General features: G+C 47.0%; 3 protein-coding genes, 1 long non-coding RNA gene and 1 pseudogene across 9 annotated transcripts; 3 read left to right on the top strand and 2 right to left on the bottom strand.

The window, feature by feature from the left end:
• Nucleotides 1-3,481: 3,481 nt before the first annotated feature.
• On the bottom strand, nucleotides 3,482-4,684 carry LOC143651429 (cytochrome c pseudogene; annotated as a pseudogene).
• Nucleotides 4,685-19,583: 14,899 nt separating this feature from the next.
• LOC143651544 (uncharacterized) lies at nucleotides 19,584-39,062 on the top strand. Its single transcript, XR_013160028.1, has 3 exons — nucleotides 19,584-19,665; nucleotides 19,921-20,106; nucleotides 38,874-39,062. It is a non-coding gene; the product is annotated as an uncharacterized LOC143651544 (long non-coding RNA).
• A 16,122-nt stretch (nucleotides 39,063-55,184) lies between these two features.
• CCDC85C (coiled-coil domain containing 85C) lies at nucleotides 55,185-129,949 on the top strand. The gene is made up of 6 exons (XM_077123508.1): nucleotides 55,185-55,980; nucleotides 107,406-107,482; nucleotides 118,449-118,556; nucleotides 123,612-123,707; nucleotides 124,572-124,670; nucleotides 125,520-129,949. Exons 1-6 carry the CDS (start codon nucleotides 55,191-55,193, stop codon nucleotides 125,607-125,609), a joined length of 1,260 nt encoding a protein of 419 aa, XP_076979623.1. The 5' UTR covers nucleotides 55,185-55,190; the 3' UTR covers nucleotides 125,610-129,949.
• CCNK (cyclin K) lies at nucleotides 129,101-155,026 on the bottom strand. Of its 3 annotated transcripts, XM_077123505.1 has the most exons (13): nucleotides 154,547-154,561; nucleotides 153,902-154,040; nucleotides 153,583-153,726; nucleotides 143,848-144,096; nucleotides 143,309-143,390; nucleotides 141,760-141,891; nucleotides 138,663-138,768; nucleotides 138,121-138,178; nucleotides 137,017-137,186; nucleotides 136,562-136,830; nucleotides 135,731-135,764; nucleotides 133,537-133,608; nucleotides 129,101-130,454 (listed from the first exon to the last, which is right to left on the bottom strand). In XM_077123505.1, the coding sequence occupies exons 4-13, from the start codon at nucleotides 144,042-144,044 to the stop codon at nucleotides 129,829-129,831; spliced, it is 1,746 nt and encodes a 581-aa protein (XP_076979620.1). In that variant the 5' UTR covers nucleotides 144,045-144,096; nucleotides 153,583-153,726; nucleotides 153,902-154,040; nucleotides 154,547-154,561; the 3' UTR covers nucleotides 129,101-129,828. The 3 variants fall into 3 exon arrangements, with proteins under 3 accessions (XP_076979620.1, XP_076979622.1, XP_076979621.1); XM_077123507.1 differs by lacking the exons at nucleotides 153,902-154,040; nucleotides 154,547-154,561 and adding an exon at nucleotides 154,924-155,026; XM_077123506.1 differs by lacking the exons at nucleotides 153,902-154,040; nucleotides 154,547-154,561 and adding an exon at nucleotides 153,823-153,896.
• On the top strand, nucleotides 153,674-233,299 carry SETD3 (SET domain containing 3, actin N3(tau)-histidine methyltransferase). Of its 4 annotated transcripts, none has more exons than XM_077123502.1 (13): nucleotides 153,674-153,803; nucleotides 167,802-167,911; nucleotides 169,777-169,869; nucleotides 172,382-172,530; nucleotides 174,465-174,537; nucleotides 174,818-175,074; nucleotides 215,857-215,915; nucleotides 216,703-216,817; nucleotides 225,694-225,768; nucleotides 226,868-227,034; nucleotides 227,901-227,986; nucleotides 231,029-231,189; nucleotides 231,915-233,299. In XM_077123502.1, the coding sequence occupies exons 2-13, from the start codon at nucleotides 167,809-167,811 to the stop codon at nucleotides 232,347-232,349; spliced, it is 1,773 nt and encodes a 590-aa protein (XP_076979617.1). In that variant the 5' UTR covers nucleotides 153,674-153,803; nucleotides 167,802-167,808; the 3' UTR covers nucleotides 232,350-233,299. The 4 variants fall into 4 exon arrangements, with proteins under 4 accessions (XP_076979617.1, XP_076979619.1, XP_076979616.1 ...); XM_077123501.1 differs by lacking the exon at nucleotides 153,674-153,803 and adding an exon at nucleotides 154,203-154,335; XM_077123503.1 differs by lacking the exon at nucleotides 153,674-153,803 and adding an exon at nucleotides 155,466-156,291.
• Nucleotides 233,300-245,386: the final 12,087 nt, after the last annotated feature.

Below are 245,386 nucleotides of genomic sequence, written 5' to 3'. Positions count from 1 at the left end.
AACCTGCTGGGGGTCTTCTCTCCGCAGAGCAGGCCCAGGGCATCAAAACAGAGTCTCAACTGGGGGGACGGGGTGACACAGGGGCGGAGCCAAAGGCAGAAGGTTTGGGGACAGCCTCATTAGCATCCAATGTGGTTCCCACAGGAGGAGACAGGCAGTGTGACCCTCTCCTTGCTTCACCCCCACCCCATCCCACACCCCAATCTGGCCAGGCACCCAGGCTCTGGACAGTTCCTTGGTGTCATGATTCCATTTTTACTTAAAATGCAATTCTACATAGCATCTAATAGAACCATTAAGAACTGCTCAGAGAAGGAGAACCCTATAAGGGATATGAAATAGGTTTATTTTAGGAATTAGGCCTCACAAAATAGTGGACACTGGTGGAAGAAGTCTGGGGGAGAGGTCGGAGGAAGCCATTACCTCTGTGGCTGGAACAGGGCTAAGTCTTGTGAGTTGTAACAGGCAGCTTCTGACATGGTTCCCCTGAACCCCTCTTCCTAGCATTCCCCTCCCTTATATAATTCCTTCCCCTTGGGAGTGGGTGGGACCTGAAACTGCTTTTTATTTTTTTTTGCATATTCGTCATCATAATCATTTCTTAGAACATTTGCATCTATTCAGAAAAAGAAATAAAACGAAAACAGAAAAAAAATTTATACATACCATACCCTTACCCCTCCCTTTCACTGATCACTAGCATTTCAAACTAAATTTATTTTAACATTTGTTCCCCCTATTATTTATTTTTATTCCATATGTTCTACTCGTTTGTTGACAGGGTAGATAAAAGGAGCATCAGACACAAGGTTTTCACAATCACACAGTCACATCGTGAAAGCTATATCATTATTCAATCATCTTCAAGAAACATGGGTACTGGAACACAGCTCTACATTTTCAGGCAGTTCCCTCCAGCCTCTCCATTACATCTTGAATGACAAGGTGATATCTACTTAATGCGTAAGAATAACCTCCAGGATAACCTCTCGACTCTGTTTGGAATCTCTCAGCCATTGACACTTTGTCTCATTTCACTCTTCCCGGTTTTGTTCGAGAAGGTTTTCTCAATCCCTTGATGCTAAGTCTCAGCTCATTCTAGGATTTCTGTCCCACGTTGCCAGGAAGGTCTCACCCCTGGGAGTCATGTCCCACATAGTCAAGGAGAGGGTGGTGAGTTTACTTGTTGTGTTGGCTGGAGAGAGAGGCCACACCTGAGCAACAAAAGAGGCTCTCTTGGGGGTGACTCTCAGGTCTAATTTTAAGTAAACCTGACCTATCCTTTGTGGGGTTAAGTTTCATATGAACAAACCCCAAGACTGGGGGCTCAGCCTATACCTTTGGTTGTCCACACTGCTTGTGAGAATATCAAGAGTTCAACTTGGGGAAGTTGAATTTCTCCCGTTCTCACCATTCCCCGAGGGGGACTTTGCAAATACTTTTCCACTCACTGATCAAATCACTCTGGGATTCATCGGGGCATCACTCTGGACAAACCAACAAAATCTCATGTCCTACCCAAGGTTCCAAATACTTATGGCTACATAAGTTATATTAGGAAATGCACTAGTCAAAATGTAAATTTTGTACCAAATAAACATTTTTTGCTTTAGTCTCACACATAAGTTGAAATTTTAAATTATTAATTGCCATCTATTTTTAGCACCCTGCAGTAATGACATTCCTTTGTTCTTCCTTATGGAAAAACATTTTTAAAATTTGTAGATTTAGTCACTATTATTATACACTCTAGGCATTCCTAGATTATACCATCTCAATCTTTATCGTCTATCTTTCTCTGAAACTGCTTTCTACCAATAGAATTCAGCAAAAGTAATGAGATGTTACTTCCAAGATGAGCTTATGCAAAACTGTGACTCCCCTCCTGCTAGCAGACTCTTTTCTATTGCCTTCCTGGCTTGCAGGCTCTGAAGAAGATGCCCTGTTGGAGAGGCCCAGTTGCTGAGGGCAGCCTCCAAGACACTGAGGTCTTTGGTCCAACAGGCCTCAATGAAGCAAATTTTGCCAACCACCCTGCGAACTTGGACAAGAACCCTTCCCCAGTCAGACTTTCAGATGGGACCCAGCTCAGTCCATACCCTGCAGCCCTGAAGAACCTTGAAATGGAGGACTCAGTTAAGCCAAGCTTGGATTCCGACCCATAGAAACTGAGAGATAATTTGTGTGTGGTTTTAGGCCTGAATGTGTTGTCATTTGTTATGACAACTGATAGAAGGATCGGCAGGGCGAGGAGTTGGGAAGAAGGGATGGACACAGTGGGAAGAGCTGAGACAACTGGAATCCGCAAGGGAAAGCTGGAACCTGCTGTGTCTCTCACCTCTTCCAACCTCAAAGACGCTGCAAAGTTCAAGAGAAGAGGGTGTCCTTAGCCACGGAGGTTCATGGGTCCCTGGGCCTGTACTCAGAAAAGCTGGAGGAGAGTGACGGGAGTCAGTGAAGGTCTGGGCACAACTCCTGACCCACAACAACAAAACCAGCCACAAGAGCCATGGCGAATCGCAAGACCCTCCCTGACCTTCAGAGCTAAATGGCTGCTGCTTTCCTTCCACCTCCTGAATCGCGTGCAAATCTCTTCTGTGTCCAACCCTAAATGAGAACCAGACAGTGAAAACAAGTCTGGTGAACATAAATGTCATTCCAGCTGAGCCAAGCTGATACAGTCCAAAATTCATTACATATGATATTTGCATGGAAAAAAATCTGAATGGGACTAAAATATTAAAATAACCACTGACAGTGTTCTGGTTATGATCACTGCAAAACAAATGACTCCTAAACTTTATGACTTGAAGCAATAATTTTATTTTGCTCCAATTTTCTGCAGTGGGAGTTTGGGAAGGGCTCAGCTGGGTGATTTTTTTTTTAATGTAAGAAGTGTTCAGCATTCTTTATTTGGTATTATACATAAACCACACCAAAATGCCTTTTGTTAATTAAAAACAACATTTCAGATGTCAAAATCCAGAGAATTTTAATTAGACTGACACAGTTATAACCAAAAAGATAGAGTGGACATAGCTACCTTATTTTCAGTACCTGCCTTTAAACAGGCCGAGGACACCAATTGAAACCCAGGTGAGTCTTGCTCTGTTCTATGAAGGTATTCATAAAACCAGTTATATATATCTAAATATAAAACCAGTCTCCTATAGGTAATGAGTTGACATTTACCATTTTTGTGAAAAGTTAAACATTACTAATTCAGCCTAGCCTCAAGTCCAATGATATCTTTAGAAAGGGGGAATAATGATAGCACTTGCTGAACCAAAATTACTTTCAAAATTTAAAAAGCTTGATCATATTCATTTAACTGTTAGCTAATATTATTTAACTCAAGACTGTCCAACAAAAATATACTCTCAGCCATTCATGATCTGAATTCTGGTGTATGAGATCAATTTCAATATGATACATGTGAAAAAATCACAAGACATCTGCTTTGTAATAACGCAGTGGCCAACTATTGCTCATTAGTTGCTTTTTTGAGATAAGCTATCAAGTCTGCCCTTTCTGCTTTTTTCCTAATTATCCAAAATTTAATTGGATGAAATAGAAGGCACAATATTAAAAGTAAAAAATAAATGTTTAAATTACAGAATTATTAAGTCTGGTTTAAGTGATATGCAAAAAAAATTAGAAAACATAATTTGCATAATATAATAAGAGGTATGTGTATAAGGTATGCAGGTCCCTGTTTATGTCATCTGTTCTTGTATATTGTCCACTTTTTACATTAGAACTCTTAAAATAGCTACTTTTAATTCCTGATCTTATTTTTCTAGTGGATATTCCTTATGGATTCTTTTTCTCATTTTGCCTTTTTGAACTGTGTGTTTTTGTGTTTTGCATGGGCAGGCACTGGGAATCGAACCCGGGTCTCCAGCATGGCAGGCGAGGACTCTGCCACTGAGCCACAATCTCATTGTCCCAGATTGTGTTTTTTTTGCCTTTTTCAATGACTTGTGATCTTTTATTGAAAGAGAGTCATGATGTACAGAGTAAAACACATGGAGGCAAATAGGTTTCTAATTGTCTTAGTTTATCAGCTCCTATGAGAAGTACCATAGTGGTTTGTCATAACAATAGGAATTTATAGACTTGTGACTTCAAAACGAGATAGCATGCCACCTCTAAAGGTCAGTTGCAGTTTGACTGTCTGCCTTCTTAATGCCAGCAAAGATAATTTTTGTTCCAGAGATGTACTTCTTGGGATTCTCCAAATACTCCATCAGTGTCTCCTCTTCCCAAGTGACGCCTGTGTTCTTACTGGCACCTGTGTAAGGGAATCCAGGGGCCCAACCTGCCTTCCGCGGAGACACCACGCAGACTCAGCCCAGTCCTGTGCTCGCCTCTCTTTTCCATGGTATGGCACCAGGCACACTTCTGAACAAAAATCTTCTTGCCCTTCTCCACGTCACCTATTTTGAATTTGCCCTCTTGTAACACACAATACAAAAGTCCCTGCCCAGAAGCTGATGTCCTGCTGTCTAGCTGGACGGTTTCCGTCTGGGTGTCCCGCTCGGTGGTGGGTGGGGGTGGCTGCGGCTGCAGTGTCTGAGTCCTTGAATGCATCGGATGTGCGACATGCCTCACCCAGGTGGTGCTTGGCTGGACGGACAATCTGTGGCATCCCCAGCAAGACCGTGTTGATGTGATCAGGCATCGCGTATGCCAGCCCATTTCCCCGTACCTGGTGAGAGTCCTGCGAAGACCAGGCAAAGAGAACTAGATGTGGCCTCTGGTGACCCAGCCTCGGAAGGCACGGGCAGCGTTTCCTCCATATTTTATCGGTAAGGGCCATCTCAGATCCAGAGGGAGGACAGACCCCCCTCTTGATGGAATGGCAAAATCCTGACGTGGGAGAGCATGTGAGATGGGAGAGTTTGTTGTGAGTCTGTATTGGGGTCCTCTGTAGAAACAAGAGGGATGGACGCTCACCCAAAATTTGGTTTCAGAGTGTCATACTGATGACATCCCACGTGTACCAAGAGAGTATGAAAAGGTTGGTTGCCCGCCTAGCAAGGCTCTCTGGGGAGAGGGGGGCAAGCTCCCAAGCAAGTCTGAAAGTGGCCTGAGAGCTCAGGGAAGGGAGACCGTGGCTTTTACCAAGGCCTGGGGTGGGGTGAGTACTCTCACACCCAAGGGACGGTGTGGCTTAAAGTTCCTGCCAGCAGGAAAGGAGGGAGCACGCCCAGATGTGGGGCACAGGGAGAAGTAGAGTCAGAGGCTTGAAAGCTGTCAGCAGGAAACATCAAAAATGGAACTAGACTCTATTTCATTCTGCTGTAGGGGAATTTCACTTCCTTACTTACACATTTCTGCATTATTTAAATTTATTACACTGAACACGTAAAATTGATCATCATAGATAATATATTTTTGAGTGCTTACTCTGGACTAGATACTGTTCTAAGGGCTTCACATACATTATCTCATTTAATATGACAGCCCATGAAAGGGATCCTCTTATTATCGCCATTTTACAGCTGAGCAAGCTGAGGCGAGGAGAGAAGCAGTACAGTTCCCAAGCCAGGAAGCTGCAGACCTGGCTTGAACCCAGGCAGTCTCACCCTCCAGGCATGATTTTGACCATTCTATTATCCTGCTTCACACTTGATTATTCTAATAAAAAAAAAATGTTGAAAACAAAAATCCTGACTTACGCATTTGCAGTGAGGAGAAGACGAGATGCTGAAAGTAGAGATTACAGGGCACTGCCTCCCAGGGGCTGAGAAACAGGCCCCAGGACCGAAGCAGGCCCAGTCGGAGCTGGGACAAGGCAACAAGAGGAGAGGCGGGTGTGGGCGCAGTGGCCAGGTCACCATGTGGCCACCAGAAATGTGCAGCTCAGGAAAGACCATTGTCACTAATGGGCTGGGACCCACGTGGGGTCTGGAACTATTGACAACCTGAGCAGCTGTTTTTGTTGAATGTCCCTCCCCCTGCCCCCCACTCACCTGGGCAACCCCACCTGGTCTTTCAGGGCCCACCTCTCCAGGACGCCTTCCCTGATGCCGCCCACTGCCCCTGCTTGCCTGTGCCAGCCCTGTTGAAGGCTCCCCTCCCCACTCCCCAGCAGGGGCCTGTTGGCTGTCTCTTTGGAGTCAGTCTTCTTAAGCAGAGTGCTAGGATTTACATAGCAAATTACTCTAAAGCTTAAGAGCTTAAAATAACAAACTTTATCTCTCCGTTTCTGGAATTTGGGAGCTGCTCAGCTGGCTGGTTCTGGCTCAGGGCCTCTCATCAGGTTGAGATCAGGTTTCACCCCTGGGTGGCCGTCACCCCAAGTCTTGCCTGGGGTTGGAGGATCTGCTTTCAAGCTCACTCCTGCGGCTGCTGGGGGGGGGGGGGCCCTCGGTGCCTCACTGAGTCGGCTTCTTTCCAGGGCTGCTTGGGCGTCCTCACGACATGGCAGTGGGCATCCGAGAGAGGGAAAGCAGCCCCCAGGGCCTGCGATGACCTAGACTCCAGGTCAGGTGCTGTCACTTCCTCCTTATTCTGGCGTTTAGAAGCGACTCTTTGAGTATCAACGCAGAGGGGTCCCCCGAGGGCAGGGGGACCAGGAGGCGGAGGCGCCTGGGGCCTTCTTGGAAAAGACCTCTCACAGAGGTCTGGTCCCTGGAGAAGGGATCCAGGACAGGGGCAGAGCCTTATTTACTGCAGCATATAGCAGATACTCAATGACTACTACGTGAATGGAACGAATCCATATTTCACCAGTAAGGAAGCCAGGGTGTGGGAAGGTTGGGGGAACTTCTTCTGAGCCACAGCAGTGATGGGGAAGTCAGAACTGGACCTTCAAGTCCCTCCCAGGTGCAGCTTCCTGAGGGTGGGGCTGGGCTGTTGAATCCCCAGGGCACAAGCTTGGCACATGCTGGGTGCTCGATTATTTGTATGAACAAGTAAGCATGTGAAAATTTAAAAAATAATTTTAAGCCCATGCATGAACAGAAGGATGAATGAACGAGTGAATGAGTTAATGAATGAATGCTCAGACTTGGCTCTTTCTGGAGACCTGGGTTCCTGCCATAGCTGGTGGAAGGCCTGGACAGTTTTCTCAAAGGCTGTCTGGAGCCAGGGGGAAAGTGGAGCACACCATCTAGGCAATGGGGACAAAGCTGGTCCTTTCCATCTCATATGCCCAAGAGCCCCAGCTGATGGGAACAAAGCCACAGGAGCCAGCCCTGTGGCTGGGAAAACCTCAGGATTTCCTTCCCCAAGCATTGGCTTTGTGCTGTCAGCAGATGATTCAGCACCCGCAGTCTCCGTCTATACCCGTCCAGGTCCAGCCTGGCTCAAGAGGGCTGCTCGGCCCTGCTGCTGACTCCCCTGGGACCCCATATAAGATCCTCCCCCCTTATCCTGGGCTTCAGATTCCCCATCTCTCAAGCTGGGGAGCGGGGAGGGCTGGGACCAGTCTGCTGCTGACCTTTTCAGCCTCCTGGTTCTTTGGCCCTGAGGGTTGCAGGCAGGTCCAGGAGGATGGCCCAACTTCCTTCCAAGGAGCCCAGCGGGTTTCATCAGCTTCCAGAACCCAGCCATGGGGCCCAGGAGGACACCCATCGCCTCTTGTGGCCAGACCCGGGTTACTGTGGGTTATGGATGCCTGCAGACCAGACGCCTGCTAATTACATGGTGGTTAGTAGTTCCTTCTCCAGAAAGACAGGGAAAGGCCTCAAGGCAGACTGTTTGCTTACGGGGGTGCCTGCCTGCCCTGGCTGGAAGGGAGCAGCCAGTTGTCAGTTCATCGTTTCGCCCCGGGGCCCATGGCCTCTCTGACCATTTTGAATCATGGCAGGAGACTGTGCAAGGGGTTATTCCTTGAGCACTGGGAAGGGGGTGGGTTTCACACTGCCATTCCGGCAGCCAGACCCCCGTGGGATACAGCTCAAAGCTGGGCAAGGGGCCTGGGGCTGGCAGAGACCTCAGACCCGAACCCAAAGCTTTCATAAACATTTGACACCCAGAGAAAATTGCAAAGAACTAAAGAAGCGATACCCAAGAACACACCACCAGACTTCACTGATGTTGATATTTGTCACAGTTGCTCCAAATATTTTAATTTTTTAAAAATGTGAGGGACTGTGAGCCAGTGTAAGTGGGCCTGGCTCAGCAATCAAGAGCACAGGGTCTGAAGACAAACTCTCTGGGTGGGCATCCCAGCTCTGCAAGTCACCTTGGGCTTTGGAGAGGCTGCACAGTCCCCACTCCATGCCTCACATTACTCATCTCTCAAATGGGGATAATAAGCGAGGCTGTTGGAAGAGCACCTGGCGCATAATATGTGCTCAGCAAACAGGAGCTATTACAGGCACAGTTGAACCTCCCCCGCCCCGTACCCCAAGATAATTTTAAATCCAGGAAAGGAAAAAACCTGAAATAGGAGGGCAGAAATGAGGCTTAGTGAAGACCCGCTGCGGGGGGTGGGGGAGGGGTTTGCCTGTGTCACTGTCTTGCAGGCCTCACACCAGCCCCATCTCACCCGGGACTTGGATGGCACCAGGTCCCAGGCCACACTGACCAGGAGACCATCCTTCCCTGGGCTGCTGTCCCCCACCCCAACACAAATTTGCAGGAACTGTGGACTCCTTTTTCCTGAGTCCCAGGGGTCTTACCTGAACTCAGGGCAAGTTTGTCCATGCTTTGCAGCCCCTATGGCCCCCATCCCCACCCCATGACGGGCTGTTTTGCCAGTTCCCTCTCTGGCAAATATGGATGGAGAAACTGAGGCACAGGAAGATGGAAAAGGCAGGTCGTAATCGGGTAGAGGAGTGGAGGGTTAGGATTCGAACCCAGGACAAGTGACTGCAGAGGCAAAGACTCTTCCTTGAAGCCCTGAGGGTGAAGGTCACAGGTGCAGTCAGCTGCAGATAAAGGCTAGACCCTGGGGTCCTGACTCCTGGGACACTGCTCTGGGCCAGACCCTCCCAGACCGGTGCCCAGCAGCGGCCCTGCTCCCTATCCCAGCCTTATCAGAGGCATGCGTCCCTGTGTGTGGGACATTTATTTCTATATGTGCGATGAATCTGAACGGGGAGCAGTGAGCCAGCCTGTCCCCAACCCCAGGAGGTCGTGCTCTTTCCCTGTCCCTGTCCCCATTCCTGAGGATGACCGAGCACTGAGTGTCCCTCCTAGCTGCAGTGCCTGGGCAGCCTCGTTTCTGAAGTTCTGTGTGTGGTCTCTCAGAGAGGAAGGAATGAATGAATGAGTGAGGTGGGCTGGTCACGGAGGGAGGACTGGAGAGAAGGAGAGCCTGACTCACCTGCTGATCACAGAAGCAATGAGGTCCTGAAAGAAGGGGATTCAGAGTCCAGATCCAGCCCCTCATGTCCCAGACGGGGAAACTGAGGCCAGGGAGGGAGAAGACCCACCCAGGGCCAATCTCCGCCCCTGGGAAGCTGCCGTGCCCCCCCCCCACTACCTCCCACTGACTCTCTGCCTGTCAGTGCAAAGCCACTAGAATCTCTACAGGGGAGGGTTGGGGGGCTCCGCAGGCTGTGTGCCCATGGTTATCTTCCAGGAGGTGCCTCGTCTACCCAGACCTCTCAGCTGCTTTGCTCAAATCCCCACTCATGAAAGAGAGCAGGGTGCCCTGCTGTCGTGTTCTCTGGACGACCCCCCCACTACGTCCCATGTTGGGTCTTCCTTAGGGCTGAAGACATTTCTGCAGAGACTGACTGGAGGGGAAGCAGCAAAATAATGCAGCGCAGTGCAATTCTGAGTACCACAAAGGGAGGGGAACTTTGGTAAAAGGACCTCTTTGCTGTTATGGGCAACATCTTGCCTAGGGCGCTAAGGGGGTAGGTCCTGCATTGCCTGGGGGCTTGAATCCCACCCACCACCAAGGTCTTAGAAGCTAGACTCGGATTTCTTGGGGGTCTAAGACCACAGCTCCCAGCCCCCAGTGAATGTTCAGGCTGTACTAGGTACAGATATCCTGGGGGTAGCTAAAAGATTGTCTCAGAAGAGGAAGTTTAAACCAGGGAGACCCAATTAAGTTGATAGAAAGAAGGTCTTTGTAGATTGGAAACTGCCCAGTTGAGGGAGTGAGCAGCCCATCATTTGAGGTAAGCAAGTAGGAGTTGAGCAGCCTATTGATGAGAGCTCTGCTGTAACCAAAGGGCAAAATTATGACTCTTTAACTTTCTTTCTGTCATCAAGTGTATGAGTCTAAGAATTTTAAAATCTTTGCCACATTTTTAAAGTATAGGTGATACTTTCATATAGTTCAAAACTCAAAAAGCTGTAAACTTTTATATCCAGTGGAAATGTCTCCTTTCTACCTTATTCCCCAGCCGGAGCCCCAGCCTCCCATCTCCCCTTCCAGGAAGGCTCAGGTTGACAGCTTCTTGTGTCACCTTTCAGAGAAGTACTATGCATGCACCAGCATAATCATTCTTTATTTTAAGAATAAATTTGTATTCGTCTCATTTTTTTGTTATCTTCCTGCCCCTTGCTTGTTTCACTGAACAATGGATTATCTTCTGCAGAGTCTCTTCCGTGGATGTTAAGCAGCCTGATGCTATGGGACAGTCCTCCCCAGGTGTCCACACCTATAAAATGGGGATAGCACCCACCTCGCCTGATGGGGCTGGTGGGAGACGAACACCTGGCAGCACCTGGCTGGAGAGACCCCGGAGCCAGGTGTTGCCTGCGATGAGTGCACCCCAGCTTGGGCCACCAGGGGGCGCCCTTGGCACTGTCCATCCAGCTGGTGACCACTCCTTGGTCCTGAGGGCCCCAGGATGAGGCTGGAGGCTCCTGGGAGGGAGGGTGTCAGTGGCTCACACTTCCAGAAGCCCCTCTCCTTCTTCCTTCGGCCATCCTCCACGGTGGGCTGAGCTGATGTGGGAAACTGAGGCTCAGTGTGGGGAAGAGACCTGACAGGTCACACGGGACATTAGTGGTCCAGGGACCCACCAGAAGGTCCAGCCTCGGGGCCTGCGAGACTGAGAGGAAAGGGAGGGCGCCACACATTTGGGGACAAGAAGCTGGCGGCAGCTGTGCCCCACCCACCACTCCCAGAAAGAAGAGATAAAAAAGACATTCTAAGAAATAATTTTGTTGTTGTTCCTTCAGAGACGACAGGGAGAAAGAGGTTGTGCTACACACTGGGCCGCAGCCCGCTGACCCGCCCCGCCTGGACACGGGGCCCCGGCCTGCCTGGACAACACCCCCTGTACGGCCGTGAGCAGGTTGGGGCCCCTTCTTGCCTTGGCTCTTGCACTGTGGACACGTGTATGGGGGCCAGGGGCCAGGAGGAGGGAGGCAAGGAGGCGGGACGCCATGCCCCTGGAGGGTGTTGGGGGTGGTTGGTTCCGGGGACGCTGCTGTCCCCTTTGTCTGACCGGATGTCCAAGGCCCCTTGTGCCTTTCTATACCCAGTACAAGTCACACACCTGGGCCAGGCTGCTGGCACCCATGGTGGGGACAGGCAGACAGGTGAAGGCTGTGGCATTGCCACCTGGGCTTACTTCTGTAAGGACCTGGAAATACATATTTTTATGTGGAATATACCAGTTTTTTAATGTTGCAAGCTGAATTAAAATTTTAACTCCTGGGGCCATCAGTTTGAGAACCTGCCGTCCACACTCCTGCAATGCTTCATCTCGGTTCTCACATCTGTGACTTGGTCACAGACCGCTCCCCTGTGATCCAAACCTTTCCTTGGGCCCTGTCCCAGGTGGGTCACCAGGCACGACCAGCTGGTGTCACAGCAGCTCCTCCCTGGCCACTGCGATCCATCCTCCATTCTGTCCTTCTCTAGGGCTGCAGAACAAACTTTCTTAAGTACAGATTGGAGGACATGCCCCCCTGCCTGACAGCCTCCAGGGTTCCCCACTGACTGTGGAACTAGGCACAGACCCCAAGATGGGCCAAAACTGGGCTCTTTAAGAGCTGACCTTTGAGCTGTCGATTTGGAGCATGCTCTTATGAAGCTCATTCCTGCAAAGGAGAGGCTGAGCCTACTGGTAATTATGCCTAACAGTCACCCCAGAGAACTTCTTGTTGCTCGGATGTGGGCTTTCTCTCTAAGCCAACTCAGCAGGTGAATGCACTGTCCTCCCCCTGCATGGAACATAACTACCAGGGGTGTAAATCTCCCTGGCAGTGTGGGAGAGAACTCCCAGGTGGAGCTGAGACCCAGCATCAGGGGATTGAGAAAACCTTCTTTACAAAAAGGGGGAAGAGAGAAATGAGACAAAATAAAGTTCCAGTGGCTGAGAGATTTCAGAGTTGAGAGGTTATCCTGGAGGTTATTTCTATTTATTATATGTATATTAGTTTTTAGTGTATTAGAATAGCTAAAGGGAAGTACCTGAAACTGTTGAACTGTGTTTCAGTAGACTTGATTCTTTTTCTAATTAATTAATTAATTAAATTTTAAACATAGCAACATATAAACACAAACATTCTGACCATTCAGAATATATATCAAGATCATCCCATCCTTGATATATAATCAATAACTCACAATTCCATTACATAGCTGTATATTCATCCTGATGATTTCTTAGAACATTTGCATCAATTCAGGAAAAGAAATATAAAGAAAAAAGAACAAAATTCATGCATACTATACCCCTTGTCCCTCCCTTTCATTGATCACTAGCATTTCAATCTACTAAATTTATTTTAACATTTGTTGCCCCCTATTATTCATTTTAATCCTTACGCTTTACTCATCTGTCCATGAGGTAGATAAAAGGAGCATCAGACACAAGGTTTTCACAATCACACAGTCACATTGCGAAAGCTATATCCTTATACAATCATCTTCAAGAAACATGGTTACTGGAACACAGCTCTACATTTTCAGGCAGTTCCCTCCAGCCTCTCCATTACACCTTAACTAAAAAGGTGATATCTATGTAATGCATAAGAATAACCTCCAGGATAACCTCTCGACTCTGTTTGAAATCTCTCAGCCAATGACAATTTTGTCTCATTTTGCTCTCCCCCCTTTTGGTTGAGAAGGTTTTCTCAATCCCTTGATGCTGAGTCCCAGCTCATTCCACTTTGCCAGGAAGGTTTATACCCCTGGGAGTCATCTCCCACGTAGAGAGGGGGAGAGCAGTGAGTTTGCTTGTTGTGTTGGTTGAGAGAGAGAAGCCACATCTGAGCAACAAAAGAGGTTCTCTGGGGGTGACTCTTACGCCTAATTTTAAGTAGGCTTAGCCTATCTGTTTGGGGTTAAGTTTCATGTGAACAGACTCCAAGATTGAGGGCTTGGCCTATCGCTTTGGTTGACCCCACGGCTTGTAAAAATATCAGGAATTCTCCACATGGGAAAGTTGAATTTTCCCCGTTTCTCGCCATTCCCCCAAGCGGACTTAGCAAATACTTTTTTTATTCATTGTTCACATCATTTTGGGATTTATTAGGCCACCACTCTAGACAAGATCTCATGCCCTACTCAAGGTTCCATGCACTTAAGATGTTCAATTAAACTGTCCTCATAAGTTATATTCGGAATACACTAGTCAAAATATAAATTTTGAAAAATGCATTCTAAAAAATATATATATATATATAAATTTTGTACCAAATAAACACTTTTTGCTTTAGTCTCACACTTAAGTTAAAGTTTTAAAATATGAATTACCACCTATTTTCAATACCCTGCAATATTGACATTCTTTGTTCTTCCTCATGCAAAAACATTTTTAAATTTGTACATTTAGTCACTATCATTGTACACCCTAGTAGCCTTGATTCTTGAAGATGATTGTATAACTATATGCTTTTAAGGTGTCATCATCTGATTGTGAAAACCTTGTGTTTGTTGCTCCCTTTATCCAGGGTATGGACAGATGAGTAAAAAAATAAGGACAAAAATTAAATAATAAATAAGCAGGGGGGAGGGGTAAAAAAAAGACTGGGCAGTTTCAATGCTAGTAGTCACTGAGAGGGAGGTGTAAGAGGTTTGGGATGTATTAGGTTTTTCTTTTTATTTCTTTTTCTGGAGTGATGCAAATATTCTTAAAATGATCATGGTGATGAATACACAACTGTGTGATGATACTGTCAGCCATTGATTGTCTATTTTGTATGGATTGTATGGTGTGTGAAGATAGCTCAATAAAATGTTAGAAAAAAACCACAAACAGATCTGACCAAATACCCTTGAAAAAGTTTGTGATCAGAAACAGATACAAAGTAGGCTTCTAGGGTAGCAACAATGTTGCACCCTTGGGAGGTGTTTGCTTTGTAACTATTTGTTAAATTACACTTTGAAATTTGCTCTAACAGCTACTTATTAAAGTGCTGTGGAATTTATCACTTTTCTGCATATATGTTATATTTCACAATAAAAAATGTTAAAAAAAAAAGAGCTGGCCCTGGCCTTCCTCCCTGCAGTCCTTTGCTGCCTTTTCCTTCCAACCAATTCTGATCTCATCACCCCTGTCTGCCTCCAAAGGCCCCTTGGAAGCCCAGCTCACCTGCATCTGCTGTGGCAGAACCTCTGCTGCGTGCCCATCTACCTCCCCTTTGCTGGCCTCCTGACCCTTTCAGCTCCCCAGGCCAGTTACAATGCTGGCCCCTGGCATGCTCTCTGGCCAGACCCTACTCAACCAGACTTCAGCAACTCCTCCCTGTCTCTTACAGTTGCTCCAGCTTCCTGGGCTATCCTTTCAGAGGATCTGTCCTTTCCCTGCGCCTGCTGAAATGATGCCCCTGGGCCTGTCTCCCCAGCCTGAATGAGCACCTGGGTCCTCCTCATTCAGTCCCAAAGCCCTAGAGGTTGGAATAGACCTGGCATCTACCAGAGGCTTTGCTGTTTGTTGAATGAATGCAAACACCATCCACTCATCAAGCCCTCACTCTTTGCAGATGCTGAAATGAACACTCCCCAAACGACAGGACATTCAACCCACACCCAGCCCTGTGTCACTTTACAGTTGAGAAATGGAAGCGAAAGATGAAAGAGCTGGCTTGGCATTGCACAGTCAGTATTCAATGGTGGAGCCTCGATTGAAATCCTACCTGAGACATTGTGTTGAGTGAAATGAGCCAGAAACGAAGGGACAAATATTGCATGGTCTCACTGATATAAATTAACTATAATGAGCAAACTGAGAATTGAATTCGAGAGCATAGGTTAGCAGGGATGGAAAATGGGCAGAGATTGGGCAATCGATGACTACGGAGTACAGAATGTTCAGTGAGGCTCGTGTAAAGGTTCCTCGATTGTAAGCTCTTACAGTAGTTACTTTTAGTCCTGAGTTTGAACCGCTATTTCGAAATTCTGAAATGCTGTGCTCTTTGCGTATAACTTGGTTGTTTCCTGGAGCTTTGGGTATCTGTGTGACACCTGAGACTCAGAGTTAGAGAACTTGCTAGCTCTGAAAGTCAGCATTACTCCCTACAGCAACTGTTGAAGATGAAAAAGAGATCAGACTTCAATTAGAGATATGAACGTAATGGACTTGGTTAGGACGAAGGTAAATCAGAGTACAGGGTAAAGGATTATACTGTCTGTAGTTTAAAACTTCAACTTCTGTGCAAGATCAAAGGAAGAGGTGTTCATTTTGTCCAAAATTTAAATTTTCTATAGCACACGATCTAATTTAACTGATTCAGTTTATTCAAACAACTTAGTTACATGGAACCTAGAATAGGGAATGAGATCTTAATATTCTGCACAGATTAATGTAATACCCCAATATACCTCAGAGTATTTTGGGGCAAAAAATAAAAATTATTTGTAAAGTCTGGTGAAAAATGTGGAACTATTAACCTTCCCCACCTGGGGAATTCCTGGTATTTTTGCAAGCATTAAGGACTACCAATTTAATAAGCCAAACCCTTTATCTTGAAGTTTGCCCTTATGAAACGTATTTTTACAATGGTGAAGCTAAACTTAATTATAATTTTGCATGAGTCACTCCTAGAGAACATCTATTGTTGCTCAGATGTGGTCTGTCTCTTTAAGCCAAATTCTGCAAATAAACCCACTATCCTACCTCCTGAGTGGAACGTGACTTCCAAGGGGGTAATTCCCCCTGGGAACGTGGGACATGACTTCCTGGGATAAACCTGGCCCTGGCATCATGGGATTAAGAATGCTTTTTTGACCAAAAGGGAGAAAATAAATTAAACAAAATAAAGTTTCAATAGCTAGGAGATTTCAAATGAAGTTGAGAGGTCATTCTGGACATCACTCTTATAAGAGCTTCAGCCAGATATTGCAAGTTGCCACAGTATGCCAAGCCCCAACCAATAGTCTTTCTGAAAACTTGAAAGAATACCATGGGCTCTGTATAGGACTCCATGAAAGTTTTAGTTAATATGTTTATATTTCCAGAATCTTAAATCCTCCAGATTGTTCCTAGCCAGAAAAGCCCTGAAACTCAGAAGTATCAGTTTCTTCAAGAACATCAACCAGTTTCATCCCTCGACCCCATAATGTTGACAACCCTTTTCAGCATGAAGAAGTTTGAATGGTCATTGCCCAGATATCCCAGAAGATTGAGAGAAAGATCAAATGAGAGAGAAAGGGGGTGTGATTGAGAAATTAAGATTTAACAAATAATTATAACTACTGACATTATATTTCTTTATATATTTCTTTCTAGTTTATTAAAAATTTATTTTTTAATAATTTTAAATAAATTATATTTACTTAAAAATAAAACTAGTTTACTTGTATTAAAATAGCCATCAGGAAATACCTGAAAATTTTGAACTGTGTTCCAATAGCTTTGATCTTTGATAATGGTTGTATAACTATAGAGCTTTGTTGTGTGACAGTGTGATCATAAAAACCTTGTGACCGACACTCCCTTTACCCAGTGTATGGGTAGATGAGTAACAAAAAGTATGCATGAGAAAAAAATAACAGGTCTGGAATATGGGGGGAGGGCAATATCCTTATGTAAACTATGGACAATAGTTAGTAGGACTACTTCCGTAATCCTTCATCAATTGTAACAAATGCAACTACTGTTATAAAATAGTAGAATTACAAAAAAAGTGTTATCAATTTTTTTCACCAATGCAAGTGTTGGTGATGGGGTGGTGTATGTGAATCTTATATGTTATTTATGATGCTCAGTAAACCCACAACTTTCATAATAAAAGAAAGTGAAACATCAACTAGTTCCATCCTCTTATCCCATATTATCAACAGGCCCTTTCAATATGAAAAAGTTAGAATGGTTATAGCCCAAACACCCTAAAAAGTGGGAGAAAGGTCAAGGGTGATGGTGGAGTGACACAGAGAAGGTCACTTCTCTGTGACAGAGAAGGTTTAACCAATGTGTATGATTGCTGAATCATAATATTGATATTTCTTTTAGTCTACACTGTCTCGGAGCAGCTAGCAGTAAAAACCTAAAATTGTGGAATTGTAACCCATACCAAACTGTGAAATCTGTTCTACTACTAATTGTTGTGGTATGCTCTGGAATTTATTGCTTTTTTGTATGTATGTTATTTTTTTACAAAAAAAAAAAAGACAATAGTGATGACGAATGTACAACTATATGATACTGTGAACCTTTGATTGTGCACTTTGGATGATTAATGGTATATAAATACATAATATACATGAATAAAATTGCATTAATTTTTTTAAAAAAGTGGAGTGGGAAAAAAATCCTGCCTGGGGTCATATTCCATGCCCACGGTGATTATGCCATGCTGTGGATGGATGGATGAGTGAACAGGTAGATGAAGGGGTGAATGCGAGGCTGGGTGGGTGGATGGACAGGTGGGTGGGAGGATGGTGAATGGATGGATGAGTAGATGGATGGATGGATGAGTGAACAGGTAGATGAATGGGTGAATGGGAGGCTGGGTGGGTGGATGGACAGGTGGGCGGGAGGATGGTGAATGGATGGATGAGTAGATGGATGGATGGATGAATTCAAAGAGGTAGCATGGCATCACGAGTGCAAACTCTGGTGCAGTCCCCACTGCTCTCCACATCCTGACCCATTTGGTGGCCATGAAGTAACATATCTCTTTCCTGCCCCACAATTCCCCCAGGGGTAAGCTCCACGCCAGGCTCTGCAGGGTGGCCAGAATGCTGAGAGGGAGGAGTGCATCTTCCTTTCCCTTGGGAGCCTGAAGGAGGGAGGGCCATGGGATACAAGGGACAAAAGTTCCAGCAGGCAGGTCTGGGTGCTGCTTACCCTCAGCTTGGGCCAGTGGCTCTGCCAGGGCACCCTGTGCTCTAGAGATGGGCCAAGGGAGCATTTCCATGCCAGGCACAGGAACACTTGGGGCAGAAATCAGGAGAGAGAGGAAGTCCTGGCCGCACCCCAGGTGCCCTGTGCCTATTAGAGAATGGGAAAATGGCCTTCTGTATTCTCCACCCCACCCTTGGAGCGCCATCCCCTTAGGGCAGAGAGGCAGGCAGCTCACAGGCCAGGATGCCCTCCTGTCGGGCATTCATGTGGCCAGCCCTGGGCTGACATAGATGGCTGGGTTCCCCATCTTGAGGCTGCAGGCTTGGCTTCCAAGCCCAGAGCTGGGACAGCTCGATGACCATGTTCCCATGGCTAGGAATGTGTCGTGAGCCGTTCCCACCTCTCTCCGTGGGTCCCAGCCAGCAGGACAGACCCAAAGATTGTGCCAGAAATACTAACTGGAGTGGGCAAGCAGTAAAACCTGCCTGGCAGGCTCAGCAGTGCCTCCTGGCTGCTGGGAACCCAGAGCCCCAGGGATTCCAAATGCTGGGGCCTGAGCCCACCCTGGCCAGCAAACTCTGGCTTCATCAGCCAAGCAAACACCTGTTGAGGCTGAGAACTTGTCCTAGACCCGTCAGCTATACATTTGCCACCCTCAAATTCCCCGGTGCCCTCAAAATCAAAATCCGTCTTGAGGTCAGCCTGCCCTCCTTTTTTTGGTGCATTCAGTTTTCTGCCAGCATCAGGGCACACTGCTGCTTCTTGGGCTGTACCAGCCGGAGGGACAATGATGGCAAACATTTATTGGGCACCGCCACGGACCCAGCAGAGTCTAGCTCGCCTAATCCTCATCTATCCTTGGATAGATGGGGACCTGGAACAGCAGGTGAGGTCACTTGCCAAGGTCACACAGGTAGTGGACAGAGGCTCTAGGAGTCTTAACCAGCAGGTGCACTGCCCCTTGGAGAAGGGGGTTGCTGGGCTCTCATGGTAGGACCACATTTTATAAAAATGTGCAGGACTCTGGTGGAGTTTTCAAAGCTCACATCCACGACCCTTCACTGTAGCCAGATGTATCCGGAGCCGGGTGGGCACTGGAGCCCGGGATCTTACGGAGGTTGGGATGAAGCCCCCACGACCCAGCCCAGCCTCCCACCTGACGTCAGCCCCGCCCTGGCCACAGAGGGGACTTTGGCCCCACATCTCAGCGCCTTCCTAGTGCTGGACGTGGGCTCCTCTCGGCTGAGACGTGACCCCGCCTAGTTCTGGACCCTGGCTGGACACCTGCGCCCAGTGACGCTGCCACTCAGACCTGCTTGGGGCACCACCCTCACAATAATGATTCTTAGCTTAGCTATTATTGGATGACATCAGGGGACAGTAATAACCATGAGGCTACAGTCAGGGACCCAGACCCAACTTCACATTTCAGCTGCCCCGTGGCTTGAGGACCTCAGGCCAGTGACCCAGTCTCTCTGGCCCCCTGTGGCCCACTCTGCAAAGTGGGGTGAGGTTGTTGAGGGGGAATCAGTGGGATTGAGCCCATGCCGGCCTCCGACCTCCCTCCCTGCTGCCTGGGTGCTGGAAGCAGAGCTGCACAGGGCAGAGACCCAGCCAGTCCAGCGGGATGGAGCCGAGCGGTGGCCCCAGAGAGGGGGGCCCTGTAATGCTGCATGCTACCACGCAGCGAACCCACGCAGCAGCCCAAAGGAACCCAGCAATTAAAAAATTCTGTGACTGTCCATTGTCAATACCCTGACAGGGAAGGGCAGCTTCATACCCGCTAATGACAGTGCCTGGCCAGGCGCTTCCCTTGTGTCAAACTCAAGGCATGGTGCAATTTCTACCAGGGGCACTAATCACTTCTTCAAAGGCTCGCAAAGAAGACGTGAGTGATGGCTGCCCACTCTAGAGAGGGCGTGACTGAGGCACTTTGCGTAAGGCGAAGGTCAGTAGAATGTGCTGGGTTTCTGAGTGTGGCCTCCTCTAGGCCCCGGGGGAACAGGAAGGCGACAGGGGTTGTGGTTGCTGCTAGGGCAGGGGTTCGGGGTGTCTTACAGAAGCGCTGGTCCCCCCTAATAAACTCCCACTCACAACCCAGCTGCTCGGCCATGGCTGCCTTCCCTCTCAGAGCCCAGGATGGGGGGACGGGGAGCCAGTTCCAGGCCGGCTACTGCCAGAGGGGGAGAAGGGTCATGGGGGGTTCCTGGCCGGGAGTCTGGCCCCTAACTGTGTAGACCTGGGGGACTGGCAATTATGAAAATAAACAGATGCCATGCCGGAGACCTGGGTTCGATTCCCAGTACCTGCCTATGCAAAAAAAGAGCAGATCTGTCCTCTGCCGAGGCCTGGCCCAGGGCTGCATCGCTGGCTTGCTTCACAGTAGCCCCCTGGGGAAGCGGCTGAGGCCCCCAGAGGGAGGTGATTGTTGAGGTCACACAGCCAACTGGGGGCAAGGCTGCCCTTGACCCCAGGTCTGAGTGCCTCCAAGCTCTCGCTTGGTTTTATCCCACATTCCAGAGCACCCAACCAAGGAGGGGATGTGGCTGGGTGCTGTGGGCAGGGTGAGGGTGGGGAGTTGGCTCTGTTTCGAATCCCGACTCTGCCAAGGCCTCGGACGCCCCAGGCCCCTCTGAGCCTGCACTCTTGCACTTGCAGATGTGGGGAACACCCCCTGCAGCCAGCTGCCTTGTGAACTAGGTGAGAGGGGTGCCCGTCCCATGCCCAGCATGTAGTAGGTATTCAGTAAAAATATGTTTCCATCTTTACTTTCTGTTTTGGTTTGCAAAACTGCTGAAATGCAATATACCGGGAATGGGGTGGCTTTTACAACGGGGATTTATTAATTTACAAGCTACGGTTCTTAGGCCATGAAAACATTCAAATCAAGGCATCAACAGGCAGTGCTTTCTCCCTGAAGATGGGCTACCAGCAATCCTCAGCTCCTCTGTCACATTGCTAGGCACGTGAGAGTGTCTGCTGGTCTCTCCCTTCTCTCCTGGGTTTCACTGCTTCCAGCTTCTGGCTTCAGTGGCTTCCTCTCTTAGCTTCTCTGGAGCTTTTCTCTGTGTCTTTCTCTCTGTCTCTTATCCACTTACAAAGGACTCCAATAAGAGGATTAAGGCCCCACCTGGGGAATGCATCTTCTGAAATAACCTAATCAAAAGGCCCCTCCCACAGTGATCTATACCTACAAGTATGGATTAGCTGATCTTTTCTGAACATGAATTTTTCTGGGGTACATACGACTTCAAACCATTACCTTTCCCTCAATAATAAGTAATGTGTTAAAAAATTTGAAAAAGTGATCAGACTTTGACTGGAGATATGAATGAAGCTGTCCTAGATAGGACTAAGTTAAATCAGAATACAGGGTAAAGGATGATATGGGCCATATTTTAAAACTTCAACCTCTGTGTGAGAACAAAGGAAGAGATGTTTATTTGGTGAAAAATTTATATTTTGGGTAGCGCGTTACCTAATTTATTCTGTATCATTAGTTTATTGGAACAATATCATTACATGAAATCTTGAATAGGGCGGGAGAGCTTGTTAGTTTGTACATGTTGGTGTGATGTGCTGATGCATCACAGAGCGATTTGGGCAGAGAATAAAAAGGCTATTAGCAATGTCCCCTTGGGCGACTGGGGAGAAAGGCGGAAATGTTAAACTTCCCCATCTGGGGAATTCCGTTATTTTCACAAACAGTGGGGACAACCCATTCAATAAGCTGAACCCTCAATGTTGGGGTTTGCCCCTGTGAAACTTATTCCTGCAAAAGAGAAGCTAGCTTCTTATGATTGTGCCTAAGAGTCACCCCCAGAGAACCTCTTTTGTTGCTCAGATGTGGCCTCTCTCTCTAAGCCAGTTTAGCAGATGAACTCACTGCCCTCCCCCTGCACAGGACATGAGACTCCCCTGGGTGTAAATCCCCCTGGCAACATGGGACAGGACTCCCGGGTAGGAGCCAGGACCTGACATCATGGGATTGAGAGAGACTTCTTGACCAAAACGGGGAAGAGAGAAATGAGACAAAATAAAGTTTCAGTGGCTGAGAGATTTCAAACAGAGTTGAGAGGTCACCCTGGAAGTTATTCTTATGCATTATATAGCTAACCATTTTTAGTTTATGGTGTATTGGAGTGGCTAGAGGGAAGTACCTGAAACTATTGATCTGTATTCCAGTAGCCTTGATTCTTGAGGACGACTGTATTACTATATAGCTTTTACAATGTGACCGTGTGATGTGTAAACCTTGTATGCTCCTTTTATCCAGAGTATGGACAGATAAGTAAAAAAATAAGGAAAAATAAATGAATAATGGGAGGGGGGAATAAGAGGTTAGAAAGATGGGTAGATTTAAATACTAATGGTCAATGAGAAGAGGGGGGAAAGGGGTATGGGATGTATGAGTTTTTTCTTTTCTCTTTTTATTTCTTTTTCTGGAGTGATGCAAATGTTCTAAAAATGATCATGGTGATGAGTATACAATTACGTGATGATATTGTGAGCCCTTGATTGTGTACTTTGGATGGACTGTACATGTGTGAAGATATCTCAATAAGAATATTAAAATAATCATAATAAGTAATGTGTCCCCTCTCCAGGCAAAATATTTACATTTTGACCAAGGCCTCTGTCTTTATTGAAGGGGCATGGGTGATGGTGGAGTTCTGGGCAGTTCAAGCCAAGTGGGACAGCTGAAAAGGCCCTCCTTACTCCTTAAACCACATGGAGAGCAGCCTGGGGGCCGCCTGCTGCGTGCCAGGTTCTCTGTTCTCTGGCACTGCGTGTGGCTATCATTATCACAAATGCACTGCTTCTCCCAAGTTCCCCAAATTCTCCTGAGCTGAGCTCATTTCACAGTCTCCAGCCACTGGAGAATGATTTTTCCCAGACTCATACTTTAAGAAATCGTACTTCCCAGAGCCAGCTTTAAAGGGTAACAGTCATTCAGAGAAACACAGTATAGGAACCCTTATTAGATCACACACACACACACACGTGTGTGTGCACACATACTCACAACTCTGTGAAAATGATGTCAGTGCTGGCAGGGCTATGAAAACTCAGCACATACAACTTCAACTTTTCCTGGGATGTTCTTTCCCAGCTTTGTTGCTTGTTGTTCCAACCCAGCTCTTGGAGGGCTTGTGTCTGGGCAGCCCAAAGACCAAAGGACACATCAGGCCTGGTGATGGACATGGACTTTATTAGGACTTACCAACAGAAGAGGGTTCTTCCCCAGTGGTGGCTGGCTGTGGAAAATGGAAGTCAATACTCTGCAAAGGGGAGGGGAGAGTGCAAGGGCTTATAAGGTTTAGGACAAGGATGTGAGAACAGAGTTTCAACAGGGTTTCCTGACACAGGGATTAGAGGTTTGTTATCAGCAGTGATTAAGGGAGGGGAGTTCCAGTGCTTTGTTTATGATACCATTTGTACATTCTTTCCCCCATGAGGCGGTTGATGACCTTTGATGTCTATTCCAGTCAAGTAGGTGGCTTCGTGCAATGACCTGCCCTCATCCCAAGCTCTGGATCTCCACACCTGTGCACATGGAGACTGTTGGGTTTGCTAAAGCTGATGAAATGCAAGATACCAGAAAAGGACTGGCTTTTAACGATGGGGATTTATTAGCTTACAAGTTTACAATTATAAGACCCTGAAAATGTCCTAATTAAGGCATCAACAGGATGATACCTTCTCTGAAGACAGGCTGCCAGCAAGCTTGAGTTCACCTGTCAGGTAGCAAGGCACATGGCAATGTCTGCTGGTCCTTCTCTCCCGGGTTTCATTGCTTCAGCTTCTGGCTTCAGTGGATTCCTTTCAGCTTCTCTTTTCCTGTGAGCAGCTCTTCATTTTACCTCTTTCTGAGCTTCTGCCTCTCTTAGGTTCTCTGTGTGTTTTGTTCTCTTATAAAGGACTCCAGTGAGAGGATTAAGACACACCTTGAATGGGGTGGGTTGCATCTCATTTGAAACAACCTAACCAAAAGTTCCCACCTACAATAGGTCTGCGCCCACAGGAATGGATTAAGAAAACATGACCTTTCAGGGGTGCATAACAACCTCAAAATACCACAGAACAGTGGGAATCGCTGCTCCTTCCTAATAGTTACCATAACACATGGCTCTCTCTCATGAAATTTCTCCCGGCCTGCTCTATCACTCCCAGCTAGGCTGTGAACTTCTCGAGGACAGTTTTGGCCTGAGGAACACCAAGAAGCAACCCACCCCATGCCCAAGTGAGCACTTTCTGCACTTGATTTGTGGTCCTTACGACCCTTTAATGTTGTAATTCTCCACAAATGGGGAAACTGAGGCTCAGAAAGTTTCATCCACCTGCCCAGGCCTACCTGAACCTGGGCACTGCATGCCCAGGGCTGCCTCTGCCGTCTTTAGGAACCCTGGGGATGAAAGGAGGGCCAGGCAGGTGGACAAGCAGGGCTGGCACTGGGCACTGGTGCCACCCCTGGGGTGGGGAGGCTGGGACTCTGCAGAAGGAGAAGGTCTTTGAACAGCTGGGTCCTGGCATGGGTGCTAGCCATGTGCAGAGAGGGTCAGGTAAAGGCAGGGAGGTGTGACAGATGACAGTGCGTTTGGGGAACAGGTTCTTTACACTGTCCTTTTGGTGGATGGGAAAATGTACGTTAACAGCAGGGCAGTTAGGAGAGAACACAACTCTTTGGACAGAGTGACCCAAAGACCATACTCAGTAAATCGATGCAACCTAGAGTAAAAGGGTCACACATGAACCTGGTGGTCAGGTTCATGTGTGAACTTGTGCCCAGTTGTCTGGTCGAGTAAGCACTGGCCTAACAGCTATTCTGAGGACATTTTGAGGACTTAAATCATCAGTAAGTTGACACCAGCACTTATGTCTGATTACATCCACAATCCACTAGGGAGAACGTCTTCAGAAATGAGACGTTTCATTCAATCAGTTGAAGGCTTTAAAAAGAGAAGTGATGACTTCAGCAGTCAGAAGAGAGAACTTTCATCTCTGCTTCAGTCAGCCAGCTTCTCCTGGGGGAATTCATGGAAATTCTTTGTTCTAGTTTGCTAGCTGCCAGAATGCAATATATCAGAAATGGATGGCTTTTAAAAAGGGGAATTTAGTAAGTTGCAAGTTAACAGTTTTTAGGCCATGGAAATGTCCCAATTAAAGCAAGTCTGTAGAAATGTCAAAAATAAGGCATCCAGGGAAAGATACCTTGATTTAAGAAGTCTGATGAAGTTCAGGGTTTCTCTCTCATCTGGAAAGGCACATGGTGAACATGGTATTATCTGCTGGCTTCTTCTCCAGCTCCCCAGAAGGCGTTTTCCTTCTTTATCACCAAAAGTTGCTGGCTGGGGGACTCTCTGCTTCATGGTACTGCTGCATTCTCTGCTCTCTCAGATTCTCCCACTTTCTCCAAAATGTTTCCTCTTTTATAGGATTCCACAAATAATCAAGACCCACCTGAAATGGGTGGAGACACCTCTCTACTGAGTCAAGTTTAATACCCACCTTTGATTGAGTCACATCTCATGGAGACAAACTAATTAAAGTTTCCAACATACAGTACTGAATAGGCATTAGGAGAAACAGCTACCTTTACAAAATGGGATTAGGATTAAAACATGGCTTTTCTAGGGTACATACATCCTTTCAAACCAGCATAACCTTCGAGTTCCCAGCTTGCAGCCTACCCTATGGAATTTGGACTTGTGAATCTCCACAATTGTGTGAGACACTTTTATAAAATCTCATCATATTTACAGGTAGCTTCTATAGGTTCTGTTTCCCTAGAGAACCCTGACTCATACAGGTGCCAGGAGTGGTTCTTGAGAAACAGAACTTTAAAAATGAACTTTCTGAATTGGTTCTGGGGTTTGTGCAATTAGTTCTTTACTCTGATTAGATTCAAAGGCCCTAATGACTCTATTTCCAATAATCAAGATGGCACTGTGTGCCCATGTCATCAGTTGGCAATAGAGGTACACAAAATATCACCACTGGACATAACTAATTGCTTATAAGAAACAAGGCTCTGGGTGAGAGTATTTTTGACATCTTAACAGAGTTTTGTAGAGTTAAAAAGTATAAGGAAGTAGGTTAGTTGTTCCTAGATATGCTGGATATTGTTATTAAAAAAAAAGGTATGACCCCCTAAGATTGGGAATGAGACAAGGATGCCCATTGTCACCACTGTTATTCAACATTGTACTCGAAGTCCTAGCTGGAGTGATTAGACAGGAGTAAGGAATAAAAGGCATCCAAACAGGAAAAGAAGAGGTAAAACTTTGATTATTTGCAGATGACATGCTCCTATACTTACGAAACCCTGAGAATTCTACAACAAAGCTTCTTGAGCTAATGAGCAAATTCAGCAAAGTGATGGGATAACAGATTAATGTACACAAGTCAGTAATGTTAGCATACTCAAGCAATGAACTATCTGAGGAGACAATTAAGGAAAAAAATCCATTCAAACTAGTGACCAAAAGAATCAGGTATCTAGGAATAAGCCTAATCAGGGACGTCAAGGACTTGTACACAGAAAATGACAAAACACTGCTAAAAGAAATCAAAGACCTAAATAGATGGAAAGACGTTCCATGATCATGGATAGGAAGGCTGAACGTCATTAAGATGTCAATTCTACCCAAACTGATGTACAGATTCAATGCAACACCAATCAAAATCCCAACTACCTAATTTGAAAACTTGGAAAAGCTAGTTATCAAATTTATTTGGAAGAGAAAAAGTCCCCAAATAGATAAAGACCCCAAATAAAGACATCCTAAAAAAGAAGAGAAGTGAGAAGACTAACACTCTTTGACTTTAAATCTTACTATAAAGCCACAGTGGACAAAATAAGATGGTACTGGCACAAAGATAGAAGTATCGATCGATGGAACAAAGTCAAAAGTGCAGAGATGGACCACCAAATCTACAGACAATTGATCTTATATGGCCCCCAAATCTTATCATGAACTGGGACAATAAATGGGCATGGGAGACTTGGATATCAATAACCCCCCAAAACTGAAAGAGAATCCCGACTTCACACCCTATACAAAAATTAATTCAAAATGGAAGACCTAAATGTGAGAGCCAGTACCATAAAACTTCTAGAAGAAAATGCAGGGAAACATGTTCAAGATTAGTAACAGGAGGTAGCCTAAAGCATAAGGATGGAAGAAAAAATAGACAAATGGAAACTTCTTAAGATCAAGAGTTTCTGTGCCTCAAAGGACTTTGTCAAAAAGGTGAAGCGGCAGCCAACTCAATGGGAGAAAATATTTGAAAGCCACGTATTAGATAAAGGTTTGATATTCTGTTTACATAAAAAAAAATTGAACAACTCAACAACGAAAGAATAAATGACTCAATTGTAAAATAGGGAGAGGAAATGAATAGACATTTTTCTGAAGAGCAAATACAGGTGGCTAAAAACCTCATGAAGCAATGCTCATTTTCATTAGATAAAAGGGAAATGCAAATTAAGATGACAATGAGATATCACCTCACACTTATAAGAATGGCTACTATTAAACAGAAAACTGCAAATGTTGGAGACGATGTGGAGAAATTAGACACTTATTCACTGCTAGTGGGTATGTATAATAGTGCAACTGCTGTGGAAGATCGTTTAGCGATTCCTCAGAAAACTAAATATTGAGTTGCCCTATGACCCGGGAATATCCGATATCTGGTGTATGCCCAGAAGAGCTGAAAGCAATGACATGAACAGACATTTGTGCACCAATGTTCATAGCGGCACTATTCACAATTGCCGAGAGACAGAAACAATCCAAGTGCCCATCAACAGATGAGTGGATAAACAAAATGTGGTTATATACGTATGATGGAGTATTATGCAGCAGTAAGATGAAATAAGGTCCTGAAGAATATGTCAGTGTGGGCAAACCTTGAGGATATAATGCTGAGTGAAATAAGTCAGACACAAAAGAATAGACACTGCATGATTTTGATAATATGACTCTGGTAAAGATAATCTCAGAGGTTACACTACAGAATATAACAGACCTAGAGGTACACAAAAGCTAGAGACAGGGGAAAGGTTACCCGGTGAGCTTGAACCTAAGTGTGAGGCAATGGATAGAAGTGATGGTAACTAATTAGCATGTTTATAAATAACATTGCCAGATTTAAGGTGGATATGACTGAAAGGAGATATATAGTTGTTCTAGTTTGCTAGCTGCCGGAATGCAACACACCAGAGATGAATTGGCTTTTAATAAAAGGGGATTTGTTTTGTTAGTTCTTCAGAGGAAAGGCAGCTAACTTTCCACTGAGGCTGTTTCTTACATGGGAAGCACAGGGCGATCTCTGCTGGCCTTCTCTCCAGGCCTCTGGGTTCCAAAAGCTTTCCCCAGGGTGATTTCTTTCTGCATCTCCAAAGGCCTGGGCTGAGCTGCGAGTGCTGAGATGAGGTATGCCGAGCTGCTTGGGCTGTGCTACGTTGCACTCTCTCATTTAAGCACCAGCCAATTAAGTCAAACGTCATTCATTGCAGCAGGCATGCCTCCTAGCCGACTGCAGATGTAATCAGCAACAGATGAGGTTCACTTACCACTGGCTCATGTCCACAGCAACAGAACTAGGTGCCTTCACCTGGCCAAGCTGACAACTGAATCTAGCTACCACAATAGTACATGTATCTCACTGATTAAATCTACAATTATAAATAAGTTCTTGCATGAAATATTTCCAAGTTTCAATAGTGGACAAAAAGTCAATAGAGGAGGGGTATGGGGGGGAACTAAAAATGCAAGCTATGGCCATTAGTTAACAGGAAGACATCAGCAGTACCACAGCACTACCAGGGGCAACTAACTGGGGTATGGGGGAAGGACAAGTGGTAAGGGTACAAGTGATCAACTTGTGTTTACCAGTTCTTTGTCATTATGGATCAACAAAAATTGTCTAAACTTGAGAGTGTTGCTGATTGTACAACCAAGTGAGGATAATAAGACATGGTTTGTTTATTTTGACATTAGCCATGATGCCCAATAGATGCAGGGAGCTGAAGGGTACAGTGACTGAGAGGCAGAATGGTGAACTGTGATACAATTATATGATGGGATGTGGTGCGGCTACAGAAAGGAAAAGATGTCAAGAGGCATACAACAAACAGAATAAACCTTGGGGACAATGTCTTGGGCAAAATAAGCCAGAAACATGCTAAAGTTTATCTCAGAAAATACTCATAAGAAAATTGGAGCCTAGATTGTAGGCTCTTATTGCAGCCACACTTACTCTGAAGTTATAAATGTATTGCTAGATTCTGAGGAACTGAGCGATATGTGCACCAGCTGGTATTTCCTTGCAACTTTCAGTAACTCTGTGACACCTAAGACCCAGAAATGGAGTGCTGCAGCCCTGAAAGTTAGCATATTTCTGTTCGATAACAGTTACAGTAATCAGAGGGAGGAGCAGGCCTCAATCAGAGTTCAAAATGAAGCCGATCTGCCTGGGTCTAAGGTAAATTAGAATACAGGGTAAAAGGTGATAGTGTGTGTACACTAGACTTTCACCTACTTTATGAGACTAAAAGCAGAGAGGTTTAGTATGTCTGGAAACTAAATTTTCTGTTACATATAATCTAAATCCACCTGTCTGGATGGCTTATTTAAACAACCCAAACTACTGGAGTCCAGAATGGGAACGAAGCCTTGCAATTCTGTATAATGTAATACCAGGTTACATTTCAGATTATAGTGAGCTGATAATTAAAAAATATTGGTAGAATTCTGTGTGGGTCTGAACAGGGGGTGGAATATATATACACAGCACTATTAAACCTTCTGACCTGGGAAACCCCAGGTATCCTCTCAACTACTGGGGATTCCCAAGAAAATAGGCCAAGCCCTGGATTGTGAGGCTTATTCTGTTAAGACTTATTTCTGTTATGGAGAAGCTAAGACTCCCCAAAATGAGGCCTAAGAGTTGCTTCCAGGAAACTTCTCTGTTGCCTCTCTCTGTCTAAGCCCAACTCTGCAAGGAAAATCATTATCCTCTCCCCATGTGGGACGTGGCATTCAAGGGTGAAAATCTCCTTCACAACTTGGGGCATGATTCCTGGGGATGAGTCTGGCCCTAGCACCATGGGATCAACAGCACCTTCTGGACCAAAAGGGGGAGAAAAGTGTACTAAAGTAAAGGCATCAGTGGCCACGAGAGACCAAATGGAGTCAAGAGGGTATTGGGGGCTGCTCTCAAGCAAGCTTTAGCTGGATTGTGCTAATTCCCATGGTTTGCTAAACCCCAACCAACACCACTCCTGTTGTCTCTTAAGAACACCAAGGGCTCAGACTGAGACTATAAAGACTCCAGGCAATATGTTTGCTTCCCTGGGAACCAAAATATCAGGTTGATTGGACTAAGTGAGCAAGAAGCAGCAAGTACTCTAGACTTATTGGTAAGGCATTTGCATGTCAGAGGATATGAGATAAATCCAGCAAAAATTCAAGGTCCTTCCACCTCAGTGAAATTTCTAAGTGTCCAGGGTGTGGGGCATGTCAAGATATCCCTTTTAAGGTGAAGGATAAGGTGTTGCATCTGGCGCCTCCTAAGACCAAAAAAGAGATATAATGCCTTGTCAGCCTCCTTGAACTTTGGAGTCTACATGCTCCTCTGTTGGGTGTGTTGCTCCATCCCATTTACCTAGTGACCAGAAAAGCTGCTAATTTTGAGTGGGGGCTAGAACGAGAGGAGGCTCTGTGACCGGCCCAGGCTGCCGTGCAAGTTGCTCTGCCATTTGGGCCATAGGATCCGGCAGATCCAATGGTGCTGGGAGTGCGTTCAGCGGCAAATAGAGATGCTGCCTGGAGTCTTTGGCAAACGCTTGTAGGGGAATCACAATAGGCCCTTAGGATTTTGGAGTAAAGCCTCACTGTCCTTTGCAGATAACCTCTCTCCTTTTGAGAAACAGCTTTTGGCCATCCTACTTGCCGAGCCATATATTTGGACATGCACAGCAGCACTCATTTATAAAATGGAAATGGTATATCAGAGATAGGGCTCGAGCAGTTCCTGAAGGCACAAGTAAGTTACATGAGAAAATGGCCCAAATATTCACGGCCCTCACTCCTGCCACATTACCTTATCTTTCCCAGCCCAGAGCTATGGCCCCTTAGGGAGTTCCTTACAGTCTGAGGAAGAGAAAACTTGGTGGTGTAATATGCAGATAGCACCTGAAAGAGGACAGCTGCAGCACCGCAGCCCTTTTCTGGGATGTCCCTGCAGGACAGTGGTGAAGAGAAACCTTCCCAGTGGGTGAAACTTCAAGCAGTGCACCAGGTTGCTCATTTTCTTTGGAAGGTGAACTGGCCGAAGGTGCATTTGTATACTGACTCATGGGCTGTTGTGAATGGTTTAGCTGATGGTCAGAGACTTGGAAGCAGCATGATTGGAAAATTGGTGACAAAGAGGTCTAGGGAAGAGGTGGGTGGATAGACATTTCTGAGTGGGCAAAAAATACATGAAAAATTTGTGTTCCACATGAATGCTCACCAGAAGGTGACTTCGGCAGAAGATTTTTTTTTTTTTTTTTTTGGCAAACAAAGCCTTCAATTTTTTGTATAATGTAACATATATACAAAGCAAAGAAATAAGAAAGCATAGTTTTCAAAGCATGCTTCAACAAGTAGTTACAGGACAGATTCCAGAGTTTGTCATAGGCTACCACATGATCCTCTCGGGTTTTCTCCTTCTAGATGCTCCAGAATATAGGAGGCTTGAAGGCATAAATATTTTTTTTACCGTCGTAATCAACTTTTTTTCTTTTTCGTGAAAAAAAAAGCCATAAATTTCAAAGCACAGCACCACAATTAGTTGTAGAACATATTTCAGAGTTTGACATGAGTTACAATTCCACAATTTTAGGTTTTTACTTCTAGCTGCTCTAGGATACTAGAGACTAAAAGAGATATAAATTTAATGATTCAGCAATCACATTCATTTGTCAAATTCTATCTTCTCTGTACAAGTTTACCATCATCTTTGATCTTTTCATCCCCCTCTTTAGGGGTATTTGGGCTATGGCCACTCTAAATTTTTCATGTTGGAAGGGTTTGTCAATAATTTGGGGTAGGAGATAGAATTATCTGATATTTGGAGAGGCTGAGCCCTCTAGGTTTCAAGACTTATCTGGTCGAGGGACCCCATCTGGAGGTTGTAGTTTTCCAGCAGAGGATTTTTAAGTGGATAAGAAAACCAGTCACCTTCTTTCCCCAGCCACTCCTGCTATTGCCCAATGGGCTCATGAACAAAGTGGGCATGGTGGGAGCGATGGAGGTTATGCATGGGCTCAGCAACATGGACTTCCACTCACCAAGGCCGACCTGTCTCTGGCCACTGCTGAGTGCCCAATCTGCCCACAGCAGAGACTCATACTCAGTCCCCGATATGGCACCTTTCCCTAGGATGATCAGCCTGCTACCTGGTGGCAGGTTGATTACCTTGGACCACTTCCATCATGGAAGGGGCAGTGATTAGTTCTACCTGGAATAGTCACATACTCCAGATATGAGTTTGCCTTCCCTGCACACAATGCTTCTGCCAAAACTATTATCAATGGACTTACAGAACACCTTATCCACTGCCATGGTGTTCCACACAACATTGCCTCTGATCAAGGAACCCACTTCACAGCAAATGAAATGCAGGAATGGGCACATGCTCAGGGGCTGGTCTTACTATATTCCCCATCATCTTGAAGTGTCTGGATTGACAGAACGATGGAATGGCCTTTTGAAGACTCAGTGATGATGCCAACTAGGTGGCAATAGCTGTTGCAGATCTGGGGCAGTATTCTCCAGGAGACCATGTATGGTCTAAATCAGCATCCATTCTATGGTGCTGTTTCTCCTATTGCCAGGATTCACAGGTCCAGGAATCAAAGGGTGGAAACGGGAGTGGTACCACTCACTATTATCACTAGTGATCCACTAGAAAAATTTTTGCTTCCTGTCCCTGCAACTGTAAGTTCTGTTGTTCTACAGGTCTTAGTTGCAAAAACAGGAGTGCTCCTACCAAGAGACACAGCAATGTTTCCAATGACCTGGAAGTTAAGACTGCCAACCAGCCACTTTGGGCTTTTATGCCTTTGAATCAACAGGCAAAGAAGGGGATTACTGTACTGGCTAGGGTGATCCTGACTATCGGGGGAAATAGGACTGCAGCTACACAATGGAGGTAAAGAAGAGTTTGCATGGAATACAGGAGATCCCCTAGAGTATCTCTTAGTCCTACCATGCCCTGTGATTATAATCAATGGAAAACTGCAACAACCCAATCCAGGCAGAACTACCAATGGCCCAGAACGTCAGGAATGAAGGTTTGGGTTACCCCACCAGGCAAAGAACCACAGCCAGCTGAGGTGCTTGCTAAGGGTAAAGAAAACATGGAATGGATAGTGGAAGAAGGTGGTAATAAATGTATAACCACGTGTCCAGTTACAGAAATTGCTGAATGGTATGAATAATTCTTCCTTATTTTGTTATGAATATGTTTGTATTTATACATAAAGCAGATATCTTGTTTTCTTCTCTATCTTAACCCTTATCACATGACGTAAGTTGTATTGTTCATGTTGCAGTATTTAAGTTACAGGATATCAAGTTTAAGAGTGAACATTATCCAAGGACTTGCACCCTATTCTGGAGAGATTTAGTGTGCAGCTAGTTGCATGCAGGACAGCTAAGTATTGTTAGGTGAAAAATATCTGTTATGGTTTTTTATTCAGAGATTAAGATTGGTTAAGGTGATGTGTGTAAGGTGCCTGGTTAAGAAGGGGTGGATAATGATGGTTAAGTCCATGTGTCAATTTAGTCGGGTGATGTGCCCACTTGTCTGGTCAAGTAAGCACTGACCCAACAGTTACCACAAGGATAGGTTGTGGACTTAAATCATCAGCAAGTTGATCATATTTATGGTTGATTACATCTACAATCAATGGATGAGAGCGTCTTCAGCAATGAGAGAGGTTTCGTCCAATCAGTTGAAGACTTTAAAAGGAGAGGTGATGACTTCAGCAGTTAGAAGAGAGAACTTTCATCTCTACTTCAGCCAGCTTCTCCTGGGGAATTCATGGAAAACCTTCACGCTTGCAGTCTGTCCTGTGGAATTTGAACTTGTGCATCCCCACCGTTGCATGAAACACTTACATAAAATCCCACAATATTTACGGCGGTTTTCTGTTGGTTCTGTTTCTTTAGAGAGCCCTGACTCATAAGAAGGGTGTGTCATGGGCCTCTGCCTTCAGCCCTGAACATCTATTTCAATGGGAAGGTTGGCACCTCAGATGCACCTGTGCCCCGTGACAAGCTTCAGCATGTGGGAGCAGGGACTGAACAGGGAACAAGGAGAACAAGAAAGCATGCAGCCAGGCACAAAAGGTTAATTGCACAAAAGCATAAGTTATTGGTGAGGCTTTATTTTTTCCCTCTCAAATTATCTTTTTTTTTTTGTATACTTTATGGTGGGGTCACATTTCATTCTTGTTCCACGTGACTATCCCATTATTGCAGCACCATCTGTTGAAATTTTGTGTGTGTGTGTATGTGTAGGGGGATGGGGTTCATAGACTGGGAATCTGAACCCTGGTCTCCTGCAGAGCAAGCAAGAATTCTACCCCTGAACTACCCTTGCACCCTTCAAGTTATCTTTTTTTTTTTTTTTTTTTTTTTTTTTTTAAGGAAAGACAGAGAGAAGGAAGGAAGGATAGAAGGAAGGAAGAAAGGGAAACATCTTTAAACATTTTCTTGTTTTATTGTATTTTGTTTTTCCGTTTTTTGTTACATGGGCTGGGGCCGGGAATCGAACCGAGGTCCTCCGGCATAGCAGGCAAGCACTTTGCCCGCTGAGCCACCGCGGCCCGCCCTCAAGTTATCTTTTAAAAGGGCATATCTCCAGGCTGAGATGGGGAGATCTTGTCCCTGAGCATGCTATAGAAGGTTCTCTATAAACACCTGTGGTCAGTGGGTCCTGGCTGGGTGGCCTGGGCCACTGGGAGTCATGAGCGGAGAGAGTCCTTCTGAGGAGATGGCCCCAGCAAGGCTCCCATCTCCACTCCCTAACAGCTGGGGGTGTCCCCCTCCTATAGAAGAACCCAAGCCAAGCCAGAAGTGGCCATTCCGGTTGACCAGGGAGGGCCATGGGGGTGAATAGGGCTGACAGCCTCGGAGTGGGAGGCAGTGGGTAATTACCCCACTGTGGGGTGTGAATGAGGGCAGCTCTTGTGCCCGCAGTGACCAGCTGGTAGAGCTGGTCAAGGGCAGACTCTGGAAGCAGGAGCAATGACTCATGGACGAGTCAACTGTCTTCAGATCTCCAGGCAAGTCAGGCTAACTGCCGTGCCTCAGTTTCCTCAGCTGTAAAGGGGATGACACACAGAGCAGAGTAGTGAAGGAGTGGCATAGGGTGGGCACTTGGGCCATAGGAGTCCCACTTCCTCTACATCCCTGAAAGATGGTTGTGTGGCCTCAGCTTGCTCATCTCCAGGGACAGAGGACTCACCACCTTGAGTTTGAGACAGGGCAGACCCTGGTCCTGCCTGTAAAGTAGTCTCAGACCCGCTGGGATGAGCTGACCTGGGACATGGCAGGCAGGGGGCAGGACTCCCTGAAAAAGTCCCAGCTCAGTGCAGGGCCTCCTTGGCCCCCCTGCCCGAGGGCACCTCCTGTCTCCAGGAGCACCCAGCCATTCCAGTCAGGCAGGTCCGGGAGTGGAGGGGCCAGAAGCCGCTGTGGTTTGAAAAGACAGAGGGATTATCTGCCTGCTGGGTTCCTTTCCCGGTTTCCAGCAAAGCTGCTGACAGACCAGCTTCTCCAGGGAGGGACGGTTTCCTCACTTCCTGTGACCTCTGCAAGGCAAATCCTTCCTGGGCTGGCTGAGCTACCTCGGGTGGGCCCTCCTGGCTTGGACAGCCGTGGACGGATGGAGCAGCAATGAGCTCTTACAGGAAAGCACCGATCTGTCGTTTTCCTCCGGAAGTGCCCGGCCGGATTTGCCAGCTGCCCCTCCTAGAAGCTGGAGAAAGGCCAGATGGTCATCCTGGGGCCAGACTACGTGAGGGCAGCTGGCCTGGAAGGTGCCGCTTCGTGGGAAAATACCCATCCTCCACCTCTGGAATCCCACTTCTCAGAACTTATTCTGAGGAAACGATGCAACAGGAAAACAAAATCGTGCTCAAACATGTCCCCATGGAGTTATTTATCCTAGTGCAGCCCTGGGGATAATCCTCATGTCCAGCAATGGGGGAGCAGCTCGGCACCTCCATGGGTTAAATGTCACCTAATTGTGAAATAACACAAATGGGGAGGCTGGGGCTGGGGGCGGGGAGGGGTGTGTGGGGGGTGCCCAGAAGTCCTCTCTTGGTCACTTTGCCTTTCCTGAACTTTCACATTCCAGCCCCTCCATCCTGCCCGGCACCGGCTAAATAGACCAATTCCAGGCCCCACCCAGAAAGAGTGAATCAGAATCTTCAAGAAAGGGTCTGGGACTCTTAGAAGTGTCCCACTGGATTTGTATCATCAGGCAGGAGTGAGACACCCTAGGTTAAATTGCAATTTCCACAATGTGCTTATTTAAATCTTGTTAAGTCTTAGTTACTGAGACTGTAAAACGGCCCTGGCCCCATATTTTCAAACTTCAACCTTTATGTGAAATCAAAGGGAGAGATGTTTATTTGGTGAAAATTTTATATTTTGGGTAGCGCATTATCTAATTTAACTTGTATGGTCAGTTTATTGGAACACCATAATTACATAGACTCTTTTTTTTAAACTTTTTTTATTAGACTCTTTTTTTTTGAATCCAAGTGCCAAATTAAACTTTATTAAGAAGCCAATTTTCAAATACAATATAGTTAAAGACAAAGTTTTTTAAAAGTCAAAGACTCTCAGTGAAAACAGAGACACATCTTGAGCTGGTGCTTTAGAAGTTGTTTGGACAGGGGAATGAATGTGGGAGGGCAGTTCAGCAGTGAACTTTGGCTTTATAAGAAGTTGCCATGGGAAAAGATATAAGCACATTTGCTAAATACAAAATAACAACAACAACAACAACAAATGACTTTTGTATCATGCTGCAGCCTTAACAAGGTTCACATTTTTTATGTAAATTATTTTATTTAATCATTATACAATCCCATGGAGGAAGTTGGTAGAATTAATGCTTCCCAAAATGATACCCATTTTACAAATGAGAATATTAATACTGAGTTAAGATCAGGGTGAGGGTGAAGATAAGATGGAGGGTCAGAGTGTACTAAGACTGAAATTAGGTTGGATCTCTCTCTTCTGCTAAATGACCTACACCAGGATTCACCCCAGTTAGTAGAGATATATCTATTCCCCGCATAGGTGAGGAGGGGGAGATAGGATTTTCTAAGGCTTCAGATTGTTCCTCTGTGGGTATTAACCTCTGGAGCCTAAATTTCATCCTGAATTATAGCTGCCTTTCCTCACTCTCTAGCTATAGTATTCTACCAGGTCAGAAGAAGGATGATGTATAGGTCTTGGTCCCGTGGTTAATAATTCAGAGGAGGGGGCAGTGTTCCCACACCAATTTACATAGACTCTTAAATAGGGCACGAGACCTTGCTGGTTTGTATAGGTAGGTATGATGTGCCAATGTGGGCAGAGACTCTGTTTGCAGAGTCCCCTTGGGTGACTGGGGAGAAAGGTGGAAATGTTAAACTTCCCCTTCCCTGATATTTTCACAAGCAGTGGGGACAACCAATTTAATAAGCTGAGCCCTCAGACTTGGGGCTTTCCCCTATGAAGCTTATTCCTGCAAAGGAGAGGCTAAGTCTACTGATAATTGTGCCTGAGTCACCCCCGGAGAACCTCCTATGTGGCTCAGATGTGGCATCTCTTTAAGACACCTTGCCAGGTGAACTCACTGCCCTCCCTCCTAGGTAGGACATGACTCCCAGGGGTGTAAATCTTCCTGGCAACATGGGACCCGACTCCCAGGGATGAGCCAGGACCCCACATCATTGGAATGAGAAAGCCTTCTTGACCAAAAGAGGAAAGAAAGAAATGAGACAAAATAAAATTTCAGTGGCTGAAAGATTTCAAACCGAGTCGGGAGGTTATCATGGAGGTTATTCTTACGCATCATGTAGATATTCCTTTTTAGTTTATGGTGTTTTAAAGTGGCTGGAGGGAAGTATCTGAAACTGTTGAGCTGTGTTCTAGTAGCCTTGATTCTTGAAGAAGACTGTATAACTGCATAGCTTTTATAATGTGACTGTGTGATTGTGAAGGCTTTGTGTCTGATGATCCTTTTATCCAGGGTATGGACAAAAGAGTAAAAAAATAAAGGATAAAAATGAATAAATAATAGGGGAGATAAAGGGTAAAAATTGGGTAAACTGAACTACTGTGGGTCAATGAGAGGGAGGGGTTGGGGTATGGGATGTATGAGTTCTTTTTTCTTCTTTTTCTGGAGTGATACAAATGTTCTAAAAATGATCATGGTGAAGAATATACAATTATGTGATGATATTGTGAGTCATTGATTGTATAATATGGTTGGACTGTACATATGTGGCTATTCCTCAATGAAATTATTAAACAAAAACAAACACTGGGCCTGGCAACAGGGCTTGCCCCTGGGGGGCTGGGGGGAGGAGGGCTAGTGAGGCAGTGGACGAGGAGCCACTATCACCACTGACACAGCTTGTCCATTCCACAGTGTCATCGTCTCGCCTATGACCGCCAAGGGCAGTCACGCTTGCCCACTGCACCAGGTCACACGGACATGGTTTGAGGACATTCCGATACCTAGGAAGTGTGCAAGGCCTGGGACGTATTTCTGTGGGGGTCTGCTCCACCGTGCTCGCCCCCTGCCCAGCGAGAGCCCCTGCAATCCCTGCAGACAGGAGCGGCTCTAAAGAGAACCGGGGGGGGGGTTATGCTCCTGCAAGAGAGCACCTCCTCCCTCCAAGCTGGAGCCCCAGCAGCCAGGGGGTACCTGGGTGTGGCTGAGCCCCTGCTCTGTGCCTGTGGGGTCCAGGCATGGGGAGGGGGCCTAGGAGGCGGAGGCCCAGGAAGGAGGAGGCTGGCTGAGTTCCAGAGAAGAGTCTTCCAGAAAGAAGGGAAGGCCAGGCAAAGGCTCCAGCCCTGGAGATCACAGTGACTGGGGCAGAGGGAGGAGGAACAGAGGGAAGTGGCCAAGGCCAGACCCTGGAAGGTCCAGGTGAGCAGCCGAACGCACGTGGGAGCCCGTGGGAGGTTTTGGAGCAGGGGCATGACGAGGTGCTCCCTTCACCGCGGACGGCCTGTGCTGGGTTCACAACAGGGTCAGAAAGCCCAGGTGGGAGCTGTCCCTGCAGCCCAGGTGAGAGAGGGCGGCGGCATGGGCTGGGAGAAGCAGTCCACGATAGAAGAAGTGGGAGGGTCAGCGATACGGGTTGAACTGTATTCCCCAGAAAGACATATTCAAGTCCTAACGCCTGGAACCTGAGAACGAGGTCTTGTTTGGAAGGAGCGCTTTGTTATATGACGCCAAACTGGGTCGGGGAGGGAGGTGAGTCCAGTATGATTTACCAGTCATGAGGAGGGAAGAGGAGGCAGATGAGGCCACACGCCAGGATGGAGACAAGAAGGCCGAGCAGAGAAGACAGAGCTGCATCGACAAGTCAAGGAAGACCAAGGATTGCTGGCAAACTCCAGAAGCTACAAGAGGCCAGGAGAGTCTCCCCTCGAGCCTGCAGAGGGGGCGCCGGGACTCGCAGCCTCTGAGCTGTCTTACGCCATGTGCACGGCGGTGTCATGGCAGCCCCTCGGGAGTGAAGGCAGACGCAGGGACACCTTGAGGATGGTCGTCAGGACTTGCTGACGCATCCCCGGGGAGTGCTGAGAAGAGCCAGGCTCCCCTTTAGGTTTTGGCCAAGTGGGTGAGGCCAAAGGGCAGGTCGGCTGGGCCATTCCATAGGCAGGTCCGGAGCTGCGCACAGCAGCCTGGGCTGGAGCTGCGGGTTCAACAGGCATCGGGCCATAGAAGGGTTTCAAAGCCCTTGCATGTCACCTGCTCCCGTGTGCCTCTCCTGGCCACCTTGAAGTAAACAACAGATCCACATGCAGACACTAGGGGAGATTCCTTAAAGGAATCTTTCCTGACATGTCTCAATATCTTTCTCTGTTCTCTGAGGGAACCAGTCAGCCTCGACGTGTGCAGGCTACACTCAAAAAAAGAGAGAGAGACTTCAATTTTTTAAAAAAATAATTTTTTAACATCATTTTTTAGAGCAGTTTTGGGTTCACAGGAAAATTGTGCAGAAAGCGTGAATTCCCATGCATCTCCCACCCCTGCCCACTGTTTCCTATTATTCACAGCTTGCATTAGTGTGGTACATTTGTTATAACTGATGAACTCGTACTGATACATTAGTGACCAGAATGCCCAGCTGCATTAGAGCTCACTCTCAGTGTTGTATAGTTCTGCAGTTTTGATCAAGGCACAATGTCATATAAAAGGTGCCTTTTTTTAATGCGGTTTTATTGAGATATATTCATGCAGCACAGAAACCACTTTTGAACCCTAGAATTTGGGGCTACAAACTTGAAGCGATTAAACCACCTGCAACAGCGGTGAACTAGTCAGCGAGAAGCATGACTCAGGCCCACCCCCTTCCCTGAACCCAGTGACTCCCTGCACCCCCAAGCACCCGTGGTCGCTGCCCAGCTCTGGGTGGACCTTCCACCTGAGGCAGGGCCAGAGTCAGGGCAGCCGGTCTGCTCTCATGGCAGGGCTGGCTTGTGGACTCCGGGACCCGGTTCTCAGGGGTCTCCAGACACTGCAGCCCCAGCTGTCAACAGGGCATCCTCCCCCACCTCCCCCGCATTTGCACACTTGGCTGAAGGTCCCTCTGACAGGCACCAAGAGCCAAATGTGCGACATTATATTAGGAAGAATACATTTCACGTGTCAAATGAAAGGCTTGCTGCCCACCTGCTGAGAGCCGCTGGACCAGGAGACACCCAGCTCTGAAATTCCCCTGTGGCTGCATCTCCCTTACCTGAGCCTCAGCTTCTGTTGGGAAAATAATAATTCTTGCCCACCTTGCAGGCTTGTTGGGAGGATGGGCTGAGGGGACAGCCAGAGAGTGTTTGTTAACTGGAAACCTTTGCAAAAATGTGCTAGCTGTCTGCACGGGTGGAATCCCAGGCGGTGGGGTCTGGGGCCCAGGGCCTGGGCGTTGCTGGGACCCTCCAGGGGCTCTCCTGCTCCTCCTGGCTTGTTTCACACGCCACAGTCCCCAGGCAGTTTTATCATTAAAAAAAAACCTATTTACATTGCAAACAAAATAATGCATGCACTTAGAAAATAATACTAAATTGTTTGGAAAGAACGTAACTGATTCCTTATACCTATTTGACTCCCTAGAGCAACTGTCTGCCACTTTTAATAGTTCCTTCTGGTTTTGACCTCCGTATTTACCCAATGTATTTATGTTGTTATTTCTTTGTTTATCTTTGCATGGGCAGGTACCAGGAATTAAAGCCAGGTCTCCGGTATGGCAGGCTAGAACTCTGCCACTGAACTGTGTGACCCGCCCTTATGTTGTTATTTCTTGATTTTTGAATTCTAGACATTTCTCTCCCTTTCCTGTTGTGACAGATGAAGCCACCATCCCACATCCACCTCCCCTCTTTCAGAATCTGTAGGGCTTTATCCATGCTTTCCTTGACCACTGGCAATGCTTATGATTATGTAAATGTGATTCCCTGAAAGTCAGCCCAAAGTGGTCAGTGACGGTTTCTCTTCTGGTAGAGCCTTGCTTTTTTGTTTGCTTGTTTTTGCCCAGGAGGTCACTCTTTTTCTTTCTCTTGCAAGGTGTTTATGCATCGATTCTGAATGTTTCCATCTGATCCACTCTGAATCTGGGGATGGTATTGTGAAATGCTCAGCTATCTTGATAGCTTACCTTGCCCCTTTTGCCCTGGGCCGTCCCTGGCCAACCCCTCTACCCTCTGCCCACAAGGTGTCCATGGCTCTCCTGCATCCTGCCAGCCCTTCGCTGCGCTCCTCGTCTTCTTGTTTCCTGGTCTGTTCTCACCTTCCCATAGACCACATGCCCCAAAAGCTTTCTAAAAAGTGTGTGGCAGGGTTTGTTTGTGTGTTATTTTGTTTTCAGACTTTGCATTTCTGAACATGTTTATCTTCCAGCCTTGTTCTCAGCTGATTCTTTAGGTGGGGCATAGCATCCCGGCAGGAAATCCTTTTCCCTCGGAGTTTCAAGGCATTGCTTTCTCTGCGGTCTTCTACAATCTTGAGTTGCTAATGGGAAGTTCAATGCCAGACTTTGGTTTGAAATCATATATACAGAGTTAAAAAAATCAAAAACAATTACAAGATGTATTCTTCTGCCTCATGTACTCCACCTCTGATTGCTTCTTCCCAGAAGCAACCACTGTCAATTCTTGGAGTTTCTTCTGAAGCTTATCCCCATTTTTGAAAACAACACGCCCATGCTGCTGTCTCTCCACGCTACAATTTGAGACATCATCCACTCCTTTTTTCTTATGAATGCAGAGGGTTCAGTTTACTCACGCCCTTTCCAGTGCAACCCATCTTGTGTCCTAGAACGGTATTTCCTTCTTTGTACTGCTGGGTTTTCCTAGGGGATTAATAATTGTCTCCTTGTTGTGCTTGTCACCGGTTTATCACCAAATGCTCCCACAGAGTTCTAAAATTCCTCTCAAGATAGTTAAGCCCCTCAGGAATGTAGGTTGTTTTCTCTTTCTTGGTCAGCTTCTGCTTGGTCTGTCCCAATGGTCACCAGTTGTCCCTCTGGCTGCAAAGCCCTTCCTCCCCGGGACTCCCCGCTTCCTGAATTCTGTGTCTTCCTGTTTCTTGGCTTATTTCCTCATCTTAGGGAAAGATTGTCTGGGTGATAATTTTTTTCTTTGTTTTCTTCATCTGAAAATGTTTTGCTCATCTTTGACACTTGATGGCATAGGTATTGAAATAATTTTCCTTCATAATCTTGAAGGCGTTGATTCATGATCGTTTAGCTTCTGGAGTTGCTGTGAGAATGTCAATGTCATTCTGACTCCAGAGCCTTTGTCTCTGTCTCTGTGTAAGTGTTAAGGATTGCCTTGTCCCTGGTGTTCTGAAATTTTACAATGATGTACCTGATATAGCCTGTTTTTCACTTCTATGCTGGCCTTTTCCATGGAGAATCTTGGTTTCTACAGTCCCAGATGAATTTTGGGTATTAAACTTTTTATACTTTCCTTCCTTCCATATTCCAAGTTCTATCATTGTCTCTTCTCTCTCACTTTTAATTTGATTTTGGACCTACTGGGTTGATCTTCTGATTCTTATTTCTTTTCTAGTATTTTATATATACATTTTTTTGAGTTTACTTATTGGGAGATTTTTTTCTCTGTGTCTTTCAAAACTTTTATTTAATTAAAAAAATCTGTCACGTTTTCAACTTCTAAGAGCACTTTCTTAGCTCTTGAGTGTTCCTTTTACATAACCTACTGTTCTTGTTTTATGTATACAATATATTCTCTTGGCTCTCTCTGGATACTTCTTCCCTGTTTTTTTCCCCCCACTTTTTACTTTTTGGTCTTTTTCTTCCATGTCAGAAGTTTTCCTTAGATATGTGGTGATCTTTAGCTTCTGGTCCTATTTTTAAACGATACACCAAATCATTATTTCAAAGTTCATTGTGCTTGGGAGGTGCTTGTCAATGGTAGACTTCCCTCTGGAGTAATAAGACAGTAAGCTAACTTACTGGGGTGTAAACCCCCTAAGTATCTACATTTGGGGCTCTTTCTCTCAGGTTTTCTAAATTCCCCAAATAATCAAATGTGCTTCTCAGAATGCATGTATTTAGTGATAGGGAAGGGTCTAGAATTCCTGGAGTTTAAGTAATGCTCCTGTTTTTAGCCCCAAATCTACCTTCCTTTCCCATGCCCTCACTAAAGTGCCTGGAGCTGCCCCCTTCATTCTCTCTAGGGATTAAATCTATAATCTCCTGCTTGGAGTCTGGTCATCTGGCTGCCAGGCTGGGGGCTTCAGGAGCAGGATGTCCAGCAGACCTGCATGCAAACTTTCAACCAAGTTCCCATCTCTGGTTTCTCCAAGCCCTGTATCTACCCGGGAACTCATATCCTGTCAGCAGAAAAGTCCTTTATGTGGCTGCTTCTCCTCTGCCATGTCAGTTTCTACCCCTGCATCTGCCTTCTGTTCTCCAACACCACACTGAAATCCCTATCTGCAGACATCTCTTCTCATATTCCTTGTGGGTTTATATTCCTTCTGTTTCTACTGTTGTATAAATTCTCTATTGCTGAGCAAATACAACTCTGAGTGGAGGCTTAAAACAATAAACATTTGTTATATTGGTTTCGGAAGACCAGGAACTGGGGGGTCCTGGTTGAGAGTTTGTCCTGAGGTTGCACTCAGGACATCAGTTAGGGCTGCAGCTACCTGGGGGCTGGCTGATGTTGAAGGGCACACTTCCAAGGTGCTGCGGCTGAACCTTGCCTCCCCACGGGGCTGCTCATATGTCTTCCCAGCATGGTGGTGGCTCGCCCAGAGCCAGCCGTCCCAGGCAGCGTTAGCCAGAGGCTACATGACTTTAAGAAGTAGTCTTAGAAATCATACACTGTCCTTTCCACCATGTTGCATTCAATAGAAACCAGTCACCAAGGCCAGCCCACACTCAGGGGAATGGGGAATAGGGCCCATCTTTGGAAAAGAGGAGTGTCCAGGGATTTGTGGGCATATTTTGAAACCACAACTGCCATTTTAGTTTGGCTTCAGAAAGGGAGAGACAAAGGGTGTGGACCATCTGCAAGTTCAGCAGGGGATGTGCTCAGCTCCCTGGACAGGCTGCCTGGGATGTGGCTGCTGAAAGAACTGGCACCAGCCTGTCCTCCTTTGCAGGCTTTAAGGTGTCTCCTATGTCTCCCTGCCCCCTGATCTACACACCTCCAATACCAAATACCTCCCTCAGATACCCACCTGAGGTTCTCCAACTCTCCCTGCTTTCCAGAGGATGCTGGACAGCAGGCAGGAGCAGCAGTAGGTGAAAGCTCCAGAGTTCATCCCTCCACCTGCTCTGCCTTAAGAAGGACAGCCCAGTGTCACTAGTTCCATCTCCTCAGGGTCATCTGTTTTGGGAGTTGACCAGAGCCCTGAAGGTGGGCCAAAATCTGGGCTCTGGTCCTGCCTCTGCCTGCTATGACTTTCTGAGCCATAGAGTTTCTCCTTTGGAACAGCAAAGGATAATCCACTCCCTGCCAACCTCCCAGCGCTCGCAGGGGGCTGAATGACAGGGCCCCAACCCCTCGGTTAGTGTCACCTTGAAAGAAGAAGGGTTTTTGCAAATGTAATTAAATTAAAGACCTAGAGATGGAGAGGTGATCCTGGATTATCTGGGTGGGCCTTAAATGCAACCACAAGTGAGCTTAAAAGAGAGAGGCAGAAGGAACTCTTATGCAGACACATGTAGAGGAGAAGGGGATGTGAAGATGGAGCAGACAGATGAGAGATGATGCTGGCTTTTAAGATTGGAGAGATGCAGCCACAAGCCAAGGAAGGCCAAGGAAGGCCAAGGAAGGGTTCTCCCATGAGGATTCTCCCCGAAGGAGCACGGATCTGGTGACACCTGGATTTCAGCCCAGTGACACAGATTTTCAGATTTGGGCCTCCAGAACCATAAGAGAGTCAATCTTAGGCCACCTGGTTTGGGGTAATTTGTTATGGCAGCCACAAAAAACCATGACAAGACCAGGTGCAGGTGCCACTTGCATGGAGGGCGTGCTGGGGGATGGTCTCCCAGGCACCTTCCCGCATGTGATCTTACTTTATCCTCACACTGGCCTGGTGTCAGATTCAAAGGCAACTAGAAAGGAGCCCCAGGAACTGAAGGTGGAAACCGTATGTGGCTCCTGCAAATGGCACTGGGATGAGCAAAAGAAAAGCAAAGGGCAAGGCTGATGGGGCTGCCAGCCCCGAGTAGGAATGCTGAGCTCCCTATTTCTGCACCATAAGCGAGGCTGGGGGTAGTGTGGGGTTGGTGAGCTTCAGGCTCAGCCCAAGGCCAATGAGCAAGATGCACCTCGAAGCCAGGGTTGCCAGCCCTGCCTGCGCATTTGAATCCCCATCCACAGGTGTTTGGGTCGAATGGTCCGTGGTGGGCCTGAGCATCTGTATTTTTATGAGCTTTCAGGTGATTCTAATGAGTAGCCAGAGCCAAAAACCAGCAGGCTGAGCCCTGCCTGTTTTGCAAGCCTGACCCATTGCCCCTTGACCACACAGACCTGCTTGCAGGGGCTTCTCGCTCTCTGGACACTAAGATGGTGATTCTTCATTGCAAACTCACATCCCCTGGTGCTGGGCTTAGCCGGGAGAGGAGGGTCAGCTCTTTAGTTAAGGATCTCAGCATCTCAAAACCAGGGCCCATCTTGGATTCTGGAGTGTTCACAGGCTCTCGGCCCTTCCTGAAAGGGCAGGGCCAGCTCACTGTGAATTCGAGGGCTTGAGCCAGCTTTTCTGCATGCATTTGGAAGTCTACCACCTCAGCAGGAGGATGAGATGACACCAGAGGGTCCAGAGGCTCAGAGAGGTGGTGGGACCTGCCCAGGGCCACCAAGCTGCAGAGCATCAGCCCTGAGACCCAGATTCCAAGTCCAGCGCTTTCCCACCTACCACAGCTTCCTCCTATTCATTCATTCATTCATTCACCAACATTTCCTGCATTCCCACGGTGCCAGGCTCTGGGTGGGTTGTCCTGGGTGGAGGGAGCGGTCGTGAACAGAACCATGGGCCCAGTGGTTATGTTCTTATAGTTACAACTGTCTCCCTGGCCAGCTGGGAGCTCCAGTGGGGTCAGGGGACAACTGTGCTCCTGCCCAGCCTCTCCCAGAGCAGGTCACCCCAGGCCTGGGGCCACGTCTCATACAGGAGAAGGTGAGCTGGAAGGGGCTGGCGGGCTGGGCCTGCAGCCCGGGGAAGCCACATTTACAATTAAGGCCTGATTTTCATCCCACTCTCCCTGTGATATGAAATTATTTCAGGCCTCAGACATCGTCTCAGGTGGCCATAGACCTCCGGCCTGGGGTTGGGCAATTGTGGCCCAAACTTAGTGGCCCAGCTGCCGACGCACCAGGTGCGGAGGGCGCTACAGAACAGTGGGGCTCTGTCCTCTGTTCTGGGGAGCAGGCAGGCCCAAACCACTCAGTGAGCCAGGGCCCACCGGGGCTGGGGCCCAAGAGGACTCCTGCAGCTCTGCTCTGGCCTCGCACTTCCCAGCAGGGCCGTGCTCGAAAGTCACAGACACACACAGCCAGGCTCAAAGGCTGCATGTTCTGGAGCCTGGGACTCACCTCCTGGAGTAAATCCCGTGACACTCTTGCAAGTAGCATCAATTATCTTGCTTTGTATCTGTGCATGTGTGGAAAGCACTGATTTGACAAATCTAAACATTTCGAATACATCACAAGTAGGTTAACCTGCTATGCCGGTTCTTCTCTTTTTTTTCTAATGCACTGGGCACCTTGAAATATGAAACTTGGCCCTGGTTTCTCTTGCTATCTAGGTAGCCCAAAGGGCGAGAGGACGTGTGCTGCCAAAAGGGCACGCGGGTTCGCCCACCAGGGCCTCCGTGCCAGGCGTCTGCGAGAATGGGCCAGGCACCGCCCTCTACCCACGGGCGGGGGCGTCACCTCTTTGGAAAGCGGCTTGGCACCACCCAGCCTCACAGAAACTGTGTACAAGGCAGGAAACTAGCCGTCCTGTGTCTCCGTAGAGGCCAGAGCAAAGCCCGTGCTCGTGCACCTCAAGACCCATAAGAAGGGCTGCTGGCAGCAGGAAACTGGAGACGACCATCCTTCCACAGGAGACTACTGGTGCCGTGGATGCTGGATGGCAGAGGATCTCGACTGATGGCTGCTGCATCTCTGCGGGAGGCGGCGACGCTGCTCAACCCTGCCGTGCACAGGACGGCCCCTGCCACAAAGCGTCACCCAGCTCCAAACGTCCTCGCTGCCGAGGCTGGGAAACAGTGCCAGGCAGCTATAAATGTGAGTGAGCGTGAGCAAAAAGTAGGCTGCAAAGGAGTGCGTACTGTAAAACACCATTTAAATAATGTTCATAAACATGCAAAATTAAACAGTGTATCAAAAAGGGGAAAAATGTAGTTAACTGAAAGTATGGGAATAATCAGTGCAACATTCAGAATAGTGGTCCCCCCGGGGCTGGGGCTGGGTGGGAGATGGACCAGGAGGGGCTGCAGGGGTGACGCAAAGCAGTGGTGGTGATTCCTGAAGCTGGGTGTGGTTTCCCAGGAGCCTGCCTTGCCAATGATATTTGTATATATGACGTATTTCATAAGAAGAATAATGTTTTTAAGTGCGTGGAGATGAGCGCTGACCCTGCAACGAGCGCCCTGGCTCAGTTTCCCCTGGGCCTGGCCTCCCTCTCTGCCCTCTCCTTGGAGCAGTGGTGGCAGGGCTGTCAGCAGCTGAGGAGAAAGAGGGGATGTCAGTGGCCCCACCTAGGGTACAGAGGGGTACAGATGCCTCTGTCCTGGTCTCTTGCCCACCCCCAGCCTCCTCGCTGTCTCCTGGTTTCATTTGACCCTCTCTCACTCATTCCCCTTCCCACCTCCCATCCCAGAGCTCCCCATCAAACAAAAGTCTGGCCAGGTCTTTTCTCTGCGCGCAGGTTTCTGTGGCTCCCCAGTGCCCTGGGTTAAACTCAAGGCTCTGCTGGCATGTGAGGACTTCTGGGCTTCAGCTCCACCTGCCCCGGTAATGGCGGTTCTGGCCAGCTGTCCTGTGCATCCCCACATCACGCTTGCCGGATGCTGCCCACATCTTGGCTAACGTTGGAGTGGATGAGCCCACCCTTCCCCATGTCCTCTCACCGTTGCCCTCCAGGGGACCGAAATTCGGGCAACTTCAATTACTGGCAGTCCCAGCCGCAGCACATTTCTTGCCTATAAATGTGGGAGTTGAGTCACTGGGGCCACTAAACTTACGTTCTTCAGGATCCCCACTATGCTAGGCAGATCCCTTCTCAGAGGAAAGGAGGCGGCAGCCCAGGGTCATATGCGGTGTCCTTTGAGTCCAGCCTGCCACAGTCAGGGGTGAGCAGTGGGTCCCTGGGCAGTGGGTCCAGTTTGCTGCACTGGACCTCTGTGTGTGCCTCTGTAAATGCCACTGAGGTAGGGCTGCCCTGGCTGAGAGGAGGGGCTGAATGCTCAGGAGAGGACAGCTCCCTCTCAGGGCTTTGCAAGAGCTTTAACACTGGCCCTGGCGGGAGGGAGATGAGAAAACTGCAGCTCAGAGAGGGTGAGCAAGTGGCCTAAGGTCACCCAGAAAGTCAGGGCTGGAGAAGCTAGGGGACAGAGCTGATGACAATCAATCAGCAGCATAGCTGGGAAGCCCCAGCCACAGGACACTGCCAGAGGTTCTGGGAGCCTTGTGGAGGGTGACAACGTGCTGGGGCTGAAGCAGGAGGAGGATGGGCAGCAGGTGACGAGGGTGCAGTTCCCAGCACTGCAGGACTAGTCAGAGGGGAAGGGCAACCCCATGGCGTCCTGCCCCTCCTCCTCTGAGATGGGGGACTCAAGGTGCAGGAGGTCTTGGGGGAAGGGTTCACTCTTGGTTTCAGACAGTCCCGGGTTCAAGCCTCGGCTTGGTCACTCGCTAACTGTGTGTCCTTGGGCAAGCACATTAACCTGTATAGGTCTGTCCTCCTGCAGTGAGGCATTCAAAGACATGCTTCACCTACAGTGCTCGGCAGTGCTGGACACAGACTCACCACTCTCCTTTATTAATAGTAATTATGCTGACTTGGTGATAGACCCTGACCCCTTGCGGCCTCCTAGCCTTTCCCTGTCTTCTGGTCCTTGCAGGGCAGGGCAGGGCAGAGACCCCAGAGCCCACCCCAACACCCAACCCTCCCCTGCTTGCCAGCAGGGCGGTCCTTGGGAGGCCACCCATCTCTGAGCATGAATTCGCAACTGCCGATTTGAGCCTCGTGGAGCCAAATAGGCACATTGAGTCACAGAAAGGCTCCAAAAGGATCCACCCTCGCCAGAAATTCCTTACGCCTGTTGGTGCACAGATGCGGAGGGAGGGGAGGGTTGTGCAGTGACAACAAGTTGCTCAGTGGCACCCAGGCCACGAGCACAGCACGTGCACCCACGACAGAATTTGGGCCGGCCACCCACTTGCTGTCAGGCACACCGAGAGGAGCCTTGGGGGGTACAGAGGGAGGTTCTGACTGCTGCATGTGGCCCTCCACGTCACTGTCCTTGTCTGGGCGAGTACGCCCCCTCGGGCCCTGTCATAGGGCCGCGTGGGCCTGCATGGGTCTGCGATCAGGCTGGTTCGGGACCCTGGACAGCTTGTCCAGCTTCCTAGCAGGACAACCGCTCTCTGTCTGCTTACCAGAAGATGAGAACCCTCTTTCCCTCACCACCCAACTTCCTCCTCCTACAGGGGCTGGCAGTCTGCCCATCTTCAATGTCTTTTAAATTCCCGCGTCTCTGCTGTTACTTTTCTTTGTCTTATCATCCCAGAGGTCCCTGTTGCATCTTATGCCACAAATCGATGCCTCTCACCAAGGCCAGCCCCGTGAAGGCAGAATGTCAGGGTGAGAACAGGTTTTGGGGTGCCTGAAGCTTATACAAGGAAAAAAATTTTTAATTATGAATTTACAGCCTGGTGTAAAACTAAGTGTTTATTTATACAAAACAAACCACAATAAACACCAGCACTCTTCTGAGACTTCTTTGAGCAAGTTTCCCGAAAGGCGGACATGGGAATGTTTCCTGGTTGCAACCAGATTTTTCTCCCTACCTAGAACACTCTATAGCTCTCGGCACTCAGGGGGCCTAGCGAGGGTGGGCTCTGTCATGGGCTTCCCTGTCTCTCTGCTTCTGCTGGGCACCAGGCCTGCGTGTGAGTCCTAGGTCTGTCATTTACTGACTGGGGGACCTGGTCTGGTCACCCAGCTCTTCCTGTGTGGCGAATGGCACCCTTTTCTCTGCTGTCATGACCATGAGACGAGGGCTGGTTCAGACTCCCTGGCACACACCTGGCTCTCAGTAAGTGGTAGGTGGTGGCAGTGGTTATCGTTACTGTATAATTGTTGTTGGTAAAGTCTCAGGGCCCCAGGAAAAGGGCCACACTTCCTCCTACAGCTTTCAAAGTTCCCTGCAGCTCAGCTCTGTTATCTACCTGTCCCTGAATTTCCCTGCCATTTCCTGCCTGCCCCACAGGGCCTGGCACCACAGCTGCCCACCTCTATGTTGAAACCTCTACCAGGAGTGTCCTGACCCTCTCTGCCCTACTCCACAACCTGAGAAATGCCTACCCACCCTTCAAGATTCAGCTCAGGCATCACCTCCTCCAGGAAGCCTCTCCCCATGCCCCAGGATGCTCCAATGATGCCTTCTGCTTATTTTCTTTGTCATGCTCACCACAGTGTATATATAATTGCCCATATGCATACACTTCCACATAAATATGAATATAATAATAACATCTGTGTGCCTGGCTCTTCTGCGAAGCCTTAAACTGAGGACTAAGGCAACACCTGGAGCAGATTTTTTTGTCACTCTCCAGAGCCTATCATGAATGCTGACAGAAGGTATTCAGTAAAGTAATGAATGAAAGTGACCTTGGGCAAGTCATTTCTTCTTCTGGAGCTCAGTTTCCTTATCTTCAAACTGAGGGGCTCAGCCTCAGTGGGTGATGCAGTCAAGGGTGGCACATCCACTCAGCAAAACTCCAGTGGTGCTTGTTTCAGGGCAGGCTCTGAGTGCAGAGCCCTGGCCACCCCTTCCGTTCCCAGTGGGGGCAATCCACTCACCACTAGTGCACTCTTGCCATTTTCCCCCACGGATCCTGCGATTTGGAATATTTTGCCTGTCACGTATTAGCATAGTGATTCTCAATCCTAGCTGGCTTTTGAAAAAATACCTGGGGAGCTTCAATAGATATACCTATTCTGGAATATTCCGGAAAATAAATTTTTGGTGGTGGTGGAGAGTGCGTATTTATTTTTACTGAGCTCACAACAAATTTGACTAGGCATCTAGGGCCAAGAGTCACTGTGTTAGGGACAATCATTTGGTTTTACTGTTTTTAACCATAGAGTGGAAAACTGGTCACAACGCAATGTTTCAGAGACCCTGGCCCAGGCCCTAACGTCTCTTGGATGGTGACTCTTTAGGGGGCACAGGGATCTCTTTCTGGGCCAGAAGGGATATGAGGCCTCAGGAGGCCGTTCTGGCCTGCACAGTCCTCTAGCTTCAAGACCCTTTTTGGGTACTGGACTGCTCACCTCCTGCTGTCCTCTCCTGCTCTGCCTGGGCAGGTGTGGCCGTGGTGCCCGGAGCACAGAGACCCTCCCTCCAGCGCCCCAGGAGCATCCTCAGCAGCGGCACCTGCTCTACCGGGGAGGATGTTAACACCCCATCACCACCTAGGAGGATGCCTCATGACTTTCTCGGAAGATTCAGCTGAAGCTGCCCGCCCTGGAGCATCTATAGGGCACTATATACCGGCCTTTGGAAACTGTCTTGGGCCACACAAATGGGGGTGGAGGACCCCCACAACGCTCAGTGTTAACTGTCTCAGTAATTTCCCCAGTGAGGGGCGTGTGCTTTGCCCCTTCATTGCTCTCCCAGAAACAGCTCTTTGTGCACTGGCTTCACCGGCAGGGAGCCTCCAGGGAGCTATTTAACATGACTCTGGGGGTAAAGAAAGGTCTGCAGCCTCCCCATGCTGAGCTGAAGCCATTCCCCCCTCTCCCAACCCAAACTCTGCAGGGTGGGCCTAGGCCTGCAGAACCCAGTGCCCCAGGGTGAGGCCGACCCCTCCCTCCCAGGCCTGTGACCCTGAGAAATGCATCGCCCTCATCTGCTCCTTTCCTAACCTTCTACTGGAGAGAGGATTGGGCAGGTTGGGGGACAGGCAGTGAATCTGCCCTGGCTCATTCCCTCCCAACCAATGGGCCAGAGTGAGCCTCTTAAAAGGTAATCAGGCCCTGTGGCTGTCCTCCTTAAACCCTCCAGCACTTTTACAACTGCCTTTAAGAATCAGTGGTGATCTGGCCCCTTGGATCTCATCTCTTTCCCAGGCTTTCAGCCATACTGGTCTTCCAGGAATACGTGCAGCCCAGCCCGGAACCTTTTGTGGGTCCTTCCTGCTACCAGTTTTCTCCACCTGGAATGCCATTCTCCCTTATCTTCGACCGTGTCACTCAGGTCTCAATGTAGGCACACCTCCTCTGAGGCCTTCCATGAACACTGGATCTAAAGTAACCCCTTCTCACTTTCCATGACAGTGGCTTTCTTAATCCCCTGCACTGCACTGATGACAGTCTCAGTGTTTCCCAGTTTGTTTATTTCTCTCCCCTCCTCCCCCCAGAATGCAGTGTCCCCCAGAGGGCAGCAGCCTCAGCCTTCTAGTTCCTGCAGAAGCCCTCAGGGACTTGGGACAGGTCTGGCGGGAAGTGGGCGCTGAGTGCACAGTTGTTGAATGAATGGCTGAGTGACTGCAAATGAGGACATCAGCTGCTGCGCGGGGCACGCTCCAGGCCGCGGGTCGCTGGCCTTGGTGTGCTCGGGTTTTACCTCGCTGCGGGACCGGACCAGGGTGTGGAGGGGAAACGTGCCCTGTTCTGTGAGGCTCACACCAGTCGGGCCGCATAAATGCGCATCGGAGACTGGAGGGTAAAGAGACAGAATAATGGGCTGTAGGAAGACCTGGGTGCTCCAGCAGGGTGTTCTGTCGGCGGCTAAGGCCCCCATGGGAGACCCCACCCCCCATTTCCGCGGCCTCCAGCTTGAGATCGGCGAATTGTCCCCGGACTCCCACGGACCCGGGGTAGGGTGCAAGTTCTCGGCCTCGACCCATCGGGGCAGGGAAGAGGGCACAGACTGTGCTCCGAGACACGGCTGGTGAGGCCCGGGTCCTCCCAGAGCCGGAAGGGTCCTCCGGAAGCCAGAGCCACAGCTTCGGGCAAAGAATGGAAGCGCGGCCCCGCGGGCTCGGGGGCAGGGGCAGGGTGGCGGTGGGGGCGGAGTAGCCTGGAGGCAGGGAAGGGGACAAAGAGCGTCCCTGCTCCGGGAGAGCGACCCCCTTGGCAGAGTCCTATTGTTTGTCGTATCACAGACGACGCTGAACTCTGGTGCCCTCGGGAAGGAGGCGGGGAGGTGGTGGACCAAATCGAGGGCATTTGTTTATTCGGGGCGGGGGAAGAAGGGCGGGGAGCGCGGGCCGGGGAGGGGGGCCCGGCTTCCCTTTCCGCACGTCTCCTTTAAGGGGAGCCCTGCCCTACCTTTCCCACCGCCCCCTCCCCGCGGCCGTACCTGCATTTTAAAAGCGCCCTGCCGGCCGGGGATTGGCCAAGGCCGCGTCCTGCAGACGCAGAAACTTGAACCGCCGGTGGTGGGGGGCAAGCCGGGTAGATGGACGGTCCCATCTCGGCGGCTTCCCCCGCGTGCGCCCCGCCTCTCCCACACACCCCCGGAGCAGTCCAATCCGGCGTGCGGGAGGGCGGGACCGCGGATCCAACGCGCCTCTGGCAGGGCGCCGGGCGGGCGGGCGCACCACGCTGGGGGACGCCGGGGCCGGCCCGCGCTCCTGCCCGCCCTCTCACCGCCCCCCACCCTGGAGGAGGGGTCGGACGGCGGCGCCCCGCCCTCTCCCCGCCTGTGGGTGGGCGGGGCGGCTTAGGCTCCAGGAGCTGGGCCGGGGGCGGGCCTCCGCCTGCTTCGCCCCAGCCCGAAGAGCGCCCGGCACCGCGGTGCGCGCTTCCACCCGCCTCCAAGGCGCGCGGGATCCCGGCGGTCCCGGGCGGGCGCCGCGTGAAGGCGCGTGAGGGCGCGCGAGGCGGCGCGGGGCCGGCCGCACGCACCCCCCCGCCCGCGCGCGGACCGGCCCAGCGCAGCCCCGGCGCGGGGTGCGCGGGCCCGGCGAGGCCGGCGGGCGAGGGCGCGGGCGATGCCGCGGTGACTGCCCCGCCATGGCGAAGCCCCCGGCGGTGGCCGGGGCGGCGGCGTCGGAGGAGCTGAGCCAGGTGCCCGACGAGGAACTGCTGCGCTGGAGCAAGGAGGAGCTGGCGCGGCGGCTGCGGCGCGCCGAGGGCGAGAAGGTGGGCCTCATGCTGGAACACGGCGGCCTGATGCGCGACGTGAACCGGCGGCTGCAGCAGCACCTGCTAGAGATCCGCGGCCTCAAGGACGTGAACCAGCGGCTGCAGGACGACAACCAGGAGCTGCGTGAGCTCTGTTGCTTCCTCGACGACGACCGGCAGAAGGGGCGCAAGCTGGCGCGCGAGTGGCAGCGCTTCGGGCGCCACGCGGCCAGCGCCGTGTGGCACGAGGTGGCCCGCTCGCAGCAGAAGCTGCGCGAGCTCGAGGCGCGCCAGGAGGCCCTGCTGCGGGAGAACCTGGAGCTCAAGGAGCTGGTGCTGCTGCTGGACGAGGAGCGCGCGGCGCTGGCGGCGGCGGGGGGCGCGGGCGGCGGGGGCGGCGGGGGCGCGGGCTCCCGCAGCTCCATCGACAGCCAGGCCAGCCTGAGCGGGCCGCTGGCGGGAGGCGCGGCTGGCACGGGTGCCCGCGACGTGGGCGACGGCAGCAGTACGTCTAGCACAGGCAGCGGAGGCAGCCCCGACCACCACCACCATGCTCCGCCCCCGCTGCTACCCCCCGGGCCGCCGAAGGCCCCCGACAGCCAGGCCGGAGCCACGCGTAGGTCCCTGGACGACCTGTCGGCGCCGCCGCACCACCGCAGTATCCCCAATGGCTTGCACGGTAAGGACATCCCCGCGCCCCTGCCCGGGAAGGTGAAAGAGGGTCGTTTCCGGCCATCCCCGCACCCTCCTCCAATTGTCATCTCGACCCTTCGCGGGCGAGATTCCGCACGCAAAGGTGCTGGAGAGTGTCCCTGTCCCACCAGAATCCGCAGCCAGGTCTGGGACCCGCAGGAGCCCAGGGAAGTTTGGCGCCTGCCGAGTTGTCAGCGTCCCGCACTGCAGTGCAGACGGCAGCACCTCATCCCATTTGGGCTTCCTGGAAATCCCTCCTGGGGACCGGGAAGACAATCGTAGAACCAAAGGAAAGGCCCCTTGAGCGTAAGCGAATTTCCCTTCTGCCTTGGAGCCACAGGCAGCTTCAGAACCCAAGCAGTCTCCATGTGTATGCGGTGGCTGCAGTTCCGCCCCGTCTGCTTCTGGGCCGAGGGCGAGGAAGGAGGGCCGGCAGCTGCTTTGGGGCCTGCAGGTAGCTGGGCCAGAGGATCCGGGGGGCTGAGTCCTACTCTTCGCAGGGTGGGGTCATATCTTAACGTAGGCGCTAAGATTTTCCCATGGGTGTGCACTTGGATGACACATAAACAGAGTTTTCTCCTTTGTGTGTCTCAGTTTCCTTTTCTGTAAAATGGAATTGCCCTCTGCCCCATGGGTTTGAGGTGGAGATAAGCTTCTGCAAGGAGGTGGACCCTGCTGCATGCCTTATAGGGAGTGCCAGGTTGTCTGAGACCAGGGTGTGGGTGGAGGACCTTCGACCTCAGGAGAGCTCAGCTGCTGTCCTCCAAGCCCAGGTGACTGCACCCAGTGCTGAGAGTGCTCAAGTTTGTTCTCTAGGAGCCCAGCAGCCAGCTCCCTTTTCCTGCTCTCCTCTGGCCTCCAAGCCTTCCTGCCTGTCCTCCCTGGCCCCTCTCCTGCCCTCTGGATGCCTCCCTGTTCTGCCACATTTTTGGTGGCATGGTTCCCGGTTCTGGTGGGCATCCCTGCTGCTGAACCATTTGTCTGAAGGTGGAGGAGACTGAACAGCCCTTTCTGGTTCTCTTTAAAGGCATTCCTCCTTCAGAGTGAAAACATTTAGGCCTTAAATGAGCGCTCTTCTCTAGAGTGACAGACTGCTCAGAGGAGGGGCGTTTTCGCTTTGGTTTGGTGGCCAAATGGCCTCTGTAGCCCTGTCGGTATGGGGGCCGGTGCAGGAGTGTATCCTGGGTGGGGAGTGGCAGTGCTTCCCTCTTTCCTTTATTTACTATCCTGGGCTGGAGAGTTCAGGGCAGGACTGCTTTTAGAGGGATATTTTGTTACTGATTAGTAATCTCTAACAACTCAGGTTTCCCTTTGTAACTCTGTATCTGCTCCCAACCCCCCAGGAAGCAAGGAAAGGCTCCTTAAGGCCAGCGGGAGTTGCTTAAAGTTAGGTGATTTAATTTGTTGGGCATTGCGTCCTGCTCTTTAGAGCACTGTCTATGAGTGAGAGGCCCAGCCTCACCTTTGGAAGGGGGAGTCGGGAGGCTTGGGGGGGTTCAGTTTTCTGGGCCTCAGTTTCCCTACATGCAATTAAAAGGAAGGCAGAGATGCAGCGCTGTGGCTGTGGTATGAAATATTATACCTCTGGTTTCCAGCTGCATCATTGGTGACGCTTGGCAAGGGTGATTGTCTGCAGGGCGCCGAGGTGCTGAGTGTCCGAGCGTATTTGCAGGGAGGGATCTGTCGTGTGGGATAAGGAGATGGTGGTCCCGCTCGGTGGACGACTGTCTGGACATTTCAGTTGTGACAGTTGATAATGCACAGGGAGAGAGAGGCCTGGGCTCAATGCCAGACTTTCCCCCATTCTGGTGAGAGGACGGGGCTTGAGGTGCAGGGTTTCCCACAGAATTCCAGCTCCCCTCAAGTCCCATGTATACTTGGAATAGGAGGACTGCAGATTCTGTAGCAACCAAGCTTTGCTCTGCAGTGAAATGAACTTCAGCGTTCCTATCACAACTTTCAGCCACTGGCAGGATTGTTATTGTTTAGTTCTGTCTTGTGAAGTCATGTGGGGCCTTGAGATGTTCTGCCAACTAGACGGCTTGGGTGCCTGGAAACAAGGAAAGGCTCTTCTCTTAGAAACCGGGCTCTTCCATATGGGATCTGTAGTTCCTGGTTGAAACTTGCTTGGTTGCAACTCAACCTTACAGGAACCCCCTAGGGGGTAGCGGTGGCTCCCTTTTACAGACAAGAAGGTGAAAGCTCAGAGAGGTTCTGAGACTCATTGCCTGGGAAGGCAGCTGAGTTTGAAAGGGTCGTTCCTGGGTGGTTTCCCGCAGGGGACACTGTATGCACAGGCCGTGTGCTGGTTTGCAGTCTGGCCTGCCCAGTCCTTTTCATCCTTACTATTAATCAGCTGACAGGGCGCTCGAGTCAATTCCTGGCCAAGGTTTGTCCTCATTCAGCCATCTCAGGAAATGTCAGTTCCCCTCTCCTTGACCCGCCGAGCAGACAGTTTGATAACCCATCACGTAGAGGAGTCAGGCGGGCTTGGGTTTGGACCTCTGCTCTCTTACCCCCTCACCCATGTCTCTGCACCTCTTCTGTAAAGTGGGGGGAAACCCGAAGGGCCCTTCCGCGAGCACGGTCTCTGCTTAGGTCCCTCGCAGTGAATATTCCTTCCCAGGCATCCAGCGTTCTCCAGCACCGTGAACAACGATGGAGGCCCCTTGTGCTTGCCAAACAGACTTGGATGTTCTTTTCAAAACTGCTGTTTAGCCAGGCAGCTCACCTCACCATCCACATTCGAGTGTGCGTGTCTGTGCCTGTTGGTGGCCCGGCAGCCCCGGGGAGATGTGAGGCAGCCCCCGCCTCGGCCCCTGTCCTGGAGGGCCCACCTGGCGGAGACCGGCTGCCTGGCCGGTGAACGAGGATCTGAGTAGATCTCTCTGCCTTTAGGTTTTGGGGGTCTGATTGGAGCCGCTGCAGTGCGGACGAGGTGCTCTCTGTTCGTTGTAATCCAGCGTGGCACATCGAGGCAGGTGACCCTCAAACACCAGAAAGTCAGGTTTTCTCCCTTGAACGAATGTGACTTTTAAACAAAAGAATTTTCAGCTGTTTCTCCCCAGGGGATGGGTCGGGTGGCTGTTGCTTATGGCTTTTTAGAAGATCTGCTCCTCTCTGCCCCACAGCCAGCTCCCCTCGGCTGACCTAGAGAACCTGCCCGGGCCTCCAGCAAGCCGGTCATTAGGTTTTTTCAAAGTTTGGATTAAAGTTTCGAGCATCTCAAGATGAGACGAGTTTGTTCTCTTGCTTGTGTTTTTGTTGGTATTAAAGTGGGGGGGGGCATGGAGGAGGGGTGGCCTGGGCCTTTTGAAAAAGAGCCGGCTGGCCCTGAATAGTCAGATCCTCCGCGCAGCCTCCCCGCCCCATGGGCCAGGGCCAGGGCCGGCTACTAGGGCTGCTTTTCCAGAACCCAGCCATGTGGGGCACAGACATCAGTGAAGATGGATGGAGCCAGATAGAGAAGCCCTTCACCCTCTCTCCCCAACCTGACTCTGATGGAATCTGTCAGTGGCCTTGGGGCTGGGCCTTAAAGGAGAGCTGGGCCCCCGGGAGCTCACAGGTCACCACAGGTGCCCCTGGGTCCCAGCTCCATTCAGTTCAGAGCTCCCACGTGGCTTCAGGATTGTAGATGGGGAAACTGAGGCCTGGGAGGGGTGGGGATGGGCTCCAGGTCCCGCGGGGCTGGTGGGGGCTCAGGGTCAGTGGTCTGAGAGCCCCCCTCCACTCCGTGCCTGCTGCCCTTGTCATGAAGACAGAAGGCTTTATCCGACTGGGAGGGTCTCCCACAGAGGCTTGGCCAGCCAGGGAAGGCCTGCCGGAGGCTTGGACCCCAAGCAGGGCCCTGTGGATGGACCTAGGGTGAGTGGGAAGGGTGGGGTTGTGGAGAGAAGGTGGCTGTGTCTGCCCAGGAAGCCAGACCTGAGCGGAAGTCCCTCTCTCCTGTTTCCTTGCAAGAAGCAACAGGGCTCATGCAGATCCATGCAAAGGACAAGTAGGCCCAGCCTGGAGGGCAGCCGTCCTCACTCCTGGTTTTTCTTTTCCTTTTTTTTCTCATTAATTGTGCCAAGGTAGGGGAGTGCACCACACCCCTTTCCTAGGGTGTCTAAGCTCCTAGGGTGTGAGCTCCGCTTAACGTCCTCCTAGCACCGGTGTGATTAGAAAGAAAATCAGCTGTTGCTTGTAACCTGCATTTCCCCCTCCATATCCAGCTTATTTAGCCCAGAAAGTTGAAAGCTCCTGACACCTCAGACAAGTTCCCGAACCTTGATGGGCCTCCATACTCTTGCCTGCAAAATGGGAAAACCTCGCCCAACTTTGGGTGTGCAATGATGAGTGTAGAGTGGGTGGCACGGCTGCTGCCTGGCACACTAGTTGTGCTGGATACACCAGGAACACTTGGCATTGGAGGTGCTGGGGCAGGGTAGCCTGCTGGTCAGAGACCTGCTTTTGGTCAGGTAGATGTGGGTGAGCCTTGGCCTTGCCACCTGCTGTGTGACCTTGGCAGCTGGCCGAATCTCTGTCTCAGTTTCCTCCTCTGTGCCTGGAGGATAATATTCCTGGCCTAGACTGGGCCTTAGAAGACCTTAGAGGTAGGGGGGCCTCCACTGTTGCCCGGACCCCTCTGGATTTGCCTCCTGCAGCAGGCAGCCACACCCTCCCTTGATAGGTAGTGGTGGAGCCCTGTGCCAAGACCTGTGTCAGAATCTGCAATTGATTCTTGAAAACGAGGCCTTGTCTAGTTGAATGGAAGGGAGGTGGCCTTCCAGGTAGAAGGGAGCAGGGTGGTGAAGGTCTGGGAGTGGGACCTGGCCCACAGGTATTGATGCAGAGCCCAGGGCTGGCATGGCCTCACCTCCTGAGTGGGGAAAGGAGCTAAGACTGGGAGCCCCAGCTTAAGACTGGTCCCAAGGAGGCTGCTGGGGAGGTGCAGGCACTGGAAACTTGTCACGTGGACAGTGATGCTGAGCTGGGAGAAGACAAGTCCCAAGGATTCAGTCTCTGCCAGGCAGAGAAGGGCTGCAGCCCAAGAGGGCTTAGCACTCTGGGCAGCCTGTGAGGTGGAGCCTGAAGTCCTGGGATTCTGACCTCAGTAATGAGAGTCCAAAAACAAGAGCTGACCTAGGTTGGGGTGCATTGCTTCTGGGGTGGGAGACCCTCCTCCCCAGGGGAGTTTGGCAAGCAGCTGCCAGAAACATGGCAAAGGACATTCCCAAATCCGGGGGGTGGTGGGGGGAGGTGCCCATGGACACCCCAAAGGCTCTGAGAGTCTTGAATGCAGTGAGAGAACTGTTGGGAGAACGGGTGGAGGACAGCCTGGAAGCAAGCTTTGACCTCACAGGTGGTGGGAGGATTTGCCTTTCAAGGGTGGAGAGAAACCTTAGCAGATGTTTTTTGAGCACTTACGGTGCCTCTGTTGCGAGTGATTTGTGGAGCCAGACTTGGGGAAGTGGGGTTCAGGAGCATTATCTGGTATCTGGGTGCAGGCTGGGTGGAGGCAGCAGGGAAGGAAGCCCAGAGGCCCGGGGCAGGGGCATTGTCATGGGAAAGAGCATTCTCAGTAGGGTCTCCCGGTCCCTGTCTGCTTCCTTGTGATCTCTGACCCCTAGGGTCAGACAGGCCTGAATGGATGGGGGGTTGCTTTTGGAAGATGGTGGCTGGCTGTGCCCACAAGGCTGCTTCATGCTTTCCATCTGCAGCCCATGCACATTCTAGTGAGGGGTACTTATCACACCCCTGGTGCCCTGCTTATGTCACCAGGGCGCCCAGGCATATGTGCAGGGACAGCTCTTGCGGTTTTGGAGCTGGGGGTGAATGATTTCTGTCTCCCTGGTGCATGATGACATGGGGACCCAGTGGCTTCCCCCGGGACTTGGGGATAGAAGAACAGGCTGTGGACCATGAAAGACCAGGAATGGACCCTCCCCTGAGCAAGCGCTCAGCTGGTCACTGCTGCACGTGCGTCTGTTGCTGTCCCCTCCCTGTCTTCTGCCCACAGGTTGGCTGGGCGGGGTGTAGGTCCTGGGACAAGCCTGGATGGGGATGCTCTGTGATGGATGTTTGCACTTGGACAAGTCACTGTTCATCTACAGCTTTCTGGGGAGCAGGGCAGAAAGATCACATTTCATCAATTCACCTGCAGATGTTTATCCTGTACTTGATGCTTAAAGTGCGTGGAACTCAGCTGAATGAAAGCTGAGGCTGGCCACCCTGGGGACCGGGCGAGGGCCTGTTTCCCTTGCCTCCTTCCTGTCTCCCCCTTGGCTAGAGGCCTCCACCATTAGTTATTTCCTGAATTCAAAGACAGGGCATTTCCCCTTCCACACTGTCCTGTTTCTTAAATTGGGGTGCATCTTAGAACCAATGTGCATGTCTACTGCAGCGTTTTTCCCTCCCTTTCATTGTTAGGTGGATGGTGCAGCTTTAGCAGTGTGGAGGAAATGCTGTGCACGGGAGACGTGGCTGTCCCTGGGCAGACTCCCTAGAGTCCTGTAGAGGCTTACAGGGACTGAAAGGGCCTGGTCCTTTCTACTCCTCAGCCTTGGCACAGAGGGGTGAGTTCCAAAAATGTCTTGTGACTGAACCAGGTGTGTGCTTGTCACAGGGGTAAGAACCACCCATGCTTTCCTTCGCTGGGTTCTCACAATAGTCCTGGTTACCAACGGGATCCATGTTTTGCTGAGGTCACAGGGTTGTGTGGACCCCTGCCTTGCCTGCTTGACCCTGGGGTTCAGTTCCTCCCAACCAGGTATGGTTGCAAGTAGTGCCCCTTCCACTCAGAAGTGCCCCTGTGCAACGTTCAACCTATTTAGGTGTGCTGGGTGCTCAGAGAAGGAAATCGGGAGCCAGGATGGGCTTTGAGGGTGGGGTGAGCTGATGAAGGCCTAAGAGCAGGTAGGAAAAGAGGCACCCTGTCGGTCTAGACTGGGTGCGTCCAGGTTCCGGGGTGTGGTGGGTGATCGGGAGGTAGAGGTGGAGGGGTGGCCCTGAGAAGCTCCTCCCACTGCACCTACATCTCCCCCTTCAGTGCCCTAAGTTCCTCAAGCTGTGGGCAAGACAGACTTTTGATGGCTCTTTCCAAGGGGTCCACCTGAAACCTGAACCTCTGTGTAGCCCGTCACCTCCCTTTTCCACTGCTTCCCATTTGATGAGCACAGGGAAGCATCATCAGCCGAGCTGAGGGGCCCATCAGCTGATTCGTGCCCCGTATCCGGAGCTTTTTGTGCCCGCCCGGTCTGTGGGTTGAAGAGCATTTGGAAGAATCTGTGGCTTCTGCCTTGCACCCCGGGTGTCTCCAGGTTCCTCTTTCTGGTCCCTTATTTTCCCTGGGAACTAGGGGCCCTGCCATTCTCTGGCCCTTGGACTTCCTCCTTGTCCTGCCTCTCAGTTTTGGGGACCTGCAAGCTGATTCTGTTTTATATGCCTGGGGGGTGCTCCCCATCCCCCTCAAGACCTAGCAGCCCCAGTTTTGTCTCCAGCCACATGGCTGGCTTGTGGCTTTGGACAGGCTAGGGGTGGCTGTGTGCCGTGGGGCTTCGAGATGGTGGTGACCTGCCCAGTGCTGGCTGAAGCCAAGACCCCGCCTGGGCCAGCCTCTCCCCCAGAAGGGCCATGCGGATATCCCCGATGGAATTACCTGCCACCCTATCAGATTGCCACCAGCAGAGGATGCGTAACAGTAACGGGTTTGGCGCCAGGGCAGAGCGCAGCGCTCCGGTTCCCGGGTGTGGGGTCTGCCGGGGACAAGGCTGCCTGTCTTTGACGTCTGGTTGTTGCCTCGATGCATCTCTCCCAGTTCATCACCTTCTTGAGTAAACGGCGTTGAGCATGTAGTAGGTTCTCGGTCAATGTCGGAGTGAGGATTGAGGGCCCTGGGAAGCTCTGGGTGCTGTGCTCCCCGCTAGTTACTTTGGCCCCCGGCTTTCCACTTTGGTTTGTTTCACCTGGCACCAAAGGGCTTTCAGCTATATCCCCCCAAAATCAGATCTCCCCTGAGGAGTGTGGGGATCAGCATATTCCACCCCCCTCCCAATTCCTCTTTGTGGTTACCAAAAAACACACGTTTCCTTTTATGGTTTCTAAACATATGAAATATTATTTGGGGGCTTAAAAAATACCAGCTCTTGTACCCACTTGGGAGAGGGGCTCTGTTGTGGGGAGGGTGAGCGCCGGTGACTGCAGGCATGCTGGGCTTCTGGGCGGTCAGTGGGCAGTGCAGGGAAAGCTCTCCGAGAAAAGCAGGCAGGCTGCTGGGGCTGCCCAAGCGGAGACCCAGTGTCCACAGGGCAGCGGGGTTGGAGTGGAAAGCGTGTCCCTACCCCCACGGCTTCCCAGGGCAGGCTGGGTGTCAGCTCATGTTAGCAGTGAGGGGGAAACGGGCCTGTTTGCATTGCCCCCTCGCTGACCCTTGCTGCATGGATACTGCTGATGGAGGTGTCTCAGGGGGCTGCCCGGCAACCAGTGGGAAGCAGGGTTTCGATTCCTGTGCATTTCTCCAACACCCACCACACCCAGACCTTGTCCTGGACGCACCCGGGCTTGCTGCCCCACCTTCCCGCACTGGGAGGGGGACAGACGCGAGCAGGGCCTGTGGCACCGAGACGGCAGCCACCGAGCAGAGTTGACCCATTTCCAAAAATAGACCATCCCCTGGCAGGGGAAGCATCTCTTTGTCTCCCCAAATCTGTCTTTCCACCGGTTCCTGGGTTGTAAAGCGAGAAGGAGGCGCGTCCCTGTCTTGGGAGTCCACAGTCCCGGCGGGCACTCGGTTCAGCTGCCGGCCACAAGAGCCCGATTGTGCGCAGACAGCCGGCTCCCCTTCCTAATGAGCCCGCTCGGGGAGTGGCCCATTGTGGCGGTTCCGGCTGCGCCGCCCCGGCCAGGGCACACCGAGGCTCGGTTTCCCGGCCGGCCACCAACCTCCTGCCCTGCCTGAGTCCTTTCGGTGCGTTCTCCACATTGTCTGGAATGTGCCCATACCACGTTTATATTGCATAAGAAATAAGAAAGCTCATGTCTCTCCTTTTCCTCTCCTCCTGGCCTGGCGGGCAGAGGCGCGTCCCTCACCCTTTGTCCCCTCCTTCCACCCATTGTCTCCTCGTCCCCCTGGCTCTCTCTGGCCTTTCTCTTGAAAACCGGCTAGAGTTTCCTAGTCCACAGCCATGAAAAAAAAAAAAAGCCCTCCTGTTCTTTCGGCCCCTCTGCCCCCCTCCCTTCACTGCCCAGATGCCTCCAAGGAGCACTGTAGGCTGAATCCCCCCACCACGTGTGGCTCCTTGGCCTGGCAGCCTCTTCTCCTCCTGGTCTGACCTGGCAGCTGGATGCCCCCTCTGGGCTGGTCTTCTTGGCAGGCAGGGTGGTTTCCTGGGCCTCCTCTCCCTCCTGACAGCAACTCCCACCTCTCTTCGTCCTCCCCTGGCCCACGTGGGCAGCAGCACCCCGTGCTTCTTGGTCCTGAGACTGCCTGTGAGATCTTGCATACCCCCCACTCCGCCTTGATTTCCCATTTCCCGTGCTTGGCCCTGAGCTGTGTGGCCCCTAACTCCCTCACCGAGGCTCCAGCAGCCCTGCCCAGCTCCAGCCCCAAGCTGACCTCTGGCCACACGTGGCTGTTTAATGTCCTTCTATTAAAACTAAAAACAGATTGTTAGAGATTTCGCAGTCACCCCAGCCACCTTCCCAGTGCTCAGGACGGCGTTGGAGAGTACTGATAAAGAACACTTCCGCCGTTGTGGGAAGTTCTCTCCGACAGCACTGATCTCCTGATCTCGTTCCTTCTGAACAGGTCCTCCCAGCCCCAGGACCTGCCTACCCTCAGGGTTTCTGCTGACCTAGTTCTTCCTGCCCCACTTGCCTTTTCCTGTCTCCTGCATCTGCGGAAACCCCATCCTCACTTTGAGGCTCAGGCCAGCCCTGGGTGGGTGGGTGTGGCCAGTGGCCTCTACTCAGCCAAGGGCGAGGGCCCCGGCAGCACCCCTCACGAGGTGGCCTGAGCTGTGGGCCAGTGCTGGCTCATGAGTATGTGCAGGGGACCCAGGCCTGAGGGGCTACAGGGTTCCAGGGTCTTTCCAGCCTAGCCCGGCCCCCTGGCTCCCAGCAGTCAAGCTCTTTATCCTCAAGATGAGGCCAAGAAGCCTGAAAACAAAGGAGATGATTTTTGAAGAGGTGGGTTGGGGAGAGAACGGGGGCGAGGCTGGCAGCACTCCCTCTCCCCCTGTGGGGAGCTCCTGGCTCTGTGCCGTTCTCCAGCTGCAGTGGCCAGGTCATCGCCCCGGGGTTAAGTGAGCTGCTGGGTCCAGCTGTGTTCCATTACCCCAGCCCATCCCCTGCAGTGGGCGCTGGCCGGGGCCATGAGGCCATTAGGCCCCACACCTGGGACCTGGCCTGGGCTCGGCTTCCTCTGCCTGTGCCTTGCAATCTTGTGTACCCCAGCCTCTGAGCCAGCGGGTGGGGGTGGGGGGTGGTCGGGGTGCTGTGAGTGTGATCATGGCAGGATATGGCAGCGGGACAGCTGGACCTTGGGCCAGACAGATGTGTGTTCCCACCCCAGCCCCCTGCCCTGAGGGCCTGGCAAGGCATTGCTTCATCTGCGGGGAGCGGCTCGTGCCTCTGGCTTCCCCGACCGTGTGGTTTGGGGTGAGCTGGAAGCCCCTTGTAAACTGTCTCACTCCGGAAACGCGGTAATGATGTTGGTAGGAGCCGAGGTGGGTGGGGATCCGTGCTGTCCACGGCCCTGGAGGCCCCCAGCTCCCCTACCACCCATCATGCCCCGATTCCCGTCCTGGCACTCCCCATTCTCTCCTGCGGGCGTGCCCTGCCTCAGCTGACCCTACTGCCTGGGGCTTGCCCCATCGTAATTCTTCCTGCTGCTGGGTCCCAGGGGAGCAGTCCTCTCCGTGGCCGGCAGAGGGTGGTCCCCAAACCTGGCGCCTCAGCCCCGCAGAGCTGCTAACCCTGTTCCACCAGGTTCCAAGCTCTTCCCCAGCGGCGTCGGCTCGGTTAGAGGCAATGCGATCTGCCCCAAGTGTGTGGAGCTGAAACGTGGGAAAGCCTGGATGAAAAGACCCCTTGTTTTTGGTGCAACCCAGACTCTGAGCAGGAGGGAGGTGGGGGGGCAGGGGGAAGGATTTGCCCTGGGCCTGCCCTCCTGCTGGTGGTAGATGCGCTTTGGGGATGGGAGCCGGGGGGACAGGCACGGGCCTCTCGGAGGCGCCTTGGGCCAGCCCAGCACACCTCTGGGTCTCTGCAGCCCATGCTGCCTTTTGGGTCAGGCTCCGCCTCACCTCTGCGCCCATGGAAGGGCCAGTGGCCTCTGTGGTCACCCGCAGGTACATCTCCGCAGCATCCTTTACCTCAGGCTGTGACAGGCTTTAGGGGAATCCAGAACCCCTGAATCCACCGTGCCCTCATACGTGCTCCTAGACATGCCAAAAGCCTGCATCAGAGGCCGCGGCCCAGGAGAGAACCGCGGCAGGGGGCTTAGCAAGGAGCCTGCCGAAGCTCTCACAAACTAGACAGAAATAAAGTCAGTGCAGCTCATGTACTGAAACTCCACAGCGGACACTGGGGCACACCGTGAGCTCTTCAGGTCTCTCCGGGGCGAACAGCCTGTCCTGGCCACGCCTGCCATCTGGGGAGTTTGGACGGCCCGCAATAAGTTACCCCTGCCGCAGCTCCTGTCCTCAGAGGTCCCCCCGTTGATACTGCCTGTGCATTTTCCCGGACATGGTTTTACTTGGGTTTTAGGGCTGGGTAGATACTCTCATGTGAGTCTCTGCTTCCTAGGCCTTCCCTTTCCTTCTCGTTTTCTCTCTGCTTCGGATCCGTACCCCCCCCCCCCTTCCGTGGACTTCACTCTCCCCCCCATGGAGAGCCCTGATGAACTAGGGAAGGTTTTAGATGCATAGGCCCTCTGGGTGTGCCCACCCCAGCTTTGTCTGGGCAGGCAGCCTCCCCTGGCCCAGCCCCTTCTCCCTGTCTAGTTGAACCAGGGCCTCTTGGGTTGAATTCTTACTGCTTTGGCTTCAAGCACCTGCAGAGGCTACTTTTTCACCTCAGGCCCTTACCTTCTAGGGGCTGGTCCATGTCAGGTGACCCAGGAGGACAACTTGCGACCCCTTGTGGGTGCCTACTGCCCCAACCCCAGCCCCGAGTCCTCCCAAACTTTGCTTCCCCAGCACCCTCGTCAGCCCCACAGGCCAGCTCCCTGCTCCCTGCAGGTGCCCCGCCAGCAGGAGCACAGTGCGAAGGGGACCTTTTGACCTTCTCTTGATTGTACCTCTTATTCCCTCCCCAGTTAACTCCTGCCGCTCTGGCCTCGGGTGCCTCTTGAATAGGTCTGTGGACTCTGTTTTCTCTCCCTAAATCTATGCTTTGGTGTTTCATTCATCTTAATGAAAATGGCAAGCTTGAGAACAAGGGAGGCCGTGGGTGCTAGGAGAGGGGTTTTGTGTGCTGGACTGATGCTGGACTGACAGCAGGACTGACAACCAGGTCCGAGGCCACCCTGGCCCAGCTTTTAGCTCTGGATAGCCTTGCTTCCTGTGGCTGTCTGGGGAAGGACCCTGGGGAAGGACCCTGGGGAAGGCCTTTTGGGGTAGGTCCTTTTGGGGTAGGTCCCCAATTCAGCAGAGCCATCCTGTCTCCCCAGCAGCATCCCCATGGGCCCCGCCATGGGTCGCTGACTTGCCGCCGGAAGAAGTGGAAGGACGGTCAGCATGGGAGAACCTTAGGAAGCCCATGTAGGCCTCGGGGTTACCAGGGAGGGCTTCAGTGAGGGCAGGCTGGAGGGTTGCCGTGGAGAAGAGGGGGTGCTAGACACAAGGCCTGTTCGGAGCAGATATTGCCAAGATGGACCGTGAGGTGGGGGACCCCAGCAAGGGTGACCACCAGCCACTGCCTGTTTCCGCAGCCCTGAGCCCATGGGAGAGGAAGAGTCGGCCTCTCAGTAAGGACGGGGAGCCTGGGGCCCGGCTAGGAGATTTCCCAGGCTTCATGGCCTGGCTGAGGGGCAGTTCTGCTCCAGGGACACCTGCTCGGCAGTGACTACCCCCTGTGAAGCAGGTCAGCCCTGGGCTGTTTGGCCAGACTCCAGGACCTGGGGTCTGTGGCACCCTGTTCTTGCTGGGCAGTGAGCAAGGCTGTTTGGGCAAAAGACCCCTGTGGGTGACCTGAGAAGCTTGGAGGGGGCGGTGCTGGCTGGGCCCTCCCTGGGCTCAGCTTTGTCATCGGTGAAGTAGACTCAGCCAAGATCTCTAAGGGCCACCCATATGGGGACAGATAAATCCACGTATGCTATTTCTTTCTTTCTTTTTTAAAAATGTGGAAATAAACAGAATCCCTCTGGACAAATCTTGGGCCTGACCCTAACCTTGGACACTGCAGGAGTTTTTTTAGTCTTGAGCCTCCAAGGGTTTTAGCAGTCATCCTCTCCATGTGAGGCTGCTGGGGGAAGGTCTTGGAGGTGAGAGCAGAGAGTGGCTGGAGACAGTGGGGGGTGGGTGTCAGACCCAGGAGTCCTGCTCTGAACCCATGGGACTGAGCCACTGCCTGGAGCTCTCTTGAGCAGGTGGGGTACCGAAAGCTTTTACTGCAGGCCTTAGGTCTTTATGTGGTCCGACAGGGAAGCAGAAGGGAGAGCCCCTGGGCTGTGTGTGTGGCCAGACCCCCATATCCACCTATAGGAGGCCAGCAGAGCTGTTGGTTGGAGGGGCAGGGCAGCCTCCCTGCAGGCACTGGGGTTTGCCTTTGGCTCTAGGTCTTGGAGGTGGCTCCCCGGCCCCCGAGGCCTCCTGGTGCCATTTGGTTAGGCCAGGGCCCTGCTAAAGGGGTAGTTCCCTCTGGTTTGGGGACATTCCTAGGCAGTAGCAGATGTGGTGGAAGGGGCAGCCGAGTGAGCCTGGCTGTGGGGAGCCTCGCCATTACCTCCAGCCCGGCCTCCCTGCCTGTGAAATGCAGATTTCACATCGCCTTGCCATCCAGTCCACCCCCAGTGGCTCCAGACAAGGAGATGCTTGCCTGCGAGAGTGATGAATCGGCACCTGAAAACGTGCCTCATTAGGGAGCTTTCTGTCTGGACGTGCTCATTGAGCATTAAAGCGCTTCCGGGGAGGACTTCTTGGGCTGTCCTCGTGTGCCATGGGCAAGGGGAAGGCATCAGCCCCACTAAGCCCCTCTGTGCCCCCCACCTTTGCATGTGCCGGCTCCCCAACAAGGTACTTAAACAAGTACCCCCAACCCCACCCCGTGCCTCAGTTTTCCGCAAGTGTACCAGGCAGTGAGTGGCAGTTTTGGTGTCCCTGCATCCCGGGCCTTCTTAACTCTATGCTTGCCGTCTCCAGCAGGAAGGCTGCCAGCTGCGAGGGGCATTGGTGGCAGATGGGACTTGGGCCTCTGGTGTCTGTGGATTGTCACAAGCCCCTGCCCGCCCCTCCAGGCTGTACCATCCTTGCCTGGGCTTTGAAGCCAGGTGGGCCTTGGTTGTCCTTGGGTCCTGGAAATGAGCAATGAGCTGACTTTCCTCTCATTGCAGAAGCCCTGGACAGGCCCTTGCCCAGGCCCCTGCCTGCGGAGCCTCAGTGTTTCTGTCTGTAAGGGGTCTCTGTGGTCCCCTCCAGCCTGCCCGTCTGGGCCTCGCATTGCATCGGGGCACTGTTACGCTTGGTCTGGATGCTAACCAAGGCAAGGAAGGAGGCCTGGAAAGAAAGTCCTCTCCACGGAGGGCCAGCGGCTCTGAGCAGGAGGAGGGGGAGGCCGCTGAGCTGCAGGCCTGGCCCCTCTTCCCTGGCCAGGCCCACTTCCCTGCCTCGCTGCAGTGTTTGGTGAAGGGCTGAGACAGCCCCGCCTAACCCCTTGGCGGGTCCTCCCAAGGCAGGGACTTGGTGACTGACCGGCTTCCCGAGGTTCCAGCCCGGCTGAGGGGCCAGCATGTGAGGGTCCCACATGGGACCCCAGACCAGTCTTGCAGACCACATGCCCTCACCTTTCCACCTCTGTTAAAGGGGGGACTCCCTTCCTTCCCATCTCCCTAGCTCACATGGTGGCATAGTAAGAAGTTTAATAACTGTAATGTCTAATAGTTACTCAGCGCTTTATATGTGTTTATTCATTCAGCCTTCACAAAGGTAGAATACAGATTTCCCCTGTTTTACGGGAGAGGAAACTGAGGCACAGAGCGGGAGGTAGCTTGCCCAGGGACATGGTGTGGCAAGTGGTGGAGCTGGGGTTTGACCCTTGGCTGTCTGTTGCTGGGTCCATGTGTTTGTCTGACCACTGCCCGGTACTGCAACTCTGCTCTGTGCACATAAAAGTGGCATTTCTTCCCTCCCAGGAATTTCCTCTTCTTGCAAGACTACTGCCTGTTAATACAGGGAATGCAGAAAATAATTGCCTCTGACCCCGGCTCCTGTGGTGGCCCCGTCCCCTGTGAGAAGCCCTGCGGGCACAGTGGCGGAAGGATCCATGGGGAGCACTCTTGTTCTGCGCGTGGCCGGTGGGGTGGTGAGTGGGTTTTAGGGCCGAGCACTTCTGGAAACGCCCCTCTGGAATTTCTTGGCTCTGGAGCAGTGCAGGAGTGACGTTTTGCAGCCCTGGAATACAGGTGCCCAAGTGTTGTCACTGCCTTCTGTGTGACCTGAGATGCACAGCCCCCAAGCCTTCCCAATTTTCCCTGGGATCCCTGACAGAGCCTCTGCAGGATGTGGGATGAGCCTGTAAGCCCCACCCTGGGGCAGGAGGAGGTGAGGGCATCGTCCGGGCTCTGTGGAGGAGGGGGCCAGGCAGGGGCTGGTAGGGTACCCCGTGCTCCACGCTCCAGGCATGTCCCTGGGTGTGGCCGTCTCACCTGTCCTGGTGGGAGCAGCCTCCCAGCACTGCTCCACTTGAGATTTATCACCAGAGGAGAGGCAGGTAGTATGCAGCCTGCTTCTAGGTGATCCATTGTGCATCGTAGAAAGCGTAAAAGACCCTGAAAAGTTCAAAATAGAAATTTAAAAATCGTCTATTAGCCCACCATCCAAAGATAACTGCTGTTGGCTATTTTTTTTTCCACAAACAATATGCATTTTTAATGTATCACAATCTATCTTCAAGTAATATCACACCATGTAACTTTTTAAAACTTTTTTTTATTAATTAAAAAAATAACAAAAAACCTTTAGATATCGTTCCATTCTAAATATACAATCAGTAATTCTTAATATCATTACATAGTTGCATATTCATCATTTCTTAGTACATTTGCATCGATTTAGAAAAAGAAATAAAAAGACAACAGAAAAAGAAAAATGATAATAGAGAAAAAAAACTATACGTGCCATATCCCTTACCCCTGGCTTTCATTTACCACTATTTCAAACTGAATTTATTTTAACATTTGTTCCCCCATTATTTATTTTTATTCCATATGTTCTACTCTTCTGTTGATATAGTAGCTAAAAGGAGCATCAGACATAAGGTTTTCACATTCACAGAGTCTCATTGTGAAAGCTATATCATTGTTCAATCATCATCAAGAAACATGGCTACTGGAACACAGCTCTATATTTTCAGGCAGTTCCCTCCAGCCTCTCCACTACATCTTGAACAACAAGGTGATATCTACTTAATGCGTAAGAATAACCTCCAGGATAACCTCTCGACTCTGTTTGGAATCTCTCAGCCATTGACACTTTGTCTCATTTTACTCTTCCCCCTTTTGGTCCAGAAGGTTCTTTCAATCCCTTGATGTTAATTCTCAGCTCATTCTAGGGTTTTTCTCAATCCTTTGATGCTGAGTACTGCTGTTGGCTTTTGACTGGACCCTAGAAGAGGAATTCCTGGAAGAGGAATTGTCGAAAGCTATGTCTGTACCCATTGTCTTTTAACTTGTATTTTGAAATAATTGTAGACTCATAAGAAGTTGCAAAAATGATCTTCTCTGTACCCTTCACCTGGCTTGCCCGATGCTGGGACCCCTCATAACAAAACTAAGACGTGGCAATGCAATGGAGTAATGCACAGACCTTAACTCGGACCTTGCGTTTTTACACGCACTTGGGTGTGAGTGTGTGTGATGTTATGTGAAATGTTATCACGTCTAGATTTCTTTATACACTTAAGAAAACTAAACTTTAGTTCTTACTTTTAGATTTTCGGAATTGCTGAGAGGGTAGTACAGAGAATTCTCTTGCATCCCACACCAGTTTCCTCTACTGATGCCTTCTGTTAGGATGGTACATTTATTACCAAGCCATTAATGAACCACAATTGACCCATTGTTATCAATGAAGTCTGTGCTTTATCCAGACTTCCTTAGGTTTTTTTAAAAATTTTAACCTACAGGCGTTTTTCTGTTTAGAATTCTGTCTAAGACACTTTTCAAAGCCCAAATTTAATTCTGTCCAGGACACACTTTAAAAAAATACAGATTTTGTAGGCTGGTATTTATTCCTCCAGATTTTGCCTTTTTTTTTTTTTTTTTACATGTGCCTATTAAGAGTGTCTTATCACATGATTAACTCTTCTTTGAAAATGGCATTTTCAGTTGTCCTTTGGTCATCTCATTCTGGTGGTGGTGGTGGTCAGGGGCTCTGGTGGTCTGCAGTGCAGCTGGGGGCCCCACCCAGGCCCTGTCTTGGCTCCTTTGGCTGGGCTGCCCCTCCTGACAGTGTCCGAGAGGCAGGCCTTGCCTCCCCTACGGTGCGAGGGGCATACACGGCCCCCCCGGGCCTGGACTCTTGCTCCTGGGGGGCCAGCTGAGCTGAATGACCACGTCAGGGTCCCGCAAGTCCTGCTGCTGCCTACCCCCATGAGCCTCAGTTTCCCCTGGGAAAGCTGGCACACTCAGGGGTTGTTGACAGCCTTGCTGGGAGAAGCAGGTGAGGGTTTGCAGAGTGTAGTGACTGCCTGGGACTGGGTCAGTCATGATTAAAGCCAAGACGTTTAGTTTAAGGCTGGACAGCCTTCCCTGACCAGCTCCTTCCGTGCTGTCCAACCAGTGCTTGGTTTAAAAGCACTGCCCTGGGGCCATTTCCAGAGGTCACTGCCCCATGCCCCTTCTGCCCTTCTGAGACAAGGCCACGAGCAGCAGTCTAGCCACTGACAGGATGTTTCTCTGCCAGCTCATTGAGAAATCCCCTGGAAATCCTCCTTTGGCCCTGGCGCAGGCAGGCGAGAGAATCGCAGACAATGAGAAACTGAGAAACAAAAGGGGCGGTTGTTCAGCCAGGCTCATTGTGCAGGTAATTGGATTTTTGCCCACCAGCCGCGGGGCCCCGAGGGTGGGGAACAGAGGCTGACTGCACCCCAGGCCGAGCCCCAGGCCGCATGCACCCTGTCCATCAGCTCCCTCCGGAGGTGCTGCTCACTTTCCCAGAGTTAAACCTTGGGCCCAGTAACCCAGCAGGTCTGACCAGCTCAGCCTTGTCTAGGCAGCAGCTGGCTTACAGAACTACCTCCCCACCCCCACCCCCGCCTGGCCCCTGTGCCACGCCACGCCACGGGGCTGCCCCCTCTCCTTCTGGCTATTTCACCTCCCTCAACCCAGGTCAGATGTATGTGTGTGTGTGTGTGTGGGGGGGGGGGGGCCAGATCCCCCTGATCTGGCTTTAATCATGATTGACCCCCACTCCCTGCATCTGCAAACCCTCACCTGCTTCTCCTAGCAAGGCTACGAAGGACCCCTGAGTGTGCCAGCTTCCCCAGGGGAAACTGAGGCTCACAGGGGTAGGGAAGCAGCAGGACCTCCACTGCCCCCAGGACTGAGGCCCTCTCACCCGGCATCTCACCAGGCTTCCTAACTGGCCTCTTACTTGGCTTCTCACCCAGCCTCTCACTGGGCCTCCTGGCCTCTGGGACCCCCACCTCCAGACCCCCTGATCCTCCTGAAGTGCAGCCCCATCAGCAGCAACCCTGCAGGGCCCCCTTAGTCTCAGCATCAGATTGAGGCTCCTTGGAATGAAGTTGGAGGTGCTCTGTGATCCCGCTCCTTCTCCAGCTTCTCCTCCCTTCTCTTCCAGAAGTTTCCATGACCCCAGTGTCATAGCATTTCCTCGAATCCCATCCAGGCATTTGCATACCTCCTGCCTTTGCTTTGCCTTTTCTGCCTTTGGTGCCTTCCTCCTTCCCCCTCCTCCCTTGGGGAAAATCCTGTTTTTCATGCTACTGCTGAAATGCTGCCACCTCTTTTCAGTTTTCTAGCTTCTCCTTCCCACCAGTGTCCCAAAAGTCCCTCTTCTCTTCACCCACAGCCCTTGGCATGGAAGTCTTTGAGGTGTATGCAATGCTTCTGGGGCTGTGACCTCCTAGGCTGGTGCCTTATTGGAACTGTGTGTTGGTCTGGCACCCACTGAACACAAGGTCTGGTACAGGTGCCTGCTTGGGGACTGTCCCATAAGTCACCAGTGGGTGTCAGGGTCTCCGTTGGCAGGGGCAGGTGAGTGATGCCCAGGGCCGGACCTGGCAAGCTTCAGAACTGTAGCCGGCTTCTCCTTCCACTGGGGGCCCAGGGCCGGGCCTGCTGCCTTCTGTCCCAGCTCCACCTTAGTTGGAGGGTCTGCTTTGCAGTCCTGGCACCCGGTCTCAGCAGTGTCTCCTGGGTGTGAGTGCTTTGTACAGGGGCCCACTGCCGGGACCACCTCTAACCTCCTACCCCAGGCTGAGACCCCAGAGCAGTAGGTCCGAGCCAGATGGAGGTAGGGCAAGAAGGTCTGCCATTCCAAGCAGACAGCCCAGCAACCTTGAGTGCCTCAGTTTCCCTATCTGTAAAATGAGGAGAGCTGCTGACCCCCTACTCCTACAGAACAAATGAGGGTCAGGAGTCAGTGTGTGGGGTGCTTTCCTCCCCTAGCCACTCTATTTTCTCCTCCTGCTGGCTGATGGCCTCAGTATGACACACCGTGGCAGCTGACCAGGCTGTGCCATACCTACATGGGTACCTGGCACACCTGGCTTGCCTCAAGCAACCGTGAACCTGCTTTCTTGCCCCATTGGCTGCACCTTCCTTCCATGTTTCTTGCCTGAACCTCTCTGGGTTGCCTGGGCTGTTTAGGGCTGAGTTCTGGGGAAGAGCAGAGGGGAGCCAGTCCCTCAGGCCTAGGCCCCTGAGTAAGCATCCCAGGGGTCACATGGGGGGCTGGCAGGGGCCTGGGCTGAGATTCCTCTGCCCTATCTCAGTGGGGTCAGAGATCAGCTTCATGGGACCACCATTCTGCAGATGCTGGAGCAGGAGGCCAAGGCAGGGAGCATGTTGGCTGTCAAGTGACTTTATCCCCTTCTGGCTCCCCCGGAGCAGGGCCTGTGGGCGTGCCCTGGGCTCAGTGCCTGCCGGGGGCAGCAGTGAGGAACGGGTCCTGGTTGTGTGGGGTTGGCCCTGGAAGGGAGTTGAGTTTCACTTGGGGATGATGCACGACGGGTGGGGCAGACAGGGACGAAGTTTGTGTGTGTGTGCATGCACGCATGCATGTGTGTGTGTCTCCCTTGGTTTCGGGCTGTGGGTGTGTGCGTGTGTGTGTATGTCTTCATACCTGCCCACATAGCCAGCCCCCTGCACTCCTCTTAGTCCCGGTGTGTGTGCTGTGTGTTTGAGTGTGTGAGTGTGCATGTGTATATGGGACTGTGAGCGTGAAGTGTCTCTGTGTCATCTCCACGGAACTGGTCCCCATGTTCCCCTTGGTCAGTCTCAAGGTTGAAAGCCCCTCCCCACAGCTACTGTTTTTGCTCTTGACCTTTAGTTACATGCTCACCACTGCTGGGTGCTGGGTGCAATGGCTAGTTTATCACATGTAATTTTGAGAAGGTAGAGTTTACTTCCTTCAAAAACAGAGCTTACCTGTCCATGCTGTTGCCAGGGTGAATATTGAGTGGTCCGTGGGGGGCCGTGAAGTGCCCACGAGAGGGCCTGTGGTGACCGCCCAGCATGATGGTTGGTGACCGTGCGCTGACCCCCCAGCCCAGGGAGCACACGGGGAAGAGGGGAACTGACTCCTGTGTTCCCCTGACCCCCTCTGTAGAACCTAGAGGCCTGGATGACAGGTGAGGAAAGTGAGGCCACAGGCATCTGCCTCCTCATCTGAGTCCCTGGGCCCCAGGTTGTGTGTGTTCCCCCTGGGAAATGGCTCAGAGAGATCCCATACCCGCACCAGTCCTGCCTGCAGCTGTGGGGTCAAGTGATACAGATGCAAGGGGCTGGACGTCAGGGTCCCTCTCTGTGGGGTGCCAGGGAGGCAGTGTGAGCCCCGTGGGTGTGCAGCCAGGGCCAGGGGTTGCACTCCTGCTACCTCCTCGCCGGTATAGCTTACCCTGCTTGCTGAGCCTCCTTCCGCTTGGCTGCGAGGGGCCTGGTGGCACTCCCAGTGGGCTGTGCAGACCCGGGATGGTGAACAAATGGTGGTGGCGACTGCGTCGGTTCAGTCCATTTTATTGAGCATGGCTGAGAGGAATGAGGAGCAGCGTACAGGGCTGGAACCAGAGAGGAGATGCGCTGAATGTTCTCTTCTGTCTGGGGTTTGGCATCTGCCCAGCTTGGTGCACCGAGCCCCCTGCTACTGTCTGCGCTTACCTCCGGGCCTCCAGCCAGCTGCTCTGGGAGGCAGGTGAGACCTATGCCAAGGCAGCCTGCCAGGAGGGTCAGCATGTTTTAGGGGGCTGGTGTGTGGCGAAAGCGTCCAGGGCTGGGGATGGGGAGGGTGGCATGGAAAGAGCTGCTGGCTTGCTCCGTGACCCCAGATGTGTTGCTTCCCCTCTCTGAGCTGTGGTTTCCTACGGATTGACTCACAGCCTGCCTGTCTCAGGTCTCCTGGATGTCATGGGCAAGAAGACCATAACCCCAGAGGGCCCTGCAAATGCTTGCTGCCCCTTGGGCAGCCCTAAGCGGAGCCCTATCAGCACCAGGAGAGGGTTCCCGGGGAGCCTGACACTTTAAGCTGCAACTGTCCATAGCCCGCACCCCCAGATGGCTCCCCGTGGGCGTGTGCTTGAACCCCCCAGCCCGCACTGGGCTTGAGAGGCAGGTTTGCACAGGTGCAGGGGTGGCCCCGGCCCGGTTTGGGTACCGTCAGTGTGCCCGGGTGGAGGATGGCGACCCGCCTGGCATCCCCACAGTGGACCCAGCCCTTCGCTCAGACCAGCTTGATCGCAGCTTCTCGTGGCCGGGAGGGCCTTGAGCTGTCGGGTCTGCTCGCCCCATATGTGGCCACCCTGGGCCGGGCTGGCTGGCTCTGGCTCTGACTCTGGGTCTGAGGCAGAGTAGGTGGGGGCATATTAGGGGCTTGTCTCTGGGGAGGGCTGCTCTAATTCCCATCAGGAGGAAAGCAGCCTTGCTCCAGGTTTTACCAAGGGAATCTAGAAACCCCCAGCCCCCATTTCACAGTTATACTTGATAATCTGTATCCACCTTTAGGTGCCCCTGGGACCTCTTTGCAGGGTCACGGTGCTTTCTCTCTGGGGTGGAGGGCAATGTGGTCCTCAGTCTGAGAAGTTCACAGACAGGGGAGATGTCTGAGGTTGGATGGTAGAAGCAGCCTGGCTTTTCCCAGGGTTTTCCACTGCAGGGAAGGGAGGAGATCATCACGGCCCACGGGTGTCTGACTCAGTGGGGTGGGAAGGCGAGTTGGATTCCCGATGCCCCTCCCGTCTGTGGCCAGCAGCCGCGAACCAGCTGGAATGTCTGCAAAGGTCATCCCTGTTTGGCAGCGTGCTGCCCTCTGGATTTGGGTATCCCAGGTGGGGCCCCTTGCCTCAGAAGCCAGCTCATCATTTATCCTGTTTGTTTTATCTTTGCCTGTGACTGTCCCAGTGGTGACTCAGGGAAGGACCGAGGGCAGCCTGGAGTAGGGAGGTGTCACCACCGGCATCCCTGTCCTCTGCCAGGCCCACTGCCCAAGAGCTGTGCTCAGAGAGCCCCGAGGCAGTGATGGCATCTGGGTCTGCTCCTTAAGGGGAAAGGAAGCCACGAATGTTTGGTAACAATTTCTGCTAATGTTGGTAGCTCTCTTTTTTAAAAAAAAAAAAAGATAGAAGTTTGTCACATAAAGTCTGGAGGTGAGAATCCAGGACAGAAATGGCTGCTTTGCAGTCACCAGAGATCTAGGTCCTTTTGTCTTGTGGCTCTACGCTCATCAACAAGTGGCTTTCACTTCATGGCCTAGTATGGTTGCTTGTGCACCAGGCATCAGGTACATATTCTGGCCAACAGAGTGGAGGGAGGTCAGAGAAGGTTGGGTCTGGAAGTCTCACACGATGCTTCTGCTTCTATTTGCCTCATTGTAAGAACTAGACCTCTCCCTGCAAGAGGGGCTGAAAACTGGGGTCTTTTTGCTAGGTGGTCATGAGCCCACAGCAGCTCATGTGTTTATAGTGCTTTGAGCTCTGGGGAGCGCTTTCTCCCTTTTTCCGTCAGCCCTGGTGGCAGTGTGGCGAGGTGTATCATTGGTGGAAGCAGGTGTGCTGGGGGAAAGCCTGCCTGCTGTGTGCTCATGGCGGCAGCTTCCTGGTGGCCGGGCAGGGCCCAGCATCCGTGCTCATGAGTCCTGAGGCCTCCCTGCCTCTCCCAAGGCTTCTGTCACTCCCTTTGCCCAGCTTTGTCCAGCTAGGGCCTGCCAACCACTGATCTAGGGCTGGCAGAGGATCAGGGAGCCAGTCCCTCCTGCATAGCAGATGAAACCTCCTGCAGAGGGAACTCAAGCAGCGGCCAGATCCCAGGGGCACTGCCAGCTCAAGCAGGAGGGGGAAGGGCACCAGCCATTCCCACAGAGGCTGGGGCTGCAGCCCCACTCTGGATGGGATTGCAGAGGTCACCTCTGGCTGTAGTTCCATCCCTCTGGGAAGCCTTTCCTCCTTGCTGCAGGATAGAGGCATTTAGCTCGCTGGCTATCTGGAGACACTGAGGTGGGAGCCACCACTGTACTGGCTAGCGTCGCATTGGACTGCTTTGTGGCCAGTCCCTTTCCACTGCTCCCTTAGCCTCACACATGCCCATGCAGGAGGTCCTGTGGATGGCCCATTTTGTGGAGGAGGAGACAGGGTTAGGGACGTGCCAAGGGTTCAGAGCTGTGGATGGTGCGGTCAGCCAGTGGACCCTGGTCTAGATGGCTGATGGTCCCCCATGGGGCTGGACAGAGGTTCAAATCAGATGATGTCGAAGGCCTGGAACCCAGCCATGTGCCTCAGCAACCATTGCCTTTACTCCTTACTCCTACTCTCCCCAAATTCCCTCAATTCCCTCTGGGCTGGGCCTCCCTGAGTCCCCATATCCCACCCCAGGAGCTTTCTGTGTCTCTTTCATCTTTGTAACCTCCCTGTCCAGGGTCTTGATTGTGTTTGCAGGGTTCTCTGTCTTAGCCTGCTGGGAGCCACTGGGTGGGGCATGGGGAGTGAGTGGGTGGGTCTCAGGGCCCTGGCAGGGAGGGAGTGAGCATGAGGCAGTGTTCCCAGCCAGCATCTTTGCACTGCCTGATCCGGGGAAGGAGTCCTGCTGAGATCTGACTGCCTCCCCTTGGAGCAGAGCTAGTTGCCTTTCTTTACTGAGCCGAGCCCACTCAGCCCTGCTTCCACTCAGCCCTGCTTCGTGCCTGAGAATGTGGCCGCCGTGGGAAGACAGGGTGGTGGAGGCCGAGGGGCGGAGGTCAGATGGCACAGCTGGCTTGGTGACTGCTTCCAGCATGGACCGTGTGGTAGGCGAGGGCAGGAGCAGGTTCAGGCCATAGCGCTCACCTCTGACCCATGCCTGCAGCGTGGCCTCGCTGGGCCCTCTCTCAAGGCCAGCCGTCTAGGTGGAATGGCCAGTTCCGAGTGGAAACTCCTGGAGGCAGCCATCCTGGCTGTCTTTTTGCCCCAGATTGGCAAGAAGGAGAATTCCAGTAAGGGCAGACCTGGGAGACCCCCTTGAAGGAACCTGCTCGTGTATGGACTGGGGCTCCCAGAGGTCTGACCATGGTAACGTTTCCGGGGGATGTTTCTCTAAAAGTTGGTTCTAGAGCTACCCTGTGGCCTGGACATGCCCCTGTTAGGCATATCTCCAAGAGAATCAAAAGAAGGGACTCAGTCAGATATTTGTACACCAGTGTTCATAGCAGCGTTATTGACAATTGCTGAAAGGGGGAAAAGACCCAAGTGTCCGCTGATGGATGAACAGGTGAGCAAATGCAGTCAGTCCGTAAAATAGGATATTATTCGTCTGCAGAAAGAAATGAAGTTCTGGTGCATGGTACAACATGGGTGAATCCTGAAGACATCCTGTTGAGTGAAATAAGCCGGATGCAAAAGGACAAATTTTGTGTGATTTCGCTGGTATGAAATATCTAGAACAAGTAAATTCATTGAGTCGGAAACTAGACTGCAGGTTACCAGGGCCCGGGGAGAGGGAACAGTGGGTATAAAGATTTCTGTTTGGGTAATGAGAAAGTTTTGGAAATAGCTAAGTGCTGTTGGTTGCGCACAGTGGGAGTGTAATTAATGTCTCTAAAGGGTATACTTAAAAAAGGTTAAAATGGCAAATTTTATGTTATACATCTTTTACTATTGAGCAGCAGATCATGCCTGATTCCAGAGACATCTGAGGGCGTAGAGAGGAGAAGGACACTGCCCCAGGGTGCCCCCCCAGTCCCCCATCCCCTCTCCGGGGGCCCCCCTGCCAAGGCAAAGGAGGTGAGCCTTGTTAGGCAGGGCAATGGGGGAGGTTCCTGTCACCCCCTGCCATTAGGTGCCAGAAGTATTAGGTGCCTGAAGTGAGGGAGGGGTGGGATTTGATGTTCTCATCAGTGGAGACGGGCTCAGAGCTTCAAGCCCGCTCCTGCCGGCTGGAAATATTTGCATCTGTTGGGCTCTGGACAGGCTGCGCATTATACCATACGCTCACTTTGAATTCCCGTGTACCTTTCTCTCCAAGGAGTTCCTGGCATCATAAATCTCACTGGAAATGGTGGGTGTGGAAAGAATCTGAGATGCCGCAAAGCCTTGGGATGTCTTGACCGTATTTGATGTTGGCTCAGGGGTGCCTAAGTGACTCACTGCTTCGCAGCCTCTACGCCGCTTCCCTGAGCTGCTTCCTCCGCTGACGGTGGTAGGTGTGGTGCCCGTGAGGTTCCGGCGCCATGTGGGAACAAAGGCACTCAGCAGCAGAAACAAGCAGAGCTGTGGCTTTTGGGGAAAATGGCAGCCGCCGTCATCATTGCTGCAGTAGCCACGCGGTGAGGCCGGCAGAGCGCAGGCAGATGGCTGCAGGAGGAGTCAGGATGTCATTCCAGGGAAGTTGGCCTCCGGTGTTGCCCAGCCCCTCCCCCATGGTTGCGCCTTGTGTCTGTGGCTAGAAGGCCCTTTGTCTCTGTCTTCCTTTGTCCTCCTTCCTGGGCCGCTGCCATCTTTGTGGAGGTTTGCAGGAGGGACCATGTCCCCGGCAGAGGGGACAGCTTGGGCAAAGGCAGCGCTGGCAGGGTGGAGGGATGGTGGGAGGCAGGGGGCTTGCGGACAGTGCCTTGTACCGTCTGCAGGGGACACCCATCAGGAGCCCACTCTCCATCTCCTGGGACTGCCCCGTCCATGTGCAGCCCAAGCCAGAAGCCTGGGGCCACCTGGCTGGGTCTCTGTGCCTCCACCAAGTTTGCATTTCAGGTCTGGGTCGTTCTGCCCCTCCTGCAAGGTCACTGCCCCCAGAGCAGTGTTTCTGTTCCCGTCAGTGGCCAAGAAGTCTGGCACCTAATAAGAGGTAAAAAGTGTCTTGACAATGTCGGGACCTAGAAAGGCTTGAGTTCCTCTGGTCTTCTGGAGGCGATGCGGGTCCTGGGAGCACCTCTCAAGCCTGGAGCATGTGGGGCATATCTCGAGGTGTCTGTGGCAGCAGATGTTGGATTCACTTTGTGTCTCCTGACTGGCCGGGTTGGTTGCAGCTGCAGGCTCTCTCCGTCCTCTCTGACCCTACTCTGCTGGCCTGTCCCACCGGATGGAAGCCCTTCAAAGCTTCAGCCTGGTATATACCCTCCCCTACCCCCAAACAAGACAGCAGCCCAAACCTGGCTCCCTGGACATGCCTGGGCCCATGGCATCTGCTCCCTCAGCCAGTTTCTCAGCTGTAGGCTGGGCGGACCACGTGGTAGGAGTTGCCTGCAGCAGAGGCCAGGCAGTGGCGTGCTCAGGAAACATCTGTGCAGTTGACTGTCAGCTCCCACCCGGCCACCTTTGGCTGAGTATCCCGAGGCCAAGCCGTAACCTGCCTAGCAGCAAGGAGACACCTATCGAGCCCCAGTTCCAAGCCCCTGGACGGTCATCCTAGTAGGGGGCGGTCACCCCTGCTTCCCACCACCCTTTGTGCATCCTCAAAGTCCAACTGCTCATGTGTTTCAGAAGGAAACAGAGGTTCATATTGAAAACTCGAGCGAAGCTGCTGAGCTGCCAGTGACCTGAGCAGTCGGCCGTGCCTGGCTTCAGGTCCTGGCTCTGGAGCCTCGTGGCTTGGTGGTCTTGGAAATGGGGTCACCGTCTCTTGTGTTTTGGGGGGCCTATCCAGTTGGTGGCACTGATTCTTGTGCCTGCAGGTTTTGTTGTGGTGCCTTCATGGATTGACTCTTGTGTGTCAGTGTGGCCATGAGCAGGGCCTTCATGGCAGTGCCCGGGACAAATGCACAGGTGCCCTGGGCACCACTTGGGGATACCGTCTGGTGCAGCTGAGCAAACACTCCGCCCAGCGGCAGCCTCTTTGTTTCGGGGATGGCAGTGCTTCAGAAACCGGAGCTGGTGTGTGACTCTGAGTCCCTCCTTCCTGATGGTTGGCCTCTGCACCAGTGGGCCATTCTGCCTGGGAGGTAAAAGCATCTTGCCGTCCCTCCTCGAATAAGGCAGATGGATGGGTTGGGGTCTGCCATTCCATTCTTGAATGAGAGATGGACTGTTGGAGTGGCTGGGGCAGGGAGGCAGGGCTGGGAGGAGGTGGAGCTGCCTCCCTCCATCAGCTTTTCTCTGCAGATCCCACCTGGACCCCAAAGACATTGTCCTCACTACCATCCCCCCACCCGATGGTCCTCTCCAGGCTCACCTGTGAACTGTAATTCTCCCCTTTCTTGGCAGCCTGGTTGATAGAAGGGCTGAAGTCAGGTTTTATCTGCTCTTTTCTCAGAGCCTGTGTCTGGCTTTTGGCCAAACCGCTAATAATAGCACAAGTTACGGTACTCCTTTACCTTGTGGGGTGTGTGGGGGGTATGTGGGCTGGCTCTGCCCTGGCCCTTCTCTGCCCAGGAGGGCCCAGCTCCCTCCTCCCCAAGGCCCCTCCCTGCTTCCCATCTGAGCCCCGTTGGCCTGGCCACAGGCTCCATTGGCCGCTTCTCCTGAGTGGTATCCTCAGGTCCCTGCCAGGCTCCCTGCAGCTCATCCAGGAGGGGTTTGCCCCCCGCCTCCCCATGGAAGATGGGGAGGTGGACTGCATCTTGAGGTTCCAGCGAGAGGAGCAGCTCCACAGCAGAGAGGCCAGAGACCCTTTCCCACTGTGCTGCTGAGCAGTTGGGAACACCCCCAAATACCCTCTACTCTCAGCGGAAAATGGGTTGCAGAGCCCAAAGTGGCAGAGGCAGTATGAGAAGCTGGGGTGCTGTAACCTTGGCCCCCTGCTGGCCCTTCCTGGGGAGAGAAAGACGGAGTCTCCATGCTGCTGTCCCAGTTTGGGTGGGCCCAGCCCCCGGCCCGTGGGCTCAGGCGTGAAGGGTGGATCTGTGGGCAGCGGGAAGGGGGATTCCCAGGAGGGCACAGCATGGGCCCTGCGGGCAGCCCAGCTGCGTCTTAAAGTGAGTTACATCGGCTGGGTCTGATGTGTCCCAGGCCAGGGGTCGTGTCTACTCGGGGGAATGCGGCCCTCACTGAGCACTTGTTCGAGTCCCTGTCCTCTCACGTCTCTAACAAGGGTTCCTTCCCTGGGGCCCTGCTCCCCATCTCACCACCTGAACAACAGCTATACCTCGTCTTCCAAGGCCCTGGGGAACCCAGCCCTCTTCCGTCCTGTCCCTGTGAATTGCATGTGTGGGCCCCCTCTCGATGGCTGTCATGTTGTTGTAATCATGAACACCTGTCAGCCCACTGTCCCGCGTCTCCTGCCCCTTTATAAATGTCCAGAGAATGAGCGTACTTTCCAGTGCTTCCGTGACCGTCCTTAGAGGCCTGGGCGCGTGGGATGGAGATGGGGGTGGCTCACGGAGTGGTTTTACAAAGGCCAAGCGGCCTGGGTGTCTGAGCTCTGCCGTGCCACCTGGCCTTCTGGGGGTGGACAGCAGCCCACGGGCATCCTGACCCCTGGAGGCCATGGACTGGTGGGTGATGGTGAAGCTGTTTCTACTCCTCTGCCACCTCACTGGGTGGAACCATCTGGGCCCCTGCGTCCAGCGGTGGGGAGGTCCTGGATGGTGACGTGACCAAGGACTTTGCCCCCCTGGAGAGCCCACAGCTATGTGTGGGAGGCAGACGCTAGCAGGGCGGGGCTACCTGGCGTGCTGGAGCTAAGCCAGATGCCTCTCGGGTGCCAGGGGTCCTGGGTGCAGGTGGGTTTGCCTGTAGATGCCTGGCAAGAAGTAGCGCCTGTGCAGACACTGATAACAGGAGGACCCCCTGCTGGGTGGAGCTGGTTGCAGAGTTCAAAGGGCTAGGCAGTGGGGTAGGTGGAATGAGCATTTGAGTCTTGGGTGGGCCGTGGGTAGAGAGACAAAGGACACGGCTCTGAATGGATCAACCCTGGATGCAGGGTCATATGTTGCCAAGTTCCATGCTGGGAAATTTGGGGCACTGCCTCTTTGTGCCTCAGTTTCCCCATCTGTAAAATGAGGCAGTAATAGTGTTTACCTAGCAGATCTGATTAAATTCCCATGAAGTACTTGAAACATGGCCTGGTATACAGTAAGCGCCAACTAAGCCTCAGCCGTGAGGGCAGGTGTGAGCAAGCTCTCTGTGTTGGGTGCCCAGGAAGGACCAGTTTCCTCTGAAAGTAGCGTTTGGTAAGAAGCCAGAGCAGGCAGCTGGGCATGCGTAGGCTCCCTTCTGATTTCCCGCCTTGCTTCCTGCGGCCCTCTGTTAATCTCCTGTTTGCCGTCAGTGTTGTCCTCTCTTGTGTGACTGCAGAGGGACTGCACCCAGAATGTTTTGGGGCTGCATGGGGTCATCTTTCCGTGGGCCAGCCCACGAAGCTGATAGAGAGCGAGCCTCAGGCCTCAGGGGTCAGACTGCGGGCTGCGGCAGCCAGGCTCCCTGACAGCCGCCTTCCCAGGTGGGGGCTGCACGGTGCCCCCTGCATCCGTGTCTTTGGGCCTCCTGCCCTGGCCTGCTGGATGCCTGTTTATGTTTGTGGCGTCCTCGGGTCTGTGGGGCTGGGCCGCCCAGTGCAGAGCAGCCAGACAATGGGTTGTTAAGTCGCGGGAGCTGGCGTCCTGTGGAGCTCTCACGCTCCAGTGGCTTGATGGGGAGGGGGCTGTCTTTTTGCAGAGGCCCGCAGCCGCCCCCTCCTAGCCTGGGCACACGTGCCTGGGTGTCCGGGCCGGCTCTGCCTCATTGCCACCGTCGTTACCTAGGTCTTCAGGACACCTGCTGTCCCTGGACCCCTGTTCACGAGTGCCTTGTCAGTCTGATTATTAGGTCCCCTGCAACTCTAGAACTTGACTTTGCTCCAGGTTAGTACTGCACAGGCTTTGGGGCACCTCTTGTAGAGGTAACTAGGGTATCCAGAGGTAACTAGGTAGGCGGTAGCTTTGGTGGGGGAGGGGCTGCGCCCCTGCTTGGTGCTCTTTCCTCTTGGTGCTGTGTGGGGCATTGCATGCACAAGCGGGTGCCAAGCCCAGCGTCCCTCAGCCACCGGGGGTCATATCCCACTCCCCCACCTCACCAGGACTCACATTCCCTAATCACACACCCCTCCCCCCAAGCTGCCTGTCCCACGCCCAGACCATCTTGTTTTGAGCTCCGGAGAGGGTCCCAGTGAGGCAGTGAACCAGAGCATAAAAGCGACTGGATGCTCCCAGAGGCTATGTGCTCTGGCTGGCTGGTTTGAGATGATGGAGTTTTACTTATGCCTCTTCCCAGCGCTCCTGGAGGCCCCTGGTACCTGGCATGGCCCTTCCTGGCTGATGGTTCAAAACCACCCCCTGCTAGCATGCCAGGAGGTCACGGAATGCCGAGGGTGCCCTCGGCCCAGCCCTCCTCCTGCAATCTCCCAGGGAGGGAGGACCCCTGGCCGCGGTGCTCCGCAGGCTTGTGGTCATCGGTTCCCTGCCCTCCTGGTTGTGTTTTCCTCGGATGGCAGGAAGATATCGGACCAGCTTTCGGGGGGTGCATGGAGCTCTGGGGCTGAAGGCAGAAGACTTGGGCTCCAGTCATTCATGGAGTAAACTTAGTCAGGGGATCTCTCTGAACCTCAGTTTCTTTATCTGTAAGATGGGAGAGGTTTAAAGTTGGTGAATGGGTTGTTGTGAGACTGGATGAAGGGCTGAGGTGTGTTAGCTTCCTGTGGCTGCTGTAACAAATGACCATGAACTCAGTGTTAAACCAGAAATGTATCCTCGCACGGTTCTGAGGCTCAGACATCCAAGCTGGGGTCGACAGGCTCCCGCTGCAGGTTCCGGGTGAGCATCCTTCCTTGCCTCTTGGCTTCTCCTGGTTCTGAATTGCTCGGCCCTCTGCTCTGCCTCTGCCTCCACATGGCTTTCTCTCCTCCCCTCGTTTCTTATAAAAACATGCGTCTCTGGACTTAGGGCCACCCAGAAAATCCATTATGAGCTCATTTCATGATCCTCAGTTATGTCTCCAGGGTCGCTTTTTCCCAGTGAGGTCACACTCATGTGTCCTAGGGTTAGGGCTTGGGCATACCTTTTTGGGGGCTGCCATCCCACTCACTACGTAGGGGCTAAATGGACTTCATGTCTGGTCTAAGCTCAGGGTGCCCTCACCCTGAGACACTGAGCTGCTGAGGCAGGGACCTTGTGCTTTTCAGTCCCCGGACCCCTCTGATACAGCAGCACATCAATTAGAGGGAGGGAGCCCTCCTCTCAGGCCCCTGGGCCCCCCAGTACACTGCTACACCCTCGCTGCCTCACACTCAGGCTCTGTGCTGAGGGCTGCAGGGAGATCCCACATCGGCTGGCCTACCTCCAGCTGCTGAAGACCCTCACACTCTGCCAGCTAAGGCTCACTGCCCCGCTGCCCCCACGGTGAGAATAGCCACATGCTCCAAGTATCAGGGGCCTGGTCAGCCCTGTACCTCCCCCAGGTGTGGCCCCAGGTGAGTCTGTTCCCTGCTGTAAGCCTTGGCTGTCCTCTAACAAATAGGGTGGGATGGGGCATCTCGTTCCAGGTGGCTGGTGTGGTCTATGGAAGGGGGTTGGGGCACGGGGATACAGGAGCAGAGTAGAATCATCCCATCCCCAGACACGGCTATAGGGTCAGCTCTTGTTGGAAGAACCAGCTGGGGGACTGTGATTGGTGGCCTGGGACTAACCCTGAGTGCAGCTGCTTGGCCTATGCTGGGCTTGGAGCTGGTTGTATCTCCTTCCCCTTGCCCCGCTGGCCGCTGCTGTCTGCGATTTCTGCCTGTTCCGTGGGCATCGTGAGCATATGTGCAGGGTCTGCACCGAGTGACCCACCCCTGCCTCTGCCCCTACCTGCCTCCTCCCAGCTGAATCCCACCTGTCCAGGAGATCTTAGACTGGCTGGGATGCCATCTTCCTCTAGGGACATTTTAACTTGGAGGGTCACTGAGAGGGCTTCACAGGCCAGACATGGTTCCAGGTATCAGGAGATGGGCCTGGGTGGACCAGCAGCTGACCAATGCCTCAGCAGTAGCCTGCTCTCAGGACTCTATGCCAGGCCCCACACCAGGCCCCTGGCCAGACCTCGGGGTTGTGGAGGCTGGTGCAGGGAAAAGATCATGAGGTGAAGAGTAAGCAGTGAAGGCAGAGAAGGCAGGCAGAGGGTGTGCAGTTTGGAGGGGCAATCCTAGGAGGCTGCATGATGGAGGGGGCCTCTGGAAAGCACTGCCCATTCCTGCTGAGGCATTTGTGGGGTGTGTCCTGTGGTCAGTACGTCCTGCTCCCACGTGGTTTCTCTATCTCCCTTTCCAGCCAAGCTTGTCATCCTGTGGTGGGAAGGATGTGGGACAGAGGGCATTTCCCTGGAGGAGTAGAAAGCAGCAATGGGGAATGACGGGGCACTGAAAGGTACCTCTAACCAACAGGCTGGGGTTTAGTGTCTCACTCCTTTACTTTAAAAAGCAGAGCTCTTCTGTGGGGAGATAGAGACTCTCTGACATGGTGAATGGGGGTATATGTGGGTCCAGTCTCTATGGAGGGCCATTTGGTAATTTTTAGAAAATTGCAAATACATGTGCCCATTGACCTTGAAAACCCACCACTGGGAATTTGTCCTACAGATGAACTGACCCATGTGCAAAACAGCGAACATCCACAGGCTAGTTTTGTCAGCTGGGTTTGCAGGTGCCAAGCTTGGAGACAGCCAGATGTCCACTGGCAGAGGCATGGGGCGAATGCAGGGTAACAGTGAACCTGGGATGGTTCTGGGCACTTCTGCAGGACATTGCACTGTTGCTACTGCCTGCCACTGCCCATGCACTCCCAGCCATCCTCAGAAGGGAACCAGGACCCCTCGGCCCCAGGCTGGCTCATGTCCAGGCCCCCTTGCCCATGGAGAAGTATGCTGGGGACCTAGCACATGGAGACCCTCCATGGCTCCTGGTTAGGGAAGGATGATTTGTAACTGTGGGCTGCTTCTGCCAGCATCAGGGAAAGCCTGTTGCCTGCTTCTCCCTGTTGATCTCGCCCTCCCTGCTTCCTCCCATTGTTTGTGTGTGCAGAGGCCACTGAGTCTCTTGTGGAGTTCTGCCCACTAGTCTAGGGACCAGGAGGGGGCCAGGTCCTGGGGATTCCTGCCCACAGCCCTGATGGTTCTGACGGACTGAGTGATGGCCTCACAGAGGCCAACGGACAAGCTGCGCCATCTTGGGCCCGTCCCCAGGGAGGAACGCTAGAGCAGAAGGAGGTTCTCTGGCCTCCCAGCCCAGTTGCAGCTGTGACTAAGTGGAAGTCCGTTTGATCACGTCCTTGGCAGGGGTGGGGGCTGCATGAGGGGCGGCTCCTGCTCCCCCAAATCCTAGGCTAGAATGCTTTAAACAGCTCTGGTTCTGAGCTGACTTATTGCTCTGCTAAGGTGCAAAGGCAGTTTTATGTACTAGGTAATTAAGTGGCATTATAGATGGCTTGAGAGTAAGTGGCTGCTGTTTTAATAATTAAAATATATGACCTCTTGACTGCTTTCCAGCTCGATACTGTTTTCCCTTAGTGTCAGAACCCTTGAGGAAGACATGGGGCGTGAGTGGGCATGTGAGTGTGTGGTGCACATGTGCATGCAGGCAAGTGTGAAAGTGTGCATGCATATACATGTGAGTGTGCATGTGTGGGTGCAGATATGTGTGCATGTGATGTGCAAGCACGTAAAACATGAGTGTGCATGCATGTGTGTGCTTACAAATGAGTGTGCATATGTATGAGTATTGTAAACGTGAACATGTGTGTGCATATCTGTAGGCATGCATTGGTGAGTGTGTGGGGGTGAGCATGGGGTGTGCCGGGGGGGTAGGATAAGGTGGCCCCATCTGGACTTTTCTTGTTTCCATGATGCTCTTGGGGCCCACAGTACTCGGGGACAGGCAATGCTAGGGGCTGGGTGGGCCCTGGGCAGGTTTGCGGCCCCGTCGCTCCTTGTTGGGCAGCCTCATTCAAATCCCAGCCCTGCTGCGTGGCCCTGGCTGCCCTTCCTGAAGGTCACCGTGTCCATCACATACTGCGTCTGGCGTCCTGTAAGCGCGTCGTGCCTGCTTGATCGGTTTAACCTTCCTAAGGGTCATCTCTGAGCCAGGCCTGGTCATTTCCCATAGATGCCAGATTGGGAACAGCTGGGGGCCAAGGCCTGGGGACAGCAGAGACCAAACGGGGAGCAGGACTGTGGCTGTGTGTGTCTGCTACCCACTTGGGGCAGTGGGTCATGCACTGGGGAGTCTGGCAAAGGCCAATCTCTTGGGCCCTGGCTGTTTTTCGTTTTGTGGGAGTGTGGCTGTCTCCTGAGGCGTGGACTGTGGCTTTAACATGTCGTCACCTCCATGGGGCCCGGTGCTGGGCTGGCTATGGTTTCTGTGGCTAGATGGAGTTGGAGGAAGCACCAGATCCCGTCAGAGTGCCGGACCAAGTTCCCCTCCTGTGCAGCCGGGAGCAAGCCCAGGAGGAGGGAGCAGAAGGGCATGTGCCCTGGGTGTTGGGCCCCAGGCCAGGCCTGCAGAGACACTTTCCTGCTGAATTGAGCTTAATTTCCTCTCACCTTTTGCGCAGCAAAGTGGTTCTGTCGCAGCTGGGGAAGTGGCAACTCGGGGAAGTTCATGTGCCCAAGTTACAGGGCAGCCAGTGGAAAGGCCTTCTCCTCCCTCTCCTCTTCCTCCTCCTCCCCCTCCAGCTCCTCCCTCTTCCCCTCCTCCTCCAGCTCCTCCCTCACCTCCTTCTCCTCCTTCTCCCTCTCCTCCTCCTCCTGCTCCTCCTGCTCCTCCTCCTCCAGCTCTCCCTCTCCTTCTCCTCTTCCTCCTCCTGCTCCTCCTCCTCCTCCAGCTCTCCCTCTCCTCCTCCTCCTCCTCCAACTCCTCCCTCTCCTCCTCCTCCTCCAGCTCCTCCCTTGTCTCCTGCTCCTCCCCTTCCTGCTCCTCCCCTTCCTCCTCCTCTCCCCCCTCCTCCTCCCTCCCGCCCATGTCCTCCATCCATCTCCCTCCATGCCCACCAATGTGTACTGAGCCCTGGGGTGTGCGTGTGGGACTTGTGGGGGAGCCAGGGAGGCATATTCCCATGACTGTATGCCCTGTGGCTGGCAAGCAGGTGTCTGGTGGAAGGGGCGGGTGCCAGAGGTGAGACAAGACTGGGTGGGCCTGGGTCCTGAGCAGAGCCATGTCCTGCCCGAAGCATGCCCTGCCTGAAGCATGCCCTGCCTGCCCTGGCATGGTTGGGCAGTCGGAGGGCATGGCTGTCCAGTGGGCCCCAGTAGTGGTCCTGGCCTCTGGAGCAGGTCATCTTTGGGGCCTGTGGTTTGAACCCCACCCCTGGCACCTGCCATGCTGGGAAGGCCCCAGCCAAGGCCACTTGGTCTTGCCTGAGCATATTCTCTACCCAGTAGTTGGATAAAGGCCAGCGTTGTTGCTCTTAAGTTAAATTTTTTAAAATTTTGTTAGAGCAGATGTAGGTTTACAGAAAAAGCGTGCAGAAAGTACAGCGCTCCCACACAGCTCCTCCCTCTGTAGTTTTCCCCATTATTAACATTTTGCATTAGTGCGGGACCGTTGTTAAAATCAATGGAACAATATTATAATTATACTGCTAACTATAGTGCGGGGTTTACTTTAGGATTCACACTTCGTGTTCTACAGTTCTATAGGTTTTTTTTTTTTGTTTTAGTTTTTATTCTGGTGACATATATACAACCTAAAATCTCCCATTTTACCCACTTTCAGAGGCAAAATTCAGTGGTAGTTACATTCACAGTGTTGTGCCACCATCGCCCCCATCATTACCAAAACTTTTCCATCACTCCAAACAGAGGCTCTGTGCCGACTAACTGATTACTCCCCATTCCCTGCCCCCTGCCCCCTGCCCCCGCAACCCTTATTCTAGTTTCTTACTTCATGAATTTGGATATCTAATTTCATATAAGCAGGGTCATACAGTATTCGTCCCTTTGTGTCCAGCTTATTCCGCTCAGTATGATTTTTTCAAGGTATATCCATGTTGCCACCTGGTTCATGGCAGAGCCAAGTCCGGCCACAGATGCGTGGTCTTTCCACTCCGCCGTTATCTGGGGTCAGTTGACACCAGAAACCTGGGGGTTGGGGGCAAACCCCAAGAACCCAGGAGGTTTGTCCAGATTGTTCTAATATTGACAAATATACATCTCACGTGGGTTCAGAGGTTTTTTCCCCCCAGGTTGGAACTGAAGAAGCAGTTATTTCATCCTGTTTCTGATGTTTCATCCTGTTGACCTTTATGTTTAGGAAACTGTGGACTGAGAAGCGCCCGTTCTTTTTGTAATTTCTGCAGATGACAGTGGTGCATCCCTTTTCATAGTTAGATACTATTCCATTGTACGTGCGTACCACGTTTGTTTGTCCATTCGTCTGTGGATGGACACTTGGGTTTCTTCCACCTTTTGTCAATTGCACATAATGCTGCTATGAACATTGGTGTGTAAATATCTTCAAGTCTCTGCTTTCAATTAGTTTGGATATATACCTGGAAGTGGGATTACTGGATGCTTATTAGCCATTTGGGGTGCAGTGTTCTATATATGTCTGTTGGGTCCAGTTGCTCCACTAGTGTTTTGGTTGCCAGAGTATCTGCCACAGCTCAGATTCGGACACCACTGTAGGCTTTGTTTTGCTGATCCCAGCAGTGGCAGGTATGAGAAGGTACCCATGGGCCCTTCTGCTTCCTGAAGGACCGAGAACTTGGGGTTGTCACTTGCATGGGGCACACCCTGATGGTGCCACCCCATGAATCCTTGTGGCCCTACCCTGCTCCGCTCCCTTCGTGCCCTGCTGCCGAGGAGACACAGGTCTTGGAAGGGAGGTGTCCAGTGCAGCTGGGACTGGCCTGTGGGACCTGGCCTTCAGTGGGTAGCCCCCGGGCTGGGGTCAGGGGACATCTGGCTTTCCAAGTGTATGGGCAGGTGTGAGGGCCACATGGGTGGGTTCTTGAACCCCTCCTGCCAGTCCAGGTGGGCAGGTCTGGGCTGAGAGCTGCCCCTGGAGTCCAGGCCACATAGACCCCATGGGGCAGCTGGTGTGACCATTTCCTACAAGGAGTGGGCAGAGTGTCAGCAGGGCTGGGTGCCAACTCAGGTTTCTTTTTTTTTTTTTAAATTTCAAAGGGGATACATAATCACTGGAGAAAACTAGGAGGTTAGGGGGAAGCAGAAGAAAAACCAAAACCTAATCTAGCCCATCCCCCCAAGCCCTGCTTCTGAGATTTCATTCCCTAAAGATTGAACTGTTTGTTTTCTCTGCCTTGCATGGGTGTTTTAGCTGCTGGTTATCAAGCCATGTGTTTGGTTTGAATCTGGCTTTTTTCACTCAACATTGCATCCGATGCTTTCATCCTCTTAGTCTTTGTAAACTTGTCAGGTTTACATCCCTTCAAGTGGGTTAGCCGTAATTGACTTAACACTTCCCCAGTTGCTGGAAAAATTTAGGTTGTTTTCCCAATGGTGTGCCCTCCTGGTTTTTATTAACAGCACTGCTGGGGGTCAGAGTTTGACCACGAGCTGGGTGAAGCAGCGATGGGTGCCTGGGGCTGTGGTGGGTGGGCGGGGTCACTGGTCACCCAGGAAGCCGCTGTGGGAAATTCGGCCAGATGGTGATCAGGCCGGCTAATATTAGTGGTGATAAAGTGGAACTGGAATCTGCTTAGCGTTTCCCATCAGCTAGTTCATCCTTACCCTTAAGTGTCTGTAAGCGAAGGTCCCTCCCTTTTGCAGATGGGGAGACGCTGCTGTCAGGCAGTGGGTTCATGGCAGAGCCAAGTCCGGCCACTGATGCGTGGTCTTTCCACTCCGCCGTTATCTATGGTCAGTTGACATCAGAAACCTGGGGGTTGGGGGCAGACCGACCCCAAGAACCCAGGAGGTTTGTCCAGATTGTTCCAATATTGACAAATATACATCTCACGTGGGTTCAGAGGTAGGATCCCCCCCCAAGTTGGAACTGAAGAAGCAGTTATTTCATCCTGTTTCTGATGTTTCATCCTGTTGACCTTTATGTTTAGGAAACTGTGGACTGAGAAGCGGTCGTTCTTTTTGTAATTTCTGCAGATGACAGTGATGCCTCTTTGCTACTCTTCGCGGGAATGCTCTATCTTCCCTCAGCCTTCAGGGGTTCTCACTTCAGGAGGGAATTAGGAAAAGCTGCCCAGGGCTCACTGTGTATCCCTACTGGCGCCACCTCTGTGGAGGGCCATTGGGTTGGACTGGACAGATGGGAGCCACAGCGTCCACCCTCAGGTCCGACAGCATGGTGACAGCACAGAGCTGCACATGGCCGCCTCCTCTGAGGCTGGCTGGCTTTATGTCCTTACTGGGAACATTTTTAAAGGTGGCAGGGTCTGAAATGACAGGCAGGGGCCCCGGCAGGGCAGGGCCTAGCATACCTGTTGAGGAGCCAGCCGGTGGCCGTGGGGCCACTGTCCCCTGTCTGGCCCTGTCATCCCCAGCCTCCCCCTCCCTCCTGCCTCCCCCCACCACGGATACCTGGTCAGCATGCCTGGGTGGAGACAGCAAGGGCCTGGGGAAAAATGGCCACCGATTCTGGCTATACTACTTGCGGGCTTTGTGCGCTTAGGTGTATCACCTCTTCTCTTGGCTTCAGTTTCCCGACTTCTAAATGGAAATAATTGCATCTCCCTCAAAGGATTAGTGTGAGGCTCAGATAAAGTTACATTGGTAAAGCACCTTGCTGGTGAAGTTTTAAAAATGTCATTGGATTTTACCTTTGATTTTGAAATATATTCAAACTTACAGAAAAGCTACAGGAAATGGTACAAAGGGCTCTTATATGACTTTCCATCCAAAGTCACAGACTCTTAATGTCTTGCTCCATTACCTCCTCGTCCCCCCTCTCCTGACTTAGGGTGGGGCTGGAGCTCACCCACCCCTTTAGCCCTCCACACGCTGGCATTTCCTCGGAACAAGGTCTTTGGCTTTAATTGACATAAGGAAATGGGATGGTGACGTGTGTCTTGTCCCAGCAGAATGCAGCAGGGCGTTTGCCCTCTCGTCCGGCTTCCGTCCGGGACCACGCGTCCTACCTCTCCTTTCACCCAGCTGGCAGCTCCGTCTTTGCTGGACATCTCGTCGACCTTTCATCTTGCCTTCATCAGATGTTCCTTCAAGAATAGATTCAGGCTGTGCGTGTTGGGGGTTGTGCCCTAGAAGTGGTGCGGCGCTCGTTTTCAGCAGCCCCTGACGGGAGGCGTCTGCTCTGTGCTCATGGTGACAGGTTAAAGCCCATGTACTTAAATTATTTATTAACTTGGTAATTAATAAATCATTTGTGAGGAGCTACTTTGAGACCATGTAAGTATCTTGATCCTCATCAGACATTCACCCACTAATTTTAGCACCCGCAGGTCATTACTCTGGCAGTCGCCATGGTGATGTTCTGACTCCGTCTGTCCTTCTGCATTTAATCACTGGCATTCTGCCACGAGGGCAGCTTCCCCTTCCCATTTATCTGTGTCTGGAGGTATTTTTTTATTTTTATCAGTAGAGACTCCAGGATTCTTCTTCCAGCGGGGTTGTAGCCCATTGCTGTCAAGCTCGTTACTGTCAATCAGTGTCACCTTGCCTGGGACAAACAGCAGGCTTGTGCTGGGGTGGGTGGGCTTTAGGATTGGGAGCCCAGGAGTGGGCTGGGGGCCATACACCGTTCTCTGTCCTGGCCATGCTGCCGGCCTGGCCTGCGGCCTTGGGCAGGTTGGTAAACGAGGGTTGGGACAGGCTGGTCTCTGAAGCCCGATCCCCCCATCCTGAGGCTCTGGGGGTACCCTCTAGGACTCTGCTGTTCAACCAGGGCTAGCTCTGAGCCGTTCCTCGTGGCCCGTTGTCACCTGCCGTGAGTGATGACACGGAGGGAAGCTCCTTAGCACCCTGTCTCTGCCACCTCACCTCCCTGTGGCGCTTTTCCAGCACCACCCTTCCCAGGCAGAATTGAGGTCTGTTTATTCTCGTTAGTAACCAAACATTGACGCCATCCTGGCACTGGCCGCTCCCCTGAGCTTCAGGTCTGTTCATATCTTTCTTAAAGAAGCGCAGCATGTTGGCAGGGACCAGGGCATGCTACAGTGACAGGCTTATGCGCACCTGCACACCTGTGCCCACCTGTACCCTCCTGCACCCTCCTGTGCCCACCAGTGCCTTCCTGCACCCACCTGCACTCATCTGTATTGGAAGGCTTCTCAGAGGTTGGCAACTCCCTGGATGTATGTAGGGGTACCTTGGGACCCAGAGAGGGGAAGGAACCTGCCTGAGGTCACACAGCAAGGTGGTGGCTGAGCCAGGACTGGAACCCCTGAATCCCAGTGCGTGGAAACCCTCCTTCCCTGGCTGAGTGTTCCCGTGTAATGATGTGAGGGAGTCTGTGGTCCGTCGTTTCCCCGCTGATTTGCAACACCTGGAGCAGCCCTCAGGGGCTTGTAGAGGGCTGTGTACATGCCAATGCCAGAAAAACTCCACAGGGCCCGGTGGAAGCAAGTCCTTTGCTGGGGGTGCACGGCTGGGGAGGGGAGGGTGGGTTGGGATGACCTGTCATCTTCAGTGGCAAAGGCTGGGGTGCGGGGGTGTTCCTAGGGAGCATAGGAGGGAAGGCAGCGTGATCAGCCTCACCCAGAGTGAGACCCTGCCAACAGCCGCAGGTAGTGTCCTGCCCTCATCTCACCTGCACTCCCCCAGCTTTTGGAATTGGCTGTCCTATGGGGTCCGGGAAGAAGGCAAGACCTGGGGTCCCTCTGCCCCCCAAGTCTGGGCCATCGAAGGGACAGGCAGAGGTGACTGTCCACAATGCTGGGGCCTACCCCAAGCATTGATCCCTTTTAACCACCACCCCATGTGCTGGTTATTCCCTGCCAGACTCTGACTGGCAATCAGCAGCCCCCCACCAGCCCAGCCCACCTGGCAGAGTCCATGCATTTCGGTGCTTAGTGGGCAGCCACGTACCGTCCATCTCCTCCTAGGGTGGCTCTGGGAGTTGGGCCCCGCTTTACAGACAGCAATGCAGAGGCTCCACGGGTGAGGATCTGCCTTATCTCCTCACTCCTGAGTTGAGGGGCCTGGCCTAGGTGTTACAGTATCCTGACAACAACCTGGCAAGGCAAGCATCACTCTTCCCATTCACAGATGGGAAAACTGAGGCTCAGAGACATACAGTCACTGGTGCAAGACCACACAGCTTATGGGCAGGTGATCCTGCCTGGCCCCCATCTCTCCCTGCTGGCCAGTGGACCTTCTACTCTAGTTCTGCAGTGGAGGTCCCAGGTCCCTCTCCCAGGGAGGTACATATGTCCCCCATTCCTGGGGCCTGGATGACCGAATACTTGGCCAGCAAGACCGAGGGCTCCCAGCCTGTCACTCCTGTTTGGGGCCCCCTGCTGATATCATGGTGCCAGGAGCCATGCAGGAAGTGGGCAGTTTTCCAGGTCCTGCCCACAGCAGGCAGGTGGCCCTTGAGCCAGAAGCTCATGTACACCCTGCCCTATTGTGGGGAGAGCCTCAGGTCCAAAGGGCGCTTTCAGCTGTACTTTACTGGGTGAAAGGCCACCTGGGAGAGTTGAGCAGATGACATGGTAGGAGGTTGGACTGGCAGACCCGCATATCCCAGAGAGCCCCCATGAGCACTGGTACCTGCAGTGATCAGGGCCTCTCTCTTTGGGTGCTGGGTAGGGTGCGTGCCCTCCTGTGGGTGGCCCAGGGAGACTTATCTCTCCCACTGCTCCGAGGGGACACTGAGGTTCAGGGGGCCACTCAGCCTGGCACACACAGCCAACCCACACTCGCCAACTTGAGATTCCCCCACCTCGTCCCTGCCAGCTTTACCCAGGGCTTGGAGCCAGCCTCATCAAGGTCCCATGTCATGAGCCCAGTGGGGTGTGATGCGTCCCCTGGGGCTGCTGTAGCAGATGACCATCACAAGCGGGTGGTCTAGAGAATAAAATTTATTCTCGCTGGAGAGAGAGGCTACAACAAGTGCCACCATGTTTCCTTCAAATGCCCTTCATGTGTGGCATTCCTGGACAGGCTTAGTGCCCCACTTTCTAGGTTCGTAGTGATGTACCAGCTTTTGGGAGATGGGCCTGAGGAGGCCCTGCCGGAAGCTTGGCTGACCCAGCCTGCAGGTGGGCTCTTGTGCCAGTGGAGGGCAAGTGCCGACCAGATGCCCCCACCTGGCACAGCACCACTGTCCCTGCTATGGGCTGGTGTTGGCAACCCTAACTTAGAGCTAGGTCAGCAGGGCGTGGGCTTCGGTTCATCCTTCTCCCTGTGTTGTGACGTCAGTGTTAGCAGCCCGGGGCGGGGGCTATTTGGTGGAGTACCCACTGAGTGCCGGGCTCTGTGCCAGGGGCTGTTGGAGCTGGTAGCTGCAGTCCTTGTTGGCTGTTTATCTCATACTGTAATTGAAACAAGGCCCAGAGTGGCTAGGCCAGTTACCCAAGGGCGCAGAGCATGTGAGAGGCAGACCCCCAAGTCTGAGTTACCTGTTCCTTCTGAAACAAGTCTCCACAAATTTGACTTCCTGCACAGCACAGATGTCTTCTCTCACCATTCTTGAGGCCAGAGGTCCTAACATCGAGATCTTGTCAGGGCTGTGTTCCTTTGGCAGTTCTGGAGCCTTTTCCAGCTTCTGGAGCCCCCTACAGTCCTTGGCTTGTGGCCCCTCCTCTGTCTTCAAAGCTAGCAACTTAGTGCCTCTGCCCCTTTCATACTCAAAGCTTGTTCAGACTTCAGCCGGAAAGTAGTCTCAGTTTTGGAGGACTCGTGTGATTAGCTCGGGCCCACCTGGATGATCTAGTGTAATCCCCCACCTTGAGTTCCTTAACCAGCGTCACCTCTGCAGAGTATCCTCCCATTCCAGGGATTAGAGTGGAGGCATCTTTTGGGGGACATTATTCTGACTTCCGCAGTTCCCAAGCCCAGGCTGAGCTCTATCTGGAAAAAGCCGCTGGTATTGTCATATGGGGAAACTGAGGCCTGAGGTTGGGTGGAAGGTGCCTCCTTGGCTGGGAACCCTGCCTCGTGTCTTCCCCCATCCACAGAGGTGCTCCTTTTCTTGTGACCTGGCCCCAATTATCTCCTCTTGCAACATCCCCTGCATGTGAAAGGAATCGGCCCCTTCCCAGGCCCTGCCCGGAGGGTGACGCCATGGAGCTGGGCTTGCCTGCTCGCTGGACTCCTTTCGGCCAACGGCCGCCCTGCTGTTCATCTTATATGAAGCAGCAGCCTTGCTTGCTTTCCCCAAGCTGCGTCCGTCTCACTCCCTGCTGGGCGCTTCCTCACGGCCCTGCCTAATTGGAGGGATGCTTCTCACAATGGCGTCCCTGCCCTGTGTGTCATCTGGTCCTCCTGCCCTCATTTCCCTGGGGCCCGAGGGTGGCAAGGGTATTACAGAAGGTCACAGAGCAGGTCAGGGCAGAGAGGGTCCCTGTGGTCCCCCGTCTCCTGGCAAGCAGGGGATGTTCTGCTGAGCAGCTGGTGGTCCCTCGCCCACAGACTCCTTTCTCTCCTGGGGAGAGGGGGGCAGCTGTTGGCCTGCTGCTGTGGGGTGGGGTGGCGCCAAAGGAGGCCCCTTGCTGAAGATGCTAGAGGTTTTATGTCAGCCCCCTTGGAATTGGGATCCAGGGAAGAATGGTATGGAATCAAGAGTTTCCATTTTCTTTTCTGGACATTTCTTTTCTGTGCTATGTGGATATTCTTCCTTTTTAAAACTGACAAACAAAAAACAACGTTGCTCTTTTCATAGAATTTCTTAATAAAAAGCAAAGCTTAGAGAACAGGGAGACAGCTGTTTCCTCCACTGCCACTTTTGGCACATGACCAGCACTTTTGCTTCAGATCTCCTGAGAAAGAAAGCTCTACAGGTAGAGTTGAGATGCCTTGTGTGTCTCCTACCTGTCCCCCACCCTGCAGAGAGAGCTGCTGCCTGGCATTGGGTGCTCACTATTCCGGGACACGGTTCTGTGTTTCCCCTGCAAGGCATGCATCCACACAGTGCCTGCCGACTCTCTGTGTCTTCGGTAACTTGTCCCCTGGCCCCCCACAGTGATTCCCAAGGTGGTTCCCTTGTTTGACCTGCGTGACTCTGGTTTGCCCTCGTTTATTTTCTCATAGCAGTACATCGTTTGGGGTTGGGCATCTGGCCCCCAGAGAGGATGCCACAGTGGTTTCCAGTCTTGCTAATATGGACAGGGCTGCCATCCACCTCCTCGGACCCGGAGCACCTCTGCCCTTCACTGAATTCCTGGGGGTGTGGCCTCCACAGGGCCCCTGGGGCTGCTCTCCAGGCAGTACTTGCCCTCCCTCCCCCTGCCCCCAACGCCCACCGCCACTCATGCCCACTCCACGCAGATGGGCGTTGCCCTACTCCAGGTGCTGTCGGCGCCTGCCCGCTCAGGCTCCCGGCTGCCTGGTTTCCTCTCAGGATCCGCCTGCTTCTCCACCAGCCTCTGCCCTCTTCCCTTCCATCCTGGTTGGGCTGTGGGAATTCTGGCTGTGACCCTTCATCCATCCTGAGCCAGGGCCAGCACATGGCATCTCCCAGTTGGCTTCCTGTCTTCTAATTTTGCGTCGTATCTTGCATGGGGCAGGGTTTTTAATATCACCCCGTCGGGTTTGACAGTTTCCCCCCTTGTGGTTTGTAATTTTTTGTTGCTCTTGAGTAAGAAATCGTTTCCTACCTGAAAGCATATGTCTATTTTTATCCCCTTCTCTTTTTAATAACAGCTTTACTGAGATAGAATTCACATAGCATAAAATTAAATTCCCCCTTTTAAAAGTATACAATTTGGGGTTTTAAAATATATTCCCAGAGTGGTGCAGCCATCACCACTGTCTAATTCCAGAATTTTTCCATCAGCCCCAAAAGAAACACAATACCCATGAGCAGTCACTCCCCACCTCCCCCCAGGTCCTGGCAACCACGAATCTTTCTGAATCTATGGATTTGCCTATTCTGGACATTTCATCTAAATGGAATCATATACCATATGGTCGTCTGTGACTAGCTTCTTTCACTGTCCCTAAAGTTTTGTAGGCTCGTCTGTGTTGTAGCATGAGTCAGAGAAGCGTTATTTAAAGTTGGTTTTGTACATCGACGTCTCTGATCTCCAGGCCTGGCTTCTGTGTGTGGGGTGAGGTGTGGGTCCACCTTTACTCCCAGGTGGAAAGCCAACTTGTGCAGTCCCGCATGCTCTGCGGCTGGTGCCTTCCCTGCCGGCTTGGGACGCCGCCCCTGGCTCACAGCTCTCTTCTGCCTGCCATGTCGCTCTGTTGTCTTTCCGTGGAGGTCGAGGCCACACAGCGCTCTTGTCACTGACCTCCCACTCCTCCAGGAATCCTTTTCGCTGAGTGGGGGAAATTCTGTCCTGACATGGCACCCCTGCCATCCCAGGAGAACCATCCGGAACCCCCTCTTCCTCTTGCTTCAAGCCTTTTTTTTTTTTACCCTCCACCGTGCTGCTTCCCCGCCCCCCCCCCCGCCCCGGGGGAGGCTCCAGGCACCTATCTGCTCACCTCCAGCCACTCGCATGTGTCCTGTGTGTTGACCAGACGCATCTCCCCCTCCTGGTCCCCAGCCTGCCCCACCCGCACCTCCGGCCTCTACGCAAGGCTGGTTTGCCCCTCTGCCATCTGCCTCTCCTTCTCCCCACTGGCCTGCGGGTTCCCCAAGGCAGGACCATTTGGGCCCCACCAGCCCCCCGCCCCAGCACTGGAGGCCAGGGGTCAGAATTTGCTGATCTCTTGTGATGAAAGCAAACCCCTCTTTGCCTGAAGTAAGCAAAGCTCTCCCCTTTTTTGCTATATAGGGGCCTGGCACATCCCAGAGCTCGGTAGATGTTGTTTATTCTCTCCTCTGACATTGGTTGTGCACATTTAGTTTCATCATAAACCCAGGAGCCTCGGTGGCTGCTGCTGCAGGGCTGAGCCTCACTAATTAACAGTCGGGGCTGGCAGGGAGTGGGGTCCCGGGGGACCGGGCCTGTGGGCAGCATGTGAGCAGCTCAGCTCCGGGTGCACGGTGGAACCCTCTGGGGGCAGCTAACGTGGACGCTGAGGCCCAAGTCCCCTAGTGAGTCCAACTCAGTTGGTCTCTGGAGGGAGAAGAGCAGGTTTTAATAGCTCCCAGATGAGGCCGGCAGCCGCTGTGTAGCTGGGGTCCCCGTGGTGCCTGCTCAGCTGAGGTCAGCACACGCGGCCTCTGTAAGCACAGCCTGGCGAGGACACATGACCGAGGGGTGGGCGCACTGTACCCGGGAGAGGAGCTCCTGCCGTCATGCACGGGCCCTGTACCTGCAGAGATTGAAGGTACCAGGAAGGGCCCCCTTTCCTCTTTTCCTCTGGCTTGAAGCAATCTTACAATTTCAATTTGGCACGCCAGGCTTCCCGAGCAGCAGAGGGAGAAATTAGCTTTTGCTTTAGGAGCACTGAGTGTACCAGATCCAACATGGGGCATGTGATCAGTGACCCAGCTGGAAACAGGGCTCCCTGGGTGGCCGCTGGCCTGGAGCTCAGTGAGGGGTTTGGCAGTCTGGCGGCTTTCCCTAGAATAGGGGTGCTGGTCGGGCAAGTCTCTGGACTGGGGTGCGGCTGGTTGAGCTCTGCAGAAGTCCATGGAATGGCAGGCACGGGGCCAGCCCCCAGCGGGCAGAAGGGGCCGAGGCTGCTACCGCCACCCCCTGCTTGTCCTGGCCTCCCGGCCACCCTTCTGCCTCCCATCCAATTTGAAACTTCAGTGGCTTCAGTGGGTGGCTGTGTAATTGGAAAGTGCAATAATTTAATCCATTCTCTTTTATTATAAAAGAAAGATGCTTCCCTACTCTAGAAGCAGATTATTGGAAAATTAGCTGAAATATGGTATAGAGAAATAAAGGCACTCTTTTTCTCCTCTGAGCAGCACCACCCCCAATATTTCTGCAGATTTTATTTGAATGCATCAGTTTTAAAATGTAGCAGTGATTGCACATTTAATTTTGCATCTAGTCCTTTCCCTGTAATCTTGGGTTTTTCTGTGTTGTTTAGGAGACAAGCTCTGGGTCCTCAATATCATTTTTTTTTTTTTTTTTTTTTTTTTTTTTTTTTTAAAGGAAAGACAGAGAGAAGGAAGGAAGGATAGAAGGAAGGAAGAGAGGAAGAAAGGGAAACATCTTTTAAACATTTTCTTGTTTTATTGTATTTTGTTTCTCCCTTTTCGTTACATGGGCTGGGGCCGGGAATCGAACCGAGGTCCTCCGGCATAGCAGGCAAGCACTTTGCCCGCTGAGCCACCGCGGCCCGCCCTCAATATCATTTTAATGATGGTCGGGGGTACCTCTGTGCCATTGTTGGACGAAAAGTGATTTCCAGTTTGGGCGCCTACAGTGCTGTAGCATTTTCCTATGAGAATGAATTCTTAGGACCTATTCCATTGGAATCAGTGGATGATTTAAAATGTCTTGAGACTCTTGTGTTGTTCTTTTAGAAAGTGCAGCAGCAGCCAACTCTGGGCTGAAGAGCGTTGCTCCAGGCAGCCACTCGGGGTGCTTACATGGGTGGTTAGCGGGGCTGTGCTTTGGACTGGGAGCTCTGGGCCAGCGGGCTGGGCCGTGGAGGCTGAGCCCTGCAGGCGGGCTGCGGGGCAGATGGGGTGTTCTTGGGCCATTCGTGGAGCAGCCACGGGGGTGGAGATCAGCATCCCAGTGCTCTAGCCGAGGAAGAAGTTCGCTCACGTGTCCAGGCATCCCTACCACCATGGAGGGCGCTGAGGCGGGTGTCGGGACTGTTGGCGTGGGTGCTGGTCTGGGGTCTGGCCTGGGGGGTGGCGAGGCTGGGAGCTCCTTGCCCATCCCTTAGAAATAGGCGGAGGGCGATACAGCCCCCTGGCCACGCTCGGAGACTGCAGTTGGGCAGCGTGCCTTTCCTCTGGAGGGACTTAGTGCACCCAGATCGTGGCTGGCTGCCTCCGTCCTGGCTCGGGGCTGAGCCTCTGGGGCTCGTGCAGGACCGTGGGGCACGGAGGGGTGCTTGAGGCCGTGTCCGGGTCTCGGGCTGTAGTGGGGTATCCCGAAGGGCATCTTCACTCTGTGGGTTTGTATTCGTGTCTCTCAAAGGTGGCCCGAGTGCTATCAGCTTTGCCTGGGGCTGCCAGGGGCTCAGCTTGGCACAGCTGCCCTGTGGACACGCCATGTCAGGGTGCCCTCCCCCCACCAATGGCAAGTGGACACTTTATTCCTCATAGTCTCCTTGCCTGCTTGTCCCTTGCCAGGCTTCAGGGAGGTGCTGGATAGGGTAGTGCCACATGTCTCACTTGATACAGTGGTTCCTTCCTTCCCCCTGCCTGTCCTGCCCCGAGCGGCCACCACTCATGGGTTAGGTAGTTGTGTAGGCTGTTTGGGTTTCTTGTCTTAATTTGGGGAGGTGTTTGGAGTTGAGCTGATCCATCGTTTCCCAGTTGGCGTTCCAGGGAACCCTCCTGTTAGCTGCGAGGGGTTTCACCCCTGCATGAGGGTCTGGTGTGTTTGTCTGTTTGGGCCCTGGCCCTCCTCGGAGACCGGGATGTATCCTTGGAGTCCCACTTGGGTGTCATGGGAGCTTCTGGCCAAGTGCCTGGCTCCTTCGGACATGCAACGAGAGGGACCTGATTAGGAAAGATGGCGCTTACCTGTAGCACCGGCCCCTGCACAAGTCATTTTTTTAAGAAAATTTATTTTGTATTATCAAACCAAAACAACATACAAACATGAACATTCTTAGCATACAAACGTTCCGTGCATATGTACAATCAGTGGCTCACAATATGATCACATAGTTGTATATTCATCATGATCATTTTTTTAGAACATTTGCATCATTCCAGAAAAAGAGATAAAAAAAAAAGAAAAACTCACACATGCCATACCCGTTACCCTCCCTGTCATTAACCGCTAGTATTTCCATCTACTCAATAGATTTTAACCTTTGTTCCCCCTATTTTTTTCTATACCCCTTTCCACTCCCTTTCGTTGAACACTAGTATTTCAGTCTACTCAATTTATTTTGACATTTGTTCCCCCATTATTTATTTATTTTTAATCCATATTTTTTACTCATCTGTCCATATTGTAGATAAAAGGAGCATCAGACACAACGTTTTCACAATCACACAGTCCCATTGAGAAAGCTATATCATTATACAATCATCTTCAAGAAACATGGCTACTGGAACACTGCCCTACAGTTTCAGGCACTTCCCTTTAGCCTCTCTAATACACTTTAAACTAAAAACGGGACTATCTATAAAATGCGTAAGAATAACCTCCAGGATAACCTCCTCTCGACTCTGTTTGAAATCTCTCAGCCACTAACACCTGATTTTGTCTCATTTCTCTCTTCTCCTTTTCGGTCAAGAAGGTTTTCGTAATCCCCTGATCCTGAGTCCCAACTCATTGTAGGATTTCTGTCCCATGTGGCCAGGGAGGTTTATACCCCTGGGAGTCCTGTCCCATGTAGAGAGGGGGAGGGCAGTGAGTTTGCTTGTCTTGTTGGCAGAGAGGCAGGCCACATCCGGGCAACAAAAAAGGTTCTCTGGGGGTGACTCTGAGGCCTAATTTTAAGTAGGCTTAGCCTATCCTTTGCAGGGATAAGTTTCATATGAACAAACCCCAAGATTGAGGTCTCAGCCTATTATTTGGTTGTCCCCACTGTTTACAAGAATATCAGGGATTCTCTAAATGGGGAAGCTGAATTTTCCCCCTTTCTCACCATTCCCCCAAAGTGACTTTGCAAATGCTTTTTTTTTTTTTTTTAACATGGGCAGGCACCAGAAATCAAACCCGGGTCTCTGGCATGACAGGTGAGAACTCTGCCACTGAGCCACCGTGGCCTGCCATCAAATACTATTTTATTCACTGTTCAGATCACTCTGGGATTTATCCAGGTATCACTCTGGACAAACCTACAAAATCTCATGCCCTATTCAAGGTTCCATGTACTTATGATGGCCAATTAAACTGTCTATAAGTTATATTATGGAATACACTAGTCAAAATATAAATTTTGTACCAAATAAACATTTTTTGCTTTAGTCTCACACAGAAATTGAAGTTTTAAAATGAGTGGCCATCTATTTTCAGCACCCTGCAATACTGACATTCCTTTGTTCTTCCTCATGCAAAAACATTTTTAAATTTGTACATTTAGTCACTATCATTGTACACTCTAGGCATTCCTAGATTATACCATCTCAGTCTTTATCGTCTGTCTTTCCTTCTGGTTTCATTTCGCACAAGGCATTTGTAAAAGGTTCCTGAGTCGTCTTCAGCTCACGTGTAGGCAGACCAAGGTAGAAGAGGAACCCAGAATCTGAGTTAATGTGTTTGCAGCTTCAGTTTCTACCCCTGGACCTGCACACCAGGCAGGGTGCTCTCTGGTGATGCGGGTGCTACCGCCGAGTGTCTGCGATAACTCCTTCTGGGTCTGCAGTGTCACAGAAACAGAAGGAGAGAGTGCTTCCCGAACAGGCCAGGTGGCGAGCCCTCCACACCTTCTCCAGGTCCAGGAAGCCAGGGCTCGGCGGTCCAGGCGGGGTGGGGGGGTGCTGGGCTCAGCACCCCGGGACGGGTCTGCTGATGGTTAACCCCCACCCCTTCCCCTGTGTCTTTGCAGATCCCTCTCCCACCTACATCAGGCAGCTGGAGATGAAGGTGAAGCTGCTGGAGGGCGACAACAAGCTCCTCGCACAGGTAGGCCGGCCGAGGGCAGGGACCCTGCCGTACCCCGAGGGAGCACCCCCCCATCATCCCGAGGGAGCCCCTACCATCTGGGGCTCTCCTCCCCTTCAGCAGCCCCCCTCAGGTCCTGTTCAGAAGGCACCCTCTGGAGAGCCTTCCTCTCTAGAAACCTCTAGGCCCAGGGTGACCATCCCCAGCCCCCAGAGTGGTGAGCTTAATGTGAGTTGCTGAAGACATGGACTGCTCTGTACATTTGGTGGGAGGTGGAGTTGCAGCCCGCACCCCGACTCCCTTTTCTCCCTGGCTGCTTCCTCTCCCCCTGGGCTGGGGTGCATCCTCCCCCCACTGGCCCCTCGTTCAGATGGTAAAGGCCATGAGCATTATTTGAAGATAGGGCAGTACGAAGATGGGGGGTTAGCAGACTCAGTGAGGACGGCAGGCTGCAGGGAGAGGTGGGGTCCAGGGCGAGAGTGCTTTGTGGTGGGGGGTGGGGCAGGGCCTCGAATGCCAGGGCAAGGAGGCCTTCCCTGCTGGGGTGGGGGCCTGGGGCTGGTGATACGGGACTGTGGTCAACCCAGCTGGGGTGCTTGGAGGCCTGCTGGCCTGACTGCCCCTGCCAGCGTTGCCGCTTCCTCCCTAGGTACACCTGCCAGCCCACGTGTGGCCGCCCAGGATGCCCGAAGCGATTCTCTGGGGATCAGCCCCAGGGAGGGCTCAGCTATCTGGCCCTGTTGCCAGGCGACCAGCAGACCTGGCACAGATTGCCCTGCTCAGGAGGCCCTCCGGGAGGCTTCCAGGGGGTTCACAGAGCAGAACCCCCATGCTGCCATCACACCGGGAGGTGTGATCCCATCACATTGGGCTCATTCCTTGCCCCACACTCCCACCCCACCCATGCTCAGCGCACAGCCAGGCCTTGGGTCACAAGGCCGGCTTCTCTCTTTATGATTTGTTTGAGGGCACGTACATGCCGGGCTATTTCAGAAGAGTTCAAGAGGGGCTGCTTGTCGGGGCTGGTGAGAGCCGGGAGGGGCTGGCACCTATCAGACCACATATTCCAGGCAGGCCTGAGCTGGGTTGCCCCCAGGGTGCTACGGAGGGCCAGCTTGGGTGGGGGGGGGGAGGCTTCTGTGCTGTAGGTGGGAATGGTGGGGGAGTATGGGGTGGAAGAGGGGCTGTATGCTCAGGCCTTGCCCTGGAGCAGGTTGCTAGGCAGCGGGAAGGGGGTACTGCTGGCTCCCCACTGCTGGGGACCGGGCCACAATGTCCAGCCCAATGATGGCCAGGTTTGTGGCCCGGTGGCTGAAGTTTCACACTGGTGGCCTCTGACGCTGCCCCGATCCAGCCCTTCTTTGTTTTTTTTCAGTGGAGAAGCACACTGAGAGCGTGGACTCTGAATTTGGGGTGCGTTTGCCATGTTATTTCTGTGGGAAGGGCAGTCCACCTGGGATCCTGCTCCTGGTCCTGTCTCCACAGGGACAAGAGTGTGACTTGGCCCCTGGTCCCCAGCGTCCGGCTTCCAAGTGGAGGACACGTGTGGGAATGCTCCCAGCCCATGCTCAGGCCATACGGCCCTCCCTCCCCCCTTCTCTGGGGACGCCCTGGTCTCCCAAGGAGACCCCTAGACCTTTCGCTGTGTTCACTGCCTGCCTGCCAGAGGGGTGGGGGCTGACGGGGGCTCAGCCCTGTTGGGACACCCAGGAGCACAGCTGCTGGATGGGATGTCTCTGCCTAGGCCCCCGGGGAGCTGGGGCCTCGGTGGTGCAGGCGGCTGTCATGGGGTTCTGTCCACACTCCTGGGGCCCACACCCTGGGACAGGCACGTGGGGTGCAGTCCCTCCCCTGGGCCCAGGCTCACCGGCTGCAGCAGTTAGGTTGGGTGCACGGAAAGGAGCCTGTGTTGCTGGCTTGTGGCTAGGTAGGGTCGAGGGCTGGAAGCTCAGGGGTTATGTAATGCAGATGTTTTCACAGGTTTTTTCCTTTCTTTAATAGAGCCCCCATCCTCATTCCTCCCTCCATGAAGCCTTAACAAAGCAGGGCTGTGGGTGCTGCGTGGTGTGTGGCTTGATGTGACGTGGAGCAGGGGCCTCAGTTTCTTCCTCTGTTCTCTGCGGGCGGCTTGCGTGGTGTCTCCCAACAAGTGGGGGTCAGGGCCAGACCGGCACCCTGAGAAGGGGGTGGGGAAACGGGGGCCCCCATGACCATGTGGTGCTGGGGCTTCAGCTACCCAGCCGGGCCCATGCACATCCACTACTCTTGTCCCCACGCTGTGGCAGAGGGACTTGTTCCCAAACTCAGTCAGCCAAGGCACTGGGAGGCAGTGGCATTGGCAGTGTGGGTGATGGCTTCAGGCTCACGGCCCTGGCTGGGGGTGCTGGGCCATGGAGAAGGATGCTGCCACTGTTTGGAGCCAACAAGAGTGAGGGATGGGGAGAGAGAGAGAAAAGAACCCCCTATCTCCTGGCCAGCCCAGAACTTCCAGTTGGCGTCCTGATTGCCTTTTGATCCCTGGGGGGTGGCTTGGATAGCACCCAGCTTTATGAACATCCTCAGGCCACTTCCTCTGCCTGGACCTCTGTGTGTTTATCTGTGCCAGGGGCCCTCACCCACTCACCCGCCAGCACAACTCAACACAGAAGGGGCTGCTGGGGGATGGTAGAGCTTGGCCCACAGTGAGAAGACTGAGTCTGCCCCAGGGTGGGGAGTGCAAAGAGCACAGGGCTTCCCGTAGTCTCTCCCCCTGGCCTCCTGCCCTCTCACTGGTGTCTTGCTCGGCCATCTGATGACTGATGACTTCCCTCCAAGCTCTCTGCTGGGCCGCCCTCCCTGGCCGATACAATGTCACCGTCTTCCTGCTGGACTGGCTGCTCCTCGAGGGCAGGGCCGTGGGGTCTGAGTGGTCACATCTGGTCTTCGGTCTCCAGCACAGCCAGGTGGGGTAGATCCCGTGGCTGACCCCACCTTCTCCTGGACCATGAGGGGAGGCTGATTCTTGCTTAGACCAAGGAAGGGCTGCTTCACTGAGGAAGGGCTGCTTCGTCAGGTAGTGAGCTTGTTGCCTTCAGAAGTAGTTAAATGAAGATCAGATGACCATGTTTGGGAGTCTTGAAGAACACAAGTGCCGCGCCATGTGGGATGTCAGCCTTGACCTCTCTTGCTTGTAAGATTTTGTGATTCTGGTACTTTTGTCAGTGAAATAAAGTAGAACACAGCCCCCCAGCACTGTGCAAAGCAGGGTATCTGCCTGCTGGCCAAGAGCAGGAGAGAGGATTAATATTATTCTCTGAAACATCTTCCAGCACTGGGTCTTTGAGGTTTGGGTGGGAGGGCCGTGAGCCCCTTCTGAGCTCTGCCCTGCTGTCCCACCCCTCCCCACGGCCTCTATTTAACTCCAAATAGTTTTAATTAAAAATGTGCCAGAGCATTCACAGGCAAAATTACCGTATTGCATTTCGTATTTTCTTCTTTTTTATGTCAGCTTTAAAATTTCACCAGCACAGCTGCTTCTTCCACTATGACTCATCTCGAGACCCCGCACACGCTATTATTTCTCTATGGGTTCTCCAGGCCTGGCCAGGCGGCTGGGGGTGGCTGGCATTGATGCTGGGGGCCTCCTTTCCGTGCCCTCCCCAGCTAACTCCCCTGCGGGGCTGCTGAATGAAGCATCCACTGTGCCCCCAGAAGCCAGCTTTCCAAACAGGCAAGAAGGGCTGGTAATTTTCTCAGAATAGGCGAGTGGGCCTGACGGTCTCGGGGAGCAGGGGCCGTGGTCCAGGCCGGGAGTGTTGAGGGAGCCTCCAGCCTCCCCTCCTCCTCACCCATACCCTCCCTCTTTCCCTTCTTGCCACGCTACAGCAGAGCCGTTGGATGCTCCGATTTGAAGCGACCCCAGAGATTGACACCAAGCATGGGTGGGGAAACTGAGGCCCAGACCAAGCAGAATCTCACCAGGGCAGAGATTGCTGCATGGACTGCATGAGGAAGTGGGTTTGGGTGCTGGCAGTGTCTGAGCTCACCTCTCTGCCCTGACGCTCACCTGCCGGGCGGCTTCAGGCAAATCACCTTATTTCTTGGTGCCTCTATTCCCTCCTCCGTGACGCTGGGCAGCAGTGCAGGGTGGTTCTAAGGGACTGAGGACTTTGTGAGGCCTTGCAGACCGTGTTCCCTCGGCTGGCCCATCCATGAATGGACTGCTGGGTCCCTGAAATGTAGCAGACACTTGGTCCTTGGCTGAATCTGGAGTTTCTAAAACATGATTACGGGGGACTGTGGGTCGACTGGGGGACCCTCCACCCTGGCCCTTGGTGTGGGGAAGGCCTTGGGCCAACAGGTGTCCGGGAAGGGCCTGAGTAGAGGGTTGGGTGCTGGTCGTGGTGGTGCCTGCCAGTGACACTGTTTCTCTCCCGCCCTAGTTGCCTCGTCCCTACGGCCGCCCCAGACGCTGGCTGCAGGTAGAGCTGTGGGCGTGGGTCTTGTTTGCAGTGGCGTTGGGGGGGCGGGGTGGGGTAAGGCGTGTTCTGAGTGCTGTGCAGTGCCCTGTCTGCTCTGCTCCCGTTCCTGCTCCCCCAGCACCCCCCTCACCCCGTCCCCTGTGGAAGGTGACCAGCCCACCTTTAGATTCTTCTAGGAGTTGGCCCTCCCTGAGCCCACAGTCATTTCCTACTTTGCAAAATAAAGGCAAGAGTCAAGACGTGACTGCCTTAGCTGGTACTCCCTGAAAAAAGCCCTTTCTCACCCTCTCCCCCTTGTTCTCACCTAGTGAGATCTACTGGGGGAGAGGGTGCGATGAACCCCCCCACGGCAGGTGGGAAAGCCACGACCCAGGCTGGCAGGAGGAGTTTGCCAAAGTCCCCAGTTACTGAGTGGCCGCAGCCTGCCTGGCTTCCTCCTCCCTGGCCGGCCCCCCGATGGGAGCGAGGTTCCAGGGGCCAAGCCTGCTGGGCATGGTGGGGGCTGCTTTTGAGGTCTGTGCAGTCATGGGGAGTTCAGTGTGAGTTGCTGGTCCCCCAAGCTAGTCTGACCCACACAGGCCTCTGGGAAGCTGGACCCTTCATCTCCATCCCCTTCCTCCAGCCCTGAGAGTGCCCAGCCCAGGGTAAGTGGATGGAGTTTACCCCACGTGAGCCTTCCTGCCTCCCTGTGCACCCACGCCAGCCCCTCATCCACCCTGAACCAGGATGCACTTTTCAAACACAGTGCATGCCAAGTCATGACCCCTGTGCCCTGCCTGCTGGTCCTGGCAGCACGGCCCAAGGTCCGAGAGTGGCATTCTGGGCCCACCTCCCACCAAGCCCCCCATCTCTGGCTTTTTCCTCTGTAAACATCAGTGTTGTTTCACAAGCACTATTGTCTGGGTGGCACTAATGCTTAATTGCACCTGCTGTGGGCAAGCTCTGTTGGCACCCTTCAAAGGTTAACAAGCCCGTGAGGTGGGCTCTGTCACCCCTGTTATACTGTTGCGGGAACTGGGGTGACGGTCCCCTGCCTGGTTACCCTGCCACAGCGAACATCTTCCTGCCTGCGCTGGGGAGACCTTCTGCCAGCCCCTACCCCTCCTTGTCCTTGAGGACTCTGTTTCCTTCCAAAGCTCTGGCCCACCTGGGCTAAGCCTTGTGCCTGCACCCAGCTGTGTGGATGCAGCTGCAGCACTGTAACGACACTGTCTCACTGCCCGCCGTGGCCGGGCCAGGCCGAGTCCGTAGCCCAGAGCCTGGTGCACGGTTGGATCTCTGCATTGTCTAACTCAGTGGTCTCAACCGGGGGTTTTCCCTGGGTGAAATTTGGCCATCTTAGAGGCCTTTTTTGGCTGTCACATCTGGGTGGGGGCTGCTGCTGGCATCTAGTGGGTCGAGGCCAAGGATGTGGCTGAACATCCTACAGGCGCCAGAGTCCCCTTCCATCCTGCCAGGAGACCCAGCCCCTTGCCGCCTCGGTGCGGCCCTGTGAAGCCCTGGCCTAAGTGGACCCCCGGGACCAAGGCCTCCTCCCCATGTAGCTTTCAAACCCAGGCAGTTTGGGTCCCCTGCCCACTCTGCCCCAGAGACACTCCTCCCCTTGTGTCCTGCCACCGAAGGTGCGGTCCCAACTCTCGGGGGCTGGGGAGGAGATACCATGGGTTTCTGTCTTTCCCCCAGTTAGAAGAGACCTTTGCACATGTTCTGATAATGCTGGCAATGACGAAGCAATAACAGGTACTTTATAGGGCTTTGTAAGCTATGGAGGGAACGCTTTTGACCCTGTGAGGTGCTTTCTAGCCCTTTCTATTTATAGGAGAGGAAACTGAGGCACAGAGGTTTTATGAAGATTCCTAAAGTCACATGGATGCGAAATTCTAAATCTTTCCTTTTGTTCAGGGGCAGGGGGCCCTCAGTGGGAGGGGGATCTCCCTCTGTCAGGGGATTTGTAATGCGGGTGGTAGAGTTTGGCCCTGTCCCTTTGTGGACTCAGGCATTGGGCCTGGGTGGTGGGGGCTGTGGGCAGTGCTGGAGCTGCTCCTGCTCCAGGCATAGCCAGGGCCACATTATCCTCCTCCCCAGCACCCCCCACTAGGACTGACATACGCATGGGTACCCTGGGCCACCTGCTTGGCTTAAGTGTGCCATGGACACCCCAGAGCTCCCAGTGGGACAGGCTGCGGCCAGCCTCTGTGGAGCCCATTTCCTCGCTCGGCTCCTGCCCCTGCCCTCCCCTGTCAGTCTCCTGCAGGAACCAAGGCCTCCCAATCCCCATTCTGGTTCCTGGGTCCTTGAGCCCCACCCGAGGCAGGGAGTGACTGGGACTGGGGCCTGTGGTCTGGGTCAGGATGGGGCACCCAGCCCATCTCTAGCCCTGGTGGCCCCTGGAGCTCCTGACATTCCTGGAGATGGTGGAGGTGGAGGTGGTGGGGCCCGCACAGGGACTCTGACCTCCAGCAGCCCTTGTAAAGCAGGTGCTCGCCCCCTGCCTCACCCCCACAGAACTTACTCCTGTGCCATAGGAGCCCGGAAGTTAAACCACCCAGGGTTTTCTGCTGGGGACCCCCCTCTGCAACCCTCCCCGGCCTCTTGCCTGACCCCAGAGCTTAGCTGTTCCCTAGAACTTGCCCGAGGGGGCTAAAGGTAGAGGTGCCAGCAGGGTCCCACCTCCCGCCAGCCAAGGCCCTGCTGTATGTGCTTCTTGAATGGACGATGGCTGCGGCAGATGGTGACTTGACATTGCAGAAAGCTTGGGAAGGAGGGTGTGAGCAGGGCCCAGAAGGGGGTTTCCTGCACCACAGCCACTCTTCAGAGGAGCCTCATCTCCCCGTGTTCTGTCCCTGTGTTTCTGTTCAGTGTAGCCCCCACCCTGTGTGCCCCAGTTCATCCCCATGGTCCCCAGTGAGTCTTCTTGAGGCGTGAGGGGCGGCGATGGCCAGGATAGTCCTTCTGCTGAGAAGCCTCGTGCAGCTTTGCCAAGGCCCAGGGAGGGCAAGGGGAGCTGACCTCGGGCAGTGGGAGGACTGGGGTGTTTGCCAGGTTGGGCTCATGTAATTTATTCTCTTCTGTTGTTGCTTTTTGTTTTAGCTTTTTCTCATGGTAACATATATACAACTTAACATTTCCCCTTCTCAATACTTTGAAGTTTACAGTCCAGTAGCATTTGCAGGGTCGTGTTTCTATCACCACCACCCATTCCAAAAACTCTTCTGTGTTTACTGTACACCCATTAAACAGTCATCCCTCCCCCTTACCCCAGCCCCAGGAGCCTCTAGTCCGCTTTCTGTCTCTGTGACAGAAACAGAAAATCTCTGGGTATTTCGTTCACTTGGAATCATGTCTGTCTTTCATGAATGGCAGTTTTCATTCAGTGGAGTGTATTTCCCAGGGCTCATCTCACTATCTCGTGTGTCAGAACAGCGTTCCTTTTTTGTGGCTGAATAGTATTCCACCATGCATAGGTACCCCATTTTCTTTATCCATTTCTCTGTGGATGGGCTCTTGGCTTGTCCCCTCTCGTGATCGTGAGTGATGCTTGTGGGTATGTTAAGTATCTGGGAATTCCTGCTCCACCGCCCAGCAGGCTAGGATTCTCCCGCTGTATCCAGAGGGACCTCTCGGGGAGAGGCCAGGCCAGCATCCTGGGGAGTGGCTGCGCGGGTCCTGAAGCCAGCACCTTCCTCAGCAGCAGGCTGGAAAGGTGATTTCCACTCCCGTCCCCTCCGCAAGCAAAATCTAGAGATCTTGTTCTGCGAGGACACCACAAAGCAATACTAGGATTTTAATTTGGGTTTAAGTGCCATAATAGTTCCTTGTTTGGATGCATCGTTAGTCACATTGCTGGCTAATGAGGCTTGCGCAGGGTTCCCTGCCTGACTCTGGGGCCTGCTAAGGAAGTCTTATGGGCACGTACACGTAGATATTAGAGATGAACCCGAATGCAGGGGTGGGAATTGCATGCTGCTAATTAAAAAACTCCCCTGCCCCCTCATCGGCACACCGTCCTTCCAAGGGAGCTGGGATTCTGGGGAGAGGGCTGTGGGGGTGGCGACAGCAAGACAAACCAGTGTTTTCAGTAACAATGAGAGGCTGGAACCCAGTGGGACCATATTCCTGTAAATGCCGGCGCGGGGCCGGCGCGCTTGGCGTAGACGCTCAGTGTGGGAGATTTTGTAGCTCGCAGAGCCCCTGCTGGGAAGATAATTTGGTTTTGGACTTTTGCTTTGTGTGGAGCCCGGATAGCCTCCTGTTTTAGTCTGCTAGGCTGCTGAAATGAGCTGGCTTTTAACAATGGGAATCTACCAGCTTGCAGTCCTGAGGCCGTGAGCAAGTCCAAGTCCAAATCAGGGCCCCTTCCAGGCTGTGCTCCCTCCTGCCCCCCCAGGGGTGCTGCCGGCCACCCACCTGGCCAGGCCCACGGCTTCCTTTCTCCTCCGGGTTCCGCCGCTTCTGTGACTGTCTGGATTTCATTCTCTTATAAAGGACTCCAGTAAGAGGATTAAGACCCACCCTGAATGAGGTGGACTGCATCTTAACTTAGGCTCCTACTCCCGGAGAGGCCCCACTTACAATGAGCCCACACCCCCAGGAACGGATTAACTTTGAGAGCAGACTTTCCTGGGGTTCACACAGCTTCAAAGCATCACACCTCCTTGGGGAGGCATGGGTGCTGTGATGGGGGTGGGGTCACATGGGAGCCTGGCCGGGCACCCAGCCCAGGCTGAGTGGTGGCCGGTGTCCCCCCACCCCCAGAGTGCACCTTTCCGTTCTTAGTGCCTAAGGGCGGGGGGGCACTCCTTGACCCTTACCCCTACCCCAGGGCCGGGTCAGAGGCTAACGTGCTGTGGGCTCTAAGGCCTCTGGCCACCTGGGCTGAGGAGGCGAGTGCCCCTTCACGGGCAAGGATCAAGGGCCATGCCTGAGTTCTCCCCAGCGTGGCTCCCTTGTGCCCTGCCTGTCCCGTCGGGGCCTGCCAAAGCTCACTGTCCCTCGCTCCTCTGTGACCCTGACTTGATTCCCATCTGAGGCTGTGGGGCCAGCTCTGGCCTGGCAGTGCCCGAGCACCCTGGTGGCGGCTGTCCCTCTCGGCCAGCGGGCACCTCGGAGGGGTTCATCAGGGCAGGGCCTGCTCAGACCCTGCTCTCCGCTCTCAGGCGTTCCTTCTGGTGCCTCTGTGTGGAGCGTTGGCTAATCTCACAGACACTTCCGGGCCCCCTGTGGTCCGGGCTGGCCGAGGCCCCTGAGGGCTCATCACCCCTGGGGACTGACCTGGGAGCGGATGGGGATGGGAGGAAGGTCAGTGCCGGAGGGGGAGAGCCTGGCCTTGTGAGAAATGGCTGGCCTGGGTCCAGCCAGGTGGCCAAGGGGAGTAGGGGTGTGTGAGACCCCTCCGTGGCTGGTGGATGGCCTGAACCTGCCCAGCCCCTCCCCACACCAGCCTCCTCCCGGGTTGGTTTGGGTGACTCAACAGCTGCTGATTTAGAGCCATTCTTCTGGATTTTATCTGCCTGGTGGTTTGTCTTCGGTTCCTTTGAAGTAGAAAAGGGGGTTGGGGCCAGAAATGCTGCCCCACAGTCTCAGTGACTCAGAGGCCTGGAGGCCACGTCCCCTGCTTGGCTGGACCAGGAGGCCACTGTTGGGCAGCATGACCACAGAGTTTCACCGGTCACCTGCCCCTCCTCTCCCTTTTGGGCCGGCCCCTAGCCCTAGCTTCTTAGGGGGTCCTGCTTTGCTCTTAGGGAAACCACCTAATGCCAAATGTGTTCCTTTGTCTAGTCCTTCATTCATTCACTCATTCATTCACCCTCCCAGTAAGCATTCATTGAGCACAAATCATGAGCCCAGTTTGTTCTGGTTCCTGTGGACACTGGGGGGTCAAGGCCCCAGGGCCATCCTTGGGAGTACCCTGTCTGATGGCAGAGGCTAATAGGTGACCCGAGCAAGGCCCTGGGACAAGGCTGATCCTGTCAGGAGACTTTGCGCCCCAGAGAAGGTTCCAGAGTCTGCCCATGGGAAGCGGCAGGCTTTGCTGAGGATTACGAGGCTCCTGGACTGGAGAGGGTGGTCCCCCACCCCTGGTGAGGGCGTGAGGGGCATGTCCAGGGAACACAGGTGTAGTGTGGCTGGAGCAGTGGGTGGTGGAAGAGTCGTTCATTCACTCACTCGTTTGTTCATTTTAAGTAAACTCACCTAATCTACAAATGCTTGTAGGGGAGATAGCGGGGAGCCAAGCAGAGTCCCTGCCTTGTGGCGATGACATTGAGGGGGAGACAGTATGGCGTCAGGCAGTGATAATGCTAAGCGGTCAGATAATCAGAACAAGGGATGGAGGGTGAGTGGGTGCTATTTAAGAGACGTGTTCTGGAAGCCTCTGAGGACGTGATTTCAGCAGAGAGCAGCTGCTGTGCAGGAGGCAGCCAGGCCCACGACCGGGGACCGTGAGCCCGGGCCGAGAGGGCAGCAGGGCTGGTCCTCCTCAGCTGGCCCTCTGCTCCTAACCTGCTCTCTCCCTCTTTGCTCTGCAGCAGGCGGGCTCCGGAGAGTTCCGGACGCTGCGGAAAGGCTTCTCGCCCTACCACTCAGAGTCCCAGCTCACGTCCCTGCCACCTTCCTACCAGGACTCTCTACAGAATGTGAGTGCCTTTCCTGCGAGGGACCCCAAATACTGCCCCAGTGTCTCCGGGATCCTCGTTCCATTTTCCAGATTGGAGAAGGGCGGCTCTGACAGGCAGTGGCCAACTCAGGGGCACACGGATGGCCTGTGGCTGAACTGAATACTCACCTTCTGCCCAAATGCCGTCTCTTCTCCAGATGAGGACTATGGGTCAAGGCATGGCGTCCCGGCCAGCACTGCCCAGCCTGCACTGCCAGCCTTGGGCTCCCCAGCTCCTGGAGCCCTGTAACGGCTCAATGTGGCAATTGTAGGTGAAGGGGCAGTACAGGGCAGCGTCCTGGAGGCCAGTGAGTGCCACCCCTCTGGGCAGCTTGTTAGCCTATGTTCCTCCTTGGACATGACAAGGAGAGGACGCTGGCTGGCCTGGAGCTTGGGCTGGGGTTACGGTGTAGGTGTGTGGGTCACCGTCCCAGGCTTTGTCATAAAGGGGGGTGAAGAAGCTGAGCTGACATTTGTAGTGTGCACCTCAGAACCAACCAGAGGGCCTCTGAGGCTATTTGCGTGCTGGCCGATCTCACCTGGGCTCTCACCTGGGCTCTCACCCGGGCCCTCACCTGGACTCTCACTGGTCCTCACAGAACCGGCTGGTGGGGTTGTGGACTCCGAGCCCAGGGATGGTGCCCCATGGGCCCGTGTGTCCATCAGCCCTGTGTTGTGATGGAGATGGAGTTGGGGAGCAGGCAGGAGGCCAGGCCCACCTGCCACTGCACAGAGTAGCCTTGGGTTCCGTGGGGGTAGTGGGGGTCCCCCCATAGGAGCAGAGGTGCACTATTCCTGAATGTACCTGGTGGGCACTGCCTCCTGCCATGAGGATTTTCGGCAGAGCTCAGGACGGTGTGTGTCTGGAGTGGTGGATGAGCTGTGACTGCTGTTCTCCTTCCTGCTTCCCCAGCAGGGCCGGCCTCAGGACCTTGGTGCTGGCACAGAAGGCTGGGCTGCCCAGGTCCCCCAGCCTCATGTTCTTTCTCTCTCCACGGGCCTTCTGCCTTCCCCAGGAATGCACGCTGACACCACCCAGACAACACAGCCTTGTGGATAATCCAAATATTTATCCAGGAGCCTGGGGGCTGGGCAAGGCTCTAACCACTTTGTGGGTCACGGGGTCAAGGAGTGGGTTCCTTGTTCTCTCCTCCTCCCAGCCTGCACCCATCCCTCCCTGCCTTCTCAGGACGTGGGGACAATGATGAGTGACAATATTAGCTGCCGTCCATTAGGTGCCCTGTGCCCAGGCCCTCCTGCTGATCTGCAGGCTGCAAGGGACCCCACACACCCGCTTGGACCCTGCCATGTGCCAGGCTTGCTGACGTGGGGCGGGAGAGCCTCAGTGCTGCTCAGAAAATGCCATTGTGGTCAGGAAAGGTTCCGGAAGGCTTCTCAGAAGAAGGCTTGGAGGGGCTTCACCTCCCTCACTTCTTTAATTCTCCCACCATCCTGCTCCCAAGGGGCTGTACCCCACTTTGGAAAGAAGGAAGCCAAACCCAGGGGTGAGGTTGACTCCAGGGTCCCAAGGCCAGTGGGTTGCCCCGGGCTGACGTGGGCATGGAGGGCAGGGGGCCCGGGGATGGTGGGGGCCAGTTGGCTGGGGGTCAGGCTCTCCCGGTTGCGTGGATTGGGATTGTGGTATCTCACGGGAGGAGACACCTCCAAGGCTGCTGAGGCGGCAGCAGAGGGAGTGGAGGCCCAGAGGCCTGAGAGCCCAAATCCAGCCCTTCAGCCCCTGGGGAGATTGCGGGGCTATGTGGAGCCTTCTCTGTTCCTGGGCAAGACAGTAATGGTCACCCACAGGCATCGGGGACTGTGAGGGCAGCCGTTGCAGGGTCAGAGGTCCAGCGCCAAAACAGGTGCGCCTGTGGGGTGGGTGCCCCTGCCGCCTGCCGGGCGTGGAGCTTTGTGCTTGCAGCCCCCTGACGGACGGGGCGATCCAGGCTTTGCACAGGCCATGGGAGGTGCTGGTCTCCCCACCTTTTAAATTTTTATATTTTGGTCAATTGGGGTGTTTTTTTTTTGGTAAGTGTACAACTCAGTGGGTTTTTGTGTTTTCTCAGAGTTATGCGAGCCTCACATTAGCACGTGCTGTTCACTCCTAAAAGAAATTCTGTACCCTTTAGCTGTCACGTCCCGCTTCCACCCTGCCCCTGGCAGCCACACATCTGCTTTCCATCTCTGGATTTATCTCTTCTTGGCATTTTGTAGAACTGGCTGTGCACGCCATGTGACCTTTTGTGCCTGGCCTCTTTTGTCTTGGCATTATGGTTTCCAGGTTCGTCAGTGTTGTGGCATGGATCACACTTTCGTGCCCTGTTTTTGGCCGGGTGAAATCCGGTGCTGTGGATGTACCACATTTTGCTGGTCCCTGCCCCAGTGTTTGGCCATTGGGTGGCTTCCACCTTGGGGTACTGTGATGGTGCTGCTGTGCTCTTGCCTCAGCAGGTTTTCACGTGGACCTGTGTTTGCAGTTCTCTTGGTCTCCCCAGTTCTGTGGCACCCTGCAATCCTGGGTTTGAGTCCCAGCCTCATGGTTTCCAGCCTAGCTCTCCGTACCTGTAAAGTGGGGGGAGCCGATGCCCGCTTGGGAGCAGAGTGGGGTCATTTCAGGATCCCACACCTCCTGCCTTAAGAGCTGGGCCTGGAAAGGGCTGGGGCTGCCTGGTGCACATGGGTACCCCCTACCTTTATCCCCCTAGGCTCGTCCTCCGGGTTGGGGGTGGCCTCATAAAGCTGCTGGTGCTGATGGAGATGCTGAGGCCAAAGGAGCTGGGGGCCAACTGCCATGCGGTCTTCCCCCAGGGCAGGGCGCCGGGTGCTGGGAGGGGTGTGGCACTTCAGGGAAGGTTCTGGGAAGGCACCTCACTGTCTGTTCACAGGGCTGTCCACAGGTGGCTGCCGCCCCCTGCTGGCCCGGGCATGTCCGGCCTCTCCTCTGGCCGTAGCCCCACCAGAAGTGCCTTTGGCTTGCCAGCCCCGCCCCTGGGGAAATTGGGGAAATTGCATCAGGCAGCATCTCCAGGGTCTGCACACTCCCTGAGACGTAGGGACAGTATTTGTTTCCTGGGGTAGCTGCAGCTAAGAACCACAAACCTTACCACAACAGGAATGTGTTGTCTTACAGTTCTGGAGGCTGTGAGTTCAAAATGCAGGTGTCATCAGGGCCCCGCGCCCTGCAAAGGCTCTAGAGGGATCTTTTCTGGCCTTTCCCGGCTTCTGGTGGTGGTGGCAGTTGGCTTGACTTTGGGTGCCTCACTCCAGTCTCTGCCTGTGCCGTCACATGGCTTTCTCCCCATGCATGTGTCCAAATGTCCCTCTTAGAAAGACACCAGGCTTTGGATTTAGGGCCCACCTACTCCAGCAGGGATGGCCTCATCTTAACATGATGACATCTGCAGAGACCCCATTTCCAAATAAGGTCCGTCCTCGGGCTTTGGGTGGACATGAATTTTGGGGGGACACGATTCCAATCACTCCAGGGTTCCTTTCTGTCTTCCACAGGAGCAAACTGAGCTCAGAACAGGGTTGGGCCTCAGGTCACAACTGACATTCCTGAAACCCAGCATCCTGAGTTAGGATTCTCTGTTGGTGGCTTAGCCCTGCAGGAACCAGAATATCAGATGGGGTTGCCGGGCCCCTCGCCTCTGTAGGGGCAGCGGGTACAGGTCCAAGGTAGGGAGGGGAAAGAAGTGCAAGAGGTTGGCTCCTGGGTCTGTGGAAAGTTCTGGGGAGGGAGGGTGACCTCCGGTGTGTGGCCTTGTCTGGGCAGCAGATCCCAGGGTGAGGGCTGGGTCACTAGGGGTATCATCAGGGCCCCCATTTACAGAGAAGGCCTCCCAAGGTTCAGAGAAGTGAAAAGTCTGGCCCAGGGTGAGCAGTGTGTGTGGGGGGTCCACATTCTTCCCTCCTGACTCATCTTGTGTTTTCTGTGGCTCATGCCAGGGTCACCAGAAGCTCCTGGCATCTGTTGTCTGGAGCTCCTTCTGGGGGGCAGACCCTTTGGGGTCGAGGCACATCCCCCACAAAAGGCCCAGGCTTCACCACTTGTCCTGTGGGTGTGAGTAAGTAGGACCTTTGAAGATGCTTTTAGTTAAGGTGTGGCCCAAACCTCAGGGGGGCCCAGGTCCAACATGGCTGGGCCCTTTAAGCAAAGGAAACTGGACACAGAGAAAGAAGCCCCAGGAAGCCAGAAGCTGGAATTTAACAAAGCCCAGAAGAGAGGAGGAGATGCTGCCATGGGCACTGACTGCCTTGTGAGGGAAAGGTTAAGGACCCAAGGGTGGCCAGCCCCAGACCACCAGTCTTCAGGGAAAAAGCATTGCTGAGCTGACACCCGCCTTTTGGTCTTCCCCTAACCCAAAAATTCCTGTTGCTAAACCAATGTGCTTGTGGGATTTGTTTCAGCATCTGGGAAACCAAAAGGCCCTCCTAAACTTGCTCTGGGGCCAGTGTCCCTGTGGCAGCTGTGGGACCTGAACCTGCTCCTGGCCCCCTGGGCCAGAGACCCTGTGGATGGGGCAGCCCCAGTGCCCGGCAGGGCCTAGAGGTTAGGGAGGGGGAAGAGACTGAGCCAGGGAGGGCTCCTGGTTCGGGTAAGAAGGGACCGGGGGGCTTGAGTCCAGACCTGCCCCGTTCTGGCGTGTGACCTTTGCTGGTTCTTGCCCTCGCTGAGCTGCTCTTTCTTCCTCTGTAGAACAGATGATCGCACTTCCATGAGGGCTGCTGTAGAGCAGGCCCAGTGCAGCCCCTCTGCCCTAGCAGGGACCACTTCATCTGGGGAGGGGTGCGGGAGAGGGGAGGGGCCAGATGGGGATGGGGGCTCTTCGTGGGACTGGGGCCCCAAGGAGCTGTTTGGCCTCCATCCCCTATTCCCTCTGCCTTCCCTTCCCCCAACCCCAGCCCCCCCTGCCCCCGCCTCTGCCTTCCCCTCCCCTTTTCTTCTCAACCGCATCTTCTCTCCCGGCCTGGGTCCGGGCCCAGAGAACCAGGGACCTCTATGTGAGCTACCCCATGTGATTCCTTCCCGCAGGGCCCAGCTTGCCCTGTGCCTGAGTTGTCCTCGCCCCCAGCCACCAGCTATGGTCCTGCAGGACAGAAGCCCGAGGCAGTCGTGCACGCCATGAAGGTAGGCCCCCACCCTGCCCCAGCTCACCTGTCACCCTGTGTCCCCCACGGGAGCCCCAGACCATGAGGTAGGGAGTGCAGGACGTTTCGTCCTGCCTTTGCCCTTCCTGAGCCTGGGCGACAGTCAGCTCTGCAGGGTGATGGGTGGCTGGGACTGCCCATAACCTTACCGGGGAGGGATTCAGAGGGCGGGTGGCTGCATCAACGTGTCACCAGTCTGCGATCCCTGAGCTGCTGTGGCTGGGGAAATTGAGGCCCAGGGTGGGCATGCACCTCCCAAGCCTAAGAGTTAGGGGGTAGGACCCTGCTAGATGTAAGCTTAGGTCTCCAGGCCCAGCCCTGCCTCCGGCCCAGATACAGGTGGTCCAGGTCCAGGCAGGTGGGGTCCAGGTGGGAAGGCAGGAGGATGACGCTCTCATTCTGACGCCCTGAGTACCAGGCGGTACCTGCTCCGCTTCCATCCCTTGTGTAGGGACGTCTGCAGGCCTGTTGGTCTGGCCACATGCTTGCACAAGGGCTGCAGTGATGCAGGCACACATGGTCACGTGCATGGCATGTGTTGTCTTCATGGAGCACCGGGGCCCTATCCGAGGGATGTCCCTGCCCAATTTGTTCCCGCCTGTGAGATGGGGTACTGTCCCATGTGGTATCCTTAATACCCTTGGGGTGAGGGTAGGGAGAGCACAGAAGTGTGAGAGGACAAACTGCTTTGGTTTCCCCCACACCCTTGTCCCCAGGGGCTGGTGGCCAGGGATTCTCAGCTTCAGTTCCCAGGCTTGAGGGTTTGGGCCCTGCAGGCAGTGGCCCAGCGGTGCGTGAGCCCCGTCCTGTGGCCTCCATCCCTGAGCCTCGACCTCCCCTCCAGGTCCTGGAGGTGCATGAGAACCTGGACCGGCAGCTCCAGGACAGCTGCGAGGAGGATCTGAGCGAAAAGGAGAAGGCCATCGTCCGCGAGATGTGTAATGTGAGCGTTCTCTGAGGCTGCCTGGGGACGGTGGGAGAGCACGGCAGGCCGAGCCCCAGGGTGTGTGGATTGGTGGGGAGGGTCTGGCTCAGTGGCCTGCAGCGCTAGGAGGAGAGACAGCACAGAGGGAGCCCCTCCCTGGGTGGAGACCCTAGCACGTGGGCCTGGCATCCTTCTCCTGCAGCCCCTCCCAGTCAGGGTGTCAGCGGAACAGGGTCCCTCATCTCTGCAGCTCTGCCCATCATTGGAGGGGCCCTTCCTGGAGTTCTGGACAAAGCCTGAGACTCCCCAGGCACAGCCCCTTGACCCTGGTCCCTGTGGGTCTGGCCGGCTGGACTGTTGTCACCCCCTGGTGGTGCCCAGCGTCACAGGAGGTGCCCAGGGCTGGGGATATAGGTGGAGATTCCCTGAGACCTTCCTTCTGCAGTCCTAAAGCTGGGCTACCTCTGGGTCACCCAGGAGAGTCTCTTATCCCTATCCCTGGCCATCATTTGTCTCGTCTTTGGACCCTAGCAGGAGCCAGCAGGAAGGGGGCATTTCCAGGGCCCATTGGGCGTACACGGGGCAGCCTGTGCTCCAAATGCCTCCTCTCTGACAACTGCCTGCTAGGACCCAGGGCCCTTTTGAGAGCTGTGAGGCTGAGCCCACATCAGCAACTTATGCAGGATGACAGATGTGACTATGGGGGTAAAAATGCACAGACCTGTCCGAGTACCTTGGGCCTCCTGTGGCCTCAGTTTCCCTCCCGACCCCAGGGCTTTACAGTCCTGGTGGTTTTGCAAAGTGAGGAGGTAGAGTGTGTGCTAGGCTGGGGGGCCGTACTCAGATGTTGCCCCTCCTTCCCTACAGGTGGTCTGGAGGAAACTGGGAGATGCCGCCAGCTCCAAGCCCTCCATTCGGCAGCACCTGTCTGGGAACCAGTTCAAGGGGCCTTTGTAGGGCCATTCCTCCTTGGGCACAGACTGGCCTGGCCTGGGCATGGGCACCAGGCATGGGCGGGGCCCCTGGCTGCACCGCTGTTTCCTCTCCGTGGTGAATTGTACATAGGATGCTGCCCCCTGCTGAGGTCGGTGCCGTGGACCCACCACCCCGATGGCCAGGCCTCTACCCCACCTCTCACACCAGCAACTGGGAAGAGAAGACACCGCCAGCCGGAGAGCAGCATGGACAAGCTCCTTTCCTCCTGGCCCAGCCTGGTCCCCGAGTGGTGAAGCTGCTTCAGAGACACCAGGCCTGGGACAGTCACATACTCTTGTGTCCCAGCCTTGGTGGAGGGGATTCTTATCAAGACCCCACGTCTGGCTGCCACCTGTACCTGGGCCCTGATGTGGGGGCACCACTTCTCACCCTCCTGCCCATGGCTGCGCCTCAGTTTCCCTGGGTACTGGGCCCACCAGGTTGTGGACAGGGACAGGTGGCTGTGCCCATGGCAGGCTGGTGGCTGCTTCTGAGGCCCTTTCTGTGACCCTCAGCCCTTGGAACCCGGGGCCTCTACCGCAGGGGCCATGTCCAGCTGCCCTGATGCCAGCTGCTGTTTGTTTTTAGAGTGAGGCCCCACCACCACATATACATACAGTCTATAACACTGCCCCCCCATGCCCCTAGCCCCATGCCAGGCTGTGCCTGTCTTCTTGGGTCCCTGCTGCCCAGTCCCTGAGATGCCTCCCTCTCTGGGGTTCTCATGATGGGCTGGAATGTAGGAAGGCCCTGTGGAGAGTCTGTGCCAAGCTCTCCAGATGGGCAGGGCTAGGCCATGCCAGGGCTCCATCAGCTGTGGTGTTCCCTGGGGCCTGGCTGCTCCCTGGTTTGTGTACAGAGCTATAGAGGTCTTAGGTGAAAAGAGTTCTGCCCTCCTTTGGAGGCCAAGAGCTTGACCTGGCTCTGGCTTTAGTTTGCTGTGTGATTTTCAACAAGTCACTTAGCCTCTTTTGGCTCCCTGTTCCTTCAGTGCTGCTCACTGCTCATTGCTCCAGCTCCAGTGGCCTGTGTCCTTCCTGGGACATGTGCCCAGGCAAGAAGGCAGGCTGATGCCGCTGAGGCCCCTGCTGAGCTCTGGCTGCCCTGCTGTCTCCAAGTAGGGGAACAGTCACCTCCCCTCTGAGCTTCTGTGTCCTCATCTCTGGGGCTGCATAAGTCCCTCCTTTCTGGGCTCTGGGCACCAAGATAATGGCCATATAGGAAACTGTAAAGTGCTGTGAGTTTTTCCTTTTTGTGAGGAAGATGAGGCTCAGAGGGGTGAGTGATTTTGTGGCACATTACAAATAAATCCCAGCCCTGTATGGTGCAGACAGGCCGTTTTCCTAACAGGGTCCATACTGTTCTGATCAGCACCCTGGAGCCCTCACCTTTCCTTGTTCTCACGCCATCAGACTTCCTCATTCTTCCACTGGTGCTCAGTTTCATGCAAAGCATGTCCTTGGAAAGCCCAAAGTTGTGTGTGCTCAGATCCTAGCAGGTTTTCTCAGGTGGGGCCCAGGGCCAGGGGAGGGAAGACAGCTTTCTTTCTACTTGCCTTGCTCGTGCCATCAGGTTGCGGGCTCCCTGGGGAAAGGCTTCTTGACCCCACTGCCCTCTTCCTTAAAGTTTGCCGTCAGGTCGGCAGGGTACCCACCTGGCCACCAGGTGTGTGCACCTGAGGCTGGGTCCAGAACTGGGAGAGTCCTGCCCAGGTGAGCAGCTGGGCTGGGAGAGCAGAGACCCCTCTGGATCTTAGAGTTCAAAGAACCACAGAGCAGCCCCAAGGGGGTGTCTGTTCATTCTGGGTGGGAGCCAGGTCTGGGAGCCGCTTTGAATCATGTTTGAAACAGGTTGTCTTGGTTACCACTGAAAATAAGCAATAAGTAGGGGCTCCTGGTACCTGCAGATTGGCCCAGGAAGTACAGGCCTCTAAGGGGCCTCCCTGCTCCGGGGTGAGTGAACTTCGCTCCCTGCAGGTGCCACCTGAGCCAACACTGCATGGGACAGCTTTCGGGAACAGCCTTAATAAGCTGTTCAGAAAAGCCAGCAGTGACTCCTGGATCCCTCCTGCATATCCTGGGACACTAGGCAGCAGCAGAGGGCCAACAGGCTGGGGTGCGGGGGGTTAGGTGGGACCTTGCCATGGGGGTCGGGGCAGTGATGGGAGGCTGAAGCTCAGGGGCAGTCCAAGTTGCCCTTCTTCTCTGAGCTTCAGCTCTGGAAGCTCATGGGCAGGGGAGGGAGAGTGGGTTGTGGGGTAGGGTTGCTGAACTTGGTGTCCTTTCATAAAGGTCCCTTTCTGTTTCTAAGCCTCTGGTTCTAGAGCCTGAAGCCCAATGCTCGTCATCCTTTGGCTTCAGTTCCCACTGTGACAGGTGTCACCCTTCCAGCCCCACCCCAGGTGGCCACATTCATCCTGGAATCGGAATCTGCTGAGCACATATTTTAGGGTGGCACATTTTTACCCGAAAGTTCTTAGCAACATCAGTGTTTAAAGAGAAAAAAGTGACCTTTCATTTTTTTTTCTTGAAATTTGGGAGGAAACAGGATACATACTACTGATTTTTTTTTTTTTTAAGAAGCAAACTAATTGCATGACTGCAGAGCGGTAGAGTTGTATATTTTTCATAATGTGGGGAGAAGTATTTGTGCTGCTTTCTGGGAATGGGCTGACCAGGTGGCTGCTGTCCCAGGCCCTGGCAGCTGTGCTCTATTTTCTGTAGAATGTGACAGAGGCAAGAACCGGGGCCAACCCCGCCCCCCACCCCAGGCTCTGTAGGGGGCTGGAGGCCCCTTAGCCTCTTGTGCCCGTTTCTACCTTCTTTTGAACCACTTTGATTTGGGGAGAGAAAAAGAAATAGAACTTTTTGATAGTGTGGTAAAAAGCATTGATTTGAACTATTTTAGTAAAAGGAGTAAAAAGATTGTGATAGTGTATACTTTGCGCTAGATAAATAAAGGCCTCTTTGGAAGCCTCTGTAACAGGTACTGTGCTTGTTTGGGTTATGGGACTCCTGGGGGCACCTTCCATTGAGTCTAGTGCTCCATCCCTCCTACGGACAATGAGGTCCAGTCCCGGGGATGACTGCGAAGACAGGTAAATAAGACAACTGCTGGTTGGGTCTCCAAAGATTGACTAGTCAGCGGGCTGAGCCGAGCCCTTTCTAAGGTGTGAGCCATTATGCTTTGGAGGACTGCCTGCAGGTTTCTAATCGGTCTGCAATCAACCTGTTCCTCTAAAGGAAATGGATGCAGGCACAGGCTGGGGTTCCATAGCCACTGGGGTGCAGGTGGGCATGTTTCCAGGCTAGCCCACCAGATTGTGAGGTGGCTGCCCCAATTTACCAAAGATGTGCCCTGGGGTGCTGTGGTTTAGCTGGCTGGGAAGCCCAGGCCTCTCCTGGACACTGTTCCTCAATTTCCCTGGCTCTATGGAGGAAGCAAAGCTTCCTCTTCCAATAACAAACAAGAGGTAGGTTCAGAACTGATTTTATTTGGATAACTGACCAAAGGAGTCTTGTTTGTAACCAAGGTGGAATTCACAGTATGTTGTCACAGTCACACTTTAAAAATATTTATCTCTGTACAGGAATTTGCAAATAGATGTAAACATACGTTACTTTCCAAGTACATTTCTTCCCTTATCACTGGAAAAAAGCCATCCAACAAGGCAACCCCTTCAAAGTAATTTTAATACAATGGATATAAATATCCAGAAATCAAAAAAGTGGTTCTTCTGATCTCCTAGGTGTCATGGGAGAACATCACTGCATGGAAACAATGAGAACAGTGTGACTTCAGGTGTAACTGGACGATGTAAAATTGAGTTTCCACGGAAAATAGGCACTGACTTCTAGAAGTCACTCCTTACTCAGTGATTGACTGAACCAATATGGCTGGTAAACCTTCCTTTTGACTCGCATAAAGTGGCCCAGCGCAGGACTCCCAGCTTCAGCTGAAATAAAGTGTGCAGTCAAACTGCAGAGCTGCTCCCATGGCAGGTATGCGGAAAGCCAGCGTGTTCCCATGCTCCAGATAGGGAGGGCCACCCTGATTTCATTTCACCAGTCCCTTTCTTTCCATATTGCAGCTGTCTAGCATTTTACAAAGTACCCTCTGCTTACCCATTTACACTACTCTTCAAGTTGATTTGAAAAACTTTTTAAAAGAAAAAACAACAAAAAAACCCAAAGGCGTCACGTTATCTCATCCAGGCTGCCCGCCCCAGGCCCCCCACTGGAGGCATGCCAGGTGGGGGGATGGGGGGTGGCACAGGCGGCTGCCCTCCAGGTGGCACAGCTGGAGGTGGGTAGCTAGCAGGCGGCAGGCCCAAGCCAGGAGGAGGGTGTGGTGGGACTGCGTGAGTGGGGGGCAGGCGTGGGGGTGGGGGTGGGAAGTTGGGGTTGTAGGTGGGTGGAGGTGGGGGGTAGCCAGGAGTGGGAGGGGGAATGGTAGGTGGGGGAAAGGAGGCTGGTGGTGGAGGCACAGGCGGTGGTGGTGGGTTGGGAGGGTAGACATGGGGATGGTAGGGCAGGTGTGCTGGTGGGCCATAGGCAGGGGGCATGGCACCATAGGTGGGGCCCTCAGTCTTCATCAGGGACTGCAGGTTCTGGTAACCCTCTCCAGACATGTAGGAGCTAGTGGTGGACATCCCAGTCATGTAGCTGGAGGGGGGTGGAGGTGGGGGCCGGTGGGGGAGTGGTGGTGGCTGGTGCACCGGGGCTGGGTGTGCTGGAGGGGGGATCTGGACTTTGGGGAGGTCGCTGGCATCCACAGGGCCTGGTGGCTCAGCCTCACTTAAGGCAGCTGCAAGAGGAGGCTTCCGGTCTGCAGAGGAGAGAAAAGTCACACATGGTCAGTCCCTTTTCAGCTCACCCTGCTTGCAAAGATGCTCTGGGCAATGGCTGGTCAAGGTTGGCTACCTTGGAGCTGGGAAGCCCTGAGGCCAGCACTTGTGCAAGGTATCCCAGGGCAGTCTGCCTCTGTGACTGAGTCCTGGTGAGCTGCTGCCTTTTTCCAGGGCCATCTTTACAAAGAAGCAGCGAACGGCTGTCAGCTTGATGGCCAGATGGCACCCAGGCCTTAGGCCCAGCAAGGGCTCATCAGCTGGCAGGCCCTACCTCCAACCACGCTAAGACTCCCTCAGCCTAATCACACACAGGCAGGCTCAACAACAAACGGTCCTTCCACCCTGGGCCCCCAGCCCTACTATTGCTGCCTTCTAGTCCAAACACGTGCTAGGCCTCTCCTACGGTCTCCAGATCGTCAGCCTGGGAACAGGCCCACACTGCATGCCTACCTGCAGCCTCGTAGGTGGCAAAAATGCTGAGAGTTGATCAAACAAAGAGACTTAATACCGTACAAGACTCTTGCATTCCCAATGCATCCATCAAAGTAGCAACTCTGGTTCTTTTACTGAAGATAAGCAAGACTGAACCCCACTGCTTACTCCCGAAAGCAGTTTTCTCAAAGGACATGTGTGAGAGCACCTGAGTGTGCATGTCAGTGTAATCGAGCATGTGAGTACTGTGACTTGGCGTGACTGCCTGTGAGTGGGCAGGCATGTGCGCCAGTATGCTGGTGAGCATTTGTGTGTGTGAGGGTGGGGAAGCCCCTGCGTCAAGTCTTCCTGACCCTCCCATGCTTAGTGCCAGGCCAGGGCCCCTACTCCAGACCCTATCCCCTCACCCCTCCTTGCCTCACAGTGCCTTCTGTGACCCTTACTTCAGCCACAGTCACACCCCTGGAAGACATCAGAACACTAACCACTCAGTTTGTCCTTTCCCAGGGCAGCATGGAAGTCAAAGATGCAAAGCAAATCACATGAGCACAGTGAACCCCAAGGAACAGCAATGGCCTTGGAGACAGCTTTTCAGTTCCCACAGCGTGTCCCTCCTCGAGTCCCACAAAGCACCACTTTTGTGCTAGGCAGGGGCAGCACGTATCCTGACTGCAGATGAGGATACTGAGGCACAGAGGTGTGACTTGCCCGGAGTGCTAAAACCAGTCTCCCCCCCAATGCGGAACTGCCACACCTGCCACTCCCTCTGCCAAAGTCAGGCCCAACATCCCTCAGCAATAGTAATGTCACCAGAGCTGCCCCCCTACACTCCACTCCATTAAGCTAGGAGGCAGACACACCTATAGAGAATATGCTGCACTCTAGGTCAGGACTAGGTTCCCTTTGGTTTTAGAAGCTGACTGAAGGGTCATACACAGGTATGGTCCTCAATGTCTGTGCACAAAAGCACCAACCACCTTACGTTCTCCCTGTCAATCTGTAGCCTTCTAGGCCTACAATCAATTTCCTTAAAAATCACCTCTGCTACCTCTTCCAAGTCACTAGTGCATTTCTATCATCTTTCTTTGTGCCCAAACTTGAAGAAAAGGTGTTCTCTTCTCAGCATCTCTACCTCCTCTCTTCATAATTGCTCCCAATAATCTGACTTGTACAAATGGCACCAAAGCGCCCTCTTACTACCACTAGTGACTTCAATGTCTCTTCGTGGGAACGTTGTTCTTTTCCCTCTATTCACTCTCTAATACCATCCATTTCTCCTTCCTTCGTCTCTTCTGCAATGGACATCTAAAACACGTGCACTGAGGCCCATGTTTATGTGAACTACACAAGTAGTTCCCACCTCCACCTGAGTGCAGTGGCTGTCAACACTGCCACTGCCAGTTTCCACCCTTGATGCCCCCTCCCATCCCCTATAACCAGGCTTCTTCTGCCAGCCTGCCTAGCTCCAAGATGCTGCTCAAATCCAAGTCCTGCCAGAAGGCCCAGGCCTGTCTCCCAGCCACGTGCAGGGCTCCACAAAGGTGGCCCTCTTCCCTGAGTCCCTGGATATGTGCGGTGGCACCTCTCTGACTGATCTAGGTTCCCTGAAAGTACTGTTTCTCTCAGCCCAGCATGCAGCTGGGGGAGCTGTAGGTCCTGAGCTCCATAATACTCAATAACTGACCACAGGCATCATTTAAAGCAGGGGTCACACTGTACAGGGGATTGCAGAATTTTGGACCAAAGTGTAAAATGATGCCTGTTTCCTCAAAGCTTATAAACTGCTGGGAATGAATGTAAACGGGAAGAAATATAATGCTACAGGCACGTTTCTATGAGCTGAAGTGTTAAGCATGTGCCTGACCAATAGCTGGTATAGTGACTGAAAGCTGACACGACCTTGGTTCAGAGAAGCATCTGGAATGTCTAATACCCTTCAGAAAACACTCATAACCCTTGCCTTCTTTGATGAATGCTTCATCTTCTGAAAACATTGCCACATGCAAAGAATGCTAGGGTTTTTACAATTTTTCTCCTACATTTTTAGCTTTTCTTTTTTTTTTTTTGCATGGACAGGCACCAGGAATCAACCTGGGTCTCCGGCACAGCAGGCGAGAACTCTGCCACTGAGCCACCGTTGCCAACCCTCTCCTACATTCTTAGTGATGTCAAAGAAGCTTCCTAGTTCACTGTAACAGTTGTGAACTTTTCACTCTTTAATTTATTCTCCATATGACTCTGAACAATTGCATATTCTTCAAAATGCACTCAGAAGATGCCTTGTCAACGCGAAGCAGGTGTGAGAGAGACTGGAGTCTCCTATCTACAGCAATCCTACTTGGATTTAGGAAAATGTTCATAAGTCATCAGAGTTTATTTTCCTAAAATTGATTCTAATTCCACTCATCCAGGGTGTGACAGACCAGACAATATTCAGGTATCCTCAAGAGTTTTGACCATCTACTCAGCTTCTGGTTTGTAAAAATTAAAGTTTTTGAAAGACCCTTGATAACTACTGCCTTTTTTCTTTTTGGCCATCAAGTCTCCCTTGCATAAATGTTTCCCCAAGTCCTTCAGAAAAGCACAGAGAAAGGCAGGTGCTCCCTGATTTGCAGAAATGATGCTTACCTGGAGGAGGGTGGGCTGGAGGCATTGGTGGGTGAGTGGTCTCGATTTTGGGAATTTTTGGTGGTGGTGGTTCTAAAAGAAAAAGTAGATTAAGAAAAAACCACTTCTATCTTTTCCTGTGATTAAACATGTCAAAAAGAAAAAAGTAAAAATGTATTGTTCAAGGTTTTTTCTGGGAAGATAAAACATATGTGACCAAGGCTTTAAGAAAACATGAGGTAGGTGCAGGGAAACCACAATGCATTAATCCTGTTAAAGTAACAAAACAAAGCAAATACTGCCTTCTCCTCAAATGACACCCCCCCGCCCCCCACTCCATCACCTTACAGCCAGACCTTTGTCCACATCTACCCAAATTTGCTGGCAGAATATTTAAGACAACTTTTTCCATCCGCAGTTGAACAGAAGACCAATATCTTCTGTTTCCAAGCATCATCCAGCACCTTTACTAGGACAAGTAAAAAGAAAGGCCCAAAGCAGCCAGTGTAATGTCACCAAGCCCCCCTGAGAGCTCACAAGAGAAACCTCCCCTTTGTACTCCTATTTAGACACATTATAAGTTCACTTTGTTTCTCACAAATTTTATTTCCATTGCCAGCATATCAGGAACAGTCTAGAGGTATGTACTGACAGGAGGAAGAAAGTAACAACTGACACAAGCAGACTGTTCGGGCTATTGGGATAGAAGAACAATCCAATGCATCCCACCATCCTGGAGGGGAAAGCAGCTGCAAATAACTATCATCCCCAATAAGTCAAGACAGACAGGTTGCAGAAAGTCTATACTTGTTTTTATGTTTTGCCTTTTGTTTTTTCCTGAAGCTTCTTTACTCAGGCATGTACAATACTCTGCCTGGACTCCCCTGATTTTGCTTACCACTTTTTCTCTTGGTTTGTCTGGCCCAAATACAGGCCTAACTCAAGGTTGAAAGACCTCTTTTCTCTTTCTCAGGTTATCAAACCCCCTCAAAGTGGATAAACCATACACCTACTTCTATCACTTCGATTTCTCCTACAAAATTGTGGGCCTGAACTTCCAAGCCCATCCTTCGACTCACAAAGCAGCACCTCATACTCCACCTTTTTTACATCCGTCCCTTGTAGCTGCTCTTACTCTCACCTCAGATGTTTAGGTGCCAACCCCCTCCCTCTCTTCCCAGAGCAGTCAAGTGACTAGGCTATCTGGATCAGCATTGTCTAGTAAAAATACAAGGAGAGCCACATATGCAATTTAAAATTTCCTAGTAGTGACATTAAAAAGGAAAAGGGGTATCATCAATTTTGCACATCTCAGTTTGAACCAGCCATATATCCTTTCAATTCTTCACATTCCAATAAGACTTCTCTGTTTCCCCCCAGCTCTCAATTTCTCTGCTCACTTGAGTCCTTCTACCAGAATGCTCCACAGCTTTACTTTCACTTGCTCAAAGGCAATCACCTTTCAAAAGGCCTTCTTAAAACCTCATCATGCAGCTTGCTTGCACCTCGCTTACAGATCCAGCATCTGTTTCACCTTACGTACTCTTACGTGGAAAGGGCCACATTCCACTCTGCGCTTGACAATTCAGAGCTAAAAAAAAGTCACTGATAACAAAAACCATCATTCTCCCAAAGATGCTGCAACTTATCCAACTTTGGGCTCTACAAAATATAGGGGTGGGTAGCATGGGTGGAGGGGTTTAAATGAAGTCTGGTTGTGTCGGCAGCAGGGCCATGACTGTACATGACTGTACGGTAGTTCTTTGCACTTTCTACTTCCCAGCAGCCCTCTTTCACCACCATTAGTTTGCTGCTTTGTATTCCATATAGGGACTCCATGGTCCCATAATGCATGTCTACTTTCAAGGGATGAACTAATATGCAAAAATAAACACTGGTTTAACATTTCCTATATTCGTAAATTACCTATTTATGTATGTTATCAAGTACATTTTCATTGCCTCTAATGTTTTCTGTATTTGATATCTTCTGTCAGAGTATAATCTAAAAATACATGACACGATTATAAAGAGAGAAGACAATGCATTATTTTTCCTGCAGGCAACGAAAAGGATTACTGATGGCTCTAAGTTTAAGTTTTAAGGCCAATCTAAATCTGAAAAGAAACAATGTTTTCTAAGAAAATCAGTGAACTCAGAGTTTTAATATATGGACATATAAAACTAAAAACCAAAACATTAGAACAGGAAATTACCTGCTGCTTTGTTCTCTTCTTTGGGAGATACAACCTGTATCAAAAGAAGATACACAATTGTTAGCTGGGATCATAGGTATCCAAGGAAAAAATGGATTATCCAGGTACTAATGGACTCACAGCAAGAGAAACATGAACACAAACAAAAATTATTTTTGTCCTGAACTTCCAGGGTAAAACATGGCATCTAACAGTTCATCATTTCTTTCTCATTTTTAGACAGAATTAACTTTTCTCAATCACGAGTTCTAAACAATACCAAGTTTCCAGGCCCTCTAAGGTAGTTTCCTAACTGTGATCTGGGGTGTTCATGGACTTGTGTGTACTTCCCATAGGTTCTTCTGGGGACCATGTTACAACACACGATTACTCCAGTGACAGGTTGGCTATCCTGGGAGGAGAGATTATTTTCTGACTACCAGATACATTTATAAACACCCTGTGTCACCTAAATACTGTTACTATGAATGACACATATTACTGGGCTGGAAGAGAAGTGCAGAGGCAATATTCTAGCACTCAATGTACAGGCAAGGACACCAATGTACAGACAAGGACCGGTTTAAGAGACCAGTCAAAGAGGCTCTGGCCAACCAACACTGAACCAGTATTAGGATGGAGCCCTCCTGATTCCAAGAGGCAGCCTCTGGCCTCTGATCACACTGGTTTTCAGGCTTCCCAGGGACAGGGACATGCAGTCAGACCATGGGGTTGAGTCACTGCCTGCTTTGATGTTCCATGTGATCCCTTACAAGTGGGAAGAGCACAAGGTAGAGTGCGGCTACCTTGGAAAATGACCATGCCAAGAGGCCCCCATCGAGGCCAACTCACCACAGCACGTTTAACCTGTCTGGGAGGACTGGGTTGTGGAGATGGTTTCTTCGGTTGCTGTGCTGCTTGCTGTTGCTGCTGGGCTGACTGCTGGGAATCCTTCTGTTGGGGCTGGGTAGGCTCAGGGCCTTGGGACTGTTGTGACTGTTGTACTTGTGGCACTTGTGGTGTAGGCTGAAGAGATGGGGGCTGCTGGAGCTGATGGGGGGTATGATGAGGCATCTGTTGTTTCCCTTGTGAGTAAAGATCCAGGATTTGGTGGCAGATATCTAAATGAAAGGCAGAGATTACACTTACCTCAAATTGTTATCTGAAATAGAATTTAATTAAAGATGCTTCCGAAAAATAATTTATACATGCCCTTTTGGGGAAAATCCATTCTTGGGACTCAGGGCTCACAAGGAAGAACGATTAAATAAGGAACACCCTTGCAGAAAGCCCAGCATGCCACATACCTTCCAAAACATCAACAGGAACATCCTGAACAAACTGCTCCCACCATCTCCTATACATGGGTTTGGAAGTCCACTCCTGTATTTCAAATTTGCACAAACGTCCTGCGAGATACATCACTGCTACTGCGATAATCTCTGGTTCCCACTGCAGTGACAAGGTTGTGCACAGACTAGTTCAACAAGGAAAAAAAGGTTACTTTAATTGCATATGATCAAATTTTTACGATTAACCCAAGGTATGGAAATGAAATACTACATCTAAACTTTTAATTACTTACTTTACCCCAAACATGATCAAATAAAATATTATAGATTTAAAAAATATATATTGTCTTCCAAAAGTCTCAAAATAAGTTATTTGAATCACAGTTAACAATTTGTTCCTTAGAGAATCAGGAAAATTATAGCATATTCAAAAAACTGCTGTCATGAAATAGCAATGAAAAGTGGTTTATGTTTATAAACCACTGAAATCCTAGCCACCGCACTCTTTCTTCAAATGAAGTCTATCTTTTTTTTTTTTTTTTTTACATGGGCAGGCACCGGGAATCGAACCCGGGTCCTCGGGCTTGGCAGGCAAGCATTCTTACCTGCTGAGCCACCGTGGCCCGCCCTTCAAATGAAGTCTTGTAAAGAGGGTGAACATTGTGTAAATCAAACAAAATAGAAACTGCTCTGTCCACCCTGGACCCAAGAGGACTGCAACCCCCCATATTAGTACTCTGTGTCCCCTACTGAGGCCTGCATTACATGCCCATGGTCAAAGAAGAACATCGTTACAAGGAAATATATGTTTGCAGAACAAATTGGGTTCTAAGCATTCAGCTGTCAAAATTCTCCAGGGTATTGTTTCAGACTTGTGTTTCAAATTGGTGATAAGATTTCGGCCTTTCACATCAGCCAGACATGACAGCAAAAAGAAACACCTTTGCTATGAAGCAGATGGCCTGGATTTCAGCCCCAGTTCTGCCATTAACTAGCTCTTCAAGCTGGGGCAAGTCAGTTTCCTCTGATACAAAATAAGGGTTTGGATTAGAAGATCCATTAAGTCCCCACCTATTTTTTTTTTAAAACACTGGAATTACAACATAGTAACATGTATACCTGTCATTTACAAATGTCCACGCCATTTGAACCAACTTTTGAATTTTGTTTTTATCACCTAAAAATAGGAAAAAAAGGTAAAGAACTATTAAAAAAAAAAGAAATTCATAAGAAGCAACAAGTATTTATCCAAAGCCGACAGTGTGCTCAGCACCACCCCAAGACCCAAGAAAGTGCTCCCACGTGGGAAACAAGGACAAAACAATGTGGCCCAAGACCTGTCTGTTCTTTCTTTATAAGTGACCTACACTGAACCATCACTTATAGGAAACCAGGCTCCAAAGCAAATTTAATCAGGCTATTAAAAAACTCTGACTCATTTTCCCACCTCATATCACTTGGCAATTGAATGAATGAATCTGTTTAGGCATAAAAGACAACAGTATTAGCAGCTATAATACTGGGTATGTCTGGGCAAGCTAGGTACACACACATCAAATTTTCTGTTTTCCTCTTTTGGGAAGCATAATCTGAGAGTCATCAAATTATAAAGACTTGATTTCAGAATAAAAAAATTCTTTTTACAACTTTTTTTTCCTTACCTTTGAGTTGTTTTGCATATTTGAGTAAGAATTGGTATGGATGCTCCACCTGTAAATCAAACTTTATGGTTTGTAGTAAGATTCTCTCTAAAACCATGACTTCTTCCTATAATTAAAATAACAAATGTTGGGGTGCCAACTATCATCACAGTCTCAAAGAGGATTAAGAAAAAGTGAGCATTCTTGCCTACTTAATCTCTTCAATCTACAGTTTAGCAACTATTTTCTGTTTTTTTCCTACTCTCTCCCACTCAGGCTCAAAGACAATTATAAGTTCTGAAAAGAACTAAAAGTCGGAAGACAAAACAATCAGAATTAATTAAAAAAATAACAGAAATGAAATAATGATCCTTAGAAATTTATTATTTTCAATGCATACATCAGTCCCTGTTTACAAAGTAAACTTATTTTTATGTAATAGATAATTTAACTGAGCTGTAGTTTCTTTCAAGGCCTCCATTAAAAACGACTCAAATTCTGAGAAAAATTATCAAGAAGTTTTATTGAAAATTTTAAGCAAAGAAGAGATTTAAGATATGGTTAGCTTCATGCAAATTTAGACAGTAACTTAGGTGCAGCAGTTGTAGACAGTGTGTGAATGCATGTGGAAGGGGCACATCATTTTTGTGTTTAAATCTTTCATCTACCTAAAATAAGCTGTCTCAATATCACTTACTGAATAAATCATTTCTATTTTTATTTGAAATGTTATCTTAATCCTAAACTACTTATGTAAATAAATATGCACATACACATGTATAAGTCTTTCTGTTCACTGCTCTGTTGGTCTATTGTGTAGCAGGATCAAAGGGACTAATGTTGGTAGGGACAGTTCCAATGTTACTTCTCTTTCTTGAAATTTTTTTTCATTTTGCATGTTTTTCCCCTCACTTGAATATTCGTATCATTTCAGAAAAAACAAAAGCTATTATTGATGTTCTAGTTGGGAACTCACTGAACTTACAGAATTTAGGGAAAATGGACATTTTAACTACATTGAATCTATCAAAAATGTATTCATTTATCAAAATTTTTTTGTGGCTCTTTAGTAATTTAAAGTGCTTTTTTTCCCTTCTCACAAGGTTTCCAGAAATTTCTTGCAAGGTTTATTCATGTTAATTTACTGTTGCTATTGTGAATGGAATATCCTCTTTTATTATGCTTTCTACCTAGTGAATGTCTATAAAGAGTTATTTCTTAAATTCAATCACTGAATAGTCTGAATGTACCAAGCTTTTAAGGACAATTTACAATACAATCAAGGCACTCTGCTGAAATATCAATTAGGGAGAATTACTTACTTGGCATCAGAGGAGAAATGGCTTTGTAGGAGATTTAGAATCACACTGCTAACAGTGGCATAAATCCACTCTCTCCAGAAAGTGCACACATGTATGTAACTGGCTTTCATTTGAAGTACGGTATTACTTCACAGAATACACACTTGATTTTACAATGACTTCTTATTCCAAATGGCATGGCAAGATTAAGATTTTCCTACCCGGTTTCCCAAGGTTCCCTTATGAGCACTTTTTAAAATCTTAGAAATATTCACAGTTTTAAACAAACCAAACAAAATGGTTTTTCTCACCTTTGTTTTCATCACTACCTGTCCAGAGCTTTAAATCCTTCTAAATTTAGAAACCGTCTTTTACCAAGAGTACCCATAGCTTCCAGTACTACAAGGCAGCCGAAGGCCTGCCTCCACTTTGTTTCAAACCTTCAATTAATGGGTAATTATAGGTCTGTGTGCAAACATCATTCCTCAGAGAAGGCTTCCCTCAGCCCCATACTTGTCTATGTCCACACACTGAATGCTCTCGTAGCACCTTCTAATTACCCTTTATAACATTTATCATAGCTTGTAACCAGATATTTATTTGATTATTTGATTAAAATCTATCCCTCTACTTGTCTGTAAGATCCATGAGAACAAAGTTCACGTCTGTCCTGTTAACTATGTTATCTCTAGTACTGAACACAGTGACTGGAAAAATAATTTTTTTGAATGCATGACAAACTAATCCCCTGGTAGAAAAGCTCAAGCAGTTATAAACCATTTCCCTTTTTCTGTTTTCTGGGGGCACTGGAGCTGGACCTGGACCGGGTCTTGGTTTCCTAACTTGATGATATGTGAGTAAAAGTTGATAGTAAAAGGGGACTTCTTCAGAGTGCTCTGAGACAGCATACAGCAGCTGCCCTACATTGTGGGAGGCAAGACAAGAGTTAGGAAAAACAAGACTATGAATGGTACTAAACTTTACCGCTTTAGTTAGCTTGGTTTTAAATGTGATTTTGAGTTTTTTATCATTAATGCTAATCTGTCACTTATTAACTAAATATACGTTGAATGCCTGCTCTGCCCAGCCACCGTATTAGGTAGGCACTAGGCAAAACGGAAATGGATTTTGTGCTCATGCATCTTATAGATGAAAAGAGGAAAATTATTTATGTGATTATCTGATTAAAACTTACCTAATTATGAGATGTGATAAATGTCATTTCCTAAGGAAAGCTATAGGATATACTATAGGAAGACCTTTACAAGAATGGGGTGAAAGGAAAGTTGCCAAAGGTCCCTGAAGGTGGTTATTTTTAGAACATAACAAAAAAAAGCATATAAAGATTTTAGCATCATTTGCAGACATCAATCTCTGGCTGAATGAAACAGCTGCAAATATCAGTATCTTCCAACATTCTTGAGAAGCCAAAGACACAAAGCATATATAGATAGTCCTTTTTGACTAACCTGGAAGCTAGCTAGAGGTGTGACCCTGCCACCACAGCTGAGCCTAAGAAGTTAAACTGCTTCTTTGTCTAAGAGCGCTAAGGGTAGAAGATTTTTGCTCATGTTCATTCAATCTGTTAACATCTGTAAAGTGAGTAGAAAATTTGAAGGCATTAACACAAGTGCATGCTACATTACCTTCCCTCCACTCTTTACAGAAGCAAGGAAGTGTATGGACCTTCTAGATAAGACCTTCTAGGGGCCCAAGGGACTGGCAGATACAGGGTCCACAGCCACTGTCAACACAAGGTAGTGCATAATAATGCTGGCAAAAGGAATCAAGAGAAGGCTGGAAGTTCTGATTCTTACCTTTGGGTCATCTCCAAATTGGCCAAATTGTACATCATTTAATAAACTACGAGCTGTTTTGATGATATCTTTACATTTTTTTGGTGTTTCTTCTACTTTCCCAGCCAAAAAGAGACAACAAGCTCCTGTCACCTAAAAAAGAGACAAAAGCTCTTGAGATACTTTTATCAAAGACACAGAAAAGGAAGGAAGGATTTCGGGCCTTCACAATAAACACCTCCCCCTACCATTATCCTACCTCCCTTCTTCTTATTGACAAATAGTCTGACACTTTAATAGTCTTCCCAAAATTTGACTTCACAAATTATTTTAAATTTAATTTTCTTAGAAAATGTCATGTAAACAAGGTAAATATCAAAAGACATGGAAACAAATTTTTCTCTTTCTATTCCAGTCTAAATATAATAACTTCCCCAAAGATAAGCTTTGCTATGGAAAAAGAAAGAGCAACATTAAAATTGTGGACTGCAGAATCCATTCATATAACACAGCCTATACCTTCTGTCCTCTCACCACTGCCATGAACTTGGTTCTGTGCCTACATCATTTGAGATTGTCTCACTGCTCTAGGTTCACCTTCTTTTGCCTGCTTCCCCATCTCACTCCGTTCCTTCCTACACTCCTCTCTCCTCCACACAATCCTGATCATAGTATATCCCAGATACGGTGCTGTGGATACAATGCTCATTCTGACACAGTCTCCTTCCTCAAGGGCCTCAGAAACTAGTGAGGAAGACATGTATACACAAAACTAAGTAACATTTTATCAAGAGGAAAAACCCAACAAGACCTCACTGTTAAGTTTAATTCTGTCATCATTTTCATAAAATCCTTCAACTGGGTCACTATTTACCTAATGAAGTCAAACTTTTCTGGTCTGGAGTCCTCACTCTACTATCTGTCTACCTACCAACTCAGAGTCCTTCCATTTCCCTTCCTGCCAATCAGCTCTCCTGACGGGACTGACACCACCCAACGTTGCTTCCCCCTTGCTATGCTTTTGCTCATGCTGGTCTCTGCTGGACTACTATTCTGCTTTCCTCAGAAGGTCTACGGCCACCTGATGTTCAGGAGTCTGGCATTGCTCCTGAGTACTTTTCCTGACCCCTTCCAGAGGTTATGGAGCTCTACCTGATGGCAGCTTGTTTACTCCTCCCAGAGCCTCACTTTCTACCTTGTGCTTTATACATGTCATTCTGCCTATACTGGACTGAAAGCCACTTGTCTTGGGAATGGTAAAAAGGAAGTGAACTTTTACCCAATATGCAATATGGACTATGGTCCATATTGACCAAAATTTAAAAAGAAAAAAGACTCTAACATGGTTAACTAGGGGTGGGGTGGGGGAGAATAGTTCAAACTTGATTTTGTTTCTATATATTATGTACCAAATAAAAATAAATATGAAAAATTTTCTGGAAAGTATGAAAAAAAGACAGACTACAATTAGTTCACCAAAATTTGAAGATATTATAGATTATTCATCAAAGAAATACTGTGTAGAAATAATAAACGTGGCAGAGATTTAAAATAAAATTCAAACACTTACATATCTTGGGAACTGCTTGAAGGAATGAAACATATAGAAGCGATGAAAATAAATTATTCCAGTTGCCAGGGTATCATAATGTCTGTTGTTTTGGTTAAGGACTTTAGTCAAGACTTTACCGATTATGTTTTTTGTCAAATGTGGAAAAACAATATAGTCAAACAACAACATCAAAATCAGCAGCAAAGCAGGCAGGTGGGAGTCCCTGGGTGTAGGAATTCTGGCACTTGGATTAGCAAGCTGAAATGTTATGATTTCAACAAGGGGTGGCTTCACCATCCTTTAGAAACAGTCAGCTGTGATCTTCAAGGGTACTTTCTTTTGGGTGGCCACCATGCTAAATGTCTAAGTCTACTCATTTAAATGATAAACAGGGAATGGTAGAGCCAAGAAAATATGAAATAACAAAGATATTTAAGGCCTGTATTAGTACAGAGAAATCACTGTACCTTTTGCCTTTAGTATCTAATTTAATTCTTAGGGGGTGGGGGAAGTCTGTCCCTAAGACCCCAAGGAGACCCCAAGGAGAATGAGGATACAGCCCTAAACGAGTGCCCACATCAAAGATGAACCGAGCCCCCTCTCGGCGGTAGCGGGCCTCAGTGGCTGGATCAAGTCCTTCTAGTTGCGAGGGTGTGTGAGCCAAGTCTTTCTTATCCCAGTACCAACATGGTTTTGTGTGGTCCAGGTTTGCCGAAGAGACTGAAGGGCTTGAATTTTCTTTATTCTCCTTCATTTATTGAAGTAGACTTGTTCTTTCCAGAAGGTTCTCTGAAAATGTTAGAATCCTAAGAGAAAAAAAAAAGAAACAAAGTTGGGAACGGATCCCCCAGATTATAAGCAATATTCAGCTTGTACCTGATTTTGGATCAAAATGTCTTACAGAAATAGCACTGTCAAATGGTACTTAGACGGCAGGCTAATCTCCAAACCAATTTAAAATATTCAGTAAGTGGCCCATAGTTCAATAAATTCCAATTATGGCAGTTTAAATGAAGAGCATTTCCTCCCCTCTCTTGAGTCTAAAGGGATAACCTTACACTAAATTTTGGAAGAAACTAAAAACAACTCACTTGATTTTCTTCTAGACATACAGTTCCCTCATGCTGGTCTAGATTCTTCAGTAAAATCCAGGTATGTCCTAACTCCCTAAAAAGACTCATGCTCCAAAATTATCTAACTTTTCAATCCAGCATTCCATCAAAATTTCCCTTTTATAGTCTACCTAGTTTCATTTAGGTACTTTCACTTAGAAATACACTGGATCAAATTAATTCTCAGCTATATATATGAATGAATTAATAAGCAACAGAAATTAAGGGTGGGTATAGTGATTTGGGAGGAAACGGGGTGTAGAGAGGTAGTCCACCAGGGAAGGAGCTCCCTTAAATTTTACTGCTTTCTAATCTTCTTCCCCTTTCTTTCATTTGGAATAAACAGATTTTCTAAAAGTTCGATGTTGAGAAAAGAAAACAAGGCAAAACAAAAAACAAGGACTCTCATCTGGAGGACACTGTAAGAAGGAAATTGTAAACTGGACCAGAGACGATAGAAATTTTCAAAAAGGCAGCAAGACAATGCTGAAAGAGGCTATGGAGCCAGAATAGTCAGTTAGCAAGAAAATAAGCAGTTCTAAGGCCAGACTCTTGGCTAGGGTCCTCATCACTTAACTTGGAAGCTTAAGTTTTCTTGTGTTCTTGCTTCACTTCTGGTGGGAAAGGCGATATGGCATGGCCGTGTGTACTCTCTTCCTCTTTGCACCTGGTAGCTCTAAAAGGAATGTGATCTTTCCTCCAACAGGAAGAATTAAATATCTGGAGAAAAGCAGACTGCTTGTCATTTATACTTTTGTATGTGACTGAACTGGACAATGTTGGGAGGTGGGGGAGCCCAGTTAACTAAACCCTGAGGAAATACGAAGAGCTCATGATTAGATGTTATTCTGAGATACCATTTCTTACCTATCAAATTGGAAACAATTCAAAAGTTTAACATACATTCTCTGTTGGTAAGGCTAGAGAGAAACAGCAATCTCAAACACTGCTGAGCTGGTGGAAGTACAAAACAGTGATGCGCTAATATTTAACAAAGTTACATACCCATTTGCTTTTTAATCTAGTAATCCACTTCTAGGAAATCTACTCAGTCAACACCATTACAAATACGAAACAAGCTTATTCACTTTAGTGTTATCTACAATAGGAAAAACAATCAACAACCAGACATCCATCAATAGGGGAATGGGTGAATAAAATAAAGAACATTAACTCAATGGTATACCAAGCACTATAAAAAAAGAATGAGAAATAACTTTAAGTACTGGTATGGAGAAATTTCCCAAGATCAGCAATGTTTACAACAGCACACATGATCTATGAAAGAAAAGAGGAAAAATAACAGAATCCCTAATTTTCTCCCAAATGAATTAAAAGAAAACAAAACTTACCAATGGGGAAAAGAAATTGGTGGAAAGGATCAGGATGGGTACTTCTGTATATCTTTATATATAGAGCTCTGACTTTTAAAGAATCCTTTATTTAAGTATAATTTTAGATTTACAGAAGAGTTGTAAAGATGGTACAGAGAATTCTTGTATGCCCTTCACTGAGCTTCTCCTAATGTTAATAGCTTACATAACCATGGTGCATTCATCAAAATAAAGAAGTTAACTTTGGTACAACATTATATATTAAAGCACAGTCTTTATCTGGATTTTGTCAGTTTTTTTTTTAAATCCTATTTCTTTCTCAGGATCTAATCCAGGACACTGCATTTAGGTGTTACCTCGCCTAAGTGTCTTTCAACATGTGACGAGTTCTCAGTCTTTTCTTCTTTTTTCATAACCTTGGAAGTTGTGAAGAGTATTGCTCAGGTATTTTCTAAAATGTCCTCAATTCGGGTTTGTCCAATGTTTTCTCATGAATAGACAAGAGTCATGGTTGTTGGAGGAAAAATGTCAGAGAGCGAAGCGACTTACTGCTGGTGATACAGGTGTGAATACATGGCTAAGATGAGGTCTGACAAGTTTCCAACCGTAAAGTGACTATTTTTCCCTTTCCATTTTCTATTTCTTAGATGTGAATCACTAAGTCCAGCCACATCCAAGGGGAAGGACCTAAGCGCCACATCTTAGAGGGAAAAGTATCAAAGAATTTCTGGACATATGTTAAAGCCATCACAGCAATTAATACATAATTTGGGGGGAGATATTTAAAGGCTATGAATGGGTGAAACGTTAAGGAGAAAAAGGCTATCTACATAACAACCAAATGCAAAGTGTAAACCTTGACTGGATCTTGTTTTTTTTTTAAGCTATCAAAGAAATTCTGAATAATTAGGGAAATTTTAATATGGACCTTATGCCAGAGGATGTTATGGGATTACTGTTACTTTTCTTGGAGGTACTAACAATTACACAGGAAATGAATTTATTCTTAGGATATGCAGGCTGAAGTATTTAGAGGTGAAGTGTCATGATGCCAGCAATTTGTTTTCAAATGGTTTAGCCAAAATACACAGTCATGCAGCAAACATTAAAAGCACCCAGTCTAAAAAAATAAATGGAAAGCAAAAAAAAAGTACCCAGTCTAGGGGACAACCAAATCAACAGACCAAGCCCTTGATCATGGGATTCGCCCCTATGAAACTTATTCTTGCAAATAGGTTAAGTGTACTTAGAGTCACCCCCAGAGGACCTCTTTTGTTGCTCAGATGTGGTCTCTCTCTCTCTCTCTCTAAGCTAACTCAATGAGTGAACTCACTGCCCTCCCCACTACATGGGACATAACTCCCAGGATATAAATCTCCCTGGCAATGTGGGACATTAACTCCCAGGATGAGCCAGGACCTGGCATTAAGGGATGGAGAAAGCCTTCTTGACCAGAAGGGGGAAGTGAGAAATGAGACAAAGTTTCAGTGGCTAAGAGATTTCAAACAGCTGGAGGTTATTTTTAAGCATCCCTTTTCAGTTTGTTGTTTTGGAGTAGCTAGAGGGAAATACTTGAAACTGCTGAGCTGTGTTCCAGTAGCTTTGACTCTTGAAAATGAATGAATAACTGCATAGCTTTTACAATGTGACTGTGTGACTGTGAAAACCTTGTGTCTAATGCTCCTTTTATCCATGGTACGGACAGATGAATAAAAAAAAAATGTGGATAAATAATATGGGAGAAAAGGGTTAAAATAAATTAGGTAGACAGAAATACTAGTGGTCAATGAGAGGGGGGGTGAGAGTACGGGACATATGAGTTTTTTCTTTTTATCTCTTTTTCTGGAGTGATACAAATGTTCTAAAAAATGATCACAGTGATGAATATACAACTCTGTGATAATATTGTCAGCCACTGACTGTACGCATATATAGAATGCATGTGTGCAAAGATGTGTCAATACAAATATTAAAAAAATAAAACAAAGCAATACCATATTCCTGGAGGGATTGCAGAGATTAGTGTCACTCTTAAGGTCTTGAAGGATGCAGTGATGGTGATTTCCACCACATCCACATTCAACTCTTCTATCTGGTCTGTGCACAAAACGTCGTGCCTTGGAGTATGACAGTGGATTACTGTAAACTTAACTAGGTGGTGACTCCAATTGCAGTTGCTGTTCCAGATGGTATTGCTGGACCAAATCAACACATCCCCTGGTAACTGGTATGCAGCTACTGATCTGGAAAATGCTTTTGTCTCAATAGCTGTTAGTAAGGACCATCAGAAGCTGTGTGCTTTCAGCTGGCAAGGACAACCGTACACCTTCACTGTCCTACCTTAGGGGTATAACACTCTCCAGGCCTATGTCCTAATCTTGTCTGCAAGGACCTTGATCCTTTCTCCCTTCCACCAGACATTACAATGGTCTATCCACTGCATTGATGATATCATGTTGATTGGACTAAATGACCAAGAAGTAGCAACTACTCTAGGCTTATTGGTAAGGTACTTGTCTGTCTGAGGATGGGAGATAAATCCAACAAAAACACGAGGTCTGTCCACCTCAGTGAAATTTCTAGGTGTCTAGTGGTGTGGGGCATGTCAAGCTATTCCTTCTAAGGTGAAGGAAAAGCTGGTCCATCTGGCCCCTTCTACAACCAAAAAAAGAGGCACAATGCCTAGTGGGCCTCTTTGGATTTTGGAGACCAATACGTTAAGAAACAAACAAACAAACAAACAAACAAACAAACAAACAAAAGTACCTAGTCTAGGCCATAGGTAAATAAGAAGTCACTGTACTATTCTTTCACATAATAAAAAGTTTGGAGGGAAAAATCAGATGAGACTGTTTAGGAGACCAGGAGGACTTCTCTAGGATAAGAGTCCCTTACTAGCCAAGGAATTCTTGCTTATGTGTGGGCAAGTGTTTGTTTTTTTTAATTGAAACATTTTAAATTGAATTGCAATGTACAAAAAGTAAAAGGCACTATAAAGGTATTGTTGACTGGCTTTCACAAAGTGAATGCACCTATGTAATACCAAAGTCTCTGTCCCCTTGAGGCTTACTTTCCAGTAGGAAAGCAAAAAAATACATATGTAAAACATTTATCATGGAGCGGTAAGTGTCATCAAAAAAAAAAAAGGTAACGCATGGTAAGGGAGAAATGACGTAGGGGCTATTTTAGACAGCACTGTTTACAGAGAATGGAGTAAGGGAGAGATTTTGCAAAATGGAGTTAGGAGACTATAACAACTCCTCAAGTTATGCCTAATATGGCTGCCCCTGAACAATAGTGGGGCAAAGAAAGGCAAATGATTTTTTCATGTTTGACTGAAAGTGAAGGGTGATACTAAAAAGAAAAATGTGAAATTAAGAAAGAGCTGGTTTTTGACTGAGGGGGGTGAGGAAGAATTTGATTCTATATATATTAGGTTTGAAGTATTTGTAAGATGTCTCGTCTCTGTGGAAATATCCCATCAGAGAGATAAACAAGCTGCTGAAATCCAGAACATATCTATTTGAGATTCATCTATAGATAGGTGGTGATAGAAGAGTGGATGGAGAATGAAAAAAGAAGGGGGCTGGGAACAGAACCTGAAGAACCATCATCTGTAGAAAGTAGGAGGAAGAAATACCAAAGAAGGGAGCAGCAAGAATGGTCAAGGAGGTGGAAAATTTGCATCCTTAATTGCAAAAGAAGTCAAGGCATGTCAGAGATCACAGGCAACAGTGACAAATGTTCAAGAAAAATTAAAGGACAAAGACTTAAGAAAAGGTTATTAGAATTAGTGATTTGCTTAAAGAAAGTGACAGAGTAGAAGAGCAGAGGGTGAGCATAAAGGATAAGGATGTTTACAGCCAAGAGGAATGGAGTAACTACAGGAGTCTGGGCAAGCCAGCCAGAGGGGATACAATAGCAAGGAACGGTAAAAAACAGAGTAAAAAAGTTAACCTTAGATAGGAGGCTCTTCCTCTGAGACAGAAGAAAAGGGAAGTTTGAGGAAGATATAAAAGGCGGCTTTCAAGGGAGAGGAGGAAATTCATGAAAGAGTACTTCCATTTTCTCTGAGAAGTCCAGTGCCAAGACTTCTGCGGAGAGGAAAGGGGCAGAGTGGGGAAAAGGGTTAAGAATAATCTATGTAGAGATACAAGAGAGATAGCTAAATCATAAAGATATCCATGCTTTGCTTTACCTTGCTGTCACTGGCCAAACCCCATGCTAATAATCTGATGTAACTGCCTTTCAACTCTGGGGCAGAATGAAAAAGACATGAACGGCAGTGAAAATACATGTACAGAAAGAAAACAGAAACTGTCCTCTAAATCACCTCCCTGAAAAAGTTCTTGCCTCAGTTCTATAATCCTGTTTCCTATTACTTTAAAATTACTTTTCCACAACAGTCTGAAGTTAGAAATTTTCTCATTAGCAGCTCATGACTACTATGACAGCGGCTGAGAATTTTATAAGCTCTACAAAATAAAAACACCTCCATAAACATGGAGCATGCATGTCAAGGCATTAAAATGTTTCAGGCATTGTACTTTAGTATATTATTTTACAGGATGAGAGGTTAAACGTATTTTTCAACATTTAGAATTATGGACTCATAGTAGGCAACGATACCAAAGGTCACGACTCAATTCTCTTCCCAGTACAAAAATTTCTTCTTAACAACAATATTTAGTCACTTCTTAACCTTCATTTGGTCACTTTCATTAATGGGACCTTATTTATTTTCTTTAACGGAATCTTATTAATTAATGAAGTAGCCTAGGGCACTGCTGGGTATCAATAATTGGTATTCTCATTAATTTCTGTATTAATCTTTTAATATTTAATTTAATACATTAATTCCTGTATTAATCTTTTAATATTTAAAAAATAATTTTTATCTGTTTACATTAGCTAGATCTGATACATAGATGGTACAAAACACTGAATGAAATCTACCCTTTCAACAACTCTACCATTGAGTCTAGCTTTGAGAACAGCAAAAAATACATTTCCCTTTATCTGTTGCTTGCCCTTTAAATAAGTGAACATAATTTTTACATTCCCTTCTTTTCTCTGGAGTTAATAAACTTCTCCATTTTCTCTATCCTTTTTAATGTTTTAAGGCCCTTTTTAAACATTAACAATAAAAATGGAAAACTATACTTTCATGTGATCTGCATAGGCATAGGGGAAGGGAGGCTACTACTATATGGTACATGCCCATTGTGTGTCCACTAAGTTGCAACATCCCTACAAGCTATGAATTCTTAGTCTCATAATTTATCACTGAGAAAATGGAGCCAACGAGACATGAAGCGACTTGTCTAATTCACACAGCTTGTAAATGGCAGAGCCACAATTTGTCTTATTTTAGACAGGGTTATTCTCTTCTCTCAGCCTGTATACTACTTTACTTCTACAAAAAGAACATTACATCCTAGAAGCAACTTTGTTGCTTGTTAGTGCCGCATTCATCTCAAACACATATCTGAGTATTCATAAATTTAATCGTTTTTGGAATCTCGCTAATTTTGGCCAATTTCAATCCTAAGATCTCTGAATCTGGAGTATTATCTAATATGCTAGCTAATCATCTCCACACTTTTTAAGTTCATTTACTAATTTGAGAAAAGTGCATTTTAAATATTTAAATCGTTTATTAAAAAGTGCTAACCAGAGTAAGGGCAAGCCCAGAGTCCTACAGCATATCTCAAAAGGCATTCCTCCATGCCAACATCAATCAATTAATCAACATTTTGGGTTGAATGGATATAAATCTATCAAACAAGACTATATCCAAGGTACATTTATCTCTTCTACCTACTAGGATAAGAAGACTGATTATGTTCAAGGCCCTGAGGAAAACCTGAAAGGGCTCATGCCCAGCAATTTCCCCACTACATAGCTTTTACAATGTGTGTTAAGTTTAGTGTCTAGTAAACTTAACACAAACGAAAACATGATTTTTGTCACTTGGCTTTTTTGTATTGAAACTCTGTTTAAGGGAATCAACTCTGCGTTCCCAAGTACTCAAAAACTCTCTTCTCTTTGTTTTTTCAAACATATTTTAGAACACATTAATAATGAAATCTAGCATCTAAGAACCATCTAATTGCTCTGTGAAAACAGACATTTACCAGTCTTCAGTGTTCTATTATTAACTACAGTTTTAGGAATTCTCAAAAGCTATGAACAGTGATTTTACAATCTTACCTGCAAGTACTTTCTATATATAGCACATAAGTATATATACTATATAATATATATATATATAATATATTATATATATATACATAAAAGTATATAGTTTCTCTGGATCTGAAAATATGAATCAACTTAAACCAATTAGATAAAATCATTTTCCCCCCTCTTATCTCAGCTTTAGAGAAAACAAGAAGAAAGCATTTCCTTCCCCATCTGGATATTCAGTAAATTCACTGCTTTCAAACACAACTTCCTGAAATTAACTAGCCAATCTTATAGGCCAAAACTATGACCATTTTTTCCCTCTATGACAGTTAATTTTAGAAATGGTATTTAAAATTTAAGAACATCATTAGCAATACTGTTTCTTTATTGCTCGTTAGTGCAAACTTTATTTTTAAAGTGGTACAAACATTAAATATCATTTATGCAAGAATCAACTAAGACATTTGAATTATACATCACACAATGGAAGTGAGACAAATGGGGGGTTAGACACCAATGGTAGTACTATGAAAAAAGTAAGACAATCTTGGATAATTATGACATTCATAGTCAGGATTATTTAACAAGCAAGTATCCTAAGTACACTAACAATTTTAGTCAAAATGTCTATCAATACCACCGCTGCTAATATCATCTTTCATCCATAGTGAAAGTTTATTATTATGTCAGGGTTTGTTCTAGGTACTAGGGCTACAACAGCGCACAAGAAAAAAAAAATCCTTCCCACTTGGACCTTTCCTTCTAGCAACATAATTCATTCAAACCTTTAATGGACGCCTACAAGGGCAAAGTGCTGTGCCAGATATCCGCTAGATCGGGATTTCAAACATTATCAAGTTTGCCTTAAAAATATAAAAGGCCAACTCAAATAACTGCTCAGAAAAGTCTTTACTAACGCCGTATGACTTAGCGAAGGCTCGGTTTAATTGGCAGTCCAGATTTAGATAGAGAACGTTATTGATCATACTTTATGCAGATAATATTTAAGAGTCTTAAGATGACCTCTAGATTTCTCCCCAACCTTCTAAAAAACAACTCCTCTCGTATCAAAAACCTAACCAAACCACCCAGGAAAGCTACACTGGGCAACGACAATGCCCCGGCAAGAATTAACCTGACCGCCTGCGGAAGTGCTTTTTCTCGTAGCTAATTCCATTTTCGTTACATGGTTCTTCAAAGCCTAAAGTCAGAATATCCCAGATATGGAACAATCCCCAAAGTTTCAGTCCTACTCAAGGGTGGGGCCGATACACCTCGAAATAATTGGAAAAAATGGGTAGTTTGCGGCTGAGAGCGCGCGCACGTCGTGTTAAGAGCTTTGCCCCTTCTCCACAACCTGCTACTAAGTCCCCAGTGCCCAACTCCCAACCGCTCCTGAGAGAGGTGCTACTTGCTCCAGCTTCCGGCCAGGAGCACTAGCCTCCCCCACACCTTGCGCCTCAGACCCTCTCCCGAAGTCCTCTGGCCGGTCTCCCAGCCCTGCATCGCCCGCTAAATTCCATTGGCACCGGGGGTTAGCAGAGAAGCGGAGCCAAGGAAGAGAGACTCCACTAGCACACCCTACAGCACACCCTACTCTAACCCTCACGGTACGCGGCAGGTTGGCGGCGCTGCCCGCCGTCTGTCGGTCACTTACCCCTTGCCTCAGGCAAACGCCTTAGCGACGTTCCCCCTTACCGACTGCGGCCATCTTGGACGTGGAACTGCGCGGAATACGTCATCACGCTGCGTCTCCAACGGAAAAAACAAGCGACCAGAGGGGGCGGAGAGAGTAGGTCTCCTGTAAGCCAATCAGAAGAAAGAAGGGCGCTCAAAGTAGGAAAGAGCCACCAGTCTCCTCCCCGCCCCTCCCCGCAGGTCAGTTTTCACTGCGTGCCGGAGGAGGAACCGACAAAAGGGCCCATCCCGTCGGTTCCGCCCCCCGAGGGCGAAAGGGAATTTGAGAGCAACCGAACCTGCTAACGGAACTTGGGCGCGGGAGGCGGGGCCAGGAGCTCCCGTTCCCCAATCAGGGATCCAGTGTAGGCGAAGCACAGCCAATGGTGGTCCCAAAGCTGGCGGGGCTTTAGCCGGCTGCTCTGGCCCCGGGAGTGGCTAGGGAGGAACACGAAAGGATGGCTGGCTGGGCCGCGGGGCGGGGTCGTGGGAGGGATGCGCCCATGCGTCTGCATCGCGGACCAATGGGCGGCGGCGGCGGTGCCCCGGAGGCGGGGCTCCGTGGGCGGGCGGAGCCGGGTTGGGCCGCGGAGGCTGGGCCTTCTCAGGCCACCGCCCCGCTTCTCCCGTCCGGCTGCCGCCGCTGCCACCGCTGCCTGGGGTTTGGTTGAGGGGGACGCTGGGGTCCAGCCGGAGTGAGGCGCCGGCGCTGCTTGCAGGGGGAAGCAGACAGGTGAGTGCCGGCTGCGGCCCAACCCGTGCGCGTCGCTGCCCTCCGCCCCGGCCGGCTACCCTCAGGCTGTGGTCCCGGCCCGCGCCTTGGCCGGCCGCTCCCGGGCCTGGGGCGGGGCGGGTGTGCGCGCGGGGCCCGGGCGGGGTCGTAGGGCGCCGCTCGGCCTCTGCCCTGGCGGCCCTGCTCGCGCGGCTGGCGCGCACGCCGCTACCTGGTCTGCCCCTCCCGGCGTCCGGACGCGCCCATCGCCCCCTCGCGTCTTGCTCGTGGGAGCGGATGGCAGGTGCAGGCGCGCGGCCTCCCCTCTCTCGGGCTGCTTTGAAGGAATCCCCTAGGCCTCCGATCCCCGCGGCGCTCGCTCTCGGGTGCGGGGCCCCTCGCATCCCACGCGTCGCCTCGACTCTGCGTGGGGGCAGGTCGCTCTCCCCTGCCCTTCCCGCTTGGGCGAAGGCTGTGGAAGTGGACGTTTCTGGTTCCCCACACCCTCGCGGTCACCTCGGGGCGCGAGGGGACTGGTCCCTCCTTCTCCCCCTCTACTTTTCAGTTAAAAACAGCACTAGAAAATAGGTCATCTCTCTTCCCACGCACCTCTGGCCGTCTTCCACACGCCAGTGCCCTAGTAGGGAGAAGAATTCAGCACGGCCGAGTTTGTCGTTCCGGCCTTAAACTCTCCCTCCTAGTGGCTCCAGCCCGCCCCGACGGCGCTGCCCTCCGCGTTTCCCACGCAGAAAGAGGGGCTGCTCCGCGATGTGCGCCCCCGGGGCTGCCCGGGGAACGTCTGTCCTGCGGGAGAACGGGGCACGCGTTTGAGAATCATTGGGAGTATATTGTTTTGTTTTTCTAAATGAAGGAGGCGGCATTCCTACAACAGAAGTATTCGAGTGGGTTGGCAGGTTAATTTTAAGAGCCTTTAAAGAGTTAGGAACCTGTTCACCGCTTGGACGTGGTAGCGTTTACACTGCCCTGTGCGCAGGTCCAAGCTCGGAGAACCGTACACTGAAAAAAAGCGAATTTTACCGCTGGTAAAATATAGCTACCCCTCCCCCATTGTTCTTCTCAAAAATGACACCACTGGTACTCGAAAACGGAACTCATCAGTAAGAGACTAGGAGTTTTTTGTTTTTTTTTTTTAACTCGTATTAGAAGGTGAATTCGAGAATAGAGCAAAGTAAAAGCAGCTTTCCTCTCCACTGTTAAAATTTGCCAAGACGTTATTGAACCCTGATAATACTGTGTAAGGGCCACTGTGCGTGAAGTCTGGCCTTAACAAATTAGTCCCAGGGGCTACTGTGACTGATACTAGATTGCATACCAACAGTTTGCCAAGGAGTTTTTCTCTGGCCCAAGAAAATAGTTTGCCAACCCAAATCCAAACCCAGGAGCTGCAGAACAACCTCTTTCTTGGAACTCCAGACAGCCCTGTTTTTATCCTGCCACCGTTTCACTGTCTACCCTTCCTTTCTCTCTGTGTATTCAAGATTGTAAGTTAATATTTGAAGTGAAACCCTAGTCTGAAGGAGTAAAATGGTTGCTGCTTCTCTCCTCCCTTCCCCAGTATGCCAGTATCTCTCAGCACTTTTTTCCTGACGTGGGAGTGATGGCAGACTTGGAGATTAAAACATTTATGCCTCTGTGTACTGGAGAAATGGACGTGTCTGTTCAACCTCTACTGATGGTGGTGCGATAAGATTGTCAGTAAGAGCAACAGGGAGCTGCTTTTCTGCTTCATAGACATTTAGGTCACGTTTTAAATGGGGATTTAACCTTTGCTTTGGATGCCACTGGAAAATGAGAAAACTTTGAAAGTTTTATTAAAATATGCTTACTTTCTGAAGTTCAACCCCTGGGAAAATGTTTTTGTTGTGTGAGCTCTCATAAATGGTAAAAGCAGCCTCCTTCCTACATCACGTGCTTACATATCCAGAAGAGAACACAAGCTCACAGCACTGAAGGAAGGTATGGACATCAGCATTGCAGAGGTTCCAGTGTAGTAAATATTTAGTAGGTAATTATGGAATTCAGTGAAAGCGAGGCACATGGTTTGTGCCCTGTGGACTTTTAGTAAAAATTTGAGTGTGTAAAACTACCTCCTAGCTCAGGGTTACTCTGAGTCCTTTTTTGTTAGATGTTAGTTTCATTTGAGACTTTCCAGTTCTGGTAAAATGTCTCAGTTACATAGTCTCATTTTCCCTTATCATTAATCTGAAGTAGCTTTTAGAAATGTAACTAATTATACTGCATCTTTTTTGTGTGTATAGTTTGATGAGTGTCTTTCAGTGGGAGGTTTTTTTATCTTTAGAAACTGGTTTGCTTTTCCCCGGCTGCTGTGAGTGGTGCCTCTGTTGGGGGTGGGGAGGGGGAGTTTCAAGTTAAATATATTTTCTTTCCTTTTATCTAAGCGCTGAAAAGAAGAATAAGAGTTATTTAGTAGCATGGCATTAAATATTAAAAGAACAGTGGGTATATCTTTATTCTTAAGTTGCTTTGGAAGTTGCTTGTGGCAGTTATTTTCTCAATTAGCTAGTAGTATATTTAGGCCCACTTTTTATCAGTAAAAAATATCTTGATTTGCTTTGCATTCTTTTTTCTCTTGCTACCATCATAGAAATGTTTATCTTGGACATCAGTTCATGATTCCTTGCTTGTAAAATCAGTTTTCACTTTTGTTTCATTTATTGGTATACCTTACTTTGCAAACCAGATTTCTGTACATTTTCTTTATGTTATCTCATTTTCGTGTTCATGGAATTAGAAATGTTAAGTATTTTAATCTGTAAATAAAATAATTTACATAACATTGACTTTCAAAGTAAAAGTAAATTTCTATCAACAGTAATACAAATAGTATATATATTTTATTACAAAGTAGTTGAGACTTTTGTTGGTTTTGTTTTGTTTTTTAGTCAGTCATATTATTAGGGGGAAAAAGCTTATTAGAAGCTGCAAGGTTAGAAGTCCTGTTTTTTGCTGCTAAATTCTTCTATAACTCAGGCAATAGATTAGCCGCTTACACCTTGTTTCCACTTGGAAGTCTCCACTAGATTTCTGAATAAACAGATTGTGAACAGAAAGTACAGATACAAGTATTAAAACATTTCAACTGAAATAAGTTCAATGGAAGAAAATATTCTAAAATTCAAATACTGGAGTTAAGACTTTGATATGCTTTTTTTCTTACTCATATACCTTCCAAGAAGTTAATTAACAATCAAGATGAAGTCAAACACTCTTCACTGACAAAGGAAGACAAGTCTGACTGGCAAGTTAAGCTTTTTAAAGCCGAATGATACTGATTACCAAGCCAAAGTAAATTTTTAGCTTCTTACATGCCTATCCTAATAATGGTGGTGGGGCAGTAGGGGAGGACAGAGGGGTAGAACAGGAAGAAATGTTTTCACTTGTTTTTAGAAGGACTGAAAACACTTCTAGAGAATGTAGGTGTCAGGTCAATCAATACACAGAGTTCTTAAATACTCACTATTTCAGGTTTACTGCCCATTAACAATCCTAAGTTTTACTTCCCATTTTTTTTAGGCTATAGTTCATTAGAGCATATAAAATAGAATGAAATAGATTTAAATGAAATAGATCTAATGAAATCTGAAAGGTTCTAAGAAGTCTTGAGAAGTGGTTCACAGATTTCCATCTCCGAAAATTGGCATGATTTTTCAATATCCCTAGTTTTCTCTTAAGCACAGTTAAAAAAAGAAGGATTAGTATTGAAAACTTTTCATTAGGGTTGATTTTACCAGAAAATGTTTACTAGTGACTAACAGTTTTTTGTTTGTTGATTTTAATACTTTAGCAGTGCTGAATGTCATTGTCACCTAAGTGGTTTCTGCAGTTTTCCAAGCCAAGACCATCTCCCCAAGTGGCATTGCAAAGATCAAAGTAGGATGAGTGAGATTGTGTGGAAGCCAATATTTGGAAATTTTGCTCCATGTACCAAGTTTAACCTAACACCTCTCCTGTCAAGGCCAGCAAAAATAGTTCTATAATTTTAAAAGACAGAGATAAAATCTTTATATCTGCACATTTTACCACTGTAAAGGAAATATTTTGAATACCATGATACAACAAACCTTTGGAGTCTTCATAAGTTTGTTGGTTTTGAGCTGGAAATTTGGTGAATTACTCTTGTGTACCAGTAAAATTTGTCATTAAGGTGTGTTGGTGAGGCTTTGCCACCCACCAAGTCAGTCAACTTGGATAAATTAATTAACTTCTCAAAGCTTCAGCATCCTCATCTGTAAAACAGGCATAGTAATATCTTTCTCATCTGTTGTGTAAAATACCTCCACACCTTCCTGATCTGTAGTACATGCCCAAACAATGGTCCATAATGTAGAACTGCCACAGGACTAGACGAGGTAGGGATGGCACTGTCTCAGCAGCCTGAAACATTATCCAGAAACAAATAACAGGATGTGTCATGTGAATAATTGCATTTAGGTTCAAAAACCTGGTTGTTTAATTAATATAGAACATCTGTCTTGTTTCAGGTCAGCTTATGTAATACATAATTTTAATTGATTACCGTCTTACCCTAAATGCTGTGAGACCGTGTCCCACTCATCTTTGCTTTTCAAATTAGATACTCAAGAAATGTATACTGAATGAGTGAATGAATTAACTTGGGGCAGTCTTAGGCTAGTTTAGTAAAATTTCCTTGAGTTAAGTTTCAGTAGAGGCAATAGTCCTGCTCAGAGCACATCTGAAGGTAATTTTGTTGATTTTTTAAAAGTCATTGAAGTATAAAGTACCTAAGCAGTTTTGTTCTTATTTGACAAGTAGTACATCATGAGAATCATGTTAAGTGTGGAAAAGAGAATGCTTTGGAGAGGACATGATTGTGGTCTTCAGAAATATAAAAGTGGAATTTGGACATGTCAAATAGGATGATGAACTTTCTACAATATAGTACTGAAGTGGCTCATGAAGTGGGAGACTGCCACAGAAGCCAACAACCAGCAGCTGGTGGCCAGCAGTCTGGTTTGTTAGGGAGCAGAGAGCCCAGGGCTGAGAGAAGCTTTGGGTCTGGTCCCATCCCTGCTACTTAGCAGAAATAAGCTTCAGGTTGTGTATTTGTTAATCAGGGATAATATGCTCTGTCTTGTCTATGTCAGGGTTATCAAACTTGAAATCGGACATGGATAGCAAAGCACTTTGAAAACTGTAACTGCCATATAATGTTAAATGCATTTTAAGCACGCACAGGGTTGAGGGTTAATTTAGATGAGCCCAAAGGTCTCTTCCAATGCGGTATTCCACAGTTCTTGAATCTAGAATCTTTATGTTAGGAATGTGGGTGGTTTGAAGGTAACATCTTGACAGATTACAGCTGTTCCTTCATACTTTAACTTTTTCTTTTTATTTTGGAAAGATTTAATAGGAAATGATTATTCATGATGCCAAATGATTCTTTGCTTTATGAAAGGGTTTTTTTTAAGGTCCTTTAAATAGGCATCTCATTTTAATTTTGGTATATTTACAACTTAATTCAACAGCGGTTTAAAACTGAAACTATTGTGTATTGAAAAGTCAATCAGAAATGGATTAAGCATCTCTAAAATTATTGTGTAAGTTAGTGGAAAAATAGCAAAATATGTTGTAAAGAGCAAGAAACATCTATTTTTTTCTAATCTCAAATTACAATATATATAGGACAGCCCAAATCATTCTATATGAAGACTGAAATTTTAGTTTATGCAACTTATGATTCTGTTCATCCTGAAATTTAAGTAGCTACTAAGTTGAAATTAATTCTACCTTCTTGCCTGGCTTCCTTTGCTTTCCTAGTACTTTATCCTTTTTTATTTTTTAGAGCAGTGTAGTTTTACAGAAAAAATATGCAGAAAATAAAAAGTTCCCATATACTACATCTCCTCACACCCACAGTTTTCCCTATTATTAACATTTTGCATTAGTGTGGTGTATTTGTTACAGCTGATGAACCACCATTGTTATTATAATTCTTTTATTAACTAAAGACCATAGTGTACATTAGGGTTCACTCTTTGTGTTATATGGTTCTATAGGTTTTTTAAAAATTTTGAAATGTGCTAACACATGCACAGTATAAAATTTCCCATTTTAATCACTTTCAAATATACAGTTCAGTGTTATTGATTACATTCATGATGTTGTGCCATCACTACCTTCCATCACCAAAACTTTTCCGTTGCCCCCTTGATAATTTTGAGTGTAAATGTTGGTGCTTCCTTTGATTAGAGATTGTAACAATGGGTGCCAGTTAGCCACTTAAACTGATTGTGATCCTGCCACTAGGCCTTGCTACTGTGGAAAGCCAGGACATAATTCTCAGATGCACTATTTTGTTAACATAATTCCATGCAAAGGAAGAACATTCATATGTGCCTGATCTGCTTCTGTAGGAAAGGAAATATCTCGCAGATACTTCTTGATTGGGGAGTGCTTTCATTTTCCTATCATGCCGTTCTATAGTGTGTGTGTTTTATTCACAATCTGATCCTAAAGTCCTGCAGTGTGCTTTAAGGAAGTTGAGAAGAGTGTTTCCGACTCTTCCCACACACGTTAGCATAATGCTTCCTCAAGTTGTTTTCTGGTTGCACACCTGAGATAGGCGGGAACTGTATGGCCATTCTCCTTTAGTTTGTCCAGCTGTAAAGTCAGATTGATGCAAGATATGTTGAAAATCAGATGCTGTATTTGAGCTAAGAGTTCCTGGATAAATTGTCAAATGAGTATAATAAAAAATGTTTATCTAGTAGTATTTGATTGAAAGCAACGTTGTCACGGGGAACTCAGGGAAAAAAAAAATAACAGATGCACATCCTTCCATTTAGAATTGAAAAGAAAAAATATGCAGCTGGATTGCATCCACATTTGTTTGGTATACGTGAACTATACTTTGTAAAGATGAGTTTTTACTTACCAACAACCCCACCTTCCCCCCCAAAATTTTCATGGTGTGTAACAAATTTTTGAATCATATATGAAAAGGGTAGGCCGTTAACCTATCCATAATTTGAAATGGTGTATTATTCCCGCACATTCGCTCCTCCGCACACAGGCACAATGACCTCTACAAGCTCTCTAGCATCTAGGACACTGCTAGTCTTTTCAGAGGACAACAAATTTGGGAAAGTGACACCATGGACCTCGAGGACGGGGTGGGGAATGAAGACAAACACCCAAAATAAAGATCCCCCCCCAAATTTTCATGGTGTGTAACAAATTTTTGAATCATATATGAAAAGGGTAGGCCGTTAACCTATCCATAATCTTGGGGAAAATCACATATCATTGCTCTTTTTTTTTTATGGGGGCAGGCTCTGGGAAACGAACCCGGGTTTCTGGCATGGCAGACAAGAATTCTGCCATTGAACCATTGTGGCACCGCCCCATTGACCCTTTTTTTTTGATCCTGCATGGGCAGGCACCGGGAATTGAACTCAGGTCCCTGGCATGGCAGGCGAGAACTCTTGTCACTGTGCCACCTTGGCCCGCCCCCCGTTGATCCTTTTTGAATCTAGAAGAACCACCCATATTGGAAACTGGCATCTTTTCCAATGGGATCTTAAAATGTAGCCATCCTTCTTTAATTGGACCTTATTGTTTGTCCCTTCTACCTTTGGTTACTTTTCTTTCATGTTTCAGGAATTACCCACTCTTCTTTATTTTGGGTGTTTGTCTTGATTCCCCACCCCGTCCTCGAGGTCCATGGTGTCACTTTCCCAAATTTGTTGTCCTCTGAAAAGACTAGCAGTGTCCTAGATGCTAGAGAGCTTGTAGAGGTCATTGTGCCTGTGTGTGGAGGAGCGAATGTGCGGGAATAATACACCATTTCAAGTTGGAAGACAGAACGTTCTGCCTGGCGGCTCTGGGCTCCTCGCCCAGTCACAGGTTCCAAGCCTCTTGATTACTGGCTTTGGGACCTGGGGGGTACGGGGGGCTGCACTGGGCTTCCTGACAGCTCTTTCTCTTCTGTGGCCCCTATTGAAATGAGTACCAGAGATGAACTTACTCTTGCTTGGTTGCTTTCTAAGAGACCAAAAACACTTTAAAATTAGGATTAGTGTTTATCAAAGAGTTTTTTTAATGCCTTAAAACTTTTTTACCTATTAACTGTGGATTCCCAGAAGAAACTTTTTAAACTGAGCTTTATGTATTTTCTGTATGTCTATACAACTTTGTATGTTCACTTTTAAGAGTTACCCTAATTCTTTAATAGAAGTAGGTAAATGTTTAGTAAATGTCTCATATTTGATTACTGTTTAATCACTTGTGGAAGAATATAAAAATGGTTCCTTGCCACAAAAACCTTACTTTCATGATGGGAAAATAAATCCTCCCCACAAGTAAAACTATCTCCATATATAATACCCAAAGATTTTCCTTCATTCAACAAATATTTGGCTACCTGTTGTATCCTTAGCACTATACAAGACCTTAGAGATAATGTAAAGATGGAAGATTTGGTTTCTTTCTGCCCCAAGATGGTGGGTAAGGAAAGCACGTAGGTAATTTGGATTCTAGTGGTTGGGGCATAGAGACTTAGAGCCATGTGGTATATTGGAAGTAGGAAAAGGAGACAATTTAGGGTTTTAGCAAAGACTTCAGGTAGTAGATTCTTGTAAATTTACCAGGGGTAAGGAAGTAAAGAGAGTGTGGCCCTGGGGGTGACAGGCAAGTCTGGGAGCTGAGGGAAGGTGTAGCGTGTAGGGGCTAACCCACTAGAACTGGGAAACCTGATGCTTTGGGGCCTTCTGCCTTTGTGGCACTTTTCCTTGATATGTTGCACAAACACAAGAGGAACTGGTGCCAAGCCATATTCAAGAGGCATATGAATTTTACCTGCATTATTGTCTCTTAAGAGTTTAGAAGACATTCCTACAAAGACAGTCCTGCCCACTAGAAACCAGAAGTTCCCAGGCTAAATGGGCATGCCCTTGACCATCTCTAATTCAGTGTGGAAAAATCTGAGTGTTTTGCAGCTCCTTCGGGAAACTGGGAAGCTGCTTCTGGGTGGAACAGATTAGAGATGGCCTAGCCCTAGCAACCTATCTGTGCTCTGGGGAGATACATTCACTGGGACAAGGATAGGCAGCCAGTTCCCACTTCTCCCACCTTAGTTAAGATAAAGTACGCTAACTGCCTATGTTGAGACTGCCTACGTGGGGCGAGGTGCTTTCCCTCCCTCTGGGCCTATAGCTGGTGGGAAGAAAACTGTTGAAAGAGAGACTCCCAAAAGGCTGAACCCCCATAAAAGCCAAGCTTTTAGCCTCTGTTAATGACCTGACATTCAACCCTTTTTTTAAAACTAACTTTTTTAGGTGTGAGGGCTTCATGGGGAGTCGAGATTTCCTCCAAAGCCATCGGGGACTTTTGAGCTGAACCTTAAAGTATGTGAAAGGTTTTTGCCAGGAGAAGAAAAAGGGATGTTAGAGGGAGGCTGCATTCCAGAAAAAGGGGAGAATATGAGCAAATCCCTGGAGTTATACTGTGTAAGGGGGAAGTGGGGAGAATCAAGCAGAAGGATAAAATGGGGTGAGGCAATGGAGGACCTCGAAGGTTATGCCAAGGAGGCTGGGCATTATCCTGTGAGCTGTGGAAAGGCACTACGTTGAGTAAAAGAAATTCGTTTACATGAAGTTCAAGAACAGCTAAAACCAACTGATGATAACAGAGGTCACACTAATGGTTACTTCTGGGGATGGACTTGAACTGGGGAAGGGGCTGAGGGAGTCTGTGAGCACTGGGTATGTTTCATCCTCTCCTCAGTGCGGTGGCCCTGCATGTACCTGGGTACTTCCTGTTGGGATTTGCTCTTGATTTTATGAAGCTGTTTACAGGAGGAGATTAGAAGTAAGAAAATGAATTAGGAGGGGATTGATAAGTCCAAACTGGAGACCAGGACCTTAAGTAGGAGGATTTTAGTGACTATTTCATAAATGCCCTCCTACACTGCATTCAAGGACAGCATTCCCGTGTATTTGCTCTCCCATGTGCTTATTTACTTACGGGTTTTGAACTTTTGCTTTATTATATTTCTACACCTGTTACTCATTTCTAAAAACCAGCAGCTTTTTGGCTTACAGAAAAAGAAATCTTGAGAACAATTTGAGTTGTAAGCACTCCGCTAGAGAATATTAATACCAGAGGAACCTGTTGTGTTTTAAATCATTGTGATTAGATCATTAATGGTCTCTCACACAGAGCAGAAATTAGACAATTTCTCTATGTTCCAAAGGGATAAAAATTTAGGTCCCTTGGGTAGAAGCTTCAGGAATACAGATTTTGACCTAACATAAGAACCTTTTTACTGTAAGAACTGTCTGAAGATGGGAATGCTTTTCTGGGGAGCTCAGCGTAGTGTCTTATGTGGAGCACCTGTCAAATTCTGGGCTCAGTGTTGGGAAAGTAAATATAGAGAAAACAGAGAGGGTGCTTTTGAGGAGACTGTAATCTAGGTGGTAAAGCTGGTGTGTGAGCAGTTATTCAGGTTCCTGGCAGTAATTGAGGAAATGCAATGCTGCAGAGGAAGAGGTTTATGACTAGGAGTCAGGAAAGCGTCAGAGAGACTGCCCGAGAAGGATTTTTAGAGTAAAAAAAAAAATAGTAGTTTATGAGCAGGTGTGTTAGGTTTACCAGCGAGGGGTGGGATGGGGTAGCTGGAGAGACAGCATTGCAGGTAGAGGGACAGGTGCTTGGTGCATACAACATCTGGGTGAGGGGCTGGGAGCCATGGTGATTGTTGGAGCATAAAGTACTGGAGAGCGTAAAGAGTGGCATCATGGAAGTAAGTTTAAGAAGCAGGGCTGAGCATGGTCTGGGAGACACGTAATGGCCTAGTGTTTTAATCAGAGCAAGAGGATGAATTCAGGAGATATGTATGTAGGAGACGACTGGAGATATTCGGGTGTGGGCAGGGGTGTTGTAGGGTATATTCAAGTATGTGACCAGGATTTGGCCCGGAAGACCTTTTGGCCCTTTCAAACCCTGCAGTGACTTGCTTTTTATCTATATATAGGCAGAGTCTGTGTGGGTAGTGGTTATGAGCACAGGCTTTAGAGTCAGGCAGATCTGAGTTCAAATTCTAACTCTGCCCCACCAAGGGCCTAACCTCTCTGAGAATGCCATCTTAAGAATGAGGATAGCATCTGCTGCTTAGAGTGTGTAGGCAGGTCAAACAGGGCCATGTGTGTTAGCACAACACCTCCAAAGGTTAAGTACTGAATTTATAGGGTAGCTGCTGTTGTCACTTTAATTAACAGTCATTATCTCTAAATGCTGAGGAGTTGCTGGGGTGGGGGGTGGGCGGTTCTTGAGGAAAGACTTTGGGTGCGGGGTGGGGTGGGGTGGGTGGGTAGCGGGTGGGGAATGAGGGTTGGTACAGAGACTGCAGGCCACAGGAGGGCAGCCTCTTTGTAACAGTAGGTACAGAACCGTGTCCCTGCCTCAGGCTCTCCTTTTTCCAGGCCGGTTAGGAGAAGGGCAAGGATTTACAGCTTTCCACCGAGCGATTAGAGTCTCTCCATTGGGGCTGAAGGCATAAGGTCAGTTAAGGCCATCACAGACTTCGGCTTCTGTGCAACCCCTTCCTGTCAGGCTAGCTGTTCTGCTATATTTGGAAGTGTGATTAAAATTCTTATTACAAAATATATGGGTAGTTTTAGTTATTTTCAGGTTAAATTCAGTGGTATGCCACAGAGGTGCCCTCGGGAGAATTGGTGAGGGCCTGGGCTCCAAAGAAGAGTGCCCAGAGTGTAGGGAGATCACCCCACGTGTAGGGGCCTAAGTTATGCTGTTGTACTTGGCTGTGAAAGTGATTAAGGGAGCTTTTATCCCTTTTAAGAAGATAGCTCTTAAGTATAGAAAAGGATACTTAAGCTGTTCCTTCTCCTGCCCTGCCCCACTTAATTTTTTCTGCTTTTTATCTCAAACCGACCAATTCCTTTGAGTATTACAAAAGTTTTCCAAATATTTACCCATCCCCTTTTATTCCAGGTTGACTGATTTTGTGTGTACTTCACACTTTTTTCCAGAATTTATTAGATATCTAAGAGAAGCTCTCTCTCTGACCCCTTTAAAGAAGGCTGTTTTCTGTTTCTTCAGAGCATACCCATATCTACATGAATTCCCTTACAGTGGACTCAGTGATCATCTGAATAGTGTGAGGACATGCACTGTTAACCTTTTATCCTATAATAGTTCTTCACACTGTGGTAGTCATTTCTTTCTGCAAAAACAAATGGTGGACCAGAGGGTGTGTTTTGGTTCTGCTTTGAGAATAAGTGCGATTTTTCACGAGGAGCTCCATGGGAGATGTCGTTGTGATGATTCAGTAGTAACTAATGAGTGGTTCCAGTAGCTTCTTGGCTAAACACGCTTCCTCTCTTCCCCTGGTTGTCACCTGGAGCACTTCACTTCTCTCAGGCCATCTTGGCTCACTTTTGGTGGCAGGTCTGGTCCTGCCTCAGGTATTGTCACCCATTGGGCATTTTACTCCCTACCACTCTCCCACAGAGACCCCTCAGCAGCCAGGTTCACTTCCTCACTAGTTCGCTTAGGCTTTTCTTACTCTTGTCCTTGCCTTTGCATTGCCCTACCCTTTCTTCTCACACCCATAACCTTTACTTCTTTTAAGACTCAGGGTTTTAAGCATTTTCAGAGAAACCTAATCTCAGAATCTTTCCTTTTCCCTGAATGCCCTTGGTGTGTGCTTTGCTATGCTACGCTGTCCTCCCTGCATGTGGAGTATTCCAGTCTTTCTCACAGGTCAGACAATACAAGACTCATGGGTGGTTGAAGTGCTAGGTTGGGCAGCTCTGGGAGAACTGGCTTACGTGTAGAAATGCCATCGACTTCCTGTGATGCCCTGGGCGAGGCATTTTGAATTTCCCATGGAACAAACTGAAGGAATTACACTGGCTCTCTAAAGTTTCTTTGAGCTCTAAAATGGCTTTAGCATTTGTCCAGAAAGTCTAGTCTGTTGCTTATATGACAGTTACTGTTAATGGGAAATGATGCTTATAAAAGCAAAGTGGGGAGAGAATATACAGGTCTCTGTGCCTGTATAGTTCATGTGTAGTTCATGTGTATATGTATGTACCTATTTTTTCATCTTTGTAGTATCATAGATAAGCATTTTAGTATACACAATAAACTTCATATAATTAAAAGTTCTAGAGTAAAATTTACTTTTACTATAGTTTTTATAGATGAAAAAGGAATGAACTTTTCTTCCAGAGAATACAAAGCAGATTTTTAATTTTCATTTGAGAGTCTCCATATACTAATACTTGCTGCACATTTTTTTCTGGAAGGAAACTTCAGGATATGGCATCTGTGAGGTAAGAAATCACTCTTCATGTCCTCTTAGCATCTAAGGCTAAGCCACTGCTATGCCATGTTTTTAACTTGATTTTATTCTTTAGTAATGTAATTTTTTTCTCTTTGTCTTCTCTTTCTCTTCTCTATAGTCAGAAAATGGGTAAGAAGAGTCGAGTAAAAACTCAGAAATCAGGCACTGGTGCTACAGCTACCGTGTCCCCGAAGGAAATCTTGAGCCTAACTAGTGAACTGTTGCAGAGTAAGTCCCTCTCTCGGCTCTCATGCCTTTCTGCAGCGCTTTTGCGTTTTCCCTGCTGTGTTGAGGATTGCATGTGAAGATTGCTGGTGTGGTGAAGTTTGTGAATCACACAAACCTGCACTCAGATTCCTGCCTGTTAGCCTATGACTTGGGCAGGTTCTCCAACTTGCAGTGTCTCCGTCTATAACAGTGATGATCCTAGAACTACGGGGGCTACATGACTGCTAGTGAGGCTTGGAAGAAATATTGAAGATGCAGCTTCTCTAGCATAGGTGCCTAGAACATGGTCTTTTCTTGGGACCTGTGGGTGAGATCTGGCTCTATACTATTTAGCAGTATGGGACAGATTGTTTAACCTCTCCTAGGTTCAGTGTTCTTGCCAGTAAAACATAGATGATAACTGTCTAAGGGGAGTGTAATGACGACCACATGAGATAGTGTGTGTAAAAGTGCATCATGAGTCGTCAAGCACAAGGCAAATAACAGCCTCCCTCGTAGGAAGCACATCTTTGAAACTCTTTTCCTTACCAGAATGACTAGCTTTTATTTTCCAATTTTCACATCACATGCTTGTATCAGAATTTGTTACCGTTTTTTTTTTTTTTTTTGCATGGGCAGGGACCGGGATTCAGACCCAGGTCTCCAGCATGGCAGGTGAGAACTCTGCCTGCTGAGCCACCGTGGCCCGCCCATTACCGTCTTTTTTTAATTGTGAATTTAAATCAGTGCCATGTGTGCCTCCCTTTCAGCTGTGGTTATTCTATTAGTTACCCTTGTCTCATTTTCTTTTCCCTTATGTTTAGATTATGTGATAGGTTAAACAAAATTTAGCTTTTCCTCCCTGACAGTAGGCACTGACAACCATGTTTCCTGTGACCCTCCACCAAGTCTGGTTAGGTCCCTGGGGGAACCCTAGGGGTGCCTCCACAAAGCCCTGGTCAAGCTGTAGTGATGGTTTGTTACCTGTCTCACCCACTAACCTGTAGGTAGGTTGAGGATGGACTCACTTCTTCATCATTGTGTTCCAGAGCATCAGTGAGTATTTGTTGACAGAAGAATGAAGTGAGATTGTCTAACCTTAATAGTTAACCAGTCAACACTTTACTAGTTATGTACCATATATGTTCTTTTACTTGGAGAGCAAATGTAACAGAGGGGTTTAGCAGGAGTATGAGAAGGGGTCTCTGTCTTTAAAATGATCAGATGTTTAAAGAGGAAAGAATGGTTGATAAAGTCAGGGTGCTCCATGTACAGCCTTTCAGAACGCCCTGCCCCCATCTATTCTGTTCTGGCCCCACAGTAGAATCTTAGCTTCTTTTTTAGCAAAGATTGTGACATCTCTCTTTGTAACTCCTCCAGAGAGCTTAATATAGTGCCTTACCCATGGATGTGAAATGCTTGTTGACTAATTGTCCTTATGTCCAATTTTACTGGTTCCCTTAGAGAGCTATTGTTATGGGGTTTAATTAGAAAGAAATGTTGGCTTTTATTTAATAATATATATATATTTTTTATAGTATAGAAGAGTTTTCAGGGAAATATTTTGTGTTTTAGCTTAGCTTTTGGGATTTTCCTGTTCATAAGTGTATTATGAGGAAGATAGATTACAGCAGCAAGAATAAGATGGATGCACATTAAACGTTCACACATAGGCACTGGGGTCACTGTTTAACAAAGTGGCATTTGATGGCTTCCAAGGATTTACATGCTTTGAAAAGTAAATGTGGTTTATACTTCTCACATTTGGTATCATGGTTGTAGTATCTTTGTCTTTTAAAAATAAACTAGCAACAACAAAACTTAAGTCCTTGTCCTTCTAAATCGAAAGAAAGAAGTGTTTCAGAACCATGGTCTTTATATTACAGAATGCAGTAGTCCCGCGCCTGGCCCAGGAAAAGAATGGGAAGAGTATGTGCAGATCCGGTCTCTAGTTGAGAAAATACGAAAAAAGCAAAAAGGTATGTCTTCTAGAACAATAATCATATTTTAATAATGTCATGTAGAGATACCATAAGTCAGAAAGGTTTTGAGAAGACTTATGTTCTCAGCATTGTTTCTCCCTACCGGTAAAAGTTACTGCCAAAGGGATTCCTGGATGAGGAGAGTGACTCTGCTAAGGGACTATTAGGGTCTCTTCCACTTCTGAGGTGCTGTTCCTTGCTTTGAAATAAGTGAAATGTTAAGTTTCAGGGAGAAATAATGTTTGTATTTGGGGGTGAAAATGACACAACGTATATACATTAATATAAAATGAAATTTTATTTTATATTATTTTTTAAACGAGTATATATTTGTTTAAATATGTTTTTCCATCTGTATTTCCTTTAGGGTTTGAGGTCAGGAGTACCCCTGTATGTGATCAACACACAAGTGAATACCAGTTGGTTAATACATTATCAAGGGTTTATGGTGAACTCAAGCATATCTTGATTAAACAAGAGATGTAGTTAAATTTCTTAAGCTGTGTTTTTATAGGGTGCATGCAGAAGCGATCTAAATGATTCTCATCCAGCCTGGTCATGGGGCTGTGTATCAGTTTGAAAACATACTTATTGTTTTTGTTCTGTAAAGCACAAAAAATAAAGATTGGTATGCAGGGCCACGCTGAAGGTAGGAAAAAACATAATGAAAACCAGGCCCTTAAAAGATGAAAAAACTTGTTAGACTTCTCTTTATTTTGTCCAGTAAGTGAGTCAGCAGAGGGCTTATTTTTTATTTACTAACTTGAGTTGTGCTTTTATTGCTGCACCATACATATCTATAAACATGCAGTCTTTAGATCAGATGGTCTTAACTCCACAATAGTGAACAGGTTCTTTTATAATATGCGGTCAGTGTTCACGGGCCTGAAAGTGGTAGACTGCTGATCCTGTTTCATGGAATAGGTAGCCAAAAAATTTTCATGTATTCTGAGTTTGTCCTGAGTAGAGACCGTTGGCTGCAACTAATGCTGAAGTCAGAACATTCATTGGTTCTCAATAAGAGAGCGATAAACCCAGTCTGAGAATATCCCAAAGTCAACCATTGCTCTTCAGTTAGGTAACTCAGAATATAATTACCTCTTCACAAATTCGGCTGATGCTAGTTTCTCTCTGTCTCTGTCTCGATCTCTCTCTCTCACTCTCTGTCTTACACACACACAGACACACACAATGTATGTGGAGGTCCACACATAGGTTGTGTGGTGAGATTACCGCAGGCCTGTAAGTCAGGTTTCCACCCAGCTCCTCATGTTAATGAGGTTCTTGGTGTTCTCCTTTTATTCATTTTAAAAGAAAAAGGTTCTTCTTATACATGACTTTAAAAATTTTTGAATATTTCAAACATGCTGAAAAATTAAAATAATAATAATAATAATATGACAGGTGCCTGAGAATTTATCTCCCAGATTGAACCCATGTCAGTGTTACACTGGTTGAAGTTCTCCTTTCTGGCCTGCATCCTTTCCTTCCCTCCATTCTTTGTTTGGTTTTTGCATTTATGTATGTATGTATGCATGTATGTATGTATGTATGTACATATGTATGTATGTATGCTGTAGGGTGGGATCACATTTCATTTTTTTTCCATCTGAGGATCCTGTTATTGCAGCACCATTTGTTGAATTTTTGTTTGCTTTTGTTTGTTTGCTTGTTTGTTTTGAGAGGTGCATGGGCTGAAAATTGAACCTGGGTCTCCACATGATGGGTGAGAATTCTGCCACTGAACTACCCTTGCACTCTGTATTTGTTTTTAAGAAACAGAGTATTACAGATGTCACTAAAGTCCCACACTTCCATCCCATTCTCTTCCCTCCCTTCCTGGAGGTGTTTATCTTTTCCGTGAATGTTTTTCTACTTTATATATAACCTCGTAGAAAGGTATGGCATTGATTGGTATTTTAAAAATTTACATAAATGGTATCTTACTACTAGATTTTTAAAAAACACATTATAGTTTGTATTTTGTCTATATTGATAAATATAGATTTAATTTGTTTAGTTGCTCTGTAGGATATCCCCAATGTGGTGGGTAAGCCAGGGTTGATTTTGTGCTGTTAGAATCAGGGTGGAAGTGCACATCTTTACATGTCTCCTTGTTCACGTATGTGAGCTTGCTTCTTCTTTTAATGTGAATTTGTAAAAGCAGATGTTCATGTGGCACATTGGACTTTGGGGGAAAAACTGTTTTATAAATCCAAAATCACATTAATAGTGCATCTTAATGAAGGGTCTTCCTCTCCCATCATATTACTGATATTAGCTAATGTTCAATAAGTCTTTCCTTTAACTGACAGAGTTTAAAATTTTAATTTGCCTTTCCTTTCACTGGTTAGGATATGTACTGTGACTATCCATGTTATTTCAAGATTGGAGTGTTACAATGATAATTTCCAATATTTGTTATGGTCTGTATTTATTTTCTGAGAGCAATTTGTATGGTATATGTCCTAAAAGTAGCTCTTGTTTTCTAAAACATGAATTGATATAGGTCTCTCTGTTGCTTTTGATGGGAAAAGAGAAGATTATTTTCCTGATCTAATGAAATGGGCCTCTGAAAATGGAGCTTCTGTTGAGGGTTTTGAAATGGTTAACTTCAAAGAAGAGGGCTTTGGTTTGAGAGCAACGAGAGATATCAAGGTGAGTTTTATACCATGGTGGTCCAAGGGAGGGTCTAAAGTGTGTTTGAAACATGGTAGGCTATAGAGGGCACTGGACAGAGAGAGAGGACTTGAGAGCTTGCCACTGAGCCTTGTGGGGAGGCAGCCTGCCTGCTGACACCACTGTGTCCTGCTGGCACCAGTTTCCTTAACTAACCGATGGGCCAGGAAGAGCCTCAGCCAAGGTTAGAACCAGGCAGCCCTGCCAACTCGTCCTCCTTGGGAACCAAGTTATTAACCAGAGGCTTTAGGAAGTCAGTTTACATTTCAGAGTTAGTGGACCATAGAACCTCCCTCCCAGGATTTTGCTGTTTAAGTAAAGAGCAGGATGTGGATTCAAAGTAGTCAGAGGGAGAGCACAGAGGACTTTGTGCTGGACTGGATGTGGAGAGGGTGGAGGTTGAGCAGGTCAGGGATGCTTCTCAGTTTTCTGGAATGGATAGCTGAGTGGTTGGAGGTACCATTTGCCAAAGTGACAATACCAGGGAAGAATAGGGAAGGAAGAAGAGAGATATACATAATTAAATAAGAAGTGCTTTTTCTACAGTTTTGGTGCTTCCTTCTAGATGAAAGGAAGCAGTGGCAACCTAACATTACCTGTCTCTCTCTATCCCTCACTCACACCTCTCAGAGGAAGGAGGTGGGGAGACTTAATCTGTTGACAAGTTTAGGAGAAGCTGCTAAGCTCTCAGGGTGTGGCCTTTTCCTCTTTGGGGATTGTTTGCTCCTTTATGTTTAATCTGCTGAGCCCCTATGGGGCTCCAGCCCTATAATGAGATGGGGAAGCCTATCTGATTCTGTAGGTAATATTTGAGTGACCATCTGCTGTATTCTTGTGTCTCTCTCAGTTGGTACAGAACTTGGGTAGAGAAGATGAGGTCCATTATTTATTTGGACCCCTCAAACCTCCAGTAGCATTTTTGGCCAAGTTGTTAATCTTACACTGATAACATTGATAACTCATACACTGATCTATTAGATAACTGTTAAATATCTGTGTGAGTAGTATCTTGCTTGTTATACTGGGCTTCCAGAAGAAGAGAATGGCTAGGGGTAATTCACATAGTAAACATTGGTAAAAATGCAAGAAAGAGTTAGCAAGATGCCCTGCATTCTTCTCTGGCTGATGAGATGAGAAGCAGCCTCAGAAGCAATTGTTAATGCAGAGATTGTCCTAAACATCTAACCCAGGTCTCCTTCACTGTGTAGCAGTATAGAAACACAGGTAAAAGCATACCAGGGTGGTACAACGGTGGCTCAGTGCCATAATTCTCTCGTCCCATGCTGGAGACCTGGGTTTGATTCCCCATGCCAGCCCATGCAAAACAAAAAAAAGAATGTACTAAAGGAAGCCTCTCACATTGCCAAAAAGTAAGGTAATGCTTTGGAAAAAAACCAGTACACCAAATGATGTCTTAGCTGGTACTTCACTGGTAACCATTGTGTTTTACAGGTAAGCATGGATAAGAGTGAATGCTTTTCTAGCTATAAAATCCCAGAACTAGAAGCAGTTCACGTAGATTTAGGTTATTTTTTTTTTTTTGGTTGGGGGCAGAATTTTTTCTTCTTGTTGTTTTTAGAACTTAAAATTGTAAGTACAAAAAAGAATAAACACTTTTGTGCTCTCTACCCAAAATTGTTATATTTGCTTCAAATTAATGTTGAAAGTTACTTTTTGATTATTTCCTTCCTTAGTGTATATATAGTTTTTCTACTGGAAGTATGGTTTTAAAACATGCTTCTGCTCATTTAACTGTAATGTAGATGCTTGCACTTGATATTTCGAAATGGAATGTTGATATATAACCTTAAATTGTATTTCTTGTCTGATTAGATTTCTGACCGTAAGTATAGCTGGATCAAAGATTGTAACATGTTGTCATGATTTTGCTGTTTTCTTATTTTTTTCCCTAGGCAGAAGAATTGTTTTTATGGGTTCCACGAAAATTACTAATGACTGTTGAATCTGCTAAAAATTCTGTGTTGGGTGAGAATAATTTTTGACTGTTTAAGACAAAGTGCAAATGACAAAAAATACATAAAATTTCATTGTGTGAAGAAAGGGCCATTAAAAAACATTCAATGTTTTTTTCTTTCATGAGAGTGCTGGTAATCTAACGTAGTAGAAGAATGTCAAAAGAATGATGCACATTATTTTAAACGTTACAAGACATTTAGTTACACCTGTAACTTTATTATATATTTTGAGTGAATGCTCTTTAAAGAAGTTTGTGAAACTTACGCTGTTGAATTCTGGATTAATTCAGGGCCCTTATATTCTCAAGACCGAATTCTTCAAGCCATGGGGAATATCACACTGGCCTTTCATCTGCTGTGTGAACGAGCCGATCCTAACTCTTTCTGGCAGCCCTATATTCAGACCCTTCCCAGTGAATATGATACTCCTCTCTACTTTGAAGAAGATGAAGTTCGGTATCTTCAGTCAACACAAGCTATACATGATGTTTTCAGCCAATATAAAAACACAGCTCGACAGTATGCCTATTTCTATAAAGTTATCCAGGTGAGTGACTGTTTACTGTTTGAATGTTTAACAGGGTAGGGAAGAAAGGGAAATTGCTGAAATTTTCTACTTCACATCTTATTTAAGGATGCTTAACATTTTGATTTCTAGATTAAAAGACATTCAAGTACAGCCTATTATTTCCATTTTTACAGAACTATCACTAAAATATTGTCTGACTTCATCAGTGAGCAGTGTAATATAAGCAGTTGTTACTGAGTTCTTAAGTTATTAAAACTTATAAAGGGTTATTAAGTTTTTCTGAAAACAGAGGTTATCATGAAATTCTAAAAGCTATAAAATTCTATAATATAGAAAGACGTCTCATGTATAAATTTTCCAGGAAAATTAAAGCTCATATATATAAACTATTGGTCCTTAATTTGTTAAGTTACAACACTGCTTTGATTTTCAAAGTATGCTGTGTATTATATTAATTTAAATTTGTTTTAAGCAGAAGTGTCAGTTTAAAAATCTCTGTAAGTTTGTGAACATTTGAGTTATGCCTGGTTACTCCTTTCTGTCCTTTAGTGGTTCAGCCACTATGCCCTTTGCTCTCCGGTGGAACAGCAGTTAGAGGGTATAGGACCATTGTGACAATTCCTTCCAGAGGCTGAGAGGGAATTTTTCTGCTTTCTAACTCTCCTTCCTCATTCGTTCCAGAAGCAGCTCACAGGTTATTGTGCCTTATGTGACAAGGGGGAACCTAACTGCTCCCTTTTCTTTTTCTCCGGGCAATTTCATAGCTCAAGTTAAGCTTACCACACAGTATATTGCACTCAAATTTACATCCTACCCCCCATCAAATCTTCAAATATCTCAGAATTTATGACTCTTATTGTCCTCAAGGATAAACCACTTTGTTTTTCTAAACTTTAAACTTTCAAGAGTCATTAAGTATTATCAGATATGTATATAACATTTTTATTTCAAGTTTGTTTGATTTAAAAAAATTTTGATGGAGTATGGTAGTTAGATTCAGTTGTCAACTTGGCCATGTGAAGTCACCTAGTTGTGTTGCTGTGGATATGAGCCAATGGTGCATGAACTTCATCTGTTGCTCATTACATCTGCAGTTGGCTAGGAGGCGTGCCTGCTGCAGTAAATGATGTTTGATTTAATTGGCTGGTGCTTAAATGAGAGAGCGCAATGTAGCACAGCCCAAGCAGCTTAGCATACCTCATCTCAGCACTCACAGCTCAGCCCAGGCCTTTGGAGATGCAGAAAGGAATCACCCCGGGGAAAGTTGTTGGAACCCAGAGGCCTGGAGAGAAGGCCAGCAGAGATCACCCTGTGCCTTCCTGTGTAAGAAAGAACCTCAGTTGAAAGTTAGCTGCCCTTCCTCTGAAGAACTAACAAAATTATTTTTATAAAAAGCCAGTCTGTCTCTGTTGTGTTGCATTCTGGCAGCTAGCAAACTAGAACATGGAGCAAAGTCAAAACTTGGATTCTTCCTTCAGTATGCAACCAACAGTCCTAAAGGTTGATATGGCTGTAGTGACCTGAAAGGGCTTTACTTTTATTCTTAGTTCTCAGTTATATATTTTTAATGACTAAAAATAAAGTTGACTTTAGTAAGTCTAAATCTTTGTCATTTCCTATCATTAGACAATATACTGGAAAATAGCTCTTTTCAGTCATGTGTTTCTCACATCTGGGATGTTAACTAGTTGGCAAATGCCAGAAGCCTACTCTGAGAGGAATTGATTCTGTTTTCAGATTGGGGAGACAAAAATGGGGTTAGGTCTTATCATACATGCTTGGCATGATCTTTGGATGTTTCATTGTTCTCATTGGCCTATTTATTTCAGTATTAACTAAGTAGTCCAATTTGCTTCAAAATTTGATGTGTTTTAAATGGCTGTGAGTTACTAAAACACTCTCTCTGTGTAGATAGAACCACTTTATGTAAGTCCGTTTGAGAGCCAAGTCTCTTAATAACTCTTGAAATAACCCCCCTTAGATGATGCTAATGTGAGTGCGTTATACCAAATTCTGTGTTGTAAATTGTGTTGTGAACATCTTAAGTACTAGAGAATGTCGTAAAAGTAAATTCTTAATTTAGTGCTTTTCTAAGAGTAATAAAATTCTCACATAAGTAATGAGAACAGTTTGTGTAACTTATAAGGAACAAATAACCATGTTCTTAAAGCATTAATGGATCTTTTTAAAGTACTTTTTCCTTTTTATTGAAAATTTTGATCAATAAATGTGAAATTAAGGTATATAGAAATGTGAAATTAACAGATAATTAGTTGATATTTTTTGACAGTTGAATCAATCTGAGTGTTTGAAAAAGATTGTGATGATTTAAAGATGAAACCCAACTGGATATTTTTCTATCAAAATTATCAAACTGAGGAGAGTAAAATGTGTCTCTGAAATATAAAAATATTCTTCTCTGTAAAAGATTTATAACAGGATTCTCAACATGGCATCCCCCGGGCATTCAGGAGACATTTTTGGTTGTTATAGCTGGGGGTGGGTGGAGAATGCTGCTGGCATCAAGGCTAGAAATGCTGTTCAACTTCCTTCAAGGTAAGGGCAGTCCCCACCACAAAGAATTTTTCAGCCCAAGTGTTATTTAGTGCCAAGGCTGAGAAACTCTGCTCTGCATTTATATGACAGAACAGAACACCTCAAATATCTACATGGTTCCAAAAATCATAATTATACCCTTTTAATATAATGATATGGCCAGAATCTGGTGGACACTGGTCAATAGTCACTTTAGCTGTTATATCTGAAAATCTCTTTCTTAGCTAAAGTCTTAGCCCTCCCTGGCTTTAATCTTGTGTTGTGGCTAGGAAATGTACTTTAAAGCATTTTTTAAATTCAGTCATTTAGTAAACAACTTTTCTGTTTCAAAACCTAGAAATATAAGACTAGGGTTGGAAATATTTGTCTTGGTAAGGATGTAAATACAGGGGAACAAACACTGGAGCAAAGAAATATAAAATTCAAATTATTCTTTACAATGTAGTGCAGGTTTGACTAAGGAGTTGATATCCTTGGGGTTGAATTTTTCGAGTGAATGTGATAGTGAGGTGGGATCACTTCTCCACATTAGCTTGGGCCACTTGAATCAGGAAGTGAATAATTTGAATGATAGGACAGAAGCATGTTTGCTCTGTGGGTACCCTGACTGAGAGTGGTCTTCTGAAGAGTCAGAAGCAGCAGTATGATAATCCTTCCAAGTGAGAGGTCGGGCGGCTGGCTGAGATAAGCATGAGCTTTGGTGTAAGGCAAACCCAAATTGAAATCCTGATTCTATATCTCACTCAATATAAATATAATTTGAAATGAGTTATTTTACCTCTCTGAGTTTTGTTTCTCTGTAATAAAAGTGTAAGACTCAGTTTTCATGTGACTTGTCGTTCAAGCCCATGTTGGAGTGTCCCTCTCAGAGCTGGGCTAGAGTGCCCCTGGTCATTGGGAGTACAGCTTCCTCTGGGAAACCCCAGTGGGAATTGGAGGACCTTGTGGATTGAGGTCAGCTCAGGTGGTATAGGGCATCAGTTGAGATTGTGGGCTCTGTAACTGACCTCCAAGGGATGGGATCTCTGTAGCACTACTAAGACTGTATCATTTTGTCCAAGTCTCTGTGCTTCCTTTTTCTTATCTGTAAAATAGGATCCTACGACATCTGTTACCTAGAGTTGTCGTGTATGAAATGAATTGATATGTGGGACACAGTACAGGCCTGGCACACAGTACTTGTTCGAGAAGTGTTGGGTGAATCTCATCATTATTTTGTGTTTCCATCCTTTGGCCGTGCTATTTGGTGGTTTTGTTTTTTAATGTTTCAGATTGCTTCCTCAGTTCCTTCCAGACCTCATGTTAATATTCTTAATCTTTTCTATTAAAAAACAAATCCAAGCAGCCAAGGATAATAAAAAATATTCCTTCAAGACTAGGGTCTTAGCCCAAAGTACCCACTCAGATTTGCTTCAGAGTTTCATGTTTTTGTCATTATTGTTCAATTTTCGTCTCATGGTTTTTTTGTTTTTTTTTTACATGGGCATGCCCTGGGAATTGTACCCAGATCTCTGGGCATGGCAGGTGAGAAGTCTGCCACTGAACCACTGTTGCCTGCCCTTGGTCTCATATTTTTAAATCTTAAAAATTCATGCAGATATATGTGCTTGTTGTGGGTTTAAAATCCTGGGCATTGTAAGAAAACAACCCTGCTTCTCCTGTGAGCCCACATGCCTCCTAAGACCGTTTGTTCCTGGGGAACTCATGGATTGACCCCTGCTGTTCCTGGGGAACTCATGGCTTTACATGCAGAAAATGCAATTTAACTTGACAGTGGGAGTTGAGCTGTGGTTCTTTTTCAAAAGAAGACGATGCCATCACTTAACATTAATAAAAATAAAAACCAGAAGGAATCATTACACATTTGTTAAAATGCATAATAATAAGTTTTTATAGAAAATTTATGTAAATGTTCACATTGTACTGCTATGTTAATTTTTATTAAAGTTCCATATTTTATTTCCTAAAGACAAAACCATATATCCTTCTCATCTTTACCAGGATCAGATTTTGGGGTGTTTACTGGTCACTTCATCAATACATTATTATTCATGGAGAGTGAATATTACATCAGTTTGTATTTACATTTTCATAACAGTGACCTGCCCTTAGTGTAATATTTTGCCACTTAGCATTTTTCAGTGTCCTGGGCTTCCTCTCTCCAGAGAAATGCACATGTGTACTATAGCATAAACATTTGCATACCATTAGGGGAGTCCAAATCTCAGAACCCCATTTGTAATTTTTAATTAAGATTTCCTTTTTAAAGTCATTTTCCTGGGTTCCTGTGCCAAACTGCCAGTCTGAACTGAAACTTGTGATTGTTCTTCCTATTTTATTGCTGACTTGAAGGTCTGTATCCTAGGGAAGAGGGGGCATCCAGAATCCTGTAAGTGGGAATTCCTAGGGTCACATGTGCATGCTCAAGATAATACATGTGCACAGAACCGATCAGGAAGGCCCCTTGCTTTGGCCTGGAACTATTTTTAAACTCATTCTATGGATAAGCCCTGAGGTAGAGCCTCCTGCAAGTCAGTCTGCAAAGACTAGGAGAGATTTGCTCTTTTTTTTCCTTTTTTGTTAGCTCCTGGCAACTGAGGAAAGCTTTGTGATGACAGTAGCTAGATGCATATATAAGAAATAGATGCCTCAGAGTCTACATGGCAGTGATAAAATGTTAAAATATCGAAATCTTTGGGTTTTCACAAAAAGTTACAAAGTGTTCATAGAAATAGGAAATAATATCTTAAGCAAAGGAAATTAGAAACCATCAATGAGGAGGACCAAACCTTGGAACATACCAGACAAAGACTTTAAAAAAATGGTCCTAAGTATGCTCAGAGAGGCTAAAAGAAAATGTGGACGAAGAACTAAAGGAAATAAGAAAGATAGTTGATGAACACAAAAAGGATATCGGTAGAGAGATGGAAATTATAAAAAGGAACCAGACAGAGTCGAAGACTACAGTAACAGAAATTAAAAATTCCCTAGAGAGGTTCAACAGCAGGTTGGAGCTGGCAGAAAAAAAATCAGAGAATTTGAAGATTAGATAATTGAAATCAGTCTGAGGAGTAGAAGGAAGAAAGAATGAAGAGTCTAAGAGACCTGTGGGGCACCATTAAGCATACCAATATATGTACTGTGGGAGTCCTTAAAGGAGAAGAAAGAGAGAAAGGGTCAGAGAAAATAGTCAAAGAAATAATGAAAACTTCCTGAATTTACCAAAATACATGAATATACACATATCCAAGGTACTCAGTGAACACCATAGAGAATAAATCCAAATAGATCCAAATGGTACCACATTATAAACAAACTATCAAACACCAAAGATGAAGAGAGAATTCTGAAAGCTACAAGATAGAAGCAACGTTTCTTGTACAAGAGAACCTCAGTAAGATTAAGTGCCAGTTTCTCATCAGAAATCATGGAGGCAAGAAGGCAGCAGGATGATGTATTTAAAGCAAAAAATTGCGGTTGTAGTTTCTGGGCTCCTCAAAGCACACACCATGAAATAGGTTGGCTTAAACAATGGGAATGTATTTACTCACGGTTTTGAGATCTGGAGAAGATCCAAATCAAGGCATCTTATCAAGATGATGCTTTCTTCCCAAAGACAAACTGCCAGGAATCCTTGGCTCCTCTGTCACTTGGCAAGGTGCATGGCAGTGTTTGCTGGTCTCTTCCTTCTCTTCTGGGTTTTGTCAATTTCAGCTTCTTGCTTCTGTGGCTTTCTCTCAGTCTCAATTTCATTCTCTTATGAAAGACTCCAGTAATAGGATTAAGACATATCCTGATTGAGGTGGGACATACCTTAACTGGAGTAACCTTATCAAAAGGTCTTACTTAACAGTGGGTTTATACCCACAGGAATAGATTAGATACAGTAACATGTTTTTCTGGGGTACTTACAACTTCAAACCACCACACTTTGCCAACTGTTTTAGTAGCTGTCAGAATGAATGCAAAATACCAAAAAAGGAACAGCTTTTAAAAAGGGAATTTATTAAGTTGCAAGTTTACAGTTCTAAAGCTGTGAAAATGTCCAAATTAAGGCATCAACAAGAGGTTACGTTCACTCAGGAAAGGCTGATGCCATGCAGAACACTTCTGTCAGCTGGGAAGGCACGTGGGTGGCATCTGCTGGGGTCTTTGGCTTCTGGACATCTCTGTCAGTTGGGAAGACGTGGCAATGTCTGCTAACTTTCTCTCTTGGATTCTTGTTTCATAAGGATTCCCTGGGGGTGTTTTCCTTCTGCATCTCCAAAGGTCTTTAGCTGTGTGGGCTCTGCAACTTTTTAAAAAAATGGTTCCCTCTTATGGGACTTCAGTAAGCAACCCCACCTTGAATGGGCAGAGAAACATGTCCATGGAAACCACCTAATCAAAAGTCCCCCCACAGTTGGATGGGTCACATTTTCATGGAAACAATAAAAAAGATTCCACCCAACAATATTGAATGAGGATTAAAGAACATGGTTTTTCTGGGGTGCACAAAAGTTTCAAACCAGCGCACCAACTAAGACTTCTATATCCAGCAAAATTGAGGAAGAGATTAAAACATTCTCAGGTGGAAACTGAGGGAGTGCGTCACTACTACACTGGCCCTGCAAGAGCTGCTGAGGAGAATTCTGCAGGTTGAAAGGAAAGAACAATAGACCAAGGCCATATGAAGAAATAAAGATGTCTAGTGAAGGTAACAACATGGATGAATATAAATACAAGTGCCAGTATCACATTTTGGTTTGTAACCCTGACTCCTCCTACCTAGACAGGGCTGTAGTGGCAGAAGATATGAGCAGTAACATTCACAACTTACTGTTGCTACAGCCTGTCTCAGACATAGGGCAAGCCAAGAGGTAGGGGAAGATGCCACTTTGAGTCCTTGGCATCACTTGGCAGTTATGACTAAATGCAAACAGTTGCTTTTCCCATTTCCCATTGTTCTACTTTTCTCTGACAGAATCACATAAGAATAGCACAAGATGTGAATTGCCAGGAGATGAATTTGGCCTATATTTTCTTAGAGCTCTCATCTACATATGGAAATCTCATTATACATAAGGCTTTCAGGGAAGAGTACCAAATTGGAATAGAAACCTCTGGGCATTAGCTACTTAAAAGATCCCAGCGCCGTGAAACTCATGGGAAGATATGCTTCTGTCTAAAGCTCGTCATAGATAATATATACAGATACATGTACTTCAGCTGTAACTGACGTTGCTGTTGTAACTGTAAGGGAAAATAAGTGCACATATTTGTATAACTTTTATTTCCTGTGGTGACAGAGGTTGTGTACAGGTGCTTCCCAGTTTGTGTACAGGTATTGCAGATTGTTGCTCTGATTCATCATGAGGCTCTTCTCCTTCCTCAGCTTCTCCCTCTCTGTCATGCCTTCCCCTCCATCTAAAACCTGCAATTAAAATCTTCCATCCTAAATACACCAACCACCAACTTCTTCTGACCTTGGCACTTCCCTAGATACTAGCCTATTTTTTTTAACCCTTTTTATCCACTTAGTTGCTTTATTAATTCAACTAATATTGATTGTCTTTTAAGTGTAATGCACTACTGTCTCTGGGGATACAAAATATTATTTTTTTTTATTTTTAATTTTGAGATAACTTTTGATTTACAAGAAAGTTTTAAAAAGATTACACAGAGTTCCCATATACTCCCCTGAAGTTAACATCTTACATAACCACAGTATAATGATTTAAACTGGGATGTTGACATTGTAACAGTACTATTAAATAATCTACTGACCTTATTTGAATTTCCCCATTTGTCCCTAATGTCCTTTTCCTAATCAGGATCCCATCTTGCATTTAATTGTCATGGCCCCTTCATCTCCCCCACCCTGGCACAAGATAAAAGTTCCTAAGTCTTTCCTGGTGTTTCATGACACTGACACTTTCGAAGAGTACTGATCTTTCTTCTCAGTGCCCCTCAATTTGGCCTTGTCTGATGTCTTCTCATGATAAAATGGAGACTGTGCATTTTTTTTTTTTATCCTAGTTTATTTTTATTTTTTTTTTATTAATTAAAAAAAGAATTAACAAAACAATTAGAAATCATTTCAATGTACATGTACAATCAGTAATTCTTAATAACATCACATAGTTGCATATTCATCATTTCTTAGTACATTTGCATCAATTTAGAAAAATAAAAAGACAACAGAATAAGAATTAAAACAATAATAGAAAGAAAAAAAAACAAAAAAAACAAAAACAAAAAACCTATACCTCACATGCAGCTTCATTCAGTGTTTTAATATAATTGCATTACAATTGGGTAGTATTGTGCTGGCCATTTCTGAGTTTTTATATCCAGTCCCGTTGTACAGTCTGTATCCCTTCATCTCCAATTATCCCTTCTCTTTTTTTTTTTTTTTTTTAATTAACGGAAAAAAAGAAATTAACCCAACATTTAGAGATCATACCATTCTACACATGCAATCATTAATTCTTAACATCATCACATAGATGCATGATCATCATTTCTTAGTACATTTGCATTGGTTTAGAAGAACTAGCAACATAACCGAAAAAGATATAGAATGTTAATATAGAGAAAAAAATAAAAGTAATAATAGTAAAATCAAAACAAAACAAAACAAAACAAAACAAAAACCTATAGCTCAGATGCAGCTTCATTCAGTGTTTTAACATGATTACTTTACAATTAGGTATTATTGTGCTGTCCATTTTTGAGTTTTTGTATCTAGTCCTGTTGCACAGTCTGTATCCCTTCAGCTTCAATTACCCATTGTCTTACCCTGTTTCTAACTCCTGCTGAACTCTGTTACCAATGACATATTTCAAGTTTATTCTCGACTGTCCGTTCACATCAGTGGGACCATACAGTATTTGTCCTTTAGTTTTTGGCTGGATTCACTCAGCATAATATTCTCTAGGTCCATCCATGTTATTACATGGTTCATAAGTTTATCTTGTCTTAAAGCTGAATCCATTCTGCCATTCTATGTCTTTTGATTGGGAAATTCAGTCCATTAACTTTTAGTGTTATTACTGTTTGGATAATATTTTCCTCTACCATTTTGGCTTTTGTATTATATATATCATATCTGATTTTCCTTCTTTCTACACTTTACTCCATACCTCTCTCTTCTGTCTTTTCGTATCTGACTCTAGTGCTCCCTTTAGTATTTCTTGCAGAGCTGGTCTCTTGGTCACAAATTCTCTCAGTGACTTTTTGTCTATAAATGTTTTAATTTCTCCTTCATTTTTGAAGGACAATTTTGCTGGATATAGGAGTCTTGGTTGGCAGTTTTTCTCTTTTAGTGATTTAAATATATCATCCCACTGTCTTCTAGCTTCCATGGTTTCTGCTGAGAAATCTACACATAGTCTTATTGGGTTTCCCTTGTATGTGACAGATTGTTTTTCTCTTGCTGCTTTCAAGATCCTCTCTTTCTCTTTGACCTCTGACATTCTAACTAGTAAATGTCTTGGAGAACGCCTATTTGGGTCTATTCTCTTTGGGGTGCGCTGCACTTCTTGGATCTGTATATTTAGGTCTTTCATAAGAGTTGGGAAATTTTCAGTGATAATTTCTTCCATTAGTTTTTCTCCTCCTTTTCCCTTCTCTTCTCCTTCTGGGACACCCACAACACGTATATTTGTGCGCTTCATATTGTCATTCAGTTCCCTGATTCCCTGCTCAAGTTTTTCCATTCTTTTCCCTATAGTTTCTGTTTCTTTTTGGAATTCAGTTGTTCCATCCTCCAGTTCACTAATTGTAGCTTCTGTCTCTTTAGATCTACCATTGTAGGTATCCATTGTTTTTTCCATTTTTTCTTCTTTGTCCTTCACTCCCACAAGTTCTGTGATTTGTTTTTTCAGATTTTCTATTTCTTCTTTTTGTTCAGCCCATATCTTCTTCATGTCCTCCCTCAATTTATTGATTTGGTTTTTGAAGAGTTTTTCCATTTCTGTTCGTATATTCAGCATTAGTTGTCTCAGCTCCTGTATCTCATTTGAACTATTGGTTTGTTCCTTTGATTGGGCCATATCTTCAATTTTCCGAGCGTCATCCATTATTTTCTGCTGGTGTCTGGGCATTTGATCAGATCTCCCTGGGTGTGGGACCCAGCTGGTTGAAAGGTTTTTCTGTGGAATCTCTGGGCTCTGTTTTTCTTTTCCTGCCCAGTAGGTGGCGCTCGTGGCGGTCGTTTGTCTGCGGGGCAGTTGGCCCGGGAAACCGCGCGTGGAGGCGGGGGTCGCTGGCCGTGGCTTGGGGGAGTGCCGGTCCAAATTGCCCAGCTGGCCCGAGATGCCAAGCGTGACGGGAGGGCCCCGCTATCCAACGTTCCCAGTCAGACCGGGGAGCCACGTGCGTGGAGGGGACCCCAGACGCCAGCCACCCCAGCCGGGAAAACGTGCACCCCTCGGGTATCTCACAGCAGTGGATTCTCCCTACCCGTTCAGCCGTTCCAGAATGGGGTACGCTGTCTTTTTTGGTCTCTGTCGTGACTCCGGGAGCTGTTTTGTATTGTTTCTGTTTCTTTAGTTGCTTTTCTGGAGGAGGAACTAAGACCCGCGCGTCTTACTAAGCCGCCATCTTCATGAGACTGTGCATTTTTTACAGTAACACCCTGTAAGTGATATGTGACTTTCTCAGTGCTTCCTATTGGGGGTACATGGTTTCAGTAAGTTTTACTACTGCTTTCTTTACTGAAAGTTACTGTTTTTCCCCTTATAATTAATAAGTGTGTCATGGGAGGTGTTTTGGGACTAAGCAAATAATCCTGTTTCTCATGATACCTTTACCTCCCAATTTTAGCATACATCCCTGATTCTTGTCTGCCACAGCTTATTACTGTGGCATTTACCAAATGGTATTTTTCTGTTTGCCTTATTCCTTCTACATCTTCTTAGCTAGAACTTTACTGTGAGCAAGACCTGTCCCTTCTCCATTTATTTATTTAGCTATATCAGTAGGGACTTAAAATCCATTACTACTGTTTATATGATATAAAAATTGTTCAAAATGGATCTTCATATAAAGTTATCTGGCTTCCTTCTTAAAATAATAACCATCTTGACAATATCTGCCTTCTACAGTATTTACCATAAAGCTGAATACATAGAAATATTTAGGAGAAATTTGTTGAAATAAATTTAACTGATTCACAGCACAATAATCACGTATAAAGTTCACTTAGCCCAGAAACTCAGAGTTGAAAATTTAGCCAAGGACCCTGCTTCCTAGGTACCATTGTCCTGTTCTCATTCAGAATTAAACTCTGACTTGAGGCCAATGTGTTCCCTGTGTGACATTTTTTCACAGTCAACTTGTCAATAACATCATAGCTTCTGACTGAGGGTATGAATAGGCAGAGGTGAAGACAGAACAACAGAGTCACAGATAATAATGAAATCCTGAGAGACTGTCCATTCAGTAGTCTGGAAGTATCAAGATTAATGAACAGTGGATATAGATTTATTCCTTGAGTCCCTTGGTGATGGGACCTGGGTGAAGATGGTAGGATTAGGAGGGCAAGAATAATTTCTCTTTGCTGGCTTATTACCTGAGTTGGCTGAGACTGCCCAGTGTGTTCTATGGGACTGGCCTGAAAAGGAAGTGCAGGGCTAGAGGTGGGTTGGAGCATCTCCTGAGTCTGGTACTGGGAATCCATGGCTCCCAACAGAAGGTACTGCATGGAGTGGGGCTGAAGCCTGTGCTCTGAACTGTTGGCAGTACCCATGCTTGCTGTGATAAAGGCTTGTCAAGAGCACCTCTTCCTGGCATAGTGCCTAGCTCCCTTCCTGTGGCTTTTGTCCTCACAGCAACCCTGGGTGTAAAGAGTTGGTCTCCACTCTGCAAATGAGGATTGGGAGATATTGAGCAAGTTGCCAATTCAGACCATTTCTAATAGACTCCAAAGTCTGTGGTCCTAACCAGCTAGCTGAGCTTGCCGAAGTTACAAGGAGGAAGTGTGCCTTTCCCACAGTCTTACTCCTTACAGTAAGAGTTATTTTTTGTTTTAATTTTGGGACAAAATTAAGTATTCTATCAAGTTTTAAAAACAGAACAAACTAGTTTAAAATTTCGTCTCTTGGAAAGAGAGATGAGTGGTCTTGCTAGTTGAAAGGGCCCCAATTTGCCAGAGCTACTTATGATGAGCCCGTACAGAAGCTTGCCTGCTGGGCATGTTTTCTGTAGGTTTCTAAAGGTAAACCCATCCTGTCTAGCCCTTCATTTCACTCTTTACCAAGGCTGGGAGACGTTCATTCTTGGAGGAAGTGGTAAGCCCATTTGATTTTTACTCCCAAGCTATGATGAAGCTGGTAAGCCTCTGTATTTTGTTACCCTTACCAATTTGACTTTTAATGATATTAAAAATGTGAAAAACAGGCTGCTTTCAGTTCTTTGAGGCTAGCTGATTATATTCTGGATTCAACTTGTTTTTCTGGGTTTTATTTATTTCTTTTTTTGCTTGTTTTTATTAGAAGTGAGTAATAATAATTTTGGGAATACCTGTTAATCTTTTTTTTTCGTTTTATTAAAATACTACTGAGGGGAGAGGGCAGACTGTAACATCAACCATATTTTGTCTTTATCTTAAAAAAGTGTCCTGATCTAATTATTCACCACTTGGTATCTCCCATTTCACCTCCGAAGTTCATGCTTTCCACCTGTGTTGAGGGCCTACCACGTGCTAGCAACTATTCAGGATATTCACATAAAAATCACTGCCCTGGTGGATGTTAAATTCTAGTGGGGGAGACAAGAGCTACATTAATATCATAAACAGATGGTATGGCATGCGAAAGGTAGAGCAGGGTTAGACTTTTGAAGGGGTGCTGATGTAGGTTGGGGGGTGGGGTGGTATGCAGTTTTGGTAAAGACCAAGGAGGTAAGGGAGTTAGTCCTGCAACACTCAGCAGTCAAAACTCTTTAAAAAGGGGGAGTAGAAATGATACAGAACAGCTCCTGGAGCTACGACAGAGATCAAAAAGACAGCGTACCCCATCCTGGAACGGCTGACTGGCTGAGAGAACCCGCTCCAGTGAGATCGCCGAGGGGCACGGGCTTCCCCGGGTGGGGCGGCAAGCGGCCGGAGTCCCTCCCTACCTCCCTCCCGGGCCAGCTGGCGCCCCCACCACACGCGGCCCCCCGGACCAACTGAGAGAATTGGATCGGAAATCCCCAGGCCGCAGAGAACGGTGACCAGGGGGGTCCCATCCAAACACGTGACTCCCCGGTCCGGCTGGGAATGGTGCACTCTCTTGGGCCGCGGCGGCTGGCGCCCTCCCGCCACGCTTGGCGCGCCGGGCCGACTAGGAAATTCGGACGGGCACTCTCACAGGCTGTGGCGGCCGGCGACCCTCCCCGTGTTTGGACCCCCGGGCCGGCTGGCACTCTTCCAAGCCGCTTCAGCTGGCAAACCTCCCCCATGGTGAGAGTTTTCCAAAGTTAAAGGACCCACAGCACCTTTTACTGGTGGGACCCGCAGACAAACGTGTGCCACGAGCGCCACCTACTGGGAAGGATAAGAAAAACAGAACCCAGAGATTTCACAGAAAAATCTTTCAACCTGTTGGGTCCAACACCCAGGGAAATCTGACTAAATGCCCAGATGCCAGCAGAAGATAACGGATTACGCTCAGAAAATTGAAAATATGGCCCAGTCAAAGGAACAAACTAATAGTTCAAATGAGATACAGGAGCTGAGACAACTAATGCTGAATATAGGAACAGAAATGGAAAACCTCTTCAAAAACGAAATCGATAAATTGAGGGAGAACATGAAGAAGACATGGGCTGAACAAAAAGAAGAAATAGAAAAACTGAAAAAACAAATCACAGAACTTATGGAAGTGAAGGATAAAGTAGAAAAGATGGAAAAAACAATGGATACCTACAATGATAGATTTAAAGAGACAGAAGATAGAATTAGTGATTTGGAGGATGGAACATCTGAATTCCAAAAAGAAACAGAAACTATCGGGAAAAGAATGGAAAAATTTGAACAGGGGATCAGGGAACTCAAGGACAATATGAACCGCACAAATATACGTGTTGTGGGTGTCCCAGAAGGAGAAGAGAAGGGAAAAGGAGGAGAAAAACTAATGGAAGAAATTATCACTGAAAATTTCTCAACTCTTATGAAAAACCTAAAATTACAGATCCAAGAAGTGCAGTGCACCCCAAAGAGATTAGACCCAAATAGGCGTTCTCCAAGACACTTACTAGTTAGAATGTCAGAGGTCAAAGAGAAAGAGAGGATCTTGAAAGCAGCAAGAGAAAAACAATCCATCACATACAAGGGAAACCCAATAAGACTATGTGTAGATTTCTCAGCAGAAACCATGGAAGCTAGAAGACAGTGGGATGATATATTTAAATCACTAAAAGAGAAAAACTGCCAACCAAGACTCCTATATCCAGCAAAATTATCCTTCAAAAATGAGGGAGAAATTAAAACATTCTCAGACAAAAAGTCACTGAGAGAATTTGTGACCAAGAGACCAGCTCTGCAAGAAATACTAAAGGGAGCACTAGAGTCAGATACGAAAAGACAGAAGAGAGAGGTATGGAGAAGAGTGTAGAAAGAAGGAAAGTCAGATATGATATATATAATACAAAAGGCAAAATGTTAGAGGAAAATATTATCCAAACAGTAATAACACTAAATGTTAATGGACTGAATTCCCCAATCAAAAGACATAGACTGGCAGAATGGATTAAAAAACAGGATCCTTCCATATGCTGTCTACAGGAAACACATCTTAGACCCAAAGATAAACATAGGTTGAAAGTGAAAGGTTGGGAAAAGATATTTCATGCAAATAACAACCAGAAAAGAGCAGGACTGGCTATATTAATATCCAACAAATTAGACTTCAAATGTAAAACAGTTAAAAGAGACAAAGAAGGACACTATATACTAATAAAAGGAACAATTAAACAAGAAGACATAACAATCATAAATATTTACGCACCGAACCAGAATGCCCCAAAATACGTGAGGAATACACTGCAGACACTGAAAAGGGAAATAGACACGTATACCGTAATAGTTGGAGACTTCAACTCACCACTCTCGTCAATGGACAGAACATCTAGACAGAGGATCAATAAAGAAATAGAGAATCTGAATATTACTATAAATGAGCTAGACTTAACAGACATTTATAGGACATTACATCCCACAACAGCAGGATACACCTTTTTCTCAAGTGCTCATGGATCATTCTCAAAGATAGACCATATGCTGGGTCACAAAGCATGTCTTAACAAATTTAAAAAGATTGAAATCATACACAACGCTTTCTCAGATCATAAAGGAATGAAGTTGGAAATCAATAATAGGCGGAGTGCCAGAAAATTCACAAATACGTGGAGGCTCAACAACACACTCTTAAACAACGTGTGGGTCAAAGAAGAAATTGCAAGAGAAATTAGTAAATACCTCGAGGCGAATGAAAATGAAAACACAACATATCAAAACTTATGGGACGCAGCAAAGGCAGTGCTAAGAGGGAAATTTATTGCCCTAAATGCCTTTATCAGAAAAGAAGAAAAGGCAAAAATGCAGGAATTAACTGTCCACTTGGAAGAACTGGAGAAAGAACAGCAAACTGATCCCAAAGCAAGCAAAAGGAAAGAAATAACAAAGATTAGAGCAGAAATAAATGAAATTGAAAACATGAAAACAATAGAGAAAATCAATAAGACCAGAAGTTGGTTCTATGAGAAAATCAATAAGATTGATGGGCCCTTATCAAGATTGACAAAAAGAAGAAGAGAGAGGATGCAAATAAATAAGATCAGAAATGGAAGAGGAGACATAACTACTGACCTCACAGAAATAAAGGAGGTAATAACAGGATACTATGAACAACTTTACGCTAATAAATACAACAATTTAGATGAAATGGACGGGTTCCTGGAAAGACATGAACAACCAACTTTGACTCAAGAAGAAATAGATGACCTCAACAAACCAATCACAAGTAAAGAAATTGAATTAGTCATTCAAAAGCTTCCTAATAAGAAAAGTCCAGGACCAGACGGCTTCACATGTGAATTCTATCAAACATTCCAGAAAGAATTAGTACCAACTCTCCTCAAACTCTTCAAAAAAATCGAAGTGGAGGGAAAACTACCTAATTCATTCTATGAAGCCAACATCACCCTCATACCAAAACCAGGCAAAGATATTACAAAAAAAGAAAACTACAGACCAATCTCTCTAATGAATATAAATGCAAAAATCCTCAATAAAATTCTAGCAAATCGTATCCAACAACACATTAAAAGAATTATACATCATGACCAAGTAGGATTCATCCCAGGTATGCAAGGATGGTTCAACGTAAGAAAATCAATTAATGTAATACACCATATCAACAAATCAAAGCAGAAAAATCACATGATCATCTCAATTGATACAGAGAAGGCATTTGACAGGATTCAACATCCTTTCCTGTTGAAAACACTTCAAAAGATAGGAATACAAGGAAACTTCCTTAAAATGATAGAGGGAATATATGAAAAACCCACAGCTAATATCATCCTCAGTGGGGAAAAATTGAAACCTTTCCCCCTAAGATCAGGAACAAGACAAGGATGTCCATTATCACCACTATTATTCAACATTGTGTTGGAGGTTCTAGCCAGAGCAATTAGACAAGAAAAAGAAATACAAGGCATCAGAATTGGAAAGGAAGAAGTAAAGCTATCACTGTTTGCAGATGATATGATACTATACGTCGAAAACCCGGAAAAATCCACAACAAAACTACTAGAGCTAATAAATGAGTACAGCAAAGTAGCAGGTTACAAGATCAACATTCAAAAATCTGTAGCATTTCTATACACTAGTAATGAACAAGCTGAGGGGGAAATCAAGAAACGAACCCCATTTACAATTGCAACTAAAAGAATAAAATACCTAGGAATAAATTTAACTAAAGAGACAAAAAACCTACATAAAGAAAACTACAAAAAACTGTTAAAAGAAATCACAGAAGACCTAAATAGATGGAAGGGCATACCGTGTTCATGGATTGGAAGACTAAATATAGTTAAGATGTCAATCCTACCTAAATTGATTTACAGATTCAATGCAATACCAATCAAAATCCCAACAACTTATTTTTCAGAAATAGAAAAACCAATAAGCAAATTTATCTGGAAGGGCAGGGTGCCCCGAATTGCTAAAAACATCTTGAGGAAAAAAAACGAAGCTGGAGGTCTCACGCTGCCTGACTTTAAGGCATATTATGAAGCCACAGTGGTCAAAACAGCATGGTATTGGCATAAAGATAGATATATCGACCAATGGAATCGAATAGAGTGCTCAGATATAGACCCTCTCATCTATGGACATTTGATCTTTGATAAGGCAGTCAAGCCAACTCACCTGGGACAGAACAGTTTCTTCAATAAATGGTGCCTAGAGAACTGGATATCCATATGCAAAAGAATGAAAGAAGACCCATATCTCACACCCTATACAAAAGTTAACTCAAAATGGATCAAAGATCTAAACATTAGGTCTAAGACCATAAAACAGTTAGAGGAAAATGTTGGGAGATATCTTATGAAACTTACAATTGAAGGCGGTTTTATGGACCTTAAAGCAAGAGCACTGAAGAAGGAAATAAATAAATGGGAGCTCCTCAAAATTAAACACTTTTGTGCATCAAAGAACTTCATCAAGAAAGCAGAAAGACAGCCTACACAATGGGAGACAATATTTGGAAATGACATATCAGATAAAGGTCTAGTATCCAGAATTTATAAAGAGATTGTTCAACTCAACAACAACAAAAAGACAGCCAACCCAATTACAAAATGGGAAAAAGACTTGAACAGACACCTCTCAGAAGAGGAAATACAAATGGCCAAAAGGCACATAAAGAGATGCTCAATGTCCCTGGTCATTAGAGAAATGCAAATCAAAACCACAATGAGATATCATCTTATACCCACCAGAATGGCCATTATCAACAAAACAGAAAATGACAAGTGCTGGAGAGGATGCGGAGAAAGAGGCACACTTATCCACTGTTGGTGGGAATGTCAAATGGTGCAACCACTTGGAAGGCAGTTTGGCGGTTCCTCAAAAAACTGAATATAAAATTGCCATACGACCCAGCAATACCATTGCTAGGTATCTACTCAAAGGAATTAAGGGCAAAGACACAAACGGACATTTGCACACCAATGTTTATAGCAGCGTTATTTACAATTGCAAAGAGATGGAAACAGCCAAAATGTTCATCAACAGACGAGTGGCTAAACAAACTGTGGTATATACATACGATGGAATATTATGCAGCTTTAAGACAGGATAAACTTATGAAGCATGTAATAACATGGATGAACCTAGAGAACATTATGCTGAGTGAGTCTAGCCAAAAACTAAAGGACAAATACTGTATGGTCCCACTGATGTGAACCAACATTCGAGAATAAACTTGAAATATGTCCTTGGTAACAGAGACCAGCAGGAGTTAGAAACAGGGTAAGATAATGGGTAATTGGAGCTGAAGGGATACAGACTGTGCAACAGGACTAGATACAAAAACTCAAAAATGGACAGCACAATAATACCTAATTGTAAAGTAATCATGTTAAAACACTGAATGAAGCTGTATTTGAGCTATAGGTTTTTTTTTTTACTGTAATTATTACTTTTATTTTTTTTTCTATATTAACGTTCTATATCTTTTTCTGTTGTGTTGCTAGTTCTTCTAAACCGATGCAAATGTAGTAAGAAATGATGATCATGCATCTATGTGATGATGTTAAGAATTACTGATTGCATATGTAGAATGGTATGACTTCTAAATGTTGGGTTAATTTCTTTTTTTCCATTAATTAATAAAAAAAAATTTGAAAAACAAAACTAAAGAAAACTTGGAACTTAGGAAACTCAATGCACAACAGAGGGCAGGGAGATGCGGGGCTCCCTCCAAAGGTGGTGCATATTGAGCGCCTCATGTCTGCTCTGTGCAGGTTACTCTGATCTTACCCTGCCCCCAAAGCTGACGTTATCCCCATTCTGCAGGTGAGGAAACAGTCTTAGGGGTAGGGATGCTGCTCAGACTACTGAGTAGCTGAGTTGAGACTGAAGCCCAGATTCATCTGACTCTAGAGACTGGTTTTTCCACTTCCCCACTCTGTCTACACAGACCCATTCTTTTTACACTCTCTTCCCTCGCCTCGCTTCACTCCCAGTGTTACTAGTCTGGGACTTTCCCGCAAGTCTGGTCAGAGGAACTTTCTGTGAAAATCACGATTAGAAGCATAAAAAAATCTTGAAACCTGCCTTCCTCCTTTTCCCACTAAGGTCTATACTTTGCCTGTCCCTCTCCTGTAAGATAGGTTTTTGGGATTGTTTTGTTTTCTAATTTATGTGTGTCTGATAACATGTTGGTAACCACTCATGTTGGTTAATGTTGGCCTGTACCCACACATACTCTTGGTTCCTTTCCTCTGAAATGGTACTGATTTTATAATTTCTGTTGGTTTGGATGGTGAAGCCTGTAATTATGTGTGGCTTAAGCTGCAAACTTCCTGTCGCTGCCCTCTTTTTTTTTTTTGTATGCTGAATGGCAGTGTCGCATTTCATTATTTTTCCATATGAGTATCCTGTTTTTGTAGCATCTGTTGAATTTTTGTTTGTTGTTTTGCTTGTTTGTTTTTTGGGAAATACATGGACTGGGGCTCAAACCTGGGTCTCCCACATGGCAGGCGAGAATTCTACCATTGAACTACCCTTGCACCCACCATGGTTGCCCTTTGTATCCATTGTCTGTGCGCAGGGAAGAAAACAGTGGTGGTAAAAGCATGAGAAGGAAGAAGAGACAGTGGAGGAATCTCTATAACATCAATTATTATATTGTATTATTAATATGTAATTATAGTCTGATCAGGACTGGGATTTCTCAGCAGTTTAATGTAGATGCACAGTTGCAACTCCTGCTGCTTTTTAATGTCAAAGTGGATTGAGCTTAACTGGAGGTGAACTAGAGTGAATTTATGGACTTGAATCTGGTGAAATGGTGAACATGATCTACCAAAAATGATAGGGTTAATTAATCTTTACAGGCATGGAGCAAGGGTGTAGCATGTTTTGTTGCCGTCAGCTTATAAGGTGCCATTGACTGGACGTGACTGAAAGCCCAGTCTTGCTGATTTCTTTGGAGTTGGTGAGGCTTGGTTATTGATATTCATTGTGGGATATCTATAAGGGAGGAATATTGGGTCTGCTTTCTGCATTTGCTTCATATATTAACTCTACCTATGACTGATGCTTACTGAACACTATGTTTTGAATATTTGGCACTTTATTTTAGACATGATGGGCTTGTATGGAAATACATTTTAGCAGTGTTTCTGCGGGGTGTATTATCTAAAAAAGTGTCCGTGTAATATGAGAGAACATTTCAGGTTAAATGTGACATCTAAGTGAGTCCTTCTATGCCCATGAAGTAGGTAACCCCTTATTCTCAGTCACAGCCTGCTGTTTATTTCTTTCACAGCACTTGCTATTGTCTGTGGTTGTTTCTCAACTTTGTTGTCTCCTCCTCTGGAATGTGAACTTCATGGGCCATGGTCTCTCTGCCCCTATCACAGTGTTGTCCCACAGTGTATACAGCATCCGCTGCACAGGAGAGCCTGGTAGTGTTGTATGTTCAGTTTCCTCCCAGCTCTCTCCATGTACATTACATGTGGTCAGGGCCTCTGTGGTGGTGTGCATGCTGTGTACACAAAAGCACCTGTTTAGAAAGGTGAGCAAAGCCAGAGTCCAGCCTATCCTTCACTCCCCTAGCAGTGTCCCTACAGAGCTGCATCCTTGCAGACAAGGAGGGTACTTTTCCCAATTCGTACAACTCTGTTGACCTGTGCTTTCCATTTGACCCATGCTTGGTTCTCACCACCCGGCCCTTGCCTTCACAGTCACATTTTCTGCAGATAATATCCCAAGCCATTGTTCTGCCCCTTCTCACCAGACCCTCCTTTTGTATACTGCATACACCTGATTGCTGTGTCCGAGTGCAGGCCTACATTTAAAATTAATAAACTGTTTTCTGCTTAACAGTGTGTACTTCAGAAATGTTGCCATCAGCTTTGCAGTAGTTGATTTTGTATGGTCTTTTCACTAGTGTCAGTGAATTAGTGGTGTCTGGTTGCAGAGGCTATTCAGTTAACCCTGGGGGCTCCATCAGCACAGGGGCTGGTATCTAAAAGCTGACAGTCTGTTGACTGAAATGTAGGTGATGTAGCAATGAAGGAATGTTTCAGTTAACATTAATATAGGTGTGAAACAGCTCCCTTGAGTTCCTAAAATGTTAGACCAGGATAGTATTCCCATACTGAAAAGATCCATTGGGAAGAATCAATTTCTCTCTCACGCACAGGCATACATGCATACACATTATCACACAGTCACCCAGAAGTTTCACTGTATCTTTCTGGTGCCTTTCTTCTTTGGCAGTTACACACCATTGACATGAAGGGCATTGTTAGGTGTTGGGTTACAGAGACATAACCATGTGGTTTCTGTTTTCAAGGCACTTTCAGTCTTGTTGGAAAATCAAATACAATGTGGTAATGCAATAGTAATAGTGGGGAGCTAGTTAGAGGCAAGGGAAACAGAGAAGAAAAAATGGGGATTCAGGAAAGGTGGGGCTGGTAAGTGACTCCTGAAGAAGATCCAGGAGTTTGCCAGGTAGAGGGTAAAGGGCAGAGTGTGGCCACTTGTCTAGGGCACGAGTGTTAGGTAGCAGGAAAGTGAAGGTTGTGGAGACAGAGGCCAGAAGAGAGGTGACAGAACTAGTGCTTAACAGGGCCAAGGTCTGCCTTCAGCCCAGTCCCATTGAATCCTCACAGCAGTCCTGAAGGTCTAGTTATTACCATACCCATGTAACAGGAGTGAATCGTGGCCTACGTATGCTCCAGGATTTATATTCATATATGCATACCCAGTTAGTGGTGCACCAGGGCTTACTGTGTCCATTATATCATGCTGACTTCATCTTGCCATCATGGGGAACTGGCCATTCACTTCACAAACTTTTGAGTACCTACTGCTCAGTGAATCTGGTTTAAATTTCAACATGAGCTGTTGAAATGTTTTAAGCAGTGGAGAGATGTAATCAGGAATTCTGCTAAAATGTTAGCTCCACAAAGGCAGAGACTTTTGCCTTTATTGTTTAAGCATCTAGACCAGTGCTGGAACATACTAAGAGCTCAGTAAACATGTGTGGGATAAGGCGTATAACTTCTGTATGAACCTAAGTGTAGGTAGTGACTATTTGCTGAGCCAACACTTTTCAGGATTTTCTTTCTTTGTGTGGAGACTACCTTCTTGGAAAGACTGCTCTAGAAGTAAAAGCACCATAAGAAAATGACAGGGACAAAATCAAATTTGCATTAAGGAGAAGTCATTCCACCTCACTCCTATTTTTCTTTTTAACTTAAACAGGTGTTTAATCTCAGCCAGACACTTATCCTTGTGCAGCCTGACGTGGTTAAAGGGTTGACGGATGGCTGTCAGGCAGCAGAAAGGCCTCTGGTGGCCCGTTGGCAGGCTCTGTTAGCAGCCCTGTCTACCTGCATGCTTTTGTTAGGGATCAGGATGAGGAAACCCTAGATGGCATGCTTATCTGGATAATGAAAAACTGAGAAGGGGAGCTAATACGTACTGAGACTATCTTGACCTAGAGTTTTTGGCACCCTGAAAGGATGAAATTTAACAGGAATCATTTGAAAGGCAGTAGGCGAAGTGGAAAGACTCATGACTAGATGTCAGAGCCCTGGATTCTTTCTCTGCCAATAACTTGTTTTGTGATGATGGACAAGTCACTTAAGTTCTCAGAGCCTTAGTTTCACTCTTATAAAAAATGGGAAACCTGTCCTGTGTGTGAGAGTTGTGAGCCAGCTGAGAGATGGAAGGAAAGATGTTTTTAGATAAAGAGTATCTTACAAATCCATGTTGTTAAAAAGAAGTTACTGCCCTTCAGAGTTAGTAACTTCAGAAGTCACTGCCCTTCAGAGATACTGAAGGGGTGATTCTTAAGTTAGTTATGAAATGAACTGTTTGACCTTTGGTAGTTCTTCCCAATTCAGATGACCTATTGAGTAACTGTTATATTCAAGGCTCTTGTAGGTATTAAACAGTATGAGGTTCAGTGCCTTTTCTCTCTTCACCCTAGTTCACAAGCCAGTTTGAGAGATAAGACAAATGGGGAAAAGGTAAGTGACAATAAAACATTTGAATAACAGCAATAGAAGAATTCATCAGTTGGTATAGCATTATTTACCAAAAAAAAAAAAAAAAAAAATTGGCAGGGCGATGCCATGGTGGCTCAGTGGTAGAATTCTCACCTGCCATGCCAGAGACCTGGGTTCGACTCCCAGTGCCTGCCCATGAAAAAAAAAAAAGAGGCAAAAAATTTCTAGGAGAAAATCAGGGGCAGAAAGGATTGAAATTATTCAAGAATTTACTACATGAAAAAAATTGGCTATACTGTGAGGGGAGAAAAGATCAGTAATAATCCCCAAGCTTAAACTTTTTGTAAGATTTATCTATGGGCTCTCCAGGCAGTATACATGGCATGTAACAGAAAAAGGTAAAAATGATGATGTATCTATTGAAGAATTGTAGCATACTGATCATAAGTAGGCTTTTGACTACTCCAGTGATTCTTTAAAATTGCCAGTATTAATAGAATAAATATATGGGGAAAAAAAGAGAAGGTAAGTCCCTGTAGCAAATAAGAATTTGGGAAATTTTCTCTTGACTTTAATTTCTTTTTTTAAGTTGAGATTTAACTTACACACCCTAAAGTAACACTTAGTAAGTGCAGAATTAGTTTTATACCCAAGTAATCATAACTCAGATAGATATGGAAAATTTCCAGCACCTACACTTCTCAAGGGAGTAACCACTATTCTGATTCTGTCACCATAGGTTTGTTTTGCTTGTTTATGAACTTCGTATAAATAAAATCATAGGGTGTGTACTCCTTTGCAGGAGATCAGATAGACTATTGGCCCAAAAATCTGTCTCCTCAGAGTTTAGGGGGCTCAAGGTTTTTATGGATTCTAGCCAGGGGAAATGAAGTCATTACAGTTTCAAATAATCAAGTGAGACAGTTATTTCAAAAGTGCATGGGGAAAGAAAAGGGGTAGTTATCATTTCAGTGACAGAGTCTAGCTGATACGAGTTAGAAATGTAGAGGGCTGGTACTAGTAAATGGCTGACTCAAATTCTTCATTAGCATCAGGGCCTTTGCCCCAAGTTACCTTTGGAGAAAGGCTGGATAAAGGTCTTAGAATCACAAAGACACAAGAGCTTTTACAATCTTTTCAGGTATCAGGGCAGCTGAATTATAGTTCAAATTTCAGGTATTTCCTTCTGTCTTATTCTAGAATACCAGAAAGCAAAAAGGAATATCTATATAATGATTCAGTAATTGCAGTCATCCCTTAAATCTTAACTTCTTGGTGTATAACTGAAGGATGGCAGGCTGCTTAGCTTCAGTTTCCTCACCCCATCAGGTATGCCAATAACTGCCTTGTGTTGCTGTTAGGAAGGTTAAATGAGACATGTAAGAGCACTTGGGACAATATAAATTGTCACATAAATGTATAGTACCCACTTTGTAGGAAGCCTCACAGGCCCAAGTTGGTTTATTTCTTACTATCGTGTTAGTAGATTTATAGACAGTGTGCTTCAGCGATGAGCTCAGGAGCACCTCTGTTTTCTAGCTGGGTGACCTGGGGCAGCTTTCTTCTGGGGCCTTAGTTTCTTTCCCCATGAAATGAGAGTGATGATAGTACCTATCTTAGAGGGTTTCTGTGAGGTTTAAATTTCTCAATACATGTGAAATGCTTAACACAATATCTGGCACATATAGGTGTTCAGTGAATGGTAATAATCACTTTTGTAACTATTCTTAGAGCTGATTTGCATAATAGTGAAATTCAGGAACTGCCTTGGATACTTTTCTGTGCATACTGACCAGTTCACTGAAAACAGATGTGATTATTTTTTAAACTTCTCAGTTTTGATTGTCAGCACCATGTAGTAAGTTCAGGATGATGGGTCCAGGACTGTCTGCTGTGGGAAAGGGAAAGTGTACGCTGTGGGAAAGGGAAAGTGGTACACAAGTCATTTGCTCAAGAATTACGTGTCTCTTAGCTGCTAGGCACAGTCAGAAGTTTAATTGTTCATTAATGAATCTTCTGGCTTACTGCACTAATTTTGGTATTTTGAACCCTTAGTGGGCTGAGAACAAACTCTTTACATCTTTGGTTCTGGCCTATTGTTTGCCACTTGGTAAATTTTGAATAACTTTTCATTATTTAGCAGGTCAGGTCAAAAGCTGTGTTAGATATCCTCAGAAAAAAAGTAATGTGGCTGGAGTGTTTGGCACTGGCACCAGAGACCATTTTGATTTTTTTCTTTTTCTAGAAGGCATACATACTTATGGTAGAAAATATTGGGAAATATAAAATAGCATAATGAGGAAAATTGAACTTTTATTTATTTTATGGGGCAGGGTTTCTTTGGCACAAAACCTCGAAAGGACGGCTCTGGATAAAGATGGGGCTAGAAACCTTAATGTGAAATCTATCTTCTTCTTTACTGCATTTTGCTCTTGTTCAGCTGTGTGTTCATATATATGTGGTGGTGCAGGGAGGAGTTGAATCACGTGGCAGATAATCCTCATTGTGCCTTCCCCCTTGATGGCAGCTGGCCTGGCACTGAACCAAGTTTCTGGATTCACCTCGAGTGAGTGTAAGTTAACTCTAACAAGTTCAGTGTTTAAAATGTTCTTTCCTGGGCTCTCTACCTTCTGGTAGAGAACAGTGTCCTGGACCAGAGGACTTCGGGCAAAGTGAAGGTATTGGAGCTACTCCAGAAGAGCCTACGCTTTCCTTTATGCTTTGCAGTTTTCATCTGTTCAAAGAACAAAAACAGGTGTGTGGAGTTGAGGAGACCAAAATAGATCCTTAAGCATATAAGGTAGACCTTTTGGAGGCCTGAAAATGCCTGATTTTCATATGTACCTTTGAAAATTGAAGAGATTCAGATGGGTTTCTATATTGGAATTGCTTCTGTTTAAGTCTGCCAGTATGGAATAAGCTATTTACCAGTTTTTACCTAGCTGGTACTCTTTGTTCGGAGTATATAGCAAACATTTCAAAGAACTTAGATATCTCCAAAAGCCATAAAGTGAAGGGATTGAAACAGAATATTAGTTCTCACATGACTGAATTGAAGTTGAGCCTAAATGAAGGTAAAGGGCACAAGAAGTTGTGTTACCACATTAATGGTAATCATTCCTCTCTAAGCAAAGTCTCTTTTCTCTGGTTTTAAGAGAATTGGAGGTGTCCTGTCCATCCTTAGTTTCTGTGGTAGTTAGATTCAGTTGTCAGCTTGGCCATGTGAAGGCACCTAGTTCTGTTGCTGTGGACATGAGCCAATGGTACGTGAACCTCATCTGTGCTCATTACATCTGCAGTTGGCTAGGAGGCATGCCTGCTGCAATGAATGATGTTTGACTTAATTGGCTGGTGCTTAAATGAGAGAGCACAATGTAGCACAGCCCAAGCAGCTCAGCATACTTCATCTCAGCACTTGCAGCTCAGCCCAGGCCTTTGGAGATGCAGAAAGAAATCACCCCAGGGAAAGTTGTTGGAACGCAGAGGCCTGGAGAGATGGCCAGCAGAGACCATCCTGTGCCGTTCCACATAAGAAGGAACCTCAGTGGAAAGTTAGCTGCCTTTCCTCTGAAGAACTAACAAAATAAATCCCCTTTTATCAAAAGCCAATCCGTCTCTGGTGTGTTGCATTCTGGCAGCTAGCAAATAGGACAATGTCCTTGGCTTCTGTCTGCCCCATCTCAACATTTCCCTGTCCTTTTGCCTATCTTCTTTGTCTTTACTTTTCTTTCCATGCCCAGACCAGAGATTTCACCTGTGCTCTTGGTTGTGTAATGCCCCTTGTGCCTTTGTTCTGTGACTTACTAGCCTTCTCAGGCATCTTCTTTTTTCCTGCAAATAGGCTGAGCTTCCTTTTCCTCAGAGGCAGAAAGGTACTAACATTGATTGAGTGCCTGGGCCTTCGGCGCTTTGTAACAGAGGCACAGCCAACCCACAGTGAGCCTGCAGTGAGTGAGGAATCAAACCTGGTAGTTTTAAGTCACCAAGACTGAGGACACTTGTAGATGAAGTACGTGTGTGCTTGTGTGAATTTTCTTGAGAAGTGTGCTCAGGCCCATAGTGTTGTGTTTTATTTTGATTTGTGCGTGTGTTTTTTAGTTAAGCAGCTTGAAATATCACATATTTATCATCTCATGGTTTCTGTGGGTCTGGAATCCAAGCATACTTACCTGGGTTCTCTGCTTCAGAGTCTCTCATGAAGCTTCAGTCAAAGTGTATTCTTTCAGCTGGGAAGGATCAGCTTCCACACTCACTCCACTGTTGTTGGCAGGATTCAGTTCCCTGAGAGCTGCTGAATGAGGGCCCGAGGCTGCCCCCTGTTCCTCGCCACATCAGGTCCATAGTTTTTCTCCAGTTCCCAGGTCTCACGGATCCCTTTCTCTCCCTCCACTCCCTGTTTTAATTTTCCTTTGGTAGGTTTCTTTCCCTAAGGAAGGCCCTGTTCACCTTGCCATCACTTTGCCCATGCCTACCAAGTTTCAGTCCTTGCTCCTGGAAAAGCACTAATTTACCAATACCTAACAGTGCCCACACACCTAGGCATGGGCATGGTTTGCATCTTCCACAGGAAGAAACTGAAACCAGGTAGGTAGAGGCTGTGCAGGGCCATGCAGTAGAGACTAAGCACCTGTGCGGCCCAGCACCGTCCTTGGCCATGCCCTTCATGTGCTGACACCACACCAGCTTTGTGCCTTTTTACCCACTACTCCCCTACATGCACACTGAGTCAGAAAACTTCCTGTCATGCAAGCCCTTCCTCTCCTCTTCTGTCATTTCTGGTGCTCTTATTTTCAGTAAAAGCTGGCGGGCATTTTTGAGTCAAGAGGGGAAGTTGTCTGTTCTGTAATCCAAAGGTGTGTTTTCCTTGAGAGTGTCATGAGCACCTTAAATTACTGGGAATAATTCAATTACTTAGCTTTCTTTTTCAAACTGAAAAGCTCATTTGTAAAACTTACAACTCTTGGAAAAGTTGAAAGTTGGCATAAATTTCATAATAGGAGCATGACTAGGGAAGTGCTCAGGATACCCCAAACCTCCACCACAGCTCGCTTGCTTGTCCCAGCCGCATTTCAGAACCAACTGTTCCACCAAGTCAAAACCAGTGTACTACAGCCAGGCCTAACTGTCCTAATCCACAGTTACCCTTCGAGGTACAGCACACTCAGGTATGTTGGGGTGGGTGGAGAAGGGGGAGTGGAGGGTCCGTAAAAATGGAAGGTGCGACCTCTGTTCTCACCTAGACTGAGCAAGGCTTAATCTTATGCCAGGAGGCTGGATTGATACTGACCAAGATGACCTAATGGTGGGCTGCTTCTCCTGTTCTCCACAGCTGCTCTTCTTATTTTCATTTAAATGTGCTTCCACCTTGGAGATTGTCCCTTCTCTTTTTTAAAAAAAATGAAGGGCTAATTAAAAAAGAAATCTACATATCGGTCAGTGATCACTGCAAGCTGGGCAGTGCCTTGCTTTTCCTCCAAACTAGGTTTCTGACTATGGGGGAAATACAAAGTGGGGACAGTGACCTTGGAGTCAGTTATGTGTTTATGAATACTGTGTTTGACAGACTTTGCAACTTATTTTGAAAAATTAAGGGATGAAAGGAAAAAATTCTGGTCATCTTGCTGAGCGTAGAGACTTAATTGACAAAGTTAATGATTTAGAAAAACCTTTGTTGGAAAATGTCACTTTGTTATATGTGTCTGGAAGTACAGATGGAAAACCAGATTTTTTTCTTTTTGCAGTAGGTTCATTAAGTATTTAGGAAGAGGGTCTCTTCTACATCATCTTCCATTGCCTGAGTAACTTGAGTCTAAATCTGAACTCCACATTATCTGAGGTTGCTTATAAAAGAGGTAGCTTGCTTTTTGCTAACTTAATATTTAGACCGGGGTCCATCTCTGCAAAGTATCCACAATACCACATTTGGAGTCAGGTAACCCTCTCTGTGATTGATATGTATAAAATGATTATGGCAGAAATTAAAGAATAATAGTTGACATTTATTGAGTGCTTACTGTTTGCTGAGAATGTTACTGAAGCACGGAAATCTCAAGGTACTTCCTTCAGGTTACCCAAGCTTCAGGGTCCTAAGGCCACGTGGACTCTGGGTAACTGCTCTGCTGGGGCCTTTCTAGTCATCACAAATGTGTGGCCCCTGGCGCAGCTCCTGCCTAGGAGAGTTAAATACCAAGGCGCACACACCAGTGGCAGAGTTCCTCCTTACTGTTGCTTACCTTTGAAAGGAAATCTGCTAACTTTTCATTTTGTAGAGAGTAGGACTTGTTAGTTCTACAAACCTAGTGGCCTGCTATTTCATGTAGTAATGCAGCAATTTTAAGTATTTCACATGGAAATTATTTCCAGTCGTGTTTTGTTGGGTACAGTTTACATTTAAAAGAAATAGGAAAGTGACAGCTGGTCTTGCCAGGACCATGTTCATCAGCCTCACTTGCATTCCCTCTCCTGTCTCCAGGGTAAGCATCCTCCTCCTCAGCACTCTCACCTTTCTCATATCTTGAGTTTGGTGTCCTTGCTGATAATTAACAACCCTGGGTACCCCTGACCGTGCACGTTCTTAGCTTTTGCTCCCAGGCTCTGGAACGTTGGTGAGAGTGTCAGGGTGCCATGAGGGTAGATCTAAGATGTGTCACAGCTGAGCCTGGCCATGAGTCTCAGCACCGCTTCCAGGCTCTGCTCATTCCTACTTTACGGAGAGAAATAAGACCTTGGGACATGAACATCTTTACTTTCTTTTGTCGTCATCTCAGAGTTTTTCTGTTCTCCTCTTCCTCTCTTCCCTCAGAGGAAGATTCCTCTCTTGCTGGCCAGTACAGGCCTCAGCCTGTGTTGGGAACTCGGAGACATTGCCTTTCATTTCCCCTTCTTCATTTTTCTGTCTTGGCTTCATCCCCTTGGTTTTTTTTTAGACATTATCCTTTGAGATAATGGCCTATCTCTTTATCTTTAATCACAGCATTTGCCAAGAAAACTCCACACTCTAAGAGTAAGAGTTCTTTAAGGTCCTGCAGCCCGGGCTTGCCCTCATTACCTGCCAGAGAAGTGCTCTCTGGAAGGTCTCCACGGACCATCCCGGAGGCCTTTTTCATTGCCTTTGTCTCCTCACCTCTCTTAACAGTAACCCTTCCCCCTTAGGTTCTTCTCCAGGCTTCTCTGACATTGCCTATCCTATCCCCAAGGATAGTGCTCCCCAAGTTCTGGACTCTCGATTAGAAGTCAGCTGACCTTGTTTTCAAAACCTGGTTCTGAAATCTTTTCTTAGCTATGACTTCAATCAAACCTCATTTTGGCGGTGGTACCGTGGTGGCTCAGTGGCAGAATTCTCACCTTCCATTCCACAGACCTGGGTTCTATTCCTGGTGCCTGCCCATGCAAAAAAAAAAAAAAAAAAAAGAAACCATTTTGGGTGCATGGTTGGTTCAGTGGCAGAATGCTTACCTTCCATGTAGGAGACCTGGGTTCATTTTGTGGACCATGCACCCCCCCAAAAAAAAATTTTTAAGTCATTTTATATTAAAAAAATGACATGTCAATATATTGGATGTCTTGCTTTCTGTCCCTAGTGAACAATTTAATAGTCATCTCATTTATAGAAAGTACTTGAAATATGGTTAGACCAACCTTTCCCTGAAAATTTGTTTCCAGAAATTGATTGCTTCAACAGAATGGATATTACTTTTCTTAGAAGGTGAGATTGTATTTCTTCTGAAAAAACGAGAGTGGAATCCACTTCATATGTATTGATTAGTAAAACATTTAATTAAGGGAATATAAAGCAAGGTGTAATTTTTATGGAAAGTGAAGTAGTCAGACTTGGATTTCTAACTTGTTCAACTTGCTTATCACTCATCTTGTTCTAAGACAGAAGCCCTTGAAAGCATGGTACATTCCTTGCACAGTCTGGCCTTGTGCGCTTCTTCTGGTTTTAATCCTGTTCAGTTTAAAGGTAGAGTCTAACTTTTATAATAGTTTCTAGAAAAATAATGCTTAGTGTTTCTTTTATTTCCTAAGAAATTAGAATAGTCAGCTGCTGAAAGCATCTCAGTGCCTGCTTCTTTTTGTAGAACTGTGCTTGAGAGAGTTCTTGTGCCAGTTTTGGACTCAATGAAATGAGAGAGGGAGTTTTTATCAACTGAATATAAAATAACTTTGCCTAATCAAGAAGAAAATTCTCAGCTACTCTACCCAAAGGCATGGGCATTTTAAATTACATTTGATTATTCAAGTGAGTGTGTTTACTTACTGTAATAACATTCTATTTTGACTCTAATAAATTATACCCCTATAATTCAGTTCATTGCTGTTTTAATAGGGGTTTTATTTACTAGTAATGTTAAAATATTCATTTTATTTATTGAATCTCGGGGTAACGTGTTTCAGAGTTCTATTTTTTAGGAGATACACAAAATCGTTATCTAGATTTTTCAGAGCTGTATCTCCTGATCAGTGACCTTATATTATAAAAAGAGAAATTTTGCTCTATCTTGTTTGCAGGATCTATATTCTTCTTCTCTTTCTAGGTTAGAACATTTGTTATTATGCTTTACCTATAATGACCCAGAGAAATGGGGTCATGGACTTTTTTCTTTCGTACCTTTTGCACCTTTGAAATATTTCTCAAAGTGTGGGAAATAGAGAAAAGGAAGGATGATGAGTAATCCAAAGCTGTGCGCCCCCTCAAGTGTCTGGGCACCCTGACATGGGGCAGCAGGTGTCCACAGGCGCTGCCACCTCTCACAGGGCAGTACAAATATGCACAGAGTGGGGTAGTAGCTGTATTTCACGCATGTGTCCTCCCCACTTCCTTTGTGGCAGCAGGGGACATGGTGCAGCAGGGACTGTTGTTATTGGGATTTACCAGAATAAACTAATGAAGGCTGGTGACATTTGAATTCATATGGTTGGTGTACCTGAGAATGTAGATGTTTCAAAGGCTCATACAGTTGAGATAATCCTTAATCAGTAGGATTGACTTATTACATTGGCAGTCAACCTATATTTATCAGAATCCCAACAGTTTCCTCTATCGATTCTCAGATTTCATGGTGCATCCCTGGAGTTCATGTCTTACTAGCTACTCATAGACTCGTTCAACTCCTTTTAGGCTTAAAGGCATAGCATTTAAGGGACAAGGTTCATTTCCCGAACAACATAACAACTAGAAGGAGAATTTTAACTAACCAAAAAGATTGGTGCTAGTGTAAGAACTTGGAGGTAAGCCGGTTTAATGATTGATAATGCTGTGGAGTGTCCTAGAGGCTGTTCAGAGTGATCATGAAAATGACAGGAATTTTTGGCAGTGGAACCCTGGAAGATATTAGTACACCAGCGAGGCATAATTCTAATGAGGAAAATACTGGAAAGTAAATTTCAAGTATGTCCCTTACTTTGACCCTCTTCTCAGATGAGGAAACTGAGGCACAAGGGGTTTGAGTGATTTTCCGAGGTGGCACAAGAAGTTATTGGGCTAGCCTTCTCCAAGTGGTGCATGCAGTGTACTTGGGGACAAGTTAGACTAAGAAGGGGGGAAATTTGGGTTCTTTTTGGTACAGAGATGGGTAGGCTCTTTTATTCTTAAAATAGAGTAGGCTTTTTCAGATAAATGTTTAAAGAGAAATGTGAAAAAAAAAAAAAGAGAAGACACCTCGAGTCATAGTGCTTTGGAAAGTTGTCACTTCTTATATTCTTACCTGTGGTAGAGCGGAAATCTCCTAAGTCCACCGGGTGGCATCTGTCCTCCACTGTCTCAGGAAAAAGGACAGAAGTGTTTCCTTCCTGCTTGGAGAAGGAAGATTTATTTGAATGAGGCACCAGACAAGGCATTGAGGATTCATTGATCGTCTAAAAAGACACGGCTCCTGCCCTTGTTGAGCTTGGAGGAGAGCGGGCTGGTGGGCACTAATGGAATAATGGTAGGCAGACACTACTACGAGGCAGTAAACTGAGATGAGTGTTGTAAAAGAAGGGAACAGAGCTGGTAGAACACAGAAGAGAAACCTGATGTCCTGTGGGAGGTGGGGGAAAAAGGGGGATGGAGCTCCAAGTAACTTTTTTCACTATTTTTTTTAAGCCATTTATCTCACTCTGCCCAGAAGGGCTCCTTAGTGTTGCCTTTGCCTCCCCTGTCATATCTAGCACCTAGCAGAGACCCTTCACCTCACAGGCACTCAGCAGATGGAATACTTGCTAAGGCAATCAATTTCTAGGCCCGACATACATTCAGCTTTTTTGTGAGTCAATAAATATTGAGTGAACAAATGATTGACAATTATATATGTGTATCGACTATGACTAAATTTGATTCATAGTTGATTGTCCATTTTCAGGGTATACAAATACTAATAAAAAACTTTTTAAAGAGGCATATCTTTTGCAATGTTTCAATTAAATTTAAACTGGATGTAAATTATAGATTTCTCCCAGTGAAGGACCAGTTCTTCCACATCTCAGTTTTACAGATTTATTGAACAATGTTGATATTTCCCCAATAATTTCATTTTCTTAATCTTAAAATTTTTATTATAAAGTAATATGCATTTGTTGTAGAAAAACAAAATGCATATAAGTGAAAAGCTGAAATCCTAAATTTAACGTCTATTGATATACTTAAATTTTTATTTGCTTATATTGAGTGAGTTCAAAGAACTTAATGAAAAATTCCCTGAAGAGTTGCATGCAAATTAAAGTCTTAAAAATTGATTTTTTTTTTCCTCTCAAGAGCCAACTTTATGACCCATACTTTGATTCTGATTTATGGTGTTCAAAACTAAATTCTAGAGTCAATAGATATTTTGTGCTTTGTCAATCTGTTAAACAATGTTATATCCATCCAGTTACAGAGTAAACTACAAGCAGAAGAGGGGTTGATTTAAAATATATATCTGTTGTCAAACCTTGAACATTTGCATCACTCCGGCAAAAGAAATAAAAAAGAGAAAACTCATATACCATTCCTCTTACCCCTCCCTCTCATTGACTACTAGTATTTCCATCTACTCAATTTATTTTAACCTTTGTCCCCTTTATTTTTTGTTTATCTTTTATCCATATGTTTTACTCATCTGTCCATACCCTAGATAAAAGGAGCATCAGATACAAGGGTTCACTACAGTCATGTTTTAAAAGCTATATCATAGTACAGTCATCTTCAAGAAACACAGCTCTACAGTTTCAGGTACTTCCCACTAGCCACTCCAAATCACCATAAACTAAAGAGGGTATCTATATAATGTGTAGGAATAACCTCCAGGAAAACCTCTCAACTCTGTTTGAAATCTCTCAGCCACTGACACTTAATTTTGTCTCATTTCTCTCTTCTCCATTTTGGTTGAGAAGGTTTCTCAATCCCTTGATGCTGAGTCCCAGCTCATCCCAGGATTTCTGTCCCACGTTGCCAGGGAGATTTACACCCCTGGGAGTTGTGTCCCGCATAGAGGGGGAAGGCAGTGAGTTCACTTGGCTTAGAGTGAGAGAGGCCACATCTGAGCAACAAAAAAGGTTCTCATGTCTCAGTGATTTAATGGAAAATTTTCTCCTCACCCCGCATTGCTTTTTCTTTCCATCTTCCCTCCATTTTTTTCCTACGTGCCATCTTTTGCTGTCCTTTCAATATCCTGCTGTCTTCCCTTTATTTCCCTTCTTTCGTATCTTTCATTCTCTTTTCTTCAGGGGAAATCTGTGTTTCTTTCTTATTCTCCCTCTGGCCCTTTCCCTCCATGATGGGTACAGTATTGCATTACAGAGGAGTCAAGGTCTCCTTGGCCCCTTGGGCCCATGTAGCTGCCTGTTGCTTGTCTTCTTTCTCCACATAGAGCAAAGGATATAATTTCTGCTGAGGGGATGGGATCCGCAGCAGGCTCAGGGTGGGTGCACAGGGCTACTGTGCTTCCATACTTATTAGATGGGATTGAAAATGCCAGAGATCTTTTGGCTATGTGAGAGAGGGTCCGATTTGCGAAGCTTTTAATTGCATCTGCCCAAAAAAGGTGAAATCTGAGGGTTTTGTGGCTGATTTTATCCTTTTAGAATTAAGCTAACAGGCACTACCATTAGAGCTGTCTCTCTGTCTGTGGATAGTTAGCCCCTTTCTGGCCCTTTTAATATAACCTGTGCTTAAGAAGTACAGTAAAATCCAGTCTGGATGTACAGAATATAATCTAGAAGAATCTTAGAAACATTTTCTTGCACAGTATAAAGTTTGTGTCAGAAAAAGCTAAGCACAATTTACAAGTTACATTTTGTCATTCTAATATTATAGAGCCATTAATCCAGTTACAGATCTGCCTTATATATTTTTGAAATTAACAATTGATTACGCATTATAGCAGAATATAAATTCTTTGAAACAGTATTTGGGGAATCATTTTTATGTACTGAGTTTTCTTTTAGAATATTTGAATGCCTCTTTGAAGATGATCATTTAATGTGTTCAACTCAGTTTCCTAATAATAATTGGTCTAAGTCAAGATTAGTATTCTTTAGAAATGTAGAGATCTGATTTTGAGAAGTGTTTGTCTTAGAAGCCATTTATATGTTCTAGTTCTCTTTTTTTCCTCAGAGGGTTTTGAATCTTTCTGTAGGTTATATGTGTTTCTTTAGAGAATTTAGGAAATACCTTTCTGTATATTTAAGGAGGTACTTATTTTTATTTTGTCTAATGCCTATTGTTAAATGTTAAATGTTAAAAATTAAAAAAAAACTTTAATTCAAATGTATTTTGTTCCAGTGCAGAGCTATTAATGTTTGAAAGCTGTTTCACTTACTAGATATTCCTGAATTAATTCACATAATAACGAATTCTCCTTATTCTGATTCTCCACAAAAATTTGTTGTATGAGCTTAAAATAAGGCTGCAGCTGGTTGTGTGATCCATAGTAACTGTTTATTTACTTTAAGTTCATGTCTGTATCTCTTATTTCTGTTGAACCTGAAAAATTTGCCTGCCGCACAGCAGCCATCTTCTTTTATGCTTTATTAAATATCTGTCAATTATAAATATCAAGGTTTTACATTAATGTCAAGATAGTACATCAAAAATTCATGGAATATGTGGCTTTTTCCAAGGGTATTTAATACTTAATGCATTTGTGTCATTTTTCTTTCTAGAAATATTGACAGGTTTTATTAAGTGTTTGTTAGGGAGATTTCATTTTTATCAAGGGACTATAAAGAGAAGCTGCATGCTAAATCAGTTTTTTTAAACCTGAATAATGTTCTTTTTTTTTTCATCTTCAAACTTTTGTAATCCATAGGTTTTATTTAAATTTCTTCTTGGTTTATTTTTGTTTTATGTGAGTGATAGTTCAAGATAGAACTTTAATAAGGATCAAATACACTGACTCTGGTGGTTTTTAATTTCTTTAAGCATAGCTACTAGACCCATGCAATATGGTAAATTCTTCAAAATGTCATACTTACATATTTAGCAATATTGCTCCTTTTTATTGAAGCCAAACAAACAATTTTAGATATTAATCTTTCCCAAACATAGTGATTATTTTGTACTAAGGTACGGTATTAGCGTGCTGTATATGGAATACCTCCTTTTGCTGAATAAGGGAATGGGAAAAGTGTTAAAGTGGGTTGCCTGGCTTGGCATAAGGAAACAGAAATCCTGTTTTTTAAAGTCAGCTTTTTGGGATTTTTTAAGAAGGTAAAAATATCAATCACTTAAATCCTCAGAAAATCTGTGGTTAGTTCCTAAGTGTGTACTTATTTGGGACAGGTGGTGGCAGACCCCCCCCCCCCACCTGCTCCCATTTGGCCCTGGTGACTGAGAGGCCCTTTTCCTGCTGTGTTTCTGACAGTGGCCGAGTAATTGCTTTGGGGAACCTCCTCGTCCATCCCTTATGTATTTGTGTTTAGGAAACTACAGTTGCAGTTAAACTAATTGCTAGCAAAGAGTGAGTTTTCTGTTTTCATCTTGCATTTTTATTTTTGTATGTACAAGTTGGGAACGCCTTCTTTTGATAAAGACTTATCATGATAAAACCCTTACAGGATTTTGTTTTGTAAAGTGAGAAATGTTCATTTATCTACTCTGTAAAGAATGAGTTTAAAGACTTTCATCTATGAACAGTTTATAAGTAGGTTCAAATTAATATACTTTTTAGAAGATGTTTTTAAATCTTAACTTGGTCTTTGGGGAAAGGGTTTGATATTTAAAAAAAATTATTTTTTCCAGAACCTAAATAAAAATTGTTAGGAATAAAAATCTTTGTCTTCATGTTTTACAGGATTTATGAAAAAGCATTTAATATCAAAATTAACTATTTTTCTCAAATCATTTTTTTATTATTTAGTAGTACTTTATTAGTTTCTGTAATCAAACCTGTGTAGATAAGACCTTACATATTTAAAACATTGCGTTACCTCTGTGCAAATAAATCATTTTTGATATTTGAATACCTCAGAATCCTTGTATAACTATTATATAATAGGTTTAGAGGTAGGATGGATATTTTTAAGAAACAGAATTTCCCATGATTATAGCTGAAACAGTAATAGCCTTTTCAGATAAATTCGGTTTTGGTTTAAAATAAATTGCTATGAAGGCTTTGCTGTGGGAAACTATTTACGAACTCCATGAAGAGTTCTAGTCTGCCACAAAGCCAGTAGGTGGCGTCAGTGTCCCAGCAGTGAGACAGCTCTTTTCTGTAGTGGCAAATTTTGCATTAGTATAACTGTTAAGTGCATGTTTCTGTGGCAGAATAGCTTTTTATACCAGAATTAAGCACAGTATACACACCTTGTTTTCTAAGCAGATAAAAATGACTATTTCTAACAGGTTGTGCAAATGTTGCATAACCCTACAGACAAAATACATTTTTAAATTACCGAAGAAGACATTTACACATTTTCTCCTTGTGTTTTCTTTACGATTTCATCAGGACTCGAAGCATGAACTTACATGTTGAGTAAGGAATGGATGTAAATGGTAGAAAGGGAAACGTTTGGAGAGTTAATTTTCCTGTTTATTCCCCAGTGAAGTCGCCCTTGTTATTCAAATAGATTATGTAGGGTCCAAGGTTAGTGTTTATATTTAAAAACCTTTGAGTGTTGGGAGAGTTTTCAGGCCGCTTTGACATTGAAGAGTACAAGTTTGAAAAATGTCATCTTTTCTCATTTTTAGTAAGTCAAACGCTTTGTTTTTTTTTGTTTGTTTTGGTCAAATTTTTGGTACTTAGTGATTTAGCATTGGGATTTGCCAACTTTAAAATACCATTGTGAATTCTGCAGTTTAAAAGAGTTAAAATATTTTTAAATAACAAAAACAACAAAGCTTTCTCTCCCTGCTTGCTATGGTCTGAAAAGAGATGGGCCTAGACAACCTTCAGATAATCTAGTTTCATCTTTATTGGTGAAAGGAAATTTTAGCAATAGGATCTCTTTTCTTTAAAATTTCTAAGTTTTTCAGTGGCATTCCTTACAATCAAATTAGTTTTTGAGGGAGGGATGGGTTTTATCTTATGAATTTTGTAGTTTTATAATGAAAAACGTCTTTCAGACTTTTAGAAAACATCGTTGCATTTCATTTGCTACAACTAGCAGGGAATAAAGCTTCAATCCTCTTGAGTTTTTGCATCTTCACTATAGTTGTCCATGGTATTTACACCCCCTAGGCCCTCCCCTCCCCAAGCCTGAGATAGGATCTTTTGATCTTCCTGTAATAGTTAGAAAATGCCCCTGGGCAATGTGTCATTGTATATGTTGGCTTACAATCTGTCTCCTTTAATTTCATTTTTGTTATCAGCAACCTACATTTTAAAAATTTTGTGAACTCATTTTTATATTTTGGCTTTCCTTCCAAAGGGTTAAAAACTGGGCTAAGGATTAGAGGAAGGAGCAGGCACCTGGGAGCTAACACCCAGTAGGCAGCCTTTTGTAATACATAATTTGCCTAAAATTGCGCACTGAGCACAAGCTTTTGTTTTCTAATTGATTTACGGTTTGAGCCACTTTTACCTCATCCCCTACTGTCCTGTGCTGGTGCCAGGGAGTACATTACAGTGAGAGATGATGAATTGCTGTGCACTTGTGATGCTAATGCGTCAGGAGTAAAAACTGCATACTGCATGGGGCTTCGTGTGCTCCAGCAGAATTTCATCTGTATCTCAGAAATAGCCATTTGTTCATTTGATCACTTACTGCAGTCGGGCCATCAGACTGTAATTGAAACTGAAGATTAAGATTATACTGTTATAGCTTTTAATTTCTTCATTGAGACAAAGTTTTTAAGTGCTTGAAAGGTCTAAGGGTGCTGTGAAGAGAGAATGTGAAATGTATAAATTTTTCTCTTAAGTGTTAAATTTGGAATATTTTTACCAAATATTCTTTTGTCCAGAAAAATAAATAGTAAATTTTAAATAGCTTGATTTCTGTTTTATCTTTTTACCATTTTGTTTGGAAAAATTATTTTATGATTTCACAAAGCTGTTTTTCTTGATTTTCTGAACTTGAGCCACATTTACCATGTATGTGGTTCATTTGCATATTACAAGTTGATTCCCAGTCGAGTGATTTAAGTCAGAGATAAATGAAAGAACTTCCGATGTATTAGAGTGCCATGAAAGAGATGTGAAACCTTATAAGGTTGTATGTAGCACGTTAGGGAGTGAAGGTACAAAGGAGGGCCAGGACGAGCCCCTCACTTCCGGGGCCCAATGTTTCTGTTCAGATCAGGGATCCGCAGCTTGGGCGTACCTCCCTTTTGTAAAGTCAGTCCACCTTAAATCTTATTTTTGTATGGTGTCTATGGGTTCTGGTATCGAAATCTGAAGAAGCAGATTTATGGCGGCTGCTGGGCACAACAAATTAAGTTGACAGTGATGTATGGGAGCATAATCGCGTGATGATCCCTCCGTAGCACGGCTGGGCGCCTCCTGCTTCATTTGGCTCTTGTTAGGATCTGTTAGGCAGCTAAATAATGAAATTCTGCTGACTGATTCCTGTTTTCCCTTTTTCTCTTTTCACCTCTGCTTTCTTAAAACTTCTAATTCCCAGACCCACCCTCATGCCAACAAACTGCCCTTGAAGGATTCTTTCACTTATGAGGACTACAGGTTGGTGTGTGTGTGTGTGTGTGTGTGTGTACGTGCACGTGTACGTGTTTGTGTATGTGTTGTCTGTGTATGCGTGTTGGAGGGGGGTTCCTCAGTGAATATGGGATTCTGGAATTGAGGGAAATACCTCAGTATGAAGTAGCCTGCTGGGTCCATTTAAAGTACCAACACAGAGGTACTTGAAAAGTGCTCTGTGGTAGGGAATGACCCGAGGCAGTTTGAAAATACTCAAATTAAGCTTACTGTTGGGGTGGTCGGGAGGTTTTTTTCCTTCTTTGTGTAAAATATGGACTTTTTAAAGTGTACTTCTTTGTGTAAAATATGGACTTTTTAAACAAATTTAATTCACTACACAAAGTAATGGAAGATAGCTTTCTGCATTTCATACATTTCTTAGAGGATTTCTGATCAGAAAAGAGTTATAGTATTTATTTCTTGTGGAGGCTTGAAATAGGTGCAGAATCGGCATTTGGGTAAAAGAGGGTAGACGCAGTCTGGGGGAAGGAGAGTTCTATCAGGACTGGAGAAGCCCCGGACCCTTTCTTCCTGTAAACACCCTCCCTTGCTCACTTATTCCCGTGTTTCCTTCCCGTGTTTCCTTGGACTCTCTTTTTCCTTCCATTTCTGCCTTCCTCCCCTCAGGTCAAGCATTACCTTTGGTGCTTAGAAAAAGATTTTGGGAATTGTGAGAAGTCAGACAGTCCTAAATTTGCAGTTGAGTTATTTTCTACTGCCACAGGCAGTGAAGTGTTTCGACCTTAATTCGCCTTTTTTCTTATCATTGCAGGTGGGCAGTCTCTTCTGTTATGACGCGGCAAAACCAAATCCCCACAGAGGATGGTTCCCGAGTGACCCTGGCGCTGATACCTTTGTGGGACATGTGTAATCACACCAATGGACTGGTAAAGTCCCCTTTCCAAGGGTTTGCTTAGCGAAGCCTTCCCTGTCAGTGTGAAGGTGAAGCTTCCACTACCCATAATGTTTTGTAATTTTAACTCTCAGCCTCTCCCTTAACCACCGCCTTCGTAAAGGAACACACGAAACCATGCTCTGCCTGCCTCCCTGCCTCCCACATATGGAAGCTGATATTTTTCTTTTCCTGTGTTAACTTAATACTGAAACTGGCAACTTGAATCTTATACTACTTTCAAAAACCACAACTGCATTTATTTGCTAAGGCATAATTCAAGCCTAAACATTAATTTTCTTATCTAATTGTACTAAAAACTGAACCAACATTTCTTTTTTCTTATTTTTTTAAATACTGATTTATTGAAAATCTTTCTTTTTTCTGGTTTTCCCTTTTATGTCCCTCTTTTTCTTTCTTTGCTTACTGTGTATTTCCAGCTATGTACTTTTTTCTGATTCTTTTCCTGTTCCCTGGCCCTTCACCTGATAAACTGACAAATCCTTGGCTGCGTTTATTAATCTGCTTTGTTCAGGAGCTTGCACCGACTTCCCTTGGTGGGGGACTGAGAATGCCAGTGGACCTGTGTGTTTGGCTCTTGGCTCTTGATTGCAGGAGTCATTTGATATCCTCAGATATGAGAAGCACTGGGTAGGAGATGTTAAGAAAATATGTAAATGTTATGATTACCATCAATTACAGAAGTAAAAGGAGAAAGCAGACACTGTTTCTCAGCGTTCTTTGGATTCAAACAGCAGCGTAGGTTGAGGCTCTCTCTGCATTGAGATGGTTGTCTGAGAAAGATTTCCTGATATTAGTAGACAGAAAAATAATAAATTTCAGAATATTTTGGATTTTTAAAATATCATACTAGTGTATTGGTTTTGTTCTTTTCTGGATGTCAGCTTTCTTTGTTATTATTAGCAGTATTATAGATAGACTAAAAATGCTGTAAATGAGTATTTCACATCTAATTTTACAAAGTAGTCAGAACACATATAATGTGTGCCAAGCACTTAAGATAGAATACCCTAAGGCTGATTAGGGAAGGGTCTAGCAAAAGTACACTTTTGAATCTTAAAAGTAGTTAAATTGTAGAGAGAGAATATTTCTACTTTTATAATTAGATTTGTCTTCATTTAGACATGCATAATTTAACTAGCAGCAGTGAGGAAGAGTAGCATGTTTTATAAATTGTTTTTGTTAATGAATAAAATTTTGCATTCCTTATTCTTTTTTTTCCTTCAGAGATATTTCAAACTGATTATCATGTTGATGTTTTAAGATTTTTCAAATAGCTTTTTTAAAAATATATTTTTATTGCTAAAAACATACAACACAAACATTCTTAACATACAAACATTTCATACGTAGTATACAATCAGTAGTTCACAATATCATCACATGGTAGTATATTCATCACCATGATCATTTTTTAGAATATTTGCACCACTCCAGAAAAAGAAATAAAAAGAAAAAATTTAAAAATCATATGACATACCCCTTACCCCTCCCTCTCATTGACCACTAGTATTTCCATCTACCCAATATAAACAATATAGAAGAAAGAAAGCAGAAGTTTCCTTTTTCACCAGCCCCCACTGCAGCTTTTTGCATTTCTGGGCAATGCCCCTAAGGGGACAGTGGTTGATGGTTTTGTGGGACTCTCTCCTGTCCTGCTTTCCATTTGTGTGTGCACATACCCGCACACGTGATTCTTGAGTTGCTTTCAAGTAAATGATATTAAGGTATTTACTTTTTCCCCCTTAAAAGTAAAAAAAGAAAAAAAGGTTTTTCTCAGAATTACAATAATGAATTAATGACAACCAATGCTGTTTTTTCGTTGATACTCTTCACATAGTCTGTAACCTATAACTGTACTGGCAGAAACATGAAGTTTATATGAGATGCTAATACTTTTTCTTGAAATGGTTATTTTCCCTACATATTTAACTGCACCTTTGTTGAGCTGTTCCCTGTTGTAATTTTATGACTTCATGGGGAATTTTGTCTGGTAGAACTTGAGAAATTCTATTTTAACATTATAAAGTTGTGTGTTATCCATAATAACAGGTAACCTCCTCAAAAGAAAAAAAGGCAGTTGAAACTAAGGCTCAGCTTTTCAGACAAGATTTTCTTTTTTCACTATCTGTCCTGACAATCATTTTTGTATTGTCTGTATATCCTGACTATCACTAAGGGAATAGGTAGAAATTTGTAATGCAGCAACACTCTCTGCTTCTAACAGTGTCCCCCAAACCTGATTATGGTAATAGAAACAGCAGAATGCAGTTTGACCTGCAGCAGCGAGGAAGTGCAAGAGGGAAAGCCAGGCTGGGGATTCTGGTGAATGCTGAGTTATTTCCTAGCCACCTGGAGAACAAATTTAGACAAGTTCCTAAGGTGTAGCACTGAGTGTACGAAAGATCGTATCTCTTTTGCATATTTTATTCTAAATTAATATAAGCAGCAGGTTTCCTTTCTTGCCCATGCTCAGTTTACCAGAGAATGATGCCTCTAAGTGCCTTACAGACCACTGTATTCCAGTATATAAAATGGATTAGAATAATTAGCCCTTGCATCTGAATATGTGACTACCAATCAGGATGAAAAAGTACTAAAAAATTCGAGCAGAATTGAGAAAGACTCTTTTTCAAGGTTTCTGTTTGTGCCTTGAAAAATTCAGGGGCCTCTAGGGAGAGCTGTTTAGATAGAACATGAAAGGTCTTGACAACAGAAACACACAGCAAGCACTTAGGACGAACTTCCCTGCTCCCATTCTGAGTGCTTTATGTGTGCTCCCTCCTATAATGCAGAGTCAGGCTCCTCTTTTAGGTTTCAGAAAGGCAGAAGAATGACTGAAGGAGCAGTTTTGTCCCCCATTGAAGAGCAATGATGAGGTGGAAGGAGCAAAACAGAGCACAGCGAGTTTGGGGAGCGGCAGTGTGAGGCCCTACTAGGGATATTCCAGTGTGCTATCTCACACATGAAGCTTGCCTGCTGTGTGCCCATGAAGTTTCTGATCTTTCGGTGCTGGTGGTGATTTGCCCACTGCTTTCCCTCCTCTTCCTCCTCCTCTTCTAAAAAAGATATCAGTGAACTTTCTAATTGGTTTTCTCCTCTCTTAGGATTGCCAGATTTAGCAAACAAAAATACAGGACACCAGTTAAACTTGAATGTCAGAAAAACAACAAATGCTTTAAGCATGTAATATTTGCCCACAGTAATGAGCACTTGACCAGGCACAGTGGGAAATGTGCTTGGGGCTTCCATCCAAATAGCATCCTCTGCTGCTGCCTCTCCCACTTTCTCTCTTGGGCCTCTGCAGATGCAGGGACAGGTAGGCTCTCAGAACACCACACAGAGCTAGAGTTGACATCATCTGAATGTCAGAATCTGGGAGAAATTTCTGTTAACAAAACGGAACAGACAAGAAGCAGCTGTAGCAGTCTGTTACCCACATCCCTTTCACCTTCGTGAGGCATATGGGATCCCTCACCCTCTGGCCGGAATCACAAGGTCTTTGCCAACTGGAAAATAAGGCAGAACCTTTCCTTGTTAACAGGGGAGTTGGGGGTACTTCCACCTCCCTCTCCCTCAGTACCTAGGATATTCGGTCCCCATCCAGTCTACCAGTCTACCTGCCAGTTCTCATTACTAATGAGTATGCTTTTCTTTGTGTACATCTAATCAGAGACTAGAATTCCCTAGGAAGTATGCTCTGTGTGTATGTGTGAGTATGCATGCGTGTGTGTGTATGTGTGGTTAAAGGAGCTACTAGCTGGCTAGCTGAGGGTCCTGGGAGGCGAAGGCCTCACAAGTAAGGAAGGCACTACTGTATTTGGCAAATGGAATGGCACCATAACATGGTGATAGTACATTGCTATAGACATTTTATATTTCTGTAATATTTGAGATTTTTGTATATATTTTAAGTAGGGGTAAAAACACACAAGGGTTGTTTAAAAGTAATGTGTTCTAAATAGTCAGTAGACCTGGGTTTGAGTCCTGGTTCCACTCACTTCCTAACTCTGGGACGTCTTGGGACCACTCGCTTTATCTGTAAAGTGAAGCCAATGCCTTCCTCCTAGGTCATTTGTAAGAAACAGGACCATTATCAGTCACTTCTTTGTACCATCAAGAATTTAAGTGAATGGCTTAATCTATTCCTACCAAATAAGACATGACTCAAAATTAAGAACTCAAGAATGGGGATATCATAGTACAAAAGGATTAACCAGTGGTTCTGTGGCACCACCAGCATACCACCTTACCTCGAGAGACCTGGTTATTACTACAGTGAGCAGGTTTAATTGTCACACTTACAAAATGAGTTGGAAGGGCTCATGCCCCTTCCATAGCTACCTGTTTCCCACTCTCAGTACAAGCTTGCTGTGTTTTCTCATGCCTCAGAGAGTGTGCTCCTGACCCGTCTTTCCTACTGCCCCATTTCTCTCCTCTCGTTTGTAGCAAATCTTCTGTAGAAAGTGGGCTGGACTCAGTGTCTTTCACCTCTTTCTTCCCATTTGCCCTTGAATTCATTCCAATAAGACTGCCTGCTCCAGAACTCTGCCCAGATTGTGCTGTACTGGGTCACCAGGGACCCCAGGAGGTGCACAGTTGATGCCCTCCTCCCTGAAACAGCATCTCCACTTGGCACTAGACACCGCACTTTCCTCATCTTCCCCTACCTCACTTCCACTCCTCCCCGTTCTCTCCATGTTGGGGGGCCCAGACCAGGCCTCTTCTTACCCAGACTTGCTCACATTGTGAGTGCACCTAGCTCATAGAGTAAACACTCTGTGCCCTGCCTTCCCAGTTTCCATCTCCAGCTTGACCTCCACCCTGGTTGGCACTACACTCTGCTAGTCTGATAGACACCTCCCCTTTACACATCCAGGTGGTTCTCACCTTCCCCCTAAAGCTGCTCTTCCCAAGTCTTCCTCATCTCAGTCATGGCAATTCCCTCTTTCTAGCTGCTTAATGTCTTCTCTGACTCCTCTCTTCCTCTCACACCCCAACTCTGCTCTGTGGGCAAACCTCATGAGCTGCACCTTCAGAATGCCTCATGATACATGCAGCTACTGTCCCAGTCCAAGCCACCTTCCTGCCTCGCCCAACTGTGGTGTCCTGTTAAACCATAAATCCTATCATGGTCACATCCTCCAGGGCCTTCCAGTCTCAGAATAAAAGTCCAGATTTCCCCAGTAGCAGAGAAGTCCTTGCACATCCTGCCCATTATACCCATTATATATACACAGGCCTGCCCTCATCCACAGCAGGTCTTCAGGCACCACCACATTCCCACCTCAGGGCCTTTGTACTTGCTCTTCCGTCTTTCTGGAACACTCATTCCTCAGGTATCTCCAGTACGGGTTTACGGGCCGCCTTCATGTTTTCCAAAATAGGCCGTCTCTGAGCAGCCTGCATATGATTGCAGCACCTCCCCTCCCTAAACCCTCCTTTCCTTCATTATTTTATTTCCCTTGATCATATTCCCTGTATACTCTATATTGTTTCCACCACCACCCCTCCTCCAATTAGAATAAGGTCCATGAAGGCAGGGAGATTTTTTTGTTCGTTGTTATATTCCCAGTGCCTGGCATTTTGGCACTGAATATGTGAATGGTGAATAAATGTAAATAGCATCACCCATGCCTAGAAAAAAAGACCAGAAAGAAAGAAGCCAAGTGTTGATATAATTCTCTTTTCCTTCCTTCTTTTGTTTCTTATTTTCCAAATTTTATTTGATGAGCATATATCCCTTATTTTTCCCCATATATAATGTGATATATACTTCAATAAGTATATATCATATAACCTACTTAATGAAGAAAATTTGGAAAACACACAAAAGTACAAGAAGAAAATTAAAAAGATCTCACGTCTTAGGACGTGTGTATATATCACACACTTTCTCCTGTTTTACTTTTAATATGCAAATTGAACTAGAATGCAGACATGGTCCCTGCCTCTTAGTTTGCAGTCTGTTTGGAGAAATACATGTGAGAAAGCTATCTTGCTTACACAACTAAACACCAGTGAGATTAAGGTAATAACTGCAAACCCATGGCCTCCCTGGAAACCCGGAGCCGAGGACAAGCTATAGGTGGCTTCACACTGCCTTTGTGCACTGGCACCTGCCTCCTTGTGCTCTACTCCAAAATTGCCACCAACTTCTCACTGTGCTTTCACCCCAGGCAGACTTGGGGTTCTGTGGGGACTGTTTGTAGCGCTTTTATTTTGGTTATTGTTGCTCTGCCTATCTTCCTGCTGGCTGTCCTTTTGGGTAGGGCCTGAAGATTGTCATGCTTAGTCTAGCTTAGTGCCTGGCATGGAATGAGCACATAATAAATGATGGTAGGTGGGGTGGAGGGCAGGAACCTATCACAGGGAGTTGGAAGGATGAGGAAGGAGGCACAGTGGCCGAGCACTATATCCATCCAGTGAGAACGTCCGGAGGCTGTAACCTGGTCCAGCTCTTGGTCTTTCTACCATTCCCATCTGAGCTTTTGAATTGGGCCTAGTTAGTGCCTATAGATTCTGGATTATGTAATTTCCAGAGACTCCTTCATAGAGTCCTTCTCAGCCACAGTGTCTCATTCCGCTGGGAACAGGAGGGTCTCTGCAGTTGACTTTGTTGACTTTAACGGATGACTATTCCAGGTCCAGGCCTAAGGTCTGTTTCCTGCTTCTCTCCTTGCGAGTCCTTTAGAAATCTGGACTCAAGCAAGACAGAAGCTAGGGCCAGTGCTTCAGCCTGCAATTCTTTGAGTTCAGATGTATTTTTTAATACAACCCTAGAGGAAGGTATTTGGCAGTGCCCCACACAGAGAAATTATACATACAACCTCAAAACTGACCCTTGCCAAGAAAGGGCAAAAGAAGGAAGGTGAAGGACTAGTGTATCTGTATGAGGGTTACTATGGCCGTATTAAGCCATTTCTTAAGCCTTGAAGTTTTCTGAAGTTACTGAGAGTAGGAGGTATCTATGAAATATATTTTAAAATCCATAATTATTTCTCCATCACATATTGAGCTATATTCCATCCCTCCCTGTTTGTGCCCCTGTCAGGACTCTTTAGAACAGTGTCATGAGAACTTGCTGTGCTGGGAATTCATGAGAGAGGGTGATTCCTTAGTCCACGCTTTATTATCATCAAGGTGATGTTTTGGGGTCAGAAAAGCGAATCATGTGTTGGCAGGAATTTCCATGTTGCTGATGTTAAAATTGCTCTGCCAGTGGAGAGGTGCCAGAGTTCCTGACTTGCTTCCTGCACTTGCCAGTCCAATTCCTCTGTATACTGAGGGTTGGGTTTGGTAGGTCCTATGACTGAGAATAAATAAATAAATGAAATTCTGTTTCTTTTCTGCAGATCAGCTGTGTGAAAGACCTTCAGTTGTTAACAAACCATTGGTCTGGGGATTTGGAGTCTAAAGATCAGAGTTACACATCCTTCCATCCCCAAATGCCATTCACTAGACTTTAAAGTAACCTCCTTTTGGATCCAGACTGTTGATAGCTTTATTAGCAAGTAGTTCTTGTAGCTGTCTTGGATCTTTGATTCTCCATTATAAAATGAGTAAGTTGAGAAGTAATTAATGAGCCTTTACAGATAATCTGAGGCTAGTGGAGGCTGCTTTAAGGGGAAACCTTTAAAAGGAGGTTCTAATAAAAAAGGGGACATTTTTCTTTCCCTTGGAGGTTCATGCATCAAGTAAATATTCGCAAAGACGTCAGGTGTCAGCACCAGGGATGCAGAGTACAACAGGAGTGGAAGGCAGTCCCAGGCAGGAGGAGCCCCCACAGTGGCTCAGTGTGGCAGGCAGGTGGGATGCTGGGAGGCCTAGGCCTCCTTGGACGTTGGCCTGGCTCAGGCATTTGAATTTTATTCTGAAGGCAGAGTAGAGCCATTGGAAGATTATAAACAGGAGGCCATATTATTATAAAATTAGGATTATAGGAAGGATGGTATTGGAATCTGTGCCCAGTCAGGTTTTTGCAAATAATAAACTAGGCAAGAAAAATCAGGACTTTAGCTAAAGCAGTGAGAATGAGGAGAATAGAAATAATCCAAATGATATTTAGAAGATAGAAATGCTGACCAGTTGAGGTACGACGGAGTTTCTTTGTAATTTATGTGACAAGGTCACGATGTTACCTGGCTCTCACAAAAATAGGAGAGATAGTAGGAAAAATAGGTTTGGGGTGGGGAGACATAAATATATTTGGGAGATTTTCTGTGTTTATTTTTAATAGGCTTAGAAATTCTAACATTACATCTCAGCAAAAAGAAAGGGAAGAAGATGTAACTAAGTTATTTTTGTTTTTCCTTTACTTACCTGAAAGTTTTAATTTCTCTAGTTTCAGAAGAAATATGTGCATCATTCAAAAACAGATCTTTTCTTTTTCCTGGATTCTTTATCCAATGGAAAACCCACTTTGGTTTCTTAATGGGCACACATTAGATATAGATAATGTTTACAAGTAAAGTAGAGTTTTGGAAAGATCTTGTTTCCTCAAGATTACCAGTGAACTGAAAGGAGGCTTTGCCTGTTGGAGGCACCTGTGAGAGGCCATGTTGCAAAAGGCAGTTACTTTGTAATAAACAACTTTGTAATAAACTACTCTGGTTGAGCCCAGCAAATGATAATCTCTATGAGTACTTCCTTTACTTAATTTTCCATAAGAAGTTCTCGTGTAAATAGTATCAATAGTTGTTCTTTGCTCAGTTTTCTGAAACATTCAGAATGTACCCTTTGAAGTGCCTCTGGATACCTTTTATCCTCTATTTGCCTCTTAAAGGAGAACCTGATGATTAAGGGGAGTGCAGATGTCTTTGGCTTACTGTTTTATGCTCCCCTGACCAGGTCACCACTGGCTACAACCTGGAGGACGACCGCTGTGAATGTGTGGCTCTGCAGGACTTTAGGGCTGGGGAGCAGGTAGGTTTCATGCCATGTCTGACAGAATCTGGGACAGCCAGTGGGCACTGAATTTAATACTATGTTGGTGGTTTCAAGATGGTATTGTGTTGGGATTTATATTTAGGGTTATTTGTTTTCTGGAACACGTCTTGAGATCTAAAGCTGGAATAGACATATTGTTCTTTGAATTGGATCTTTGGGTCCACAATGACAAACGATTTAAAAGCAGTTATTTGCACAACTGACCAATATTTGTAAAACTGGCAACTAAAAATTAAACCTGTGTTATAACACCAAAACTAATTTCTCATTTGCATAAACTACATGGTTTTCATTTTGTTTTCTGTTGATTAGAACCTTCTTTATAAAGAGGCAGTCTGATCGAGTGGCAAAACATAAGATAATCAGGAGCCGAATGAAGTCTGTCTTGTATAAACATTTTAATCTAAATTTTAATTGGGGCGGATGCTGGGTTAAGCTTTTCTTTGAGTTTAAAAATATGCATCTATATAATAAAACAAGTAGATATTAGAAAAAAAACCAACTGATGTCAGCCATTGACATTCTGATGGAAGTGAAATGAAAAATACCAATCTAATGAAGTACTGGTCTGCTATTTTTCTGAAGGAAAGTTCATCCCCCCTCTTCCCTCGCCACCCCCCCACCCACCCACCAGGTACAGAATTGCACAGAAATGAATTTCTGGCAGCTATTGCTTTAAACTCTTGTTCCAAAATAAACTCTCCTGAATTAAAAGAACAGGGAAAACATGGTGAATTTTTAAGTGAAGCCTTAAAGTAATAGACTTTGCTGTCCGTTGGCAGGAGAAGAGGGTTATAAGAGGGGTCCAGTGGTTCCTTTGTGTACCGATCTACCAGTCTGGGGCTTCCTCAGCCCATCTCAGGCTATTTCAAAAGCTGGGAAAAGTATACTCCTTGCTCACACTTCATCTTAGGTACACATAATATATAAAATAGATGTATGCTGACTAGAACTGTTTGGTTTCATTAGTGTAAATAGCATTAAATGTAAGAGTTCTAATACTTTGCACTGCTCTGTATTAAGAATGAATATTAAGTTTGTTTTGTTTCTTTGTTTTTTCTTTGCTGCATCTTAGATTTACATTTTTTATGGCACTCGGTCGAATGCAGAGTTTGTGATCCACAGTGGTTTTTTCTTTGACAATAATTCGCACGACAGAGTGAAAATAAAGCTTGGAGTGAGTAAAAGCGACAGGCTGTACGCCATGAAAGCTGAGGTCTTGGCTCGCGCTGGCATCCCAACGTATGTAGGAAAAAAACGGTCATCTCTTTCCTGTGGTACTGGAAATAGCTCCAATTCCATAGAGTTTAATTGGTCTGTTAATAAAATTTCTCCATAGTAGTTTATCTTGATCCCTTTATCCCAGTTACACCACAGATTTAAGCCATTGAAATGCATGGAGGTTTGCAGATATTTTCAGATAAACCTAGTTGGGTCATTTTGGGCATTCCAAGTAAGTTCTTAGGGGTCTGGCCTGAAATCGTCCTAAGTTAACTACTTTAGTATCATTAATGTCTTTTGCCTTGAAAAAGTTAATGACCAGGATCAATTTATTTCATTTACTTCTTTGCCACCATTAGTTTCTGTATTGAAGTCATGATCCTCAGTGATTTCAAGAATTTCTGCTTAAATAATTTAAGATATTCTTACATTCAAAATGCAAAATGATCAAGAAGATAAAAATTGTGATTTATTAGTTCCCCAGGGAATGGAAGAGCCATTCTTAATGAAAATGGATTACCCAGACCTTTTTTTTCATGAGCTTGTCAATATTTGATTAATGGTTAAAATGTGAACTCAATGTAAATTGTCGTTAATATTTTTTAAGAACCCTGGGTATGTTTAATTCTCTTAATATGTTGTATGCAACCTGAGATTAAAGCTTTTAGAGCCTAGAAAAACTGGCAGAGATGGTCCTTTCCAGGGCATAACCCTCCCAGTGCATCAGCCCATGCCTTCAAAAATTGGGCTTTCATAGTTAGAATGACTCATTCTGGCTCAGCTCTCCTTGAGAATGGCCATACATAGTGTAGATGTAAGGGATTTCATTTTGGAACAAGTAGATAACTCCACCAGGGTGACTGATCTTGCTTCCTGTTTTTTGTCAGTTCCAGTGTCTTTGCATTGCATTTTACGGAGCCACCCATCTCTGCCCAACTCCTGGCTTTTCTCCGGGTCTTCTGCATGACTGAAGGTAAGTCTTTTCTGGGGTTTGGTGGCGGGGGGGAGTGGGGGAAGGAATGTTGCTTTATTTTAAAATTTTATTCATGGAAGTATAAAGCCTAAGAATTCAGATGAATAATAAAACTATTTAAAGGAGGAGGAGGAGAGATGGCATCATTGGAGAAGAAAGAAATTGATCTCTTTTACTCTGAAAATATTTTATTAAATCCTTCAATGTGTTGTCATTATTCATTTTTCCTAGCTGTTTTTTGTTTTTGTTTTTGTTTTTGCATAGGCAGGCAACGGGAATCAAATCCAGGTCTCCAGCATGGCTGGTGAGGATTCTGCCTGCTGAGCCACCATGACCTGCCCTATTCATTTTTAGTATCTAAATAATTCGTTGCTGCACTGAAAGAAAACTTAAAATATCTTGGTTATCTAAGTATATTGAAATTCCGTATTTGTAGATATGAGTTTTTGATGTGCCTATTGCCTAAGACTGGCAAAGCCTAAACACACTCACAGTGTACAGATACTTTTCAGTTACCTAGCATAGTTAATTATCAATTGATAATTGAAGTCTTGTAATCAGTGATGGTATACATGGACCAACCATATGACTTCATTTGTTAACCAACTCTATATTCTGAATCTGATATTGTTAACAAATATTTCACACCAGGCATCCTGTTAGAGTAAAGAAACATTCCAGTCAGAACCCATATGGAACAAATGAAGTTCCTGTCTGTAGCCCCTTATTTCAGGCACAAAAATAGAAAATAAATATATGTATTGAGCATATTCTCTTTTATTATTTGTTTAAAGTAAGTCTTTTGAAGTTAATGAGATTTGATCCATTGTGGTTGTATTTTCACGTATCATCCTAAAATGTACTTCTCCAAATTCCCTGGTCCTGAGATTTCATTTTTAATTGTGTGTGTGTGTGTGTGTTGAAGTCATCATTGTTGTAAACTACCTTAAACACACTGGGTAGGAATAAGAGAATAGAATGATTGATGATTGGATAGACAAGAGTTCTTCTGGAAAGGAGCTGCTGGAGCATTAGGGAAAGGGCAGTTATGGTCATAGCAGTAAATCATGGCCTTTGGAGAGGGGGAGGTATGCTGTGCTCAACTGTCCTCACAGTGCCAGGGCTTGACTTTGTGATGGAGGCAGCAGAAACTTGGTCTCCAAAAACAGAGGCAATTTAAACACCAACTACAGAACCCAGGCAACCTGTGATATGATAATTGTTCCTTACAAGCAGACATGTATTACTGTGCATTTACATAAGTGTAAATTTTTTGGTGAGTTTTGTACTTTGGTAGTTGTTTATCCATTCAGTTTAATGAACACAAGGTTAAGGCTAATGGTGGGCTTTTCTTGCATATAATATAGGCATACAGAGTTGAATGTCACAGTTTGTACTCTCAAGGAATTTACAATTAAGAAAGATGATAGTGGTGGTAATCTCTGTAATTTTGGAGTACCCACTATGTCCAGGCATGATGCTCCAATGCTCCATGGTTAATTTCAGATCTCACCAGCCAAGAGAGATAGCTGTACCCACTGTACTGATGTGGAAAGTCGAGTTGGAAGAGGGTGAGCCCTTTTGCCAAGCTTAGACTCCAGAGCCTATACCCCAGGAGCATTCCAGTCCCTTCGTCAGTGTTTCTGACAGCCCCCGTTCCTACACTGCCGTATTCCCCTTTTTGTAGGTTTTCTTTCTCCAGGAATATGAAGTGAGTCTAGTTTACTGTGAAAAAGTAGAAGAGAAAGACAACTCTGGCTTCTTCCTCATCAGCTTTCTAACACTGAGGAGTAAAACTTGGGCGGAGGATTGGATTTGAGGAAGAAAACCAAAATAATAGTAACCTGAAGTCTTGGGGCTGCTGAAAAGAAGATTGTATCACTCTAAGGAAGTGGAGTTTTTTTTTTAATCTTCATTTTTTCATACGAAGAGTATAAACTAAAGGATCAAAAAATTTTGAAAATCCTGAATTTTATCCCAATCTTTAGCTAACAAATACTACTTAATGAATTTCTTTCTTGAACATTTAGAGTAACTTGTATTTTCCTTTTTAAATACTTGACTCATTTTAGGTTCGTTGATGCTTTTAATTTCTCTTTAGACTTAGAAAGACAGTTTGTCATGTCAAGACAATTGATGTATTCTTTGAATTACTCTAACTAATACTAATAAAACTTTGGTTTGCTGGCAGCAGAAGTTCTTCAATTTGAATTGTAAATAGTGACAGCTGTGGGGCATTTTGCTCTGAAAGAGATACTGTCTCATAATTACATAAGAAGCATGGGCCTGTTTCTTGAGAATGAATAGGATCAGTTTGGTCTTTTGGAGATAATGTGCCAAGAGAGAAAATGCTTGGAGCAGTTGCTGAATTCTTTCCTCTTCTTAGATATATTTGAGGTAATTGAGATGTTCACTTGTGTTTATTTGTAATTCCTATTTAAATTCCTGACAAGTGAGACATATAGCCAAATTGTCCATTGACTAAGATTTTTTATAGGTGATTTTCTTGTTTCCTTCAGTTTATGGCTTACTTTGTTCTAAGATGAGATGAATAGCTTTCTCAGGTCAAGCACTAGAATAAGTACCAATCAGACTTAAATTTAGAAGGATCCTTCAATTGTTGAGACCGTTCATTTTGCCCATGTTCATCATTCACCTAAATGTCCTTTTGACCCAGTTGGTGTAATTGTACTCATGACAAACGAGAAGGGTATTGTCAAAATCAGGGATGTGCAGTGCAGATGATCTTTAGAATAATCTTGTGATACTGTCCAAAGCTCTTATTGTCCCTCATAAAAACAATGAAAGATGGAGTGTTTTGCCAAGGCTTGATCTGGATTCCAAATATAGACGACATCCTCTTGTTCCTTCCCTGAAACTTAGTTGTAACTCTGCTTTGGAGAGGCCCGAAAACACCCTGGTCATTTTAACTGCAGGAAAATGGCATTATTGGAAAAGATATTTTCTAGCGTGAGCTGCCTGTTACAGTGAGTCGTAGTACTGTTTTTCCTCCTAACAGATTGCTATTTATATTTCTTGTAGAGGAATTGAAAGAACATTTGCTAGGAGAAAATGCTATCGATAGAATCTTCACTTTGGGTAACTCTGAGTTTCCGGTTAGCTGGGAGAATGAAATCAGACTTTGGACATTTCTTGAAGACAGAGCATCACTTCTTTTAAAAACATATAAAACAACTACTGAGGTAATTAGACAGAATAAGTAAGGATTTAAGCTTTGTCCTGTTTTTAAAGATGTTAAACAAGAGGTTATGTCTTGAATGTGAGTAACTGTAACTCTTCAGCCAAATAATTGTATATTTGATATTTTTCATTCAACATGTTAATACTTTTTCTGTTTAGAATGTTTATACTTAGTAAAGCAATCATTGAGGTACTATTGATTGGAAGATAAATTTAAAAAAATTGTTTCATCACTCTAATCTAATTTCCAATTCATGTGATGCTGCAAATCTAAGTTTTAATTTGTGCTTTCAGAGTTTACCATTGAACCACTAGCCTCAAACACTTCCTTCTCATTCACTCATTCATTCATTCAAACCATTCAGATGGCTGAGCCCTGCAGCGACATCAGTGAACAAAACAGAGAATGATTTTTAAAAGAAGTGAAGGAAATCAGATGTTAGAGCACCATTCAATTTAGGCTTTTTATTTTGTTTTTGTTTTATAACAGTCATACTGAGGTGTCATTTACATACAGTAAAATCCTGCCTTTTTAAGTTTACAGAGTTTGATATAAGTGTAGAGTTATGTTGCCACTTCCTGCTGAGATTTAGAGTCTGTCCAACACCCCCAAAAGCTCCCTTGTGCTCTGACCTCTGACTCCAGGTTACAGCCCATCTCCCTCCTGTCACTACAGTTTTGCTGATTTAGAATTGTTATAATTAATTTTGGTTTTTTTTTTTTCCAGGAAGATAAGTCCTTCTTAAGAAACCATGACCTTTCTGTTCGTGCAACCATGGCCATCAAATTGCGCTTAGGTGAAAAAGAGATTTTGGAAAAAGCTGTCAAGAGTGCGGCTGTCAACCGGGAGTACTTCCGCAAACAGATGGAGGAAAAGGCCCCACTTCCCAAATACGAGGAGAGTAACCTTGGGCTGTTGGAGAGTGGTGTGGCGGACTCGAGGCTTCCCCTTGTCCTGAGGAACCTGGAGGAGGAGGCAGGTGTGCAGGAGGCCTTAGCACTCCAGGCGAAGGCCACAGAAAATGGGCTCGTAAATGGTGAACGCTCTATCCCCAATGGGACCAGGTCAGAAAAAGAAAATTTAAAGCAGGAAGAAAGTAAAAGAGCAATCGGAGATGCCAAAGAATCGTCTTCAGACAGCACTGATGAAGTTAAAGAGTAGCTCTGAGATGAAGCCCTATCTGTTGGGAAATTCAGTTTAGCAAAAGTTTATGAACAGTCCATTTACATCGCTGTGTTTCCTTGTTAACATTTTTCTTTCCGCAGAGAGGAAGATATGTTTTTGCTGCTTTATATAAAAATGATTTTTTTTAAGTTATTTAAAAAATCTAACTTCCCTTTTCAATTAAGATTGCCATCTTGCTTCTAGGCAAAAATACAAGTTCAACATCATCACCACCACCAAAGGGGGAAGAGGTGCCTTTGGAAGATTTAGCAGACCCATTGTGGGCAAATATATTTTCTTCTGGGGAAGAATTCAGTTCTTCTATCAGCTGTGCTTTTGTTGGCCTGTCATTTTGACGACCAGAATTAAAGCTTGCGCTGTCTCCTGCCAACAAGAGGCGATGGCAAGACTCTGGGAATTCAGCATCAAGGTGGGAAAGTTGCGCAGCGGAAAATGGGATTGCTTAAGAAACTTTGGAGTATCTGGGCAAAATCTTTTTAGTTTTAGTTTTTCCCTTAAAAAATGTAACACCCTAGTACCGAAAGAAAGGTAAGGTGGCAACCTTATTTTTAATAATTTTAAATATTGATGATAATCCTAATTATATAAATATATATATACACATATACTTAGTGATTTCTAAAGATTTGTTTACATTTTGTGTTTTATTTTACTGTATTAAGAACTTGTCCTTTCTCCTCAAATCAAAGTAGGGCACTGCATCATCCTTCTAATTTTTAATGTTGGCTCTAATTTTAAAGTGGTGCATTTGATTTCCACTGTTTGGTAATGTGGAGTTTGAAAACAAACAGGTGACCCACAGCTTTAAGTGGTGGTGTTCAAAGTGAGGCGGCTCCCTGGCTTTTCTGGTTTTCACAACAAGCTAGAGATTTTCAAAGCTACACTTTTGATTAAAAACCCTTATTAAAAGGAAAACATGATTAATATTTTTGTCTATTCCTTTTCTTTGGAGTGGGTCACATCCTTTGAATTGAGCTTCCCTACATACCATTTTTGCTTATTCAGTGCATATTTTTTGAACCTTGAAGATGTGCCTTGCCCTCTGCTCACCCTGAGAATACAGATGGATGAGAGAGCTAGCCAGGAGCCTGCAGCCAGCCTCCTCACTAGCCTGTAGGGTGGGTACTTCCAGTGAGGACAGACCGGCAGTAGGCACACAGGAAAAGGAGCACTTAAGGCATGGGATTGTCCTGGGGAAGACGGTGTCTCTTCCCCCAAATCCAACCAGTTTTCAAGTTAGTGATTGCCAGTCTTCCTTACCTACAAATTTTCACCTTGTGTCTGATATCCTGTTGGGCACATCCCTTATTTTTAAGTGTTATGTAAATCATTCACCCAACTGTGTTAATAAACAGTAGTACAATAGAGGTAATCTGAAGAATGTACTCGGTGTTTCTCCTTGGAGGAGACAGAGCTCTGCAAATAAATTGTTAATTATCTACTGAGGATGTAGGTGAATAAGTATTTAAGACATTGTCATTAGAGCCTAGGATGCTGTGTACGTGCTGCATTGAACACTAGTGACAAGTTACATTTTTAGGTGAGGTTGACAACATTTATCTGCTTTAAAATGACTGTATATTTCCCACACTGTTGATTTCTATGCAGTTGAAGCTTATTAATAAGAGGATGCATGTGATGGCCATTTTCACATCAGCCTTATGCCTGAGATAATTTGCCAGAAATATCAATAGCCTATAAAGTGTACATATTAATTTCCAAAAGGCAAAAGCACTGTGATCCTTGAGTTTTCTATTCTCTTGTTTAAAAGCCCCAGAGACTAGACTTTTTATGACTGATTTGTCTGTAGATATAGTTGCTTGTTGCACTAAAGTTTTCAAGCCTAACATTAAAAATGTAGTTTGAAAAAAAGTATGTACCAGTCATATGTAAAATAGCTTCATGAGACTGAATAGTTTCCAAAATATTCCCTGAAAAAGATCTGCATTGAGATGGATTTGGAGTGCTGGCCTGGGAGTCGGGACCCATAAGCTCTTCTAGTCCTCACCCTTCATTAGTGAGCTATTCTTTGGACATCAGCTTCTTCACTTACTTGTAAGAGAAAAGAATGGAATGGTAATAAATTACCAAAAGTGTGTGCTTTAAAATTCAGACTGTTACTCTGCCAATTAGTTCTCAATCGATGGGGTCTTTTTGTTAAGATTATTGGACCAGGAAATGATTATGTGAGTTATGCTTCCAGTTGAGGCAGCCTGTGTATTGGCAACATAAAAATGGCACTCATAAGAACAGAACTTTTTCGATGTCAAGAGATTGAGTGTCTCCTGAACAATATTACTTGCCTAACTTAGGTAGAATTGCCCCAAAATGACTCTTTAACATTGGTGCAACCACAGCACCTATTAGTCATCCTCTTTGCCCAATTATGGTTCAGCAGAGACAGTGCTGCCTGCACAAACACTTGGAGCTGCAACATAAGAATTTGAGAATTGAGGAAAAGTGATTAAATTGGCATTGAAGAACCCTCATTGCCATCTGTCATGAAAATAGACCTTTCTCTCAAATTATTTTAAAGTTTACTTTCTTAATGCTTTTGGATAAGAGGCTGTTCAGGCTAGTCATTGGAAAAATGCCAGATTTTGCTTCTGTTTCCTTAGCTCTATGTGTTATTTGTGTAAACAGTTAGCAATTAGATTTCACTAGCCCAGAAAAACCAACCAGTTTTTCATGCAAACTGGCAATTGATAGGTGATGTTACCCCAGCAGTTTCTAGAATAGGCTCACTAGAAGATGCATTTAATTTTTGTTTGAGAGAGATGGGGTAAGATATTTAAAATATTACCAGGTTCTCAATACAGAAGAATTATAGTGTTGTGCGCAGTTAAACCTTCACTTAAAAACAAGGGAATCCGTTTTCTGGAAATCATTACTCAGTATTATTTTGCCTGTTGATATGTACATGTTAGTGCAAGATAATATTAATAGTAAAAAAGAAAGTACCTGTGACTTGAGCTCAGCACTGACTAGAAACCAAACCAGGAATTGTAGTTAGTGGCATTTGGTCTAGGGATGAATTTCAGAGAGCCCAGATCTTAAAGTATTGGCTATAACCATGGCTCCAGTGAGAAGCTTTTTATATGATATATTTTGCTATGTTCATATTATTATTGATCTGGCAAAATGAATGTGGCAAATAGGATATAGCTAATAATCTGACCCAAGAATTTGGCTCATTTTGATTTAAATGTCAGCTTCAGGTAGGTCTAGAGTAGAACCCAGCAATCTCATTGAGGGTCACCCTACTATTTTAATCAGCAGTACCATATATAGTGTATTCCTAAAATTCTGCATATAAATCAAATTTGAGTGACTTGAATTGTATTTTAAATGCACTGGCAAACTTATCATTTAATGAAGTTGCAGTGTTGGTCCTGGCTCCACTGGGGCTAAAAAGAGGAAGCTTTAGCAGGGAGGGACCTGACCCCTGTGGACACGTATTTGAAGAGCTGTCACATGAAGAAGGATTCTGCTTACTCATTGTCTTTCCAGAAGGCACAGATAGGGCCAGCAGGTTGGGAAGGCAAATTTCAGCTGTGATGAAGCATTTTCCAAACAGAGTGGTCCCCAAACAGACGTTTATGTGACTTGCGCTCACTGCATGAGACCAGCAGGCAGCCAGCAGACGGGGGTTTCAGTTGGAGATCCTGCAGCCGATGGGAAGAGGGTATGCTAAACATCCGTGTGCTTTGATTTTGTTAAACCATTTACAGAGTACTAGGGAGGCAGTATATGGTGGCCAAGAGTACAAACTCTGGAACATATGGACCTAGGTTCCAATAGCAGCACTGCTTTCTCTCCTAGCTGTGGGACCTTGGGCCCGTCACTGGATGTTCTTATCCTCCTTCAAGCCATTCCTTACCTTTAGAGGGTACTGGAAGGACCAAATGAGATCATGTATATAAAAGCTTCTGGGAGAGTGTCTGCTGCGTCCTAATAGTGAGTTATTACTATTTTCTAAGCCTGAGCCACTTCTGGGAGGCAGAAAATGTTAGCAGGACCGAGGACAGCAATATAATCCCTGCTCTCTTTGCAAGCAGCTTACACCCGTTGATTCAGGAATTTCAGACCTGGATTTAACAACATGGGTGTTTTTGGTGCAATGCTGGATAGAGTCTGTGGTTAATTCAAAGGTCGCTAGGAAATTCTTCCTGCTTTCAGGTGAACAGGTGGCCATAACCCACCTGAGTACACTTCTTTACCTAAGAGAGGCATGGAGCTTGCACTCTGACAACTCAAGGGGAAAATGAGCACTGGAAGAAGTGGCATTTGACTGAGCTTTGAGGGATGAACTTGGGAGCAGCAGGAAGAAGGCTGGGAATTGCCAGGTGTGGACAGGACAGGCCAAGCGCTTAGGCCTCTGGGAGAAATCCTGGCAGAGGCTCTTATTCCTGGAGACTGTGCTGGGTTGTCCGGGTCTGAGAGGAGAGCTCCTGTGGAAGTTCATATATCTTATCATGAGTAAATTTCTTTAAGCTTATAAAATGTAGTGATTGCCATTTCCTTTTAACACAAATGCCACTATTGGGATAACCCTTAGAAACAAGGTAAAAGTCCCTACAGCCTGTGGTTGTGAACTCCTTAGCATGGTTTATGGAGTTGGCAGAGTTAACGCAGATTGTCACACATCAACTCATAGTTTCAGAGTCTTTATTTAAACACCCTCTTACTCATGTGGGCCACTTTTCTTGACCCAGATCCTGCAGGTATGTGTGTGTGTATGAAACTCTCAGAACTCATATTCTTCAGTTTCAGGTACAGAGAAGTTTCTCGATATGGTTAAGGCCAGACTTTACGAAAAAACTTGTATATAAAATGCTGGGGCAAGTGAGGAGCTGTGCTGCCTTTACCAGTTCACCTTTGAATTCCTATTGCTGGTATAGTAATTGGCACATAGTACGTGCTCCAGAAAGGTTTCTTGAATGATTGAACAACCAACAAAGTGGGACAACCCTGTCTCTGGAACTGTAGTTAATAAGCTTCTCTAATGGAAAAAAAGGAAAGTGGGATTCTCCATCTATACCCCAACTCATCACGAGGGTTCTAGTAGGAAAGAGTCATTTACTCAAGTGTGGCTTGAACCTCAAAGCATGTTTTTCCATTTAGTAGTACATAGTTCTGCAGGAACTACTTGAGAATCATAAGGTCTGCTTCAAATCTAAAAATAACTGAGGTACTCTTTTGGGTTGCTGCTTTTGGGGGCAGCACAACTGGAAATAGTTATATTTGCAAGGTTTGTCCTAATGGCCCAGTGTCCTTTTGTGTATTGTGTGCCCATATCCCCTCAGGAACCTCCCATCTTTCTATTCTCTTTGCCTTTCATTAATGCAGAACTTGCTCTTCTGAGAAGGAAGATTCTTAACGCTCAAGGCCTTGGTAGTTTTCATCTGCAGAATGGAAACATAATTCTCCCAAGGCTACCGGGGGAGCAGCTGTGATAATAGATGTGACTCTCCCAGCACAGTGTGAGGTACATAAGTATTCAATAATTGGTTCCCATGGTTACCAAGTGAATAATGGCAGTAAACCTAAAAACTGAATTAATGGTAGATCTTGGATGGATGGAGAGAGAGATACTCCTATCAGCCCATGATTTCAGAATGTGGATCTCAGTTCAGTATGTCACTGTCATATTCACCATACTTTTCCAGCCTTGGTAGATATCTCAAGTAGAAAATATTGTATTTACTTATTTTTACATATTTATTTCAGTATGAAGAACCATCCAATAGGTACCCCTGAATTTCTTGGCTTTAAATTTTCAAATAAATGTTACAGGCAACTCAAAACACACCTTCCTCTAAATGTAGATGCAAATGACAACTGATTGAACAGCAAGAGATAGTTATAATCGTGTGCCACCTCAATAGACCTATTTCTGGAAATAATACTCTAGCTGGCACCAAAACATGTTGTCAAGTGAATCCTGAAATGCATCTAGAGAAACAGTTAATTGCTTTTTCATGCAAAAACTAAAAGAAAAAGTTTTGTTTTGTTTTGGTCATTGGCAATTGTCAAAATAACTAACATTAGGCTTATATTATCTGATGATTTTAGTGTTGACACCTTTAAGATGGCAGGATAATTACAGTTAGGAAATTCAGTTGTAACAGTCCTTGGATTTTCAAAGGACCAGAATGGGTGTTTTTGAAAAATTATATCAGGAAAAAAAGGAAAGTGGGATTTATTCCCAGCTCTACTTTTCTGTGCTGAGTATCAGCCTAGATCAAATTAAGGGCATGTTAATAACCTCCTTCCCTTCTCATCAGCCCTCCTCCTCTCTGAAAAAGCAGGTGCTATAATAGAAACACTGACACAAATGTATATCAGCATGGCTTGAACAGAGGTGGTGGTTTATGTAAAAGCCTTTCCGGTGTTATTTTTGCAAGACTGGGGCTCTGAGCGGAGCCCGAGGTGGAAAGCAGCCTGGTCTCGGGTGCTTTAGCCACATGTTGAGATGCTGTGGGAACCCGTGACTCATGCACCAGCCACACTAAGGAAAGCGCCCAGATCGAACAGTGTTTCATGGAATGGTTCTGGCTATTTTGCATACATTAACTGGGCTGAGTACTCAAAGTGCCAAAAGCCAAGTAACAGTTGGCTTTTAGCTTCTTGGAGGTGGCAAATGAGTAGTTATGACGTTTGACACGAAGTTGGCTGGGGGGAAGCAGGTGAGGGGCAGAAAGGGCATCCAAAGGACACTTGTTTCCACCAAAGATTGGAAACAGCAGTTTTTTCAAGTCAGGCTGCTACAAAGCATAGCCTACTAGAGATTTAAAACCCTCATACTACAGTGAACAGACTTTTCTGCTGCTGTCTCCTACACATCCAGGTGGTAGAGGCCAGTGGCAGAAGCCCTGTATCTCAGGTGACAAGAGGTAGACCAGGTGCAGTGCTGAGCCAGTGGGAACATGAGAGGTGTCCCCAAGGTCTCATCCCATTATTTCTTTCCTTAATAGGCTTCAAATCAGTGACATTTGTTGGTTCACCCAGATGTAATATGGCCAGGCAGTGAACTGGGCTCTAGGTTCAAACGGAGAGTGACAGGGGTGCCTACCCACACAGCACTTAAGATGGTGTGTCCCCCAACTCAGCCTGGAGGCCAAGGGGCACCTGGGGAAGCTTGGTTCGAGCCAGGTCTTAAAGGACATTCCATTTCTCTATTCTGGGCAGGGCCTTTAGTCACACGTTGTACAGGAATGTCTATTACAAGCGTGTTCTCTCCTAGTCTAATGTTTACTCCTACCCCACCCCCATACAAAGGCTCATCTGTTACCAAATAAAGCAGAATTTAAGTGTTTTTTTTTTTTTTTTTTTGCCACTTCACTTTAATGCTTTGAAAACATGCCTCAGAAAACTAGGGTCATCCTCTTGTTCTTAGAGACCACATTTTCAGATTTTCTAATGTTTTGGAATCTTCCAGAAGAGTGGTGGAATTATAAGAGGGGACGCACTATCATACTGTTGGGGGACTCAGTAAGTGAAACTGGAAACCATTGCAAGACTGGTATATGAAAGTGTAAATGGTGGGAGCTAGACCTATTCTGCAATTACTGGTCTGCAAACTCCCATTCCCAAAAGGATGACATCTAAAATGACCTCTTAATCCATTCAGGATTCCATTGGCTGTCTGCCAGTAACAGGAAAAATCACACCAGCCACACCTTCAGAATATTTTAAATGGAAATTGAAAAGGAAATTAGAGGATCCGTGTCCATTGATGGAGCGAATCTTGATGCAGGATCTTGCCTTTTGTTTCCACTTCATTCCTGCGATTTTTATTTACTGCTCAAGCTGCCTGTGGCCAAAGCAGCTAGAATTTATATCCATGAACATTTTGGTTTCTAGAAAGCCAGATGTACAAGTGTACCTTCCTGAAACAAATAAAAAATGACTTCCATAGGCATCATACAATTCTCCAGGCTATCTCTAAGGAAGCCAGAATTTCCAGCAGCAATTAAATTGCATGATTGGATACAGGGAAAATCTTATAATTGCTCACAGGTAGCAATTTATTAGGATAGATGTTACTTATGACATGTGTCAAAAAGGTCAAAGTTTATACTTCCTTGGACATTAACCTAATCTTTGAAACTCTAAAAGTTACACTTTTTGGTCATTAATTTTTTTACAAGCAGAAATTTTGACAATTAACCCAGTTAATAAAGGTCAAATTTCAATTTTTTCCAATTTCTGGAGCATTTAACTTATTCCTTTTTGAAAATGGGAAGATAGAGAATGATAAATAGTAATTAAATGAATACAAGGGTGTAGTTCTGCTGTCAGGGTGATGATTATAAAACAGCCGATACTGGAAGAATAGAATTGCTGTGTATCTGATGGAAAGGAAAGTAGATTATCAGCCAAGGAAATAGAAAAATTAAGCTCAAATAATGTGTGCAGTTTGTAGGATAATGTGAGTATATGTACTTGTTAAATCATCTCAGGATGCTAGCCATCCAATTAGGAAGACTTCAGACTTCAACTATGGAATCCACATTTAAAAATAAGTAATCTCTTGCAGCAAAGTACAACTTGGTTGAAGAACCAGTGTTACCCATTAGGTTGCACCCCCCAAATGAATCCAGAGACAGCAAACAGGACGTTCAGGATGGCCCCGTCCCTGTGGCCAGAGGTCGAGGAAGACCGGATGGCATGGAGCCTGCAGCTCAGGAGTGTCCTTCCACGCCACTGACTGCAAGCAGCCCCAGGCTAGACCACGGTAGGTTTATGAGTGACGAAGGGGATGTTAGGCGCTGTGCATGGTATGGGATAAAGCAGAAAGTTCACCAAGCCCTGCTTTGCCACCAAAGCAGGGCTCCCTTTCTACTCCCGTCAAAACAAAAAGACCCGCATGCCCTCCTAGCCCCGAGTTGCAGTCTGCAGTCTCCCGGCGAGCCTCCGCAGGAAGGCCTACCTGGGCAGATCCCCACTTCCTCTACCCTCCTCAGCAGCCCCCGGTGGCAGTGCCTGCTGGCATGGAAAGGATCAAAGGTTTGGGCTGCGTGTGCCTGACCCCTCCAAGTGAGCCTGGACGCTTCCTGGGAATGCCACAGCCGAGTTTTGCATCCTACCCTGCCTAAGAAGAGGTTCACAGGCTGAGCCCAAAACCTGGTATCAGGAGGTGGCTTTTTACTTGCATTGTATATGTTTTGGGCTTTTTGTTGCTGCTGTGTCATATAAATAGAACCTTCTCAGTACAGGTGTGTTCAGTGTTAAGTAACCAACCTATAAAAATTCATATTTACCTTGCATCTATTTGTCTAAAAAATGCCAACGATAAGTGGGTAATGAGCCAGTTCCTTGCCTCTTCTACCCCAGGCCCTCTGGCTCCGGTTTCGTCCCCAGTCCTGCTTCTCTGTGCCTTAGCTCCCCTGGCTGAGCCCTGGGCTTGCTGCATGTTGACGGACCAGCCCAGGTGGCTGGTCAGAACTCGAGTCCCTGTTTAATGGCCAGGGCTGAATCTAACCCAGCTGCGTTTCCACTACTCCTTGCACAAAGCTGTCATCCAAGAAACAACAAAGAAGAAGTCCAAGTCATTTAGCTCAGCAAGAGGGCTTGAGACTGTGCTTATGAGCAACTAAATCAACATAATCTTTTTAAAAACATTAATTTGGAAAATTGCTAGAATGGAGACTTAGACTGAAATGCTGTTTTCTCAATAATTCCACCAACACTGCCTGTGAACAAGTATGGATAGATGCTTTGATGGACAGAGGCTCAGAGGGTCATCCCTTATACTAAACCACTCCACCTTACCAAGGGTTTGTGGTCAGAGTGAGGAGACAGTAATTTGGTTTACAAAACTGTCAGCAGCAAGTCCTGGGGAGCAGGCAGGGCACACAGCACGCACCATGGAGAGGAAAAGTGGGAGAGCAGCAGCTGCTGATCCTGAAATATCCCTGGAGTTTGCGAGTCTGCGTTAAATGTGAGCACACCTGATGTTCTGAGCCCTTTGTGGGGCTTGGTGTGTTAAAAGAGACTGTCACATCTTAGCTTGGGCACTGCTGGAAAGGCGACTGTGACCTTGTACTGTCCTTTCATTTGACCTCCACCATTCCTAACGGGATCTGCCCCCACAATCTGCAAGATGCCACCTCCCCAGCTTCCTTCCTACATCCTCCTCTCCCCTTGGGCTCCAGCCTGCCCTCCTGCACCTTCCATCTCTACCAATGCCTTCTTTGCTACCCTGTCTCTCATCTTTATCACACTAAACTGCTTCAGAGATTTTATTGTATCTAAAATGTACTCGGTGCCTCCTGGGGTCTAGGTCCACCAGAAATGCGTGCGATCAGGGCTTTTGGGGGGTGCAAGGCAGACAAGTAGACAGCTGCACTCCCCTGGGTTCCAATAAGGGGCTCCAGAGGACAGCAGTGGTTTTCCCAGTGGATAGGGAGGTGGGGTGATGCCTGGGGCAGAGTGGGCTGGAGCTAGAGTCTGGGCTTAAGTGGAGGGGGATGCCTCTCGAAGGGGGCTAAGTACACATACTGAGTCTCCCACTCTACGCCAGAGAAGTTTAGTTTTTCTCTTCTAGGGAGGTGTGCTCTCCACGGGGCCCCTGGGCAGTGGGTTAGGGGGAGAGAGGGGGCAGGGAGACATTCACAGGTCTGAGGCAGTAGATCCTGGGAGTGGCGAGGTGTTCCTGCCTCTGACAGCACAGGGAGGAAGGGCAGATCCCAGCGAGGTGCGTGGGGCAGTGGGAGAGGACAGGACACCGGGCCACAGCTTAGGGACTAGAGGTCGGGGATGCCATTATCTGAAAGGGCTCCAGAGAGGAGGAATAAGTTTCCCAGGAAAGACACAAGCACATCCCCAGCCCCTGCCAAGCCAGCCGGTTGCAGTGACAAAGACAAGACTTGGAGGAAGATGGGTTCAGTCCATTCTTCCACCACTGCCTCTTTGCCAGCTTATTTGATGGAACTCCAGTGTCTACATCTGTAAAATGGTAGTCCAGTGAAAAGAACATGGGAAAGCACCAGCATTGAATCTGAAGACGCAATACGTGTTACTCCTTTTTCCTTCTGCAACTTGCCCTCCATTTACATGTGGGAGGAACACGAAATTCAATTGCAATTCTATCTCATCACCAAATAAATCGTTGTCTTCATGAAGAGCAGGAGTTCAGCTAAATTTTGGCAAATCTATTCCAGTTTGAAATGTTTGGGAAGCTGCCTATGAAAGCAAATCCTTTCGTGATCCTTTCACGCTCTGCAATGAACTGAGCTGGTCCCATCTTGTATTTCCAGCAGACTCCTTCCCTTGCCTGCTTCTTTCACCCCACAGTGTCCAGGTCTAAGAACTGCAAGTGTAAGAGGAGGCTTTGAACCATCACCCCAAATCCAGAGCCGATCAAAAATTGATAAATTTCACTATATAAAGTTCTTTTTAAAATTATGTGACAACAAAACAAAACACCATAAACAAAGGCAAATAAACTGGGAGAATATTTTTGCAAATAGACAAAAGACTAATATCTCTAGTAATGCCTAAAAAAAAAAAAGGCCGAAAACCCAAAAGAATAATGACAGAAGTACATGAACAGACAGTTCTCATGTGCACATGCATCCCATAAAAATGATTCTTAGGTCCTTAAACATAGGAAAAATGTTCAAACTCACTCATATTAGAGCAATGCAATTCAAAGCAACACTGAGATATATCGCAGCAAAACTTAAAACATGACCACACCATCCTTTGGTGAGGCTGCCGGGAAAGAAGCACTCGTAAGCATTCCTGGTGGGAACTCCATTAGTACACCCCTTCTAAAGGGAAATTTGGCAAAACCAACCAAAGTCTGCAGCACTTACCTTTCAGCACAGCAATCTCACTTCCAGGACACTACTGAAGATACACCTGGAACAGTACAAAAGTAAATATACATTAAGTTATTCGTTACAACATTGTAATTGCAAAATAGTGGAAATAACTCAAATGTCCACGCATAGTAGAGTGATGGAGTAACCGGGGTACTCTCACATAATGGAGTACTATGCAGTTGTGAAAACCAACAGGGAAGCTCTATGAACTGATATGACTTTAGGACCTACTGTTAAGTACAAAGGCAGAGTGTACGAGTTTCTATATTATGTTGCCATTCACGTGAGAAAGGAGGGGAATAAGAAATTATACATGCATCTGCTCACTTTTGCAGCAGAAATATAGAAAGGGAGAAACAGACACTAAAGAGATTGGTTATTTAAGGGGAGTGGGCAGGAAAGGGTGGAAAGAAGGGGATCTGGGGAGGGAGTGGCAGGGCTCTGAGTGTCCTTCTGTACAGTCCTGACTCACATCCCCCAAAATAAAACAAGCCAGGAGGACATGGGCGGAAGCCCCAAATGGAACACAAACTCCAACCAATGAACCTGACTGCATTACAAAAGACATAACCACCCTAGAAGGGCTGGAGAAGGAAGGAACGACATTGAAAAGAGCTATCTTGACCAGACACTGTCAGGCTAAAGATAAGAAAGAACTGTACCTAAATACTATAATCTTTTGAGTATGTTTCTCATAAGGATAGGATTAGCAATCCTGAAATTACCCTACGCGTGCACTAGAATTGAACAAATAAGTCCAATATATTGTAGATAATTAAGAGCTCGGTTTGTCACTGTTGGGAGAAAAAGTTACAAATAAAGAAAGGAGGAAGGCTGAAACGAGCCCTGAGGTGTCAGGTCAGAGTCCCAGGTATCAGCATAAACTCAGGGTTTTTGCTATATATGCAGATACACAGGTGCAGTGTCATAGAAGTACACACAAGCTTCAGTTCACATGCAGTAACTGTACCTCCTCTCTCTGTCCAGTGAACGGGCCTGGACTCAAGGACACCCCAGTTACAGCAAGCACTCCTCATACCCACTCCCCAGCAAAGCCTCCTTGGAGAAAGAAATGATTTCAGGACTGGGGCATGCAAAATACGATATGGGCTTGGGATATCATGTGCTGCCAGAAAGTAAGAAAGTGCTCAAAAATTTTTATAAAAAGATAGGGGCCTG

Source organism: Tamandua tetradactyla, chromosome 12, assembly GCF_023851605.1.
Source record: "Tamandua tetradactyla isolate mTamTet1 chromosome 12, mTamTet1.pri, whole genome shotgun sequence".
Lineage (NCBI taxonomy): Eukaryota > Metazoa > Chordata > Mammalia > Pilosa > Myrmecophagidae > Tamandua > Tamandua tetradactyla.
Note: the sequence above shows the minus strand (reverse complement) of the source record. Positions and strands in the feature narration are given on the sequence as shown.

Coding starts and splice junctions, on each gene's coding strand:
- CCNK (XM_077123507.1), bottom strand. CDS start 144,044: ATGAAGGAGAATAAAGAAAATTCAAGCCCTTCAGTCTCTTCGGCAAAC. Junction 133,609..135,730: donor AGAAGAGAACAAAGCAGCAG/GTAATTTCCTGT, acceptor TTTTTCTTTTAG/AACCACCACCACCAAAAATT. Junction 130,455..133,536: donor TCCAGCCCACCCTCCTCCAG/GTAAGCATCATT, acceptor TCTCCTCTGCAG/ACCGGAAGCCTCCTCTTGCA.
- CCDC85C (XM_077123508.1), top strand. CDS start 55,191: ATGGCGAAGCCCCCGGCGGTGGCCGGGGCGGCGGCGTCGGAGGAGCTG. Junction 55,981..107,405: donor TATCCCCAATGGCTTGCACG/GTAAGGACATCC, acceptor GTGTCTTTGCAG/ATCCCTCTCCCACCTACATC. Junction 123,708..124,571: donor CAGTCGTGCACGCCATGAAG/GTAGGCCCCCAC, acceptor CCTCCCCTCCAG/GTCCTGGAGGTGCATGAGAA.
- SETD3 (XM_077123502.1), top strand. CDS start 167,809: ATGGGTAAGAAGAGTCGAGTAAAAACTCAGAAATCAGGCACTGGTGCT. Junction 175,075..215,856: donor ATTTCTATAAAGTTATCCAG/GTGAGTGACTGT, acceptor TCTAATTCCCAG/ACCCACCCTCATGCCAACAA. Junction 231,190..231,914: donor CATATAAAACAACTACTGAG/GTAATTAGACAG, acceptor TTTTTTTTCCAG/GAAGATAAGTCCTTCTTAAG.